At 55.4% G+C, this 265,000-nt stretch overlaps 11 protein-coding genes across 34 annotated transcripts in view; 8 read left to right on the plus strand and 3 right to left on the minus strand.

The window, feature by feature from the left end:
- Positions 1 to 233: 233 nt before the first annotated feature.
- SP1 (Sp1 transcription factor) lies at positions 234 to 13,843 on the plus strand. 2 transcript variants are annotated; one of them, XM_084500001.1, is made up of 7 exons: positions 234 to 373; positions 2,011 to 2,105; positions 2,550 to 2,801; positions 2,895 to 4,083; positions 11,696 to 11,864; positions 12,623 to 12,822; positions 12,937 to 13,843. In XM_084500001.1, the coding sequence occupies exons 1-7, from the start codon at positions 367 to 369 to the stop codon at positions 13,272 to 13,274; spliced, it is 2,250 nt and encodes a 749-aa protein (XP_084356127.1). In that variant the 5' UTR covers positions 234 to 366; the 3' UTR covers positions 13,275 to 13,843. The 2 variants fall into 2 exon arrangements, with proteins under 2 accessions (XP_084356127.1, XP_084356126.1); XM_084500000.1 differs by having other exon boundaries at positions 235 to 373; positions 2,550 to 4,083.
- Positions 13,844 to 19,022: 5,179 nt separating this feature from the next.
- On the plus strand, positions 19,023 to 27,640 carry AMHR2 (anti-Mullerian hormone receptor type 2). Of its 2 annotated transcripts, XM_084500008.1 has the most exons (12): positions 19,023 to 19,099; positions 19,204 to 19,365; positions 20,805 to 20,981; positions 21,583 to 21,672; positions 21,902 to 22,011; positions 22,800 to 23,024; positions 23,910 to 24,024; positions 24,114 to 24,274; positions 24,965 to 25,112; positions 25,206 to 25,333; positions 26,350 to 26,512; positions 27,620 to 27,640. In XM_084500008.1, the coding sequence occupies exons 1-11, from the start codon at positions 19,075 to 19,077 to the stop codon at positions 26,503 to 26,505; spliced, it is 1,497 nt and encodes a 498-aa protein (XP_084356134.1). In that variant the 5' UTR covers positions 19,023 to 19,074; the 3' UTR covers positions 26,506 to 26,512; positions 27,620 to 27,640. The 2 variants fall into 2 exon arrangements, with proteins under 2 accessions (XP_084356134.1, XP_084356135.1); XM_084500009.1 differs by lacking the exon at positions 20,805 to 20,981.
- Positions 27,641 to 31,790: 4,150 nt separating this feature from the next.
- PCBP2 (poly(rC) binding protein 2) lies at positions 31,791 to 48,717 on the plus strand. 18 transcript variants are annotated; one of them, XM_084500010.1, is made up of 16 exons: positions 31,791 to 31,907; positions 33,794 to 33,889; positions 34,257 to 34,280; positions 34,397 to 34,429; positions 34,724 to 34,840; positions 36,216 to 36,347; positions 36,878 to 37,006; positions 37,807 to 37,881; positions 39,720 to 39,806; positions 40,136 to 40,201; positions 41,261 to 41,302; positions 42,324 to 42,396; positions 42,851 to 42,889; positions 43,729 to 43,784; positions 45,209 to 45,378; positions 48,087 to 48,717. In XM_084500010.1, exons 2-16 carry the CDS (start codon positions 33,821 to 33,823, stop codon positions 48,121 to 48,123), a joined length of 1,149 nt encoding a protein of 382 aa, XP_084356136.1. In that variant the 5' UTR covers positions 31,791 to 31,907; positions 33,794 to 33,820; the 3' UTR covers positions 48,124 to 48,717. The 18 variants fall into 18 exon arrangements, 16 of the variants coding, with proteins under 16 accessions (XP_084356136.1, XP_084356145.1, XP_084356146.1 ...); XM_084500019.1 differs by having other exon boundaries at positions 43,732 to 43,784; XM_084500018.1 differs by having other exon boundaries at positions 31,860 to 31,907; positions 33,815 to 33,889.
- A 518-nt stretch (positions 48,718 to 49,235) lies between these two features.
- MAP3K12 (mitogen-activated protein kinase kinase kinase 12) lies at positions 49,236 to 64,212 on the minus strand. The gene is made up of 14 exons (XM_084499999.1): positions 64,103 to 64,212; positions 61,366 to 61,690; positions 60,685 to 60,868; positions 59,656 to 59,847; positions 58,416 to 58,574; positions 57,945 to 58,103; positions 57,103 to 57,211; positions 55,859 to 55,968; positions 55,100 to 55,216; positions 53,742 to 53,879; positions 52,490 to 52,940; positions 51,520 to 51,590; positions 50,339 to 50,600; positions 49,236 to 49,451 (listed from the first exon to the last, which is right to left on the minus strand). Exons 2-14 carry the CDS (start codon positions 61,685 to 61,687, stop codon positions 49,359 to 49,361), a joined length of 2,367 nt encoding a protein of 788 aa, XP_084356125.1. The 5' UTR covers positions 61,688 to 61,690; positions 64,103 to 64,212; the 3' UTR covers positions 49,236 to 49,358.
- A 2,284-nt stretch (positions 64,213 to 66,496) lies between these two features.
- Positions 66,497 to 73,667, plus strand: TARBP2 (TARBP2 subunit of RISC loading complex). Of its 2 annotated transcripts, none has more exons than XM_084500028.1 (9): positions 66,497 to 66,613; positions 67,492 to 67,673; positions 68,609 to 68,714; positions 69,646 to 69,729; positions 69,881 to 69,953; positions 71,019 to 71,136; positions 71,225 to 71,352; positions 72,197 to 72,386; positions 73,004 to 73,667. In XM_084500028.1, the coding sequence occupies exons 1-9, from the start codon at positions 66,558 to 66,560 to the stop codon at positions 73,159 to 73,161; spliced, it is 1,095 nt and encodes a 364-aa protein (XP_084356154.1). In that variant the 5' UTR covers positions 66,497 to 66,557; the 3' UTR covers positions 73,162 to 73,667. The 2 variants fall into 2 exon arrangements, with proteins under 2 accessions (XP_084356154.1, XP_084356155.1); XM_084500029.1 differs by having other exon boundaries at positions 66,515 to 66,613; positions 67,504 to 67,673.
- A 2,280-nt stretch (positions 73,668 to 75,947) lies between these two features.
- LOC311424681 (cyclic AMP-dependent transcription factor ATF-7) lies at positions 75,948 to 142,204 on the minus strand. 4 transcript variants are annotated; one of them, XM_084500007.1, is made up of 12 exons: positions 142,132 to 142,204; positions 121,614 to 121,682; positions 97,765 to 97,861; positions 95,260 to 95,378; positions 92,573 to 92,707; positions 91,635 to 91,792; positions 89,125 to 89,224; positions 87,773 to 87,886; positions 86,573 to 86,719; positions 85,151 to 85,348; positions 83,491 to 83,599; positions 75,948 to 80,886 (listed from the first exon to the last, which is right to left on the minus strand). In XM_084500007.1, the coding sequence occupies exons 2-12, from the start codon at positions 121,659 to 121,661 to the stop codon at positions 80,669 to 80,671; spliced, it is 1,443 nt and encodes a 480-aa protein (XP_084356133.1). In that variant the 5' UTR covers positions 121,662 to 121,682; positions 142,132 to 142,204; the 3' UTR covers positions 75,948 to 80,668. The 4 variants fall into 4 exon arrangements, with proteins under 4 accessions (XP_084356133.1, XP_084356130.1, XP_084356131.1 ...); XM_084500004.1 differs by having other exon boundaries at positions 85,147 to 85,348; XM_084500005.1 differs by lacking the exon at positions 142,132 to 142,204 and adding an exon at positions 138,043 to 138,151 and having other exon boundaries at positions 85,147 to 85,348.
- Positions 142,205 to 143,161: 957 nt separating this feature from the next.
- On the minus strand, positions 143,162 to 145,337 carry ATP5MC2 (ATP synthase membrane subunit c locus 2). Its single transcript, XM_084500036.1, has 5 exons — positions 145,286 to 145,337; positions 144,219 to 144,297; positions 143,886 to 143,948; positions 143,494 to 143,654; positions 143,162 to 143,403 (listed from the first exon to the last, which is right to left on the minus strand). The coding sequence occupies exons 2-5, from the start codon at positions 144,252 to 144,254 to the stop codon at positions 143,289 to 143,291; spliced, it is 375 nt and encodes a 124-aa protein (XP_084356162.1). The 5' UTR covers positions 144,255 to 144,297; positions 145,286 to 145,337; the 3' UTR covers positions 143,162 to 143,288.
- Positions 145,338 to 215,560: 70,223 nt separating this feature from the next.
- On the plus strand, positions 215,561 to 218,644 carry HOXC13 (homeobox C13; the record flags this gene model as incomplete). Its single annotated transcript, XM_084500033.1, has 2 exons — positions 215,561 to 216,203; positions 218,361 to 218,644. The coding sequence occupies 2 exons, from the start codon at positions 215,561 to 215,563 to the stop codon at positions 218,615 to 218,617; spliced, it is 900 nt and encodes a 299-aa protein (XP_084356159.1). The 3' UTR covers positions 218,618 to 218,644.
- A 9,860-nt stretch (positions 218,645 to 228,504) lies between these two features.
- On the plus strand, positions 228,505 to 230,107 carry HOXC12 (homeobox C12; the record flags this gene model as incomplete). Its single annotated transcript, XM_084500035.1, has 2 exons — positions 228,505 to 229,069; positions 229,869 to 230,107. The coding sequence occupies 2 exons, from the start codon at positions 228,505 to 228,507 to the stop codon at positions 230,105 to 230,107; spliced, it is 804 nt and encodes a 267-aa protein (XP_084356161.1).
- An 18,297-nt stretch (positions 230,108 to 248,404) lies between these two features.
- On the plus strand, positions 248,405 to 250,651 carry HOXC11 (homeobox C11; the record flags this gene model as incomplete). The annotated part of the gene is made up of 2 exons (XM_084500034.1): positions 248,405 to 249,080; positions 250,419 to 250,651. The coding sequence occupies 2 exons, from the start codon at positions 248,405 to 248,407 to the stop codon at positions 250,649 to 250,651; spliced, it is 909 nt and encodes a 302-aa protein (XP_084356160.1).
- A 10,676-nt stretch (positions 250,652 to 261,327) lies between these two features.
- Positions 261,328 to 265,000, plus strand: part of HOXC10 (homeobox C10) — a 4,684-nt gene continuing 1,011 nt past the window's right edge. Inside the window, exon 1 of the mRNA XM_084500032.1 lies at positions 261,328 to 262,168. Coding sequence (XP_084356158.1) covers positions 261,385 to 262,168 — 784 coding nt within the window. The 5' untranslated portion in view covers positions 261,328 to 261,384. The remainder of the gene's footprint in view (positions 262,169 to 265,000) is intronic.

Consider the following 265,000-nt stretch of genomic DNA (forward strand, 5'->3'; position numbering starts at 1 on the left):
GGGGCCTCCCCCCCTCCCTTCTCCCCATTGGCCCCCTCCCACCTCCCCCCCCCCCGGGGCGTGGCGGCGGGGGCGGCGCGCGCGCGGCCCCCCTCCCCCCTTCCCCCTCCTTCCCCCTCCTTCCCCCCCTCTCCCCCCTCCCCCTTTCCCCCGCCCTCCTCCCCGATTGGGCGGCGCCGCCGTCGCTCAACCACCCGCGGCGCCTCCCCATTGGCCGGGAGGGGCGGCGGGGGCGGGCGGCGGGGCCGGGGCCGCGGCGCGCGGCTCCCTCCCTCGGCAGCCCCTCGGCGGTCACCGGCGGGGTTAGGCCGCGGCCTGAGCGCGCCGGGCGCGCACCGCCCCCCCCCGCTCCCCCCCCCGGCCACCATGAGCGGTAAGGACGGGCCCCGGGAGGAAGAGGAGGGGGCGTGGGGGTGGCCGGGGGGGTGCCGCGAGGGGGGCTCGAGCTTCGCCTCCCTCCGCCCAGCCCCGCTCGGAGGGGCCAAGAGGCGGCCCCGCCCCGCGGCCGGGCCCTCCGTTGAGGCCGGGCCCCCGTTGAGGCCGGGCCTCGGCTCGCTCGGAGGCCTCGGGGAGGGCGGGGGGGGGGGGGGGACACGCACGGGGACACCCCCTTTTTCTGGGGAGGGACCCGGGGGAGGGCGGAGGGGCCTGGCTGGGGATGGGGAGGGGAGGGGAGGAGGAAGGGAGGGGGAAAAAGGGGGGGGAGAATGGGGGGGGGGGGAAAAAGGGGGTTTGGGGGGGCAGAGGGGGGATGGGGAGGGGGGAAAAGGGGGGTTGGGGGGGTAAAAGGGGGGTTGGGGGGGTAATGGGGGTTATAGGGGGGTAAAAGGGGGTTGGGGGGGTAATAGGGGGTTAAGGGGGGTAATAGGGCCGGGGGGGGTAATGGGGGTTTGGGGGGGTAAAAGGGGGTCGGGGGGGGCAATGGGGGTATTGGGGGGGGCAGGAATGGGGGTCCCGGGTTTTCGGGGGGACAACGGGGAGGGGGTAACAAGGGTTAGGGGGCTCAGAGGGGGTCGGGGGGGGCAGAAGGGGTCCGGGGGGGGTAATGGAGGCAGCGGGGGGGGTGCAGCGATAGGAGAGCCGGGGTTGGGGGGAGGCAGTGGGGAGGGGGCAATAGGGGCTGGGAGAAGGGGGGGGCAACGGGGAGGAGGCAGCGGGGTCCGGGGGGGGCAGAAGGGGTCGGGGGGGGGCAGTGGGGGCAGCGAAGGGGGGGGTAGAAAGGAGGATCCCGGGGTCCGGGGGGGTAACAGGGAGGGGGCGCTGGGAAATAGGGGGGGCACCGGGGTTTGGGGGGGTGGGCAGGGGGGTTCCGGGGGGGCAGGGGGGTTTCTGGGGGGGGGAGTAGTGGTGCAATGGGGTTTTGATGCGGGGGGGGGGGGGGGTCGAGGAAGGGGGCGCTGGGGTTTGGGGGCCACAGACAGCGGGGGGGGGGTGATTGCGTGGGGGGGGTCGAGATCGTGCGTGGGGAGGGGGATTTTTAACGGGGGGGGGGCGAAATCTGGTCGGGAAGGGGCGAGGCACGGGGGGGGCGTTGTGTAGGAGGGCGCAGGCAGCGAGGGTTTTGTTGCGGGGGGGGGATCACGAAGCCTTACGGCGTGGGGGGGGGGTGCGGGGGGGGGATCCTGGCCGGGGGAGGCTCCCGGAGGATCCCCGGGGGTTGGAGCTGCCCGGGGGAATCCCGGGGGTGGATCCCGGGGGTGGATCCCGGGGGGGGGGCTGGAGGGGGGCGGGCTCCCGGTCAACGGGGAAGGGAAAGGGGAGGCCCGGGGTGGCCGGGGGGGGGGCAGGGAGTGCCCCGAGCCGGGGGGGGGGAGGAGCCGGAGCCTGGAGCTGGGCTGGGGCCACCGCCTCTTCCTCCTCCTCCTCCTCCTCCTCCTCCTGTTGGCAGCACCCACGTCCCCTCCCCTTCCCCTACACCCCCCCAATTTTTTTTTTTTCCCGTGCCCCCCCCCCAAATCCCCGCTGCCCAGCCATGTTTCTGACTCCCCTTTTCGCCCCCCCCCCGCGCAGACCAGGAGAGCCCCGATGAGATGGCAGCGGTGAAGCCCGAGAAGGGCGAAGGCGACGGCAGCAGCGACGGCAGCACGGCCGGCGCCGAGGGCCAGGTGAGCTCCAGACCCCCAAAACCCCCCCCAAATCCCCCAAAACACCCCCCAAATCCCTCCCCCAGTGCTCCCAGTGCACTCCACAGCCCCGCCAGCGGGGAGGTTCCCCGGGGGGGGGGCGGAGGAGCCGTCTCCTGGCTCCCCCCCTCCCGTCCCGCGGGGTTTTGCTGTGTGGGTTCAGGCTGTCCCTGCCTGACAGCCCGCTGCTGCCTGGCAGTTGTATTTTTCCGCCTGTGGGTGGGTTTTCTCAGGAAGGAGTGTTTATCTTTTCCAAGCACGCTCCTCCCTCCCTTCTCTTTTTTTTTTTTTTCCCTTTTATTTATTTATTTTTTTTATTTTTTTAAAATTTTCGATCTGCCCACGGCACCGCCTCCTTCCCCCTTAACTCCTCCTCCTCTCTCCTCCTCTCTCCTCCTCTCTCCTCTCTCCTCCTCTCCCTCCCAGGAGTCGCAGCCCTCCCCGCTGGCCCTGCTGGCCGCCACCTGCAGCAGGATCGAGTCCCCCAACGAGAACTCCAACAGCTCCCAGGGCCAGCAGGGGGGGAGCAGCGAGCTGGACCTGACGGCCGCCGCCGCCCAGATCGCCCAGTCGGCCAACGGCTGGCAAATCATCTCAGCCGGCTCCAGCACCCCCACCTCCAAGGAACAAGGCAGCAACGGCAGCAACGGCGGCGGGGACGCCTCCAAAAGCCGGCCGGTGAGCGCGGGGCCCTACGTGGTGACGGCCGCCTCCAACCTGCAGAACCAGCAGGTGCTGACGGGGCTGCCGGGGGTCATCCCCAACATCCAGTACCAGGTCATCCCCCAGTTCCAGACCATCGACGGGCAGCAGCTGCAGTTCGCCACCACCCCGGCGCAGGTGAACGTGCAGCAAGATGCCTCCGGGCAGCTCCAAATCATCCCCGGCGCCAACCAGCAGATCATCACGAGCCGAGCGGGCGCGGGCAACCTGATCGCCATGCCCAACCTGCTGCAGCAAGCCGTCCCCATCCAGGGCGTGGGGTTGGCCAACAACACCCTCTCGGGGCAAACCCAATACGTGGCCAACGTCCCCGTGGCCCTCAACGGCAACATCACCCTGCTGCCCGTCAACAGCGTGGCCGCCAGCCTGGCTCCCACCTCGCAGACCGTCACCCTGAGCGGTTCGGGCTCTCCGGACAGCAGCTCGCAGCCGGCCACCTCGGGCGCCGCCAGCAGCTCGGCCAACGGCGCCACGTCCCACGCCAGCTCCGGCTCTTTTTTCACCACGGCCAACAGTTATTCGGCCACCACCACCACCAGCAACGTGGGCATCATGAATTTTTCCACCGGTTCCAACGTCCAGGCGCAGCAGCAGCAGCAGCAGCAGCAGCAACAACAGCAGCAGCCTCAGCGGGCCGGCAGCGTGCCCAGCTCGGACTCCCTGCAGAGCCCGGTTTCGGGGGTGGCGTTGCAGCCGGGGCAGCAGAAGGAAGGCGAGCAGAGCCAGCAGCAGCAACAGCAGCAGCAACAACAACAACAACAACAGATCCTGATCCAACCCCAGCTGGTCCAAGGGGGGCAAACGATCCAAACCCTGCAGACCGCCCCGCTCTCCGGCCAGCCCTTCGCCACCCAGGCCATCTCGCAGGACGCCCTGCAGAACCTGCAGCTCCAAGCCGTCCCCAACTCGGGGCCCATCATCATCCGCACCCCGACGGTGGGGCCCAACGGGCAGGTGAGCTGGCAAACCATCCAGCTCCAAAACCTGCAGGTGCAGAACCCCCAGGCGCAGACAATCACCTTGGCCCCCATGCAGGGAGTTTCTCTGGGCCAGACGGGCAGCACCAGCACCACCCTCACCCCCATCGCCTCCCTCCCCAGCGGCACCGTCACGGTCAACGCCGCCCAGCTCTCCTCCGTGCCCGGCCTCCAGACTATTAACCTCAGTGCCTTGGGAGCCTCCGGGATCCAGGTTCACCAGCTGCCAGGGTTGCCCCTGGCCATCGCCAACGCCGCCGGTAAGTGCCGCCGGGGGGGGGGGGGGAAAAACGGGAGGAGAAACCACGCGGGGTCACCGGGGCTGGAGCTGGGCAAGTGGCTCAGGGCTCGTGGTGGCCCCTAGGAGGGGAGCGGCGAGGCTGTGCTGGTGGTTTGGTGCTGGAAGTGATGGTTTGGGGTGGAATTAGGGTTTTTTTTGGGGGTTGAGCAGGTGCAAAGAGAGCCCGGGAGGTGGCTGCGAGTGGGGAAGGAGAGGAAAGGGGAGGAACTTTTTGAGGGGAGGAGCGGCGGGGGCTGGTGCAAAGCCCCAACACCCCCCTGGGGGTGTGGAAAACACCCCGGGGAGGGCAGGGGCCGTGGGGCTGGGCTGCAGGGAGACCCCAGCCCTGTAGGACACGGGGAGAGGCAGCGAGTTCAGCCCCTGCCGCCCTCCCCCAAGAAAAAAAAAACACAGCCAGACCCTGGGGAGTTCCCTCGAGCTGCAGCTTTATATTTAGCCCCCAGCTGGGTGCCGGGGCAGGACGGCGCCTTCCCCTGCTCCCCCCACTCCCCCCAGGGCTCTCCCCCCACCCCAGCCCCCGCAGCTGCCACCTGGGAGCACCAAAACGGGGCCGAAACCACTCCTGAAACGGCTCCGCTCGCTCCTCCGCCGGGCAGGTTTCATTTTTAAGCTCCTTTTCCTGCTTTTTGTTGTTTTTTTTTCCCCCCTCCCCACCCCGTTCTGGCTGCTCCCGGCCAAGAGCACCAGAGCCCGGCTCTCTGCGGCGTTATTCCATGAGCTGGGGGCGAGCCCCACGTCCCCGAGCCTCACCACAGCACCTCGAGCTCTGTCCCTTTTTGGGGGGGGGCTCGTTTTTTCGCCCCCCACCCACTTTTCCGGGGTCCCGAGGGCGCCGTGCGGGCTCCAGGCACCTCCTGCCTGCTGTGGTTGTGGCTGAGCCTGGCTCTGCCCTCGGGGGTGGAGCGGGGAGGATCTCTGCCGAGACCACCCACCCCAGCTCCCCGCCGCCTCCTCTTCCTCCTCCTCCTCCTCCTCTTCCTCTTTTTTTTTAATTTTTTTTCTCTCGTTTGGGGTTTTCCGTGCTCCCGGGGGGCTGCAGACCTTCTGGGTCCCTTTTGGTGCCCCCTTAAACTGATCCCTGGTGGCGTTTTAAGGGAGCAGCTTCCTTCAACCCCTCTCCTGGTGGTCAAATATCCCCAAATTTTCCGTGCTCGGCCTCGGATGGGGTTTTTAGGAGCAACCTTTGTCTTGTGGGGGCGAGGCAGCCCCCGGTGTTGTGCGTGGACCGCGGTGCTGGTAATTAACCTGGTGCCGGTAATTAGCCCGTGGCGTCCTGCTCGAGCCGCCGCCTCCTCCTCCTCGGCGCTCGCCGGGCTGTGAACTGGGAGGTGCTGGGAGTTAACTGGGAGCTTGGCGGCCCTACTGGGACGGCATCCGGCCCGACAGGCCCCGCAGCCGGCTCGGCACGCCGGGGAGGGCACGGCCCCGCTGGCCTCGTCCCAAAATCCCGCGTGGTGCCACCGTGGTGCCGCCGTTCCCCGAGCCCAGCGGGTACGAGGACGGCATTGGGATGAAAAAAAGGAGGTTTGGGGTGGAAAAAGGAGGTTTTGGGTGCTGGGGGAGCGCCGGGTGCTGCGATACTCAGGTGCCTGCCCTCTGTAGGGTCGCCGATTGTCACCCCGGTGCCGGGAAGGGGACGCTGTGTGTCCTGCGTGGCTCTGTGGGGTGGGGGAGCCTCGGAGAAGGTTTCTCTTCCCCTTTCGAGCTGGTTGTAGGGGAGGAGGAGCAGAGGGAGTTCTCGGTGTCCTCAAGCCAGGTGGCTCGACCCCAAATCCCGCTCCCTGCCCTTCTCCAGCCCCCGGCATTGCCCCTACAGCTCCGGGGCCCTCCCTGGCCCCGCCGTGCGCTGGGCAAGCAGCCCTCATCCGAGGCCCTGGCCTCGTGTCCAGCAGCCGAGCCCTCAGGGGGGGGCTTCTCCAGCCCGGGGAGGGTCCCTCGGCCACGTGGCTCCTTTGGGGTCATGGAGAGCAAGGTTTTGGGGTCACTCTGTGCTGGCAATGCTGCTGTGGCACCACACTCATCCCGCTGCCAACCCTGGTCTGGTGGGTGAAGACCCAAGCAGGCGGCTGTCCCCACACCTCACACGGATCCTGCGTGTCCCCGGGACACTGGGGGACAGCCCAGGACACTGAGGGACATCCTGGGACCCCAAGGGACCGGCCCCACTGCGGTGAGCTCCCCACCAAGCCCCAAATCTCGCCCGCCCCGGGGCCTTTTGGCAGGAGCAGCCCCGTTCCCAGGCTCTGGCCGGCGCTCGGGTGGGGGCTCGTGGCTGAATCCCGGCATCAAACCCCACGAGGACACCTCTGGGAAGAGGAAAAAACCCCACAAGGACACCTTTAGGAAAGGAAACAGCCCGGATGGAGGATGTAACCCCACAAAACCCAGCTGCCAAACGCAGCCCCGCTCCCAGGCCGTGCCTCCGTGCTCCCGGGGCCGTTGGCAGGCAGCGGGGCTGCCACAGAGACCCCATTGTCCCCCGATTGTCCCCCGATTGTCCCCGTTTGCAGCTTGGTGGCAGGGCCTGGATGAGCTGAGCCATCCCCAGGGCATGGGGGAGAATCAGAACCCGTCCTGAGCCAGCAAGCCCGGGCAGGATTTCTCCTCGGGGCGCTGGGATTGTTGGTTTTTTTTTCGCTCCCCCCCCCCCCCCGGTGACGTCAACGTCAGAAAATAATTGAGTTGGGAAATTTCCTCCTCCAAACCCGAGCCGGGCTGGACCCGAAGCTCCCTCCTGGCTTCCTGGGCTCTGTCCTCGCCCCCATAACGAGCGGTGCTGGGGGGGGGGCACACGGGACCTGTCGGGGGGGTCCTGAGCCCTGTCGCGATATCCCACGGGGCTGCGACCCTTCCGGGGGGCTCCTTCCCCCTGCAAAGCCGCTGTCGGCACAGCGAGGGGCTCGGGGGTGGCTCTGTGGGGCGGCCCTGCTCTTCCTCTTCCTCCTCCTCCTCTCTGCGGTGGGACTGGGAGCGTACTGGGGCGGTGCTGGTTGGACTGGTTGGGTGCTGCGCACCAGCGGCACCGGGCGCCCTGCCAGGGAGCTTCCCCGCCCAGCTTGGGGCTGGCTCACGGCACTGCCCTCGTCCTCCCCTTCCTCTTACCCTCATCCTCCCCTTCCTCTTATCCTCGTCCTCCTCTTCCTCTTACCCTCATCCTCCCCTTCCTTTTATCCCCGTCCTCCCCTTTTTCGCCCTCTCCTCCCCTTTTCCCCTCGCAGCCTCTCCGAGGAGCCCAAATTTCATCTCCCCGTGCCAGGAGGGTCTCGGGGAGCTGCTGTCACTTCGTCCCGGCTGCTTTACAGACCCCCAGCTCCCCGGTCTGGCGTTCGGGGCCTCTCCTTGTCCCCTGGCACGGGCACAAATCCCCCGTTGTGGCTCGGAGGCTGGGGCGAGAGGAGGAACCCGGAGGCTCAGGAGCGGGGATTTCCCCTCTCTGCAGCCTCTTTGGGTGTGCCCCGTTCCCCCTCACGCATCGTTGAGGACGTTTTTCCTTCCCTTTACCCAACCCGCTCCGTTTTGGTGCCGTTTGGTGCCGGATTTGCTGTGCCACGGGGCGAGGCGCTCCGGCAGGGCCACCCCTTGGGCACCGGGGTCCCGGCTTTGACAGGATCAGCAGCAAAACCCCAATTTTTTGGCAGCTCCAGGGGGAAATTCAGAGCTCAGAGGGGCTGCGTGGTTGGGTTTGCAGCGTGACAAAGGTGCTTGGTGGCTGCTGGGGGACAGGAGGTGACAGCGGGCTGAGCCAGCTCCGTGCCCGGGGTGTTCCTACAAGGAAGCGTCACCGTGACGCACAGAAACTGCCTCCAATTAAAGGCGGTGCAAAAATCACCTCCTGGCTTCACAGGTCGCTAAACCCAGAGCCAGGCACGGCCACTCGGGGTGCTGCAGCCCAACCCGGGACCTCCCGGTGTCCCCAAATTTGTCCCCAAATTATGCAGCCAGAGCTGGGCGAGTTTCCACCAGCGGCTCCCGCTGCAGCCCAGCTCCTTTCCCAAATCAGCCGGGAGATCAAAGGAGATAAAAACTCAAAGGAGATAAAAAACCGAGGGGCCTGCCTCTGAAAACACGCTCTGCTCCCTCTCGTCGTCTTCCCTCCGTCTGCAGGATGGTGCTGGGGTGTTTTGGGGAGGTCAGGCTCTGCCCGAAAAACCTCCGAAGGAGAGGAGGAGGAACCGGGGAGGGCTGCGAGCCCCGGCCTTCAGCCTAAAGCTGCCTCTGGAAACTTCACATTGCGCCTGGGAGATGGTTTCTGGGCTGTGGGGGGGATTTATCCCCCCAAAAAGCTGGTTTCTGGGGAGTGGGGGGGATTTTTTCCCACCCCATAAGTTGTATTTTGGTGCCTGGTGGTGATTTAGCCCCCCCTGGAAGCTGGTTTCTGGTGTGTCGTGGTGATTTACCCCCCTCAGAAGCTGTTTTTTGGTGTCTGGTGGCAATTTAGCCCTTTCTGGAAGCTGTTTTTTTGTGTGTTGCGGCGATTTATTCCCCCCAGAAGCTGGTTTCTGCTGCGTGGTGCCGATTTACCCCTCCTGGGACCTGGTTTCTGGTGCCTGGTGGTGATTTATTCCCCCCCAGAAGCTGGTTTCTGGTGCATGGTGGCGATTTTACCCCCCCAGAAGCTGGTTTCTGCTGTGTCGTGGTGATTTTCCCCTGCTGGGACCTGGTTCCTGGTGCCTGGTGGTGATTTATCCCTTTGTGGAAGCTGGCTTCTTGTATGTCATGGTGATTTACCCCCCCCAGGAGCTGGTTTCTGGTGTGTCGTGGTGATTTTTGACCCCCTGGGACCTGGTTCCTGGTGCCTGGGGGTGCTTTATCCCCCCAAAAAAGCTGATTCCTGGTACATGGGGGTGATTTCCCCCTCCCTTTCCTCTCGGCAGGGCTGCAGCTGCCAACTCTGCAGCATTTACACAAGAACCCATTTTCCCCCAGCTCCTCCCTGCGCCTGTCCCCCTCCCGGGGTCACTCGGGGTGGCTCCGAATCCTCCCTCCCCGTGCCCGCGGGGGCTTTTCTCCCCTCCTTCCCCTTTGCTGAATAAAACCCACTCAACCCCAGCGGATTTTTCCCTCCGACGAGCGGCCAGAAGACAAGAAGCACCTTGTCTCGGGGACGTGGCAAGCAAAAAAAAAAACCACAGCAGGACTGGACACAGGAGCAGAACGGGGGCAGCCCCCTCGCAGGCAAGTCCCTCCTGGCCCCGTGCTCCCCAGGATTTGGGGTTTTCACCCTCACCCCCCCCCCACCTCCTGCTCCTCAATTTTCTCAGAGCTTCATTGACCCGAGCGTGGACCGGGGCCTTGGCAGGCCCTGGAAAAGCTTAGAAATCATCTCTATTAGTGGAGATAATCAACGTAAATTATCCGGCTGGCCAAGTTTTCTCCTGAAGCTGCAATATTCCGGAGGCTTCGGCGCGTCCCGATCCGTGAAGGATGGAGCGCGTGCGTCCGGGATCCGTCTCCTCCTGCCTTAATTTATTTCTGCCTTAATTAGATGCCAGCCATAGATTACCAGAAGGAAGGCTCGGGCTTTTTTCCCCTCCGTGTGACGCGCCGGCAGACGATAAAACGCTGCGTGGGCTTCAGCCTGGTGGAAGCTGGAAGCGGATCCGAGGTTCCCGTGCTGGATTCTCCCCCCTCTGTGGGGTTTGTCTTTTTTTGGGGTGCCGTGTGTCTCCCCTTCCTTTCGGCAGCAGCTCTCCCAGGAGGGTTTGTGTGCGATGGGAAATCTCCGATCTGGTGGCTACAACAGGATCTGGAGGCTTGGAAAGGTTGAAAAGAAAACCAAACCCCAGCTCTGGGCAGAGCTCTTCTCCCACCCCGGACAAGCGCAGGTGCTGGCGGTGAGCATCGAAGCCGCTCGGCTGCTCTCAGCTCTGTTTTTTTGGGTGGTTTTTCTTCTTTTTGGAGCCTCCCCGGGGCACCACTGACACCTGCTGGTAAGGGAGCTCAACCCCGAACCTCGCCGGGCTGTGAAATTCCCTCGGGGTGCAGGAAGGGCCCCGGTGTGCCACCTCCTGCCTGGGCACGCTGCCTGGAAAAATAAAAAACAACAAAAAAACAGGATTTTGGAGCAGATTTCACAGCTGAAGGCACTGCAGAGAGGAGCTGGAGCCGGTCCTTGCCCCTGCCCCTTGTGGGGTGAATTGGGGCGCTGCCACGTCCCCGATGTCCCCAGCAGCCTCTCGGTGACAAACCCGTCCCCGCACGGCTCTGTGCAGCCCCAGCGGGGTTTTTTTGGGGGGAAATACCAGCCCTGATGGCATCGGGAGAGGATTTGGGGGCAGAGGAGCAGAGCACGGCGCCGTCTGCTCCGGGGAACGAGGCCGCACGTGTCCCCGCACGTGTCCTAGCTCGGCCCCGCCACCACCGATCTCCACCCCGGATGCTGCACGCAGGAAATTTGGGAGGAAAGAGGCGAATTTGGAACAAACCGAGGATGCTCCGGCTCGGCTGGCGGCGTCTTCTCGGCCCTAAATCTGCCGCCAGCCCGCTTGGCATACGTTAATTGCTGCTGAAAAGAGATTACTCAGCCCGCCGGCCCCGCGCCCGCGTGAAAACAATCAAGCAGCGGAGCTTGAAGGGAAATAAAAACCCTGGCGAAGCGCGCGTGGGGCTGGGGGGGGGAGCGATTAAGACGCCAGCAGAAGCCATAAAACGGCAATGAAAACTGATGGGCTTCAAAACTTCCCCCCCCCTTTCGCCCCCCATCCCCAGCACGGGTGGTTTATGGTTGTTGGCAGCACGGCCCCGCAGCTCCGAGGGGTTTTTTTCTAATTGGGAATTGCTCCCCGAGAGGATTTTTCAGCTTTTAGGATTTTTCAGCTTTTTCTGCCTCTGTCTCCTGGTTGTAATCCCAGCAATTAACGGGGCGCGTGCCGGCCCCGTCTGAGCTGCTGGGGGCTGCTGAGGGCCGATTTATTCATCGCTGCATTTTTGGGGGGGATTTCGGGGGGTCTCGCTTCTTCTCCGGGTGTTTGCTCCCCTCGCTTGTTGCTTTCCTCGGGTTTAACGCAAGGAGGTGTCGGGGAAGGGCGAGCCGGCTCGCCCAGCCCACAAATCGAGGGGAAAAGAGGCGATTTAGGGGAAAAACAAAAAGAGAAGGCACATCCCGGAGCTGTCTGTGGGGAGAGGAGCGGGTGAGCGGCCCCGGATGGGGAAGGTGAGAACGGGAGGTGGTGAAATTTGGGTGCAGGAGGCGGCGATGCCCTTGGTGTTGCTCAGCCCCTCGCTTTATCGCTGCCCAGCTGGTTGGCACTGCTGGGTTTACATTTTTTGTGTGTTTTTTTTTGTTTTTTTCTGAGCTCAGGGAAGCGAAATAGCTGAAATAGTTGGCAGGTGGCGGCCGTGGCCGTGCTGGGAACCCGGCTCCTGCCTCGGGCGGGCACGGGGAAGGGCGCAGGGGGGGCGCTGGGATTCCCAGAGCTCAAATCCCACGGGAATTTACAACCTCCCCCCTGCTCCTTCAAGCCGCCGAGGCGAAGGGGATGAAGCTCCGGGCTCCGTGGCTGCTGCGGGGAGGGTTTCAAGGTGTTGGGGACGTGCCCGGAGCCCTCCGTAAGCTCTCTGCTTCCCCGCAGGTGACCACAGCGCCCAGCTGGGCCTCCACGGAGCCAGCGGGGACGGGCTGGGCGACGACAGCGCGGCGGTGGAGGAAGGAGAAACCAGCCCCGACCCCCAGCCCCAGCAGGGCCGCAAGGTGCGGAGGGAAGCCTGCACCTGCCCCTACTGCAAGGACAGCGAGGGAAGGTAAGGGGACGGCCAGGAATGGGGGGGGGCACGCCTTTAGGGCTTTAGGGACGGGTCTCGGGGGTGCGGGATGAATCCTGGTCACCCAGGGGTACGTGGCACGGCTGCTCCCCTTCGTTGGGGATGGGTTTTTGCAGGATCACAGAGTTGTAGGGGTTGGAAGGGACCTCGAGAGCTCATCGGGACCAACCCCCCTGCCAAAGCAGCTCCCTACAGCAGGCTGCCCACGTAGGCCTCCAGACGGGCCTTGAATATCTCCAGAGAAGGAGACCCCACAGCCTCCCTGGGCAGCCTGTCCCAGCGCTCCGGCACCCTCTCTGTGAAGAATTTCTTTCGCCTGTTGGTGCGGAACTGCCTGGGCTCCATTTTGTGGCCGTTGCCTCTTGTCCTGTCCCCACAGGCCTCTGAGAAGAGGTTGGCCAAATCCCTGTCTCCCACGCTTCACATATTTAAGCACATTGATGAGATCCCCCCTCAGTCTTCTCTTCCCAAGGCTGAACAGCCCCAGGTCTCTCAGCCTCTCCTCCTAGGGAAGATGCTCCAGGCCCCGTATCACCTTCGTGGCCTCCTCAGGACCCTTCCCAGGCCATTCCAGTCCTTTTTTTTTCCAGTGGTGATGGGAACAGGGGAGCACAAAGCCTGATGACCCTTTCCAGGCCATCCCAGTCCTTTTTTTCCAGCGGTGCTGGGAACGGGAGGGCGCAAACCCCGATATTCGTTCTCCTTTGGTACCGTTCTAACCCCTCGGCCTCTTCCAGGAGCTCCGGAGACCCGGGGAAAAAAAAGCAGCACATCTGCCACATCCCGGGCTGCGGCAAGGTGTACGGCAAGACCTCGCACCTGAGGGCTCACCTGCGGTGGCACACGGGCGAGCGCCCCTTCATCTGCACCTGGATCCTCTGCGGGAAGCGCTTCACCCGCTCCGACGAGCTGCAGCGGCACAAGCGCACGCACACGGGTAGGGCTGGGGGCCAAAACGGGGGGGCTACACCCCCCCCGTCCCCTCTCCGGGTGGGTTTTTGGGGGGGACAGAACCCTCCGACACCCCCTTTATGAGCTTTTTTTCTCACAGGGGAGAAGAAATTCGCCTGCCCGGAGTGCCCCAAGCGCTTCATGCGCAGCGACCACCTCTCCAAGCACATCAAGACCCACCAGAACAAGAAGGGCGGCGCGGCCAACAGCGTGGCCATCAACGTGGCCAACGTCGCCGCCGCCGCCGCCGTCCCCCTGGACGCTGGGGGGGCCGCCGAGGGCAACGGGGGGGCCACCCCCTCGGCCCTCATCGCCACCAACATGGTAGCCATGGAAGCCATCTGCCCCGAGGGCATCGCCCGCCTGGCCAGCAGCGGCATCAACGTCATGCAAGTGGCCGACCTCCAATCCATCAACATCAGCGGCAACGGCTTCTGAAACACCACCACCGACCCCCCCCCTCCGTGTCCCCCCCCCTCCACTTCCCAAAAAAAAAAAAAACAAACAAAAAAAAAACAACAAAAAAAAGCCACCGGTGGCACCGCAGGGGGACACGGAGGAGCCGGCGACGACGACGCGCTCAGCCACGGGGTGGGGGGCACCCAAAATGTGCCCCCCCCCCTTCCCTTCCTCCCCGGCATCGCAGCCCTCCGTGAGCTGGCCGAACCTCCGGGGCCCGGTGACCACGCGCGAAGGCCAGAGCTATATATATATATTTTTTAATTTCGGCTTGATCCTCTTATTATTATTATTTTTCCTCCCCCCCCCCCTCCCCTCCCCGCCCTCTCCCTCCTTTCCCCTCTCCTTCCCCTCCCCGAGGTTGTCCGTCTGCCCCCCCCCTCCCCGTAGCTAGCCTTCGATGCCATCATGCCTTTGGTTAAAAAACAACAAAAAAAAAAAAAGCATCCGATCGTTGGAATACGTTTTTAGCAAAAGAAAAGACACAAAAAAAAAAAAAAACACAAAAAAAAGCCAAAAAAAAAAAAAAAAAAAAAAGAGGGAGAAAAGAGAAAAAAAAGGAAAGAAAAAAAAAAAGATTCTATATTATTATTATATATATAAAAATATAAAATGTCTTCGTTTTGAGAGAGAGGAGAGGTTTTGCTGCGACCATGGCTTGGTCCCTTTGATGCCTTATCTCGGAGCAGGTTGCCCCCCCCCCCCCCCCCAGGACGGGGCCCAGCCCCCCCCCCGGTTCCTTGCTGTAACCCAGAAAAAAAAAAAAGAAAAAAAACAACAAAAAAAAAATCACAACCAACCCCAGGTCTTTTTTTGTACGCTTTGCTTTTAGGTTCTTTGATTTCTTTGTAATTATTTGGGTGAGGTTTTGCTTTTTTTTTTTTTTCTTCCCCCCCCCTCTCCCCCCCCTCCTTCCCTGGAAGTTGTGATTTTTGGGTTGTGCCCGAGAAACCCTTTTTCCCCCTTTTTTTTTTTTTTTGTTTTTATCCCGAATTGTAAATTTTTGTGCAGGTTCACTCGAGCTGTCAGAGAGGGGCTGGGACCCAGGAAGGGGCTGGGGGGGGGGGGGACGGACACGGGCTGGGGGGGGCCCTCGGCGACCTGAGGAAATGCATTTTTTTGCCATCCTCAGTCCCAGGAACGCCGATAACCCCCCCAAATCCGTGCCGGGGGGGGGTTTCCTCCCCCCTTCCAGCCGCACTTCCTCGAGGCTTGCAGAAACGGGTGTTAGAAATGGGGATGATTGGGGAAAACCCTGGTTTTTCCCTTTTTTTTTCCCTTTTTTTGCTTTTTTTCCCTTTTTTTATTTTTTTCCCTTTTTTTTCTTTTTTTTTTCCCTTTTTTTTCCTTTTTTTTTTTTCCCTTTTTTTATTTTTTTCCCTTTTTTTTCTTTTTTTTTTCCCTTTTTTTTCCTTTTTTTTTTTTTCCTTTTTTTTTTTTTCCTTTTTTTTTTTTTCCTTTTTTTCCTTTTTTTTTTTCCTTGCCCCCCCCCCCCCCCCCGCCTGGCTTTTCCCGGCCCCGCTCGCTCCCCTTCCGTTCTTCCTCCCCCACCCTCCTCTTCCTGCTGCCCTTCCCCTCCCTCCGGCCAGGAAGGAGCCCCCGGAGGGGGGGGGGCCCTGGCTCCTTTTGCCCCCCCCCCCCCCAGAACCAGTTGGCGAGGGGGGGGGCACAGAGCTTGAGCACCCCTAATCCCAAGGCGGGAGCTTTTTGGGGTAAAATCTCCTTGTTTCTGAGCAGAGTGGGGACAGAAGGAAGGCGAGGAGCAGGTGGCGGGGGGGGGACACCCCTGGGAGCCCCCCCCCCGGAGGTGGGAGCAGTCCCAGTTTGGCAGTGGGAATGGTTTGGGGTTACTGGGGGGGGGGCGAGGAAGGGGCCGCGGGCAGCCCCCGCTCCCAGGGCTGAGCTCAGGCTTCCCCCTCCCTACCCATGCATGTGGGGGGGGCTTTTGGGGGGGCTTTTTTGGGGAATAATTTTGTTCCCCCCCCCCCCAGGACCACCAGGGGACTGCGCTCAGCATCACCCCGCGCCCCCCTGGCCCCATCCCCTCTTTTTGGGGTCTGCCCCATAGCGGGGGGGGGGGCCCTCCCAGAGCTGGGAACCCCCCAAAAATCCATTTTGGCCCCCCCCAAATCCATTTTGGGGCCCCCCCGGGGCTGGGAGGGGGGGAGACAGCCAAACTGTGAAGCTCTTTCCCTGGGATTTTCTCTTTTTTTTCCTTTTTTTTTTTAAATTAAAGCCCTGCAGGGAGGGAGGAGGCGAGCGAGGCCCCCCCCCTACACACACACAACCCCCCCCCCCTCGGCCGGCCCTTTTTTCTCCCCCCACCCCCCCCCCCCCTCTCTCGATATTATATTTTTGCATTTGTATATTTTTATATAGGAAACTTTACGCATTTGTATTTTAATAACCGGTGAAGCACTATGAGGCCCCCCCCGGCCCTCTCCCTTTTTTTCCCCCCCCCCCCCCACCCCCCCCCCTCGATACTGGAAGCTACAGAAAATCGATAGAAAGCAGAATTTGGTTAATTTAAGCCTTGATTTATCACCCCCCTGCCCTGAGGGGGGGGGGCACCGCAGCCCCTGGGACCCCCCCCAGCACCCCCAAAGTGCCAACCCCGTCCCGCGCCCCCCCCCCCCCCCCCCCCCCAGCTCCATCGGGGGTTTTGCCCTCGGGTTTTTTGGTGTCCCCCCCCCCCCCCCAGGCTGTGGCAGCACCCCGGTGATGTGTCCCCCCCCCCCCCCCCTTTTGTGTCCCCCCCCCTCGTCCCTTTTTGCTTTTTTGGGGCTGATGGAGCTTAATTTTCCTATGGAAACGCGGCCGGCAGCGAGGAGATGCTGGGGGCCCCCCCCCCCTCCCCATTATTTTGGGGTCTTGTGGGGGGGGGGGGGGGAAATTTTGGGGTGGGGGTGACACCCCCGGAGCCCTCGGTGCTTCCATCGCTGGGGAGGGGGCAGCTGGACCCGGTCGTCCCAGTTCGTCCCAGTTTGTCCCAGTTTGTCCCATTGAGGCTCCGTGGCACCCAGTGCCCCCCCCCAAAACAGCCCCCCCCCCACCCCCCAAAATGCCTCCGGTGCCCGCGGGGAGCAAAACGTGCCTTGATCCTGAGGGGGGGGTCCCAGGGAGGCTGGGGGGGGGGGGGGTCCAGCTCCCACCCCACCGCTGTCCACCCGAGGTTGGGATTTGGGGCAAAAAACGGGGGTTTTGGGGCCGCCCTGCCAGCTTTAACCACCCGGGACGGGGTGGGGGGGGCAGGATCTGGCCCCGTGCCCCCCCCCAGCTGGCAATAACCCCCCCCCCGTGCCCGGACTGTTCCCTCTGGCCGTGGCCGTGCTTTTTCTACTCCGGTGGCCGCCGTCCCGAGCCCCGTTTTCGAAAAGTGCTATTTTTTTGTACAAAGAGACTAGATGAAAATTGTAGTTTTTTGGCTCCTTTGTAAAAAAACAAAACAAACGGAAAAAAAAAGACGACGAAAATAATAATAATAATAATAATCCGGGGTGACCGACTTCTTTTGTAATAAACACGAGTCGCTGGCGTTGTCTGGACAGTCTGCGGGGGCGTCACTCGGGGCGCGGGGTTGGGGACGTTTTGGGGACCCTGGGGACACTTTGGGGACCGTGGGGACGATTTGAGGCCACCTTTGGGGACAGGGGGGCAACTTTGGGGACTGTGGGGCCACCCTGAGGCCACCTTTGGGGGCCCTGAGGCCACTTTGGGATCCCTGGGGCCATTTTGGGAGCTGTGGGGACAATCTGAGGCCACTTCGGGGACACTGGGGGCACTTTGGGGACCATGGGCCACTCTCAGGCCAACTTTGGGATCCCTGGGGCTGCCCTGAGGCCAACTTTGGGGACCCTGAGGCCACTTTGGGATCCTTGGGGCAACTTTGGGAGCTGTGGGGCCACCCTGAGGCCACCTTTGGGGTCCCTGGGGCTACCTTGGGGACTATGGGGCCACTCTGAGGCCACCTTGGGCTCTGTGGGGCCACCCTGAGGCCACCTTTGGGGACCCACAGGCTACCTTGGGGACCCTGGGGCCGCCCCAAGGCCGAATTTGGGACACCTGGGGCCACTTTGGGAGCTTTGGGGACAATTTAAGGCCACCTTTGGGGTCCCTGGGGCTACTTTGGGGACTATGGGGCCATTCTGAGGCCACTTCGGGATCCCTGGGCCTACCCTGAGGTCACCTTTGGGGACCCTGAGGCCACTTTGGGATCCCTGGGGCCACTTTGGGAGCTGTGGGGACAATCTGAGGACACCTTGGGGTCTCTGGGGCTACCTTGGGGACTATGGGGCCACTCTGAGGCCACCTTGGGCTCTATGGGGCCACCCTGAGGCCACCTTTGGGGACTCTGGGGCCACTTTGGGGACCATGGAGACAACCTGAGGCCACACTGGGTTCTGTGGGGCCACCCTAAGGCCACCTTTGGGGACCTTGGGGCCACTTTGGGAGCTGTGGGGACAGTGGGGGCACCTTGGGGACTATGGGGCCACTCTGAGGCCATTTTGGGGGACCCTGGGGCCACTTTGGCAGCTGTGAGGATAATCTGAGGTCACCTTGGGGACCCTTGGGCCACCCCGAGGCACCCTTGGGTTCTGTGGGGCCACCCTGAGGGGACCTTGGGGCCACTTTGGGAGCTGTGGGGACAATCTGAGGCCACTTTGGGGACCCTGGGGCTACCTTGGGGACTATGGGGCCACCCTGAGGCCACTTTGGGATCCCTGGGGCTACCCTGAGGCCATCTTGGGCTCTGTGGGGCCACCCTCAGGCCAATTTTGGGGACCCTGGGGCCACCCTGAGGCCAACTTTGGGATCCATGGGGCCACTTTGGGAGCTGTGGGGACAATCTGAGGCCACTATGGGGACCCTGGGGCTACCCTGGGGACTCTGGGGCTGCCCTGAGACCACCTTTGGGATCCCTGGGGCTGCCCTGAGGTCACATCTGGGGACCCTGGGGCCACTCTGGGAGCTGTGGGGCCACTCTGAGGCCACTTTGGGATCCCTGGGGCCACCCTGAGGCCACCTTTGGGGACTCTGGGGCCACTTTGGGGACCCTGGGACCACCCTGAGGCCACCTTGGGGTCCCAGGGGCCACTTTGGGCTCTGTGGGGCCACCCTAAGGCCATCGTTGGGGAACTTGGGGCCACTTTGGGAGCTGTGGGGACAATCCGAGGCCGCTTTGGGATCCCTGGGGCCACCCTGAGGCTGTCTTTGGGGACTCTGGGGCCACCTTGGGGACCCTGGGACCACCCTGAAGCCACCTTTGGGATCCCTGGGACCACCCTGAGGCCACCTTGGGGTCCCTGGGGCTACTTTAGGGACCCGGGGGCTACCTTGGGGACAATGGGGCCACCCTGAGACCACCTTTGGGATCCCTGGGGCGGCCTTGAGGTCACCTTTTGGGGTCCCTGTGGCCACGTTGAGAACCGTGGGGACAACCCGAGGCCACCCTGGGGTCCTTGAGGCCACCTTGGGGACCCTTTGGTGCCCATAGGGCCCCCCCCAACCCCAAAAGGGGAAACTGAGGCAGGGAGCGGCGTGGCGACCCCCCCCCCAATTTACCACCTCCATATAAACTTCGGGGGCCATCCAGGGGGTGAGTGTGGGGGGGTTGCCCAGCCCCCAGCCCCCAGCCCCCAGCCCCGCTCCTCCCCATAGCGGAGGCTCCCCCGTGCCCCCCCCCCTCGGCCCCGAGCCTTCATCCTCCTCCTCCTCCTCCTCCTCCTCCTCAGCCCCCGCACGCATCCTGCCAGCTCCCTGCCTGCGGCCGGAGGCACCCATGGGGCTGGCGCCAGGACCACCAGGTGGGTGCTGCCCCCCCCCCAAAGGGATTTTTTTTTGGGGGGGGGGTTGGGAAGAGCCATCCCCGTGTCCAACCCCAAAAAACCCCCCCGATGATGTCCCCTAGGTGCCATTGGGGCCAACCTGAGCTGCGTGTCCTACAAACACCCCAGCGTGCGGGGCAGCCTCGGGGGGGGGGGCACCCAAGGGGGGGTCCCCAGCACCGTTCGCTGCCCCCCCCGGCAGTGCTGCATCGGCATCTGGAACCGCAGCCAGGCCCTGGTGCAGGGTGAGGGGCTGGGGGGGGGGAGAAAAAAGGGGCTGGGATTTGGGATTGGGATTTGGGATTGGGATTGATCCTGCCCCGGGGGGGGTTATGGGGAGGGAAGGGGCTGGGATTTAGGATGGGATTTGGGATTGGGATTGATCCTGCTCCGGGGGGGGGGTACAAGGGGGGGAAGGGGCTGGGATTTGGGATTGGGACTGATCCTTCCCTGGGGGGGGGGTATAGGGAGAGAAAAGGGGCTGGGGGCCTGATCCTGACCGGGGGGGCTTTATGGGGAGGGAAGGGACTAGGATTTGGGACTGGGATTTGGGACTGGGATTTGGGATTGGGATTGATCCTTCCCCGGGGGGGTTATGGGGAGGGAAGGGGCTGGGATTTGGGATGGGATTTGGGATTTGGGATTGGGACTGATCCTGCCCCGGGGAGGGTACCTGGGGGGAAGGAGCTGGGATTTGGGGCTGGGATTTGGGATAGGGATTTGGGACTGATCTGATCCTTCCCCTGGGGGGGGTTGTGGGGAGAGAGGGAAGGGGCTGGGACGTGGGACTGGGACTGATCCTGCCCTGGGGGGGGTTATGGGGAGGGAAGGGGCTGGGATTTGGGACTGGGATTTGGGGCTGGGATTTGGGGCTGGGATTTGGGGTTGAGATTTGAGGTTGGGATTTGGGATTGGGATTTGGGACTGGGACTAATCCTTCCCCGGGGGAGGGGTTATGGGGAGGGAGGGAAGGGGCTGGGGGCTTGATCTTGCCCTGGGGGGGGTTATGGGGAGGGAAGGGGTTGGGATTTGGGACTGGGATTTGGGATTGGGACTGATCCTTCCCTGGGGGGGGGGTTATAGGGAGGGGGGGAAGGGGCTGAGGGCCTCATCCTGCCCCGGGGGGGCATCAGGGGGGAAAGGGGCTGGGATTTGGGATTGGGATTTGGGACTGGGCCTGATCCTGCCCTGGGGGGGTAGCGCTGGGGTTGGGAGGGGGCCAGGGCTGGGGGCCGGTGCCGGTGCTGCCCCCTCATCGCAGCTGGGGGGGGGGGGGCGGGGGGGGGCCGGGTCGGTTCCCAGCTGCCGCCTGACCTTGGCCTTGAGAAGTGGCTACAGAGGGAGGGAGCCCAGCGGGGGGGGCACGGGGGGGGGCACGGGACAGGAGGGGTCCTGGGGGGGGGCACAGGAGACAGGAGGGGTCCCGGGGGGGGCACAGGGGGGGTCCCGGGGGGGGCACAGGGGGGGGCACAGGGGACAGGAGGGGTCCCGGGGGGGGGTCCTGGGGACAGGAGGGGTCCCGGGGGGGGGGGGGGTCCCGGGGGGGGCACAGGGGACAGGAGGGGTCCCGGGGGGGGGGTCCTGGGGACAGGAGGGGTCCCGGAGGGGGGGTCCCAAGCCAGTGGAAAGGGGGGGGGGGAATCCCTGGGGGGGGGATCCCCGGTGACGTCACCACTGTCCCCAGGGTGCTGGGGGGGCGGGGGGGCCGCCTGCCCCTCTCCTTGGTGCGCCCCCAGCCCCGCCGGCCCCCCCGGGGCCGCCGTCCTCGTCTGCCTCTGCCACGGCCACCTCTGCAACGGCAACGCCAGCGGGAGGGGCACGGGGCTGGGGGGGCTGGGGGGGCCCCCCCCACACGGCCCCGGTACTGGGGGGGGGCTGGGACACAAAGGGGGGAGTCTGGGGGGCTGGGGGGGGACACACAAGGGATGGGGGATGTGGGGGGGGCTCAGAGGTGGGGTGGTGTGGGGGGGGCATATGGGGGGGGATTGGAATTGGGGGGGGTTGGGGGGGGCATAGGGGACCCAAGGGAGATGGGGGGCACAAGGGGGGGGCTCAGAGCTGGGGGGGCAGGGGGGGGGCCATAGGGGACACAAGGGAGATGGGGGACCCTGGGGGGGGGCTTGGACCTGGGGGGGGGCTGGGGGGGGCCCATGGGAGATGGGGGACCCATGGGGGGGGGTCAGAGCTGGGGGGGGGGGACACCCATAGGGGACCTCAAGAGCTTCAGGGGACACGTGGGAGGTTGGGGGGGGGGTGAAGACCCGGGGGGGGTGGGCTGGGGACCCAATTTTTTTTTGGGGGGGGGGACCCTGAGGGTGACCCGGGACCCATAGGATGAGGGGACCCAGGGGTGGCCCCAAAGCTCGGGCACTGGGGTGCCAGGCTGGGGTGGGGGGGGTCCTGGGGTGGGAGTGGGGGTCCTGGGGGGGGGGTCGCGGTGTCACCCCCGTTTCTGTCCCCAGCTCCCAGCCACGTGGCACCCGCGGGGACCCTGTGGCTGTGGGGCGCGGGCCCCCTCCTGCTCCTCTTCCTCGCCTGCCTGGCCATGCTGGGTAGGGCTGGGGACAGTTTTTGGGGGTGGGGGGACACCCGGGGGGGGGTCCTGGGGTTCTGCGTCCCCTTGGGTGCCCGTGTCCCCCCCCCTGTGTCCCTGGGGGTGGGTGTCCCCTGGTGTCACCTCCCGGTGTCCCCAGGGTGGGGGGGTCACTGAGTGGCCCCATCTCCTGCACCCTTGGGTGCTGTGTCCCCAGGGTCCCCACTGTCCCCCTGTCCCCATCCCAGGGCTGCGACGGGCGAGGGCGCAGACGAAGCGGCCCCCCCGGGGACGTCGGGGACTTGGGGCCCCCCCGGAGCCCCCCAGCCCGGAGCTGCCCGCGCTGCGCTTCCTGCAGGTGGGGGGCACCCACATAGGTGGGGGGGCACCCACAGGGTGGGGGGGGCACCCACAGGGTGGGGGGGGCACCCAGAGGGTGAGGGGGGGGCACCTACATGGGGAGGGAGCAGTTTGGGGGCGGGGGGGGGCGGCACAATGAAGCCCAGCACTGGGGAGATTGGGGCTGGGTGGCACTGGGGCTGGGGACACCCATGGGTGCCCGGGGATGGGGGTCCCTGAGCGTGGGGGTCCTCAGGGGTGGGGGAGTCCGTGGGTGCCCAGGGGGGAGGGGACACCCATGGGTGCTTGGGGATGGGGGATCCTTGGGCTCAGGATGTGCATAGGACTGGGTGACCTCTGGGATCAGGACACCCACGGGTGCTTGGGGATGGGTGGCCCTTGGGATCAGACACCCATGGGTGCATGGGAATGAGGAATCCCTGGGCTCAGGACATGCATGGGACTGGGTGACCATTGGGATCAGGACACCCATGGGTGCTTGGTGACGAGGGATCCCTGATGTGGGGGTGCCAGCACCCACGGGTGCTTGTGGCTGGGTGACCATTGGGCTCAGAACACCCACAGGTGCTTGGGACTGGGTGACCCCTGGGCTCAGGATGTGCATGGGACTGGGTGACCCCTGGGATCAGGACACCCATGGGTGCAGGGAGTTGGGCGACCCCCGTGCTCCGAACACCCACGGGCACCGTGCGACTTGGGCTGCCCACCCCTATCGGGAAACCGGGCACTGGGCGGCTCCTCGGCGACCCGAACCGGTGGCACCCATGGGTGCTGGGGGTGCCGCAGGTGCTGCAGGCGGGGCGCTTCTCGGCGGTGTGGCGGGGCACCCTGCAGCAGCGGCCGGTGGCCATCAAGGCGTTCGCGGCGGGGGCGGCCGGGCGCTTCGCGGCCGAGCGAGCGGTGCACGCGCTGCCGCTGATGGAGCACGACAACGTGGCCAGGCTGCTGGGGGCTCGGGGGGCCGGGCCCTGCGCCCGGGGGGGGCTCCTGGTCCTGCAGCTTTACCCTGCCGTGAGTGGGCACCCATGGGTGCTGGGCTTGGGGAGGGGGAGGGTGGGGACGGGGGTTGGGGGCGCAGTGGGAGAGGGGTGGTGGGGGAGGAAGGAGGTGGTGGGGGGGTGGGGTGAGGTGGTGGGGGGTGGTGGGGGGTGGTGAGAGGGGGTGTATGGGTGTGCAAGGTGCTGGGGGGGGCATGGGCTGCTGGGGGTCGTGCATGGGTGTGCAAGGTGCTGGGGGGTGCTTGGGAGATGGGGGTTGTATGGGTGTGCAACATGCTGGGGGGTGTGGGGTGATGGGGGGTGCAACGTGATGGGGGGTGCATGGGTGTGCAAGGTGCTGGGGAGGTGCACGGGTTGCTGGGGGGGTCGTGCATGGGTGTGCAACACAATGGGGGGGTGTGCAACATGCTGGGGGGGTGCATGGGTTGCTGGGGGTATGTGTGCATGGGTGTGCAATACAATGGGGGGTGCATGGGTGTGCGAAATGCTGGGGGGGGTACATGGGCTGCTAGGGTTTTGTACAACGTGCTGGAGTGTGCATGAGTGTGCAAGGTGCTGGGGTGTGCACGGGTTGCACGGGTGTGCATGAGTTGCTCAGGGTGCACGTGGGGATGCACCGGCTGCTGGGGGTGTGCACGGGCTGCTCGGGGTTCCCACGGGTGTGCACGGGCTGCTCGGGGCGCACCCCCACATGCACGGGCTGCTCAGGGTGCACACTCACGCGTGTGCACAGCCTGCTGGGCACCCCCACGTGCAAGCCCTGCCGCAGGCACACGCAGCCCGAGCCCTGCTCCTGCAGCTGCAGACTGGAGGGGGGGGACTCCAGGCCGGGCTGCGCACCCATGGGTGCCACCCACAGCCCCGTCCCTGTCCCCGACCCCCGTCCCCGTGTCCCCAGGGCTCCCTGCGCCACTTCCTGCGCCAGCACGTGGGGACCTGGGCCGGCAGCGTGCGCCTGGCGCTGTCGCTCGCCCGCGGCCTCGCCTTCCTGCACCAGGAGCTTTGGCGCGACGGTCAGCACCCCCTGCACCCCCCCTCGGTGTCACCTCGCCCCCACCCCCGTGACATTTCCGTGTGTCCCCCCCCACCCCGGGTCTCCCAGGCCTGTACAAGCCCAGCGTGGTGCACCGGGACCTGAGCAGCCAGAACGTGCTGGTGCGCGAGGACGGGACCTGCGCCATCGGGGACTTCGGGCTGGCGCTGGCGCTGCCGCCCCGCGCCCAGGCTGGCAGCAGCGGGCACCGCGCCGTGCCCATCCGCAAGGTGACGAGGACGGGGATGGGCTCCGGGACCCCCCCCCGTGCTGAAATTTGGGGTGGGGGGCGAGGGCAAGCACGGCCCTGGTGCGAACGGGGAGGTGGTGGGCGTGCATGCAGGGTGGCAGTGTAAGATGGAGCTGCCCGTGTGTGCAAGCACGGCCCTGGTGGGCGTGCAGCAGGTGCAAGAGGATGTGGTGCACGTGCAAATTGTGCACATGCAAATTGTGCGTGTGCAAATTGCACATGTGTATATTGTGCAAATTGCACGTGTGCAAATTGTGCACGTGTAAATTGCACGTGTACATTGTGCAAACTGAGTGTGCAAATTGCACATGTGCAAATTGTGCAAATTGTGCGTGTGCAAATCGTGAGTGTGCAAATTGCACATGTGCAAACATGGCCCCAGTGCAAGCTGCACCCACCTGCGAGCGTGGCGCTGGTGCAAGCTAGGGCCTGCTGCACGCATGGCCCTGGTGCATGTGTGACCCTGGTGCACACCCGCCTGTGGCACTCGTGCAAGCATGACCCTGGTGCAAGCATGACCCCGGTGCAAGCATGCACTTGGTGCATGCACGGCCTTGGTGCAAGCACAGCTGTAGTGCAAGCACGACCCTGGTGCATGCACGCCCCCGTTGCACGCCCGCCCGTGGTGCTGGTGCAAGCACGACCCTGGTGCGAGCCGCGTGTGCTGCAGGCGGGCACCCAGCGGTACCTGGCACCCGAAATCCTGGACGAGAGCCTGGACCTGCGCTCGTGGGGCCGGGCGCTGCGGCAGGCCGACGTCTACGCCCTGGCGCTGCTGCTCTGGGAGATCCTCTCTCGCTGCCAGGCCCTCAGCCCCGGTGAGCACCCTTGGGTGCCCCCCCCTGCTCTCCCTACGACCCTCTCCTTGCACCCCCAGCCCCCCGCTGACCCCCGGTGTCCCCCCCCTCCAGGTGCCCCCGTGCCCGAATTTCGGCTGGCGTACGAGGCCGAGCTGGGTGCCAGCCCCACGGCGGCGCAGCTCCGGCGTTTGGCCGTGGACGAGCGGCGGCGCCCCCTCATCCCCCCCGCCTGGCACCAGGTGAGACCCCCCCCCCCTCCTGCACCCATGGGTGGGGGGCACGGGGGGACCCCCATTCGGTGGTGCCCGTGCATGGGGAGGGCCCCGCAGGGTGCCCGGGGGGATCCTATAGGTAGGGGGGTTCCTAGGGGGACCCATGGGTGCTGTGTGCCCGCTGGGTGACAGCACCCAAGGGTGCCCCAGGGGGGTTCCTGTTTGGGGGTCCCTGCCTTGGGGTGTTCTGGGGGTGTCCGGGGTGCCCAAGGACGTGGGGGGGGGGTCCCCACCCAGGTACCCAGGGGTGCCTGGGGGTGCCCATTGGGTGACAGCGCCCAAAGGTGCCCCAGGGGGGGTCCCTATTTGGGGGTCCCTACCTGGGGGCACCCATGGGTGCTGTGTCCCCACTGGGTGACAGTGCCCAAGGGTGCCCCAAGGTGCCTCAGGGTGCCTGGGGGTGCCCCAGGGGGTCCCTATTTGGGCGTCCCTTCCCTGGGGTGTCCTGGGGGTGCCCGGGGTGCCCAAGGACTGGGGGTTCCCTACCCAGGGTTACCTGGGGGCACCCATGGGTGCTGTGTCCCCAGTGGGTGACAGAGCCCAAGGGTGCCCAGGGGTGTCCCAGGGGGGTCCCTATTTGGGTGTCCCTACCCAGAGGGTGCTCAGGGTGCCCAAGGACTGTGGGTGGGGGTCCCTATACAGGCACCCAAGGGTGCCTGGGGGCGCCCATGGGTGCTGTGTCCCCAATGGCTGCCCATGCCCAGGGGTGTCCCAGGGGGGGTCCGCACTTGATGACCCCATCCCATGGGTGCCCGGGGGGGGGGGGTGCCCACACACATAACCCCCACCCCCCCCCACCCCACATTCCCCCACCCATGGGTGCCCAAGGTGTGTGTGGGGGGGGTCCCTAGGGGATGCCATTCACCGGCTGCTTCCCTGCACCTACTGGGGGGGGAAGGGGGGGGATCCCAAACTTTTTGGAGGGGGGGTCGCCCACCCTAGTGGGTGCCCCCCCCCTGAGGTTGGGGGGGGGGTGGGGGCAGCCCCCGGGGGCCGTGCAGGAGCTGCTGGAGGATTGCTGGGACCCCGACCCCGAGGCGCGGCTGTCGGCCGAGCGCGCCCTGCAGCGCCTGCAGCGCCTGGCGGCGGCGCCCCCCCCCCCCGAAAACGCCCCCCCCCCGCGACCCCCGAGGAGCTGAGGAGGAGGTGGGGGCCCCCCCCGAAACCCCCCTCGACCCCCCCCCCCCGTTCCTTAAAACCCCCTCCCCCCCCCCCCCCCCCCTCCCCAAATAAACGGGGAAACTGAGGCACGGGGGGGGGTGGATGGGGAGGGGGGGGGTGGATGGGGAGGGGGGGGAGGGAGATGAGGCCACGCCCACGTGGGTGGAGCCCAATGGTGAGGCCACGCCCCTCCCGCTCTAGACCACGCCCCCCGCCCCCTCAGGCCCCGCCCCCGCCCTCTCAGGCCCCGCCCCCCCCCCGTTTCCTGCCGGGAGGGGCCGCGCCCGGAGCGGAGGCGGCGGAGGTGGGAGCGGAGCCACCGGGACCCCCCCCCAAACCCCCAAATCCCCCCCGTTTCACCCCAAACCCCCCCCACCCCCCGCTGTGCACCCCCCCACATCCCCCGCACCTTCCTGTGCCCCCCCAACTCCCCCCCCGCCCCCCTTCAAAATAACCCCCCCGCACCCCAAATCCCCCCCCCCCGCCCCCCCAAGACCCCCCCGGGCACCCCCAAATCCCCCCCCCCGAGCCTTGACCTCCCCATGACCCCTGCACCCCCAACCCCCCCCCAGCCCCCCTAAACCCCCCCCAGGACCCCCCAAAAGCCCCTGCACCCCCCCCGTGCCCCCCCCCATACACCCCTAAACCCCCCCGGGCCCCCCCCATAGCCCCAATTTCCCCTAATCCGTGCCCCTCCCATGCCCCCTGCACCCCCAAATCCACCCCAGCCCCCCTAAACCCCCCCCCAGGACCCCAAAATACCCCTGCACCCCCCCATACACCCCCCCGTGCCCCCCCAAGTGCCCCCCCAGCCCCCCTAAAAGCCCCCCCGGACCCCCAAATCCACCCCCAACCCCCCTAAACCCCCCCCAGGACCCCAAAATATCCCTGCACCCCCCCCTGCACCCCCAAATCCCCCCCCAACTCCCCTAAAAGCCCCCCCAGGACCCCAAAATATCCCTGCACCCCCCCATACACCCCCCGTGCACCCCCAAGTGCCCCCCCAGCCCCCCTATAAGCCCCCCCGGACCCCCAAATCCCCCTGGAGGCTGGGGGGGGCCCCACTCACCCCCTGTGTGTCCCCCCCCCCAGGTCCCGGAGCTGCCCCCCCCGCCATGTGGGATCCCCACGCAGGTAAGGGGAGAGGGGGGGGCACCAAAACGATTTTTTTTTTTGAGGGGGGCTTCACCCCCTCCTCCTGCCCCCCCCCCCATTAATAGAGGGGTGGGGACCCCCTTAACCTTCTCTTTTCTCCCCCCCCCCAGGGCAGCCGCCCCCCCCCAACCCCATGTACCCCCCCCATCCCCCCCCCTCCAACCCTGCCTACCCGCCCCCCCCCTCCTGTTACCCCCCCCCCACCGTGGGCCCCCCCTACCCCCCCCCAGGGCAGCCCCCCTACCCCCCCGGGACCCCCCCATATCCCCCCGGGACCCCCCTGTGCCCCCCGGGACCCCCCTCATCATACCCCCCCGGCACCCCCCCGTACCCCCCCGGCGCCCCTCTGCCCCCCCCGGGGTGCCCCCCCCTGCACCCCCCCCCTTTTGGGGTGCCCCCCCCGGGGCTGGACAAGAAGGCGGCGAAGAAGCTGAGGAAGAAGATGAAGAAGGCTCAGAAGAGGCACAAGGTGGGGGGGGACACACGGGGGGGGGGGGGCGGATTTGGGGACCCCCCCCCCATGCTCACGGTGGTGTCCTGGGGGGGGTGGGGGGGGGTTTTGGGGACCCCCCCCCCCCCGTGCTCACGGTGTCCTGTTGGCCCCGCAGCGCTCTTCGTCGTCCTCCTCCTCCTCCTCCAGCAGCGACTCCGACTGATGGGGCCACCAGTAGCCACCAGTAGCCACCAGTGGCCACCAGTGGCCACCCAACGTCCAGATGGGGCCACCCGGAGCCACCCGTGACCACCCGCGTCCTCCTGGGACCACCCGCCTCCAGACGTGCCCACCCGTGTCCTCCTGTCTCCCGTGGCCACCCGCGGCCATCCGTGGCCACCCATCTCCAGATGTGGCCACCTGGGGCCACCCGTGTCCTCCCGCCACCCCCCCAGGGCCACCCGTGACCACCCGTGACCACCTGGGACCTCCCGTGACCACCAAGAGCCCCCCGACCACCCGTGATGACCCGTGGCCACCCGTGACCACCCTTGGCTACCTGGGACCTCCCATGGCCACTGTGACCACCCATGGCCACCCATGACCACCCGTTGACCACCTGGGACCTCCTGTGACCACCACGATCCCCGTGACCACCCATGACCACCCAGGACCACCCGTGGCCACCCACGACTACCCGTGATGACCCGTGACCACCATGACTACCTGGGACCTCCTGTGGCCACCACAATCTCCATGACCACCCATGGCCACCCATGACCACCTGGGACCTCTCGTGACCACCCATGACCGCCTGTGACCACCCATGATGACCCATGACCACCTGGGACCTCCCGTGACCTCCCATGACCACCCGTGGCCACCCTGATCTCCATGACCACCCATGACCACCCATGATGACCCATGACCACCTGTGGCCACCCGTGACCACCCATGATGACCCATGGCCACCCGTGACCACCCGTGGCCACCCATGACCTCCATGACCTCCCATGACCCCCCCAATCCCCCCCCCCACCCCCCCATCCCCCCGCTCACCCATGGGTTCCCCCCACCATGCCCACGATGCCCCCATTCCCATGCCCCCCCCCCGTGTCCCCTCCCCTTTGTGGGCCTGGGGAGGGAACTCTGGGGGGGATTTGGGGGTGCTGGGGGGGGGTTGGGGTCGGGGGGTGCCGCGTGGTGTGATGGGTGCCCCCCCCAGCCCCCCAATAAAGCCTTGGGACCCCCCCAAATTGTGTCCGCGCCTCCTTTGTGCTGGGGTGGGGGGTCATGTGCACTGACCCCATGGGGGGGGGCTGGGGGTTGGGGGGGGGGAGCTGCCCCCACATTGCCCCCTCCCTGTTGCTCCCACCCTCCATGGCCTCCCCCCCCCTTATTGCCCCCCTTTATTGCCCCCCTTACTGCCCCCAACCCCTTTTTGCCCCCATCCTTATTGCCCCCCACCCCTTATTGCCCCCCCTTAACCCCCTTTATTTCCCCCCACCCCTTGTCCCCCCCAATTGCCCCCCTTCCTTTATTGCCCCCTGTTATTGCCCCCCACCTCTTATTGCCCCCCCCTTACTGCCCCTATTCCTTATTGCCCCCCAATTGCCCCACTTTGTTGCCCATTTTCCTGCACCCCCCCTTTTTGCCCCCCCCTTATTGCCCCCTTTCTTTATTGCCCCCTATTGTTGGGGGCAATATGGGCCCCTTCTTGCCCCCTGCCTCTTATTACCATCCTTATTGCCCCCCCTTACTGCCCCCCCATTATTAGCCCCCACCCCTTATTGCCCCCCTTCTTGTTCCCTGTCCTTATTGCCCCCCTTACTGCCCCCTTTCTTTACTGCCCCCCTTTCCTTATTGCCCCCCCTTACTGCCCCGCTATTATTGCCCCTCCTTATTGCCCCCCACCCCTTATTGCCCCCGCTTACTGCCCCCTTCCCATGTTGCCCCCCTATTATTGCCTCCCCTTTATTGCCCCCCTTCCTGACCCCCATTTTTACCCCCTACCCCTTCTTACCCCCCTTCTTGCCCCCTACCTCTTCTTGCCCCCTTCTTGCCCCCCTTTCCTTATTGCCCCCCATTACTGCCCCCCTTCTCTTATTGCCCCCTCTTATTACCCCTACCCTTTCTTGCCCCCCTTCTTGCCCCATTTTCCTTTTTGCCCCCCTTTTTGCCCCCCATTACTACCCCCTTCCTTATTACCCCCCCTTATTGCCCCCCCTTCCTTGTTACCCCCCTTCTTACCCCCCTTATTGCCCCCCATCTCTTATTGCCCCCTTCTTGCCCCATTTTCCTTATTGCCCCCCTTTTCACCCCCCCATTACTGCCCCTTCCTTATTACCCCCCTTCCTGCCCCCCCATTACTACCCCCACCCCTTATTGCCCCCCTTATTGCCCCCTACCTCTTATTGCCACCTTCTTGCCCCCCTTTTCTTTATTGCCCCCCTTCTTGCCCCATTTTCCTTTTTGCCCCCCATTACTGCCCCTTCCTTATTACCCCCCTTCCTGTCCCCCATTATTACCCCCACCCTTTCTTGCCCCCAATTACTGCCCCCTTTACTTATTGTCCCCCTCTTATTACCCCCACCCCTTATTGCCCCACTTTATTGCCCCTCCATTATTGCCCCCCTTCCTTATTACCCCCCTTCCTGCCCCCCCCATTACTACCCCCACCCCTTATTGCCCCCCACCTCTTCTTGCCCCCTTCTTGCCCCCCTTTTCTTTATTGCCCCTCTTTTTGCCCCCCTTTCCTTCTTGCCCCCATTATTGCCCCCATTTTCCTTATTGCCCCCATTACTGCCCCCCAGTATTGCCCCTCTTTTCTTTATTACCCCGCTTTTTGCCCCATTTTCCTTTTTGCCCCCCTTTTTGCCCCCCCATTACTACCCCCTTCCTTATTACCCCCCCTTATTGCTCTCCCATTATTGCCCCCCTTCCTTGTTACCCCCCTTGTTACCCCCCTTATTGCCCCCCACCTCTTATTGCCCCCTTATTGCCCCATTTTCCTTATTGCCCCCTTTTTTGCCCCCCCATTACCGCCCCCTTCCTTATTACCCCCCTTCCTGCCCCCCATTACTACCCCCTTCCCTTATTACCCCCCTCTTATTACCCCCACCCCTTATTGCCCCCCTTATTGCCCCCCCATTATTACCCCAATCCTTTCTTACCCCCCTTCTTGCCCCCCACCCTTATTGCCCCCTTTTCTTTATTGCCCCCCAGTATTGCCCCTCTTTCCTTTATTACCCCCCTTCTTGCCCCATTTTCCTTTTTACCCCCTTTTTGCCCCCCCATGACCACCCCCTTCCCTTATTACCCCCTTATTACCCCCCATTATCACCCCATTTTCCTTCTTACCCCCTTCTTACCCCCTTCCTACCCCCTTCTTGCCCCCTTATTGCCCCCTTCCCTTATTGCCCCCTCCCCCTCCCCCCTGTGGGCGGTGCCTCCCAGTGGGCGTGTCCCTCCCCCTCCCCCTCCCCCCTCCCTCCCCCCCCCCTTTTAGGCCCCGCCCCCTCCCCGCTCCCTTCCGCGCCGCCGTTTCCGGGTCGGGGCGGGCGTAAAGCGGCCGCTCCCGCCGCCCCCGCCCAGAGCCGCCGCGGCCGCCGCAGCAGGAGCAGCCGCCGCCCGCCGCCGCCCCCCCCCCCTCCCGCCGCCCGCCGCCGTCCCGCCCGCTCCCTCTCCCCCCCCACCTCCCTCCCCTCCTCCTCCTCCTCCTCCTCCTTCCTCCCTCCCCCCCCTCTCCTCCTCCTCCTCCTCCTCCTCCCGTTGCCGCCGCCGCCGCTCCAGGTAGGCCCCGCGCCCCCCCCCCCCACCTCCCTTTTTAACCCCCTTCCACTCGCTCCGCTCACGATCGTTCCTCGCCGTTCGGCCCCGGGGTTTCTCTTTTCTCCCTCCCCGCTTCTCTTCCAACCGAGCCGGGGCCTCGCGTGGCGCCCTCAGCCCGCTCGGGGCCTGCCCGGGCCCGGCCGCGCCCCGCCGCCAGCCCGGGGCCTGCCCGAGGCCTACTCGCGGCCTAGGCCGCGGCCTTGCGCGCGCGGCGCTGAGGTGGGGGGGGGGGGGGGGAGCTGCCCCTCCCCCCCTCTCCTCCTTTCCCCCCCCCCCCCTTTTTTTATTTTTTTATTTGGGGGGCGGACATTTTAAATCCGTATTTTTATTTATTTTTTTTCTTCTTCTAAACGATTTTTTTTAACTTGTTTTTTTTTCCGTTTTTAACCGTTTTTTGTTTTTTTTTTCAACGCTCTTTTTCCGCCAGTTTCCCCCTTTTTTTCTCTCCCCTTTTTTAACTACTTTCCCTTTTTTTCCTTAGTTTCTTTTTTTTATTATTTTTTTTTAATTTCGGAAGGATCCGGGCCGGAGGCGCCGCTCCGGGGGGGGGGGGGAGGAGCCGATCCCTTTGCCCCCCCCCGCCCCCCCCCCTTTGCTTTGGGCCCTGTTTCCCCCCCCGGGACCCCCCTTTTGGGTTCGAGCCTCACCCCCCACCCCCCCGTTTTCCCCCCCCCTTGTTGTTTTTTCCCCCCCCCCCTTTGCCATCTCCGCCCCCCCCATATAGGACCAGGCCCCCCCCCAGCCCCCATTTCCCTCCCCACCACCCCCCAGCCCCAATTCCCCTCCCAAAACCCCACGAAACGGCCCCAAACCGGGGGCAGGATCCGGCCCCCACGTGCCAAGGAGAAGTTTGGGGGGAAGTTTGCCCAGCAGGGCCCCCCCTCACCGGGCTCGGGGCCCCCCCCCTGGATTCAGGGCCCCCCCCCGGGGTCCCCCTGCAGCCTTTTGTCCCAGCCACGGGTCCCGTTGGACCGGCAGGACGGCTGCTGGGCCGGCTAATTAACGCTAACGAAGGCGGCCGAGCGACTGCCGGGAGGAGGAGGAGGAGCGGGGCAGCAGCTTGGCAAAAATCCCCATTTTTTAATTTTTTTTTTGGGGGGGGTTTCTCCCTCCTTTTTGGGACAATCTCCCCGTTTTTGGGGTTATTTCCCCCTTTTTAGGGTGGTTTCTCCCTTTTTTTGGGAGCCCCCAGCTGCTCCCCCCCCCGGCTTTGGGGCTCTCCAAACGAGGTTCGGGGCTGAGCCAAGTTTTCTGGGGCTGAAACAAGCCGCTTGGGTAAAAATCACCAAAACCAACGATTTTCCCCAAAAAGAGCCTTCCCCCGGAGCTTGGCACAGCCCCCGCAGGACGAATCCCCCTGCCCTGGGGTTTTTCCCTTTCCTAAACTTTTAACGGGGCGCTGAGGGAAGTGGAGAGCAGCCGAAAAGGGGTTCATTTGGTTGTTTTTTTTGTGTTTTTTCCTTTTTTTGGGACTTTTTCGGGCGATTTGAGCCCCCGCTGGGTGTTTTGCAACCGCTGGGCTCGCAGGTTGTTGGAAACCCGACCGGGTGGCCTTGTCCGCCCGGGGGAGGGAAACCAGCTAGGAAACGGCCCCAAAACCCCCTCCCGCAGCCCAGATATGGGATTTTTTGGGTTGTTTCCCCCTTTTTTTTATTGTTTTATTTGAACCTTTTGGGGGGGGGGGGGAGCCGCGCCACCCGGAGCAGCCTGCTGGGGGGCTCAGCCTCTTCGGGCCTTAAAAAGTGTGGGGAGGAGGGGAAAAAAAAAACACAAAACCCCCTAAAAGTCAGGTTTGGGTTTATGGGGGGGGGGGCTCAGCACCCACCTTGCTGTGTCCCCCCCCCCAGCTCCCTGTGCCCCCGCCGCAGCCCAAGATGGACACCGGCGTCATCGAAGGCGGCTTAAACGTCACGCTGACCATCCGGCTACTCATGCACGGAAAGGTACGGAGTGGGGGGAGCCCCAAAAACACCCCCCCGGGATAGATTGGGGGGAAAAAAACCCGAAATTTGGTGGTGGTGTGTCTTTTTTTTTTTTTTTCCACCCCCCCCCGCCCCGGCCTCGTTGGTGCCGCCATTAGGCGAGGAATGCGCTGCTGGCACCCGGCCGGGCTCGTGACAGCTCCGCCACGAAAATAACCCCGAGGGGGGGGGTTGTGGGGGGGGGATCTGGTGTATGGGGGGGGCTGGGGGGGCCCCAAAACGATCCCAGCGTGGGCTGACCCCAAAAGGGGGCTGGTGGTGGTCTCGGGGGGTGTTTTATCCCCCCTCTGAACCCTCCTAACGCTGCTTTTGTTCCCCCCCCCCCCAGGAGGTTGGGAGCATCATCGGGAAGGTAAGCGAGCAACGCAACCCCCCCGCAACCCCCTCCCCGCTCCTCTTTTTGCCCTTTTTCCCCCCAAAAAACCGCTCTAACCCCCCCCCCCTCTCTCCCTTCTCTCCCTCCCGCAGAAAGGGGAATCGGTGAAGAAAATGCGTGAGGAGGTGAGCGCCGGGGACGGGTCGCAAGGGGGGGGGTGGAGGATTTTGGGGAGGGGGTGTGGGGGGGGAATTTGGGGAGTTTGGGGGGGGGCTGAAAGGAATTTTCCGGCGCGGCCCCGGCAGCAGATGGAGCCGGCGCGGGGCATGCTGGGAGTTGTAGTCCCGGCGGGGCGGGGAGGCGGCGAGGCTAAGATGGCTGCCGCGGGGAGGGCCGGGACTGGGCGCCGATCGCCCCCGTTCCCGGGTTCTTTTTACAGATTTTTAACCTCTTTTTCTCTCTTTTTCTCCACCCCGAAGAGCGGCGCTCGCATCAACATCTCAGAAGGGAACTGCCCCGAGCGGATCATCACCCTGGCCGGCCCCACCAACGCCATCTTCAAAGCTTTTGCGATGATCATCGACAAACTGGAAGAGGTGCGCGGCTCCCTCCCGCCCTCCGCCCTATTCCCCGGGGGGGTTTCTCCCCCTGAAGACACCGAGCAGGGCTGGCTCTGTCCCCCCCCCTGCATCTCCTGTGGGGCCGGGAGCAATAGGGGAAGGTTTTTGTTGTTTTTTTTTTTGGGGGGTGGCCAGGCTGTGTTCCACGTGGCTGCCCGGGGAGGATCTTTGCCCCGTTCCCTGTGGGGTCAGGGTGCAGGGTGCAGGCAGCAGCGCTTCCCTCGTGCCTGCTGCTGGCCTTTTGTGCCTCCTGACCGAGCCTTGGGGCCCTGGGGGGGGGTTTTGGGGGCTCGAAAATGCCCCGTGGCCAGCGGAGAGGTGGCTTCGGATGGATGGGGGCTTCGGAGCCCTGCTGGGTTTGTGCTCCTGGCCCTCCCCGCCCGCTTTGGGGTGCGGTGGGGGCTCGGCTTCGCCTCCAGCCCTGCCGAGGAGGGGCTCTGGGGGTGCTGCGGTGCTGAAGGAGAGGAGCTGCGTCCCGTGGAACCGCAGGTGGAGTGGGGGGTCCCGATCCCACACAGCCCCAATCCCGGCTGGGGGCCTTACAGCTGCGCTGCGAGGAGCTTTTGGGGCTTCCCTGCGGCTTTTGGAAGGGGGGGGCTCCCCTCCCGTGCTGTGGGTACGACTCCACAGCCTTCCCCTCTTTTGGGGTGCGACTCCCAGCGCCCTCACCCCCTCTTAAATTCGGGCCCCCTCCTCCTCCTTGGAGGCAGCCTGGCGCTGGCAGATGTCCCCGACCCCCTCTGCTCAGCTGAAAATTGGAAAATACCGAAAATTTGGGGGCCCCGAGCTGCTGCCGTGTCCCAGCTCTGCCGCCACCACTCGGCTTCCCCTTTACTAGGTCAGCTCGGCCCCCCCGGCCTCCCCTCCCCCTGCACCCACGGCTGCTGCTCTGCGCTGCCTCCTTTTCCCCCCGGCTGCTCCTGCCCTCCCTCCCCCTCGTTAGTCCCCCCTCGTTAACGAGGGGAGGCTCTGAGATACCCCAGGAGCTGCTTGCAGGGGGGGGCTCTGAGCCCCCAGCCCCATTTCCCCATCAGCGCGGCCGCTTCACAGAGTCCACCACAGCTGAGTGGGGTGCCTAAAAACCTCCGTGGTGCTTTATAAAAAACCAAACAAAACCCATCATTTTCACCAACACCAAGTGGAGGAGTTATTTTGCCTGTTCCCACCCCAAAAAAAAAAAAACCATTTGTGGTGATTCCACCACCAAACAACACCCCTGCGAAACGGTCCCGGGGAGCCACCCGGGGGTGTTTCCCCCGGCTTTCCCCTTGCAGCTCCTTCCTCCCCGACCCTCCGGCGAGGGTGCTGAGCCCGGTGCCCCCCCCCCCTGAGCTCCTCCTCTTCCTCGCAGGACATCAGCAGCTCCATGACCAACAGCACGGCCGCCAGCCGGCCCCCGGTCACCCTCCGGCTCGTGGTCCCCGCCAGCCAGTGCGGCTCCCTCATTGGCAAAGGAGGCTGCAAGATCAAAGAGATCCGAGAGGTAGGTGCTGCTGGCCCCCCCCCCCCCCCCACCTCACGGGGAAGGTTTTAAGGGAGGTAAATCCTCGTTTCAGCCCCCCCCCGGCTGGCCCTAAAAGGGGGGGGGGAGGTGGCTTGGCCTTTGTGGAGAGCTCCTCGTATTTTTAGGACTCGGGAAACTGAGACTCTCAGGGCACGGCTTCCCGGCAGCGCCACGCTTGGGTTCCTGCCCCCCCCCAGCTCTAAATTCCCCCTCTCCAGGCTTTATTTTCCCTTGTCCCCCCCCTGAGGGAGGTGCCTGATGCTGCTTAGCTCCGGGTGCTGCTGCCCTGCCCCGGGATTAACCCTGCAGCACTCGGGGGGGGGGAAAAGCTCCTGCCCCGTTCCTCCTCCTCCTCCCGAATTATTTCCAGCTGGGATTAAAGGGCTTTACCGCCGGGGGGGGGGGGCTCTCGGGGCTATGAATAACTCCCCAGCGCCCTGCCCGGCTCTCGGCTCCTATTTTTACCGCCTCAATCCCCCCCCCCCCCCCCCCCCCCCCCAACCCCGCAGAGCACGGGGGCGCAGGTGCAGGTGGCGGGGGACATGCTGCCCAACTCCACCGAGCGAGCCATCACCATCGCCGGGATCCCACAGTCCATCATCGAGTGCGTCAAACAGATCTGCGTCGTCATGCTGGAGGTAGGAACCCCAAAAGGGTTGGGGAACCCCCAAAAGGGCTGACAGGAACCCCAAAAAGGCTGAGGAACCCCCCAAGGGCTGATAGAAACCCCCCAAGGGCTGATAGAAACCCCCCAAGGGCTGACAGGAACCCCAAAAGGGCTGAGGAACCCCCCCAAGGGCTAACAGGAACCCCAAAAGGATTGAGGAACCCCAAAAGGGCTGACAGAAACCCCAAAAGGGCTGAGGACCCCCCCCAAGGACTAACAGGAACCCCCCGAGGGCTGAGGAACCCCAAAAGGGCTAACAGAAACCCCAAAAGGACTGAGGAACCCCCCCCCAAGGGCTAACAGGAACCCCAAAAGGGCTGGGGAAACCCCCCCAAGGGCTGAGGAACCCCCCCCAAAAGGGCTGACAGAAACCCCCCCGAGGGCAACCCACTGAGGGTTGAGGAAGCCCCCAAAGGCTGAGGGAACCCCCCGAGGGTTGAGGAACCCCCCCAAAGGCTGGGAGGAGGCTGCTGGGGGGTTTTGGGGGGGGGTTTGGGGTTAAAATCTCCACCTTTGGGGGTGCTTAAAATGGGCTCGAGCCCCGTCCTCCCGAGCTGCTGCCCACGTGGGGACACCGAGCGGCATCGTGCGTGCCCCAAACCTCCCTCACGTGCTCCCTGCATGGAAAAGGGGGAAAAATAAGATTATTTTGTAGCTTTGAGGCTCTGCACGCTCCCGAGGGGGGCGGAAAGGGGGGAAAAAACCGGGATTTAGGGTCATTTTGCAGCCCCCCGTGGTGCCTAACCTTGCTTTTTCTCCCCTGTCCCCCAGTCTCCCCCGAAGGGCGTCACCATCCCGTACCGGCCCAAGCCCTCCAGCTCTCCCGTCATCTTTGCAGGCGGTCAGGTGAGGCCTCTCCTCTGCTCCTGGGGTGCTGGGGGGGGGTTTTTTTTTTGGGGGGGGGGCCGCTGGCGACGTGCACACCTCGACCTCTCCGTGCGCCTCGGGGCCGCCCGCGTCGCTGCCTTGGGGTCGCTTTGGGGCCACCCCGTTTCCCCCCCCCCCCTCCCTGCTGAGCTGTGGGGTGCAGGAGGGCAGAGGTTTTTGGGGGGGGGGGGAGAGGAGGCTGTGGGGGGGCGATTTGGGGCGGGGGGGGTGCTGGTAAATTATCCTGGAGCCACCAGGCTGAGTCCCAGCGTGGTGGTGGTCGGGGATGGGATCAAACTGGGACAGCTCTGGGCTGTGCCCCCCCCCTCTTGGGGGGGCTCTGAGGGGCTCTGTGCCCTGTGGGGGGGGGCGTGATGGACCCGGAGTCTGTGGGGGGGGGGGTCTTTGTGCTTTTGGGGCTGGCTTTTAGGGCTGCCCGTGGCTTGGGCAGGGCTGGGGGGGCTGCAAGGCCTCACCCCGATGAGGGGAGGGCGCCGGGGGGGGGAGCCAGCAGGGGAGGGGGGCTCCAGCCCCTCCTGCGCCGCTCCTTGAGGGGGGGGCCACCCCGTGCCACCCCCTGGCTATAAACCCCGAGCCCCCCCCCAGCCCTTTGGGGCTGCGTTGGTCCCCTCTGGGCGAGATAAGGAGGTGGTGTTTTTTTTTTTTGGGGGGGGGGTTGAGGGGGGAATTTGGGGTCACGGCCCCCCCCCCGCAGCTCCTGGGACTGCTTGGAGCACCAGGGCCACTCGCAGACTCCTCCGCTGCCTCCGTGCTGCCCCCCCCCCCCTTAGGGTGGGGGCACGCTGAGATTTGGGGAGCTTTTTTTTTTTTTTTTTTTTTGGGGGGGGGGGGTAAAAACAAAACAAAAAAAAAGCGCCCCCCCCCTCGCTGCCAGCCCCTGGGGGTTTTGCTAGGGCAGAGCCACGGCCACGCGGGCCGGATCCAGCGCTGTGGCCGGGGGGGTGGGTGGGCTGGGGGGGGGGCAGGGGGGGCTGCAGTGAGCTCTTTTGAGGGGGGGGGGCTGCCCACGAGCCCCCCCCCCATTCCCCTTAGAGCCAGGCCTTTTGCCTGCCACGCTCATTTGGGATCGGAGCTGCTGCTGTTTGCCCCCCCCCACCCCCTCCACACCCCACCTTCGCCTCGGCCCCCCCCCCCTTGCCCCCCCCCACCTTTTCCTTCCTCCCCTCCTCCTCCTCCTCCTCTTCCAGCCCCCCCCCTCTCTCCGACAGCTTCTCCTGCCGCTCTGCGCCCTGGGGAGGGGGAGTGCCAGGCATCACCCCCCCCACCCTAAAAAAAAAAAAAAAAAACACCCTTTTTGGTGCTTTTTTTTCTTTTTTTTAGGGTGGGGGGGCCCAGCCTCACGGCCCCCCTCCTCCCCCCAGCCCGGGAGCCGGCTGCCCCCCCCTTTTAGAGCAGTGAGGAGCAGGCTCCCACCGGCCACGCAGCTCTCCCCACCCTTTCCCCTTCATCTTTCCGCCCCCCCCTCCTCATTTTTCCACCCCTCCGCCCCCCCCCACACCCCTTAAACCCTTTCAACCCCCCCACCCCGGCCCGGGGGCCCGTCGCACCCCTATAAACCCCCCAACCCCCCCCCATAAAAAAAATTCCCTCAGCTCAGAGCCGTGCGTTAGAGCAGGGTCGGCCCCTTGGCAAGGGGAAGAGCCGATGGCGCCGGTGGATTTTTTATTATTATTTTTTTTCCTATCTTTTTATTATTATTATTATTATTTTTTTTTTTTTGCTTTTATTTCGTGGTGTTAGCGGAAGGGTTTCGGATTGCCAGCCCTGGAGACTGAAGTCCTCTAATTTATCCACAGGACAGGTACAGCAGCGGCAGTGCGAGCTACCCCCACACCGCCCCATCCATGTGCCTCAACTCTGACTTGGAGGGACCACCTCAGGAGGTGAGAGGGGAGCTCAGTCTCCACGGCCCGTTCAATCCTTGGCCTCTCTGAGACTGCCAACAAGGGTGTGGCATTTTATTTTCCCCGTCCCTGTCCCCTCAAAAAACCAAAAAAAAAAAAAAAAAAACCAACCGAAACCGACCAAAAATACGAAATATATCCGAAAAGTGACCCCCTCCCTCCCCCTCCTCCTCCTCCCGGTGGCTTTTTTTCTTTTTTTTTTTTCCTTTTTTTTTTTTTTGTGTTTTTCTCTTTTTTTTTTTGTGCTGTGGACTCCTGTCCACGTGGGAACTGGACTCTGAGCCCACCAAAAACCTCTCCTCACGCAGGCCACCCGGCAGCCACTGCATGGCAACGAACTTGGGCCAATTCCAGCCTGGGCTGCAGTTCTTCCGGTGACCTGGAAGTGAGGCTGTGTACCCCCCCTCTCCCCCTGCCTCTCCCACCTCCCCCCCCACCCCATTTTCCCCCCCCCCGACCCACCACCACCCCCAAAAAAAAAATAAAAGAACCCCTTTAGCCAGCCAGGCTCCCCCCTGCCCCCCTTTACCCACCCCCCGATCCCCCCAGCCTCTGGGGAGCTGCGGGTCCGTGGCTGCCCCCAGACCCTCGAGGCGTGGAGTTGGCAGGTCAGGCACTCAGCGCCCCCCCCCTTTCCGAAACCCCCCCGAGAGCCTCTTTTTGCCCCCAAAACCCCCCCCTCTTTGCCTTTAGCAGCGGTAGCCAGCTCCAGCAGCTCACCTTTTTCCCTAGGAGTGACGAGAGGACTCGCAGCGGGACATTTTTCCTTCATTTTTCTTTTTTTTTGTTTTTTTTTCTGTTTTTTTTTCCTTTGGAGGGTTGGGGGAGGAAAACAAAGCTCTGGGGGGGGGTCGGGGAAGGCTGGGGCCGGGAGCTAGCAGGGCTGGCGGGCGCTGGAGACCCTCCCCTGTCGGCGAGGCGGGGAGGGGGGGGGACGGGACGCAGGGCTGTAGGAGCAGCGTCGGACTCCACCACACCATACATCTTCATCAAGATCCCAGCCGTTCCGGCCGTCTGCCACCCCCTTTTTCTTTTTTAATTATTATTCTTCTTATTTCCTTTTTTTAACGATTTTTTATTTTTTTTTTTTTCTTTTTTTGGGGGGGGGGCACGGCGCCCTCCCGGCCACTCCCTCCCTCCCTGCGACCGCCACCTCAGGCCACGATTTTCGAGAGATTTTTTTTTAATTTTATTTTTTTTTCCCCCACTCCGCACCCCACCAAACCCCCCTCGAACCCCCCCCGAGCCCTCTCCCAAATCTTTTAGGGACTGCTTTGGTCCAGCACTGTCCGTCCCCTGCCTCTCCTGCCCCCCCCCCCCTCCTCGCCCCGGAGAACTCTCCGCCCGGCTCTCCGCCTTCCTGGCTAGTTGAGATCTGCCCCGGGGTGGCTGTCCGATGGGCGTTAATCGGACTCTTTTCCTCCTTTTTTTAGGCCTATACCATTCAAGGACAGTATGCCATTCCACAGCCAGATGTAAGTTTTGGTTTACGACTCTCTTGTCTTCCCATCCACCCTCTTTTTCCCCCCTTTCCCCCTTTCCTTCCCCTTTTCTTCCGAAATTTTTCTCCCCCCCCCCCCCCGCCGCCGCTTTGTTCCTCGGGCTGGAAAAAAAACTCGACCCGGAGCCAAACTCCCCCCCCCCCCCCAAAAAAAACTCTCAGCGCTCCTGCAGCCAGCTTCACCTGCTCTCAGAGCTCTCCTCCTCCTCCCTTCTCTCCTCCTTTTTTTTTTTATTTATTTTTATTTTTTTCCGCTCTCCCCCCCGCCTTGGCATTTCACACGAGCTCCGGCTTTCCCTCCTCCCCTCCCGAATTTGGCACCGAGCCCCCCCCCACTTGGGGGGGAATAATTAAAAAAAACAAACAAACCAAATGACAGCGCACGGCCTCGCTGCCACCGTGGCTCTCCCGGGGCAGGGTGGGGGGCTGCTGGGGATGGGGGTGACATTTTGGGTGCCCCCCACCCCCCCTCCATGACACCTTTGGGTGCCGCCCCAGCTCTTTTGGGACCTCTGGCACCTGTTGTGCTGCTCCCTCGGGCTCCTTGCAGGCTTTTTGGGGGGGGTCCTGGCAGCTTTAGAGCAGCGAGGGGGGGCTCTAATAGAGGGGTGGGCTCTGATGGGGGGGTGTTTTGATGAGGGGGGGGCTCTGCCAGGCCAGGAGGGGAGCCAGGAGGAAGCCAGGCTCCATCCCGCCCCCCCTCCATCGCATCCCTCTCCCCCCTCATGGTGTGGTGCGAGCACCTCGGCCCTCCTGCTCCTCTCTGCTCAGCTCCTCGCTTCTCCGGGGGGGGTTTCAGGGGTGGGCACAGCCCCCCCCAGCCCAAAATTTGGGGAGGGGGGGGGGATAACACCACTTCTGCTCGCCGTATCGGTGCCCGCTGCGAGTCCTGGCCCTTTTGGGCTGGTGCAGCGGCTAACAGCAGCTTTTTTTTTTGTTTTTCTCTCCTTTTTTTTGTTTTTTCTCTTTTTTTTTTTGTTTTTTTTTCTCTCCAGCTGACCAAGCTGCACCAGTTGGCGATGCAACAGTCCCACTTCCCCATGTCTCATGGCAACACTGGATTCAGTGGTATGGGAACTCCTCCTCTCCTCCCCACGCTCGCTCACGCGCGTGCGCGTGCCGAAAACCAACCCGGGAGCTCGGCTCCCCTCTAGCGGGGCCTCCGGGGCTCTCAAACAGACAAAAAAAACACCAAAAAACACACAAAAAAACCCCTCTCAGTGCGAAGCCTGGCCAGGTAATGTTTTTTTTTTGTCGTGGGGGGCCGCACAGGGCAGGCAGGGAGCAGGCAGGGTCTCCGTGCTGCGCCCCGGGAGCTTTTCCCCCCCCCCTCCAAGCCTGCAGCACCCCCTTTTCTCCCCTCCGGCTACTCCAGTCCTGAGCAGGCAGCTGCTGGGTTGTGCCAAATTCGCTGCAAACTCGCTAAAATGGCTTAAAAAAAAAAATAAAAATAAAAATCCCCCCCCCCCTTGGGGCTGTAAAGCTGAGGCGGCCGAACTCATTGTCCCTTGTATCTTAACAGGCATTGAATCCAGCTCTCCAGAGGTGAAAGGCTATTGGGGTAATGATTAAAACACCAAACCTGTAGTTCTTCTCTTGGGTTTATTCATCCCGCCCCGGGGCTCTCGTTCTCCCCTGGGAAGCGCTGCACGGGTTGGGGGGGTCGGGGGGGGGCCAGGGGGAGCCGCAAAAGGGCTGGAGGTGCCGCCTGCCTCGGCCCCACAGCCCCCAGAAGGAGTCAGCTCGGGCTCTGGAGAGCGGAATTGAGGTGGAGGGCTCAGCCTGTGGGCACCCGATGCTTTTTTTTTCTTTTTTTTGGGGGGGGGGGAACTTTTTGGGGCTTCCCCCCCCCCCCCTCCTGGAGCAGCCAGCGGCTGAGCCCTCGTGCTGGGGGCAGCGTCGCCCTCACCGGCATGGCCACGCCGCTGCGCCCTCCCCCAAAAAAAAAAACACCCCCCCCCGCCATCCCCGGTGAGGTCTCGAGGCTCCTGCTGCCCCCCCGTAGCAGGGGAAGGGGGAAAAATGATTCATAATTACTGCTAATAACGATCATGATTAATTAAACGCCCGAGCAGCCCCGTGCTGCCTGCCCCGGCTGGTGTCACGCTGCCCCGGGATTGTCCCCGCGGGAAGGAAGAGCCCGTGGTGCCAACATAAATTTGGGTTTTTATAGGGGGGGGGGGGGTTAAATCGTGGTTGGGGGGGGTGCCGGGGGGTGGGTGGGGGGCTCGAGGAACCTCACTGCTTGCTCTGCCCCCTCCCCTCCTGCCCGAGCAGCCCTGGAGGGGACTCCAGCAGCAAATGCTGGCCGGCCTGCGGCGGTGGCGGTGCCCGTGACCCCCCCCCCCCTCAACGACCCCCCCCCGCGACCTCATCGTGTCTCTGTCTGTGTCTCCCAAGCAGGTTTGGATGCGTCTGCTCAGACCACCTCCCACGAACTCACCATTCCAAATGATGTGAGTGACCCCTGGGGACAACGGGGTGGCGGGGGGGGGATCCCAAATCCGCCCCTCTTTGGGCGTCCCATGAAGGCGGGGTGGGATGACCCCCCCCAGACACTCCAAAAGAGGCTCGTGGCCCCCCCACGGGTGATGGCTGCGCCCCCAAACCGGCTCCTTGCACCCCTCTGCCGTCTCCTCCTCCTCCCAGCTGGATTTAGGGTGGATTTTGCTCATTTCTCTGCCATTTTAAACATTCCTGGGGGGGTTTTAAAACCTTCCAGCCCTGTCCCTGCAGGTGACCCCCCCCCCCCCCGATAGTGGGCAGGGAAGGGGGTCAGGGGTGCCCCGATGAAGAGTGGGGTCCCCTAATGAAGAGTGGGGTGCCCTGATGAGGAGCAGGGTGCCCCAATGAGGATTGGGGTGCCCTAATGATGAGGATTAGGGTGTCCTGATGAGGATTGGGGTGCCCTAATGAAGAGCAGGGTGTCCTAATGAGTGTTGGGGTGCCCTGGTGGGGGTCAAGGTGTCCCGATGAGGATTGGGGTGCCCTAATGAAGAGCAGGGTGCCCTGGTGGGGGTTGAGGTGCTCTGTTGAGGATTGGGGTGCCCTAATAAAGGTTGGGGGTGTCCCAGTGAGGTTTGGGGTGCCCTAATGAAGAGCAGGGTGTCCTGATGAGCAGGGTGCCCTGGTGGGCGTTGGGGTACCCTAATGAAGAGGAGGGTGTCCTGATGAAGAGCAGGGTGTCTCGATGAGGATTGGGGTGCCCTGATGAGGGTCTGGGTGCCCTAATGAGGAGCAGGGTGCCCTGGTGGGGGTGGGGGCGCCCTGACGAGGGTTGGGGGTGTCCTAATGAAGAGCAGGGTGTCCCGATGGGGGTTGGCGTGCCCTGATGTCTATCAGGGTGCCCCGATGAGGATTGGGGTGCCTGAATGTAGAGCGGGGTGCCCTAATGATGAGGATTAGGGTGTCCCGATGAGGATCTGGGTGCCCTAAGGAGGATTGGGATGCCCTAATGAGGGTCAGGGTGCCCTAATGAAGAGCAGGGTGTCCCGATGGGGGTTGGGGTGCCCTGATGAGGATTGGGGTGCCTGAATATAGAGCGGGGTGCCCTAATGATGAGGATTAGGGTGTCCCGATGAGGATCCGGGTGCCCTAATGAAGAGCAGGGTGCCCTAAGGAGGATTGGGATGCCCTAATGAGGGTCAGGGTGCCCTAATGAAGAGCAGGGTGTCTCGATGAAGGTTGGGGGTGCCCTGGTGAGGATTGGGGTCCCTTAATGAGGAGCAGGGTGACCTAATTAGGGTCGGGGAGCCCTAATGAAGGTTGGGGGTGCCCTGATAAGGATCAGGGTGCCCTGGTGGGGGTCGGGGGTGCCCTAATGAGGGTCAGGGTGCCCTAACGAACCCGGCCGCTAACGAAGCCGCGTTTGTCCCCGCAGTTGATTGGCTGCATCATCGGGCGCCAGGGCGCCAAGATCAACGAGATCCGCCAGATGTCCGGGGCGCAGATCAAAATTGCCAACCCGGTGGAGGGCTCCACCGACAGGCAGGTCACCATCACCGGCTCCGCAGCCAGCATTAGCTTGGCCCAGTATCTAATTAATGTCAGGTGAGGCTCCCGTAACGAGGCGGCGCGGGGGGGGAGGGCTGGGACCACCCTCGTGCCCCACAGCATGAGGGGAAGGGGCTTCCCTCCCTGTTCTTTATTTATTTTAATTATTTTTCAACCTTCCCCTTCCCTTTTTCCGTGCCCCTTCCTTCCCCCTTTCCCCGCTGTCCCCGTGCCATCGCCTCCTGGGCTCTGGGAGGCTGCAGGAAAGAGCTGAGGCCACGGGGGCCGAGCGGGTTTGTGGGCTTTGGACCCGTCGCTGGTGCTGTGAGGGATTTTATTTTATTTTTTTTTATGGGGTGAGGGCTCGGGGAGCACCCCCAGGCTCGGGGCTGCGTCCCCAGCGGGATGTGGGGGATCCTGTGGATCCCGCGGCGCCCGGTGCTGCTCTCCTGCCTCGGAGCAGCAGCCCCCGAGCATCTGTGGGGCACCCCAAACCTGCGTGGGGACCTCTGGCTCCCCTGTGGGGTCTGGCAGGGTTTTGGGGGCAGGGGCTGAGCCCCCCAGGACCGCTTTAAACCCACCCTAATATGTGTGGGGCGCGGACCCCGCTGTCCCCACAGCCAGCTGGGCTGGGAGCGGTGGCGTTTAGGGCTGGCGAGGTGCCCCCACTGCTCCCCCCATATCCTCAGCCCCTTGGGGGGGCGCTTAGGGTGGAGGAGCCGAGCCCCCAAACCTATGGGGTTGCCCCCAAACCTGTGGGGTTGCCCCCATTTGCTGGGGGCCAGGAGCAGCGGCCGCCCCCCCCCTTCTCGGCTCTGTGTCGAGGCCCAGGGCTCGACACGGGGCTGGGGGTGCGTGCGAGGGGGGGTCCCACATTTTTGGGGCCCAGCACAGCCCCTTGGGGTCTTGTTGTCCCCCTTAGGGTGCCGTTGTCCCCCTGGGGGTGTCGTTGTCCCCCTGGGGGTGCCGTTATCCCCGTGTCCCCCCCCCGACCCCGTGCGGTTTGACGCTGTTTGTCCTGTGCTTCTCGCGCGCTGTTGCCAGCCACCCACCCACCCTTTTTTTTTTGTTTTTTTCATTTTTTCTTTCTTTTTTATTTTATTTTTTTATTTTATTTTTTATTTTTTATTTTTTTTTGTTCCTTTTCTCCTCTGTTACAGTTTAGAAAGCGCTAAACCCTCCTCCCAGGCAGCCTCCGTCACGATCCCTGACCACCTCAGCATCAACCTCTCTCAACCCTCCACCCCTTCTTCTTCTTCCTCCTCCACCACCACCCCCTCGCTCGCCACGGGGGGGGGCTCCGAAGCACCCGCCAGCCTCCCCAACCCTCTTCCGACCGCCCCTTGTGTCTCCAGTCTGCTTGGCATGAAACCTGTCCCTCTCCTGGCTCTAAATGTTGTGTCTGCTGCTAAGGGCGCCTCCGCCCCGGCCGTGCCGTGTGTCTCTAACAAACTCAAGGCGGAGAAGCAGAGGTTCTCTCCCTACTGAGCCCCCCCCCCTTAAAAAAAAAACAAAAAAAAACAAAAAAAAAAAGGGCTGGGGGAAAGAGGGGGGGGGTGGTAACACAGCGCGGAGCCCCCCTAGAGGAGACTCGAGCAAAAAAAAAAAATTGAATTTTGGGTTTCCGAAACTTAACTTTGGGTTTCCTAAATCTTAATTTTGGGTTTCCTTGCGGGTTTTCCTTCCTCCTCCTTTTTTATTTTATTTTTTATTTTTTATTTTTATTTTCATTTTTTATTTTTTGGGGTGTTTCGTAGCCGTTTTTCTGCTTTCTTTTTAAATTTTTCCTTTATTTTTTCCCAGCCCGCTGCCCCGTCCGTCCCTCCTTGACTCCTCTAGCTTACAACCCTTGCTTTTTTTTTTTCCCACCCCTTTCCCCTCTTTATTTTTAGGAGTTCGGTTGCAATCGCGGCGGTGGGGGGGGTTGTGGGATGTTGGGATGGGGAGGGGGGGTGGGGAGGGGGGGGGTTCGTTACCGAATAAACGAGTCTGGATTTAATTGCATTCCGGGTCCGGTGCCCGCGGGGCTCGCGGCCTCGCCTGTCTCTTTTTCTGTCTGTACCTGTAATAAAGTTGCCACGGTGAGAATCTGCTCTGCTAGATCTGTGCTGCGGGTGGGGAGGGGGGGGCCCAGCGGGGGTCCCCCCCCATTTTTAAAATTATTTTTTTTTATTTTTATTTTTTTTTTGGGCTCGTTGCCACCCTCCTCGGGGGCCACGCGCGCTGCCCCCTCCCCTGGTTCCTTTGGGCGCTGCTGCTGTCGCCCCCCCCCCCTCGCTTGGAGCTGCTGCTCTGTGCCCCCCCCACCTCCCTGTGCCCCCCCCACACCCTCCCTAATTTCCCCGTGCCCCCCCCCTTTGGGTTCTGCCCCCCCAGCTCGCTGCCTCCCCTCCCCGCTGCCCCCCTCTGCCTGCACTCGGGGGTCTTTGGGGTCCCCCCACAGAGCTCCCAGTGGGGGGGGGGGGCACAACCCTGAGCCCCCCCTCCCTGCGCTGCTTTCGCATAACCCCAGCTTTGACCACGGGGGGGTCCCCACCACCCTCCTGGGGGGGGGGAAAACCCCTTCCTCCCCTCCTCATCCCCCCAACCCCTTTTTTTTCCCCCTACCACCACCCTTTTTCCCCAAAAACCCTTCTTTTTTTCCCCCAAAACCCTTCTTTTTCCCCCCTACACCCCCTTTTTTTCCCCAAAACCCTTCTTTTTTCCCCCAAAACTCTTTCTCTTCCCCCCCCCAGCCCCCTCTGACGCCCTCTTCTTCGTTGCAGGCTCTCCTCCGAGACCGGGGGCATGGGAAGCAGCTAGGGCCCCGGCGCCGCCCGCGGACCCTCGGCCTCACCTCACCATCCATCTGTGTAGCCCCCTAGCAGCCAGCCCCAGGTTTTAAAAAAGGAGAAAAAAACAAAAAAAACAAAAAAAACACAAAAAAAAAAACTAGTTTGTAAATTTTTCGGTTCCTCCATCGCTCTCCGCGGCCACTCACCAGGTTGTTTTGGTTGGTTTTTTGGTTTTTTGTTTTGTTTTTTTTTTTTTCGTTTTTTTTTTTGTTTTTTTTTTTTTAATTACAGCATTTTAATTCCTTTTTCTCCGCTCGGCCCCCCTACCCGCCGGGCCCCAGATCTTAGTTTTATAAAAGCTTTTCTCTCTCTTTTTTCTCCCCCCCCCCCCCCCCCCCCACCCGTTTTCCCCTCTCACCCCACACACCTTCACCTTCCCCCCCCCCCCCCCCCACTTTTCCCCTTTTTTCCCTCTTTTTCGGCTCATGAAGTTTCTGTTTTTGTCATGAAATGTTGAACGAGTGGAAGAGAAGACGACGAAAACATTTCAGTTTAGTTCTGTAACGTCAGGAGCAATTTTTCAAAAAAAAAAATAATAATAATAATAAAAAGATGGACTGGAGCTTTTCCTTGTGAATAGAAACTGGAGCATATTTTGGTTAATGGACCTGCCTGTCTCCGTCTTTCTTTGAACCCTCTCCCGGTAGGGCCCCCCCCCTCTGATAAATGGGCTTTTTGGGGGGGTTTCAGGGGTGTTTTGGGTTTAAAAATGGGGATTTCTCTCCAATTTGGGGCATTTCTCTCCAATTTGGGGTGTTTTTCCACCTTTTCTGCTCTTGGGTACTGGTTTCCAGTAAGGACCAGCACCACCTCCTCCCCCAGGGCGGATTTTGAGGAGAGTGGGTGCCCCCCCCACCTTATTATTCCCCAAGGGGGGGTCCCAGCCCTCCCCAGTGCTCCCAGTTCCCCCAGTAACAGGGGTGGTGACACCCCCAGAAGGGGCTCAGCCCCTTGCCTCCCCCGCCCCCTTTCAGCAGATTTTCTCCCCCCCCCCTATTCCAGTAGGACCTACACCAACACAAGGAGCTGACAGACCCCCCCCCCCCCAAAAAAATACCCCCCCCAGAGACAGCACGGAGCTTTCTGTAGAGATCGATAAATATTTATATAAATATTTGGGGGCTGTACAAGTGTGTGTGTGGTGGGGGGGGGTGCAAGGTGGGGGGGGTGGCGGTGTTTTTTTTTGGGTGGGGGGGGTGTAGGTCACAGGCCGGGGGGGGCTGCGGGCCGGGGGGGGCCCTCGCCGCTGCCCGAGTGGTCGAGCTCCGCGCTGTCGCAGTCCGAATCCTCAGAGACCTGGGGAGAGTTTGGGGTGGGGGGGGGGTCAGACACCCTCGACCCCCCCCCCAACAGGGCTGGGGGGGGGCATTGGGACCCCCCCCCAGGGTTTTAATTGTTTCTGGGGGGTCCCTAACCCGTGGGATGTGGCCTCTGGGGCCCCCACCCCCTGCTATTGGGGGGTTCCTGGGGCCCCCCCCCAGTGATGCTGAGCCCCCCCCCCGTGGTGTGCAGTCCTGGGGGGGGTCTCCCCTGTTATTTCCTCCTGCCTGGGGGGGTCCACAACTGGGGAGACCCCCAACTGGGGGGGGGCAGCTGGGCCTGGGGTAACCCTGAGCCCCCCCTTTCCTACGGGACCCTGTTTGTGGGGGGGGGGAGCTCTGGGGGACCCCCTCCCTGGGGGACCCCTCCCTGTCTGCACCCAGCCCTGGGGTCCCCACTGCCCCCCCCCATCCACTGTGACCCCCCCAGGGGTCCTGGAGCCCCTCAGCACCCGTATTTAGGGCACCCCACTGCCCCCCCCATCCACGGTGCCACCCACCCATGGGTCCAGCACCCCCTGAGCCCCCACCCAGGGGTCACCCCCTTCCCACGAGGGGTCCCAGAGCCCCTCAGCACCCATCCTGCACCCATATTTGGGGCACCCCACTGCCCCCCCATCCCCTGCCACCCACCTGGGGGCCCAGGACCCCCCACCCAGGGGTCCAGCACCCCCTGAGCCCCCACCCAGGGGTCCCGGAGCCCCTCAGCACCCACATTTGGGGCACCCTACTGCCCCCCCCCCCCCCCCCCAGGTGTCCGGGACCCCCCACCCATGGGTGCAGCACCCCCTGAGCCCCCACCCAGAGGTCACCCCCACCCCACCCAAGGGTGCTGGGGACGGGATGGGGGCGGTGCACGCTTACCTTGGGGCTGACCCCCCCGTGGCGGCGGCCGGGTCCTTCTGGGGGGGGGGCGTCCAGGGGGATCTCGGAGCCCTGCGAGAGGAGGTCCTCGGAGCGCTCGTCGGGGCGCTCGTCCGTGTTGGTGCTGCCCACGTCGGGGGTGGCGCTGTGCGAGGGCTCGCTCGTGTGCCCCTCGTCCCCGTCCCCGTCCCCGTCCCCGTCCGAGAAGTTCTCCGAGCTGAAGGTCGACAGTGACTGCCGCTTGCTCATGCCCGGGGGCCACCTAAGTGGGGGGTGGGGGGGAAAAGTTATTGGGGGGGGGGTCTCAGCACCCATGGGTGCCCCTCAGGACCCATAGGTGGCGTGCTGGTACCCAAAAACTCCCCAGCACCTATCCTGGGGGGGGTTCTCAGCACCCATGGGTGCCCCCCGGCATCCATCGGTGGCGTGCTGGTACCCAAAAACCCCCAGCACCCATCCTGGGGTCTCAGCACCCATGGGTGCCCCCTGGTATCCATAGGTGGCGTGCTGGTACCCAAAAACTCCCCAGCACCTATCCTGGGGGGGAGTCTGGGTGCCCCCCAGCACCCATCCACAGCATCCCGGCACCCAGAAACCCCCAGCAGCCATCCTGGGGTTCTCAGCACCCATGGGTGCCCCCCAGCACCCATAGTTGGCATGCTGGTACCCAGAAACCCCCAGCACTGATCCTGGGGGGAGGGGTCTGGGCACCCACCAACATCCATGAACAGCATCCCGGCACCCAGAAACCCCCCAGCACTGACCCTGGGGGGGTTCTCAGCACCAATGGGTGCCCCCTGGCACCCATAGGTGGCATGCTGGTACCCAAAAACCCCCAGCACCCATCCTGGGGGGGAGTCTGAGCACCCACCAGCACCCATCTACAGCACCCTGGCACCCAGAAACCCCCCAGCACTGACCCTGGGAGGGTTCCCAGCACCCAAGGGTGCCCCCCGGCACCCATCTGTAGCATTCCCATACCCAAAACCCCCCAGCACTGACCCGGGGTTCTCAGCACCCATGGGTGCCCCCCGGCACCCATCTGTAGCATTCCGGTATCCAAAAACCTCCATCACTGATTCTGGGGGCTCAGCACCCATGGGTGCCCCCCGGCACCCATCGGTGGCATGCTGGTACCCAAAAACCAGGGTGTTTTTTTTTGGGGGGGGGGCAGCACCCACCTCTGCCGCAGCGGCAGCTCCACCTCGCTGTCCACTTCGCCCTCCTCCTCCTCCGACGACACCCCCCGCTTCTGGGGGCAAGGGGGGGGACATGGGGGTCTCTGGCTGCCCCCAGACCCCCCCCCAGACCCCCCCAGACCCCCGGGATGGACCCAGGGGTCCCGAAATGCCCCCCCTCCAAGAAGGGACCCCGGTCTGTTTGACCCCCCCCCCAATGCTGGGCTGGATCCTGGGGGGGGTCTTCCCCCCTCCCCAATTTCCAACCTCCCCAAAAAATAAGGGACCCCCCCAAAAAAAAATAAGGCACTCCCCCAAAATAAGGGACCCCCCAAAAAAATAAGGGAACAGCCCCCCCCAAAAAAAGGACACCCCCAAAAAAATAAGGGACCCCTCCCAAAATAAGGAACCCCCCCAAATAAGGGATACCCCCCCAAAAATAAGGGACACCCCTCCAAAATAAAGGACAACCCCAAATTAAGGGACCCCCCAAAAGAAAAATAAGGGACCCCCCCAAAAAAAATAAGGGACTCCCCCCCAAAAATAAGGGACCCCCTCCCCAAAATAAGGGAACCCCACCCCAACATAAGAGACCCCCCCCCCAAAAAAAATAACGGACACCTCCCCAAAATAAGGGAACCACCCCCTGAAATAAGAGACCCCCCCCAAAAAAAATTAGGGACCCCCCCCAAAAAATAAGGGACCCCCCCAAAAAATAAAGGACCCCCCCCAAAAAAAATAAGGGACCCCCCAAAAAAATAAGGGACCCCCCCCCCAAAAAATAAGGGACCCCCCCAAAAAAAATAAGGGACCCCCCCCAAAAATATAAGGGACCCCCCCAAAAAAAAATAAGGGACCCCCCCAAAAAATAAAGGACCCCCCCAAAAAAAACCGAGACCCCCCCAAAAAATAAGGGAACCCCCCCCAAAAAATAAGGGACCCCCCCCCCAAAAAAAAGCCCCCCCCCACTCACCTGGCCCCTCGTGACGGCCGCCCGGTACAGCAGCGCCGCGGGGGTGAGATGCTGCCCGGCCCCCCCTCGCCCCCCCCGGGCGGCCCCGCTGTCCCGCTCAGGCTCCCCGGGGGTGGGGGGCTGCGGGGGGGGCACCCCTTGGGTCCCCTCCGCCCCCCCCGGCCCCACATCGGGCACGGAGGCGGGGGGGGGTCCCGCAGCCTCCAGGGTGCCCCCGAGGAGATCGGGGCCGGCGGTGGCCGCGGGGGGGCCGGGAAGACCTCGGGGGGGGCCGGTTTCGGGGCCGGCTTCCCCGCAGCCCCCCCGGGGCCCCCCCGTTTTCCGGTGGCGCCCCTTGGCTCGGCGGCTGCGCCCCGGCGAGGGGGGGCCCTTGGGGCAGCCGGGGAGGGTCACCTGCGCCATGGCCGCGTCCAGCTTGGGCAGCAGCACCTCCGGCTTCAGGATGTCAGGGCTGGGGGGGGGGGACACACACACACACATATGGGGGGGGGGACACAGCAGCGCCCCCCCCCAACACCGGCATTCCTTTCGCAAGTGGGTGATGCGCACCCAAAATGCGCCCCCCCCCCCCTTTGTCCCATGGGGGTGTGCGCCCGTGGGAGGTCTCCAAGGGGACCCGAAGGGATCAGGGCGCATGGGGTTGTGCCCCCCCCCCCCCAAAAAAAAAAAAAAAAAGGACTCTGGGCATCTGCACCCCCACCCCAAAAGGGACACAGGAACCTGCACCCCCCCCCCAGAGACCTACAACCCCAGAGCCCCCCCCCAAAAGGGACCTAGGAACCTGTACCCCCCCCAGAGCCCCCCCCGGGAACTGCAACCCCAAAGCCCCCCCTCAAAAAGGAACCCAGGGACTTGCACTCCCAGAGCCCCCCCAAAAGGGACCCAGGGACCTGCACCCCCAGAGCCCCCCCCCCAAAAAAAAAAGGACCTAGGAACCTGTACTCCCCCCAGAGCCCCCCCCTCAGGGACCTGCACCCCCAGACCCCCCCCCCAAAAGACCAAGTCACCCAAGACCCCCCCCCACCCCAATGAGACCCCAGTGTCCCACCTCGCCCCCCCACCCCCCCAAACCCCCCCCCATCCCCCAAACACCCCCCCACCCCCCCCACCCCACCCCACCAAACCCCATTCCCATTCCCCACCTCAAAGCCCCCCGCACCTTGACCTCACCCCCTCCAGCACCCCCCCCAGCCCCAATACTCAGGGAATTCCCCCCCCCCCACCCCATAACCCCCCCCGGGGGGGGGCGCACCGCTTGCCGTGGGGGGAGAGTTTTTGGGGGACGTTGCGCTTTTTGATGAGGGTCTCGACGGCGTTCCCGTGCAGGAGCCCCCGCGGCGCCCGCGGCTTGAACAGCCCCGGGTAGCGCTTCTCCAGCGCCTGCTCCCTCCTGGGGGGGGGCACGCGTCGGTACCGACCCCCCCCCCCAATTGGGGAAGGGCTCGGGGTAAGGGTGGGGAAGGGCTGGGGTGGGTATAGGGGTGGGCGTGGGTGTGGGGTGGTCGCGGAGTGGGTGTAGGGGTGGCAAGGGGCATGGGATGGCCATAGGGTGTATATAGGGGTGGCCGTAATTGTGGGGTGCATATGGGGTTGGTCAAGGCTATGGGGTGGATATAGGGGTGGCAAGGGGCATGGGGGAGGCCATGGGATGGATATAGGGGGTGGTCATAGCCATAGGGTGCATATAGGGTCGGTCAAGGCCATGGGGTGGATATAGGGTTGGCTATGACCATAGGGTGGCCATGGGATGGATATAGGGTTGGCTATGACTGTAGGGTGGCCATGGGATGGATATAGGGTTGGTTGTAGCCATGGGGTGCATATAGGGTTAGTCAAGGCCATGGGGTGGATATAGGGGTGGCAAGGGGCATGGGGGAGGCCATGGGATGGATATAGGGTTGGCTATGACCATAGGGTGGCCATAGGGTGCATATAGGGGTGGCCATAGTCATATAGGGTTGATCAAGACCATGGAGTGGATATAGGAGTGGCCAGAGTCATGGGGTGCATATAGGGTTGGTCAAGGCCATGGGGTGGCAAGGGGCATGGTGGGGGCCATGGGATGGATATAGGTTTGGTCAAGGCCATGGGGTGCATATAGGGGTGGCCATAATCATGGGGTGCATATGGGGTGGGTCAAGGCCATGGGGTGGATGTAGGGTTGGCCATGACCATAGGGTGGCCATGGGGTGGCTATAGGGGTGGTCATAGCCATGGGGTGCATATAGGGTTAGTCAGGGCCATGGGGTGGATATAGGTGTGGCAAGTGGCATGGGGGTGGCCATGGGATGGATATAGGGTTCCCCATGGGGTGGCCACGGGGGGGGGGAACTGGGAATGGCAACGGCCACGGGGCACCCATGGGACAGAGCTGGATGTGGCCACAGGGGACAGGTAAGGGCTGCCCACGGGGTGGGTGTAGGGACCCTATAACCACGGGCTGACCCTAAGGGGTGCCTGCGGTGCGGATAAAGGGGTGCCCGTGGGCTCGGGGGTGGCGTGGGTGCGGCTGTGACCCGGGGACCCCCCCTGCCCTACGGCACCCGGCTACGGGGGACGCTTGGGGTGCTGGGGGGGTGCTCAGGGGGGCTTTGGGGGGGTCCCGCTCACCTGAGCAGCTCCTTCTCCTTCAGCTCCAGCTGCAGCATCAGGGCGCTCAGCTCCATGTACAGGTTGTTGGCGCGCTCCAGCTTCCGCTCGTAGTGCTCCCGGATGTCCAGCGCGTGCCTGGCACCGGGGCACCGGGTGTCAGCACGGGAACCCCACGGGAACCCCAAGGAACCCCATAGGAACCTCACAGGAACCCCATAGGAACCCCATGGGAAACCCATGGGAACCCCATAGGAACCCCACAAGAACCGCACGGGAACCCCATGGGAACCCCATAGGAACCCCACAGGAACCCCACGGGAACCTCATGGGAACCCCATGGGAACCCCACGGGAACCCCACAGCACCCCACAGCCCCTCCACCCCATGCAAGGCACCCAAAAGCTCTCCCCCTCCCGGCACCCCCTCCCCAGATACTCCTACCCCTGGTATCCCTCTGCTACTGGCACCACCGTCCCTCTGTCCCCATGTCCCTGTGCCCCAAGTCCCCATGTCCCCATGTCCCTGAGTCCCTATATCCCCATATTCCCATGTCCTCATGTCCTCATGTCCCCACGTCCCCATGTCCCTGAGTCCCCATGTCCCTGTATCTCCATCCCACATCCCCATATCCCCATGTCCCCATGTCCCCACATCCCCATGTCCCTGCGTCCCCATATCCCCACGTCCCCATATCCCTGTGTCACCACCTCCCCATGCTCTCATATCCTCATGTCCCCATGTCCCGTGTCCCCATGTCCCCGTGCCCCCCGTGCCCACCGCAGCTCCTCGCGCCGGCGGTTGATGAGCTCCTCCTCGAGGCGGTGCAGACACGTCCCCTCCGACTTGATCTTCTCGAAGTGCAGCTTCACCTCCTCCCGCCACTCCGCCTGTGGCACGCGGCACCGCTCACTGGGGGCACTGGGACGTACTGGGCATGGGCGCCTGAGCACTGGGATGTACTGGGCACGGTGACCTGAGCACTGGGATGTACTGGGCATGGGCACCTGAGCACTGGGATGTACTGGGCACGGTGACCTGAGCACTGGGATGTACTGGGCATGGGCACCTGAGCACTGGGATGTACTGGGCACGGTGACCTGAGCACTGGGATGTACTGGGCATAGATCCCCTGAGCACTGGGATATACTGGCTATGACCACCTAAACACTGGGATATACTGGTCATGGCCACCCTGGCCACTGGGCCGTACTGGACACAGCTACCTGAGCACTGGAATACACCGGGTATGGCAATTCCAGGCACTGGGATGTACTGGGCATGGCCACCTGAGAACCGGGATATGGGCAAGGATCCCTTGGGATCCCCCCCCCAGCAGCTGCAGGCACCGACTGCCCCAGTATGGCCATGGGACGTGGAGGGGGTGTCCTGCAGGGCTCAGGGTCCCTGGGGTGCTGAGGGTCCCTGGGTACCCCCATGGCGCTGGGTGACCCTGGGGTGCTGGGTGTCCCCGTGGCACTGGGTGTCCCCAACGTGCTGGGTGACCCTAGGGTGCTGGGTGTCCCCATGGCACTGGGTGACCCCATGGCACTGGGTGACCCTGTGGCGCTGGGTGACCCTAGGGTGCTGGGTGTCCCAATGGCACTGGGTAACCCCATGGCACTGGGTGACCCTGGGGTGCTGGGTGTCCCCGTGGCACTGGGTGACACCATGGCACTGGGTGACCCTAGGGTGCTGGGTGTCCCGATGGCACTGGGTATCCCCATGGCACTGGGTGTCCTCCATGGCACTGGGTGACCCTGGGGTGCTATTACCCTATGGTGCTGGGTGACCCCATTGTATTGGGTGTCCCCGTGGCACTGGGTGACCCCGCGGCACTGGGTGACCCCATGGCACTTGGCATCCCCATGGCACTGGGTGACCCTAGGGTGCTGGGTGTCCCCATGGCACTGGGTGTCCCCATTGTGCTGGGTGTCCCCGTGGCACTGGGTGCCCCCATGGCACTGGGTGACCCCAGGGTGCTGGGGGTGCTGCTGGGGTGTCCCCAGGGTGCCGCCGGGTACCTGGGATTTGAAGTAGGTCTCCTGGGGGGTGGAGAGGACGTCGGCGGAGGCGATGTCGAGGTGCAGCAGGATCTGCCGGAAGGACGGCCGGTTCCGGGGCTTGCTGTTCCTGGGGGGGGGTCGGCACGGCGCTGGGTGCTGGGGGAGCCTTTTGGGGCCGCGGGCGGGGAGGGGTGCACGGGACACAGCACCCAGCGACGTGCTGGGTGCACCCCCAGCCTGGCACCCCACGGGCACGGCCCCCAGGTATGGGGACAGCCAGGGGAGGGGCGATAGGATGGGGTCCCCGGTGTTGGGGTGCCACTGGAAGGTCCCCAAGGTGCCCAGGGGAAGGTCCCCATGGTGATCCCTAAGGTGTCTGGGGGGGGTTGCCCCATGGTGTCACCCCCTGAAGGTAGGGGTGTCCCTGGGCATTGTCCCCAAGGGGTGTCCCCACGCAGGGTCCCCATGGGGTGTCCCCATAAAGTACCCCTGTGCCCACAGTGTCCCCATGGGGTGTCCCTGTGGGATGTCCCCATGGGGTGTCACCATGCAGGGTCCCCATAGGGTGTCCCCATAAAGTACCCCTGTGCCCAAAGTGTGTCCCCACAGGGTGTCCCCATGGGGTGTCCCCATTCAGGGTCCCCATGGGATGTCCCCATGGCGTGCCCCTGTGCCCACGGGGTGTCCCCACGGGGTGTCCCCATTCAGGGTCCCCATGGGTTGTCCCCATGGTGTGCCCCTGACCCCCAGTGTGTCCCCACGGGGTGTCCCCATTCAGGGTCCTCATGGGATGTCCCCATGTCGTGCCCCTGTCCCCACGGGGTGTCCCCACGGGGTGTCCCCCCCTTGTGCGCACTCACCAGCACTGGCGCAGCAGCACCTTGAAGCCGTCGGGGCAGCCGGAGGGGACGGGCAGGTGGAGGCTGTTGCTGCCCACGCCCCAAATGATGGCCGAGGAGTCCACGTCCTTGTAGGGGATCTCGCCCGTCAGCAGCTCCCACAGCACCACCCCGAAGGACCTGGGCGCAGCGTCACCCACGGTCCCGGGCACCCCTGGTGGCCTCACCCTGTCCCCTCAGTCCCCCTCCACTCGCCCCCAGTGTCCCCTCCCTGCTGGTGTCCCCGATGTCCCTACAAAATCCCCCTCAACCTCCCCGTTGTCCCCATCCCCGTTCCCCTGCGCTGTCCCTGCTGTCCACCCCCTGTGTCCCCAGTGCCCCCGGTGTCCCCAGGGTTGCCACCAGCTCCCGGTAGCCCCCGTGTTGCTGCGTCCCCGGTGCCACCACGGCTCCCTGCTGTCCCCGAGGTCCCCGGTGTCCCCGTGCCCTCACCAGATGTCGACCTTCTCGGAGACGGGCTCGTTGCGGATCACCTCGGGCGCCATCCAGGCCACGGTGCCAGCGAAGGACATCTTGGTGCTCTTGTCGATGAGCTCCTTGGAGGTGCCGAAGTCGGAGATCTTCACCACGTCGTCGTAGGTGATCAGCATGCTGCGGGGGCAGCCACTCAGCGCCGCGCCAGTGCCACGGGCACGCGGCTGCTGTGAGCGGTGTCCCGTCGTGGACGTGCCACCACCCACGGGCACGGCACCGCCGCGGGCACGCAACTGCCATGAGCGTGGTGCTGTCATGGGCAGGTCACCACCACAGCCACCATGGGTCTGCCACCACCACCACCAGTACCATGGGCATGGCACCATCACCACCACGAGCACGGCACCACCAGCACCATGGGCATGCCAACACCACAACCACGAGCATGGTAGCACCACCAAGAGCACGGCACCACCACCATGAGCACAGCACCACCACCACAAGCGTGGCACTACCAGCACCATGAGCATGGCACCACCAGCACCATGGGCATGGCACCACTGCCACCACGGGCATGGCACCACCACCATCACCATGAGCATGGCACCACCATCACAAACCTGGAACCACCAGTACCATGGGCATGGCACCGCCACCACCACCACAAGCATGGCATCACCACTACCAGCACCATGGGTATGGCACCACCACCACCACCACCACCACCATGAGCATGGCATCACCAGCAGCATGGGCACAGCAACACCACCACCACCACATGAGCACGGCACCACCACAGTCATGCAACTGCCATGGACACGTCACCACCATGGGCACGTCACCGCCATGGACGTGCCACCACCATGGTCATGGCACCACCGTGGGCATGGCACCACCATGGACAAGTCAATGCCATGGATGCATCAATGTCATGGGCACGGCACCACCATGGGCACGGCACCACCATGGGCACAGCATCACCGTGGACATGTCAGTGCCATGGGCATGTCACCACCATGGACACGTCAATGTCACGGGCACAGCACTGCCACGGGCATGGCACCACCACGGATACATCACCGCTACGGCCACGGCACCACCGGGGACACGCAGCCACCACGGACAAAGCCCCACCGAGGGCACAACCACCCCACAACCACGCACCCAGCACAGCCACGGCCCCACCACCACCACCACAGGCACCGCCGCCGCCCCCCCGGCACCCGCGGGTGCTCCCCGAGCCCCCGTCCCCGCTCACTTGGGCGACTTGAGGTCGCGGTGGATGATCTTGTGGAGGTGCAGGTAATTCATGCCGCCGGCGATGCCCATGGACCAGTCGACGAGGAGGGAGGGGGTGACCTTGCGGCCGGCGCGCAGCACCTCGTAGAGCTGGCCCTGGGCGCAGAACTCCATGATGATGCAGTAGCAAGGAGCCTGGGTGCACACCCCCCTGCCGGCACAGTGGCACCGTCAGCGGTGCCACCGGGTGCTGGGGGGGCACCCGGCTGGACCGGGGCACCCAGCTGCACCCCGGCACCCACTGATGTCCCCCTCTCGCCGTCCCCAGTGTGCTCTGTGGCACACGAGGGACCTGTCCATGTCCCCATGTCCCCGTGTCCGTGCCGTGGTGGTGTTCCCCGCGCACGCTGCGTCCGTGGGGGCACCCCAAAACCATGCCTGTGGCTTGCCTGTGCCGTGTCCATGCACCATGCCGTGTCCATGCCGTGTCCATGCCATGCTCATGCCGTGTCCATGCCCACACCACGTCCGTGCCCCATGCTCCTGGTGTTCCCCACGCTCCGTGTCTGTGTCCGTGCCCCATCTGTGTCCATGCCCATGCTCACGGTGTCCCCGTGCTCCGTGACCACCCCATGGCCACGTCTGTGCCCCATCCATGCACATGCTCCATGCTCATGGTGTCCCCATGCTCCGTGACCACCCCATGGCCATGTCCTTGCCTCATCCATGGCCATGTCCGTGGTGTTCCCCATGCCCCTTTCATGCCCATAGTGTCCCCATGCTCCATGACCACACCACATCCGTGTCCCTAACCCATCCATGACCATGCTCTTGGTGTCCCCGTGCTCCGTGACCACCCCATGGCCATGTTCGTGCCCCATCCATGCATATGCTCCATGCTCATCGTGTCCCCACGCTCCATGCCCACACCGTGCCCATGTCCCTGCCCCATCCACGTCCATGCCCATGCCCTTGGTGTCCCCATACCCCACCCCCCACACCACATCCCTGTCCCCGGTGCCCCCCCCGTGCCCCTGCCCGCGCTCACTTGAAGGTGATGATGTTGGGGTGCTTGAGCTTGCGCAGGTGCTTGATGTCGGTCTCCTTCAGGTCCCGAACCTTCTTCACCGCCACCTCCTCGCCGTGGAAGCGGCCCAGGAAGACGGCGCCCTGCGCCCCGCTGCCCACCCACTGCAGGTCCAGGATCTCCTCGAACGGCACCTCCCAGGGGTCTGCGGGCAACCCCCCCAGCCCCGGCACCCCCGATTTGGCCCCCGCGTGCTGGCACGGCCGGGCTGCAGCCCCCCCCCCCCAACCTTGGGCACCCCAACACCCCCATCCCGGCCCCGCCGCCCCCTCCTCTGCCCCGCTGCCCCCTCCTTGCACCTCTCCCTGCCCTGCAGCCCCCTCCCCACTTTTTACCCCTGCACCCCCAACCCTGCCCCACTATACCCATTATCACCCCACTGCCCCTTTCTTTCCCCATGGCACCCCCTCATCCCCTTTGCACGCTCCCTGCCTCGTCGCACCCCGCTTTGCCCCACTGCCCCCCCTTTGCACCCCTTTTCCTGCCCCCCATCCCCCTTTTCCCCCCATTCCTGCCCCCTTGCACCCTTCATTGCTCCACTGCCCCCTTGCAGCCTCTCAGCCCCATTGCACCCCCAGCTCCCCCTGCACCCCCAGCCCCATTGCACCCCCCCAGCCCCACTGCGCCCCCCCAGCCCCTCACCCTCGGGCGGGTGCTTGTGTTCTGCAGCGTAGGCTTTCCCGATCATGCTCCAGACGGGCTTGAGGCACCCGAAGAGCCCCTCCAGGAACCCCCCCGCCGCCTGGCACCGCAGGTGGGCACCCTCGGGTGCCAGCGGCCCCGCAGCACCAGGCTCGGGGGCGCGGGGGGGGCCACGGCGGGGCCAGGCCTCGGGGGCGGCGGGGATGGGGGGGGGCCCCTCGCGCAGGGCGCACTGGGTGGGCGTCAGCTCCTGCTCCGGGGTCCCCTCCGAGGCCACCGCCAGCGAGGGCGACGGCGTCCGCGTCTCGTGCAGGCAGGCCATGGCCTGGAGGGGGTGGGGGGGGCAGCTGCATGTGTCGGCACCCCCATGGGTGCAGCTGCACCCCCTGCACCCGCGTGCAACCCCCCCTGCATGCACCCGTGTCCCCCTGTGTGCACGCTCAGCCCCTTTTTTGCACCCGCACTCCTTGCACGCCTGCACCCCCTGCATGCACCTGCGTCTGTGTGCGCCCCCCCTGCACCCGCGTGCACCCCCCTGTGTGTGCGTGCACCCTGCTGCATGCACCCACCTGCACGAGTGTGCACCTGCACCCCTTGCACCTGTGTGTGCATGCACGATAACCCTGCACGCGTGTGCACCTGCACGGGTGGTGCACTTCCTTGCATGCACCTGCACCCACGTGCACCCCGATGCGTGCACCTGCACCCCCTGCATGCGTGCGGCACCCCCCGGCGTGCACCTGCAGCGCTTGCACGCGTTTGCACCCCTTGCACATGTGCATCTATGGCCCTGTGCCTCCTGTACCCGTGTGTGCACCTTGCATGCACTTGCGCACCACTGCACTTGTGTGTGCAGCCCATGTGCATGCACCTGCATCCGTGTGCACACTTTGCACGCGCTCACACCCCTTTGCATTTGCGTGCAACCCCGTGTGTGCACCCTGTGCATGCACCTGCACCCCCTGCCCGTGTGCATGCCCTGCATGCACCAGCCCCCCTTTGCACCCTCGTGTGCAACCCCATGCACACACCCCATGTGCACCCTGTGCATGCACCCACACCCCCTGCACCCGTGTGCACACCTTGCACGTGCTCACACCCCTTTGCATGTGTGTGTGCAACCCCGTGTGTGCACCCTGTGCATGCACCTGCACCTGTGTGCATGCACCAGCACACTTTTGCACCCACATGTGCAACCCCCTGCACGCACCCTTGTGCATGCAGTGCATGCACCTGCACCGCCTTGCACCCACGTGTGCACCCCTTGCACCAGCACCCTCACAGATGCCCGGCTAACCTCGTGCAACCCCTGCACCCACTCGTGCACCCCCTTGCACGCGCATTTGCACACCCGCACGTGCTGTTTGCACGCGTGGGGGGGGTCAAAAGGGGGGTGCAGGAGAGGGGACGCATGAGTGTGCAAGGCCGTGCACGAGTGTGCAACGCACGAGCGTGTGCTGGGGGCTGGGGGGAGACTGAGGCAGGGCTGGGGGGGGCCAAGGGGGGGCCCCCGGCTTCTGCTGGGTCGGGGGGGGGCCGGGAAGGCTCCGCCCCCCCCCCCCCCCCGAAAATTTGGGGGGGGGGGGGGGGTTGGGGGTTGCCGTGGCAACCGGGGGCGGGCTGATGAGGTCATCACTAAAATTAGGGGGGGGTGAGTCACCGGGGGGGGGCGGGGCTTCACCCCGGGGACCCCTAGACGGGGCGGGGGACCGGGGGGGGCCCCGCCCCTTCAGGTGCCGTCCCCCCCCCCCCCCGTGGGGCCATCACGTCACGCGGTGACGTCATCGCGGCACGGGTGGAGCTCCCCCCCCCCCCCCCCGGAACCCCCCCTCTGGGAAACTGAGGCAGAGAGGGGGAGGGGAGGGGGGGCGGGGGGTCTGTCGCGACATGCGACATGCGACAGGAGCCGTGTCGCGACAGCGCGGAGCTGCGGGGGGGGGGAGGAAGGGAGAAAGAGCGCCCCCACGCCGCCGCCGGCGCCGCGGCATGTCGCGACAGAGCACCCTGTCGCGACATGTGTGTGCGCTGGGTCACGGGGGGGGGCACACGCGTGTGCACAGCCCCGTGGGGGGGGGGTCGTGCGGGGGTCCCCACGCGTGTGCAAGGCCCTGCACGTGCATTTTGGGGGGGGGGGGTGCACGCGCGTGTGCAAGGGGTGCACGCGCACCCCCCCGCGTGCAAATCGCCCCCCCCGCCCCCCCCACGGGACAGGGTTGCCCACGCTTGTGCAAGGAGGGGGTGCACCCCTTTTATTGGGGGGGGGGGGGGGGGAGCGCATCCCCGTGCCCACGCGTGCAAGGAAAGGAGGAGGGGGGGGATGTTGGGGGGGGGTGGGGGCGGTTTGCACGCCCCCACCCCGCGTGCCCACGCGTGTGCAAGGTGGGGGGGGGGGTCACGGACTGGGGGGGTGGTGGGGGGGGGGGGGGGATGCACGGTGCGGGGGTGGGGGGGGGATGGGAGGGGGGTGCACGGTGCGGGGGCGCCCCACGCGTGTGCAAAACGCGGGGGGGGCACACTCAGGGTGGGGGTGGGGGGGGGCACACGCGTGGGCGAGAAGCCCCGGGCCTGGCCGTGCCCCCCCCCCCCCCCCTCCCCCCCCTTCCTCCCGGTACCGGGCCCCATCCACGGCGCCGCCGCAGCCCCGGTGCTGCTCCCCCCCCCATCCCCATCCCCAAAAAATGATGCTCCCCCCCCCCCTCCCAACCCCCCCCACCCCCCCTCCCGGTGCCGCCGGTACCTGGGGGGGGTCCCCGGGGCCCCGCTCCGCCTCCGGGGCCGGTGCCGGTGCCGCCGCCGCCGCTGATCCCGGGTTAATCCCGGGGGGAGCGGGGACCGGGAGGGAGCTGGGGGGGGTTGTGGGGGGGGGGGGATTACCGGGTGCTAAAGCGGAGGGGGGGGGGGCGGGGATGTGGGGGTGGGATTGGGGGGGGGGGGGGGGGTCGGTACCGGGGCCGGTGCCGCGGTCAGGGCGAGCGGCTCGGAACGGCCCCGCCCGGAGCTCGGCCCCGCCCCGGCCCCGCCCCGGCACCGGGGACCGGGAGCCACCGGAACCGGGCCCCGGGACCCCCCCCCCCTTCATCACCCCCCCCCAGCCGGGACAGGTGGCACCGGGACCCCCCCCCACCACACACACCCGGTATCCAGCATCACCCCCCCCCCCCCCCAACCCCGCGGCATCCCCCCTCCAACCGGTAGCGGTGGCACCGGGACCCCCCCCCCAAAGCACCGGGACCCCCCCCCAAAACACCGGGACCCCCCCCCAAAATCACCGGGACCCCCCCAAAAAAATACCGGGACCCCCCCCCCATTTATCCATCATTACCACCGGGACCCCCCAAAGCATCAGGACCCCCCCCCCACCCGGTAGCGGTGGCACCGGGACCCCCCCCAAAACACTGGGAGCCCCCCCAAAAAAAACCGAGACCACCCCCTAAAGCACCGCGACCCCCCCCCCATTTATCCACCCCCTCCCCCTCATTACCGGGACCCCCCCAAAGCATCAGGACCCCCCCACACCTGGTATCGGTGGCACCGGGACCCCCCCAAAAAGCGCCGGGACCCCCCAAACCACCGGGACCCCCCCCAATAATACCGGGACCCCCCCCCCAGTAGCGGGCAGCCCCTAAAATCCTCCCCCCCCCCGGTCCCAGTGCTCCCAGTCCTGTTTGTCCCCAAGGGGGGGGCTCCATCTGTCCCCAGCAGCCCCCATCCCCCCCCCGTCCGTCTGTCCCCGTCCGTCTGTCCCCGTGTCCCCCCCCCACGTGTCCCCATCGCCCCCGTGTCCCCCCCCATGTCCCCATCACTCCCGTCCCCTGTCCCCATGTCCCCAATGTCCCCCCACGTGTCCCCATCACCCCCATGTCCCCCTGTCCCCATGTCCCCCTGTCCCCCACCCCGTCCCCCAATGTCCCCCTGCCCCCCGTCTGTCTCCATCTCCCCCCGTGTCCCCCCCGACCCCTGTCCCCTGTCCGTCTGTCTGTCCCCAATGTCCCCCCACGTGTCCCCATCACCCCCACACCCCCCCGTGTCCCCCCATCCCTGCCATGTCCCCCTGCCCCCCCCATGTCCCCCTGCCCCTGTGTCCCCCTGTCCATCCCCATGTCCCCAGTGTCCCCCTCTGCCCCCCCATGACCCCATGTCCCCCTGCTCCCATCTGTCCCCATGTCCGCATCACCCCCCTGTCCCCCCCCGCCTCCCCCATGTCCCCATGTCCCTGTGTCCCCCCATCTGTCCTCATGTCCCCCCCCGTCCCCGCTGTCCCCCTGCCTGTCCCCAATATCCCCCCATGTGTCCCCATCACCCCCTTGCCCCCCATGTCCCCCTGCCCCCATGTCCCCAATGTCCCCCCATGTCCCCCCAACCCCCCCATGACCCTGTGTCCCCCTGTCTGTCCCCCTGCCCCCCTGTGACCCCATTTCCCCCTGCCTGTCCCCATGTCCCCAATGTCCCCCCATGTGTCCCCATCACCCCCTTGCCCCCCATCACTGCCATGTCCCCCCCTGCCCCCATATGACCCCATGGCCCCCTGGCTGTCCCCATGTCCCCATCTGTCCCCCCGCCCCCCCATGTCCCCATATCCCCGTGTCCCCCCATCTGTCCCCATCACCCCCCTGTCCCCTGCCCCCCCATGTCCCCATGTCCCCAATGTCCCCCCACGTGTCCCCATCACCCCCATGTCTCCCTGTGCCCCCCCATGTCCCCATGTCCCCCTGCCTGTCCCCATGTCCCCCCATGTCCCCCCCGCCCCCTGTCTGTCCCCCTGCCCCCAATGCCCCCCCCCATCACCCCCATGTCCCTCCCTGCCCCCCCATGTCCCCAACGTCCCCCCCTGCCCCCCCAATGTCCCCCCCTGCCCCCCCCATGACCCCAATGCCCCCCCCATCACCCCCCCTTCCCCCCCACCCCCCTTCCCATCATGCCCCATGGCTCAGGAGGGGGGGGTGGGGGTGTTGCTGGCTCCGTACCACCGCGCGCGGAGCCCCCTGGGTAGCGTAGTCCCGCGGCAACCCCTGGGGGCGTGGCCCCGCTCCGCTCCTCCCCGGCGGACTACACTTCCCATCACCCCCCGCGCGCGCGCGTAGCGCCCCACCCCTCCCTTTTTTTTAAACCCCGCCCCTTCCCAGCATGCCCCGCGGCCGGGCCCGGCGCCCCCTGGCGGCGGCGGCGGCGGCGGCGGCCGGAGCGCGGCGGGGATGAGCGAGGAGGGGGCGGGCGGCGGGGCCAGGCGCAGCGGCGGCGGCTTCCCCAGGTAACGGGAACCCCCCCGCACCGGGAGCCCTCCCCCGGGACCCGCCCCGCGCCCCCCTCCCTCCCCTCCCTCAGCACCGGGCCCCGGGGAGGCCTCGGGCCTGGCCCCCCCCCCCCCCGCCCTCCCTCCCTTCCTTCAGGGCCTGGTGCCCCCCCCCCCTTTGGTGTCCCCCCCGCCCCCGTGGCCCCGCCTTTGCGTTCCGCCTCCCTCGGGTTCCGCCCCCCCTCACCCCGCCCCCCCCCCCGCTGTCCCTGTCCCGGTGTCCCCAGGAGCGGCCACCCCGTGTCCCCAAGCGCTGCCACCCCCTCCCCGCGTCCCCAAACCCCCTCCCCATGCCCCCAACCCCCCCCTCCCATCTCACCAGCCTTGTCCCCATGTCCCCAAACCCCCTCCCCACGCCCCCAAACCCCCTCCCCGTGTCCCCCCATCCCCTCCCCATGCCCCCAAACCCCTTCCCCGTGTCCCCAAACCCCCTCTCCACGCCCCCAAACCCCCTCCCTGTGTCCCCAAACCCCCTCCCCACGCCCCCAATCCCCCCAAACCCCCTCCCCGTGTCCCCAAACCCCCTCCTCTGTCCCCCCATCCCCTCCCCATGCCCCCCCAAACCCCCTCCCTGTGTCCCCAAACCCCCTCCCCTGTCCCCCCCATCCCCTCCCCGTGTCCCCAAACCCCCTCCCACATCACACCAGCCTTGTCCCCATGCCCCCAAACCCCCTCTCCGTGTCCCCAAACCCCCTCCCTGTGTCCCCAAACCCCCTCCCCATGCCCCCAAACCCCCCTCCCCACGCCCCCAACCCCCCTCCCCATGCCCCCATCCCCCTCCCCGTGTCCCCACGCCCCTCTCCCCTCCCGGTGTCCCCTGACGGGCCTGGTGGCAGCCCTGTCCCCAGCCTGGAGCAGATGCTGGCCTCCAGCCCCGGGAAGACGCCCATCAGCCTGCTGCAGGAGTATGGCACGCGCATAGGGCGCACCCCGGGCTACGACCTGCTGAAGGCCGAGGGCCAGGCCCACCAGCCCAACTTCACCTTCCGCGTCACCGTCGGGGACGTCAGCTGCACCGGTGGGTGGCCATGGAACCCTACGGAACCCCACAGAGCCCCCTAGAGTCCCACAGAACCTCATGGCACCCCATAGAACCCCACAGAGCCCCACAAAGCCCTGTGGCGCCCCACTGAGCCCCACAGAACCTCATGACACCCCACAGAACCCCACAGAACGTCATGGCACCCCACAGAGCCCCATAGAGCCCCACAGAACCTCATGGCACCCTGTAGAACCCCACAGAGCTCCACAGAACTCCACAAAGCCCCACAGAACCCCGCAGCGCCCCACAGCACCCCATGGAGCCCTACAGCACCCCACGTTACCTCATAACTCCCTGCGGTGCCCCACAGCACCCCATAGAACCCCACAGAGCCCCACAAAACCTCATGGCACCCCGTAGAACCCCACAGCACCCCACAGAGCCCCATAGAACTCCACAAATCCCCATGGCACCCCACAGAGCCCCACAGAACCCCACGGCACCCCGCAGCACTCTATGGTGTTCCATGGTGCTCCATAGCACCCCATGGAGCCCCACAGTGCCCCCTGGCATCTCACAGCACCCCACAGCACCCCACAACTCCCCACAGCACCCCACAAATTCCCCATGTTACCCCACAGTGCCCCACAGCACCCCATGGAGTCCCCCAGGACCCCCCAGCACCCCATGGCACCCCACAGTGCCCCACAGCACCCCACAGAGCCCCATGGTGCTCTACAGCACCCCATGGAGCCCTACAGCACCCCACAACTCCCCACATAACCCCACAATTCCCCAAGTCACCCCACAGCACCCTTCCCCTCCCCCATACTCAATTTAGGGCCCCCCCCTCCTCATTTCCCCTGGGTTTCCGGGGCTCCCCCGCTGCCCCACCCCATAACTGGGGTGCGAGAGGGTTTGGGGGGGGCCCAAAAAACGAGCCCACCCCCCTTGTGTCCCCCTCCCTATAGGGCAGGGACCCAGCAAGAAGGCGGCGAAGCACAAAGCAGCCGAGGTGGCCCTAAAGCTGCTCAAGGGGGGGGACATGCTGGAGCCCGGCGCCCCCGAGGAGCCCAGGTTGGGGGGGGGGCACCCCAAAAGGCTGGAGGGGGGTCGGGGTGCGGGGTTTGGGGGTGTTGAGCAAATGGGGAGGGGATTTGGGGGTGTCCAGGAAGGGGTTGTGGGGTTTTGGGGGGGGCTTTGGGGGTTTGGGGGTGTCCAGGAAGAGGCTGGGGGGGGGTTGGGGAGCCTTTGGGGGTGCTGGGCTAATGGGGAGGGGATTTGGGGTGTCCATGAAGGAGTTGGGGGGAGGTTTGGGGGGGTTTGGGGGTGCCCAAGGGGTGCTGAGCAAATGGGGAGGGGATTTGGGGTGTCCAAAAAGGGGCTGGGGGGGGTTGGGGGGCTTTGGGGGGGGGTTGGGGTGCCCAAGAGGGGTTTTGGGGGGTGCTGGAGGGGGTTTGGGGGCGCTGGGAGGGTTTGGGGGTTTCTAGGGGGGGGTTTGGGGGCACCTGAAGGGAGTTTGGGGTTGCCTGGAGGACGTTTGGGGGTGCTTGGGGGGGGTTGTAAGTGCCCTGGGGGGGTTTTGGGTGTCCCTGGGGTTGCCGGGGGGGGGGCTGTGAGGGTCCCTGGATGGGTTTTGGGGTCCCTGGGAGGGTTTAGGGGTGTCAGGGGGGGGTTGTGAGGGTCCCTGAGTGGGTTTTGGGGTCCCTGGGTGGGTTTTGGGGTCCCTGGATGGGTTTTAGGGTCCTTGGGTGGGTTTTGGGGTGTCTGGGGGGGGTTGGGGATGCTTAGGGGGGGTTGTAAGTGCCCCAGGGGGCGCTTGGGGGTCCATGGGATTGCCAGGGGGGGTTGTGAGGGTCCCTGGATGGGTTTTGGGGTCCCTGGGAGGGTTTTGGGGTCCCTGGGTAAGTTTTGGGGTGCCTGGGGGGGATTTGGGGTACACGGGGGGGGGGGTGGGGTTTTTGGGGGGGCCGGCTCGGCCGTTAACGTGTCGCCTTCTGTTCCCAAGCTCTCCTTTCCCCCCAGACCCCCCCGTGGAGCCCGGCCCTGCCGCCGCCCCCCCGCCCCCCGCTGTGCCCCCCCCTTCACCCAGGTGAGGGATTGGGGGGCACCCAGAGCCCCCCCCCCACATCCCCCTGCACCCCCAGACCCTTCCCCAACCCCCCCAAACTGGGGGTGAGTGGTTTGGGGGGGGGGTTTAGGGCTGCCCCCCCCCTGACCCCGTACCCCTCTGCCCCTTGTAGGGGCACCCCCCTGGAGGCGAAGGCGCCCGTGCCCCCCCCCCAATCGGAGTGTAACCCCGTGGGGGCTCTGCAGGTGGGTGCTGCGGGGTGTGGGGGGGGAATTTTGGGGTCGGGGGGGGCTTTTTGGGGGCTGCCAGCCCTGCTGGGGACTGTTTCAGGGTGTGGGGGGGGCTCCTTTCGGGGCTGGGTGTCCCCGTTTTGGGGGGGCGGTCCTAGTTTGGATGTGACCGTGGATATTTGTGGGGGGGCTTGTTTGGGGCTGGGATTTGGCCCGTTGGGGGGTTTCTGCCCCTATTTGGGGATCAGTTATCCCCATTTTGGGACCAGTTACCCCATTTGGGACTGGTTTTCCCCATTTTGGAACTGGTTTTCCCCATTTCGGACCGGTTACCCCCACTTTGGGACTGGTTATCCCCATTTGGTGACCAGCAATCCCCATTTGGGACCGGTTACCCCCACTTTGGGACAGGTTTTCCCAGTTTTGGGACCGGTTATCCCCATTTGGGACTAGTTTTCCCCATTTGGGACTGGTTATCCCCACGTTGGGACCGGTTATCCCTATTTTGGGACCAGTTATCCCCATTTTGGGACCGGTTACCCCCACTTTGAGACCAGTTATCCCCATTTGGGATTGTTTATCCCCATTTTGGGACCATTTATCCCTGTTTTGGAGCCGGTTATCCCCATCTGGGACCGGTTACCCCCACTTTGAGACCGGTTATCCCCATTTTGAGACCGGTTATCCCCATTTTGGGACAGGTTATTCCCATTTTGGGACCAGTTACCCCCACTTTGGAACCAGTTATCCCCATTTTGGTGAGCGACCGCATCCATCTGGGTGTGAGGAGCAGATTTGGGGCTAACCATCCTTGTTTGGGACCACTTTGGGGTTGGGGGGGACCCTTTTGGTGCTGCCCATTCCCATTTGGGTGCGCGTGTGACCCCCTGAGCCTCGCTGCCCTCCCCTGGTGCCCCCGTGCCCATTTTCACCCCATCTGCCCCCATTTCAGCCGCACCCTCTCCCATTTTCAAGACCGCAACCCCTTTTTTGGGTCAATTTCTCCCCGTTTTGAGGTTCGCCCGTGCCCGTACCCAACCCTAACCCTTTCCCCGTGCCCCCCCCGTGCCCCCCCCCCAGGAGCTGGTGGTGCAGAAGGGCTGGCGCCTGCCCGAGTACACGGTGACGCAGGAGTCGGGGCCGGCGCACCGCAAGGAGTTCACCATGACCTGCCGGGTTGAGCGCTTCGTGGAGATCGGTACGGGGCCGGGGGGGGACCCCAAAAGGCCTGGGGGGGGTCCATGGGACGCAGGCTCACGGTGTGACCCCCCCCCGCCCCCCCGCAGGCAGCGGCACCTCCAAGAAGCTGGCGAAGCGCAACGCGGCCGCCAAGATGCTGGTGAGGATCCACAACGTGCCCATGGAGCCGCGGGAGGGCAGCGAGGCCGAGGTGGAGGAGGATCAGTTCTGCATGGTACGGGGTGTGGGACCCCCCCCCGGGACACCCCGAGGGGTTAATGGGGTCACGGGGGGGGAGCATGGACACCCCAAGGGGATAATGGGGTCATGGGAGGGGGGAAAAGGACACCCCAAGGGGTTAATGGGGTCATGGGGAGGGGGAAAAGGACACCCCAAGGGGTTAATGGGGACATGGGGGGGCAACATGGATACCCCAAGGGGTTAATGGGGCCATGGGGGGGGGAACGTGGACACCCCAAGGGGATAATGGGGTCATGGGGGGGGGGAAAGGACACGCTGAGGGGATAATGGGGACATGATGGGGGAATATGGACACCCCAAGGGGATAATGGGGTCGTGGGGGGGGAATATGGACACCCCAAGGGGATAATGGGGTCGTGGGGGGGGAATATGGACACTCCCAACAGGGACACGGAACCCCCCCAAGACACCCCGAGGGGTTAATGGGGTCATGGGGGGGGAGCATGGACACCCCAAGGGGATAATGGGGACATGGGGGGGTGTAGACACCCTGAGGGGTTAATGGGGACATGAGGGGGAACATGGACACCCCAAGGGGTTAATGGGGATATTGGGGGGGTGTGGACACCCCAAGGGGGGCACGGAACCCCCCCAGGACACCCTGAGGGGGGGCACGGAACCCAAACCCCAATATCCCCAGGAGGGGGGGGCCCTGCCTGGGTGTCCCGGCAGCCCCCATATCCCTGGCAAGCCCCCATACGGGGACCCTGAGGTGCCCCAAAAGCATCCCCACATTTAGGGACCCCTCCCCACGCCACGTCCGTCCCCGCGGGGGGGGTCCCTGCGGCCCCTGAGCCCCCCCAAATTTGTCCCCCCAGGCTGGCCCCCGGCTGGAGGGGCTGCGGGGCCGCGCCGCCGGCTGCACCTGGGACTCGCTGCGCAACTCGGCGGGCGAGAAGATCCTGCAGCTGCGCAGCCACCCCCTGGCACCCATGGGTGCTGGCGCCTGCGCCCTCCTCCAGGAGCTCTCCGAGGAGCAGAGCTTCGCCATCAGCTACCTCGACATCGGTGAGCGCCCCCCCCACATCCCCTCCTGCCACCCATGGGTGCCCCAGCCAAGGCTTTGGGGTGCTTTGGGTGCTGCGGGAGGGGCTGACGGTGTCCCCCTGTGTCCCCCTTGTCCCCCTATGTCCCCTGTGACCCCCCGTGTCCCCTTTGTGTCCCCCTGTGTCCCCTTTATCCCCCTGTGTCCCCCTGTGCCCCCCTTTGTCCCCCCGTGCCCCCCTTTGTCCCCCCTGTGTCCCCTTTGTCCCCCCGTGCCCCCCTGTGCCCCCCCATGTCCCCTTGTGTCCCCTGTGACCCCTGTGCCCCCCTTTGCCCCCCCATGTCCCCCCATGTCCCTCTGTGTCCCCCTATGTCCCCTGTGTCCCCCTATGTCCCCCCATGTCCCCCTTTGTCCCCCCATGTCCCCCTTTGTCCCCCCATGTCCCCCTTTGTCCCTCTTTGTCCCCCCTTTGTCCCCCTGTGCCCCCCATGTCCCCCTGTGTCTCCTTTGTCCCCCTGTGTCCCCCTGTGTCCCCCCATGTCCCCCGTGCCCCCCTTTGTCCCCCCATGTCCCCCCTGTGCCCCCCCGTGTCCCCTGTGTCCCCTTTATCCCCCTGTGTCCCCCTGTGTCCCCCCCCCAGATGCGCTGAGCCTCAGCGGGCTGCACCAGTGCCTGGTGGAGCTGTCGACGCAGCCGGCCACCGTGTGCCACGGCGCCGCCCCCTCCCGCGACGGCGCCCGCTCGCAGGCGGCCCGCAACGCCCTGCAGTACCTGCGCATCATGGCGGGGGGCAAGTGAGACCCCCCCCCCCGGCCTCACACCCTTCCCTCGGCGCCCCCCCCCCCCCGCCACCCTCGGCCGGACGGACCCACGGACGCCCGGACGGACCCACGGACGCCCGGAGCCAACGGGGAGACGCAGGCGGAGCCGGGGAGCTCCAGGGGGAGCCCCGCAGCCACCCCTACCCCCACCTCCACCCCCCCTCAAGGAGAAAACCTGGACCCCCCCCCCCCGCCGCCGCCGATGGACACCCCGGTGGGCGCCCGGCCCCACCCACGGACACCCAGACGGACGCCCGGACCCACGGACGCCCCCCCCCGTGGGCACCCGGACGGACTCTGGGACGCACGGACAGACGCACGGACAGACACACTCAGGCCCCAGACGGACCTCAGGGCCGGGGGGGGAGGAACACCCCCCCCCCCCCAAAAAAAAAAACACAAACTTGCCCCCCCCCTCCCTACGGGTGAGGCGGGTCCCTGGGCAGCAGCCAGCCCCCAGGAATAAAGCTGGGGGGTTTGTAACCGCCCCGCCTCGGCGTCTTTTTGGGGAGGGGGGGGCGCGGGATGGATTGGGGAGGGGGACGCAATTAATGGGGGGGGGGGTTGGGGTTACACCAGGGCGAGCGGTGGGGGCTGAGCGGCGCCGGTTTATTGAGGGGGGGGGCTGCGGAGCGACGGGCACGGGGCGGCGGCGCTGGCACAGCCCCACGGACGGACGGATGGATGGATGGATGGACGGATGGATGGACAGACGGACAGACAGACGGACGGACGGACGGGCGGACGCTCAGCGGCGGCGGCCGAAGCGCTGCGGGGTCGCCATGGTCCAGAACGGGGCTGTCGGAGGGTCCCAGCTGCGGGGGCTGAGCCGGGCCAGGGCCCCCGGCCCCCGGGGAAACCTGGACGGGTGGGGAGGGAGCAGCCGCTGGTACCCGCCGGGGGGACGGACGGACGGACAGGGGGATGGACAGGGGGACAGGGGGACAGACGGACAGGGACATGGACAGATGGGGGGGCACAGGTACAGAGGGTGACAGGGGAGAGGGGCTGGGGACGGAGGGACAAAAATAGAGGGATGGGGACGGAGAGGGACAGACGGACAGAAGGGGATGGGGATGGATGGACGGAAGGGGACAGACAGAAGGGGACAGGGACAGACGGACGAAAGGGGACAGGGACAGACGGATGAAAGGGGACGGGGACGGATGGACGGAAGGGGATGGGGTTGGATAGATGGAAGGGGACAGACAGAAGGGAACAGGGACGATGTAGGGGACGGATGGACGGGAGGGGACAGGGACAGACAGACAGAAGGGGACAGATGGAAGGGGATGGGGACAGACAGATGAAGGGGACAGACAGACAGACGGGAGGGGACAGGGACAGACAATGTAGGGGACGGACGGACGGACGGGAGGAGACAAACTCCGTGCCAGGGACGGAGCCAGGAGGGCAGGCAGGGACAGACGGACATCGGGCTGGACAGACAGACAGACAGGGAACAACCTGGGGGACCGATGGGGACACACACACGGGGGGGGGGGGGGGACACCGACGGGGACAGACACAGCACACAGACGGACAGACGGACACCACCGGGACCCCTCGTCCCGCTCCTACCCCCACCCCCCGGTCCCCCCCGTTCCCCCCCGGTTCCCCCCGGTTCCCCCCGGTGCCCCCCGGTGTCCCCCAACCCAGGACCCCCCCCCGGGACCCCCCCATCTCACCTCGGGGGCTGCAGGAGCGGGGCCGGGCTGCGGCCGGGGCGCTGCAGGGAGCGGAGCAGCGCCCCCAGCGCGGCGGGGCCGGGGGTCCCCGGGAGGGGCTCGGGGACGGCACCGGGGGCACCGGGACAGGAGCGGGTGGGGGGCAGGACCCCCCCCAGCAACAGCAGCAGCAGCAGAGCCGCCGCCGAGCGCGCTGCCATCGCCGCTGCGCCCCCCCCTCACCCCGCTTCGCCGCTTCTTATAACGGGACCGGGGCTCGAGGACGGCCCGGGGGGGTCCCGGGGGACCTGGGGGAGGGGGGCGGCGAGGGGGGGGGAGAGGATGGCGGGGATCAATCCCGGCCCCGCCGCTAATTAAAGTCATTTAGCAGCCGCGACAGCCGCCGCCGCCGGGGACGGGCTGAGACGGGACGGGCTTTGAGGTGGGGGGGGGACACAGGGGAAGCGGCGGCCCCCAGCCCTCGGTCCCCGGCCCCAGACGCCTCCCCCCCCGGTCCCGGAGCTGCCCCGGGTCCCTCCCGGACCCCCCCTCGACCCCGACCCCGACCCTGGCCCCCCCCGGCCCCCCCCCCCCCGGCCGCTCTCTGCCGCCATCCCGTGGCCCCGCCGCGCTCCTGCAGCCCCGACGGGGCGGCCCCCGCTGCGCCGCTCCCCCTCCGGCCCCGATCCGGCTGAATTCGCCCCAAAAATTCCCTTTCTGGGGGGTAGGGGAGGGGGCTCATCCCCCCTCCCCCACACACACGCACCCCAGGCTGGGGAGGTGGCGCCCACCCGAGGGCTGTCCCCGAGGTCACCCAAAAAATGCCACTGGGGTAGGACGGTGACACCGCTGGACCCCAACCCATCGAGGGGGGGGTCCCCACCTAGGGGGGGGGCCCGATGGTGGCACCCAGCTGCCACCCAAGCAGTGTCCCCCCCCCTCAGGCAGCTGTGACAGCCAAGTGCCATCCCCAAGCGTCCCCCTCCCCTTGCAGGTGATGCCCAAGGGGGTGTCCCTCCCCCCCCCACCACCCCGTGTGTCCCCCCCCCAGGGTGACACCGCGGTTGTCCCCAAGCAGGGGGCGGCAGCCACCATCTCCTCGGTAATATTTTAATGTTATATCTGCAGCATAAATAAAAGGCACATTACATGTTTGGTACGAGGGGGCAGGCGGGGACGTGTCCCCCCCCCACCGTGTCCCCCCCCACCTCCCGGCCACCCCCCCCTCCCACCCCCCCACCCCGGTCCCTGGGTCCCTGCGGGGGGCTGTGAGGACCCGCTCACAGGAGCCCCTGCGGGGGCGTCCCTGGGGGGGGGGCCCTGGGGGGGCTATGGGGGGGGGGGGGGGAAAACCATTTCGTTGCATAAGGAGCTGCGTATCCGTTCAGGACGTTGCTATATGTCTATATAGGTCTGTATATACTCGTAGATATGCATTTCTTTATAGATACTACACCCTCGGGGTACGCTTTTTTTTTTTTCTTTTTTTTGGGGTGGGGGGGCAAGGGGGTGTTTTCCTTTTTCTTGGCTTTTTCCCTTCGTGATCGTCAGCGCTCGCCCTGCGAAGCAGCTCAGGGTGGGGACGGGTCCCGCGGGCACCTCCTGGCACGGGGCTGGGGGCTGCGGTGTCGCCACCGCCCCCGCGTGCACGAAATTTGGGGGGGGAAGCGAACAAACGGGGCCAAAACCAACCCAATTCCCATCTGAGCCCTCGGCTCCGGCCCTGAGCAGGAAGACACGGGGGGGGGATTTGGGAGGAAAAAGGCCCCGAGCCCCGCCGGCTGCCCCCACCCCATCACCAGCTGAACCCCATTCGGCCCCAGGTGGGGGCTGGAGATCCCGGGGGGGGCCCAAAAACGCTGCTGCAAAGCTGGGGTTGGGGGCAATGCGTGAGACTGAAGGGGCACAAAGCTGTTTATTTTTAAGGCACCACGGCCGGGGGCTGGCAGGGGAAGGTGCACGCGCTCGGGGGGCTGCTGGCCCCCGGGTGGAAGCCAGAGCTCCGGCCCTGGGGCAGAATTTGGGTTCTCACCCCCACCTGAAGCTGTCTCTGTGCAAGAGCTGAACCAGAAGGGCGAGCAGGCACCAGCTCTTCCCTTGCCTGTCCACATGGGGGGATCCCGTGTCACCAAAGGCCACTGACTTGCCACAAAGTCCGTCCTCCCAGCCGAAAAATCCCCCAAATCCCCCCCAAACCCCTGCACATCCCCTCCAGCTACTGTCACGCTACCCCAGGGAACAAAGCGCCTCCAAGCGATGCGGTTACAAAGGGGCTGAGCCCAGCAGCGGTTCGACTCGGCAGGCTGCTTGGCTCCGGGTTACAAAACCACGCTGCCCCCCTGCTTTTTGGCAGCCAGGTTTTAATTAATTAATTAGGCAGCCCGACGCGTCCTCACGCAGCCGCTCCATCAGCACGGAGGTACTGGAAAAGCACAGGGGGGAAAAACTTGCTCTCCGTGTACCCGTTTCTCCAAAGACCCTGGAAATGGTCATCTCTTAAAAAAAAAACAACACCCACAACTCTTAAAAAAAAACCCCTACAACCAACCCTAACCCTCGTGCTGGAAATGTGACCGGCAGCCCGGGTTCGTGACATCGAGCTCTGCTGGGCACCTTTGCAGCCCTAAGAAGTGATGAACCTCTCCGGTGTGCCCCAAATTTATGGCTTGGGATGCCCGCCCATCGCAGCAGGATGGGAACGGAGCCTTGCCCCACTGCTTGGGGAGATGTTTTAGCTAAAGATCACGCCGGATTTTTTTGGCTACCTTCCTCCTGAGGAGCTCAGCTTGCCTTCAGTGGGAGGATTCAGCTTTGTCCCTCCCTGCAGCCGGGGACACTGTCACAAACCAGGACCTGGAACCTGCTCCAGGACCTGCCCTGGGCACGGCTGAGCTCTGCAGGAGCCTTACAAGTACCAGGGTACCGCACCTGAAGGGGCACAGGACGGCTGCAACCCTGGTAATTAAAAGAAAAAACAATACAAACATTAAGGTCTCATCACAAACTTGTTCCCTGATGATTGCTGCCCAGGTCTGGAGCTTTACAACCTTTTCTTTTTTTTTCATGGCTTTCTGTGTCTGTTCAAGGCACTGCGCGTGGAGGGGAGCTGGGGTGGGGAGAGGCTGGAGCTGGGCAGCAAAGCGGGGAGGCACAGGGAGAAAATCTGCAGGGCCCCCGCCTCACCTGCCAGGTCCGAGCGACCTGGGGGTGTCCGGTGATGCCACGAGGCCGGGATTTCAGGGGTTGGGGTGGTCACTGGTGGGGGGGAAAGCCCTCCTGTGGGATGTGAGCAAGTTCCAAGCGAGCTGCGAGCTCCCAGCTCTGCCCTCACCACGTGCTTTTTGTCTGAGCCGGGTCACTTCGAGTCCCTAAAGGGAAAATTCGGGGTTCGGGGATGCTGCTGCACCCGACGCCAGCACTGCCCTGGGCTCGCAGCCCCCCAGCACCACGCTCTGTGCTCCCTCCTGCCAACCCCACCAGCCCGTAGCGAAGCCCCCGGCTGCTCCTTGCCTCAATTCCTCCTTTCCCTGCTCTTCAAGGCTTGGACTGATGCCGTTCCTGGACGGCGCCGCAGCGCTGAGCCCTCTCTGCAGCCTAGGAGGAGCTGGCGAGCCGCAGTCAGCAGCTCCAAGGCGCTGCGCACCGAGGGGCAGGGACCCAGCTGGGCGACGAAGCCAATGTTTTACAAGACATTTTTGTCATTACAAGACGTTTTTGTCATTACAAGACGTTTTTGTCATGCCTGCTACCCCTGGGTGAAGGGAGACGCTTTCGCTCAACGCTGCCCAAAATCCAGCGCGGGTTTTGGCAGGATGGGGCACGGGGAAGGGGCTGCTTCACCTGACCCCAATCCTTCCCGTGGGGATGTGGGGATCTGCTGAAAACCCCATGGACCCTGCTGAAAACCCCATGGGCCCCGCTCACAGCTCGATCTCACCGCAAAAACATGGCCTGTTGGGGCAGTGAGAGCCACGACACCCATCTACGGGCAGAATCCCTGCAGAAAGAGCATTAGGGAAACAAGGGGGGGGCTGGGGGCTGCTGCGGGGTCTGAAGCAGAAGGGCAGTGGTTGAGGCCAGCGAAGCACGAGACGAGCAGGACAAAGCAGGGAGTGAGAGCAGTGGTGGAAAAAAACAAAACCGAGCCCAGGAGCTGGAGCTGGCACCGCTGAGAGAGGGCGAGGAGAAGCCGAAAAAGAGAGGGGAGAAGACAGAGCCCATCCGTGGGCAAACCAAACCACCCGCCCTGCCCGGCCGTAACGGGGCCGGGCGCTTTGCTTTGGGTTTTGCTGTCCCTGGGGACCTTCCAAGTGCAGGAAAGCCAAAGGGACGAATCGCTTTGACAAACCAACTTGGCTCAAAAAGTGGCGAGTGCGACCTGAGGCGGGCGGGAGCTCGGGTGAGGAGAGGGGCGAAGGGGTCCGGCAGGGAGAGACCCCCCCCCAAGGGGGAGGCCAGGAAGACCGAGGGCTGACGAGCTTTGAGGAGGGTTCTTGGAAGAGCCCCAGCACCCCCAGTGCCCCTTCCAGCTTCCACGAGACGAACTCCAGCCCACGAGCATCACCTGCCAAGGGCCAGCGAGGGCCCTGGGAAGCGCACACAGACCCAACATCGAGGCCGGCTGTTAGGCTGCCCTGGAAGCAGTACGAATCCTTCATTTGCTCTGGCTCGGAAGCATTTCGTGCGCCATCATCAAGAGCAGAAGACAATCGTGACGAAGAGGTAAAGGCCAGGCAAACAGAAACACCGCCGGGCGCTCCCTCCCCTCGGAACAGGCAACGATCCACGATTTAAGGCCACCATTCTTAAGGTTACGTGTCACGGAGACGATCCTTGGAACCGGAGGGATTTGTTCTCTAAGGCGTGCAGCGGGGCTGGGAGCAGTGACGAATTCTGGGGCTCACATTATCACCGGAGCTGGGGCAGCTCCTCCGTTCGCGTACCTCCTGGCTGTGTGGGTCCCCGCAGGTCCCCGCAGGTCCCCGAAGGCGCAGTCGGCGCCACGTTACCGTAAGGAAGAGCAAGAGCAGCCCTGCTGCTGCTAGAGCAGCCGGTGCCTGTCCATGCTGCTGGAGAGGCCCGGGGACACCTCCCGGGGCAGCACGAGCGACCGGTGGTTTGCAGGGGTTCGGCTCCGGTAACGTCAGCGTGCTCCAAAAGTGTCGCCGGCATCTTGCGAGTTCCCGCGAGGAGAGCGACCTCGATCCCTTTAACCTCGGAGCTCAAGGAGGCTTCCTCGTCCGAAGGTGCAATGTTTCAGGTAGCTAGAGTGGTGGTGGTGGTGGGGGGGGAGAGCAGATGCCTGGAAGCAGCATGCTGTTAAAAATAAAATACACTGACAGCACGACTAAATGTCACAGCCTCCCAGGAGCTGCGTTTTCCTTTGCTGAGAGCGGAGGGCGAGGGAACGGGGAGGGGGGGGCACTGGGACGAGTGAGAGCGCCACGGGGATCCGCCGAGCACGGAGGTTTAGTGTTAATGGAACTGAGAGCTGAAAGCAAACCATCCAAGGTGCTTTCAAAGTGAGGCTCCACGTGTCCGGGTGGCTCCGCACGGTGCCGGAGGCTCGAGAACGCGCTCGGTGCGAAGCCGCCCGGCGGGGACGGGTCGGGCGCGCACGGCAGCGGTTCGGGGCCGGGATCTGTCCAGGCTACGCAGTGTCAGAAGCGCCATATAGCTGCCCTTAACTCACTTTTTAAAAAAAAAAAAAATAAAAGAAAAAAAAAAAATCCATCTCCGTCCCCACCGCTCGGGGACTCGGGGACGGCCAGAGTCCGCGCTTTGCTTCGCTCCGTGTCCCGCGCGGGGGCTGCGCCATCATCTGCCGGCAGACTGCGACTGTGGGGCCATGATGACGTGGGGCTGCAGCGGCACGGCCAGTTCTGTCCTTTGGCTCGCCATCTGCGTGAGCACCGAGGTGGCCACGGCCTCGGCCGCCGAGCGGACGCTGAGCCCGTTGGGGGAGGCGGTGACGGAGCTGTGCTGGATGACGGGAGCCGGGGAGCCAGTGGGCTCCGAGCTCTCCTTCGGGCTTTCTGCTCGAGGAAAAGGGGGGGAAAGGAGAAAAAAAAAAGTGGTTAGGGAGAGGCTCTGCATGCTGATCCTGGTGGTAAGGGAGAGGTGATGGGATGGGAGGCTGCTGCTGCTGCTGCGGGGGCAGAAATCAGTCGTGTTTTACTTAACGCTCCCCTTTTTTAGCCAAAGCAGCCCGGAATAGAGGGGCCGATCCCTCCAGGAACCACGGCTCCCCCCACCAAATCGGGCGCCCCTTAAGGCTGAGCCAGAGCAGCTGTTTGGCAAAAGTGGGTGAGGCCTGGAAATAAAACTGATTAGTCGGGCCGTAACGACCCGGCGGGCCCCGGCCCTCGGAGAACCCCCCCCAAACCTCACAATATTCACGCCAGGAAGGCGTAAAGTGCCGGCTTCGCCCCGAGGATGGCAGAGCCAGCGTAACCTTCCTGGTAATAAATCCCTTCCCTCATTATAACAAATGAACTCTCCTACATCTTGTTTCCTGGCATGGTACTTGGTTCAAGGCCATTTAGCCCAGAGACGGAACGGTTCCTTCGGCGTCCTCACCATCTGTTGGGTGAGCGCTCAGGACCGCGCGCAACGGAAACCCTTCTGCAAAGGCACTCCAGCAGTTTGTTTGCCCGTTTTTTTTTTTACACAAATCACCTGGCCTGCTCGTTATTGTGCTCTAGAACATTAAAATCAATTAGAGCCCGTCACAAACTGTTGGCTTGCTCCATTTCTTCCGGGGCCTTGCAGGGGTACGATCGGAGGGACGGGAGGCAAACAAAGGCAGAGACCTTCCCCCGCGCCCCTTTCGGAGCTTTCCGAAACTTTGGATCCTCTCCCACCACCAGCCCCCTGCGCCCAGGCAGGGCTCCTACGGCGGAGGATAATTTGTGACCTATCAAATGCCAAGGCGAGAGCAATCAGACCTCTCCTCTTTGGGGGTATACACTCATTATCCGCAGATGTCAGGAGGAAATTCCCTCCTGTGCACTTGGCGAGATGAATTACGGGTAAGATGCGGTCACCTTCCTTTAACAGAGCAGAATAATGGCAGGAGCCGGGATACTTCTTCCACGTCGAGAGGGTAAAACCCCAGGACGCCAGAAAATCAGAGGAGAGGTTTGCAGCCTTACTGGGCACGGGCAAACGTAGCCGAGGGCTCAGCTTTCCGCCAGGTGCGTGGATATCGCGCCCCTTTCCCCTTTTACCTTCCCTCCTGAAACCTTGGCGTGGCCTCTGCTGGCACGCCGAAGGATGCGGCTCAGCACAGCAGATCTGAAAACTGGCTTGGCGGTGAGAGAGAAGGTCGAGCGGAGCTATATAATAGTTTGGCATCCCCAAAAGGAGATTTACAAGGTATTATGAATAAAACAACCCGACTGTACATGAGGCAGCTGTAATTCCATCGAGGGAATCTGGCATTTTGGTTTAAGGGGCTGCTTAGTCACAAATCTCAATAATAAAAAAAGGCAGCCGGCGGGTGGGGGGGGCGTGGGGAGGGCGGCGTGAATTTTGTGTTTATTATTCAGCTGCGTGGCGAATTCCTATTACTGGAGCAGCCGGGCTGCGAGGAATAATAATAGGAACTGTAAACTTTGGAGGTTAACAGGAAAAAAATCCCGTCGCCTCTCCGCGTTATACGCAGAGCCAACACCTGTCTGCGAGGGCTGGGGACAGCGAGGGCTTTCACGACCACATCACTCAAGCTCTGAGCTGCTGTAATGAGTGAAAATAAAGCAGCAGTGCCAGGCCCCGTGCAGCACGTATCTGTGCCTCGCTGCGCAGGAGAAGAGCCCTGCAGAGACCCAGAAGATGGGAAGCAGGAGGCAAGAAGGAAGGACGCTGCCTGAGATCTTTGGTTTTGGGTTTTTTCCCCTTCTCTCCCTGCCTCTTGTCCCCTTTATCCAGGCAACGCCCGGGGACTCCAGCATCTTCCAGAGGCTCTGCACGAACGCCACAGTGCGGAGCTGTTATTGCAGAGATGACAGGAGAGGCACGAAGGAGCCAGACGTAATGTTTAGCTCCGGGGTTGATTATAATGAAATAGGCAGCATAAAAAAAAAAAAAAAAATGAAAGAAAGAAAGAAGAAAAAAAAAAAAAAGATAAAAAGAGGCCTTCTAACTTCCAAAGGCAATTTGATGTGAATTGCAGAGCACGAGATACAGAGCCCCATGATGTCATTTATAGAGTCTGGCCTTTCCTGACTCTGGCTTTGCTTGCAGAGCAGCAGGACTTGGTAACTTCAAAGAGAATTCAAGCTCCTGGCACGCCGCCTGCCAGAGACGCTGGCCTGCGCGCCGGGGAGGAGCGGAGACGTGGATCTCTGTCAAATGCTCCACGCTACGGAGGCGCTGAGGGAGATGCACTGCCTCCTCCCCCAGTGCTTTCACCCCTCGGCTGCAAGATCCCGGGTTAAAATGATGATTTGCAGTTCCCTCCCCAGCAGGACCCTTCCCGGTACGGATGCTCTGAGGCTGTACCGAGCAGGAGACAGAGGAGCAGGGAGGTGATGGAGCAGAGGCTGAGATAAAGGCTCCCTTCCTGAGTGCCTTATGCAGGTTTCTGCTGGTTCGACCTACTTCAGGGGCAGCAGGGACTGGCAGAAACCACTACTCACCGAGATAGCCCTGTGTTTTCTTCTGTAGTGCAGTGACGGGGCAGTCCTTGTGAGCCAGCAGGAGTTGCTTCAGTTGAGCAACTTCGTTCCTCAGCAGCGTGACTTCGTTCTGAGAAGGAAACAAAAGCACGGGGGGCTGCATCGCTCACAGCCCTGCCAGCAGCCTCTAGCAACAGCAGGATGATAATTCACGTGCCCTGCAAGCTTACGGCTTGTTAGCTGCTTTGAGATGCCCGAGGGCAGCTAGCACAAATCATGCTGACCAGCAGGAGAGCCCCTCAAGGTGTCCACCACCAAACCCTGGGCACATTTTTGCCCAAGCCCTCTTGGTAATGCCAACAGCTCGAGTCCAGCACGCTGCTGGGGATGGGGGAGAGCTGAACATAGCTCAGAGATGAGCAGACACTGATCAGCTTGGGGCCATCCCTGTCCCTCTGGGGCAGCAGCCAGGCTACGACCACATCAGGCCATGCCAGGCTCTGGGGAACAGCAGAGCTCCTCCAAGCCCTCAGCACCTCCCTGAGCTGTTTTGTCCGACAGGTGAAGGTGTTGGACCTTTAACACGACGTGTTTTATAGGTGAGGAATGGTGGCACAGAGGGAATAACTCACACGGAGCCCCAGCGATCTGCGGCTGTGCTTGGTGCTCTGGCTTTGCTAACCACAGAGCCATCCTCCCTCCCCAGAGCCCTCCTGCTGCCAAGGAGAGCAGTTAACTGTTACCCAGCCCGCTCTGTAGTCCTCTCTGCCTTCTCTCTGCAACTCCAAGATAACCTTTCCTGAGGCCCCAAGCCTTTCAGATTGACTTTGTGCCGTGAAAACAGGTCCGCTTCCCTAGGAGCCTTGTGTAGCACATTATTCCCCTATTGAAATGTTTGGACAAACAGCTGAAAGTCAGGCAATTGTGTTTCAAAGTTGCCCAAGGAAACAGCTTCTATAATTATCTTGGGAAGAGAATAAAAATACCATGATCGCTGCTATTGAAAAAAATCCCGCTGCGTGAGTCACCAGCAACCAGGGGAAGAAAAAGCCCCGAATGGACACGAGTTCCATTTTTTGCAGACCAATCCTTGGCCAATGCTGAGTGCATTAACAAGGGGGCTAATTGCAAGTGAAATTACGTTCAGCTGCCCGTGTTTGTAGATTTGCTGCATTTCTGCTCAGCAAGCAGGGGGTGCAGCCCAGAAAACCCCAAGTTCTCCCTAAAAATCAGCCCGGCTGCAGCTGCTAAGCCCCCTCCTCGCCCCTCTGCCAGGTCTGACGTGCAGGGAAGGGAACTGGGGCTGCTTCTGGCGCCCCTGTGCCAGCAGAGAGCTCTTCCTCGCGCAGGAGAGGCCTCAGCTCTGTAAATACAGCTGCTTCCTGAGGCCTCCAGCTCCCCTCCCGAGGCTGGCACCGCTCCTCGTGCCGCAGCGCCGCCTTGACGGGGCGAAGAGGCAGAGCCCTTGCAAGGGGAACAGGGGGAGAAAAAAGAGCACTGAAGGGCTCCTCCCTGGCTGCTGGGAGTGAAATGGCCCAGAGGCAGCAATCCTGCTCCAGAGAGCAGCATCCAAACACCTCTTGTCTCCGCGGCACGGGGAAGACGTTCCCTCCGGAGCGACCGTCCCAGCGCCGCCGGGCTGGCGAGCGGCTGCGCTCGGCCTCCCCGGTTACATACTCACGCTCAGCTGGATGTTCTGGGTCGTGAGCTCCTCGGCTTTCTTCTCCAAGGAAGACACCCAGAGCTTGCGTTTCTGCCGGCAGCGGGACGCGGCGGCACGGTTGCGCTCCAGGAACCGCTGCCGGCGCTCGTCGGGGTCTTCGTCCACCGTGCGCCTCCGCCGCCCGCCGGTGCTGGGCGTGGGCTGGGCAGGGGAAACCTGGAGATGGGGGCGAGGGGAGAGAGATGTTGAGAGGAAGCTCTGAGGCAGGCTGGTGGCTAACACAGCCCGGTGTAACCCAGTTGTTTCCACTAGGTTTGGTAAAGAGGTCGGATCCTGCAGCTGGAGCAAAAAGGGGGTTGCTTTCGCACGCTGCGGGGGGACCACGGGCAGCCCCTGCTGCAAGGGGGGAGCTGAACTGCTCTGTAAGCTTAAGGTGTGAATCCACCTGAACTCCCTGAGATCCCAAAGATGTGTGGACATCAGGGGAATGAGTTAAATGCCAAGCTCCTTCGTGGAGACGCTGAGGGCCCGGCCAGCTGACGGCACGTAGCCGAGAGCAGAAGCTTCCTCCCTGCAACGCCGAGGAGCTGATGCAGTCAATGACCACGGGCAGAGCAAAAGGCACAGCCTTCCTCCTCATTTCACTTCGGAGACTCGAAAAGGAACTTGGTGTGACTGGGGAGGTGCCTGCACAGCCAGCTCCTGCTCGTCAGCCGGCGGAGGGCGACTTCCAGCTGCAGGGCTGGGAGCGCGCGGCCCCGCTCTGACGCACGGCCCCGCTCGCGGTCTCCGTTCGGGCTCAGTTCCGAGCGGGCAATTTGCTTTAAAAATTCATTTGGGTTGAATTTTCCCTGCACGTCTTCAGCTCCACAAGCTCTCGGAGGCAAGTGGCTGAAAAGATTTCGTCGCGCCGCACAATTTCCCCGTTTTATTTCGGGAGAACAAAGGAAAAGCCGGCGAGGGCAGAGGGTCCTGCAGGCACAGCCTCGGCGGCGCTTCTGCAAGGGCTCTGTAATTACACTGCCACCATCGGGGAGTGCAGTTACACTTCGGTACTCGCTGTCAGGCAGCATATGGATATTAAACTTTTGGAAGCCTATCTAACTGACAGAGCAGGTGGCGATCCTGATGGAAGGCTGGCATTTGGTGAGCTGGCAGGAGCCGGTGCAGTTGATTGCCTAAGAGGGGAGCATTTAACCCTAGTAATTGAGCAGGGAGAAGAGAGCAAAATATTCTTTCGAAACTCCAGACCTTGCCACGCAAATTAACACGTTGCTGAAGTTTTCTGCCTGGTGCTGTTTGAGAGCATTAGTGTTGAAGCAGCAGTGAAAAAAAAAACAAGGTTTTTAACCCATTCTGCAAGCCAGGAAGCCGCAAGGTTTTCCTCCTGTTTCCCTGAAGCCCAGAACCCCCCAGCACGTAGGCTGAGCAGCAGCAGACCTGTGGCTGAGCTGGGGAGGGGGCGTCGGGGTGCTGGACAAGGATCTGACTCTGCTCCGGGCGCGCGGTCACCATCGTGCTGGCCGAGCCCACCACCAGGTTGCTGCCGTTGAGCGAGGAAGACGCCGTCAAGCTGGCCTTCAGCCTCTGGAGAAGGAGAAAAACGGGACATCAGCGGGGGTGATCTGTGTGCCGTGAAGGTTTTATCCCGCTCCAAATCCCAAATGAGAGCCAGCCCCAAAGGCAGGCTGCAGGGCCCGGCTCAGGCCTGAGCAGGCAGGTGCCTGAATCCCAAAATTGCTCCTGCAGCTGGCACCAGCCCACCCGCAGCCTGCAGGCTCTGCAGGACCACGAGCTCCAGAGCCCCAGGTGCCTCCGAGCACCAGGAGTGAAGAAGGAAGGGGATGGAGAAGGACACAGGCACGACCATGGCCATGTCTTGCAAGTTCCTTCTCTGGGCAGCCACACGCAGGGGAGCAGGACTGCTCCGTTTCGGGCCTCAGACATCGTTTAAGATTTTAAACTCCCAGCTCTGCCCATGAACCCTGCAGACACCCAAAGCAGGGCGGGGAGGGAGCAGCGACAACGTGGGGCGCACCGGGAACGGCGAGCAAGCACTGCCCTAGGAGGCAGCTCTGCAAATGCCCCCACCCCGTCTCAGACCCAAAACCGTGGGGTTTCGTTGCTCTTTGCTCTGAAATTTACGTTTGCTTCCTCCCGAGTTTGAGCTGTGGAAGAGCCAGCAGTGGAAATTTAAATTTTTTTTTTTTTTTTTTAATTTTAAGGAGTCGACACAAACCCCATTACCGGGATCCTTGGATTGCAGCACAGCATCTCTCCTCTTGGCTCTGCCTCCTCCGAGCCCACCTCCAGCCCATCTGTTACCTTGGAACTGGAAGCGCCAGCTTTACAAAACAGCCGTGTTTAGGACGGGGCTGAGGTTTGTCTCGACAATAGCGTGTGCCTGCTCTGCCTGCCAGAGCCCCAGCGCTGATTAGTCTAATATTCCTGCTGGCATTTCCAACACCTGCTCTCGGTGCGAGGCAGCGCTCCGGCGGCTGCGCGGGGCTTCAGGCAAGCAGCAGCTCTTCAGGAAAGCCAGGGGGGGAAAAAGCCTCCAGACACCTTTTTCTGGAGGAGCCGGGGACGATGGAGGGACGTCGACGTGCTGCCCTCCCCGGCGTGTGTTTGGACACTTACCATTTTGGCTTCCGAGTGCACGGGGAGGCCCGACGGCGAGATGGAGCCGCTGCTGTTGATGGGAGGCCCGGGAATACCAGGAATGTTGGGCACCATGGACATGGGCCGAGCCAGCTGTCGGGGAGGGAGCAACACGCAGGGGCGTGAGAAGCTGCGGCGCCGCTTTCGGTGGCGAGCTCCGTGAGGTGGCTGCGTAATAACTCCCCAGCCGGGCGCATTTATAAAGCTCGACGCACGTTCAGCACTTAACTGCTGCCATCCGTTACGTCTGCTGTCACCGAAGGCCAGCAGCCACCCCTTTGGTGGCCACGCCGGCTGCTGAAGAATTGCCCAAGCCACACCAGCCCGGCGCTCGGGACAGGGAGAAGGGTGGGTGGCCCGAAGCCTCCCTCCTTTCTCTCCTTGGAAGGTTTTTCCTCACCAGAAAACGAGTGCAGACGGAGAGGGAGGGAACGAGAACCCCGCTGGTTCTCTGCCCAGCTCCGCTGCAGAGCTGCAGCAACACCAGGGGTAAAAGCATCCCCTCTTTTTGAGCAGGGTCAGCCTCCTGCAGGGGCTAAAAAAACCCCACCAGGGTTTGCACTTGCGCTCACAAGCCGCTCAGGTACGCTGCTGCAAAGCTCTACAAACGCAAGCCTTGTTCCCAGCGAGCAGGGAGGTGTGAAGATGTTTCCGTGCCCGCGAGCTACGCCGAGCTGCCCGTGCATCTGCCTCTTTTGACGTCAACGTTCCCGTTACCTGAGGCTGAGGGTTTGGGCCATTACTCCCTCCGAAGCCAAAAGCCGTGCCCAGCAGGACGGGCAGGATTCACGCAAGCTGCCCGGCAGGGAGCTGAAACGCTCCGAAGCCCGACCAGCCACCCACCAGGCAAATCTGCTCATGAATTTTGGACCACAGAAAATTCTCTGCGTGCAAAAAAAGCACAACCCGCAAGGCTCATATTCCAGCAGCGCTTTAGCACGGTGGCGGGGCCAGGGTGGCTTTCCTGGCCTGCAAAGACCAACATGTTCCCTGCAAGCTCGAATGGTTTCAATTGAGGCACGCTGTTCCAAATGGAGGCAGCTAATCAGGGATCCTACAGTTCCCAGCCCTGGATCAATGGCATGAGCCATCTGTCTGGGCATGGCTTTGTTTTTTTCCAGACTTATTGCCCTCTAGTGTGATCGACACGTTATTACTACCTTGCCAGAGCTGGCCCCCCCCTCCTACTCCTCCTCTTCAAGTCTTATCTTGCACAGAGGGGGAGAAACATTTTCATTTTTGCAAAATGGGTCTGCCTGCACGTATTTGGCAGGGGGAAAAACTCCGTCCCCTCCTCTGCCTCGCAGAGCTGTGCTGGAAGCGTCCCTTACCGATATCACAGAAGGCATCTGCACAGGAGGGCCTGGGAGGACAGGCATGGTCTGCCCGTTCGGAAGCTGCACGACAAGCGGGAGGGAACCCGTGGGCGACCTGGGGAGACAATTCAAGCTCTCGTGGATTATTTCACGCTTATATTTCATCGTTACATCACCCCGGCAGCCCCACGAGCTCGGGGAGAGAAGCACAAATTCTGGTCAGCGAATCTGGGCCCATTCTCCCGTTCCTGCTCAGCCCCTGGCCAACCAAAACCCCACGGCTGCCAAAGCCTGGAGGTGTGCTGCCCACCTGAACGCAGAGAAAAGCACATCCAGACGCTGCTGCCTGGGGCTGGGGCTCTCCAGAGCTGCTGCAGCCACTCCCTGGGGAGCCCGAAGTGCTCCAGCAGGCAGAGGGGTGGGCTGGGCAGCAGCCCCTGCCTCCTGCTCGCTTCTCAGCCCCTGAGCCACATCTGCTGGGCTCCCACGGCAGGGCTGAGCTCCCCATTAACGCTTCTGACCCTTACAGCTCAGGAGAAAACCTCCTCGATACGGAGCTGGCGTGGGGCTGGTTCGTGTCTGCCTGAGGAATGGCTCTGGGGAAAAAACGGGGCCGGAGCCCATCGCAGCAGGCTGGGGAGGGGGCGACCCCGCCAGGGCTGGTGGTTACGGATGACAAATGCCCAGAATTTTTTCCCTTGCAGATGGCTCTGCAGCGAGAGGTGATGGTTGTGCGTGCGCTGACAAAGAGGCGCCCGGCTCCCTGCCTCCGTCTCAGAGTGCTGCCAACCCCACCGCAGAGCCTGCGACCCTCCAGACCCAGCCTGCCCTAGGAAAAGGGAGGAAAAACCAGAGCTGCTCTGGCTCTGGCTGCAGGGGAGAGGAAGGAAAGGGTCCCTGCCAGAAAGGGCTGCTCCTCCTGCTCCTCCTCGCTTCACGCCGGCGCCGCGGGGAGCCGAGCGGAGGCAGAGCCGAGCCAGGAGGAGAGCAGAGCTGCTGGCAGCTTGGCTGGGGGGGGGGAGAAGAGGAATAAAAAAAAAAAAAAGCCCTGCTGCTGCCTTGCTGCCTCCTCCTCCTCCTCCTCTGAGCCCGGGGAAGGGGGCAGAGGAGGCTGGGCTGCCTGCGACCTCGGAGGAAGCTGGCACGGAGTCGTAGCGGGGTGGGGAGAGGCAGGGAGCGCGGCTCGGAGCGGGGAGCTCGCCACGCCAATAACTCAGGCAGGAATTTTTAAGGCTGCCCTGGGACCGCCAACGCTCGGCTCTCATTCATTTCTATTGGGCATCCCAAATCCTCCAGGCTGCTCTGAAAAGCCCGGCCTAACAAGGCGAGTTACGGGGAGGTCACAGCCTCCCCTCCATCTCTGTCACGCCGACGACCCCACCACGTCTGCCGCGGCCCTAATGCAGGGACCCTCGTTAAAGCTGCAGCCTGACCCCCCCCCTGTGGAGCCTGCTTCAGCTCCGGGAGGGATCTGGCCCTGCAAGCTGCAAAGGGCACACGAAATCCCATTAAAAGTCCAGCTCCCCCCAGTTCTGATCTCCTCGTGTCTCCAAGCGAGGGGGGGGACCTGGTGCCAAATGGCCCCGCGAGCCTCTACCCGTGCTGGGTTCCTGGAGGGGGGGTTTAAGGCCTTTTTGGAACCCCAGGACAATCACTTAACCCCTTAATGCCTCAGGACAGGATTTAAAACTTTCCGTCAGGAAGCCTGGATTGATGGTGCCACGGGGTCAGAGCGAAAACACACACAAAAATATGAAGTGACAGCCAAAAAAAAATAAATGGCCCGGTTAATGCAAGGAGCCAGCCTCCACCCAGGGCAATTAGAAAGAGGCCAGGAGCACGGCAAGAAAGCAGCATCCTGACACCACAGAATGGAAGCAGGGCTAAAGAGGTGTCTCCTGAGGGCTCATTGTCATGGGCTTCCTGCATCCTTCGGGCTCCTTCCCTTCATGTGCGGGGCCGGGGCTGCCTCACCGAGGGCTCTGGAGCCTCCGATCCCGATGGCGAGGAGGAGCAGGTCATTACATCTGCCGAAACAAACAGCTCCCGAGGCAGAAGCTGACCACGAAGGAGGCCAGCAGGTTGGAGCCGGGGTTACGCTTCAGCGGCCACGGCTGTCTGAGGAAATCCCAAAGCCATTAAAGGAGCAGACGATTTCCTAACCGAGCTCTCTGCTCCGCACCAGGCTGGAGAAGCGACCCGGGAGTCCCCCGGCTGGCCACGTTCCCGTCACAGACACCAAACGTGGTGTCACCGTGGTTGGGGACCGGGCTTCATTTCTCCCCGCGGTGCTTTCTGCCTCGTTTCGTTCCGCTACGACAATTAGTTCCTGCTTTCTGCACTTCCACCCCATCCTGCTCGTGCAGGCGGCGCTGCCACGAGGCCCTAATGCCCGAGCAGGGGGAATCGTGGCACATCAGCAGGGCTGGCAATCAAGGAGCTTATTTAGGGACCTAATTACTGCCCAGGAAGCTTGACGGTGCGGGAGGAAAACCTCGGCGCAGGTCTCTGTCCTCCGTACTTACCCGAGCTGCCTGTTGGAAGGGGGAGCCTGGGTGATGACGGAGGTGGGGGACGGCAGCGTTGGGTGCAGGGGGTCGTAGCCCAAGTGCAGAGGCAGCGAGCCCGGGCGCACGATGGTTGGGGTGGGCGTCGAGACAATGACGGGCTTGGAGGTGATCTCCTAAAGAGAGGACCGAGGGACAAAAGGAGGAGTCGTGCTGTTAGCTGTCAGGCTGATAATCGCCCGGCTGTCCCTTCTAGACACCCTCTGATGGCTTTAAGGACATTTAGGGGCAATTAGGGGAATTTTGTGTCACGGGAGCGGAGGCACGGAGGGGAGCCACGTACCCAAAGGCACACTGAGCTGAAGTCAGTGCAGGGAACGGGGCAGGGAAATTCAAACTCCTACTGCCTGCAGCAGCCACTGGGAAATAATCCCCCTCTCCGAAATAATCCCGAATCCTCTCCGAATTACCGCCCTGGCCCCAGCCGGGAAATAATCCCCCTCTCTGAAATAATCCCCCTCTCCGAATCACCGCCCCGGCCCAGCTAACGTCCCTACAGTGGGAAGTTATTCGGATGGAGACCGTGTCACCCGGGCTCATCTCCTGCTCCCAGTCACCAGGCAAAGCCCCTCCGGGCACCAGGAGCCAGGCTCGGGGAGGATGCCGAGCTCCTGCAGCACTTTCTCCCCACCAGAAGAGCGTTCCCAGTGTTACCCCGGGGCGCACAGCAAGGTTTTCTTCATTAGCCAAATCCAGGCGGAGATTTAAGTGCAGGAAACGTGTATTTGAGGAGCGGGGGGGGGGGGAGGGAAGGGGGGAGCTTTTCTCTTTGTTTCTCAAACGAGACGAGAACCTCACGAGCCCAAATCGCAGCCAAACGGAGCGGAGAAATGGCTCGCCTTCCTCCGGGGATGGAGGGAACGACACCTCCACAGGGCACACTGCCGGAAACTTACCTTCTCCTTGCTCTGCGGCGACGGCGGGTTAGAGGCAGGACTGTCTGGGGGGGAAGAGTCCACCTCCACCGGCTCTTCCTCCTTTATTTTGATGTCTGGGGTTGAGGGCAGAGACATGTCCAGGGCTCCAGCGCTCTGCAGGAAAAGCAGCCCCGGATCGAAAGGACAATTAGCTCACATTGTTTGTGAAACGTTCGGCCGGTCCCAGAGGAAGAACCCCGGCTCTGAGCCCCGGCCAAATTATTATTATTTATTTGTGCTGAAGGAGCATTTGGGAGCCCGGAGCGGAGAGCGGTGCCGCGCCGCGCTGGCCCCGTCCAAACAGAGAGACGGAGGCCTAGGCAAGACGGTCTCTGCCCCAGATGGCACCATTTTGTGGTTTCTCAGTAACACAGACACGATTCTTTCCACTGGGCTCTTTTTTCTTTTTTTTTTCCCTAAAAGGGCTCCGCTAAGGAGAACAGGTAACAAAGCCAAACGCCTGCGAGTTACAGAAGGCACTTTCATTCACAGAAGAGCTGTAAAGCATTGTATAAATCAGCCTGAATTATTTTATTACCTGATTATCAAAAGCAAACAAAGAGCCATGCAAGTTATTAAATATCTATGAGCGCCCCATTAAAATAAAACCCAACCATATGCCTGGAGCTGGCAGCCTGCCACCCCCCCCTGGGTTCCAGCAGTGCCACGTGCCCCGTTTTAACCGGCCAGCAGCTTGCTGGGGACGGGACGAGGGCAGGGTGACAACAAGGTGACACCGAGCTCTTCCCTCCCCAGACCTAAAGGAAGAGAAGAGCTGGGAGGAGACAACGTGCTGGAGGAAGAAGCACTGGAGTGGGGACGACGGCCGCAGGATGGGCTCACAAATCACCCCCCTGGCTGGGGCAGGAGAAACTCCACCTCCATCGGCGCTGACGGCCGTTTGTCCGAGCTGCAATCCCTCCCGGTGCTTTGCTTCGCTTGCCCGAGTGCTGACAGCTCGTCCTAGCGTCTAACCTAAACCTCCCCTGCATTTTAAGGCTCGGGGAAGGAGAGAAAATTGCAGCGAGGGGGAGAATCCGGGCGGCTGCTCTCTGCTCGCAGTGATTTACGCAGGAGCTCTGCTCGGGGTCCCCGCGGTACCCGGTTACCTGCCCTCCTAAGCAGAGATGCTGCACTGGGAAGCACAAAGGAGAAGGGATTAACATGCAGGGAAGTTTCAAGCCGCTTAAAGTGCCTCCAGGGGAAGCCCCTGCTGTGCCTATGTTTTTAATTAACGTGCTGGTGTCGAGACCACCCTTGGAACCGGAGGACAAAACACAACAGCAGCGACTGGGCTGGACGCAGCCAAATGTTCAAAGCATCCCAGAAATGCAGCAGGCAGCTCTGGCCAGGCTCAGGGAGTGACAAGCCATCTGGGCCCGGGGCTCTCGCGTGTGCAGAGATTTTCAGGGAGGGATAAAAATGCTTTCCTTGCGCCCGAAACCACCCCCGAGCTTCAAGCCGCCGCGTTCGCCGGGCTGCTGGCGGAAATATTTTGACTGCAGTCATCCTAAAGCAAAAAAAAAAAAAAAAAAAGAAAAAAGCAAAACATCCAAGAGCCTAAAGGGTCTTAGCTGCAGCTATTAGGTAGCGGAGCACAGGATATGGGTGGTCTTCCCTATAAAACGACTGGCTAGACTGTGGGCTGCTCAGCCATTTCTACGTGAAACCACAAACGAAAAGCTACCTTCTCCCAGCGCGCCCGGTCTGGGCTGCCGAGAACAAAAGGCAGGGAATTCAGAGCATAAAAATGCCCCGGCAAGGCCCTGCAGCATACCAATGAGAGAGATCAATTTCTGCTTTAAAGAGCCCTGTTATTAGGAGAGCTCGGGGGGGTGTGTGTGTGTGTGGGGGGGGAGACAGTTTTCGGTTTTAATTCTGAATTCCTCCGTTCCCCATCTCGGCGAAGATTTACGCGGCTCTGCTCCCGCAGTTTATTTCCGAGCAGCGCCGCTGACTGCGAGCGTATGTACATCCATACATCAATTTAGTAAATGTATGTGCCAGCCCCAGAGCCCGGTCCGCATCTGCTGCTCCTCCGATCCTGGAGATGGGGAGGGGAGTCGGGGGGGGGGAAATGTCCTTAATTAGCTGCTATCTGACGAGATCCCGTTGTCCTTCAGACCCGGGGTTGGCAGGGGCAGCCTGAATCGATACTGCTTGCATATGAGGGAGCTCTTTGTTAGGAAAAGCCTCTCTCCTGCGCGGAGCCCCTCTCTCTGTTTGCAGCTCAGGCGCCGCGAGAGCTCCGTGCCCTTGCAGGGAGCACAGGAGGAGCCGTCGGGGGGGGCCGCGGCTGCACCTTAAAGGCAGCAGCACCCAGGATCCCAATCCCTGAGGGCATTTTGCTCAGCCCCCGAGCATTTCATGGTCCCCATTTTCCTGCATCTCCTTCCCGCGATGCAAGGCGTTTGGGGCACTGCCCTTTTTTTCATTTTTGGAAGCGAAAAGCCGAAGGAATAATAAACCGTTAAAACCCGCTCGAACCGGGCCTCGGGTTGCAGGCCTGCCAGCCAAAGTCACCCGAGTTAAAAAAATAAAGTCCCACGTTAAATCCGAGACCGTGCCGTGCCATATGCCTTCCATCAGACCAGCTCCATCCCCCCCAGCCCCGAAATATCGCACGGCTCGCTTTTAGGGCAGCGCTGGTGGCCTTCGCCTCTTGCCTTTTTCTCGTCATCCTCCGCCGCTTTCTTGAACTCGTGCTCGAAGGAGCTGGCCAGCTCGTTGAAGAGTCCCACCTCCTCGCAGTTCTTCAGGAACCGAGTCGGGGTCGGGGTCTGATCTGTTCGGGAGGCAAACACGGAGCAGCGGTCAGAGAGAGGCCAGAAAATCCCCTTGAACCCCCTTCACCCTCACCGGGGACGCCCAAAATGCGTGGCCTCTGCTTTGCAGAAGCCTGGCTGCTTTCCTGCGAAGGTGTGTGTCGTGTCTGCGAAGCAAGTGACAACTCGGGAAGAGGGAAAGAATTTCTCCTTGATTTTGTCTCGCTGCTAAATGGTGCTGGGAAATAAATCACTGCGGCGAGCGGCGTGCAGTGATTTCGGTGAGATTCCTGCCCGGGTGCTGTCCCATCCCTCCCGCCCCGGGGTTTTGCCCGTTCTCGGCTGAAATGTTACCACAAGGAAGGGAAAATAGCAGGGTTTGGTCTCCCTGAACGGGCAGACCTTTAAAACACGGAGGGATCGGAGGGGAAGCGGCCAAACGGAGCGGCCCCGTGGCCGACGCGATCGCGGAGCATGAAGGCGCATCCTGGGACGGGCGTGGGAGCGCTGCTCATCATCACTGCCCGAAGCAATTCCCACGGGGCCCGTTTTCCACCCTATTAACACGTCGAGTCGTGATCCCTCTGGCCATCGCCCAGGCCGTAAAGCAGGCAGGAGGCTCCCGGCGCTGCTGCGAGACGTGAGGTCGGGAGCCCCGCTATGGCAGGAGCCGGCTGGCCGAAAACTTGGCACGTTTGGGAGCGCAAAAGGGGATCCCCAGGTAATAAAGCCCAGACCCCCTCTGAGCACACTCCGCTTCCCCCCAGACCTCTCTTCATTACGCTACAAAACTTCATCAACTGGAGTTCTCAGTGGGAGGCTGCTTTTGCAGGGTTTTTAGGGCTCTCGTGGCTCTTTTCGGACCGTTCCCCGTTTGGCAATGTCCTTCCGAGGAGTCTCCACGGTGCCACCGAGCGAAGGAGCATCACCTCCCTCGTCCTACCCATGTCCCACTCCTACCACCAGGAAATACAGCAGCTCAGAACCCCAAAAGTGCACGTCCCCACCTAAATCTGCCTCTGCTCTAATGGGCGGAGGGGGACGGATCCCTCACGGCTGCCTTCAGCTCAAGGGATGCTGAAATCCTGCTGAAATCCCGCTCGTTAACGCGGGGGCTGCTGCCCTGGGCTCAGCACGAAGCAGGAGGGAGGGAGAGAAGGAGAAAACCCAGGGACAAAATGGTGGCTTTACAACAGGAGGGATGCTTGCGTTAAATGGGCTTGTGCTGACCACAGCTAAATAGGTTGTTGGTTTGTGGTTTTTTTTTTTTTTTTTCCTTATTTTTTTTTTCTTTGTGATTTGCCCTGGAGCAACCCATTGAGCAGCAGCCAAGAAAAGCTCTGCTGGGGGGGGGGGGGCTCCATCAGCCCTCGCCGCTGTTCCTTGTGCTAAATCCCCCCCAGTTTCATCCCCACGCAGGGTTTTATCCTGAAGGGTTCGCACCCAGGAGAAGCAAAGCTGAGGGCTTTTAACGGTGGGCTTCAGGGGGAGACGGGGCTGTGATCCCCCTCTGCTCCCACTGCACCCCCCAGCCAGCTCCCCCCTGGGTTTAGCAAGCAGAAGGGAACCCACCCCCCCAGCATCCTACAGACACAGGGGGCAAACTGAAGGAAAACTCATCTTTAGGAACCCAAGGACCCTTCGAGTTTGCACCCCAAAATTTTCATCATCAAATCCCGTTAGCCTGATCCCATTCGGAACGGCTTCTCCTTTCACCAGGGGGAACACAAACCCTGCTCCATTTATTGAGCCCGAAAGAGGAGCCCGACAAGGCAGGAGAGGGTCTGTAAGTGGCAGTGATCTGCTGCCAGACAATACACTTTTTTTTTTTTCTCCCCCCCCCCCCCAATCTTATAAAGGCTGCATTGACTGCGTGCTGCCAGAGCGCCTCGGTCGGGCTCTGCAAACGCGCTCTCGGCAGTAGCCGGAGCACTCGGCGGCGTTTTAATTTATTAACTGCTGGCCCAAAAGCTCAAGGAAATTGACACCTGGGCTGAGGGGAGGAAGCTGGGTTTGTCAGATTTGGTTCATCGTCCTCAAAGCCCAGGCAGGAACGTGAAAGACCTTTTTGTCCATAAATCTTCCAGGCTTAATAAAAAGGGTGAGAGCTTTTTTAAAAAAAAAAAAAAAAAAAAAAAAGGAAAAAAAAAAAAAAAAAGGCAAACAAAAAACCCCCCACAAAACCTGATACCACCATAAAATAGAGAAAAAAAAAAAAGAAAAAAAAAAAAAAGAAACTTGGAAGCCTCTGGCTTTCCTTTCCTCCTGATTAAATGCAGATCACAAGAGCTTTTTATGGGAGGTAGGGACGTTTTTCAGTGCATCTGGTCCCCGGTATTAATCTTGCAGTCATGCTATATTAATGTGCACCATTTTCCGAGTTGGCCTGGATTGAGCGCCGCATACCTGCTATGATGACTGAGTCGGTTCGAGCGGGGCCGAATTTCAATGTCATCTCATGCTTGTGTTTATGAACCGCCAGGTGGTCCTCGTTTGTAAACCTCTGAAATGAAACAATTTAGAAAATGGTGAATAAATGCATTTTGGGTTTTACGGTACATCCTGCAGCAGGCTGGGGGGGTTGGAGGGGGGAGAGAGAGAGAGAGAGAGCCGCCCGGAGAGCGGCTGTAACACAATCGCTGCCGAGCGTTAAGCAAAACCAGAGCGGGACAGATTGTTGGAGAAGCGGGGTGTGAACACAGAGCTCGAAACCAAAAAGCCATTAGGCGGCCTTCTGGCGGACGGGGGACAAATATTTGGAATAATCCTTATTTTTTTTGTTGTTGTTGTTTAAGTGGCGGGGCTGCAGCCGAGTTCGGCGACGCAAACGGTCGCCGCCGCGCCGCTCGGCGAAACGTGCCGCTCGATTGCTGGCTGATGGAGGGACAAATTAGGGGAATTAGGGGTCAATCAGCTTTATTTTTTTTCGCAGCAGAGCTGGCACCAGGGTGGCCGTTCAGCCCCGGGGCTTTACGATGTGGGATGGACGCGGCTCTCGGTGGCGGTGCCGTGCCGGGGGGTGGGGGGGGGGGGCCGCCCTTGGCGTGCCATAAAAACGCCTCCTGAAATTCCACCTGCGGCAGGATCGTGGGCTGAAAAAAAACAAAAAAAAAACATTTTTGGGCCGTGCTTTTGGGAACCCCGCAGGGCCGAGAGGCGGACAAAAGGGCTCGCTGCCATCAGAAGCAGGGGAGCGGGGACCATCGCTGCTCTGCGCCGCGCGAGGCGGAGGGCGCAGGGGAGGGAGGCAAGGACAGAGTTAAAGCAAATAATCATCAGGAGCCGAGGATGGATTGCGCCTCTCCGAACAGACTGCGACAAAGCACGAGGCGGAGGGCACCGCACGGGCCGTGCTGCAGGATTTTTACGCAGCCAGCAGCCGTGCAGCAGCGGGCTGGCCGTATTTTTTTTTTTTTTTCCTCTCGTTTCTAGAAAGAGCTGGTGCCGCGGCGGCGAATTTCCGCCCTTTCCCCCGTCCTTTTTTTTTTTTTCCTCGCACCACCCCAAAGCCACCTGTTTGGGTGGATTAGCTCGAGCGCGACACCCCGCTTCGCCCTCTCCTCCCGATGCTTATTTAGGGCTCGATTTTTTGCTCGGGCAAAGCCACTTTTCTAACCCGGGAGCTGCCACCTCGGTGCCAGCAGACATCGGGCGCCTCCGTGCACATCCCATCCGCCTTCCCCTTGGGTACAGCACCAGGCTCGTTCTGCAAAGCAGCCTTAAAATATATCACAACAGACAGGTCCATAAGGTTTTTGAGGGTGACTCGTAACCGGGTCTCGAATTAAAAGGGGTCAGAGCTTTTACACCCTTTCAGGCAGCTCCACAAAGAGGTTTTCGCCTGCTTAACCCCGGGTGCGCACGCAGCGGCTTTCCCGGTCACCTCTCCCCCGTCTGCTCTGCAGCTAAACCTTAAATCCCACTTCCCAACACTTTTGCTAAAGACCCCCACACACTTCTGCCGTGTTTTTTTTTTTATTTATTTTTTTCTCCACGTTCCCAGCAGCTTCAGCAAAACCTCGGCCCCCAGCTCCAGCCCCGATGTGACTCGCTTCCAAACGGGCGTCGCAAATCTCCGCGAACAAAGGAGAGGAGCGAGCGAAGCGCAGCCCCGGGGTGGGATTTTGAAGCCGCCGCCGCCGCCGTTTCGCCGAGGGAGCCCAAATTTTGCAGCCTCGTTTTGCGCCGCGCCATAAAGCGCTGGCGGAAAGGGGGGGGGGGGGGTACGTGGGGAGGCAGGGTTGGCACCGGCGCTTTGTCACACTTTTGGCCCAAAATACCGGCTGCCAGCCCCCGCTCGACGCGCTGACGAGCCGTTATCGGAGGAAAAAGGGTGGGTTACGGTAAGCGGAGGAGAATAAATCAGGATTTTTTTTTTCGCGAGGACGGAGGAGCAGCCGGTTCCCGATGAATATTGAGCAGGCAGGCGGCCGCTACGCCGACACAGGAGGGGAAAAAAAAAAAAAAGGAAAATGAAGAAAATGCCCAGTTCTCCCATTTGGGCTTGTGCTAGGTAAAGAAATGAGATTTTCAGGGCGAGAAGGGGGTGAATAGGGCCACATTTTCCCCCTCCACATCCTCCCCAGCAGCCCTGGCTCCAGCAAGGGGCACGTTTCAGCCCGGACTTGGCAGCGTTGGTACTGCTGAATTTATTTTAATCTTTCATTTTGCTCCGTGCAGGATTTTTTTTTTTTTTTCTAGGGCACTTTTGCTGCTTTCGGCGCGCGTTACAGCTCTATTTAACATCTTTATGTGGTCTTACTAGCTGCGGAGCTCTCTCTTTCTCTGCACAGAAATGCTCACAGACACAATATATCTTTCTACATACATTTCCAAACGCCGAAACCTAGAGGCTGAGTCTGGCACTTCAGTTCTAAATCATGTCATTTTACACAGAGAAGAAAGCAGGGGGGAGAGCGGGGGAAAGAAGGAGGGGGGATAGGGGAAAAAAAAAAAAAAAAAAAAAAAAAAAAAGGGCGAATGAGTTAAAGCCACAGCACCAGCTTTAATATTTAATCTCCTTCCATCAGCAGCTGACATATAGCAGTGTTATTTCAGCCTGCTAGTTTGCGGGTGTCTGAATTAAAAAGAAGATGTGGGCTGTAAACTCTTTGGGGCGAGGGACAGCCGCGCGGAGCTGAGGATGCCGCGGCCGCCCCCGCGGCGTGCATCGGCCCCGAAAGCAGCGACCCTGCGAGCGGCAGCAGCCCAAAATCAGGTCTAAATGCCACCAACAGCCCCCATTTCAGCTCTTTTCTCCCCCTGTGATGGCTCCGGGAGCTCCGGCCGCTGCCTTCGGTGCGAGGGCTGGAGCACGCCGATGGCATTTGGGGTTTGGGTAAAAACGGGGCTGAGTTTATTTACCCAAGAGGCAGTCTCAGCTTTTTGGAGAAAACAGATTTGAGGCAGATTAAGGCTGGACAGTCTGCATTCTTTACTCAACAGGCTGTGACAGCTCGATGAATAAGCGTGCTCATTTAAAAATCTTTATTTAACAGGGCACAATACTTCCAGCTGGAGCGACGTGCCATCTCTGCCAGAACAAGAGCCAGAGAATAAACGCAGCGGGCTGAAGCCTGGATCTTCAGGCAGAAACATTTTCCATCGATTTAAGACGCAGGACATGAAAAACAAGGGGTTGCTTAGGGTTTCTCCTCGCTTCTGCATTCGTAAAGCCTTCGACCGCACTCAAACCGCGGGCGAATGGAGCACGATGTGTCCCCTGACACAGTCTGGAGGCACAGCACGGGCTCCAGCCTGGCACAGAAAGCCCCCTGAGAGCTGAGATCCCCTGGGCTCTGCCTTTCCAGGCAAAATCAGAGCTGGATGTGTCCCATGCAGGATAAATCCCATGCAAAGGGAGGGTTAGGGAGCGCTGAACCCACCGCACCGAGCCCAGCGGCCCCGTGCTCGCTGGTGGTAGCCACGGTGTGCAAACTGTGTGCCTGTTTTTTAACCTTGACACTCGTTTTTGGAGAACACAACCAGTGGCTGCGGTGCTGAGCCAGCCACCTGGCCGAAATTCAGTTTTAACACAGACGGGGTGCGGGCTGCGGGCGGCACAAAGCGCTCCCTGGGCACACGCTTGGGAAAAGGAGGCTTTGCCTTGCAGAGAGCGCAAACCTTGGGATCTAGGAGGGGTGGGGAGCCAAACCTGGCCACATCAGGCTCCTCACGGGGCTGAGTTAACAGCTACTGTTAAGACGGGGAAGCCCAAAGGCTGCTCCGACCCCTGGCACAGCAGTGTGGCTGAGACACCTGGATAGGATGGGAGACAAAAGGAGACAGCACGTGCCCGGCAGGCGCCGCGCTGGAGGGAAACAGCACGGGCTGAGCTGAGCAAAAAGGCACCGACTTCCAAAGGAGCCACCCCGGAGCCCACCCTCGGTTATCGTGGTGTGAGCATCCCACGACAAGGGGGCTGGGGGGTGTCTCGGGGTCTGCGCCACCCTCCAAGCACCACCTCGGGGGGCAGGCTGGATGGATTCCCCCCCGTGCGCCCGGCACAGCCGTGGAGGTAACTAATGCAGGGTCACGGGTGCCCAAAGGTGAGCGGTGCCGGCTCTGAGTGATGCGACCCCCCCTGGTTCCCATGTGAGATCCGGGCTCCATCCCCCCCATTTCCCAGCTGAGCAATGCCCACGCTAATTCCCCCCCCCTTCCCTCGCGCAGAGGCTGGAAGGATTAATTCGCTAATGCGCGTAAAGTGCCCGGCTACCGGAGTGATTCATGGGTTTTAGAGGCCGGGGGGGACCATTACAATTATCTGCCCCGTGAATCCCCAGCTGGGCCCGTTTCCAGAGGAGAGGAGGTGGCACGAGGCAGCGGCGGTAACGCGGCGAAGACTTGTTGGTTCGAAAGAATGCAGCAAGAGCGCGGCCACGCTGCCTCTTTTTACGCTTTGGAGGGACGGCACGCTGAGATTTCGGCCCCATTTTCCCTTTGTTTGTACCCCCAGGGGTGGGTTTTCCCCCAAAAAGGGCTCGGAGCCTGCCTGCTCCCATGGGAAAAGCTGGTGCCACGAAAAAGGAGCCGAGGGTGCTCTGTCGGCACCTTTGGCTGCCTGGAGAGCTGGCTTCAGTGGCGGCATCCTTCCGCTAGAGGAGGGAAGAGACAGCACCTCCGCCAGCCGAGGCCGAATGAAAAGAAGAGCGAAGGTTTACGAGCCCTGCAGAACAAAACCCGAGGTCGCACCCGGCACGTCCCCGTAGCCAGAGGGAGCCCTGCCCAGCACAAAGCCCTTCGGCAGGAGGGGAGCGGATCCTTTGCGGTGCCCTGATGCTTGTTCACGGCCCGGGCTCTGTGCTTGGAGCCCCCCAGCCAAGGTCACGGCACCCTGGTCCGTGCAGGAGAGGAAGGGAAGACTAAAAGGGGGGCAAGGGCTCATCTCCACGGCCCCACAGGCCAGGGGATGTCAGCTCAGCCCCTTGTCTCTCCCCTGGCACGGCTGGCTCTGGCATCGCAGCGGGATGCACCCCTTTTGGTGCCCTTCCCAAAAGGCAGGGGCAGCAGGAAAAGGTTATTTCTGTTTTCCTGCGAAAATCAAGAAGGGCACAGCCAGCTCGATCACCTCAGAAAGGAGCAGGCTTGGACGCATCTGGGGCAAGGTCCCCCTGCTGTTCCCCCCGCCCCCCGCTAAAACTGCATCGAGATTAAACCTTGCAGTGTTATTTTTGGCTCCGGCAACTCCAGGGACCCATGTGGCTATATGCCTTTTGCTTTAAAAATCTGCTTACATCCTGCCCCGTGATTAATTCACGTTCCTTTCCTTGTTTAAAAAAAAAAAAAAAAAAAAGAAAAAAGAAAAAAAAAGAATAATAATCAGAAACTCCAGCCTGCTCACAGGGTGCTTGGTGTTAGGAACCCCGTCCAAACCACCAGCACAGCCTTTAACAGACGCTTTGTTGGGATTAGCATTGTGCAAACCACAACAAAGCTGCCTTCTTTTTTCCTTCTGGAGGGCACCGTGTGATTTCCCAGCTATTTTTCGGGGGGCTCGCTTTGTTTTCCAGCCAGTCATCGCGGAGGGGAGCTGCGCGGCAGCACCTCCTCCGCGTCGGCTCGCCCGCCCCGCAAATCCTGGCGTGGGGAGGAGAAGCTGGGAGCACCCGGCGGTGCCCAGCTTCTCCTCGTGCATTTCTCCCACCTGCAGCGAGCCGAGAGCCCCCAGCACGGCAAGGTCACGGCGACAACACACGACGCATCCCCAGGACGAGCTGCTGGTTTTGTCGTGCAGCAGGGAGCAGGCTGGAGGAAGGGAGGGGATTTTACGGGTTCGGCACGCTGCTCCTACCAACTCCCCGGCAATTAGCTGCCCAGGTGGCTCCCCAAAGTTCCCTGCGATTTAAACAAAGAGTTAAGCAGGTCCTGGAGCCCGTCCCGTCCCGGTTCCTCCTTGGCCAGAAGGGCAGAGCATTTAACTGGGAGTAGGTAAATAATTTAATTTACATTTCTATAGCTTCGCTCATCCCAGAGGGCTTCTCATACACATGCCCCTCCGCTGAAATGCAGGTGTTGCAGCAGGGGGGAAGGCAGCAACCATCTGGCCTACAGCACACCACGTCGCGGCGAGGAGGGAAGCATTCGGCCAAGGACATACGGGGCAAATTCTTTAATAAACTCCGCATTCAACTCTCTTTCTTTTTTTTTTTTTTTTTATAAATTTTAATCAAGGCTCCCGTGGCGGACGCAGCGTCTCCTTCACCTCCCGCCCGCTGGAGCTCAGCATCAAGGCTGGGTGCAGACAAAACCGACCTCAGCCCTCCTGAACGGCCGGGAGCTACCTGCTGGGATGGCATCGAATCCACTGGGATAACTGGGATTCCACTGGGATAACTGGGATAAACGACCCGGCTCGGACACCGGGAGCTTTTGCTGTCGAACCCAAGCCAAAGAAAACCCAAGGGGTTTCTTTATAGGGCCCTGAAGGACCTAGAACCGACCTCTTCCCCTTTTTCAAAAGGGGTTCTATGAGGAAAAAGGCAGAGGAGCAGCCGGGTTGCTTCTGACACCGCCACCCTTCTGCGGGCAGGGGCTGGAGCCATCGGCACAAAGCCCGCGGCGATGCACTGGTCGTTTCCTTCCACACGGTGGAGCGTTTTTAGGCTCGTTTCGCCGCCAGTGAAGGTTATTAAAACCCACGTATTAATTACCGCTGCCACATAACTTAAGAGGAGAGGCCCAGCGGTAATTAAGGGAGGTGAGCGAGGGGGTGGAGTTGCAGAGCGTCAGCGGCTCGGCAGCCTGTGCCTACGGATGTGCGCCTGCCCCATGGGATCCCCCAGATAGCTCCAGCGTGGACGTGAATCATTCTTACGTCCCCGGCTCGAATCCCAGCAGCACCACAGGTTTTCAGTGTGACCTTGGGCAAGCCATCAATTCTCCCCCTACCTACCAGACAGAGCAAATAAAAAGGGAAAAAAGGCACCATACTTCACGAGGGCGTTAGGAGAGGAAGCCGAGCGCGCACACAAGCACCGGGAGCCGTGCGAGAAGCACTGCAGGAAAAAAAAAAGATATTAACAAAGGCAATTACGGCGGCGCTCCCCCGGCTGTATTTCAGGCGGGGATTCATTAGGAGCTCGGCGTTTCTTGCTATCGCAAGAGCCGGGGGCCACAGACCAAGGAAAAGGGGCAAGGAGTGTGGGCATTCGGCCACGCAGAATTCCTGCCCTGCCCGACCGCGGGGCTGTGCTTTTTGGGGAGCTGGGGGGCATCAAGGGGGGAACGTGGTGCCCTGTAATTCCTGGGGCTCTGCCCTGCCGTGATTCGGAGGAAGAATCACGAACCCCCGGTGCCGGTGGTAGAGAAGAAAGGGGAAGAAAGGGTGAAAAAGGGAAAAAAAAAAAAATCCCCCCCTAGTCCCCTCCCAAGCCTTCAGATCTACCACAGAAACCCAATCTGGGCTCCTGCCTTCCCCCTGCAAGCCTCTGCTGTTTACCAAGTGAGTCACCCTTCCTGCCTCGAACGCTCCCCAGCTCCTGAATGAATAATTTGGGAGCAAAGCCTCGTTCTCAGCAAACAAACAGCATCAGCAGCGAGCCCCGCACGACGCACGCAGGCCGGAGATAATTTATAGAGTGAAAAGAAAAGAATAACAGGAAACTCCTTCTCTGCATACCCCGAGAAACAAGAATGTACGCGCAAAAATAATTAAATCCGAACTGGAGTCGATTAATTTGTCTACAGGGCTGAGGATTTGTGCTCTGGGAGGCTGCACGGGGCTCTTAAACAGGCTCTGGACGGGGGCCAAGGCTGTCAGTGAGGCAGGGGCTCGGAGAGGTTTTGGCAGCAGGTGCCGCAGCACATGCAGCTCCGCGGGACGAGTTGCTCCGGCTTCCCCGCTCGCTGCCAAGCCGTAGATTTCAGCTGAGAGCTCGGCCTCGTTGCAAACCGAGCCCCCGAGCCCCGGGTGACAACGGGGAGCCCCGCGCAGAACGCCTGTCGCTGCACCTGGCGGGGACCCCGCGCCACTCGCGCTGTCGGTGCCGGGAGGGGAGCTCAAAAATGCGGTGAGAGGGAACCCGAAAATGTGCTCGGAGGGAAACGAGGCAGCAGGATCGAGCTGAAAGCGGGACGAGCGTCTCGCTGAGACACCCAAGGCATGAGGGTGGGAGCGAGAAGCAGCCCAGGCACCGCTGCAGGGAGCTGCGAGCCCCGGCACCGTCGCCCTCCGTGGACTTACCCTTGGAGGAGCACAAGGGCAAGCCGTGCCGGGGGAGCAGGCCTCGAGCAGCGGGCTCCCATGGGTGGAAAACCCCATTTACCGCTCCGGACAGCCGGTGCCACAACTCCAATCCAATCCCCTGACGTTAATTTGGGAAGCAAATTCGGAATTGTTGGGAGGGAGCCCGCTGGGCTGAGGCTGATCGGAGAGGTTTGGCCGTGGTCCCCTCGCTAGCGCCGATCCCCTCCGCCGCGCTATTGTCCCGGTGCTGCAAGAAAGCCGGTCCTAAAAACAAAGAGTTAGCTCCAGTGGAAAAAAAGCGCTCATTGTGCCCGTGCGCCGCTGCTTGGAGGAGTCGCCGTGACTCAGCCTTGACCTTTGAGCACCACCACAATTAGAAGAAGGATGCCGTGCTCCCCATTCAGGGTTTTAACGCGCTGGAAGGTTGGTTTCCTTCAATTCATTCGCAGCACTGGGTGGGCGCCCACCCATTCATGCTGTGCGAGCCTCTCCTTTGGCTTTTTGGGCACAAAAGCAGGGTGGTGGTGGTGTGTTTTTTTTTTTTTTGTGGAGCTGAGCTAGAACTGCTCACGGGGAACCTCTAACAGCACCAGTTTGGAAAGGGCATCACGCTAAATGGATACAGAGGCTCGTTGCCTTTTTTCCCCTTTAGTATTAGCACATTGGCCTATTTCCTCGTTAATATTAGCATTTCCTAGCTAGGAGGAAGAAGCTACGAGGAGGAGCGGATCCACACTACCAGAGGAGCGTGAGCACGGCTTAGCCAAGCCTCAAGCGGAGAGGGACAAAAAGCAGGAGCCAAATTCAATTCTGTGGATCCTCGGCCACCCTGAGAAGCAACTGGGATGTTTTAGAAACGAGGCGCAGAAATATGCAGGACCTGGCCCCTTTGTGCCTCCCGAGAGGTGCACGAGCTCTGTGGAAGCTCAGCAGACCCCATCAGCCAGCCGTGACATCCCCAAGCGCCCCAGTGCGAGACGTGGGACGGGACCGAGGGGTTCCCCGAAGCCCTGCAGTGACTCCCTCCTGGCCACAGATGCCCCGCATCCCTTCGGAGCACCCCACGCTACCCCAGCTCCCAGATCCCACCCTTGGGTGTGATTTCCCCCACAGCCAACCCATCCCATAGCACAAAAAGCTCCCTGGCACCAATCTCAGCACCACGGCGCACGAGAGCGCATCCTTTCTCAGTGCATCCCTCCTTCCTAGAAACGGCCAAAACCCCAAATCCCTCCTTTTCTAAGGGCCACGATAAGTGCCGAGGTGCGGCAGTAATTAAAGGAGGAGGAAGGCCAACGGCAGAAAAAAAAAATTCCATGCGTTTGCCTCTTTTTGCCTCTCGGAAGAGCCACCTGTTTTCTCGTAACAGGTAGATTTATGGGCGTATTAACGCGGCGCTGCTGCTCCCACCCTGATGAGGTTCTCAGTGACCCTCTTCTCTCCCGAGATTTATGGTTTCTCGGAGCAGCCTAGTGCAGAGGGGTCGAACTCCAGCTCTTTGCGCCACTCCATCCCACGCCCAGAGATCACCTGCGCCAGGGACCCGGATCCTTTCCCCAAATCGGCTGCAATCATTATGCAATCATGATGCCTGCAGAAGGTGCCAACCCTTCCCCAGCAAGTCTGTGCAGGCTCACGGGGAGCCAAATCTCGCTCTGCTCACGTTCTTCTCCAACTCCTGCCACCACCAGAGCTCACGACAGGGAGATTTCAGCCGCCTACACACCAGGATTATGTTTGAGGAGCGCATTAGCACGCTCCCAGCTCTCTGTGCTTGCCGGTGGACTCGGTGACCTGAGCAAATCCCCCAGCAAAAGCCCCTCTGTGCCTGCAGCAGGCTTCCCAGCTGCAATTCGTGCTGGCCCATGGCTCTCGCTCGCTCCTAATTGCCTCCTTGGCTGCTCCTGGCTAATGGCAAACCCTTTTAACATTGCTTTCCACCTGCAGCCCTTAATAAAAATTAAGTGGAGAAACTCTTTAAGTGCACGAAAAATCAGGAGGGATGGAGGCGAGCATAATGCAAGCCGCGTTTCCCCCGCGCCGTTTGATCTACGGCCTCCTCCCAGCCCCGGCAGCAGAGCTCAGCCCTGCCGGGTGCCACCTGGGCGATGATTCAGCGGCGCAGAAACGCACAGCTGAGGTCACCAAAACCGCTTCGCTCGTATCCTCGGGGTCCCAGCCGTTCTTCCGCCCACCTTAGGGGCTGCCGTTCATAAAATTTCACACGCCGGCAGGGCGAAAGGCTTTGAATTTTTCCTCTAAAGCTCGCCGATGTTTGAGGTTTACGGCAAATGTCGCATAAAAGGGAGACCTGCTAGCACAGCGATCCCAAACGGCTTTTAATACCTGAAGCGTGGGCAGGAAATCTCTCCCCCAAGCACAGAAACAAAGGCTCGGGTTCATCCGAAGCGAGCAGGTGAATTAGGAGATTGCACGAGAGCCAGAGTTGAGATGCCGACAGGGATGCTGTGCAATGAAGAGCTCACACCTGCACCCTCAGCACTGCGAGGACCCGGCGACACGTCGCACGGTGACTGCAGGTGGCTGGGGTGGCAGCAGAAGGGAAAAAGCAGGAGCCTTGCACCAAAAAAGCAAAGAGAAGAGCCAGAAAAATACCCACGAGCGAGACGCTGGTGGGACAGGCTGCTCCTTGCTTTTAGCTCTGGCTTGGATTGCTTCAAATCCGGTCCTTTGAGTATTTATTCTTGTAAAGGAGCTTTTTTTTTTTTGAGACTGAGCTGCTCGTCTCCCTGCCTGAAGTCCACATGAGGAGGGTTCAAGCAGACAAAAGGGACAGGCGATGCTTTCAGTCCCTGACAATCACTCTTGTGACCCTGAGCCCCTCGCCCGTTCCCAAACCCCGCTTCTCAGCCTAGAAGGAGGCACTGCCACATTTACCATTTGTAAATAACTTGAAGAAGTTTAAGAAGCCAAAAACGCTTTAACTGCCCCAAAGACAGACTGCTCCAACGTTTTGCAAGAACTTCATTTTATGAAATGGTTCCATTTAGCAGCCTTTACTGCTGAGATGAATTTATAGCTTGTTTTGCACTGCTGCAGAACTCTCCCACCCCATCCCCTACACACACAATTCTTTATTGTCTAGATGTTTACTCTCAGGGGGAATTTTAGGACTTTAATGTTTTTATTGTTTTAATCCGGCATATAAAAAAATTATTTGAGCTAAACAGCTGGTACAAGTGCTCGGGAAGTGGCGGTGCAGTTTCTCAGCTTGCATCATTAAGCAGGTGTTAAATAAACACGACGCCACGCTCCTCCCGAGATTTACCATCGCTGGAGATTTGCAGGGGACCTTGTGAGAACGGCGGGGATGTTACCAAACATCAGCCCAGCCTCTCCTGCTCCACGGCCCTCTTTATTTCTGCCAAAACTCCCAGGACCTGCCTTACCCAGGCTTATTCACCCTCAATCCCTCCAGCCAGCACCGCTAACTGGAGGAAGGGGCGAATCTCTCGAAGGAAAAATCCCCGTTTGCCACCTTCTGTGCACAAAGGGGACTTCTGCGGATTGGCCACGTGTTCAGGCACTCTAAAAAAAACCCAAAAGGTGCTTTTTCTTCCTGCCTGTAATGCGCTGAGATGCGTGCGCCAGTCCTTTGTGCGGCTGCAGCACCGCAGCCCCCAGTGGCAGAGCACCGCGGCGGCTGCCTGAACCCAGCAGTCCCTTACAAATGCTTCCTCCAGCATTAAGAGTGGCTAGAAATAAATGTAGTTGTGTTTATTGTGAGTTTTTACACCTCAGTGAAGAGCTGAGCCTCCAAGATAAAGGTCCTCGAGCAAAGCAGCAGCCACTGAGGGGAGGAGAGGGGCCAAAAATTAACATTAAAATTAAAAAAAAATACAAAAAGCCCACCTAGAAATCCCTCCTGCCATCAGCTCCGCTGCCGTTCTCTCATCTCACGTGAAGCAGCTCTGGAAAGAACCCGACTTTTACCATTGCTTAGAGCTTTTCCTACCCCACCCTGGCTCTCCAGCGAGGCTCGGGGGGGGGCTCGCAAAGCGCACGAGGACGCGGCGTCCCCTGCTCGGCATCGCGGCGAGCCGCAGCCACGGCGGAAAGCCGCAGTCAGCCGCAGAGGGGCGGAGCGGCCGCCGCACAATGCCCGGCTCCATCCCGGCGAGCATCCTCGGAGGCTGAAATCTTTCCTCTTCTCCCCTCTTGCCAAGAGCCGGCTCCGGCAGCTGCTTCTGCGGGGCTCGGTCGGGTCTTGCTGGGCTCGGATGCAGGGTCCTGCAAAAAAATCGTGTCCCCCAGCTCCTGGCTGCTGTTTAGGGATGGAGATTGAAGGAGGTCACGAGCTGGTTGGGTGCTACTGGCTCCGTGTGGGGTGTAAGGAGGGAAAAGATGCCTCTCTTTTTTTTCCCTCGTGACCCAAAGCAGGCTCCTCAGCACCGTTTTTTGCTGGGGAAGGAGATGGGAGGCCCTCACCGAGTCCCCCCCAGTTGTTTTTTCTCCTTAAGTGACAGTTTCCCTGGATTTTATGCAAGAGGTGTGCAGAAAATCCTGCAAATTCATGCACCTTTTTGGAGATGAAAGGCATGAAAGCAAGGCCTTCGTCCGAGCTGCGTGCCACTTCTGCCTGCATTAACCAGGGAAGCGTTAGCTGACCGCACAACACCACAACCTGCTCCTAAGCTTCAGAAATCAGCAGGCAGGTAGGAAGCGAGCCTCTGAACACCACCACCAAAACCCCAAACCAACCTGTCTGGTCTTCAAGAGTCTGTTTCTAAAATAAGGAAGTATTTGACCACGGAAGAGGCAGGAAGAATTCAATCCTGGGCGCAGGCTTGGACCCCGAGACCTCTCTCACTTCCCATGCACCTCACCCGTCCCAAACCTCCGAGCCCAGAGCCCTGCTTCACATTTGCTTTCCGAGGGAGCAGGGATGAAAAGCAGGTCTGGAGATAAGATGGCACGAGGTTAAACTCGCCAGCCAACGTGGCCCCGGGCAGCTTTCTGCCCCTCCCGAGCTCCAGAGCACCAGCAAGTTTTCAGATCAGTCTAATTTCAAGTTAATAAAAGAGCCCAGCTCGATTTATGGCCTCGTGCTAGCAGCACACGCCGTTTGCATTTTTGATATAGGGCGAGAGCTCTAGGTGAGGACTGGGCTGAGATTATTTTGTTCGGAGCAGAAACTCCGCGGCTGTGAAAGCCCCTTAAATCAAAACGAGAAGAAAGCATTCCCTGCAAGCCCGCAGCCAACGCTCCTTTGTGGGTATTTTTGCAGCCCCGATCATGTTCCCAAGAAAGGGGAAACCCTCCCTCCTCGTTCCCCCCCCCCCCCCAACCTTCAAGAAAGTGGAAACCGCCTCGTAATCTGGGAGCAAACAGCAAGGACGGGGCTCAGAAAAAAAATAAAAGAAATAAAATAAATTGTTAGAAACCTGGCAGCACCTGAGAAACTCCAGATCCAGCTCGAGGGGCTGCGAGAGCCCACACGCAGCTCTCCAAGGGGGACCTTTGTGGAAGGGTGAGAACCCTAAAGCCGGCTCCGAAATACCCAAAATACTCTGAAATACCCAAATGCTCGCCGTCAGTGGGCACCCTGCTGAATCTGCACCCTTGGGTGCTGCGCAGGGGCCGCTTTCCAAGCGGGGGGATGTTCTCCCACGTTGTCACCCACAGACATTTCTGCCGGGGACTTCCCCTCCTGCTCTGCTCACGTACGTGGCATCGAATGGCCCCAGTAAAAGGGGGCTCCGAGCCAGGATGTGTTCATATTCATACGTCTATAATGTAGATGGACGTGTAGCAGACATGAATAAATATGTATGAGAAGAGAGAGGGAGATCCTGGTTCCTCTCTCTCTATATTTTTACCCCTGAATTTGCCAGTCGCCTGTTGAAAAGCAAAGGGCTCGGCAGCCCAGCCTGCCCTGGAGATCAGGCTGGGTGCTGCTGAGCGCCCTTCCTCTCAAACACCAAAGGTGAAATCAAGTTTTGGGCAGCTCCAAAGAAGGTTTTGGCGCTGCCCCTGAGCCCTCGCCCCCTTCGTGGCGGGCAGGAGGGGCTCCCTTTGGAAGCGACCCACCCCAGCGCCGCAGCTGAGCGGTGGGTGCGCTTCGGCTGTGATTTGCGAGCGGTTTGAAGGATCCTCTGGGACGAGAGGTGCTCCAAAAGGGCAATTAGCTCCATCACTGGCTATTCCGCTGCAACACGCCACGGGTTTACTGGTTGCGTGCCGCCTCATATACCCCGGCTGATGCCAAAATGAACAAGGATGCTAATGAAGCGAGCGGCGAGCGTGCCCGGCGCGGCGGCGGATGGCTCTGCAGCACGGCTCGTCCTCCGCCAGCCTCTTTTCTTTGACAGGACCCGCACGAAAGCCGGCTGCTGCATATTTTAAGGCGTTATTAGGCAGCCTGCAGCCTCAGCACAGCATCTCCGAGGCGGCAGAGGGGAAGAGCACGCAGCTATTTCTTCAAATCCAGAGGTGCTATTTCTTCATTTTAATTGCTACAGCAGCCAATATGGCCAAGAAATCCTATTACGAGTTTTTTTTTTTTTTTTTTTTTTTTTAGAATAGGCGTTCACCAGAAGAGATAACTCTAAGAAATGTGAAAGCTGTTGCCAAATCTCATTGCGTCTCCAGCCTGAGAAGCCAGGGTCAGCAGAGATTATTATTTTTTTTTTTAGAAAATCAGAAGTAGAAAGGAACTAAAGCAAGTTTCAGTTACTCATCTCCTCTATGTATGTTAAAACAATTCATTTAAAAAAAAAAACAACTTATATTTAATTGGATTTGAGAGGTTTTTAGAGAAATATGCTCTAAAGCCTCATCAAGCACGCCCAGGGCACCTTCCAGAGACCTCTTGCCAGTCCCCCCCTAGTGCTGCACACGCAGGAGGACGCTGCGGTAGATGAAAACATCCAAAAACAGCTTCCAGATAAATTTTGCTGCAGTGCATGCCCTTTCTAGCAGCCGCCTCCCCCAGTGGCCTTAGGCACCGGTGTCCCAAGCCCTGTGCAGGAGGGAAAAGCTGCTCTCACCCACCCAGCCCTTCACACGTGGCTGCAGCCGCAGAGCAAACCCTGGGGCTCTGGCGAGGAGGGCGAGCAGCACGAGCACGCCTGCAGCATCTCAGAGCCTCCCCTGCAAATGTTCCCAATCCCCAGGTGCCTCCTGCCAGTCGTCCTCTTCCCTAAACAAAGAAGAAAAGCCCCACACGGAACACATCACCCCAAAAAATTCGTGTGGAGATCTCACAGGCTCTCAGCACCACCACTACATCGCAAGGGCTGCACCAGAAGGGGTTTGGCAGCAGGGTTGAAGCCAGGAGCTTACTGGCAGGCAAAAAGGATGCAGAGGAGAAGAAATCCAGGGGGAGAACGCAGAGGACACCCTGCAATAACCATTACTCTTCCCTGCCTAGTGTCACTTTGAAGCCTGCCATGTGCCATGACGGGAAGCGGGTGTTGCAACGCTCCCTGCACCCCTGGCACTGCAGCAACCAGCCCGGGGTTATTTTTAAACCGTGGGGAGGGTGCAGAGGGGAAGAAAGGCAGCAAAATAGAGGAATTAGCCAGTCCAAGAGAAGGCGGGAGTGGGGGGGGAGCAGGGATGAAAACCAAGCCCGGGCTGGGTGGGGTGACAGCTGCCCCGTGGCACCGGGCCAGCACCGGCACCAAAAGGGCATCGAGGAGGACGGCAGCGCAGAGCCACGGCAGTGCCCGCGCTGCAGGAGGGGAGAAGAAGCCTGCAGAAAGCCCTTGCAAAAGAAAAGCCTTCCCTCCTCGTCCCTGCAAGGCTGTCTCTCCGTGCTGCAGTGCTCGTGGACGTGGAGGGCTTCCAGATTCGTTACCCGAGCTCTCCGCAGCGCGGCCGCTGCCCAGAGAGGATTTGGGCACGGGCTAGGGGGCACCAAAAGCGGCCACAGCACTAAAAGACAGCTCGTGCTCAACACCAAATCAACCAGAGGGGATGCAAAGACGTTTTCCTGCGAAGAACAGAATGCCAGCACGTCACGTTATTGAGAGCTGGCTCTTTGGCACGGGCTTACGTGGCGCTTTCTGCGCGGCCGCGGGGTTTGCGCAAAAGGTCCGGCGAGTCCTTTGGCATCCAGGCTCTTATTTAGAAACGGGGGATTTGGAAAGCTGTCCGGAGCCGTTTCCATCTGACAGACAAGTGTCTGTGTCGGTTCAGCACCGCGCACGTGCTTCAAATGCAAAGCAGAAGTGGCACTGGCAGAACTGGCAGCGAACCCCAGCCGGAGGAATGATAAAGATTTTAACTTACAGGAAATGCTGCTATTAAATAATATTTAAGTCTTAATTATATTTTAAAACAGCCATTTTATAAAAAAAGAAGTTCTATTATAGTGCTTTTGTAGTTAAAGGTCTGTCAACATTTCCATTTTAAACCTTCATTTCTAGGGGGTTTATAATTTGGTCATAAAAATTCATTCTAGGCTGGAACTTGGCATACAGGGGCTCAGCCTAGGAGCAATATTTTTTATTATCCAATTTGGTTTAAATTGGTTTGGCCGTTTTTAAGTTATAGGAGTGTAAAAAATAAACGTTTACTGGTTTCAGATGCCTTCTCAAGCTTATTATTATTCAAAATTAGCTTTCCCCTCCCCACCTCCAAAAATACCTTCAGCAAGAGGTGGGAGATATCACTTCGCGCTGCCGACAACACATGAGTTACAATTCAAATTAATTCCCTTCTTTTGATGCTAACAACCTCAAGAGTTACTATAACCAAGCACTACTTTGCCACAGACCCATTACGCACTGTAAATGCTCAGAGATTTGTGCAGCATCTGCCATTTTGTGCCTGCTGTACAGGTACTGCAGCTGTAAAGGCCTTAATTTGAAATAAATAATTAACTCGGGAAACCTGCACTCCTGGAGAATAATGGAAGACCTTTAACCAAGATGTTTCTCTGCAGAATTTTATTTCAGCTGTGGCAGCTTCAAATAAAAAGCTGCAGATGTGAAGCAGGCAGGCACATACAGCTAGGAATTCCTCGCCACGGAGCCTCAGACATTTCCTTGGATTTAAAAACCAGAGGAGAAACTCTAGTTTATGGCTCAGCTCTTCAAATCACTCGGGTGCAGTAGGGACACAACATAGACGTGACTTCGCATGCTAAGTGCAGACGAGGGGTATCTGTGCCCAAGCATAACAAAAAGCTTGGAGAATTATTATTTTTCTTTATCCTGGCTCCATCGTTAACATCCCCGCTTTTTCATTTTAATATTTGGCTGGCACACAGGGACGTCAGCCTCAGCTCAACCCCACCAGGCTGTGACCCTTTAGGGCACGCAGGGGAGGTCTCTGCAATGCCTCCAAGGGCTCAGAGACGGATGGGAACTGCTTCCCTGAGGATCCAGCCCCTCGTTTTGGTCCCTGGGTGCCCTGTGGCATTGTGAGGTGCTTGGGTCACCTCGGGCAGAGACCCGGCGTCGGTCCCAGCACGGAGCCCCAGATGGGGAGCTTGTGAGTCCTGCTCTTGGCTTCCAGCTCTCTCCAGTCCTGTCCAGCTTCGGTGACTGCTACCATCCGCCCTGCTCCACAGAAGCTGCTCTCCTGCTTATTAAGGCTCCGATTTCCAAAGCCGTAATGTCTCCTACCTCATTAAATCGGGGGGCGTTAGGAGCCGGGATTCTTTACGAAAAACACCCTGTGCCTGTGGCCAAGGCTAGCCCCGCTCAGTTCCCGTGCCAGGACAGTAACAATCTCGATGGGAGGACGGGGTGTCATAACTCTGCTTAATCACCGTTTAAATTCCTGCTTGCTCTACCAGCAGGTAGCCAATTGGGCTGAAGTTTCTCCAGGACTCGATTTTAACCCTCCGAGTGTCTCACGCAGCTCGTCTGCCTTCCCTTCCCGAGCGCCAGGAGCAGAGTCTCAAGAGGCAGGCCCCGAGGAGGCTGTTAAATCAATGCACAAATATTTCTTTCTGTACGTGCTCATACTCAGAGCAAACACCTCCGTGCCCTGCGCACGCGTGGCCCCGGCAGCAAGCTCCAGCAGGGCTCACACACCCCTCTGGATCTCCTCCTCCGAGCACCAGTGGCTCCTGGCCCCTCCGAGGCAGGGAATATTTTCTTACCTTGCTTCACCCCATAACGGGAAGGACAAAAGAAGGACGGAGACAAAGCCAGCCTTTGGGACTGCCGTGAAAGAAAGATGCTTTGCTGTAAAGCAACGGGCACGGGCACTGCCTTCCTCTCACCTCTGGGCTGCTCTGTGCACCTACCTACTGGCTCCACTACATTATTCTGCCTCTTCCTATCACACCAGCTTGTCCTGACTGATCTGCTTCCACCGAGGACCTTCAGCCACCGCGACACCTGCAGGAACAGGGACAAGACTCATTTCTCCTAGCAGCAGAGCTGGGATAAGGAGGCACTGGCACAAACCCCAGCTTGTGCTGCCACCAGCATCCATCAGTGGGAGGCTGCGAGTCCAGGAACCAGGCAGGTCCCAGGCCACCCGAAAGTTTGGACCATGACAAGGAGCACTCACCGCTGGAAAGCTGCTCGGAGGGTCGTGCTTTACCCCCTCTCTGTACCAGGCCTGGTATAAAAGGGATCATCTATATTCGTTTGGATTATACAAGCTCCAAAACACACCTTAGCTTCAGTTCCGCATTTAACCAATCGCCGGAGCCATTTGTTGCCTCGTATATTACAAAGCAATAGAGATTTAAGGGATAATGGTCATGGCGGCAGAGTATACAAAGCAATAAACTGCTTTTGAGGTTGGTTAAATGCCAAGTGATGCTGAGGCCTCAATGCCATAAACATTATTTCTATTATATGACAAGATAAGAGGATACAATAAACCACAAAGAAGAAAAATCATTTTCTGGCCTCGTGAAAGTTCTGGGCTCTGCGTTTCTCGGACACTGCACGAGCATCACCTCAGCGGCGTGGGTTTAAAGGGAATAAATTGTTAAATTAAGGGGGGGTTTAAAAAGCAAACGATTGTTTGAGGAAATGGCCTGTATAACTGTAGTGCTGGAATTAGGACCCGAGCGATGATTTGTGTCACTTATAAAGAGGGGAATGGCACCGAGCGGGGAGGCAAGGGCCAGGCAAAGTCTTGCTCCCAGTAGAATATATTCAGGGTTATGGGCCCTTCATTAGTTTGGGCACCAGGAGCGGGCAAAATATCTTTATTAATAAAGATGGCCCTCTGTTACGACGCTTCATAAAACCTCCCGCATCCAGCGCTGCCCAAGCCTTCAGGAGAGGTTCTGCTCCTCTCCTGGAGTTGTCGGAGAGGCACGGCCATCCTGCAACATGCACAGCACCAGCTTTCTCTGCCCGGATCAGGCTCTAGGCACAGTCAGAAGTCTTCAACACAGCTTTCCAAGGGAGAAAACAAACCCAGGCGGTGAGCGACTTCCCCCTGCAGCCACCAGATCACAGCAACGAAGCAGCACGAGCCCAGCTGAAGCCCCTGCCTTCCTCCCAGACCTTTGCTCTAGATGCCTTCAGCATGCTGGCCGAAGCTTTAATTACCCCGTGTTAATGAGTCAGAGCTGTATCATTACCCAGACTTCGTTAACACCTTTCAACTTTAACGGCAACGCTTTGCTTTACAGCTCACCCTCGGGTTGCGCCAAGGCTGTCTTTCATCACTCAGAGTGTTTTAAATGGGATTAGGAGATTTTGCGAACGATTAGCAGCGCGCACCACCTCCAGATTAGTTTCACCCAAGGTGTTCAATGAAAGCCTGACTCGGGGCACAGCTCCACGCTTCCCTTGGGTATTTCGAGGCAGCAGCGCGGGGCTCACGGCCCCGTCGAGGTGCAGAGGGGGCTAGGGGAAGGGGGCCAGGGAAAAACGTGCCAGCTGTCCTCTCGGAGCAGATACCGGCTAAATGACCTTGAGAAGAATCCTCTTTAAAAGCAGTATATGCGGCGCATTTAGGAGTCAGCTGTGTCGCAGCAGCCTCGCCGTTGGGAAGCGATCGCATGCAGAATCCAAAAATAACACCATTAAAGACCTAGCAACCAAAACATGTTTACGTGCCCACTGAAAGCCCACTGCTTGTGATGATACGGGAGGGCACAGCAAGACCTGCCCGTCTATTTTTGGTGGCTGCTCCCCCTTCCCCCTCCGCACTTCCCTGAAAAATTCGCTTTATGGCCTTCTTCTCCACATAGAAGGGACAAAGGGAAAGCAGAAAAGAGGCAAAAAGCACTGCAGACAGGGCTGGTACTAGCTATAAAGGGGAAGAACCAGCTAATGATACAAAGGAATTACACTGGGAAGCAACAGATTTATTTTTTTTTCCTTTAAACCAAAGTGGGAAAATCTCCACCGGCTTCCCAGTAATTGCCTGCAGTCTCCTGTTCAAATTAGCCTGGCTCTGCTCTCCCTTCTCCCGTGACCTCCCACGTACTGTGTGTCTCAAAGCAGCGTTTGCAGGAGGCAGATCACTGATTTTAGGGAGAGGAAAAGGATTGGTGATTTCCCTGTGCCTGCTCCCGCAGCTGATCATAAAGCCCGAAGCCCATCGCAGCCTGCTCAGGACCGTGGTGGAACAGGGACTCCCTGTGCAATGGGAGCAGCCCACCAAAAACAGATCACACCCCTCAAACAGGGAAATACCCAACAGAGCAGAATCTGCAGGGACCAAAACATGCCAGCGGGTCAGGCACGGGGCCAAAGGTTTAAAGACAGAGAACAGAACAGAGGCATTGGAGCCCGAAAACGATGACTGTGATGACCGAAGAGGCAGAGAGGCTCAACAGCCAACAGCATCCTCCCTTTCCAAAGGCTTTCTTCCTACACAAGATGCACACAGAGGTCTTCAAGGATCAGAAAAAAACCTGCAAGGAAGTCTCCTCCAGTGCCAGCCACAGCCTGGCTTGTTTTTGGGCTGGGAAACGTCCTCCTGTGCTTTCAGTGATAACACACTGTGCGCTGGGGTGAAAATCAAGTTACCTTCCAAAAAGCTCAAAACTCTGCATCCTGCCGACTCTCACGGGTGCCAGAGGCATTCAGCACCAGTAGGAAGGTTGGGATCCTGCGGATTTCACTGCCCCTGACACCTGTGTTTGAAGACAAGCATTTCAATCTTTAGGAAACAAGGGAACGAACTGAGAGAGGTGCAGCCACCTCTGACCCTTATTAAGGCTTCACTTTAACATCAGCCCACACGAATAAGCCATTTTTGATGGGATGATCCACGGCGGCTTGCCGAGGGTCAGGTTTTAGTGCCAAAAGGCACCACAAGCTGCTGGGGAAACAATGCAGCACGTGCTCGAGAGCTCAAGCCCTGCAGACAGCTGCTGGCAGCCATCATCCCCCCAACATCGAATATTAAAAATAAATCCAGATCTGAAGCAGCCAACTGCACTTCCCTGTCTGGCTCTTCTCGAGGATCCAATTTTACTCCACTTGTCCACCGAACACTGATTTAGGCTGATCCTTCCACCATCCTTCCAGCTGGTACTGCTGCGTTTTACTGGCGAGCAGAATTTGTAAAGGCTCTAAAAAGCTTCAACATGAAGCTGATGCAGAGAATAAAGGACAAAAAAAAAACACGCACGCAAGATACTAGGACTTGCAGGGAGAGGTTTGGGGCTCTACGTATTTAGTTAGCCCAAAGGACCGTTAAGGGGTGACTTGACCTGTCAGTAAACACTTACAGACATCAGACATTTGATAGAAAGGATTTTCTGTCTAAGAAACAAAAATTAATAAGATCCACAGCCTGGAAGCTGCAGCTGAACAGGTTCAGACTGGAAATAAGGCATAATTTTTCCTTACCAGAGAGAGCAATTAACTATTAGAACAACTTAACCGAGGGCTGTGGTGAATTTTCCATCACTGGAAATATTTTAAATCAAGCTTGGATCATCATTATTTAATACATGCTCTGGTTTGAACAGGTATTGAAGGACGTTCTAGGAAACTGTGCACGAGGTCAGGTTAGATCACAATGAATCATACCGGTATGAATTACCCGGATTCTAACATTTCAATATTAACATGAAGAATTGTCAGAATTACCCATAAGCAGCAGTCTGGAACAGCGAAAGGAGGAAGCAACCACCTTTATATGTCATTTGTGGGAGATTGTGGGAGATTAAATTTAAATACATTGTTGTTTGCCTTAATTGCTTGTTTGAATCCGATTTTAAGGTTGTATGATTGAAGTGCTCACATCATTAAGTGCTCAAATACAGCTAATACATTTTATAAATGACTTGCACAATTTCACAGGCAAAGAAGTTCAAGATAAAAAGCAGCTTATGAAAAAAAAAAAAAAAAAGGAAGATCACCTGCAATGGATAGAAAATGCTTCAGATGAGACTAGTGCCAGAATGACCAAAATGCTAAGGAGTCGTAACTGTGTATTTTTTTTTTAATATCCCCAGTCCCCAAGAGTTTGCAGATGAGGTTTTTGACCCATTTCTGCGCTATAAAAATAAATGCATCACAGTATTCACATACAGTCTCCAAAGACATGCCCTGGGGATGCAGAATTATCTTTAATTCCAATTAAGAGACCCACAAGAGGCACTAAAGGATTAAATACCCCAAAGAATCGCGTGGGGGACAGGAGTACCACCCTGGGATCGGTCAGACCTCCCAAATGCGTCACAGCCACAACAATTTGGCAACCTGGCATCCAGTGGTTGCAGACAGGAAAACGAAGTGCTTGTAGACCACTTACTATCTAATTAAAACCCACAGTTCCCCTCTCCCTCCACCCTAAGAGGTTCAAATGCTTTGGAACAGACAAACCCGATTTTCCTTGGACTCCGTACAGTTCTGTATTTCCACAGAAGCCCCGGTTCCTAATAAATCCTATTAAAACGGCCCCAACAGCGGTTGCACAATCCCCCTGTCCCTCCCGTTACTATGGTGGGAAAGGTACCAAGATGCTACGCCAGCGAGAGACCCCAAACTGGGCTTTGGGAAAGCACTAATTTCATCAAAATTCAACACAAAGGTGCCTTCCCCAGCAGGCATGCCAACAAGAAGGGTCCTTTTGCTGCAAAGGGGATGTGACTCATTCAAGGATAATCGTTTGCCCTAAGAAAGCCAGCAAAAGTTTTGCAAGGCCGTAGCCAACCCCAGCAAGTTGGCCGTGGAAGAAAAAAATTCACAATGGGTCTTTTTTCTTTTTTGGCAAGCCCAAAATAGTCCATGGCAGTTTGGGGTTCGCATAACACGAACCATCAACTGTCACATTCTCAGCTGCTTTACAGAATATGCCACAGCAGCTAACTCATCCTGACAGAGAGCGAATGCCTGTCCTTTGGTTAAACAGCCTTGAAAGAAGATGAGCAACGTTATCAGAAAACATTAACGGGAGATCAGCATGTTTCCTCTGGGCTGTGTGGGTCTCAGGGAAAACACCGACAGAATAACAACACGCTGCAGAGCCAGGCAGCTTTCATTACTTTGGAGTGCCTGCACTTGCTCATAACCTGGATTTACACACTGCAAATCCTCTGATCTGATTACCTCCAGTGATCACGTAAAACACCGGCTTTAAACTCTTTGCCTCAGTGATAAAACAGCCACTTTGATTCACAACGACACATTCACAATAAAGTATACTGTAAACGTACCTGTCCGCAGCCGGGGGCATTGCACACAAACGGCCTGTCGTCTCCCATATTTCATGCAGCTCAGCTAAGCTGGGGAGAAAGGAGAGAAGAGGAAATTGTTAAATAAGCTAAAAAAAAAAATATATATATATATAATATTAAAAATCTCAAGAGCAGAAGCAGCCCTCTGCAGGACCGTCATTAATCACAGGGAAGGAGGATCTCCTTGTGCCCTAGATCGCCATCAGGGAAGAGAAATTAATCCAACCCGAGTTTAAGTAAGGCTTCGGAGGGCCTGGCTGATTTTTCACGTACAAAGTGGAAGAGGCAGCGTGGCTGGAAGGGCTCATTGGGAACCGTGACAGTGCGACAGCGCGGGCCACCGGCCAGGACACGAGCACTTGTCCATGCCTGGGCTCCCTCCAAGGCCCCACCAGCAGCTCTCCGGAGGGCCCGGCCACTTTCTGCTCTCCATGTCTCAGTTTTGTAGAATCACAGAAAGGCCTGGGTTGAAAAGGACCTTAAAGATCATCTAGTTTCAACCCCCCTGCTCCAGGCAGGGTTGCCAACCACTAGAGCAGGTTGCCCAGAGCCGCATCCAGCCTGGCCTTGAATGCCTCTAGGGATGGGGCATCCACAACCTCCCTGGGCAACCCATTCCAGTGCCTCACCACCCTCTGACGGAAAAACTTCCCCCTAATACCTAAACTAAATCTCCTGTCTTAGTTTAAAACCATTCCCCCTTGTCCTATCGCTATTAACTCATATAAACAGGTGTTCCCCCTCCTGTGTGTACGCTCCCTTCAAGTAGGCCGCAATGATGCTCCCTTCAGGTACTGCAAGGCCACAATGAGGTCTCTCCAGAACCTTCTCCAAGCTAAACGAGCCCAATTCCCCCAAGATTTCCTCATAGGAGAAGTACTCCAGCCCTCTGATCATCTTTGTGGCTCTCCTCTGGACCCGCTCCAAGAGCTCCACATCCTTCTCGTGCTGGGGGCCCCAGGCCTGCACGCAGTGCTCCAGGTGGGGTCTCACAAGAGCAGAGCAGAAGGGACGATCACCTCCCTCTCTCTGCTGGCCACCCATTTTTTAATGCCTTCCAGGCCAACCTGCTGGCTCACGTCCAGTTTTTTGTCCAGCAGGACCCCCAAGTCCTTCTCCACAGAGCTGCTCTTGAGTTCTTCACCCAGTCCATGTATTTATACATATTTGAAACCCTGCAGGACAGGGACAACACTCGTCTCTCACAAATTGGTGCCCAAGCCCAGCAAAAATGCACAAAACATCCCGATAGCCACAGGTGGAAGGTGTCAAGGCTGCTGCTTCACCCTCCCCTTGGATTGAGGGTAGGAAGCATGGACACACAAGCAGAGACGGTGACAATCTCCAGAAGGAAAAAAAAAAAAAAAAGAAAAACGCACAAGCAAGAAGCGAGCAAATAAATCCAAGTCCTCTCTACGTACAAGTTATATTTTCAATGGGAGAGAGCTAAAATTTGTCATTTAATTAATTAAGGGATTATAGGAGTGGTGCTCCGTTTTACAAGGCAATAATCTGGCTCCCTAGTGGGTAAACTACAAGGCTGGTGGCAGGGGTAGTTTATCACAGATTATAGCCAAGGATAACAAAACACTCAGTCCTATTATGCTACAAGTGAAGCTATTCTTATTAATAATAATAAAAAAAAAAACCCTAAGAGTAAATAAAGTAACCCCCACCACCTCAAATTCAAGAAATAATGGTTCCCTCCACCCACTGATATTTTTACAGCAGGATTTTAAAAAGCCATAATAAACCAAATGCTATCTCTTCGGGGGGTTTACTGCACGAGCACGTTCTGGCTGCTCGCGTCGCTTCCAGCATCTCCTCCTCCGAGTTCAGCGCTTGGCTCCAGCCACGCATGTCAGCCTGCTACAGCCAAGAGCAGAAACGAAACCAGACCGCGGCCAGAAGGCATTCACGGAGACACAGGCTCTTTTAGCCAGCCTTTTGCATTTCTAACCATGAATGCATGCACGCACGCACGCGCCGAGCGGCGGCGGGAGGGTGGGGAGACTTGTTATTTTTAGGAGCTATATGAGAAAGTGTCCGAAGAACGCGACTTCACGGCACAGGGCGAGCGCACGGGCTGCAGAGAACAGCCCCCTTTTGCTTTTTGTAAAAAAAGACACACATATACATCTTGCTTCATAATAAAAAGGCTATTTTTCGATGCTTACAGCTGAAGTGGGTGGCGACACGAGGTGGAATTCCCCACCCCGAGCCCTGGTTCGGCCACGGCACAACCCAGCAACAACCAAAAGCTAGCAGCAAGGAGCTGCCAGCCCTTCTCCCCCAAAAGGGAGAGACGTCCACGACACCAGGCCGTGTTTGGATTTATTAAGCAAAACGCTAGGGCCTGTGCAAACACGGGCTCACAAAGGATAAATAGCCCTCTCACAAATGTAACGGGCGAGCGGCCAAAACCTCCCTAGCACAGGGCAAACTTCACAATACAGGCAATGAACACGGCCAGGAACAGCCCAGCAGCCCCCCAGAAAAGCCCCCAGGACTGGGATGGGGCTGGCAGAACTTGAGGGTGCCACCAGCCCTGTGCTAGAAGATTAAATCCTGATGAAGGCCAGCCTTGAGGTGACCCAGTGATATGGGTCTCAATGAGAACTCGTGAAAAAAGAGGAGTTGGCACCATCCTGAACTTCCCCCAAGCTTCTCACTGGGAACTTGAGTAGTGGGCGTGCTGAACCGTTGCTTCTGCTGCTAAACAAGCAGGGACCTCACCTGCATCCTTCCACAACCCACTGCATCTCTTCCAAGTGGAATTGCTTTGGTGCACCTGCTGCATCCTACCGGAGGTAACCCAGCAGCTGCCACCGCCTGCTCCGAAGGCACAGAGAAGCTCAGGGAGTTGAGGATGTTCTACATGCAAAAGCAGCCTCTACCAAGGAGAGACGAGGAGGTTAAGTGTTCCTGTACCACCGAACCACTGCTCAGATCAACTCCCTGATGCTGCAAAGAATGAAAGCAGAAAACTCTCGAAACAGATTTTATCACCAGCACTTGAGGTCCAGAAGGATCGTGTCTAGACCTTCAGTTAGTGGTGCAGAAAGCTGCAAGCTGGAGTCAAGAGACAGGGCTCGAGCCTTTACTACGGAGTCCTAGCAGAAGGTAACCCAATTAACACTTTTTCTGTAAGAAAATAACAGAAATCAGATCAGACATGAAGGACACATCAGCTAGAAAACTACTAGTTATTTTACTGTCTGTGTAGCACGGCAGGTGGTAAGACTCCTGTATAGGGATACAGACCGACTGAAGGTCCAACAGCTGCTCTTTTGGGCAGTTTTGGGGCTTGTTTTTCCCTTCCCAACAGCCAATCTTCCTTTGTGCCTGTCTTCCTCGCCCATAAGGGACAAGGATGTGTCCCACAGCACTCGGCACAGCCAAGGCTCCCAGGAGCTGCAGGCAGCGTTGTCCATCACGCTGGAGGGAGAAGAGGCATCGCTTCCAGCCTTCTTAGTCTGCATTTAGTCAATGACACGTGCAGGCTTCAACGAGTTGCTTCCTGCCTCCAAAGCGAGGGGCACAAGTTTGCACTCGTGGGGGCTCCCAGGTCAGTGTTTGAGCAGCACTCTGGGGGTGTAAATAGCAGGGAGCATCCTGAGAGCTGGCAACACGAGAGCCTGGGAGCTCCTCCTGGAGTCCTTGCGGCCAGGTACGCCAGTGATGAGGTCTGCAAGATGAGGCTGTGCCGTCATGCTTGGAGCCTGCTCCCCCCAAAAAAACCCCAAACCTCAATTCCTCTGCCAGTCCACACCGCAGTCAGCAACCGTCAGTGATGATGATGCTCCAAGGCAAGAGCTGTGGCACAGAGGAAGCAGCGAAGTCACCGAGCTTTGAAGGAGAGTTGCAATGCCCCTTGCTGTCAGAGGCAGCCTGGTGCTGGAAGATTTTAAATTGCCCTTGAATGTTTAAGCTCCGGCATGTGGGATGAGGTTGGGGATGGATTTGTTTCATCAACAAACAAAGCTTATTGTTCAACACGTAGCATAATTATCACAGAGGGAGACTGCTGTATTTTGCAGGGCAGGCGATGCTGTGCTGCTTTAATTAACACAGGTCAGGGATCCGTCCTTACCACTGTCATTTAAGCAGCTTGCTGCCTTCCCCAGTAAGAAAAACACAAGGTAGGCAGACCCCAAAGTTCGTGCTTCTGATGCAGATAAAAGCTGTTTGAGAAGTTAAAGAAATGGATCAGCTGTCACTTCTCGGGGTTTTGATAACCCGAAGCGAAACAGAGGCAGGAAAACAAAACAAAAACCCAGCGGCGTTTCAGGCTGCCTGCCAGCTCCTTCTGATAGCATAACAAGCAGCTCTATTAAAAAAAATTGGGGACTAACATGCTGCAAAACCCTCAGTTTACTTGATCTTGCAAAGTGTCAAGAGGATTCACTCATTCTTTACAGAAAGATTTAGCTGCTCGTTCACTACGGAATATGACTGGTATGTACATACATGTGCTCAGATTTATATCACATTTAGTCAGGATAAATTGCTTCAATAAATTCTTTTCTTAAGAACAGGCAGAATAAGCAGATGATTGGATACTGGGAACACATTCTCATCCCTCTTCCTGCAGCCGCGGGACAGTATTTCACTGTTTTGATGATTTTTAGCATGTTGGAAACAGCAAGGGGAAGCAAAGAAATGCAGACAGATTACTGAAGCGTGCTTCAAAGTTCTGTCAGCACAGACCTGACAAGCAGCTGCCGTCTCATGGAAGACTAAAAAGACACTTTCTAGCAAAGGCGACCGCGCTCCACGAGCCCGTATGTGTTTTTCTCTCCCTGGCATCACTAACTCACGCTATATTTGCATGCAAATAACCTCCAGGCTGTCTGCAAGGAAGAAGTAAACCCAAAGCCACACTTCACAGCAGTCTCAAGTGTGTGTCGTGCTGGTAATCGAGCACCCCTTGGATTTTGCACAGGGTGTTTAAGAGCACAAATTTTCTGAAGAGTAGCTGGTACAGAGCAGCGCTCTCAAGGGGAGCAACTCCTCTGCAGCACGCACAGCAGGCAGAAAAACAGAACAAACACGAGCTTTGCTTCCAGGGCTGCACCTGCCCTACAGCAGACCTCACTCCCACCTGCAGTTACAACTTGTAATCCCTCACCAACTTGTAATTCCTCGCCAGAGCAACTGTAGAGGATGTTTGCAAAGGGGCCAAGCGCAGCCAGAACAGCCACAACTCCACCACTTCTCCAGCGCTGCTTATCCACGGGTGTCAGCACTGACAGAGCAATGACGACTTTTTCCTGAAGTTAATCTTGTTCTCTGTTCATCAGGGACATCGCCTCTTCCTCCTTCTGGCAGGGAGATAAATGAGGAGTATTATGTGAAGTGGCTCAGGGCACGCCAGGGCTGACATCAAGGTGACACAGGAGGCGCGTGCTGCGATAGCGCCCGAGAGACGAGGGGCTCTTCTGCATGAAGTGAGGCACAGCCCTTGTCCTATTCCCAGCTCTGCCACGGCTTTGTGTGATGATCTTGGGCACCCCACTTTCAAGTGCTCCACGGCCTGAGAAAACGAAGCCTCGGGAGGTTAAACACTTGGCCACGCAGGCTCCGTTTACTCAATTGCTGCACGAACCGTGTTTGCAGGGCATGGAGATGTTTAAAGCCGTGGTTCCACAAGGAAATCGCCCACAGAGCCTTTTGTTACTTCGGATCCTTCGCTGGGAGGGATTGCATGCGTTTGTAAAAGCAAAAGCAATCAAGTCACAGATGATGCATAATAAAGCTAAGGATTTTGTACGCGCTGTGCTGCAGTGTGCTTTAAATGTCCACTAACACGAGAACATTTTGGACAGCCTGAGGCCTCACTGATAGCAGAGGGCTTCCATTAAGTTCTGAAGAACTAGGAGACATTGTTTTGGAGATGATTATTGGTCTGATGACGAAAGAATAGGAGACAATCTACTTGATTTTGAGGTTTTGGAAAATCTGAGTCAAGAGTGTGAACGCGGCGATGCAGCCACCACATCACTTCTGTGTGCAGCACGCCAAGCCTGCTGCAGATTGCCTAATAAATAATTCCGTCAGCAGACCCACCTGAAACTTGCTGGGAGAATTCCCTCGCGAAGAGTCGAGAGAATTAAAAAAGAAAACCCTCAAACAAATCAAAATATCAAATTAGCACCTACAGAACTCAAAACCGTACAAAATCCCCTCAGAACCGTTGAGGCTCCCTCAGTGACAAATCTATCACGGGCTCAACCCGGGCACGAGAAGGCTCAAAGCTAAGACAAAGACAGCAACTCACCCCTATAATGGCCTTTAGGAACCCTACAGGCTTTGATTTAGCTGCACTGAAGGGGAAGCTACTTACCACTTTTGAAGCATTTTGTCCTCTTAAAGCTTAAACCCAGCAGCAAAAGGTCTCAGTGTTTCAGAACACGTACTGCAGATGAAAAGTATTTAAAGCTGTGTTTTAATTAACCTGGTTCCAATGCCTGCTGTGGGCAGGCTCAGCTGTAACCCAGGCTGGCCGTGAGGATCCCTACTCCAGGCAAACCCCTGCGAAGGGAAGGCAGACGGGTGGGAGTGAAGAGCTTTGCCCTCAGCACCAGGAGCTGCGGATGGAGAAACCTTTGCCAATTCTGTGCTGCCAAAGCACGTTGAAATTCGGAGACACACGACCACGATCCCCATCATTCTGGGGATGGAAAGCTCCACGGCCTTTCCAAACGGCTGCTTTGGAGGTTGCTTTGCTCTTCCCCTTCCCTGTGGCTCTGCTGAATAACAAGAGGAGGCGCTGGGATGGGAAGCCCTCCTGCTCTTGCATGTAAATTTTTCCTGAAAACAGGAAAATTCGGCCTTTTCCCAACGAATTTCTCCATCACCCCTGCTGCCCACCAACATCCACATGCCATCGTCCCAGCCCCATACCACTTCCCTTGCTAAGAGCATCAGTAAATGAAGATTACTACATTTACTATGTATATATTTACTCTACATTTACTATATATTTACTCGTAAATCCCTGTAAGCACTAACAAAAAGTGGAATTTTTGAATTCAGCAACGAGCCACGATCGAGGTGGGAAGTTCCAAAGAGGTTAAAAACGATGCCTGTGTTCATACACAGAAAGGACGAGGCTGAGTATTTTAAAATACGCATTTTACACACCTAAACGAGCTCTTGGTACTTGCTGGAACCTCTCCTTCCTGCCCAACTCAACGCCTGAACTGCCCACCGGGTCCCCTGTTCACGAGGAACTCGACTGGGACACTGGTCTGGGGAGAAGCTAGTTTTGCTTACCTCAGTAATGAAAATTTCCACTTTTTTTTTAAAGTTTAAATCTTCCTACATGTATTAAAGTCAACCCATATGCTGCTTTCCCCCTGGTATATCAGTCCATAAACCCAAGTAGTCCCAAAGCACGTTAACTAGCCCATTAAGAAAAAAACTAAGCCCGTTATCCTAGTCTAGACAGACACCTAGGGGTAATATTTTAAGTCCCTTACAAGGGATTAGATGTACTACATGCATCAACAACAGCAATGAAAGACCAGCCTTCCTGAAAAGGATTTCCCCCAGGACGCGTGTTGGCACCTCGCGGAAGCCATTTTAAAAAAAAAAAAAAAAAACCTTCCATTTGGAAGCAGTTTAGGGAAGGAGGCAAAAAGCAGGATGCAGGTTTTTGAGCTCACGTTGGGCATTCGCCTGGCCCTGCATCCTTCCATGGGCACTAACCTAGCTCCAGAGAGGCTCAGGGTTTCTGAGCTGCGCCTGCAGCCACGGGACAAGTCCTGGTTTTGGTCGGCAGCACAAGCCTGATGCCACAAACGGCTCGAGCCGGGCTCTTCGCCTCCTTTGATGTTGTTTCCTGCAGCCGGGCTTCCACAAGCACAGGTCCCTACAAACATCCCGCGTTCCTCGGGGCGAGCGCAACGGCCCCAGCCCGTGTCAGGACGCAGGTAGGAGCGGCGCGGCGTCTTGTAAAGCTTCCACGGACCTGTTCCAGCTGAATCACCCACAAGCACTTGAGGTCTGAAAGCAGTCGCGAGCCAAGATCTGGAGCTCTGAGTCATGCCTCCTCTGGTCTGCAACAGTCACGAGCAACCTCAACCACGAAGCGAGATGACAGCCCCCCAAAATCCTGCTGGTCCTATTTCCCCTCCCACACCCAGCTTCTCCTACAGACAGCACCTCCTGCACCCAACACTGGCACCCCCCCAGCTCCCACCACCCAGAAAACATTTATTTCTGGATCACCTCAACCCCCACATCAAAAAAAAACAAAAAAACAAACACAAAACTCGTCCTTAAATCTGAAGATGGAAGAAACGCCCCGGCCACTTACTGCTGAACGTTGGGGGATAGAGATAGAACGAAAAATGCTCTAAAAATAAGGCCCTATTGTTGTACTTGCATGTGACTATTGTTATTGCAGGAATGCTTGCGCCCAACACTCTTACATCTGTGTCTTGCAAGACGAGCTGAAATACTTCAAATCCCAGAGAACGCTCGGGTGGCTGCAAAAATTGTTCTGCTTTGGGTTTGCCAACACAGCCCCGCAGCACAGCTCCCTGCTCCAGCAGGAACGAGCTTCCTTGTACACCAACACGAGCGCATTTATGGTTTATTCCCATAAATCATACGGATAAACTTTACATTAATATGACCACAAAATTAAAGCTAGAGGTTGCACCAGCTATGCAACAAAACCAGAAGAGCTGCAGAGCTACCTCCTAAAAATAGGCTGAAAGTGGAACAGAAAACAAAAGCAAACGGCGTGCTCTGCTGCCACAAGCCTCCCTCTGCCACCACGTACTTGCCTAGGAGGTGAAGAACGAGCAGGAAAATGCTTTAGGAGGAAAACTGCTGCAGGCAGGGACATCAAGAGGCACCAAGAGAACTGCCCGTAAGTCACGAAAAGGCAGTCAGGGAAAGGTGCAGTGCAGAAACAAAAGGGCTCTTAGCTTCCAGCAGATGAACGTGCGCCCAGGTACCGTGGAGCATCCCTTGCTCCACGTTGCAGCCGTGCAGGAGTTTACGCACAGTTATTTTGCAGCCTCCAGTAAAAGGTTTTGGTCCCCCCCACTGCGCTCTTGTGCCCCTCAGGCTTGCAGCCTCTGAAAGAATGAACGGTTGCTCAAGTGCTGCAGTGAGAAAAGGGGCAGATTAGGGAATTTCAGCACAGTTCAGGGAATTTTGTTTGAAAAGTCTGCCCAGAGTTATAGATACGGTGGGAGGGGGGCGAGGAAAAAGTCAGACAAACCAGGCAGGGGAACTGTGCTGGTGCCTTGGCTTTGGGAGCTGGCACCACGGTGGCACTCAGCACCCCAAGAAGGCTCTCACCAGGGCTCCAGGGCTCCGAAATTTGTCTGTTTGCAAGGAAAAAGAGGGTGCCCAAACAGTGCAGTGCAGCCTGGCACAGGTTCTAACTGTTTGGCTCTCCCAGATCAAAAAGCACCCTTCGCAGTCAGACCTAAAACTCATCACGGACGTGCAGCAACAAGCCTGAGCAGAGGTGCAGCTAAAGGTAAGGTGTCTTTCCACCGACAGGCAGCACAGAAAACCTGTTTGCCATCGTCCCAGGCTGTTAAATAGGGCAAAGAGTTTTCAAGAAGGGTGGAGGACCCGGAGCAGGCTGCAGCTTCTGTAAGAAAATGACAGCGCTTAGCCGACAGCAGCAGCAACAGCAGCGCTGAATCCGAAACGGTGCTCTTATAATAATCCCTACATTTACCAAAAAAAAGAGGAAAAAGGCTTCTCACAGAAGGCTTTGTCAGCTGGGATCACCACGAGGAACAACCCGGGTACCAGTGCTCGGAGGGCCAGCAAAGGCTGCCTTCTGCCTTCTCCTCCATCACGGCACCGTGCTCCTCGCCGTCCTGCTTCTGGCACGCCGGCTTAACGTGAGAGGTAAAACAGAGCTAGGAGTTAACTTTTTTTTACGAGACTGAGCTACATGGGATTAATTCTCACAGACTAATGAGTCACAAGGCCATCCCAGATCAATTTGGGTAACTTTGTTGAGACCTGGGAGCTATGCCAAGAGCATTAACAACCAGAGCCACGATACAAACAAGCCTATTCAAACACAAATGGGGCTCAAGACACTAGCCCAAGCCCCAAGGACAGGCAGTACACTGCTACTGGGAAGAAGAGATAAAACCACAATAAACTAGATTATTATAGATGGCTGCACAGAATCTGTGCTGCAGCATACATCTTCCTACAGAGGAATACACAAGATCGCAGGCGGGCTCGGCGCAGAATCCGTAATTGCCGCTGGGAGCTGGAACGGGAAGGGGGGAAGGTTCACAGCAATCAAAACCCAAACTGCTTTTGGATAAGGACGAGGGAAAGAAAGTCGGAGCAAGATGGCCATTTCTGCTCCGCTATCCAAACGAGAAGGAAGTGCAAGGCACTGCCCCAGGCTTTCAAAAATAGTAAGAGATTTCCCACTAAAATGCAAGGAAGGAAACATGTTGCTTTGAGACTGTTCCAGGAAAGGCTCTTTATTATTTGTCTAAGTGCAGTCATTAACAGCTCTCTGCCGCGAGTTTCCTGACCATCAGAATGAATATTCGGGACACTGGGCTCTGCTTGGGTTGGGATCAGCAGGGTCACAGAGGCAGCAGCCCCCCAAAAACACACGGAGTGGGTCCGATCCTTCCCACTGCACTCAGCTGGAGTTCGGTGTTGGCATTCCCCATGCGACCCTGGGTTAACACCCAACGCTGCTGGGATGAAGCACAGCACCACGATCCACCGTAAGGTGCAATAAAGTGAAGAGGTCAAGCTCTTCCTTTATATAAAAAAAAGGGAAAAAAGCAGCTTTTCACTCTTAGATTTCCACGTTCAGTGTCAGCCCTACGAGGGAGGCAGGTTAGGTGCCCAACCTGCCCTCAGGCCCTTTCCAAACTCAGCTTGGCCCCTAATCCCTCCTGGGGAGCGGCTGCTGACTCTCCAACTAAATGAGGTGCCTGCAGGGATTTAGGAAAGCAGCTCCTTCCACACCCTTGGGTGCCCAGATCTCCGTTTGTCTCTCTGTCACCGCCTGCTCTCCACCCGGAGGCATTTCGAGAGCTTTTTGGTTTCGCAGGGAGGCCCCCAGCAAGCTGAGAGCTTGCAGGCTGCTGCGAGCCCTCGGCTTTGACTTCGGAGTTATTTTGGGGTGCGAGGGAAGGAGCGAGAACGCCTGCTCTGTAACCCACCAGCTAAAAACTGGCAGCTGGGAAAGAGCGCCAAGAGCCGATGCTGGAAGATCTGCTTCGGAGGCGTAACTCCCCGATTCTTCCTGAGCCTGATAAAGCAAACCCAACTGCATAAACGTTGCAGGAACATGGGCAAGGAACTGGCTGGAGGTAGGTCTCCAGCAGACACACGGTATTTAACAAGGCATTAGGAGTGAACCTACACGCAGGGTGAAAGCAAAGTCCAACCATGACCCTTCTGATTGTGCCTTTTTGGGTGCTCAGCAGTGCTTGCAGAGGATCCCCTGACCATGAGAGTGTCCCCCCGGTACCAGGGAGGCTGTCGAGGTGATAAAATCCAAGATGCACGGCTTAAATCCTCGCTTCTTGCCTGCAGGAGCCTTGCAACAGCCCCGGAGCCGCACCGCTCCTGCGAGCATCCTTATCAGAAGCACGACCTTTCCTACCAGCCGTGAAGTTTGGCCCCAAAAGGACTTAAAGAGCAGCTATCAGCACGACGAGGAACAAATTAACAGCCCGGCTGCAAACAAGGGGTATTTCCACGTGCTTTCGGGAAGGGGTCAAACCTCACATGAAGCAAGAGCCACGAACCAGAGGCGTCCTCCTCCTGACACGCAGGCGATGGGACAGGGAGGCACTGGCGGCGTCCTGTCAGACCCAAAACAAACTCCAGCAAAAGGATTAACGCGGGCCCCAACCCAGTGCATCAGCCACAGCGACCTAGCTGAGCCTAGAAAAGCTTTTCCCCGTGGTTAGATCAACAAACCCCCTCGCTGGGAGCTCCAGCCGGCCACGACGCCTTTTTTCCCAGCCCAGCTTCCACCAGTCCTCCCAGCTCGCCCTGCTTAAAACTCTCACAAACAGCAACGGGTTCCCAGTTACCATAACAAGAAGCTTCCTTCGGTAATATTGCCTCCAGGTTGGGGTCTGGCAGGATAAAATAAAAGGAGCCTCAATGTCCAAGAGCCTCCTGGTGCTGGCTGACCTCTAGATCAGATCTGACCCGGCCTCTGCCTCGGGTGTGAGGTGTTGGAGGAGCCTGCACATCCCCGGCACCACTCGGGGAAGGACCCTGGGGTTTTATTCTAGAGCTGCTGAAAGGCAAAACCAAGAACCAGAAGCTCGAATCCTCTCTGTGAGGACCTCCTGCTAGCACCAAGCTGGGGCACCCCGGGGTGCAGAGAGCTCCCGAGCGCTCCTCGGGGTGGCTGTTGGAGGTGTGAGGGGGGTGAGACTTCCCCTGGCTGCCAGCACGCACCCTCCTGCTCCTCTTTTTGGAGGTAGATTCCTGCAGGATGAGCAGCTGCTGCTCCTCAGGTACCCACCGCAGCTCATCCCGGCCAGGCGCTGCCAAAGCAGCCGCAGCTTGGCACATCTTTGCTGTCCCAGCAGCAAGGTTTCTCTAGTTAGGTGCCAAGTACCAGATTTCAGACACAAAGAAGCATCTGGCCAGCGGGTCTCGGAGCCTTTGATGAGCACAAGGCAAAACCCAACGTAAACCAGCAAGTCAGCAGCTTCCCCAGGCAAGACGATGGAGAAAGATCATCTCTACCCCACGATTACTCATCCGCCAGAACTGCGCTTCCCCTTCCAGTTTCTGGAGAAAAGGAGGAAAGGAGGGCTCTGCAGAACATCCCTAAGGTGTTTGAGTTCAGACAAGAGGCAGACCGAGCTACAAGAGCCCGGCAGCACCCAGGTGCTGCCAGTTCCTCATCCACTGGCTGCTCCATGACCTCCTCCAGCACAGGAGGAGCTCCTCCAAGCCCCTACCAGAGGTACATTTGTCCCAGAAAGCAAGGTGACAACAACCTGAGCATGAACCCAGAGTGATAACAGGCCAGGGCACGCTCGTATCCGGAGCTGAGCCAACGTGGCACGGCGCAAACCCTCCCCACAGTCTCCAACATCCGAATTTTCCCCCCTTCACGCAACCAAGGGAACCCTCGCAGCCTGCAGAGAGATGCTCGGAACTGACCACCAGGCAGGGAAAGGTTTTGGCATCGCCTCCAGCAGGCTCAGGTTCGTGGCACCGTCACACAGGGGGAGCAGGAGCTCTAAAAAAGCACACGGGCAGCCTCGGGATCTCGGGTCGCCTCGTGCTCCTTCATTAGCGGCGATACATCTCCAGCTACACACGTCTTCACAGCAGGGACAACATATTGCAAGAGATCTACTGCAGGAGAGAGAAATAATTCAAGTTTAAGAACGGGAGAAAAACCTAAGAGAGCCACTGTTTCTTACTGAGCAGGGATAATTACAAGAAAGCCATGACAAGCCTTGGAGAGCACGTTGTTTTATCGAGGAAATGCCTAAGTGACCTAGAAACTGAAGTCCCATTTCCTGAAATTATTTATCCGCTTAAGAGCCCGCGTTTCAACGAAAGTGAGAAAGAAAAGCTGTCGAAAATGGGACTTGGGAGCCCGAGTCAAACCTGAACAAATTCTCCCTACGACTGCGTGCGGATGGTTTTAAAGAGATCAAAGTCAAGGCTGCACGGAGCCGAGAACAGGGGAGCCTCTTTTGTAAGCGACCACCTATGGACAAAACGCTTGCCCATGAATTAAAATAACTGGAACAGCATCCGAGGGATAGGGGAGAGAAAGGCACGAAGCGCTCGTGTGCGCCCGGGGTCATAAAATAAAAATATTTTGTCCCACCTGTTATTATTTATACCGCACGCGGGCATTTCTATTTATTTTTTTTTAGCATTCAAAGGCACACACGTTTTACGGCGTCATTATTTGATACGCGAGCCCGAAAATCAGAGGGGAGCAAGAAATATTCCAAACGTGAGCCAGGTCTCGGAGTTTGGGCCGTGGCTGTGAGCTGTTTCGCTGGAGCTGCCTCCTGCCCGAGGAGCGAGGGCGTTTTGGTGGCGAAGAAAGCAGTGATTTCCCACAATTTTGCACGACTCAAGAGGCGAAACCTCACAGGGATGAGGGATGCAGAGCCCGAACTGCTGATCCCACAAACTGCTGTGCCGTGCGTCACAGGGAGCTTCCCAAAGGCAAAGGGAAGGCAGCGGAGGGTGAAAAGATGAAAAACACCCACGTGAAGAGGAGCGAGCACTGGTGAAGGATCCCCTCACCTCCACGTGCTCGGAAAATGCCACCAGCATGCTCGGGATCACCCAAAATCACGCTGCATCACCTTGCATTGGCCTTGCAATGGCTGTGTTGGAGCCTGGAGGATGAGCCACGCTCATTCTACAAACCCTGGTGTGCCATACACAGGCTCCCCAACCCCTTCCGTGCGCACAGGAGCTTCCTCAGCCCCATTTTCACAGAATAAATCCACACCAGGCTGCGGGATGCTCAGTAAAGTCCCTGCTTTCTCACTTTATGGCCCCACGAGCCAAATCCTGCAGACCTGGTGCCCGGCTGCCATCACCTCTGGGTCTCGTCCCCCTCTGCTCCTCGTCCGCTTCTGTTTTACCCCCACCAAAAACCCAAAGGAGCAGGGAAAGAACGGCCGAGCCGACCTTCAGATCCCGCTGCAACAACAGCAGGAGGTGGGAGAAAAACTTTACCTTTCATTAACAAGCGGATTAATTGGCAACGCGATCGCCATCCCCTTCCACTCAGCAGCAGCCCAACCTCGCTTTCAAAGCCTGCAAAGGATTTCCAGCGCCTTTGGCTGGGGCCACGCTCAGTGGCACGGCTGGAAACGAAGTCTGTTTTAAAAGCTGCCTGGTTGAAATAATTGCAAGCATCATCTGCTCGGCGACCGGAGCGTTTGTTCCCCGCGTTTCAGCAGACTCAGCACCAGCAGAAGTATTTGGCAGAAAAACCGAGAGCCGTGCTCTGCTCTGTGTCAGGTTTACTCACTTTGGAAACGGTTGAAGGGTGTAAGAGAGCCCCGGCTGGTTCCCCAGGTATAAATACACTCCGCTGGGTATTGCTTATTCCCCAGCACTGCCAAGTCCACCTCCAGCCAAGTCCTTAATGCACTGAAGTTTATGAAAGGCTATTTTTTTTTTGTTGTTTTTAAATATTATTTTTAATAGTAACAACGGTATTCGGAGCAAGGTCTCTGCCAGCCAGGGCTGAAAACATCTCCAAGAAACGAAAGAAAAAAGGGGGGGAAAAAATAAAAAGCGAGCTGTGTAAGAGCTCTGCCAGCAGCAGCACTGCAAGCGTGGCCCTGTGTCCCCAAAACGCAGGGAAGCGGTGAACCCTGCAGCTTTACTTGAACTAAAACGAGAGCATTTTGTACCAAAGGAGCTGGAGAGTCCCTTTTTTGGGAGAAAGGGGGAAAAACGCCTTCACACAGCTTCTCCTTTAGGGTTTGCTCGGTCGCATCACAAAGAGAGCTCAGATGCCAGCCCCGCAGAATGTGCACAGGGAAATCCCTGCGGTGGGTGCAGAGAAATCCCCATGCTCATCCCCTGCTCGCGTTTGGGGACAGAAGAGGAAAGAGGGGGCAGGAAAATCACCACCACCACCCCGGCCAAGCGTGCAGAGGGCTCAGAGGGAAGAGGAGCCACCCCAAAAGCTCGTCCCACTACGTGTTTAGCCTGCGTCAAAACCCAGCACAGCCCTGGTGAAACCACGCCGCCTTGGAGCTGTTCGAGGCACTGAATTCATCACGTTTTGATAAAATGTTGAACTTCAGCATGCCTTAAAAAGCAGCACGTGCTACAAAAGGGCTGTGGCCTGGTGGGTTTCTGTGTTAGAAGAAACCTGCCAGGGTTTCTTTTGTGCCAAGGAGGTGCAAAGCGAGCAAGGAACCTCTCGGAGGATGAGGCTGAACTTCAGAGACCCAGTTACACCAGAGTCCTAAACCAACCGCAGCAAAACGCACGGCAAGAATCAGCCCCAAAGAGGGAGAACAGGGACCAGAGGAACGGCAGAGCTTGGGGACACCGCTCTGTGGGGACACAGCACCTGGAGACACAGTCAGGACACCACGACCCCGTCCTGCAGCATGCTCAGACCCATGCAGCATCATCACCTCCAGCCCCCGCGGCTCCTGGGGCCGTGCAGGGGTAAACCCGAGCCTTTTAGGGCTGGGCAAAGCCACGAAGAGAAGCAGAGGAGCGGGATGAAGGGACGGTGACTCGCTGCAGGCTTCCGACGGGACACGACGGGGGGATTTGTCAAAGAGATGTGAGAAATCTCCCGGTGCGAGGCGTGAGCATTGTGACGAGCGTTGCGCTCGAGAGGAAGAGAGGCTACAAACGTGTTTTTTGTTTCCTTCCCTGCGTGCAGCTTCCTACACACCTCCAACAAAGAGCTGCCGCTTGCTGGCTCCCCAGGGGAACCCCGTCCCCGTTCACGTCTCTCTGCTCAGCCTCCGCTCCTCAGCGTTCGCCCATTGTGTTACGAGTTCCTTGAAGCCAAAAAAACAAGAAACGGGATTATTTTAACACAGGGTGGGGAAAAAAAAAAGAAAAAGAAAAGTTACAGGAAGCAACAGGTCCCTAATCCTGAAGGTTTGTTACAAAAAGCATTTTCTACCCATGCTGGAAAGCCCTCGCGAAGCGCGAGCGGTGTTCGGGTGCCGAACATTTGGAGGAGGAGCAGAAAATCTGGCCTCATTTCTAGGTGCTAGAACGTCAACCAAAAAAATAAATGAGAAGAGGCCCAAGACAGTCAGGAGGATAAATAAAACCAAGCAGAACGCAATAAAGCATCCCACGTGACGCAGCAGCAAACGAATCCAAACCCAAAATCCAACCCAGAGATCCTCTGGGCTAACACCCGCTGCAGAAACCCCCACGGGGGCTGCCAGGAGCCCAGCACGTTTCACTTCAGCCCTTTCAAAAGCGTTTTCACCACGAAGAGGCAGCAAAAGGCGCTGGGCTAGGATGGTCCCAGCTGGCCCGACCGCTGCTGCACGCCCTGGAAGAGCTCCTGCTGCTCCCAGGCACCTCGTGGCGTGGTGCTGGTGGATGTTGCCGGCTCAAGGAGGCTGGAAGAGGGACTCGCTTCCATCCCCACAGCGTCCAGCTGCTCTCGGGGCTCCCCATCTTCCAAAAACAGGCCAAGGAAACCTCCTGCCTGCCCCACGCCACATCCACAACCCCTTTTCCAGCTGTCCTGAGACTGCTCTCCTCCGCCAGCCGGGTCCCAGGGGTTTTGGAAGCGGTGCGAACGAAGATGTTACCGAGAAGTTAAGATTCCTGAAGTCCTTTTATTTTTGCCAGCTCCTACACCACACGTCTGTGGGATCACCGCCGCTGCAGGATTTGTGCCACGCGCTTCCCAGCTCGCCTGGACCACGAACTGCCCCTGCTTAAGGATGGCAACGGCGCCTGCGACGCACCACGACGGGCTGAGCGACCAAAAGTGAGACCCGGCGGGGCTCAGCACGAAGTTTGCTTTCACCTGACAGCTCCATAAATCACGCAGGGATAAAAAAATCACAGCACTACACGCGTACGGCGTGAAAGACTGGAGAAGACCGGACAAGAAGGGACCTCGAGGAGGTAAAAACGCGAGCGAGAAGCAGCGAAGATGTCAGAAATACCCTTCGGCAGGGGAAAGCGAAGTCAGAGGGAAGGCCAAAAAGCAAGCGGAAGGTTTAACTTGATCCCAAAGTTGGCGGAAAACTTCTCCTTCTGCATCCTCCGAGGAGAGGCAGCGCCCCGAGCCCCCGGTACGAAGCGCCGAGCTCTTCGGTAGCAGGATATTGGCAAATTGGAAGGCATTCAGGAAAACAAGAGTTCAGCAGCTGGAGGGATTGATTTACGCGGAAAGATTAAAATAACTGGGCGTGGAGTCGGGCCGAGCGCTAAGTAAGGTGGACGGGATCATTTTTTTTTTTTTGCGGGTAGTTGACAGGCAAGCGCCAAGAGGCAGAGGAAGCGTTTAGCGTGCCGCAATTAGGCATAACCCAAGGACTGGCACCCAATTAAGGAAATTCACGGCGGCGTTATAAAAGTTCTCAAGGAGGCGAGGTCCGTCGGGTCCCAAAACAGCCTCTTTCTCCCCAATTTCCAGCTCGGGGCTAGGAGCAGGAGTCAAAAGTCGCCGCCAACCTCGCGCCTCCGCCGCTTTTCGGTTGGTTTGTTTGCAGCTCCGAAGGCAAACGAGCCCGCAAAGCAATTAAGGTTGGCACCGCTAATTGCCCCGCTCGGGTGACGGAAGATAAACACCTTCAAGGAACGAGGAGCGGGGCTGTTTTGAACCCTCCTCGCCTCCCCAAAACCCGCCTGCTCCAACCCACCTCCCACGCGGGGTTATTCCTTCCCCCCCCCAAAAAAAAAAAAAAAAAACCAATCCAAAAAAACCTCGGGCAAAGCCCGCGCTTCGGAGCCGCCGCCGGATTCCCCTCCGGGACCGACCGCATCCCGGAGCCAAACTATTTTGCAAGCGGATCGCCAAAAAACCAGACGATCCCCTCGGCTCCTCGCCGCCGCACGACCTCCCTACCGTGGCGGGGGGGGCAAAAGAAACCGGGCACCGCTGCCCCGCCAGGGCTCCCGCGCCGAAAACGTCCCTCGAAGGGGCCTGAGCAGGGAAAGGAGCGAGAAGTTCCCCGGGAAAAGATAACGGCGAGGGCCGGGCCGGGCGGGAGGAGCTGCGCAGAGCGAGGTTTCGGTGCCCCAAAATGTTTCACCCCGCATCCGGACGAGCTGAGATCTTTTTTTTTATTATTATTATTTTTTTAATTATTATTATTTTCCCTGTTGAAGCTTGGGGAGAAGCCACACGGACGGTTTTGGGCTCATGAAACAGGTCGGAGCCGCGCTCGCAAAGCCAGGAGGGAGCCGCTGGGTGAAGTCTCGCCCCGTCCACACCCTCCCCAAACTCGGAGCTCCCCAAAAAGCACCCCCCCCGGGGAGCCCCCCCCCCCAGCACCGCGCCAGGCCTGGGCTTTCTCCTTTCTGCTGCTCGTGCATCTTCCTCCGCGCCCTGGGGCTCCCTGAGCCCCCCCGCAGGAGGGTGTAGGGTGGGCTGAGGGTCCCCAGCACCCCGCAGCCGTACCCCAACGCCCCCCAGGTCACCCCCACGGCTTTTGGACACCCCCAGACCCAGCCCAGCGCCCCCCAGGGAGCCCCAAGTTGAGCTCAGGCCCCCCCCACTCGGGATGGGGGTGCAGGGCAGGGGTCCCCCAGCACCAGGGGGGGTCCCCACAGGACCCCTCCCATGACTCCGCTGACCCTTGGGGTCCCCACGTCCCAGAACCTGAGGGTCCCCACACCCAAAGGCCCCCCCCAAACTCTCCAAGGAGCCTCCCAACCCCACATTTTCCCTTAAACCCCCCCCAAAACGTCTCCAGGGCCCTACCTGCCAGACCCCCTCCCCTCAAAGCCCCCCCAGATCCACACACAGAGACCCCCCCCCTCCTTAACACCCCAACCCCTCACCTCCCACCCTTTAGCAACCTCTGAGGACCCCCCCCAAAACCTGAAGCCCCCCCAAACCCTGAAGCCCCCCCCCTATTCCCAGGACACCCCACAAGGCCCTACCCCCCCCCCAAAGCCCCCCAGCACCCCCAACCTCCCCCACCCCCTAAACACCCCCTTTAGCTCCCTGTTTCCCCAGCCCAGCCCCAAAAAGCCCCCTGAATTTTCCCAGGACTCCCCCCAAAGCCTCCTCCTCCTCCTCACAGCCCCCCCCAAATCCCCCCCGTACCTCATAACCCCCCCCAAAACCCCCTAAATACCCCCCTAGGGCTCAGTTTCCCCATATCAGACCCCCCCCAAGGCCCCAAATTCTTGGGACGCCCCCTGGGGCCTCCTCCTGACAGCCCCCCCACTGCCTCCCCATACCCCTAAATCCCCCCCCCAGGCCCCTAAATCCCCCCCCCCAGGCCCCTAAAGCCCCCATACTCCCCCTAAAGCCCCCCCACACCCCTAAACCCCCCCCTTTACCCCTCATTTTCCCCCATCCCACCCCCTCGTCCCCCAAATTCCCAGGACGCCCCCCCAAGGCCCCCTCCGTACCCCAAATCCCCCCCCCCCATGGGGCCTCCCCCCCTCAGGCACCGCCCGGGCCCCTCGCAGCCCCTCCCCTCCCCACGGCCCCGCCCCCTAAGAGGGGCGGCACCACCCCCCATTCCCCGCCCTCTCCCCCCCTTCCCCAGCTTCCTATTGGCCGAGCCGCCCGCCGCTCCGAGCCGAGCGGCGAACCGATTGGCCGGCGGGCCCCGCCACTCAGCGGAGAGGCGGGACGAAGGCGAACGACGGAGGGGGGAGGGGGAGGAGGGGGAGCGGCTGCCTGAGGAGAACTCGGGGAGAGTTGGGGGGGGGGCGGGGGTCCCCCCTCCCCCCCTCCGTTCTCCGCCTTTCCCGGTTCCCCCCCCCTCGCCCCTCCCGCCGCTCCCGGGGCCGCCCCCGCCGGGCTCGGTGCCCCTCCGGTTACCTCCGGGAGGGCCGCGCCGCCGCTCGCCGCCTCCGGGGCCTTGCGCTGGCTGCGGACGCGCTTGGGCCCCCCCCCCGGCCCCTCCCCTCCTCCTCCGCCCCCTCCCCTCCCTCCTCCTCCTCCTCCTCCCCCCCGCCCCGCAGCGAAGTCTCGCGAGATCTCGCCGCGAGGAGCCGCCGCCGCCGCCGATAAGGGGGCGGGGCTATGGGGGAGTGGGCGGGGCGTGAGGCCACGCCCCTTTTTTCTCCTCAGGGGAGGCGGCAATGGGGATGTCGCGACAGGGAGAGCGGTGTGATATAGGGGATGTCGCGACGTGGAGGCTGTTGTGACATGGGGCATCGCAGCACGGAGGCTGTCACGACATGGAGACCATCGCGACGTGGAGGCTATCATGACAGAGAGGCCATCTGGAGGCTGTTGTGACATGAGGGATGTTGTGACATGGAGGGCGTTGGGATATAAGGGACATCGTGACATGGAGGCCATCGTGACACAGAGGCCATTGCAAAACAGGGGTTATCGTGACACAGGGGACATGGTGACATGGAGACCATCACAGCACGGAGGCTGTCGTGACATGAGGGACATCATGACACGAGGGATGTCATGACATGGAGACCATCGTGACACGGAGACCATCATGACACGGAGGCCATCACAACACAGAGGCCGTCACAACACTGAGGGGACGTCATGACATTGAGAAGATCATGCCACGGAGACCCTTGCGACATGGGATATCGCGACATGGGGGCTATCGCGACATGAGGGACATCCCCACAGAGCCCCCAGCCCCACACAATGGGTGCCAGCACCCGTGGGGCACCCCCAGGGTCACGACCCCATCCCCATCCCCATGCGGGTGTCCCCCCCCCTTGTCCCCCCCCCCCCCCCCGAGGTGTCCCCAGGGAGGTGGCAGCGGGGCCGCGACGTCCCCGGGGGGGGGGGGTGGGCGACGTCCCCCCCCCCCGGTGCCACCCCGGGGAGGTGACAACGCGCGGGGCCGCCGAGGAGGCACGCGGACACCGGCCCCGTTATCCAAACCGTCTTTATTCCCGGGGGGTGTGTGTGTATAGGGGGGGGGCAGGGCGCCCCCTGACCCCCCCCAAATCCTCCCCCGGCAGCCATCGTCCCCGGTGTCCCCTCCGGTGTCCCCGTCACATGGCGAAGAGGATGAGGAAGGCCACCATGAGGCAGAAGAGCCCCATGGCCTCAGAGAGGGCGAAGCCCAGGATGGCGTAGGAGAAGAGCTGCTGCTTCAGCGACGGGTTCCTGTGGGGACAAGGGGGGGGGGGGCCACGCTCAGCACCCCCCGACCCCATAAAAACCCCAAAACGTCCCCAAAAATGTCCCCTTCCTGACCTGGCGTAACCGATGATGAGGCTGCCGAAGACGGTGCCGATGCCGGCCCCGGAACCGGCCACCCCCACGGTGGCGGCGCCGGCCCCGATGAATTTGGCGGCGGTGTCGATGTCGCGACGGGCGGCGCTGGTGGCGACAGCCCTACAAGCGCCCGGCTGCGCCTGGCGGGGGGGGGGGGACACGGGGACATAGGGACACAGGGGGGGGGACACGGGGTCATGGGGACACAGCCGGTGGGCGGCATCACCCCCTCGTGCCTCAGTTTCCCCCCCCCCAGCTCCTCGCACCCATTTTTGGGGCCGTTTTTGGGGCCAAATCCCTCCACGTGCCCGTTTTTGGGGTCACCACGGAGCCCCCCCCACCCCATTGTGTCCCCCCCCCCACCCCGTTACCTGCTCGGGGGTGCTCAGGGGGACGGAGAGGGGCTGGCACAGCACCCGCGGGACCCTCCTCACCTGCAAGGCACGGCCACATTTTGGGGGGGGGGGACACACACAGAGCCCCCCCCAGGGGTGTGTGTCCCCCCCCCCGTGTCCCCCACCCCAAAACCTGCTTGGGGTCGGGGGCACACCACCACCTTTAGCCCCCCCCCCCCAAGCTGAGCGCCTCCTGTTGACTTCGGGGTGGCCCTAAAAAGGCAAAAAGTGTCCCTAAATGGCCCCCTGCCCCCAAAAAAAGCCCCCCCCCCCCAATGTGTCCCCCCCCCCCCCAACGACCCCACTCACCAGCGCGGGCGCGACGACCACCTTGGTGCAGAGCATGGCGGGGGCGGGGGGGGAGCGGCCTCCGGAGCACGGGGGGGTCCTGGGGGGGGGACAAAGGGGACAAGGGGGGGGCACAGAGGGGGGGTGGGACACGTGGCTGGCACTGGGGGGGTTGGGGGGGGACAAAGGGGGCACGGGGGGGGCACAGGGAGGGCGGGGGGGGCACGATCTGGGCCTGGAAAGGGATTTGGGGGGGGCAGAATGGGGTAGGAGGGGTGAAACCCCAAAGGGGGGGGGGCAAAATGCAGAGGGAATGGGGGGGCACCCCAAACTGTAGTGAGTATGGGGGTCACCCTAAATGCAGCGTGAAGGGGGGGCACCCCAAAATGTTGTGTGAAGGGGGGGGTCAACCCAAAATGTAGTGTGGGGGGGGCACCCCAAAATGCAGCTTCAAGGGGGGGCCAACCCAAAATGTAGTGATAATGGGGGCCCCAAAATGCTGTGTAAAAGGGGGGTCACCCCAAAATGTAGTGGGGGGGTCACCCCAAAATTGTGTGTGAAGGGGGGGCACCCCAAAACTCAGAGGCTCACCCCAAATGCAGTTTGAGGCCACCCCAAAACGCAAAGCAAGGGGGGGGTCACCCCAAAATACATTTGGTGGAGGTCGCCTCAAAATGCAGGGGGAGGGGGAGGAAACCCCAAAACGCATGAATTCGCCCCAAAACGTAGCGGGAGGGGAACAATACCCTAAAATGCAGAGATTCACCCCAAAATGCGGTGTGAGCTGGAGGTCACCCTATAGCGAAGGGGGGGCACCCCAAAACGCAGTTTGAAGGCGAGCTGACCCTAAATGGCCGGTTTTCAACCCAAAACGCAGTGTGAGGGGGAGCTGACCCTAAATTGCCGGTTTTCACCCCAAAACGCAGCGTGAGGGAGAGGTGACCCCAAACCGCAGGGGCTCGCCCCCAAACTCCCCCCAAACCTCTCCGGGAGCCCCCCCAGCCCCGTGCGGGCCCCCCCCCGCCCCTCTCCCCCCCCCCCTCCCCCTCCCGGTGCCCCCCCCCGTTCCTCCCCCCCGGGCCCCTCACCTGGCGCACCGGCGGCGGGCAGGTCGCGGGGGCGCCGACTGCGCAGGCGCGACCGGAAGCGCGGCCCGGAAGCACCATAGAGAGGGAGGCGGTGCCGCCACCTAGAGCGCCTCCCATTCCAGGCACGGCGCCACAGCGCCCCCTGCGGGCCGGGAGGAGGAGGTGACTGCGTGCACCCGGGGGGGCGTGGCCAAGAGGGGGCGAGGCCAATATGGGGTGGGGTCAAGGCGGGGGGCGTGGCCATGGGAAAGGGGCGGGGCGTTCTTGGCGCCCCCTGGCGGCCAAGGGAAGGAAGTGCACCAGGGGGGAGTGCATGGGGGCGGGGGCGTGCACGGGGGTGTGCACGTTTGCACGCGTGTTTGCACACGTGTGTGAGTATTTGCACGTATCTGCGTGCGTGTGCACACGTGGGGGAGGTGTCTGCGCATGCGTGTGCAAGTGCACGCGTGTGTGCATGGGTTTGCATGTGTGTGCAAGCTTTTGCGTGCATGGATTTGCATGTGTGCAAATGTTTGCACGCGTGTTTGCGTGTGTGTGCTCACATTTGCATGTAAATGCACCTGTGTACGTATTTGTACATACATATGTGTGCATATGTTTGCGTGTGTGTGTTTGCACACGTGTGCATGTTTGCATGTGTGTACCTGTATGCGTGCATGTTTGCATGTATGCACAGCTGTGTGCATATTTACACGTGTGTGCATGTATGTGCACATGTGTGCATGTGTTTGCACATGCGACTTGTATTCTCACATGTTTGCATGTGCATGTACATGTGTACATATTTGCATGCATGTGCATGTGTGTGCTCATGGTTTTGCATGTGTGCATGTGTGTGCATGTGTTTGCAAGTGTGCACTTGTGCGTACACGTTTGCACGTGCATGCACATGTGTGCGTGCATGCACATATTTGAATGTACATGCATGTGTGCATGTTTGCATGTGTGCACACTTGTGGACATTTTCATGCGTGTGCTTGCACATGTGCCCACGTGTGCACACAAGGCAGAGGGTTGCATTGCTGCGTGTCCTTCAGAGCGTGTGTTTGCACACGCGTGTGCACGGGGCTGTGGGGGGGGTGGCTGGGGCTGTGTCCCCCCAGGGGCCTGGGGGCAGTGTCCCCACAGGCTGGGCCCCCTCCCGGGGGTGCTGGGGGGGGGGGAGGGCCCAGCCTGGGGCTGTCGGGGGGATTTATGGGCAGCCCTAATGCGGGAAGCCGTAAAGCCCGAGCGCGCCGCTATTAATTAAATCATTGTTATAATTAACTTTCATTAAAGGAAAATCAATAGCGAGGAGCCGGGCTGGAAGGAGCCCATCCATCCATCCATCCATCCCCCTGGCACCGGGGGGGGAGCACCAGCCCCCCCGACGAACCCAATTCCCCCAGCTTTTCCCCCAAAACCCCCATTTTTCCTCCCACCTTTTTCCTCCCCGTTTTTTGGTTATTTTTTTTCCCCTTTATTCCCTGATTTAAACCCCGGCTCCATTTTGCTGCTGACCTTAACGGCTTAAATTAAAGCGCAATGTTCTCTGCTCCCCCCCCCCCTTCCCCGGGGGGGGGCCAGGTCCCCGTCCCCCCCCCCAGCCACCTCTTTAATGTCCCCGAAATGGCTTTGACCTTGCGATTAACGGCGGGCTCGGCGCAGCCACCGCAGTGTGACAGCCCCCGCCGCTGTGCGCCCCCCCCCCAAACCCCATTTTGGGTTGATTTCTGGGGAAAAGAGGAGCAACGGGGGAGGTGGGGGCGGGTGGGGAAACTGAGGCAGCTTTGTAAAATCCTGGGGAGGGTTTGGGGGGGTTCAGGTGTTGTTGTGTCCCCCCCCCCCAACACCAAGGTCCCTGGCCCTGTCCCAGCTCTGGCGCAGTCGCGGCCGCTGCTGCATCCTAATGAGGCACCGGGGTGGGGACGGGGACACGGGGCCGCTGTGTGTGTCCCCCCCCCACCTCCCCAAGGGACCTGCACCCCGACGGGTGGATGGACAGACAGACGGACACGTGCTGGGGGGGGGGTTGTCAGGGCTGGGGATGGACAGACGGACGGACGGATGGATGGATGGACGGGAGGGTGGGTGGGCAGGGGGGTGCAGGACATGGGGACAGGGGGACACGGGGACAGAGGGACACAGGGACGGACAGACAGACAGCTGGAGGGGGTGGGGGTGTGATGAGGTTCTGCTTGGGGGGGGGGACAGGGCCACATCTGGGCACAGCTGGATCCCGGGGGTCGATGGCACCGATGCGCACAGCTGGATCCTGGGGGCTGGGGTCACATCTGGACACAGCTGGATCCCCAAAATCACTGCCACGGCCGGGCACAGCTGGATCCCAGGGACTGGCACCACATCTGGGCACAGCTGGATCCCAAAGATCGGTGCCACATCTGGGCACAGCTGGATCTGGGGGTTGATGGCACATCCGTGCACAGCTGGATTTGGGGATCGGTGCCACATCTGGGCACAGCTGGGTCCCAGGGATCGGTGGCACCGCTGTGCACAGCTGGATCCCGTGGGTTTGTTGCCCCCCATCCGTGCACAGCTGGATTTGGGGGTCGCTGCCACATCTGGGCACAGCTGGATCCCGGTGCCAGGGTGCTTGGGGGGGGTCCCCGGGGTGGGCTGTGGTTTTGCCACGGGAGGGTAGAGGGCAGTGGCGGTCCAGCGATGCCGACACCGGACCCAATTCTGGACAGGGGGTGACATTTGGACAAGGGGTGACACCAGGCAGGGGGTGACACCGGGCAGGGGGTGACACCAGGCAGCGGGTGACCCCCCCAGGACCCCACATCTCCAAGCACAGCAGCACCTTTGGGTGCTCCCCACTCCCTCTCCCCCCAATCCCCTCCCCACCTCCACACCACCCAAATCTGCCCCCATCAACCCCACCCAAGGGTGGCACCGAGCCCCCCGGGGGGGGACACACACTCACAGCCACCCGGTGCCACTGCGTCCCCCCCCGGGCCTGAAATACGGCCCCATAAATCCGTGCCCTGCGGCGGCTCCGTGCTTAATTAGTCCCTGGAAGGACGTGATTCAGGAGAGCCCAAATGGGATGGCGTCATGCGAGGCATTAAAAAGGACGGGGATCGGTGGCTGGCGAGCCAGGAGATAAAAAAAAAATAAAATAAAACACAAAGGGGGAGGGTTTCGGGGGGGCATTTGGTTTTTTTTTCCTGCTCCCCAGTGATGCGGGTGAAAGGATGGGGGCGAATCCCGATGCACCCCCAAGGATTTGGGGTGTCTGGTGTAAAATCCTGCCCTGCCACCTGCCCTGTCCCCAAATTGTGGGTGTGGGCTCATGGGGGGGGGGGGTTGGGGTGCGATAGGGCCCCAGTGGGACCCCCAAAACCCTCCTGACACCTTCCCGAGCTGCTCCAGCTCCCGGCCGGCCACAGCGGGTTTCTTTTATTATTTATTTATATTTTTTTTTACGGGCTTTTTTTTTATGACAAACTTTACTTTACGTTTGACATTTAAAAGCTGATCAGATCTTCCCTCCAGGACAGCAGGAAATGGAGATATTTATTGGGGTCTCGGCGACGCCGGGAGAGCCGCGAGATTTACTCCGACAGCGCGGCCGGATCATGGATCTCGTCTGGGACGCGCCGGGGGTGGGGGACAGCGATTTATCGGGGGCTCGGGGCTTGTTTTACCCCCCAAAAAAAAGGGTTGGCAGGAAGGGGATGAGAGCCTGGGCTGGTTCACCCCATGCCCTGGTCCCTTGTGGGGATTCTCTGGTGGCAGGTTTGGGGTTGTGCCGGTGCTGGTGCTGCTGTCTAGGAGGGAATTAATTTTTGGGAATTAGGGTTTTGGTCTCTCCACGTGGCTCTGAAGCTCCTCTTTGCCCCCCTGGTGATGCTTTTCTTCCTCCCTGCCTGCCCCTCGGCTCGCTGGTGTCCCCGACCTGGGGACAAGCCTGGCGTTGTGGCAGCATTTGGGACCTGGGGACATGGCCAGGGTCAGGGGTGCTGTGCTGGAGCTGGGGACAGGATTTAAGGAGTGTGTTTGGGACCTGGGGACGTCACCTTGGGTTGGGGACAATGCCTCACACCAGGAGTGGTGGCTTCAGGGGGTTTCTTGGGCCAAGGGACAGCGCCTGGGACCTGGGGACAGCATCTTGGGGTGGTCTCTGGGCACATCTCACGGCCTGGACCAGAGCCTGGTGTCCAGGCTGGGGACAGCGCCCCCAAAACAGGGACAGGAACGGGGCTGGGGGACAGCACCTGGAGCTGGGACCAACCTCAGACCTGGGGATTTTGGCTCAACGGGGGGACAACACCCGGAGGCTGGGGACACACCGGAGGCTGGTGCCCATTTTGGGGACACACCGGAGGACACCGGTGGCATTTATGGGGACGGCTCCTTTGGGGTGGGGGGGGGACAGGGGACGCGGATGGGCCACGTGCTTCTCCTCTGGCACCAGACGATTTATCACGCTCGCCTCCTTGTGCCAGGGCGGCGTTGAAGAGCCCGCCTCGTAAAAAGGCGCAGATAAAATATTATCGCCGCCTTCCCCTCCGCACGCCGGGGAGTTTTCTGCCTCTAACGAAGGAGTTTGCCCCCCCCCCCTCCCCGGGACATCCACATCTTTATTTGCTGCTTCTTGGCACAAATATTCCCGGGGGGGGTGGAAATTTTAACGTTGCTGCAAAGCCACAGGGGGGGAAGCTGCTGCAGGGACGGAGCTGGAGGGGTGCTGAGAGCATCGGGGGCTGCGGGGTTGGGGTGGGCTTGGGGCTATGGGGGGGTGACGGGGGATCAGGAGGGGGCTGGGAGGGTTTGGGGGGGTTGGAGGGGGTCCCCCCCAGCCCTCAGCGGGGTTTTTTGCCCTTTGCTGTGCGAGCGAGCTTGCAGTTTCGGGGAGAACCTGGGCACGGCCGCCCCCCGCCCATTGATGGGGCAAGCAGCGGGTCCAGGGCTGCAGCCACGGGGTGGAAGTGGTGACGTCATCGCTTGTCCCGGTGATGTCATCAGGCGTCTGAAGAAGCCCGTGACGTCAGCAGCCCCCCCCGACCAATCGGAGGAAGGCCGTTGGGTCTCTGGACCAATCCAGCCTCGCCACTTCAGCCTGCCCCAACCAATCCCGGCTGGATCTGACCTCCCCCCCCCCCCCCCCCCGCCACAAAGCCCTGGGGTCCGAGGTGAAATCTGGGGAGAAATCCTCCCAAATTGGGTCCGCTCCAAACCCAAATCCTCTCCCGGTGCCCGGCAGCACTGCGAAAGCTGGGTTGAATTTTGGGTTAAAAACTGCTAATATTGGGACAACGACCCCAGGTTGTGAGCAGAAAACCTCGCTTTTCCCAACCGCACCAGGAAAGCGGGGCTAAATTTAGTGCTAAACACCCCAAAAAAGGAGCAGAGCCCCCAGCCCCCCCCCCCAAGCACCCCAGCAGGCTCATCGCAGCACCCCCTGCTCCCCCTTGGGGGGAAAAAGGGCGATTTTGGTGCTTTGCTTTTCTGAAAATGCAGCAGAACACAGCAGAATGTGCTGCCCCCTTTCCATTGCCCTTCTTTTCCTTTTTTTTTTTCCTTTTTCTTTCCCCTCTTTCCTGTTTCTTTCCCTTTCCTTGCCCTCTTTCTTCCCTTTTTCTTCCTTTTTTCTTTCCATTTTCCTTCCCTTTTCTTTCAATTTCCTTTCATTTTTCCTTTTCCTTCCCTTTTCTTTCCCCTTTTTTTCCCTTGTCTTTCTCTTTCCTTTCCATTTCCTTTCCCTTTCCTCCCATTTTCTTTCCCCTTTCTTTCCCTTTTCTTCCATTTTCTTCCCTTTTCTCCCTTTTTTTTTCCCTTTTCTCCCTTTTTCTTCCCTTTCCTTCCTTTTTTCTTCCCTTTTCCTTCCCCTTTCCCCTCCTTCCCCCCCCTTACCCCATTCATTCCCCCCCACTCCCCCCCCCACAAACCCAAGCCCCCCTATACCCATGCAACCCCCCCGGTGACCGTGCAACCCCCTCACCCCGAAGCACCCCCCTTATACAAGCGGGGGCCGTGGTCCAGCGGTGGGGGGGGGGGGGGGGATGCTGCGGGGATGCTGCGGGCTCCATGGCGACCGTTGCCGGGGCGACCGCCCCCCCCCGTGCGCCCCTCGCAGCCGGTGCGGGGCCAGCGAGCGGCGGGCGCGGAGCGGGGGGTCCCGGGGGGAGATTGATGGGGATCGATGCGGCGGGGAGCGGGTGAGTCACCGGCGGCGCCGGGCTGGGGCTGCGCCAGGCCCCACGGGCACGCGTGTGCGTGTGCGTGCACGCCCGGGCACGTGTGTGCACGCGTGAGCACGCTGGGCTCGCGTGCAGGCGTGTGCTTGTTGTTGTGCCGGGTGTGCAGCTGGGGGTGTGCACATGTGTGCGTGTGAGTGTGCAAGGGTGTGCATGCATGCACATGGTCTGTGTGCTTGTGTGTGCATGCACGCACATGCAGCTGTGTGCAAGTGTGTGCATGCATGCGTCTGCATCTGCAAGTGTGCAAGTGTGTACATGCATCTGCATGTATGTGCACGTGGCGTGCATGTGTCTCCAAGTGTCTGCACAAAAGTGCGTGCATTTGTTTGTATGCAGCTGGGTGGGTGCACGTTTGTGGGTGTGCACGTGCGTGGGTGTGTGTGCAAGCATCTGCATGCATGTTTGTGCACCTGCATGTGTGCAAGTGTGAATGTCTGCATGTATGAGCCTCTGTGTGTCTGCATGAGAGTGCATGCACTTGTCTGCATGAGTGTGCGTGCATGTTCATGTCTGCGTGTGTGCAGGTGTGTGCGTGTGCCTGCATGTCTGTGCATGTGTCTGCATGTGTCCGCATGCACGTTCATGTGTCTGCATGTGTGCAAGCGTGTGCCTGTGTCTGCATGTATGTGCACGTGTCTGCAAGTGCCTCCTTGAGTGTGCATGCATTTATCTGCATGTGTCTCCATGCACGTGTGTGGATGCGTGTGCATATGTGTGCGTGTGTCTATGTGCAAATACACATGCTTGCATGCATGAGAATGTGCATGTGGGTGTGCACGTGCAGGTGTGCACCAGAGTGCACGTGTACAGGCATGTGTGTGTGCATGCATGTGTGTCCATGCTCAGGCCCACGAGTGCATGCATGGGAGCGTGTGTGTGCACCATGGAAGCGGGAACATGTGTGCATGTGTGTGCACGTGCTGGGATGCGTGTGTGTGTGAGCAGGCAGGTGAGTGTGCAGGAATGGGCGTGCCCACGTTGGCTGTGTGCATGCACGTGCCTGTGCGTGTTTGCACACCCACACAGGAGCGTGCACGCATGCAGCTGTGCAGCCACGTTTCCCTTGCAATTTACGACCCCTTCTTCTCCCCCCAGGACCCCCCTGGTGCGTGCACAGAGGGGCACACGTGAAGCTCACCCCAACTCCGCTCCCAGACAAGCCCCAAATATGTTTCCTGCCCCCCGTGTGCACCCCTTCAGGGCCATGCTCATCCAATGCACTGATTTTGAGGGAAAAATCGGGGGATTTGGGGCTCTGCTTGTCGCTGCTGCTCTTCGAAGAGCGGGGGGCAGCGGAGGGTGGTGGGGAGGGGGGGCGAGGGCTCGGCTCTTTCTTCCTCGCCTGCTCTCTGCACTGCACCACGATGCTACGGAAAATAATATCCCCGCAGCGGCGACCGGGAGAACATAAAAAAATGGGAAAAAAAAAAAAAAAAAAAGCACGGGGGGGGGAGAGGGGAGGGGGAGGCAGAGCTGGAAAGGTCGTCCGCGGCGCGCCGAGCCGAGCGGGGGGGGGCTCCCTTAGCCTTGCCGTGACCCCCTCTTCCCAAGGACCCCCATCCTGCCCTACAAAGACCCCTCCCAAAAAAAAATACCCCTTAGAAACCCCCCCCCCAAAAAAAAATCGTGCTGTGGGGTTTGGGTGCCCACAGCTGGGTGTTGGGGGGGGGGGGACAGCATCGTTTGGGGCTGAGTGAGGAGCGGTGATTTATAGGCACGGAGCTTCCCCCCCCCCCCCCCCCAACGCGCTATGAACCTGCAACAAAAGGGGGGCGGCGGGGGGGGGGCTGGAATCAATCCGGCGTCTTTTCACCCAATATTTGCTGCCGTTCCTTTGTTCTCGCAGCGGAGGTCTCAGGAGCCGACGAGGCTTTAACATTTTCCCCAGGTTTTCATTTTTTTTTTTCCCTTCTCTTTAAGAGATTCTGCTTAAAACGGGATATTTTTTTTTTTGGGGGGGGGGAGGCAAAAATAAGCCCCAAAAATGGAGAATTTGGTGCTGAGGAGCAGATGGGGAGCATCAGCCGCTTGGTTGCACCAGAGCAGGAGCAAAAACCTCCAGCAAGGGGGGTGTGGGGCTGTGGGGACCCCCCCCCCCATGTTTTTTTTTGGGGTCACGCTGCCCACTTGGGTGCTCAGAGGGGGGCGACAGCCTCACCCCACTGCTGCCCCCCCCCCCCCAGTCCCCATCCCCTGCATTGGGTTGGGGATGGAGGGGAGATGAGCATGGGGTGGGAATATAGGATGGGGGGGGGGCACGGGATGGGGTGGGTGGGGGGTTGTGGGGTGGGTGGGGAGCTATGGGATGGGGTGGGGGGTTGTGGGGTGGGAAAATGGGCCATGGGGTGGGATGGGATGGGATGGGATGGGATGGGATGGGATGGGATGGGATGGGGTGGGATGAAGCTGAGCGTTATGGGGTTGGACGCAGGCACCCAAGGGTGCCCCCCAGGGAAGTGATGCAGGATGAGACCCCGAACACCCAGGGAAGCAAGGCAGGACAGGCAGCCCCTAGAGCACCCAAGGGTGCTGGGGACAAGTGGCACGGGACAGGTGACACCGCCAGGGCCCTGCCCCTGCAGCCTAGGGCCTGAAATGGGGGGGGGGCGGGGGGCAAAACCCCACCGAGTCCCATTTTTGGGACAATTGCTCCACCCTCCGGGCTCGCACAGGAACGCGGCGAGGTGGCCGCCCCTCCTGGGAACCCCGGACCCCCCCCCAAAAAAAATCCCAGTGTCCCCAGTTACGGCACGACCCCCCCAGTGCCCGGCTGCTGTGGATTCTCTGATGGCTACTAAAGGGTTGTGCTCGCCCCACCGTTCCCCATGGGGCACGCTGGCTTTTTGCCTGATTCCCCCCCCCCCCCTACGTTCAGCCTAACCAGTAAATTCTGCGTTTTTCTCTCCACCTCCCCAAATTTAGCTAAGAAAAAGCCCAAAATACATATATATAAATAAATAAAGGGGAGAAAGCTGAGGTTTGCAGGAAGGGGGTGCAGCGGGGCTGGGGGAGCCACACGCTGACCCCGCTTCTGCCCTCACCCCCAGCTCCACTTTTGGGTACCCCAAAGGCAGGGCTGAGGTTTTGTCCCCCCCCACACACACCCCAGGGCAGCATTTTGGGGGAGCAGCGAGTGCCCGGCCCCGCAGCCACCCCGGCCCTGCCTCTGAAGCCGAACGTGCTGAAAGCGAGCTGGGAAATGGGATTCGTTCCACCAGCCCCGGTGACAAAAGGAAGGGAAAAGAGCCGCCAAATCCGCTGCAAAATGAATATTTAAAAGAGAAGGAAACCCATTAAAATGGCTTCATTTTTATTCCCATTAGAGCCCATTAAATCAGCGCCAGGGCAGGGCGGCTGCAGGAGGGAAGAGGGGGGGGACACAGCCCTACGTGGTGGGGGATGAATGTGGCCACCAGCTCCGTCCTGGGGGCATCTGCAGCAAACTCAGCCCCCCCCCCAGGCACCTCCTTTCCCTCCCCTGCCTCAGTTTCCCCACTTGCAGGACCACGGAGGACACCCAGCTGCCTCCCTCTGCCCCCGTTTTCCCACCCAAGGGTGAAATTTGAGCGTGGGTTTGGGGACATCAAGGTGCCTCGGGGTCGGGAGCTGCATTTTGGGGCTGGGAAGGGCCCCCCAAACCCCCTATAACATCGGGGCTGCAGGTTATCAAGGTTTTGGGGCCACAGTGCCGAAGCCAATAACCCCAAAGCTCCCCCGTAACGGTGCCAAACACCAGGACTTTGGGCACTGTGGGCAGGTCGTAAAGCCGACATCAGCACAGCAGCAAAATGGCCGGGGAGACCCATTTTGGGTGGAAAATGGGCAAAATGGGCGGCGGGGGGGGTGTTGTCCATGCTGCAGTCTCATCGTTCCCTGCAGGAGAGATGCTCGGAGGCGTCCGCGCTCTGGGGACCCGCCGCGACGCGGATCCCACCTGGGTGGGTTGGGGACCCCAAATGTCCCCCCCGAGTCCTTCAGGGCGCCTTGGGGACCACTCTCCAGCTCAACGGCCGCCACCTCGGCCGTGTCTACCTTGAAAGTCGAGGAGCAGCCGAGGGAAGGTTTCCACGGCAACCGCAAAAAAAAAAAAAAAAAAAAAAAAAAAAATCTGCATTTCTCCATTTCGGGGTAAAGGCTGCAATTTGTATGCAGGCGGGCGCGCGGCGCCTTTGAAATTCAAGCAGAAAATCAAAAAGGCGAAGGCAGGAGCGTAGCTGCCGGGTGATTATGCGGGAGGTGGGAGAGCGGCGCGGCCCCGCTGTTATTTAGTGCCGTCCCCAGCGAGGCTGAGCAGGGACGGGGATGGGGACGGGGACAAGGTGGCGGGGACGGGGATGGGGACAAGGTGGTGGGGATGGGGACAGGGTGATGGAGATAGGGACAGGGTGTCGGGGAGCTTCAAGGGGATGAGGTGAGGGGATGGGGAGAGAAGGAGAGGGGTGCAGGGGAGGGGGAGATGCACAAGAGGTGCCCAAGGAGAGAGGAATCCTTCCCGTCTGTCTGTCCTTTCCGTCTGTCCGTCCTTCCTGTCCGTCCGTCCTTCCCATCCGTCTCTCCTTATCCCCGTGCCCTTCCCGTCTCCCCACGCCGTCTCCCCATCCATCCATCCATCCTTTCTCTCTGTCCTTTCTCTCCATCTGTCCCTACCCACGCAGCCTCACGTTCCACGTCTCCTCCCCATCTGTCCTTCCTGCCCGTCTGCCTCTCCTTTCTGTCTGTCCTCCCTATCCATCCATCCATCCATCCATCCATCCATCCATCCATCCATCCACCCCCTACCCATCCTTTCTCTCCATCTCGTTACCTCTCCTGTCCATTCCGTCTGTCCACCTGACCTTTCTGTCCGTCCGTCCTTTCCACCTCCCCTTGCCATCCATCTAGCCCTCCCGTCTGTCCTTCCTACCCGTTTATCCATCTTTTCTACCCTTCCTATCCATCCTCCTATCCTTCTCATCCATCCATCTGTCCTTCGCATCCATCTGTCCTTCCCATCCGTCTGTCCTTCCTATCCATCTCCCTATCCTTCCCGTCCTTCCTTATCCATCTGTCCTTGCTCTGTCTGTCCTATCCATTCCCCTCTCTCCACCTACCCTGGATGCCCAGGACCAGCGGGGCAGACCCTATTTATCCCCTTGCCCTTTTCCCAGTTCCTTTGTCCCCATCCCAGTATCGCACTGGTGCCCCGCAGAGTCGGTGAGCTGAACCAGCTGGGCACCAACTGGGGAGGGCAGCGCCAGCCTGGATGGGGACACAACGACCAGGACTCACCTCAACCTCCCCCAATAATGCCAGGGAGGGGACAAACCCCACAGAGGGGTAGGGGGGTGACTCTGCAGCCCCCCGGGGTGACGCCATCGGGGGGTGACGCCGAGCCGGGGCGTCCCCGGTGCTGGCAGCGCGCGGCCCCGGGAGCGCGAGCGGCCCCGGCACGGCGGTGATTTACGGACGGCGGCTCCTCGGGAGACATCTGCCTCTTGTCAGGGCTTTGTTTTAGCGCGGGCGCTGCGGTCCTTTGTCCTCGCCGCGCTCCCCGACGGCTTTGTTTTTCACCGTTTTTTCCTCTTCCCGCTGCGATTTTCCTCCTTCGGTCGTGGGGTGGCCGGGTTGGGGACGTGGGGACGGAGCAGCGGGAGTGGGGGCTCGCCTTGCTTTGAAGGTTTGGGATGGCAGTGGGAGGCAGCCCAGACCCCAAGGAGAAGGGCACACGCTGCCTCCAACCCCGTTCCCTTCATCCCCATGGTGCAGCTGTCTGAGGGGGTCAATTTGGGTTAGAAACACCCCAAAATGGAGAGCCTCTGACAGCTGCTTGGACAAAATGCCCACGAAGCAACATCCACATCCCAGACAAGCACCCTGACATGGGTGATGGAGGCACCATGTGCACACATGGCATTTCCCTCCAAGGCTTCAAATTTAGTGTTTTTTCACCCAAATCAGGGGATGGGCACTGCTCACCCCGCAGGTGCCCCCCAGCTGCTGCAGCCTTTTGGAGCTCGGATGGAAACCAGACGTAGGAACAAAACGTGGATCCCCATTCCCTCGCAGACTGCCCCATCCGCTGGGGAGGGATGCTCCATTTTTTCCCCCAAAATAACATCATTTTCTTGCACCAACCCCTCGCCAGCATCTCCTGCAGTGGCCAAGAGGCCAGACCCCGCAGCGTGTCCCAGGCAGGTGCTGAGATAAAAAACCTGGAGGATGCCGGTGGATGCAAACATCCCCAACCACTCGTTAGCCATCGCCTTGCAATTATCCCGACTAATTAAGTGGCTCTGGGAAATCTCACTTCCTCCTGACTGGTGTTTACTGGTGGTCAGCAGTTTTTAACACACACACACTCACACACACCATTTCCCCCATTTTATATTGGGGTAGCCCTGATTGAATGAAAAATAACCTTTTTTCTCCCAATATTCCCCAGAAAAAAAAAATATATATATATATATATATTTCTCCATCTCTTTTTTTTGGGCCTGGGTATTTTAGCTGGAAGTACCAAAAGACTGAATTTTGGCCAAAAAACATCAAACTTGACCATTTTCAGCGTCAAGGCAGGGAAACATTTGGGAACATCACTGGGAGTTTGGGTCCGGTTCCAGCACCTGGGGTATTTCCAGCCAAAAAACCACAAAATTTGCTATGGGTGGAAGGAGCAAGAAGGGCCACTCTTTGCTCCCGGTGCCTTTGGAAGCCTCTCAGCTTTTAGGTTGCTGCTTAAAACTCCCCACTCCACCAGCTCTGCCTTGCCCAGGCTGCCAAAGCCCCCAGAATCCCAAATATTCACCCAAACGCCCGTTTCCTCCACCTTTTTCAGCGTCTGCCTGCGCTCCCCGCGCCGAGAGGAGGGGAAAGGGCTGCGGTGGGAGGCTGGCTCTGTCCCTCCAATCCATCATCTTTATTTCCTGTTGTAACTGACAAATTGTTCTGTATTTTATATCGGATCCCTCCAGGCAAAGTGGCTGTGGGATGTGCTTTTTTTTTTTTTTGCCTTTTTTTTTTTTTTTTTTTGGTATTACCTGGGAAAAGAAAAAAAGAAAAAAAAAAAGCAGGGTCATAAAATGAAATAATAATAAAAAAAAAAAAGTTAAAATAGTCCGAAAGAACAGATACGGTGGTAATGAGCACCGCAGAGATGCTCGATAAACCCAAGCAGGGCTGCAGGGAGAGGGGAATAAAAGCGATGGGAAGGCGAGGGGAAAGGGCAGAATCCCCACCCCCCTCAGCCCCTTATTGCTTCCAAAAAGCTCTGCAGAAATTTTCGGCACCTCCGATTATCATCATCAGGTGCAAACACACCCCAAAGCCACTTATTTCACCCTAAACCAGCCCCACTTGCTCCCTAATTTCAGCTGGGAAAAGAAAGAAAAACCTCCTTGGGAAAAGAAAAATCCTGATTTTTTAGTTTTTTTATTTTTTTTTTAGTGCGAAGCTTTGATTATTCTCCTTAAAACGCCGTTTCCGTCAGGATTTTAATTGTCTTTGAAAAGGTCAGGCGCCGCTCCTTCCCGCAGGTTTCATTTCAGTTTATTTATTTGCCCCTGGAGGAAAACCGCGCTGGTGGCATTCCGCTTGAAAAATCCTCTGCTTTTGAAAAAAAATAATGTTAATAAAATTAAAAAAGAAAAAAAAAGAGATTCTTTTTTATTATTATTATCATTCTGAACTCCTTGTATCGCTGGTTCTGAGTTTTGCAGGGGAAAAGAGGAAATCTGCTTGGCTCTGGGCTACCTGCAGTGCTCCCTCTATGGCATATTTTTCCCCCAAATCCCTGCTTTTGCCCCATTTTATGGAAAGGTCATTAAGCTAACCTCGAATCCACCCCCATTCACTGCAAAACCCGGGCTGGGGCCAAACCTGGACACGCACTGGGGTGGCTGGGCTCAGCACTCCTTTCCCACCACCCCAGCCACGAGTGAACCAAAATAGCTGATAATTGCCCCCATTTTGCATTTAGGGCTCTTTTTCATGCTATTCAAACCCAGAGATGGGCTGGGGTGCTATTTGGGGTGAAACGAGCCCTTTTTAGGGCCGGGGATGGGGGATTTTGGTGGCTTTCAGCACCCAGACACCACTGATGACACCCATATCCAAGGGCAGGTGAGAACCTGGGGGACACTCAGAATAAGGTGGCTGTGCTGGAAAAGGCCCCCCCAGGAGAGATGTCCCCCCTGGGACACCCGTGGTGGCACTGGGGGAGGGGACAGTGGTGACTCGTGGTGGCAGTGGCAGAGATGTCCCCATTTTCCCATGACTTGTAGGGTTGGCAGCTGCAGGGTGGCTTGTTTGGGTCTAAAAAGCAGCAAAATGGTTGTTCCAGGGGAAAACGAGTAATCCTGCAGAAAGCTGTTAAATGTAACCTACGTGAACGTGGGGACCCCAAAGAAAGAGCCCCCAAAATGTGGGGACCTCGAATTGGTGGATAAAGAGCCCCACATCCTCCAAAAAGGGGGGACCTCAAATCGGTGGTGAAGCAGTCCCGTATCTCCCAAACTGGGGGCACCAAATGGGTGGAGGAACAGCCCCACACCCCCCAAGAATGGGACCCCAAACTGGGAGAGAAGCAGCTCTGCTCCCAAAAAGACCCTCCCAAAAGGGTGCTCGGCTGAATTAACAACCCCCCTCCAGCCCCCGCATGGCTTTTCCCAGCCTGAAGCCCCCCCACCATTGTCCTGCCTCTCCCCAAAAGGTTTTTTTTTTGGGGGGAGGAGGGGACAGAGGGCAGAGGAGAGGAATTAAAAAAAATCCACGAGATGAGGCAGAGGCAGAGCCAAGGGGATTTGGGGAGGGGGCTTGCTTGCAGCCGCGGGGGTGGCAGCGGTGCTGCAGCGCAGCCGCCTCCAGTCGCGGTTTTCCAGCCCGGTTATCGACAGGGGGAGCGATGTCTCTGCAGATCCGCAGCCTGCACGGCCCGGCTCACCCAGGGATGCTGCTGAATTCCTCCCCCTCTCCTTCCTCCAGCACCCCTGGGTGCTGCGGGCTCTGCTCTGCCCCCTCCCAGGCCATGCAGAATTGTTTTCTTGGGGAGGGGGTTACATTTCCCTGTGCTTTGCACAATCACCCCGAGGGCTGCTCTGGGTCATCCTCACCAAAATCAAACGGGTTTGAGCCAATTTTTGGCTGTGTTTAACAGCAGGAAAAAAGAAAAAAAAAATACCCTCTAAATCTTCCCAAAAGAGACAGCTGGGAGCAGAGGAAAGAGCACTGATGCCACCCGCAGAGGGCTGGAGCACAACCTCATATTAGACACTAGAGAAGCCAAGCAGAAGGCAGCGAGCCCCAGGGGGGCAATTCCAGCAAATGAAGCTTTGCACCCCGGCCAAATCCTGCCGCAGGTGCTCTCCGAAGGGCCAAATCCTGCAAAAGCTTCCTTCGTCTGCAGAGGAGCATCACCAGCTGAAGCAGGAACGGATTGTTTTGGGTGAAGAAAAAAAAAAAAAAAATTAGAGTAGAAATAAAAACCACAAAAGGCTGAAATCCCCCTGTGATGAAAAAAAAAAAAAAAAAAAAAAAGACAGAAAAACCTGGCTAATTATATTTTATTTGCTGCTCAAAAGGAAAACGGCTTGCTGCAGGCAGGGAGGGAGCGGGGTTTTTAGGGTGCCTGGAGGAGAATGCAGCTCCTGAGGTTTGCAGGAGGGTTTCGCCTCTGCAGGGCTCATTTTCTGGGCAGCAAAATCCTGCCTGGGCTCCGCCAGTCGCAGCTTGCTGCCGTGCCGGCGCTGCGGGTGCTGCAGGCCGGGCTCCTTTGTGCGCCCTGAGGGAAAACCTTGGTGCCCTGCTTGGGTTTTTTGCAAGGGTGGCGAGGCCACCGGGCTGATGCTGAGCTTTGCTGGGTTTGGTTTTGCACTGGGGGAGCCTCCACGTCCTCATTTATTTTTGCACCACGGGAGCACCCCCGTTTTAGTCTTACTTTTACACATCCCCAGCTCCTTTTCTGTTTCCACCTTGGGATCCTCTGAGTGTGAGCTCAGCTTTTGCACCAGGGAAGCGTTCCCGTCTCCAGCTTTGCTTCTCCATGCGTGGAGCATCCCCCTCTCGGTTTCACTCTTGCACCACGGCAGCATCCGCAGTTCAGCTCTGCTTTTGCACCACGGGAAAACGCTGACCTTGCTTTTGCTGTTGCGTGAGGGAAGCATCCCCATCAGGTCTGCTTTTGCAGGAGGGAAACACCCCTGGCTTGGTTTGGGTTTTGCACCACTGGAGCCTCTCCATCTTGGCTTTGCTCTTGCACCACTGGAGCATCCAGCCAAGAGCTCGCCCCACGCCACCCTCTCCAAGACCTCATTTGCAAGAACTTCACGTGGATGCCAAGGGGAAAAAACTCGAGGAATGATGCAGGGAGAGGACATTTCTCCTTTTACTCCATCCTGAACTGTGCCGGCCCCTTTCCCCGTCAGCTGGGGCGCGTCGGGGCGCAGTGGTGCCTGCAGCCCCGGCCTGTTTCGGCTTGCTCCCTGCATATTTTGCGGATGTGTCGGCAAAGCTCTGCCTCCCTTTGGGGCTCTGCGAGGCACTGGAGAGAGCAATCTCCCCCTCCTCGCATTCCTGACAAAAGGCAGCCCCCACCATGGCCCCTGCACCCAGAGCAAATTTCCCTGCCTGCCCCGAGTGGGGTCAGATCCTGCCTCCGGTCCCATGGTTTGCAGCCAGTCCTATGGAAATGCATGGGACAGGCAGAAGTCTGCCTGCTTTATATATATGTATATATATTATTTCTTTTTTTTTTTTTGCAGGAAATTTGAAAAAAATAAATAAAACCAATGAAAATAAATCTGCGAGAGGCCACTGTGCAGCCACGCAATTGCCCCATTTGCCTCCGCATTAACCTGTAATTAACGATGTGATGAAATTCAAACAGGTTTCATTCCGTGGAAAGTCCGTCTCGCCTTCCAGTAAACTCTGTATTGGTTTAATTGGCTCTAATTTACATGAAAACAATTATCAACCGCGTTCTGCCTTTGGAAAGGGGTTAGGAAAGTGATGGAAGTGTCTGGAAAAAGAAAAGGCTCGTGAATCACCGGCCCCGGCAGCGCTTCCCCAGCGCGGGATGCGGCTTTGTGCCTCTTCCACCGGCCGCTCCCGGTGCATAAAGCCCAAGATGTCTCATTAGGACAGAAAAGGAAAGGGGAGGCTGAAATAATGATTTATGTTTTGTCTGGAGTGAGTCAAGGCTTGGTTTTAAGGGGTGTCCTGATGGGCTGGGAGATGGGGAAGCCAGGCCCAAGCATCACGGATCACCGAAGAGGATTTGGCTGAATGAAGCCAGAGTGAAAAAAAGCAGCCTCAATCCCCACGTCACCCTAAAAGGAAGAAAATGAAGTGGAAAAAACTAAAATCAGGGTTTGCCCACAGTGCCAACACCGCTGGTGCATCCCCAACCCACCCCCACCACCTCCAGCCTGGCCTCACCCTCTGCAGAGAAACACAACCCTGGAAACCACAGCGAAGAGGCGCTTTTTTCTTCCATTTTTCTTTGCAAAGACCAATAATAATAATAATAATAATAATAAACTGCAGAAGACAAAAATAAAACCCTAATCCCATCGGCCTCCGCCGGGATTTCGGGGCGCGGGGCGGGCAGCCCACGGGAGCGCAGCCACGTGGCGGCGTTTCGGCGCGAGCCGTAAATCACGGCCAGCTGCTGAGTGGGGAAAGCAGAGGAAAATCCCTGCGGCAGCTGCGGTCGGAGCCGCCTCGTGCTCGGGGCCACCGGGAACGGGGATGCCTCGGGGTGCTCCAGGCTTGGGGACGCTCAAGGACGTGGCCCCTCTTCGCACGGCTTCGGCGAGCGGGTGGCATCGCGTGGCTGGCGCATCCAAGAGCTCACCCCCAGGGGGGTTGTTTTGGGGGGTATTTTCCAGCAGCTCTCGCTCTGTCCAGTGTTTCTTCAGCTCCTAAATAATTTGGGAGCATCCCAAATAATTTGCAGCATCGCGCGCCTTGCTATGCGTGCTGTGGTCACTAGATGGGGAGATAACAGCTTATCATGAGCGCAGAGCTGCTGCCTGCTCCTGCCCGGCTGCTGCAGCTCCTCCGGCCCCGCAGAGCTGGGATTTGCAGCCCCGTGCAGAGGGATGGGTGCTGGAGATGCACCCAGCACCCCTGCAGCGAGGCAATGGGCACCCAATGGGCACAGGTCCCCAGTGCATCGAGTGGGATGGGGGTTGTGGCCCCAGGTTCATCCCAGCCCCAAAATTCTGCTGTTCTCAGGGATGGGGGACAATGAAGAGACCCTCTATTACCTGAAGTCTTGCCCAACACCAAAACCGAATAGGAGAAGCTGCAGGAGATGCAATGAGGGCTCTGTCAGCAGTGCAGCACCCATCCTTCCTCCTGGGGCGGCAAGGAGGACATTGAAGGCACTGAGCACACAGAAGAGGACGCTGGAACACAGACCCCAACCCACCACCCCTGTTAAGCCCCCCTTCTTCTTCTTCCCATCTCCCACAGACCATGAGGGTCCCCAAATCAGGGCTCTGACCTCTCCTGGCTCCCCTCCACCCGCTTACAGCAGCCAGAAGTGGCAGGTCCTCAGCGAGGAGCTTTGAACAAGCGGCTGCAGCCGTATCTTCCCGGTGCCGTGAGACTCCTATCTCGCCTCCCCAGGCATGAGTTATAATGTGCAATAAAAAGAAAATCAGTGCATTGATGCCAGTTAGTGTGACTAATCCAAGACCCAGCCTATTAACTGGTGAGTGGAGCATCCGTCTTGGCTCTCATTAGAAACTCAGCCAACTACCCAGGGATAAATCTTTCAGCGCATGTGGGAGCGCAGCTGAGTGGTCAGAGCATCCAGGATTCCGAGGTTTTGCTCCTGGAGCTGGATCCAGCACTTTGAAGGAGCCAAAGGGTATTCGAGATCTGGTTGTTGACTGAGGGATGCACGGTGATGGAGCTGGGTGCCTGGATCCTGTCCTCAGCTTTGGGATGGGAATGATCGGGCTGGTGCAGTAGGGGAAAGGATGCGGTCTTGGAGAACTCCAGGAACATCCAATACAGATGGAGGCTGGGAAGGGAAACTGAGGCACGGAGAAGTCAGTTATCACCCATTTCCATCCCATCACTAACAACATCCCATCACCAACAGCATCCCATCACTAACAACATCCCATCACCAACAGCATTGCATCACCAACGGCATCCCAACACCAAAGGAATCCCATTGCCAACAACATCCCATCACCAATGACATCCCATCACCAGCACCACCCCATTTCCAGCACCATCCCATCACCAGCACCATCCCATCACCATCAGCCTCCTGCACCCTTCTCTGAAGGACACGGCGGCTCTGCCACGGCACAGCTGCTCCTGCACGTGCCCTTATTTGCTTTATCTTCAGCTCTCTCCATTAATCTCGGCGTGATTTATGGAGGTGTGTTATTTATCTTTTTCTCCCTCCTTCGCCAGGCTGGACTGGAAGGTCCACACCTTTTTATAGTGCAATAAAGCCTGCACAATGAAGACGATTTCGTGAGGTTTTTCCAGCCACGGGGACATTGCAGGAGGGGAGTCGGTGACCTGGGCCACCACAGCATCCTATGCATTCTCATGGATGGTGGTGTAACCCATCTGAATCTCCTCACGGAGACTTTTGGTGTCATCTTGCAAAAGATTGCAGCTGGCTGTGATGCAGGTGGATGCGGGCTCTCATGCCTCAGTTTCCCTCCTGGCCCTGTGGATTTGGGTGTTGCAGTTTTACCAGTGGGGACATCCCTCCAAATTCAGGCTGATGTGATGGGGAGAGCTCTCTGCCCAGGAATGACCATGGTGGTGTGGCTGCATCCAACCCATCCCAAAACAACGGAGCTTCAACTTGACCCAAGCTGCACTCCCTTAAATTCAAAAGGCCACCAGAACCCCTTCCTCCCTGCAAAACTCTGCCTCCGAACCCCACTTTTGCCTCAAATTAAAAACCAAAACAAACACCACCAACAAAAAAAACACTATTACATTTGCTTCCAGCCCCAGCGATGGTGTAGACGCTGGCTTCCAGACGACCAGCACTTTACGGGAATACCTCCCTATTAAGCTGCCAGTGCCAGAGCTGCATTGTCCAGATGGGTTGATTTAAAAGCACCTTATGGCTGCCTAACATAAAGTGATCGTCTACCAACTTAAGCTAAATCAATAGAAAGCAGGTTTGAATCAATTTGAAAATACCCAGATCCAGGGCCTGGGTGTTGTAAATCAATAGCAAAATCACACGGTGAATTAAATGGGTGCAATCTGGAGGAGAGATGGTGAGTTCAGATTTTTCAGTGCATTTCCGAGTACTGAGAAGAGACCATGGTTGGTCTCGCCTCACTGTGGTTGGGTTTGAGAGCCAACACAGCATAGCAGGAGGTGTAAAGGGACCTCTGGTGCCTCCATGCCACCTTGGGGACCCACGTGGGCTCCTGTGGAGCCTCTTTGGGGTATCAAAATGGGATCAGACAGCTGAGATTCCATGCACCAGCAGTGTTTGAAGGGAGCCTGGAGGAATCTCAGCCAACCTTGGACTGTTGGAGATGGCCAAGACTTGAAGATCTTGGGGATGGAGATGCCAAAGATGGAGCTTGTCCATCCATCCCAGGGCTTCCACCCTCCCCGTGCAAGTATCAGGGGTTGGGCTGGGGCCAACTGAGAGCACGAGGACCTTCGTGGTGATTCCTCTGGCCTGACTTCAACGTCATCACAGTGGGATGGGCTAGAGGATGCTCTTGGCCTAGACAACAGAGTTGAGAATCAATGAGGTGAGACACGGCCAATCCATCTTGGCCTTGGACAATGTCCTCGTGTCTCCAGACATCACCATTGACTTTGAATTGGCCAAGACTCCCAACATTTTGGGAGACTTTTCAAGTCACCTGCACCTTGTGGTGCCCTGCTGCCCGTCACCAGACGTCCTCCTGGAGGACCTCAATCTTTCTGGAAGAAAATCATAAAATCCTGGGCTCAGAGGTGTTTTCACAGCCCCCCCTTTCCCACCCATGGCTGTGGCTGGGGCCGGCATGGAGCGGTGTCCCTGCGGGGAGCTGGCCCTCGCCTCTTGGCCAGGGCTCATCTGGCACGGCGGTGTGTGAGTAGTCGCCTTGTCGAGGAGCTGGAGCCTCTCCAACCTGATGTTTTTCATTTCATTTGCAGCTCCTTGCCAGCATCCGGCCTCGCTGGCTCTCCAGCAGCAGCCGACCGCAGGGGGAGCGGGTGCAAGTCAGCTGCTTCATCCTGACCGCTGCTGAGCGCCTCCCATCCTGGGCTACCCTGACGATGGGTTTCCCCGTTGCCTTTTTTTTTTTTTTAATATATTTTTTTTCCCATAAGTGTGGCCCGGGCAGGCTCTGGAGGTTGAGCTGTGGTTTCTGGATGGCTCTGGTGCACCCCTACAGCCACCAAAAACGTGCGTAACTCTTGGCATGGTGCATGCACGGTGGGTCCAAGACATGCCAGGGCTCAGGGTCACTCTGCACCTCTGTTGGCCTTGGGGCTACCACAACTGCTCCTCCTGGCACCTACACAACTGTGGCATCAACTCATCTTGGTGGCCACAAGCCACAACTGGGAGTTCAGCAGCCAGGCTGGCTCCTGGTGGCCTGGAGACCCCACAGGGTCGTGTCCATCCAGGGTAGGACCACAGACCCCGTCCCCACACCCTCGGCCCCTCGTTAACATCAGGGGGATTGATGGGGCTCTGGTCTCACCCCAAATGCCCCGACCTTGGAGGACCGGCCGTCTCACATGGCCCAGATGATAAAACGATGCTTGAGCACTGGCCAGGCACAGGCTGCCTTATCTCTGCTGCAGGCTGGGTTGTTTGGGGCTATTACAGTAGCATACTGTACCGTGATCGCTTTATAAGGATGGATGGTTAGATAGAGATAATAAAGCCCAGGAGCATTAAATCTTTGCAAGACACCGGCCACACTGCCTCATCCACCAGGCTGAAAAGGCTATATATGTTTTTCATAATTTGTAATTACTTTTTACAGTTCTCTCCCATAACTCTGTCCATCATCTGGGTCAAAATATACAATGTGTGTGGGAGGAAGAGTCATAAAAACGTGAAAACAAACAGTTTGTCTTCGGGGAGATTAACGCACAGTTAAAAGACCCATTTTAACACCCTCTCCATGCCGTCAGCCAATTAGCCGATATAATGGGCTCCACTTGATATTTTAGTTTTATTTTATTTCGCAACAATACCAACATGCTTAATTGCAAACACATGATCCCTAATTGGCGGTGGTGTCATCCTCGAGGTATGCGGTTTATGCAAGAGAGCCGCGATTTGGGGCTAATCTGGAGGAGATTGGGCAAGGGGATTCTCTCTGAAACTCAGCCATGAGAAAATTCCTCCCTGGGTAGAACGAGGTCCCCGAAGGGCAGATGCGGTTTGTTGGGTTCATGGTGAGTGACCGTGGAGAATGGATGGCTTTGCAGGTTCTCTGATGTCTACAAAGGGTTGAAGGTCCTCCTTTCAGGCTCTTTCTTCTCTCCTCTGGTGGTTGCCATGAAATTTGGCAGATCCGGGCATCACTGCCTAATCCAGTTGGTATTGGCCTCCAGGTTCAAAGCTATTAGGTGACACAGACACACTCAGAGAACAATTGCATAAATAGCCATTTTCTCCCCTTCACCTTTTCTCTTATTCTGCTTTTAAAAGCAATTATGTCGGAGGTGTCTCTTAAAAAAAAAAAAAAAAAGAAAAAGAAAGAAAGAAAGAAAAAAGAAAAGAAATAAAAATGTAGCCTCCTGCCTCCCTTCTGTTCTTTGAGAATCCCTTAAAAAAAAAATTGGAACTGGTTTCCAAACATCCCATTCATGGGAGCTGGAAAGGGGCCACGCTTGGCTGTTTCTTGGCTGCAGACGGGAAGATTTGGGGCAGAACATCACGGGTTGCGTTTGGGCTGGCGGGGAGGGATGCTGCTACAGAGCGATGGGGGTAGGGAAAAATTTTGCCCCCAAGAGAGGAAGCTGAAAACCATAACTCCTCCTGAAAGTGATATTTTTGGAAAGTTGGCCTGGTCTGGTGACGCTGGAATGCGGCTCCTCGCAGCGAGTGACAAGGAGGAATTATACCGGGACAGAAGCTGCCCTTTCTTCGCCTTCTTGCCCTGCTCACAGTGGGCTGACACCCGTTTATTTTTTCAGAAAGGGGTGGCCCTAGACCCTTCCCACCCCTACAAGTGGTCGTTTTGCTTGGGGGCAGCTTCATCTGGTCCCATGCAAAGCAGTGACTCTCTTGTCCCCATCTCCAGCCCCACATCCCTCCACTGGCCATGGGGAACCACTGGCTCCAAGTGAAGGGGCCACTGACAGCGTGTTTCCGCCCTCAATCCCCTTCTCGGGGGCTTTTTGCTATAGATTTCTGTCTTTGTTTTGGATTAAAACATCCGAGAAGCCCCCGAGCAGGACAGATCCTGGCTTTTTCTCTTAAAAATTCAAAGCTGATCACTAGCTCCCAAATGCCTCTCCCAGTCTGTCCAGTCTGGGGCTCCGACCCATACTGGAAGGACTGGGGTGGAGAAAAATGGCCACAAGGGACCGTGGGGAGCAGTCGTGGTCCTGAGGCACCGATGAGAGATGGGAGTTTGGGATCCTCGCTCCTTCCCATCCTGCAGACCCGTTTTGCCAAATGGAGGGGGGGTTTCCCCAGTGAGGGCTGGGGTTGTCCCTGCGAGGAGGATGAGAGCGCGTCAAGGTTGCAGCTTAGAAAGAAAAGGGGGTGGGGAAATAAATGTTTCGAGCATATGGGAGAAAAAATTATATACATATATATATAAGCACATTAGGAAAATGAAAGCGACTGGTGACTAAACTGCTTTGGTTAAACATCTGCACAGTGTTACGGACACGGCACTGTCTTCAAACCAGACACGCTGCTCCGCTTCGCCTCTCCCAGCTTGTGCGAGCCCTCCTCGCTCTCCCGCTCGGCTCGAATGAAAGCAGCAGCTTTTATAAATAGCAGCTGAGAGGTCCTGGATGGGAATTTGCCTGACTTAACAGTCCTGTATTTAGCCCAAGCTTTGGCAGCTCCTGCGGAGGGGAGTGGAGCGTGACCTGCCCTCCCACCCCCCCCGGGTGACGTGGTCCCAGCCCGCCCAGGTGGTGGGAGGCGAGGGGCCGGGCTGGGGAATGGGCACATTTCCATCTCAGCACCCTAGTGGCACCTCCTGGCCACCCCTGGCCATGACCCATCTGCTGGGCATCATCATCATCATCATCACTGGGAGCTCACCATGGAGCCAGGAGGAAAGGTGAATTTTGGCCGGGTCACCTCTCCCTTCCCCACCACCAGATAATTTAGGGGGCTGTAGATGAAATGAACACCTCGATGCCTCTTGAGATTGATCACAGGCTGAAAGTGGGGCTGACAGCAGGTGAGACCCCATGGCTGGTGCAAGATTTGTCCCATCTGGAGGGAGCTTGGGCTCCCCAGTCCCCATCAACATGGACATCACTGGCACAGCCAACCACTCCAGCATCCTGCTAGGATTTTGGGGAAGGACCACGGCCTCGGAGCAGCCCCGACCTCCCGTCGAGGCAGGGATGCTCTTGGTGGCCAAGCAGCCATAGAGTGAGCCAAGGAGCTGCTCGGATCCAGCGACTCCAGATCTGGCAGCGGCTCCGTCTGCACAAAACTTCTCACTTGGCTACCAGGCTGTTTTCCATCCCGGGGTTATTTCTCCAGCTCAGTTCATGTTTATAGTGGATTAACCTGCTGTGAGGAGCCTAGGTATTATTTATGGCTAATTATTGGCATTTGGCTGGCTGGGAGGATGGAAGGAATACGATACTGCGGTGCTTACACGGCTTGTTCCAAACTGCGTTCGGCTCCTTCGGCTGAGTGTGCGTGTTTACGATGCCAGCTCACGTTATTTTCATTACCCCCTCTCCACTAATAAACTTTCGGATGAACCAGACTTGAGAAGAGCAAATCCTTTGCAGAAGATGTTCTGGTGTCTTTCCAAAGACCCGTTGTTGAGAAATCAAGGGCGCAGCCGCACTCCGGGACGTAAGGAGTTCAGCTGCGGTGGATCCGCCGCATTTGCATTGTATTAACTCCGGCTGCCGGCTGCCAAACGGCGCACTCTTTGCATCTGAAAATAATAAGGCTGCGGGAATAATAGTCCTAAAGTGAATTTTCAAAGCATCTTTTAAAAATACCAAGGCCAGGCTTGTGCTTACGCTCAGGGCTGCCTGCGTGGTCAGAGAGGGGGCAGATGGGTGGCACCAAGGGCTTCAAAGGCAGGAGGAGAAAATGTCCCCACGTCAGAGTTCATGGAAAGGAGAGGAGCAAGAGATAACATTCTGCAGACCCATCCCTGGGGCAAGCAGAGGGGATAAATTCAAAAATGCCAGCATCTCGAGGAATTCAGTGGACAAAGGAAAGTGATGGTTTTCTCTACTGGTGGCTACTGCTAGGTGGAAAACTTGTTTCTTTTTGTCCGGGAGATGGACAAAAAGGTAATTCAGCCCTAGGGATGGCAGCAAGTTGATGCCAGGCATCTCCAGCACAGCTGCCTCCACCCCAAGTCCCCAAATCCTGCCCCAGACCATGGACTGATGCTCTGGAAGAGGCGTCCTGCAATGAAATATTGACTGACCCAAGGGCAAAAAGTAGGAGCAGTGAAACTGGGAAGCTGGATGGGATCGGGACTGGTTTTGAGCTGTTTTTTGAGCTCAGTGGATGGGGAGATGTTGCTCATGTGGCCACACAACATCAGGGAGGGACAGTGGCAAGAGGCTTGCTGGCTGTCATCCTTGCCACCCAGCTCTGCTGCACCCACAGTGCTGCTGGGTGCTTTTTTGCCATTTATTTGGGGTGAGAAAATGCCCCATCTCCATGGACACAAACTCTCCTACCACCAGAAAATCCACAGCTGAAGCAAAACCCTACAAGCACTATGATATGGGTAACTGAACACGGGAGGATTTGGGGATGGGTCAGCAGGTGACCAAGCCACTCTGACAATTTCTCCATCTCCTGTTCAATTTAGTGCGGGGTCATGAAGTCCAACAAAGGCAAGTGACATTCTTGTCCCCACTGAAGCCAGATGGCAGCGCATCCCCTCTGTGCCTGGACACCCTGGGACTATTTTTAAGCTCTGGGTTTAAATGCTACCTGAAGACCCTGGTGGAGTGGATGAGCCCTTCGCGTGACGCTCAACTCCCAGCCCCGAAGCACCTCCAGCCCCAAGCTTCCCTGCTCCGAGGGGGGATGCGAAGGGTGTGATTTAATGACAAAAAAGCTGGTTTTTAACTGATGTCATCATCCTGCTGACAGTCCTGCCTGCGGCTGGTGGCTCCTCCAGCTCCATTCCTTGTGGATCCATCTTCCAAAGCGACAAATCAAGGCCTTGAATGGGTTTTTAGGGAACGTCCAATTTGGTGGCCACCAAACCAGCATCATATGGAGGTCCCGCACCTGCACATGGTGGGTCCTGGGGAGTCCTCCATCCATACAAAGATGAAGCTGCCGTGCCCATTCCAGCACTCCCCACACATTTCCCATTTGCATCATCTCCCTGGAGAAGATTTTTAGGATGGAAGAAGATTTTCAGAGGTTTGGGCAAAGAGGAACCCTATGACCTCCAAGGCCACGCTTGCCTCAGGCAGAAACCGCTTTTTTGTTCCCCATGCATCAGCACAACAAAATTCTTTATTGCTGCACCTCGCTGAGCAATTTTTATTTATTTCTTCAAAATCTTAAATAAACCTGTTTTTTAAAAGTACCTCTGGAACAAGGGAAATGTATTATTATGGTAATTGTCTTGTGCTAATTATACTTATTACTATAATAACCGTTTTGTTGTCACACAAATAAAGTGGATTACATCATTTGTAAGTGCCAGAGGCAAGTGATGGCTCTGGAGCAGCGAGCAGGCGAGTTATGCGGGTTTTCATGCTTGGCTTGGGTGAGATGGCTTGGGGATCCAAAGGGAGCTGATTTGGGTTTCAAGGGAAGATGATTTGTGTTCCAAAGGGAGCTGATTTGGGATCCAAAGGGAACTGATTTGGGAACCAAACAGAGCCAGTTTGGGATTTGGGATCCAGAGGGAGCTGATTTAGGATCCAAATGGAGTCAACTGGGGATCCAAATGGGGCCGGTGGATCTGTTGGATGGGGAGGAAGAAGCCTTGAAGCCTGCAAACCCCTCTGAGGTGCCGTCAAAAGGTGGGTGACAAAGGCAAGGAGAAGGGAAGGAGGGGTGCTGCTGCTCCTCTGACGGTGCCCTCCTGCTGGCCCTGGTCACCTCCCTCATCCTCGGATGGATTTTGGGTGCTATCAAGGATGCGGCAGCAAAACCACCCCTACCCAATCCACCTTGCAGCCTCTCTTGGAGGCAGTGAGCCCGACACCACCTCTCCCTCCGTGAGCCCCCTGTATGCTCCGGGGCTGGAACCCCGCGGCTGGGGAAAGTCCCGCGCGGGCGCTGCGGGTCCTCGGCCCCGCTCGGCTCCGCTCCTCGCCCCGGGGCCGGCGGCGCCGACGCCTCGGCATGCTGCAGCAGGTCGGGCGCGCCCGCCCAACCGGCGTGAGCGGCTGGGGAGGCGCCGGCCGCCGTCGGGGTTTTGGGGTGAGTTTTGCACAATTTGGGTCCTGCAAAGTGCTTCGAGTCCGCCCTCCCACTCTTCCTTCACGAATTGTCCCCAATTTTCCCCTTTGCAGCCCAGCTTTCCTCTTCCAGCCTCAAAAAAAAAAAAAAAAAGCAAAGAAAGAAACAAAAAAAAGCACCAAGCCCCGAACAAGCAGCTCTTCGTTTTCCAGGCCGTTCGATAAAAGGAGGTGTTTTACCTTTTTTTGTGCGTGTGCGCATGTCTGTGTGTGTGTGTGTGTGTCTCCTTCCTCCTCTCTCTCTGATGGGCCCCTGGAGCTTATTTTACACGAAAGCAACACAGGTTGATGTATTTTTAAATGGCTTGATTTTATCACCCTGCTTAATGATTTGTCGCGTTATTTATTAGACAGTGTGATATCCAGAGGGATTCATCGCATTAACGTATAAATAATGTGGCAAATAGTTCAATAGAGCCATAAAAAAGGGGATTTAGAAATAAATTGACCTATGTTTGCTACATGTAAACGAAGGTGGTGAATGATAATGTGTGTCATGCCCTTAAGCGTGAAAAATGGGGGCCAAGAATAAATCAGAAAGTTTCTTTAGCATGTAAAACTGCCAGGCAAAACCAAAAACCCCGAAGTTTGGGGATTTTTACCCCTTTTTTTGTCCCTTTGCTCCAGCCCTGATGACGTTTGGATGTGGCCGCGCATCTCCTGCAGGCTCGGAGGTGCTCAGAGGGATGCGGGTCCCTCCCTGCTGGGAGGTTTGCAGGATCCGGCACGGCACCTCCGCAATAAATAAGACCCCGCGTCCTTATCGACGCCCCACAATGCTGATTAAAGCAATAACCCAAACCGCTCCGCGTTCCCACGCTGAGTTACGAGTTCACAATACCGCCTGATGTTGGGCAATAATTATTTTCGAATCGGGTTTTTCCTTGCCTGGCCAGCCCACCGCCTCCGAGGCAGACCTGGGGAGCTTTTCCTTCTGATGGGGGAGGCAAAATCACAAAATCCAGTACCGGGGTCAGCCGAAATCCCGCCAGCCCCAACCCGTGCACAGCTTTGGCTCAGAAACGCAGGCACCATTGCCTGCCAGAAAGATATCTGATCTCGGCATCGGTGCCAAATGATTTTATTCCGCAGCTGTAAGACAGATCGCTATTTTTTCTCTTTTACAACGTGCTACGGTTTAATTATTTAACACCATGGGGGTATGCAAGATGACACAGACAGTTGCGAGGGAGAGCGCGCCAAGCTAATTGATGGATGGCCCCGATGAAGGATTGACGGCGGTGCCAAGCAGAAGAGGAAAAGGGAATTTTCTGCTGGTGTCACGAGGCATCACCAGAAGAGTGGGGAGAAGAGGTGGGCACCCCCAGCTGGGCTCTGTACCCCAAAACCGTTAGCCTGTTTGCACCCACCCACCCTGGACCATGTGCCATCGCGTGGCTAATTGCAAACTTTGGAGCTCCCTGCTTTGCAGAACTGTTGTTTGCAAACTCCAGGCTCCATTTGCAAAGTTTTGCAAAAAAAAAAAAGAAAAAAGAAAAAAGAAAAAAAAAAGAATCTTCCATGCTCTTGGTAGGGTTCTGCACTTCCTGCCTCAGTTTCCCCTGATCCACTTCGTAAAGCTGCTGTTGGCGGACAAGGGGAAGCTTGTGGATAAGAAGAGATTAATATTGTTAGCACTTTAGAGGAGCTTAAGGGCGTTGGGTAACTGATCTGTCTGCAAATTTGCTCCTTTTTTTGTGCCAACAGCAGCTCCGCAGGGCAGTCATTATCTCCCGACCGGCTTTGCTCTCTGCCTTGCTTCTATTAACCCCACCAGCAAACCCCAGCCTCCATCTGATTTGGCACTTTGGGCTCCCTCGCGAAGTATTTATTAACCTTGTGCAGGGGATGGGTTTTCCAGCAGGGAAATGCATCCGTTAGCAAACATTTCTTTCCTTTTCCCCCTCCTGGCTGCCTCCGGCTCAGTCCGGCTCTCGGAGAAAAACAACCCTCAGTGGCCAAACCTTCCCAAAACCCGGAGTCAGCTCATGGAGCCCTTCCCGGAGGAGGAGGGCAGGATCCCCGGGCTTCCTTCACGAGGAATAAACGCTCATTTTAGTAGCCAATTTGATTCACTTTTCAAGGAACAGGTTTTCATGCTTTGTGCATTTATTTCCTAATTTTATTATGCCATTTAATTAGATCATGCACATTGGTTTTATTGTTAAAACATGTCCTTGTTTTCTTTATAACTGGATTTCATGGCACTACAGGGACATTTAGGAAAATATCACATTCCAGCATCGACCGTCGAAATCAGACCTAGATCTGAACGGAGCTGCCGGCTCGTAAATCTCGCCCCAGATGGAAAAAGCGGGATATTATTCACAGCGTGCGGAGCGCCGGCGGTTCCGGGAAGGGCCGCGCACCCCCTCGGAGCACTGAAATTACAGCCCGAGGAGGGACAGCGAGGAAGGGCACCGAGGGGTTGTTTGCAGGATTCCTCTTTACGGGCTGATAACAGCCGGGGGCTGCCCCCCCGAGATGCTGAGCTCTGCCGATGGGAAAGCTCTCCGCTTTCTCCTCTTGCCTTTGAGGTCTTCTCCTGCCGAGGAGCCGTTTCCCACGTCCCTTGCAAAAGCCATGTGCGACCCAAGCGGGACGGATTAGCGCGGTCTTGAAGGGGAGCTGGGGAGGAAGGGCGACTTTTCTTGCCGTGGGTCGGAGCAGATGGCTGGAAGCGATGAGGAACGGGGTCTGGGAACTTCCCCCGGGATGCCTGAGAAAGGGGAAGGGAAAAGAAAAAAAACACGAGGAATCCGCAGATTTTTAGACACTTGATCAGATGGTTGGAGGTTGACTACAGGAAACTGAGAGCCTGGGGCTTTGTCTGCGGGTTCCCGAGGGCTGGGGGCTGGCGGGGGGCTGGAAGGGAGCCGGCGGGAAGCAGAAATCAATTAGTGCTGGGGAGAACTTGAGCCGGTTCAGACGGATCCATTTGGAGGAGGCACGCAGCGAGCGGGGCCGGGCCGCGCTGCAAATCATCGGCGAGAGGCACCGCACGTCCTCGGCTGTAATTCATGGCAGAGCGGGTCCCATCCTGCCCCCTGCATCCAGCCCTGGCTGCGAACCATGCGGTGGACAAGCGGCTTTTGCAGGCTCAGCTTGCTCTGGAGTTGGTCACCGAAAGGTCTGGCTGACGGGTGCCACTTGGGGTGCTCTGCCTTGGAGGGGATGCTCTGCACGGGGACGTCTTCACGCGTGGTGCAACCTGCCCTGGCCTTGAGGCCAAATGGGGTGAAAAGGGCTTTGTGGTGATTGCTGGATGCTGGGACATCTCAGCTTCTTCTCTTCTTTCTTCCAGCTGCCAGCACCCAAGGAGACGCAAGGAAAAGATGAGGGCAACCAGGTCTGGTGGGTCAATGGGAACAAAGCAGAAGACCTTTGGTGCTGGAGGGATCTGGAAGGGAAAGGAGACGCTGGGCAGGTGGCTGCTCCTTGGGAAGATGCCCCCAGGAAATCACATCCCATTGGAAATTAGATGTGAAGCACATGAAGACAGTGAGCACGGTGACCCAGCGATCGCACTGATTTTCCTGCAGCTCTTCCTCCAAATGGTTCCCATGAGACCTGGGGCCATAGGAAGGTCTCTTTTCCAGCCTTCACCCCATCCACGGCTCCTTTGCCTCCAGGAGCCTGGAAAACCAGAGCCCAGAGCCAACACAACGTGCCATTAGCACCTTCAGTTCCTCTGATGCTTCATCCCCTGCAATAAACAGAGAGGTTCATCACCTGCCCCCGGCACAGGACCCTTTTTACAGCCTGCTGCAAACCCCACAGCTCGGGACACATCAGCCCTGATTTACACCTGCAGAAACAGCCAGTGCCAACGGGGTGCAGGTCCTGAGCCCCGCAGCAGGCTGAAGGCACCCGCAGCATCACCGCTTCAGCTCCAGCCGGGATGGATTTGGCCCAACTCGTTTAAAATTCCTTTCTCTGCACACGAAACCATTTTCTGCGAAGTTTAGCCTTGGGGAGATTTATTTCCTTGTTAGCTCAAGATTTTCCTATTAGCCCATCTCAAAGAAACATGGCTGCATTTTCTCCAGTGCACCAGCTGTTGTGCGAGATGCAGGTACATATTACAGCCGTCATTAAACGGGCTGTCATTCCTAGCTTCCTAATTACCGTATGAATAGAGAGTAGCATGAACAGAGCGGCCGATTGTTCCACTGTGACTTACACGGGGAATCAAAAATGGAAGATGCACGCACTGCACTCGGGTCTTTTCCCTTCGAAACCTAATTGGAAAGGAAACTCGAGTCGGATCTGGCCGCCCGCGTAGCGCCATGCCTCGTTTTTCAAGAGGGTTTTGCAAAAAGGAAAAGCCCCCGGTGTGCTTCCAGCCTCTCCCCCTCCTCGTTCCTCCTTTAGTTGGTTTGAAACGTGTAATTTAACAAAGCAGCACAACTGAAAATGAGGGAGGACAAACATATGGTAAAGTGGATGCAGGGAATATTCCAATAAGCAGTAATATACTGCGAAGATGTATCCTGGCTGCAGTCAGCAGGTTTTTGGTGGTTTTATGTGTATGGGTTTTTTTTTGTTGTTGTCGTCTTTGGGTGTTTTTTGTTTGTTTGTTTGCTTTTTTAATTATTATTATGTGTTTTTTTTTTTTTTTTTTTCATTAATAGCTCCATCCTTTGTTGCAGGAAGTCATGGTGTAGTTTTCCACAGAAATTTCTTTTTTCAAGCTCTTTCCCGTGAAAAAATAAATAAATAAATAAATAAATAAAAATCAGCATTGCTGCACCGGGGTCACAAAGAGCCCATCGGCGAGCGGCAGCATGCTCAGCATCCAGACGCCCTTGATTTGCAGCACCTATTACTGCCATTTTATAGACTGGTGAAGGAATAAAAATAAAAACACAACAAAGGACGGCACAGAGGTACCAAGGGCTGGTCCTGGCAAAGGAAAAGCCGAAGCTTTGTTCAAAATGTGATCCGAAAATGAGCTGAGACACAGCCAGCGCACAGGCTTGTGGTGCAGGAGTGACACCTGCAATCACCCGGGGTTCTCTGCTGTCTTCGGCACCCACTTGGGCAAGGTCTAGAGGGAGAGTTTGCTCGTGTGTGGTTTGGATTTCACCACTGCCAACCCACCCGGTGTCTGGAGATGTCTTAAAGCGTCCTGCCTTGTGGGGCCGCCAGCTGTCCGTGAATGTTGCACCCCTGCTAGGGAGCGAGTAGCTCTCGGGGTCTCCTCTGCTCTCCCCAAGTGCATGAAATTTGGGAAAAATGAGGTTTGGGGTCTCTACCTGGTGCAACCCATCCTGCCCTTTACAGGGCAATTTTTATGCCGAAAAGGGAGACAGGAACTTCATGTCATCCCCTTGAAATCATCAGCACATCAAGGTTTTGGGACCCCAGAGGGGCATCTCTGTGAGGTGCCAAGGGAGGCCAACCAAGCACACCTCGCCAAGACACCTCTCATCTCGTCCTCTCCCACATCAGAAGGACAAATTGACCTGGTGACACCACACCAAGGGTCCCACGAGGACAGCGGATACCCGGTGATGCTGCAACCACCGGGCTGGCCAGGGAGGACACAGGAGAGCCAGGCCTCCACCGAGGAGGCCACATCGAGGTGCAGTGCTCCAGCTGCTCGGGTTCTATCGACCGACCCCGTCCCCTTCCCACCTCGCCAGAAACCCCAGCCACGTTCTCAGGATTAACCATTTCCAGACATCCCCACCTGCAGTCAGGGAGGGGAAGCACAGCACTAGCTGGTGGCCTCAGCGAGAAATGGGGCAAATCTGGAGGAAAATGGGGTTTTACAGAGCTGGGGGGACGATCCAAGCAAGCTGCCTACGGAGAAGTGGTGTTACACCTCCTGGAGCCCTCAGATGGAGATATGAAGGGTTTTTCCTGAAGATGCATGAACCTGTCTGGGTGAAATGGGATGCGGGTGGAAAACCATCATGTGCATCATTCCCTGTAGAGTTTGTTCTGGGTGCAAACGCATTATGGCACAGGAGGTGTTATAGGCTAACAGGATGTACAAGGTCCAAGCCTGCAGCTCGTGGAGGGTAACACCAAGGCAGAAAAGCCAAGGAGCTCATTAGGGCACAGACAGTAGGACATGAGACCTGGGAATGATGCCGTTCCTATACAAAAATCCCCCAAATGGGTTGCTCGCCATCAACCCCAGCCCTTTTTTTAAGGGGAGATGAGCCCCTTTGGACACCTTCAGCCCCACAACTCACCCTGATGTTGTTTCCTGCTCCCTTCTCCTCCACCCTGGACCAACACGACCCCACAAAAAGGGGGCTGTGGAGGGGGTCTTCCCCCCCTCGCCCCGTCTTTGTTCCTCGCCAGCTCCATCTGCCCGGCTCCCCACCTGAAGGCAGCGCGGTCCCTCTGTGGCATCTCAACGCGTTGCCGTGGAAACCGCAATATCCCGACCCGAGGATGATGGCTGGGAGTGGGAAGGGAACAGCAGGAAACAGTTTCCATGCAAATATCCGTTGCAATAAAAGGCCAATAAATAAACAAGCAAAGGAACTGGGGAGGAGAAGAAAAGGGAGGGGAGGGGGATTATAAAATGGAATAAAAAATGGGGCGCCGGCTCGCGCCTGAGGAGCTCGTTACCTGGAGCTCGGCATGTAAACGAGCTTTGTGTTAATTGTGGCTTCGTGGGACACGTTGGCAAAGGGGGGGCGTTGGACAGGGGTTAATGAGAGACCCCGGGGCTCACATGGTTCTGAAGGGTAATTAGCGCCAGGCCCTAACGAGCTTGGCGGTGTTGGGGTCATGGCAGGCAGGGATGGAGGGGAGAGGTCCTGTGGGGCGCAGGCAGCCCCATGGCTCATGTAGGGGGTGGTTTTGATGCACTCCCATTGACCCAAAACCACCATTTTTCCCCCCAAAATGGACCGCCTGGGTTTATATACCCTGGGATGGGGCAGCACGGGATTGGCTGGGAAGACGGGGTGGTTGCAGGGGATTGGCTGGAAGGAAAGCTAGGTGGCAGCAGAGGATTGGCTGGGAGCAGAGCGAGGTGGCAGCAAGGGATTGGCCAAGAACACAGCTGGCAGAGCGCGATTGGCCGAGGGCTCAGCCCCATGGGGGACCCAGGCAGGATGCGCCCCCTGGGGTGCCGCAGTGGGGCAGGGGGCTCCCAGCGGGAAGGGGGCACCAGAGGTGGGCTGCGACCCCAGAGCACCAGAGGTGGGCTGCGACCCCAGAGCAGGACGCGGCCCCTTTAGGATCTCCTCTTTGGGGTACCCCAAAAAAAAAACAAAAAAAAAAAACATAAAATTAAAAAAAAAAAAAAAAAAAAAAAAAAAACCAACTAATTTTGGACCCAACTGCAGCAGCCGTAGCGGCGGGGATTACCCCACTGCAGCGTGTGCCAGCTTGCAGCATCCCTCGGCTCCGGAGCCCGCACGTAGGATATCGTGCGAGGGGAGGGAGGAAGCAGGAACGTGGCTGGCCTTGAGCAAGCCGCGGCCCCCGCGCCTCAATTTCCTTGCCCGAAATGCCAGGACGGCACCCAAGGTGGCTGTGGTCCGCTGGGGGCACGTTATTTGCAGGCCTGACTTCGGCACCGTAACCGTGTCCCCCATGGGGGTTTTGTTGGGGTAATTATAGTTTGTGTAAGCGGCCACACCTATAACCGAAATAGCTGTGACCGAGCCCAGTTTGCGTGCAGATCCACCAAAACCGGGAGCCCCAAGAGGGAAAGAAACGCGGAGAGTGTTTTTGGCGAGATGGAGCGTTTTTGGTAATTTCGATTTCCATGCAGAAATACCGACTTGGGTCTGAGTGGAGGAAAAGCAAAGCGAGGTCCCACCTCAGGGTCCTTCTCAATGCTCCGTGATTTCTACCAGGAACCCAGAGACCACAGTGATGGGTGCCCATGGCCGAGCCCAGCAAGGAGCAGGAGTGACGGGGCCGTATCCTGCCATAGCTGCCCGATGTGGCCTGAGCTGTTCATGCAGCATGGCCAGGGCTGTTTGAAGCACCGGGGCTGGTCCTCATCGGTATTTCAGCTGCAGCCTGCTCAACGTTCCTGGCTCCCATCATGGGTGATGGATGGAGCGTGGTGTGGGACCCAAAATTTGGGGATTTCTCACCTCAGCGATGATGTCTGCACCCCTGGGTGCAAGCCCTGAATGGCTGCTCACTTTTGCATGTCCCCGATGGATTTGGGGCCTGGAGCAGCATCCCTGCCAGCCCCAGGGCTTGCGTTTTGGAGAGCGGTGGCACCCAGCTGCCCTGCCACCAGGGGCTCCTGCGGGCAGGATCCGGCCCTGGCCTCCGTGCACAGAGGGGACCCCTCTGCCCTCCCTCCCCCCAGACCACGTGTGTTCCCAAACCTCCGATTCCCTAATTTTTCCTTTTAAAAAAACCATTAAGGTTATACAACCACATTAGATGTCTCCTGACGGACAAGAAAGGACACGAATCCAACCTTTCATCATTCCCACCCCCAAATAAATCCAGACAAGGTTCCTTTGTAGCAGCTAAGCTGAGACACCTTAACATTTCCCTGCTAGCAAGCTCCAAGTTTCTTTACTCACCATATATTTCCCCTGACAGTTTGTACAGATACTTAAGACACCATATAATTATCATCACAGCTAAAAGGCAAGGGGTGATTTATTTGTGACAAGCACCACCTTTCCGCGATGACGCCATTGACACTTACACCGAGGGTTTTTTTGGCGTGGGGAGGTGCGGAGATGCAAAGCTGGGCTGCTTTCTCCTCCGTCGGCAGTTTTTTTCCCCAATGCTCGTCCTCTCCCCGCGGGCCCTTTGCTGCCAGACGCCCGGATCCGGCCCCGGGACCGTCCCCACCAGCCCCAAGGCTCTGGAGGGTTTTGGATTTCGGGGCTTGCCCCATCGCTCGGGCCGGCGCGAGGCTCGCCGTCTGCACGTCTTTTTACTCTTGGCGTGTGAACAATGCGTGCACTTATCTCAGTACTTATTTAGTGCCCGGCTCCACACCCTAAAATTGCCTGATTATAGCTTTCGGAGCCTGTGTGATGCATTGGGTTAGGCAAACAGATGTGCCAAGCAGTCTTGTTGAAAACCCACATCCAGGCAGCAGCTTTCAGCTCTCCAGGTTGTTCCCTTTTTTTTTTTTTTCCTTTTTTTTTCTTTTTTTTTTTTTTTTTCCCTCCTCTCCCTCCCCCTTTTCCTTTCAGAAGTAGCTCTAATAATTGCCTTCATATTGCTCTCAGCGAGGGAAGGGCTGGGGAGAAGCACTCAATGGTTCAGCCACTTGCCAGTAATTTTCTCTGCAAGGAATGGGCCCCTCCATAGCCAAGAACTCATGACTCTTTTGCCTGGTTGTCTCCTTGCCTAGAACAAACCCACCCCCTCGCCTCCTCCCAGCCTCCTCCGCCAACCGAGCCGCCAAGGCGTCTCCTCTCCACTTGTGACCTCTTTGGGTGCACGTCTCCGCACGGCATGATCCGCATGGGGAAGGCGAGCAGGGATGGGCACGGTTGGGGCCTTCACCATCCCATCCTCTACCTCTCTAGGGCACCTCCTAATCCCACAGCCACCCCAAAAGGGCTTGAAGGGAGAGCATAATGTGTCGGACCTGGTGTGGAGAAGCATGGACCAAGAGGTCTTTTGCTGAACCCCTGCCACACGTCGTGAACTTGTCCAGTTCTCCTTTTGGAGCCGATGGAGACAACTGGGCACCTTGTAAGGAGCATCTGGGCCACTGAGATGGCCAAATCAGCACGGGAGGAGGTTTTTAGGAGAGATCTACTGATGATAAATCCTTTTGTGACTGCTGATAGACAAGATGAAGCTTTACCCGAGAAGACAGGCAGAGATTTGACAGGAGTCTCTTGGTTCCTCCAGATCCTCCTCCTGACCTCTAACCCTTCATGATGGGAAACTTCCACGTGGGGAATGAGAGACCTGAGCTGCCCAAACTTAACTGCTGGGCCCCCGGTGTTGCTGCTCACATCGGTGCAGCCCATAGCCCCACTTGGCTCTTAGGAGCTGCTCTCAGGTGCCCGTAGCTGAGGTCTTCCCACCTTTATGGCCCACTGGTTGCATTCTTCCTCTGAGGAGCATCTGGTCCCCTCCATGGCCCATACAAGAAGCCTGGGAAGAGCATGTCACTTGGGGACACCTTCCTTATGGATCTCTAGGGTTATACCAGGTAAGTCCCCAAGCACCCGACTGCAGTGCCCATGTGTAGGTGCCTTGGGGTCCCCGAGACATCTCACAGAGCAGGATTTGTGCAGATCTCCCACAGCTTGGCCCACTGGGGATGGGCTGTTTTGGCCTATGGGCAACAGCGTGGAGGGACCCCAATCCAACGAGCCAGATGCCTGCTCACCCGTACACAGGCTAGCCCTGTTCCCACCCCAGCCCTGTCCCCTGCCCCAGTAACACTGGGCATGGAGAATGAGGATGGTGGTGGGTGATGGATTCTCTCCTCCTCCCCTCCAGTCGTGCCACCAGCGCTGCTGTTTCCTAAGCTGATTTCTCCCCCCTTGCTCTGGGAAGCCACAGCTTTCTCCCTGCCTCTGCCACGCTGATCCTAACCCTGCCTGCCCTCCCTTGCCCACTCTCACGTGCAGCGACGGGCTCAGACTAGCTCCTCTCCCAGCAGCAGCTACTGCGGCTTTCTGAGTCACCCCCACGTTCCCGCGTGCCCCGGAGAAGTCGGGATTGCAACCGCTCAGCTCAGCGCCTTCGCCGCCTGTTTGCATCACCAGAGTGGCGAATTAATTCCCTCGGAGTGCTGAATTAAGCCTGTATATCCCAGCTTAGCTCCAGAACAGATCTCTTCCCTGCCCCACCTCCTGCTGATTCTGAAAGTTATTTAAAAAATGTCCTGGAATCAAACCAATGTTTTGTGGTTTTAAAAAAAAAAAAAAAAAAAAGAGATTAAGAAACAAAAAGATTAAAAAGGGAAACTACTGTGCTCCCTGCCATTGCATCAGGGCGATGCCAGACTGTTGCACATGTTCGTGTGTGCAGCCAGCTTCCTACAGAGATGCATAAAGGGGCAGAGTGAACCCTGCTTTGCTCAGGGTGGCTGGAGCCACCCCATGGCCCATCGAAACCCTGCGACATCTGAATTTCAACTGGTTCCACCTGACACAGTCAATGGGGAAGCACACACACGCAGAGGACAATTTATCTGCGCTATCTTGGGTACCGATCTCCAGTGATTCACCCTCTGCAGGTGTCTCTTCACCTTTGACTATAACGGGAGCCTTTAATATCTCAGCCTTTATCAGAGACAGGTCCTACCTGTGCATCCACTTTTGAGCACTTCTTTCAAGAATGATCTGGGGGACAAATAAAGAAAAATGCTGAGAATGATCCAAAGCCTAATGAAACACAGCCCTGCTTGTGCAATCCTTGCAAGAACTCCAGAGAAGAGGAAGCAGAAGGAGCAGACCTAGCTGCCTCATGCAAAAGTTTTCTGCAAAGGGAGGAGTAAATTATTCCCTCTGTCTGCTGGGAACAAGCGAAGCCATAAGCTCGAGCAGCATGTAGCAGGATGAATACCGATGCCAGCTATTACACCATGGAATTTTTGGTGGGTTTTCCTATGATTACACTATTTTACAGGACTGTGTCTACATTAACACTAATCAAAGACCAACATTAAGCTCTCTATGAGGAGCAGGTGATCTAAGATGGCTTAGAACTGGGCTACCAAAGGAGAGCCTTGGAGGTCTGATAAACAAAACCTCTCATTTTGCCCTTTCCTCAAAAATAAAATAAAATAAAATAAAATAAAATAAAATAAAATAAAATAAAATAAAATAAAATAAAATAAAATAAAATAAAATAAAATAAAATAAAATAAAATAATAAAAATGGGGCACTTCTGTCACTTTTAGTTCAACGCCTCTCAGGAATGACCTGGTCTCAGCTGCATTGGGTGCTACCCAACATGCACCACAAAATGCATTCATCATGCCCCACTGGAATAAATTTGGGAGTACAGACAAGGCCCACCTGAAAAATACCCACATTTTCCCCAAAGGGCTCAGAAACAGATGAATTATGGACAGAGGTGGCGGAGAGGAGCCAAGGTGTCCTGCACCCCACGCCTGTGGCTTCATGGAGAAGCCTCCCAGCTCCTGTGTTGTTCTTGGCCCCAACATGATGTAGCTGCAGGCCCACGCAGTGCAGGGAACTGCAGGCTGCACGCATTAAATTCGCCCTCTCCCACAAGCTCTTCAAAAAAAAGAAAACACCCAACCCCAGAACAGCAAAGGCAAAAACCAAGGAGAAAGACCTTGGGTGGCAAAACCACATGTTTATAGCCCTTAGGCTTTGACAGATCGTTGGCTTGAGAGCACTTCTAGTTCCAGGGAAGTAAGAGGCAGCCAGCTCCCAAAAATATGTCATTGCCAGCATTTCGAGAGACACATTTTTGGCAGGCCAGTCACGAAGACAGGCCCCTTGTCACCGCAAAGTGCTCATCGGCTTGCCCACATGTCGACAACGACTTCTATGCTCCCCTGTCTTCTCAGAGGGTTTTCCCAGTGGGAAGGGTGCTGGTCCGTGGGCGTGCTGCAGTTTGTGGTGGAAATGCTCCCTGTGTGCAGGGAGGGATGCCAGAACCTGAGCCCACGACCATGTTGAGTCATTGGATGTGGCAAACAACCCGAGCATTCGGCCTCTGTGCAGGCATGATGGTTTTCTGCCGTGTTTTGGTCACCCTCAATGGAAATCCTCGTCTTGTCCGCCTGGTGTCAGAAGGAGGCTGCAGAGAAGGTCAGGGAGGAAGAGGAGGCGTGAGGTCTCCTGAGTCCATGCACTCTGGGTGACCCAAAGGAAGAGAGAGGCATGGCTGGGGATGATCAGAGGGCTGCCTCCTATGTGGGACTTTTCTTCTGCATCCCTTCTAGCCTGTGAAGGTGAGAAGTGCAACTCAAACTCAAGACATTGCAATATGCTGGTTCGGGTCTGCCCAGAGCCCTTCTGCTCCCCGTTTCTGAAATGATGCTTAACAACTCTGGTTCTCCTCTTGTTGCACAAGCAAAAAAGCAATCTTCAGCTGCAGGAGCTGTGGTGTCTGCAGGTTTCACATCTGCAGAGCAGGGATGTGTCAAGGAGAAAATAATGCAGACTGACATGTAGGCAGCGGGAGAGGATTGGGGACATTAGAAAACATTACAGGTGGGTGATGTTCCAAGCTGGAATAAAATAATGTGGGAAACTGGTGGAGAAAGATGAAGAAAAGGGATGGGAAGAGAGGTGGGTGGGCGGGCGGGCGGGCGGGCGGGCGGATGGATGGATGGATGGATGGTGAAGTCTGTCCTACAGAGCTGCTGGGTTATTTGCACCAGATTTGGGGTCTTTCACCCCACTTCTCCCAGATCCCTTTGTCATGGGATAGACTCTATGGTGGAAACCACTGCTCACAAGTAAGATTTCCCAAGGGACTTTCCCAAAATTTCCCATCCAGGGAATGAAGCAGAAATCAAGCAGGGCATGCAGAGATGGGAAACATGGCCAACTGGCCCTGAACCCTTCTGGTCCAGCCCCCTCTGCAGAGGCAGGGAAAAAGGACCAAGGATGAGAAGGGGTAAAAGAGACAGAGGTGGCCAAATCCTGGGTTTGTGGTGCACATGGGGCTAGCTGTGACTCCAACAGACTCCTGTTGCATCATCCCATCCCATCCCATCCCATCCCATCCCATCTCATCCCATCCATCTCCTTCCAATACTGCCTGTTTCATTTTAGTCTCCATCCAGTCTCCTCTCAAGACTGGCTTGGGCCAAGCCATGAGCAGCCTGATCCGAACCCATAGCTGACCATGCTTTGAGCAGGAACTTGTCCTAGAGACCTCCTGAGATCCCAACCAACCCAAACCACTCTGATCTGGCCCAAAAACACCATTATCCAACCCTAATTCCCTAGAATCCCTGCACACCCTACTACACAATCCTACATCGCAGTGTGAATCCAAGTACACTCCTCGCTCTCTGCAGGGGCTGTTGCACAAGCAATGGGGTTAGCAGCACGCGAGGCACTAAATGAAAGGCGCAAAGTCAAGTCCTCATCTGGCCCCCCCCGGGCAGTTCGGAGCCATCCCAGCCCCAGAGGCTCGATCGCATCCTGAGGAGAGCCTGGCACGGGGCCCTGCCTTGTGGTCGTGATGGGCTGAATCAGCTCAAGGCAGTGCTTCTCCCGACATGCCTAATTGATACCTTGGGTCCAAGGTGTCATTAAAACGCTTGGATAATCGCTACGGCTACAGAAGCCGGACTGTCAGTTTAGGGAGGGTGATTAATGTTCCTGAAATCCAGCACGGGGTGGGGGCACGGGGCAGGGGGGTGCAGGGGCTGGGGGCTGGGGCAGCCCAACGGGGCCCTCCTGGGAGGGATCCTGGGGTGGGGGCGTCCCCAGCGGCTCGATCCTGGCCCCTCCAGCCCGGCCGGGCTGCGCACGCCACTTCGGCGCATGATGACGACCTCTTGTTTAATCTTTTTTTTATTAGCATCAAACACACGGAGTCTTGTAAGTACATGTGTTCTCCTATTGACGCGAGGGAGCCTTTGATGCTGATTTACAGCAGCGAGGTGCAGCTGATCCATAATTGTACCCTAAAAAAGGGATATTAAGGCATTAAAGGCATTTCTGCGGAGCCAAGCGATCTGCTCCCCCATTTCTGCCACTGTCCCACGACACTTTACACTGCCTCTCCTGAGGAAGAGGATGGAGCCACCAGAGATGTGCCATGGGTCAAACCACCCTTGGCTTATGGAGACAAGTTGCTCCCCCAAATGCCGTGTCGTTGAAGGTGAAAACTCCACCTGTGAAACCAAGAAAATCTGGGTAACCTTTGTTTGGCTATCCCCAACAAGGGAAAAATAAAGCAATTAAGTCACGTAGTGAGGAACAGGGAAGGAGGAGGCTGGAAGAGACCCTTTATGCATCATCTTGGGGTGTACGGGCTCCTCTGGTTCCTCGTGCCTTCTTGATGGGCTGGAGGCATTGGCAGCACCAGAAACAGGTCACTGCCGCGGTGCTTCTTGGCAAAGGAGCCTCTGCCGCTGCTAAAGAGGCAGTTTGGTATATAGGCCACAGAAAGCAGAGCAGATTTAGTTAAAGGCATTTATTTTCTACTTAGCACCAAGTGAAACTCAGTGGCAAGTAGGTCACCCCATAGTTTTCACGTTGGCAATTGCTCCGGGACCTGCTGGGCTCTCCATTTTAGGAGAGGTTTTTGGCAGCACCTGTCTGCACCCTGGCCCTTCCCCAGGAGCTGCAGACCCCAGATCTGGCCCCTCACCAGCCACCAGTGATGCAGAGGGACATGGTGGCTGGTGGGACACGTCCACATGTCCATCCTCCATCACTCAACACAACCTTGCCTGTGCCCACATTCCAGCCTTAGTCCACCAGGGCTGTGCCCCAAGCAGTTAAAGCCCAGACATGGGCCTGGTCCACTTGTCCTCAGCATCCTTTGGTGTCCCCAAGGAGAAAAAAATGCCCCAGAGGATGACATTTCTGGGTACATGGGTACCATGAGAACCCCTTTGGGGAATCCTTGGTGTCTGTACCCTGTTCAGCCAAGAATAACCCATACCAACACACCTTCATCCACTATATCTCACTTCAAGGCCCTCTGACACCTCTCTGAGCAAGCAACGAGCTGGTGTACAGATGGGGAAACTGAGGCACGAAGTGGCAATAAAACTAATGCACAACAGGGCTGTGGGACAGCATCCAGCACGGTGCAGGGTGCATCAGGGGCCGAGGACGGGTGAAATTATGTCAATTGAGCCAGCCAGCTTCCCAGCTCCTTTAGCTATTTCTTCTTATTATTTTTTTTTTTGTTCCTTTCCACCAGTATTTTTCCCCCTCATTTCTTCCAACGGGTCATTTACTGAGTCAGAGATCCCCCGAGCGATGAGCTCATGGAGCGGCTGGCGCGCGGCGGACCTGGGGACACGGGGACGTGCCACCTCCTGCCGCGCACCGGCCGCCCGCTCCGGCATCGGGGGCGACCCCCAGCCAAACCCCGCGGGGCCGAGCCTCACCTGGAGGCGCCGAACCCCGCGGCCGCGCCGCTGCAGACGGCTTCAAGCCGCCTGCATCTGAAGGCGGCAGATTTACAACCGCCCTGCCGTCATTCACTGTCAAATTAACAGCTGAGACACAACAGCAGAAAGAGCCTGCATGCTTCCCTAGTCCTCCTTCCTAAATTTTCCCTTTTTCCCCCATAATAAACACACCCCCCTGGGTTGCCCCTCGTCTCCCCAAGCTCAAAGCAAAGCTCCTGGGGCAGGAGCATCCCATTCGGGACAGCCCGTCCGTGCAAAGCCCCCCTGCCTGAGCCACGCCAGATTTATACCGGCTTCGAAACATAAATGTCAAGTGATGGGGCTGCGTAAATTATTTTTAATAAGAATAATGCCGCATCTCGCTGGCATGTTAATACATATATTACCCATGCTGAGCACAGAGGGCTCAGCAGGATGCTGAGCATTTAATACACTTGTTCGACGTGCTCATCCGAGGGAAATCGGTGTCTCCCATCAGCAAAGCCCCACACACGCAACTCGTGTGGGTGATGCCTCATCCCTGGGGCTGGCAGCTGAGGGATTGGGCGCATCAAGGTGTCTCCATCCTGATTTTTCAGTAAGATGGCATGAAGCCATGCTAAGACTTCATTTTCCCCAAATCCAAGCAGTTTTCCAGTGCTAATGCCCTTCCCAGTCCCACTCAAACCCACCTTATCTAAATACCTGCAGGTACCAGGGCCCCTTTTACCACCCTCTTGCGTCTGCCCACTCTGAATGAAGGGCTTTTACACTGTCAAGACTTCTTTATGCTCTAAGCGGTTTGGAGAGTGTTTTTCTTGCCACAGCCGCATGCAGCCGGTGAAGCATGAGCTCCGCCGTCGCCTCATTGCATTCACGGGCTGGAGGGCTCGGGAAGAGATGGATTTATGATTCCCTAAAAGTGATTTATGCTCCTAGCTGAGCAGCCCGGCAGAGTCTCCCCACGCACGCACACCCCTGCTCTGTTGAAAGTTTTAAGACGAATTCACAGGCAGCCTCTGAAGGAAAAAAAAAAAACAAAAGGGGCTCCCCCCTCAGCCCTCCAACTGCCAGCGCTGCGGCTATAATTACCCAACCTGTAATCAAAGTAATTTGCATCCAGCACGACCCAGAGTTGCACATGCCCAGCCGAATTTTCCAGCCCGCTGCAATCCTGCAGAGCAGGGCAAATTTTTTATAGGGAAAATCCTGCCACGTCATTGTATTGCTCGGGGGCTTGCGCAAGCGCCCAGCGCTGGGGACGGCAGCGGCTGCGATCTTTGCCCGATCGAAGCCAAGTTTTGCAACTTGCTTCAGAGGGCCACGATTTCTTCCAGGGAATATAAACCTGCAGACTTCACAGCATGGTTATTTTCCCTCTCGTTGCAGAGCACTGCAGGAGCATGGAAGTTTTTTTGGGCATGTCCCTAATGCCCAAATGTCTGCTCCAGCTGGATTTAAGTGTTATTTCTAGTCTAGGTGGTGCTGAGCTGTCATTCCTAGATGTTGGGTTTCTCCTCCATTTGGCACAGATCTCCCACAAGATCTGTACCAAACCCACCTATGGGTTTCAGCCGCTTTCCTACAGAAATTAGCACTCATGCTCTGTGTGTGTCCATGTGAGCAGGAGTATAAATTCCCACCTCTATGTCTTTTAGACCTGTTGGCCATATTAATATCAGCACTGAGCTAAAGGTCTCCAAGGTAATTAAATTCCTGCAGTGTTGATGTAACCGGGTGAAGGCGAGGGGCGGTATTTCTGTCCCGGGGAGGTCTGGGTGAGCTCCACGCCAGTGCAACCTTTGGAGCCTTCCTGCCAGAGTGAGACATTACTGCTGCCCAAAGACCAGAAGAAACCACACACGGAGCCCAGACCATGCTGGTGAATGGAAAATTCATTTTTCTGGTCCTGCTTTGGCATTAAGAAAACCCTGCTCAAAAGGATGAGCTGTGAACCCACTGGAAAAAAAAAAAAAAAACCACTTCCTCCATCTCAGGACTCATGAAACCCCAAAACCACATGCACTGTGTCCTGGGGAACATTCACCCAACATCAATTGGTCTTTGGTGCAACCACCCCTGCAAAGAGTCAGAGGATGGTGCAAGAAGCCATCGGTGCCATGACCTCGTTAGCCATCCTATGGGGGTGAACACAAGCAAGACATGCCCTGCATCCTCCCTTCCCAGTAACCCTCTCCCAGTGGGACCAGTACCAGCGTGAAGAGCCCAGGCTGTGAGGAGCGAGCCACCAGCTCCACCCCGACTCATAAATCAGCGCTCGTCCCACGGCCCGGCGTTATCATTCATCTCCGAGTCCACACAAATCAATGCAGCTGATGGCTGCCGTCTGCGAAACACTGCTTTTTGCCGGATAACGTGGCATTAGGAGCTGGAGGGAGAGGCCGTTTTTAAAAGCTGCCAGTAAAGTGTTTTACAGGATGGCTGGTAATTTATTTTAAAATAAATAAGTTCAGTGGAGGAATGACAGGGGGGAAAGTGAACGTGCCGGTTCCCGGCTTTCCCCGAATTGAGTTGTTTTGCTGAACAATAATTGCCAGTTTCTGCTTCGAACTTTCTTTTCATGGTGTTGTGAGAATTTCTGTGTGATTGCAAGAGCTGTTGTGCAGGGACAAGGTGAACATCCGAGGCTTTCTGTGGATTTAAATACTGGGTGGCAAACCCGCAGTGTCTGCAGCTTCCCTGGACAGGAGATGAGGATTTAGGTGGTGACGGGGCATAGGGCAGGGACTCTTGGCAAGAGCTTGCTGGAGTAGAAGAGCCAAAGCATCTTCCAATATAGAAAGAAGGCATGGCCCCAGCACTGGGCTGGCCTGAGTCCCACCTGGTGGGACCAAAAGCATCCTTATTTTTGTGGGATGAGTTTGGGGCTTGCTGGAGTCAATGGGGGAACTTACAGCCTGCTCCTGATGGATCTCACGTGGCATCAGGCTTGGCCACCACTGGAGGATGCTTACAGCTGAACCATCTCCTGCTCCCAATGCTTGGCCTCTGCAGAAAGGACCAGAGCTGTTTTATTTTGCCCCGTACTGTTGATGAGAAGCATTATGGGATACATGGGGGTGGATACAGGCTAAGCAGCCAGAGCCTTATCATGTTCACTGAGATCTGTGTGACGGCACGTTGCACCTTGAGGTCTCTCCCTTGCTCCAGGTGTTGCCCAAAGGCCATGCCTGAAGCGTTTGTGTGCACTAAGAGCCCTCCAAAATATAAATAAGTTGATCAAGGCCGAGGGTTTCGGACAGAAATACCAGTGCCCCAAACTTTGCATCAATGCTCTGCAAGGTGACCGCATGGGCTCACAAATCACCATCCATCCCCTGGCCCACTGATGCGCATCGAGGCTCATTGGCCATGCGTCGCATGGCTCCATGCCAAGCTGGCCCTGGTCTAACCAGCCTGAGGAAGCTGCAAAGCCACATTCATGCCATGAGTCTCCTGCCCTGGAAATCCCTCCTGGAAGGATGAGGGTTTGGGTGGAGGCCACCAGGCACCTATTTTTGCAGTTCACCCCCTATGTAACCTGCCCACAACCAGCGCCACTCACCCCAGGGTATGCGGCTGGGGGTCAGATCCCCCTCTCCTCCTCCTCCTCCCCGATGAAAAGAGTTATTAATGCAGAGGAAAGTTATTTCCATTCAGATGCAATTTCTGCAGGATGTCTATTGCTACCCGGTCATATCCACCCTGGTCTTCCAGTGTGCCCAGCTTGACAGGGACTGCCAAAATCTACTGGGTGAGCTGGTGTCTTTTATTTGATAAATGGATGTAAGCAGAGAAAATAGGTATATTTTCAAGCCTTTATCAGACCACCAAAGCATTTCCCAGAAGAGGCACCCCTGGCCTCCATTAGCTCATCTCTGAGTACGGTCCTCCAAGCTTATAAATTTTTCTAATGCAGAATCTCTGGGGATGGCTGATGAAATACAGCCCTGGCTGTTACAGAAAGGGAGGCATTAAAATCTGGTGCTCACAGGGAACATCGAATCCCTGGTGCTGGAAGACCAGCTCAGACAAATCTCCAGCGGGAAGGCTCACTACAAGCCAAGGTAGGCAAGCAGGTGACTTGGTCCCATCCCTCCTCATCACCTGTAGCTTCAGGATAGCATTCCCTTGGCTCCGGTGGAAGTGGGCCTTGGGGTGAGGAGTGCTCTCCGTGTTCATGGGCTTGGTTTGCTTTTACGAGGTTAAAAACAGCTCAGTAAATGCGTGAGAGCCACACTATTCCCAGCAACCCCACATCTACCTGCCAGAGTGACAAAAGCACCCTGTGCATGCACCAGCTGCTGGAAAGCTTTTCAGACTGAGTTGTTTGAGTACTTTGACAGGGAAATCACTGCCATTATCCCAATATTAAATAATGGGAAATTGGGGCACCAAGAGAGGAAATGACGTGGCTGAGGTCACCAGCAAGTTAAAGGTAGAGCCAGGAACAAGCAGGCAGCAGATAAGATGTGATGCGATGGTTAAGGGCTCCCAACCCTTTCCAGAGATGGATAGAGCAAGTAGAGCTGGAAACTCAAAGCTCTTCAGAACCTGTGGCTGCTGTCTGGTCTTCTCCTTGGCTTTCTGGATTTCAGCCTGGAAAACGAATATCTTGCTAGGTATAACAGCATCAAATCCTGTCCCTTGAGGAAGGAGGTTGTGGGGTGAGAATGCACTAACATAAGGGTGCTGATGTGGGAATCAGCCTGGATTTGGGTGAAGAAGTGAGGGAACACTCCCAGCATCTGACTATCTCCTGTTGACATGCACCAATCCACTCCTAGGATCTGCAATTTGTGGGGCAAAGTGAGGAGACCAAAACTTCTCATGGATACACCCTTCTGTCACCTTCTCCCCCGCAAACAGAGCTCAGCCTGTCCCAGATGTGGGAAGAGATGAAACCAGAGGCTGGGGCAGGAGATTTTGCAGATGTGCTCAGCAGAAAAAGTCTTTAAAGAGGGCGCTGAGCAAACAGAGGTTGGCGGGTCATTCCTGATGTCTGAGTTTATGAAACACAAGGGATATCATAGCACGCTTTGGAAGGATCCCCATCTCCCTGGTGTCTGCAGCACGGTGCACCTTTTTTGGCAAGAAGGAACAAGGTGCGAGCTGGCATGGCTCATCCCCAGAGCTTAGTCATGGAGTTAAAGGGTGGTGTCATCAGCACGCAAACGGAAAACTCCCTGGTCCGAGTTTCATCCCAGCGTGATGACGAGGGGAGACTGAGCTGGCTTTGCCTCCCCAAAGGTGTTGAGTCCCCAGAAATCCCATTTAATGCCCTTCTCCAACCCCAAAGAGGGAAGGAGACAGCAAGCGTGCACACAGCGTTGCAGCAGCAACCTCACAGGAGAGGACTGAGACCCCTCATTCATTGGGATTCATTCAACTCAATGTACAACCCACTGCAATTCCTTGCCCTGAGCCAAATGTGCAGCAGCCCAAATCCCTTCTGCATCCTCAGAAATCACAAAGACGAGGGTTTACATGTCCCAGATCCTGGCCGCCCTCTGCTCCACTGGGTTGGTGCGGTGCCATCGGATGTTTGCAGCGCTGCAGAACTGGTTCATGTGTGACCGGCCTGGGCAGCTGAAGGGGTGAGTTTCCTTTGCCATCCCCTTAGCTGACACTAGTCGTCCTAATCCATCGTGGTGACGCCAGCAATGCGTGTTTTGCTGAGAGGAAGCCATGCAACGCTTTGCTTCCCAAAGCTCCAAAATCCCAAGGGTGAGACCCTGATTCCTTGGACATGACTGTGTTATGAGCACAAAGGCAGCTTCTGCTCAGCTCCCGACACCTCCTGGGGCGATGAAGCTGTCCTGGCTGGTGGCCCTTTGGGTGCACACCCCTACACACGGCACACCTGACCCTTTTAGATGCCGAAGCCGCGTGTGGGAATGCCTTTGTGCCCACACATCTGAAGCACTAAGCCAACGCTGCCCAGTGGCACATCTTCCCTTGCCCATTTGCTGTCTTATTTTTAGCTCCCCAGATGGAGACTTCAAAAGAAAACTCTTTGTAAACAGAAAGGGGAGCCTGGCTCATCCTGGCAGGGGTTGTTTCTGGGAGGATTTGGTATGGGCAGCCACCAGCTGCCGTGAATCACAGGGCAATGAAGGCTGGGCAAGGTCTGCTCCTGGAGCCCAGCTCTGATGCAGAGAGCAGGAGCACACCCAAGGCCATGTCTTGCAGGCAACAGCTGCTCCAGTGATTTGGGGGGTTCCTTCCCATTTGGGTTTGGGTAAGATCTTAGAGTCCTGTTGGCATTAATCCCACCAGATCCCAACCGAGACAGGACTGAAGGTGGACATTGACGTTTGTTGTGGTCCTGCTGCTGAGATCTCCCAGGACTGGGTGCCTAATTCCCACCGAGGAGGGCTGCAGCCAGAGAAAACCCGTTTTCGAATTTGGTGCTGATATTTTGGGGGAGTCTTGAGGAACCTGGGGGTCATTTAATGGGCATGAGTATGGGTAAGAAGGAAGGGAAAGGATTGGAAAGGATAAGAATGAAGAGAGAAGAGAGAAAGAAGAGAGAAGAGGGAAAAGAGTAGAGAGAAGAGAGAAGAGAGAAAAGAGGGAAGAGAGAAGAGGAGAAGGCAATGGAAAGGAAAGGAAAGGAAAGGAAAGGAAAGGAAAGGAAAGGAAAGGAAAGGAAAGGAAAGGAAAGGAAAGGAAAGGAAAGGAAAGGAAAGGAAAGGAAAGGAAAGGAAAGGAAAGGAAAGGAAAGGAAAGGAAAGGAAAGGAAAGGAAAGGAAAGGAAAGGAAAGGAAAGGAAAGGAAAGGAAAATACTTCCTTTAATGCCAGAAAATTGAATGACCTGGGGGGAAAACGCCCATGTGTTCCCTCCCCAGTGTTTGTTTTTGAAAGAAATGTTGCTAAACATGAACCATGGGCCACAACCAACTGGGTGTAGATTGGCCCAGCCCCAAACTCCTCAAAGGAGCCGGGCTGCCCGACGCCAGCAAAGTTTTTGACCAAAGGAAGATTCCTTGGTGGTTGGGGCTTCCAGCCCCCAGGGCTGCGGTGCTCTGGTGAAAGCTCCCCGTGCCCAGCCCTGTCGTGAGCATCGGCCGAGCCAGCATTTTCGTGTGTCTATGTGCACAAGGGTTTGGCTCTGGGCTTAGTAAAGCCAGTAGAAATCCTTCTTTTGGCTCTTGCATGAACCAGAAGGCTCCACATATGCATTGAAGAACAAACTGTTTAAATTGCTGGATTATGGAGGGAATTTACCTTTTATTTCTGCAGTCTTTCTCCTCACTGCTCATTGCAGCTCACGTAAATCAGAGCCCCTAAGACGAGTTGGGACTTATCGGGACGGGCCTTTAACTGCTGCCGAGACTCAACAGGAAAAGTGGATGGGATGGGAAAGATGACATCACGGGCTGACCCCAATCCCCACTGCTGCTGGGATGGGGTTGGATCTTTCCTGGATCCCATTGGACTGAGCCACTTTGTACATAGACCTCATGAAGGGAAACAAGACCTTTCCATGGGACTGGAGAGGATGTATCACACAAATCCCTCAAAATTTGGAAAAAGTGAGAGAAAATAATAAAGTGGTGATTAAAATCAAGGCATAAAGAGTCCTTTGAAGAAATCTCTTTATCTCTCTCTTCTTTGGGTCCCAAAGGCAGGGCAAGGCAGGAGGGGAGGTTTGCCCCCAGACCCACCACTCCCACTTCCCACCTGTCCCCAGTCTCCACAAGGACCAATTTTCAGAAGACGCTGCCCAGTTTCATGTCCTGATCTACAGCAGGATTAGAGTCAGAGAGATGGCGTTTATGTCCAAAGAGTTAATCCCTTCTTGGCTTGGGCACTGTTGAGGCTCCTGGGATGAACGGACTCAGATTGTCCCCCTGGTGATTTTTCAAGCCTTTGGGAATGGCATCCCTGGGCTGGTAGTCATGGTATCAGGCATTTTCTACCATTTTTCTCTCTACAGACTCGGAAAGTTTTGCTCTAGCAATGGAAATAAATGATACAAAAATGTCCAAGAGAAGGGGAAAAACTCAGATTTGGGGGAGGGGAGAAAGTTCTGGGAGAGGAATATTTCCAGAGGCAGCGAGTCATGGGAAAAATCTGTTGTTTGACTGGAAAACAAATTTTTAACCATGCGAGACATGACGGAGAGGGAAGGTTTACTCCACTTTGCCAACCAAAGGCATATTTAGTCGTGGGTGTGTGTAAGTGGGGGATTTATTTAGTTTTTGTTAATCAGTTCACATAACCACAGCCGATCCTGTTACTCTCCGCATCCGCATCCGGCCAAACCTCTCCAAGGGCTCCCAGGGTGTTTACATCCATCCCTCCACCCCTCTTCCTTCTCTCTGCCTTCTCCAGCCCCAACATCCCATGTTTTCAGCTCTTCCCCCATGCATTTTTTTATTTTTTTTTTTTATTTTTTTTTGCCAAAACCAGCCCTCTTGGCTGCAATATTTTGTTAATAACACACTGTCATCTTTAGCCATCAATTCTCAAGCAAAACCCCAGCCTGGGTCAAGAGGGAACTTTGTTTAAACCCAGTAAAAGTACCGTTTTCCTACCAAGAGGACTATTTCATAGGAGCGTGAGTAATTTCTCTTCCTGTTGACATGTTTTATTTTGTTGAATTTACGCCTGACAAATTTAGGAGGCGAAGAATGAGCCTGAGCATCTCGTAAGGGTGGCGATTTTTCATAAAAGGCTGTTCTTAGAGGGAGGCATTTAAGACAGAATAAATCTCTCCTTGCACAGGAAAGCACACAAGGGGAAGAAAACCAACAACCCTATAAGGTGGTAAATAGTAAAGCTGTTGTTTTTCTTAAAAAAAAAAAAAAAAAAAAAAAAAAAAAAAAAAAAGGAAGTCCCTGAGCTCTAGCCGTTGTTTAGGAAATCGTGTTTTTTTGGCAGCTAGGCAAGAAGAAAGGGAAAAAGAACAACAACAAAAAGTCAAGTGAAATCTTCCCACCAAGAAATAATTTATCCAAGATTTCATCTGCAGGCACATCCAAAAACAATTAAATGAGCCTCATTACCATTATTTATTGAACCACCCCCTCTAGCTAGAGGAAAAGCAAAATACATAACTGAAATGAGAGGAAAAGGCCTGTTATAAAAATACTTTAAAATCCTTAAGGGCTGCCGGACGATGTAAAGGAAAACCAACAAAGAAATCATGCTGGAAAGCAAATTAAACCCTTGCGCAGTGGGAGGGAGCAGTTTTCTGGTGCCTTGGAGGCTGGAGGACCAGGAGGGTGGAGGATGGCAGCATGTCCAGAAGGGTCCTGAATGGGTTCAGGTGTCTCCAGACCTCCTCCTCCTCACCAGAAGCAAGAGTAAGGCTCGTCTCTGCTTGTGCAGCACCTGGCTGGGATGCAGAAATGAGGAGTATTGCAAAGTTCATGCTCCAGGTTGGGAAACTTCCCCCAAATGCCCTCACTCTCCTCTTCCCATTTCTGGGGGAAGAAAGGCTCTTCTCCCCAGTGCAAGACTTCTCCTTGGGTAAAGCTTTGCTTGCAGCCCATTAACCTCTACAGCAGTTAGGAGAGGTGTGAAATTCCTTATTTCATGGACAACTAAGATAAAATACCCTGAAAATATATAATCTATAACCTGGAAAACATTCTGGGAAAATATTCCAGAGAATAAATACTGGGTGTTGATGTAGAGCCAGAACACTGCCTTCTCGTCTCCTTGGCCATGCACATGTTGGAGGTAGTGGAGAATGTCAAGGGTGTCCAAGGTCCACATTCTCATGGGGGACAGATGGATGGATGGACAGACAGATGGACAGCCCTAAATGGGTTTTCCCTTTCTTTTCATTTTCATTTTTAATTTTCGTTGGAGATCTCCGGGTCTGTAAAGAGCACCAATGATGTAAAAGAACAACTTTGCACTGAAGAGGAGTTCAGTACTTTCAATAAAAATGAAAACTTGTACCAAAAATATCACTTGGGGATGAAACCCTGAGGTGCGATGACCCAGCTCACGGGGAATAGATGTGTGCATTCACTTCCATGTCTGAATATTTCCTCAGCACTGGTCTCTGGGACCTGATTTCCTTGGAGGGCACTTTCACATGGGCTTCAGCACCATGTACGCTGCACAATCAGCCCTCTGGTCCTGCCTCCCTCTTCTCTCTGTCAGTGACCTATTTTCTGGTGTTCCTGGGAACACCAGACCAGGGAAGCTGCAGAGAGGACCCGGTCTTCCAGAGGAAGCAGTATTTCTTGCCCCAAGTGTCCTGCTGTTGGAAAGGGAGCCCTTTCCCCCTTGTCATTCCTCCCCATGTCTCCTTCCCACCTCCTGCTTCCAGCACACCTGCACGTAGAGAAGGAACATGAGGGTTTCCTGCAGAGAACAAAACTCCCCAGCACCTCAGAAGTCTCTCTTATAACAGGGATAGTGGCACAACAGAGCTCGTGGGCTTGAACGTATCAGGTTCCTGTACAATGCCCTCCTCTGGGTCCTGCCTTATAACTATAAACAGAAATCAAGCAATCTGTACTCAAAATGGGTCATGCCCCAGCATTGGAGGCAGACCAGAGGGAGGTGGAGATGGCAACCATGGCAGGAAACTCACATACTGGCAGGGGAAAGGAAATTACATCTCTTTTTCCACTGGGAAATCTTCAGTTGTTGCAGGTGATGCATTTGAACGGCACGATGGGGGCACCAGGGGAAGAGGACAAAGGCCAGAAATAAAGGGAGCAAGAAGGAATGGATGGGACACATCTGTATGCAAACATCACTGCCTCGATCTGAAGGGGGAATGCACCAAGACATCATCTTTTCACACTAAAAAATTCCCCTGATGTGTGACAGAGATGCTGCATGTTGCAGAGGGGAAAAACTCAGCGTCCAGGGCTGGATCACAAGTCACCAAGCTCATTGGGGCAGAATTGTGCCTGGGTTAAAAAGTTTTTAACCAAATGCTGGGTTTGCAGAGAGAGAGGGGAGCACCAGCAGCACGGAGAGAGAAATATATATATGTATGCATGGGGAAAAGGATTGCTCTTTTGTTTTATGTTATGATATATTTTTGTTCTTTTTTTTTTTTTTTTTTTTTTTGTATTTTGTTATTTAAAAAAAGCATTGGCAGGGGAGATACAGGGAAGAGTGTGGTGCACATTGCTTGGGGCAAAAAAAAAAAAAAAAAAAAAAAAAAGGGAGTTGGTGGCTGGGGGCTGTGCAATTTCCACGGGCAGGGAGAGGGAGCTGTGCGGCTTTTGCGCCGGGCGCTGCCCATCCCTAAAAGCGGAATTTTCCTCCCCTTTCCGCGAAAAAAAAAAAAAAAAAAAAAAAAAAAAAAAAATCAGGAGGGGATGCTCGGCGCTGCAGGTGCCGGGGGGGCAGCGCTCATCGCATTACTCATAGGGCACCGGGAGGCTCCGAGTTAAGACATGCACGAAATCGCTCCCCATTCCCACGGGAGCGAGCTGGCACCGAAGCACCCGTTTAGGGCTGCTTTCCCGGCTTCTTTTTTTAATTATTATAATTCTTTCTTTATTTATTTTTCTTCCTAGGAAAGCCCCAATTTCCTCGCCGTGGAAAATCACCCATCGATGGGTGCTGAAAGCACCCAAGCGGCTGGGGAGGGGAAACGAAACCTGAGCACTTCAAGGGAAAAAAATTAACCCGAAAAAAAAACGGTTTTCTGCCTTAAATAAATTGTTATAGGTTGAAAGATCGGCGCTGCGGTTTTGCGACTGACAAAGATCAGTTTTTTTATTTTATTTTTTTTATCAGTAATTTGCTTTCCTAGATTAATAGGTATTTAAAAATGAGGAGGTTTTGTGCGATTTGTGTTCACTCGGGAGTAGATATTTCTAATGTTGGCTCTTGAACTGAAATTCCCGAAGGAAGTACACACATAAATATGACCTGAAAAAAAAAATATATATATATCGATTTTTAGTCCTAGATTAAGCGTTGGGGCATTTTGTGTCCTTACAGAAAACCATAACTTTAAGCCCCGGGGATCTATTCAAGAACCTATTTTAGCTCTTTTTAAAAGAGCAGATTTTATTTTCAATGCTTTTTCCCTTCACTACCTGCAACTTCTGTTCATAAGGTCTTCTAAGTTAAGAGAAGTAAGTTAAAAACTCAGCTTTGGGGAAGAAAACCAACAATAATGGGATATTTTAGGGCTTGTTCACTTTTTTAATATTATCTGCAAGAAAGTTATTCAACAGGTTTGTGAATTTCTATAACATAAAAGCTGCAGAAATGGCCTGGCACAGAGTACCTGGGTATCTGAGAATGATGGTTTCCCATTTTTTGCCATATTTTCACCGATTTTTGTGAAACCCCTGCAATTCCCGAGCCGACACATTTCAGAGCAGCGTTAAAAGCAGTTGTTTTTGGTTGTTTTTCAGAGCTCCGATTCCCCATGGTTTTCTACATTTCTGTCCCTATAGTTTAGGAGAAAGGGAAAAAAATAAAAATGACTTTGAAAAAAAAAATAAAAACCGACTAAATTGACAAACTGGCTTGAAAATTTGGAAGGAAAATCCGTGGCAGAACTTTGGGGCTGGGGAGGGAGCGAAGATGCAGACATATTGGGGGACTGATTTGGGAAAGCCCAAAAGCTCATGAAACATGGAGAAAAAAAATAGGCCTTTGACGGGAAAAATAACAATAAAAAAAAAAAATAAAGCTCTCAAAATAAACCATGCAATCAAAGAAAAAAAAAAAAAAAGAAAAGAAATGAAGCGGGGAGGGTGCATGGCAGTGCCTCCCTGCAACTCCTCAGAGCTTGTGGCTGGGCGCTGGATTTTGCCAGGTTTATGCCCAGACTCGGAATTATTGTTATTTTTCTTTTTGTTTGTTTGTTTTGGTTGGTTGGTTGTCGTTGTTGTTCTGGTTTGGGGTTCGGTTTGTCAGATTTTATTTTTTTTTCCGTGTGTGTGTGTGTGAAGAGCCAGGAGGGGGGAACCAGCCTGAATTGTTGCTCAAGTCATCCGGGAATGCCCTGCCCAGTGTAATTATTCTCTGACCGTCACTGGTTTTATTTCTTTGGGCATTTGAAGGTGTCTGGGCTTCAGAGTCGGTTTAAAAGGATCGCCCAAAGCATCTTTTCCATTAATTAAAGTGCAAAATCTATGCCAGACATCCCAGAGCAGAGTGCAGCTCCCCCCATACCCCCAGTACATCAGCACATGTTAATGCTCAATTAACAAGTTTATCACACTTAATTAGAGCCGGGAGGATCCGCTTTGCCCCCCAGCCTCCTGCTGACTCCCCCAAAACCCTGGGGTCCCCCATGTCCCCTTTCATGTCCCCTCAAACCCTAAGGCATGGAGAGAACATGAGCAGGCTGGGACCCCCCAGGTGAAATGGGCTAGGCGGTGCTGAGTCCCAGCAAGGGCAGGATCTGGCCCAGGGGTGCACCAAGGTTTTGCAATCCTCCCCCTGAAGAAACGCTGCTTTTCATTGCCTTGGTTATATCCCCAGTTGGACACTTCCATTGCAGACACATCAATATGTGCAAATCAATATGCAAAATTTGCATATGTGTTTGCTTATTTACACATGGGGGGGATGTTTACACGTGGACGTAACACAAGTGTATGAACATGAGTGGGGCTTTAGATGGATGAAAGGATGGATGGGAAGATGCATGGGTGGATGGACAGACATGGATGGGTGGATGGGTGGGTGGATGGACAGACGGACAGAGGGATGGATGGACAGCCACACAGATATGTGCTGCTGTGGGGTGACTGCTGAAAAATGAAGACTTCACTTCAGACTGTGCCTAGAATGAGAGTGGTTGTTGGAAGTACAATAGATGAACCTGGGTGGGCTGTAGTTGCTTTTAGGGGCTGTTTTGTGACTCCAGTATCCCAGGGAAAAGGGACCAACCAAGATAACAAGGGCAGAAGACACCCTGAAGGCTGGCATGTGGAGGTGACTAAGGGGACAACACAAATAGGGGGGTTGCAGAGGTTTTTGGGTCCCACCAGGCCTGGATCAGCAATGATGGACTTGTACCCCAAATACTGCAAGGCTTGTGGAGCGGAGGGGATGCATGCCCCTGGGATGTTGGAGGCAAGATGTGGCCAGACCCTGGCTACCAGCTGCTCCTATTGTTTTGGGGAGGGTGGAGATATCCCCATTGTTCTCTTGGGGGGGCAGGAGGGGACCTCAGTTGTTCAGTGGTTGCTGGCACTTCTCTGGGGACAAGAAGCAACAAATTGTTGTCCTCATGGGGTGCAGTGGGGGAAGCTTCATTGTCTCAGTGGGACTGGGTGGGATGGAGAGTCTTGAACAAATTTGGGCCTGGAATGGACAAAGAGGTTTGGCTGCCCCAGATTTGGGGTTGGAGCAGGAAGGGAAGAGGGAGAGAAGAGCACTCTGGGGAGAAATAACTCTGAAACCTACAGCCCACCCTTGAGAAGACTAAGCTGGAGAAACCCAGATGGAGGGGAGAGGCAGGGGTATTGCAGCAGTGACAACCCTCAGGGTTTGTAGTTCACATTCGCCCCATCCAGGTGGAGAAGACCAAAAATGTGAAGCTGGAAGAGGTTCCCAGGAGCACTGAGAGTCCGCTGTGTGAAGGCTCTGGGGCTCACTGCTTGGGATGCACCAAGCACCCCACAGGCACCCTGGGGTGCAACCTTCCCCTCCACAGCCCCAGATTTGCTCTGCTCTGCAGAATCCAGGCCCAAATTTGGCTGAATATGGGCAGATGGCAAAATCTGTCTCCAGCAAGCAAAGAACAAGGAATGCCAAGAGCTGCTGCCACTGGAAAGAGATCATTTGCAATTATCTGAAATTGGAGTTTTGCCAGTAAAATTTTCCTCTTGTTAATCTTGGCTTTGCTTGATCTCAATTGTCTTAATTGTCTTAAATAAAAGGGGGGGGGGGGGGGAGGGATCACAGACCTCTTCTCTTCTCTTCTCTTCTCTTCTCTTCTCTTCTCTTCTCTTCTCTTCTCTTCTCTTCTCTTCTCTTCTCTTCTCTTCTCTTCTCTTCTCTTCTCTTCTCTTCTCTTCTCTTCTCTTCTCTTCTCATCACACTTTTTCTCTCCCTCTCCTTTACTCCCATTTCTCTCTTTCTTTCTCTTCCTTCTTTTCCTCCTTTTCTTCACAAAAGTGGCTGCAATGGGTTACAGAATCTGCAAGGAATTGTTTTTTTTTTTCAGCTCCAGTGGCCTCTGCATGTCCCAGAAGCTGCATTTCCCAGGTCCCAAGTTTCCCGGTCCTGTTCCTTCCCTCCTCACAGCTTCTTGACATTTCCAAATTTTGAAAATTTTCACTGTTCATCTTTCCCTAAAAACTGCCAGGATTCTTCTCTTGCAAAGCCAAACTCCCCTAAAAAGACAACATGAGTATCCTCCAAAGTCACAACATTCTTAATGCTAATCCAGCACAGCCAATTAAACGGGCTTCATCACTCTTAATTAAATTCCTCAATTCATTTATCCATATCTGCATGCAAGTATGCATGCGTATATACATAACCACAGGCGCAACCCTAAATACACGTATATGCATCTGTGTAGTCATGGAGCCTTTTATCCTTAAATTTCTGGCTGTGTATGTAGGAGCAGGAGAAGAGGAACAAATTGCCCTTAAATTGCTTAACTTCCCCCTCACGAAAATTATTTCTGCCACGGAATGAGAGCACCCGGCGTGACTTGGTGGCTTGCTCTCCATGCCAGGTGTAGGATTTGGGTCTTTTGAGGGTTTTTCGAGTGTCAGGCTCAAGTTTTGGGGGTAACTCCCCTCTCATGAGCCAGTGTCTGGGGGTCTCTGCCCATCCCAGGGGGTCGTAGCATCATCCTGGGCTGGAGCTGAGAGCATCCTCCACCTTTCACGGGTAAATCCTGAGCCTCCAGCCCGGGGCTTGGTCCGTGCTCTTTATTTCGGTTGATTTTGCCGGGCAGAGATGGCAGATTTGCAAATTTTCGTTCAGAAAAGCACCTTTTTATGTCACTGTCTGATAAGGGACAGCTCCAGCCCGTGGGAGGCGCTTGCCGGCGCAAAATGCGGTTTTTGTTGAAATAAAGAACTTTTACCCCGCAGTTTTCTTCCCTTAGCCCTGTCCGGCTGTAAAAGTGAATTCAGGCAAAAAGAATGAATTCGTGTGTAACACTTCCTAAATTTGCACTATGGCATGCAATGGGGATTTTAAACTGCTCTTATTTATATCATTATTATGATTATGATTACCAATGCATTTTGCATTCAAATCTTCCAGTCTTTTTTTTTTTTTTTTTTTTTTTTTTAATTATTATTACTATTGTTATTAAAGACCACGAGAAATCCTCACGAAATCCCGACGTTTTTCCCGGGTGCTTGGCAGATCCCTGCAGCGTTGCATGAGCAAAACATCTTTGCAAAGAGGAGCAAACGCAGGAGTTTGCAGTAACCTCGGGGCAGCAGCAAAAGCATGGCTTGAAAAAGAATGTAGAAATGGGATTTAGAGCAAAATAAAAGCAGTTTTACCGGCAAATATTTGGAGCCGAGGAGACTGATGCAGGCCGGTAACTGGCATTTATTCAATTGGCTGTCTGCAATGCCAATAGGGCTGCTGCAGGAGAATAAGAGAATAGCTGATGGTGCCCACGAGTGGCTCGAAAAATCTCCCATTTTGTGAAAAAAGACCTTCTGCAGAAGGGACCGGCTGTGATTTTGTGCTCTCCCTCCTCGCACCGGGCTCTTTAGGCAAATTGGGAACTTATCTGGCTTTGCGAGCTTTGCAAAATGCCAGGCGAAATGCCTCTTGCTCGCTGCTGGAAAAAAAAATATATATATATATTCTTAAAAAATATATAAATCCTTCCTCCCTATTTTTCGCGACATTTGCTCAAGGAAGGAAATGAAAGGAAATAGGCAGAAAAATTAACTTACTAATGATGCCCAAGCTCTAGTGTGGGTTACACCGAGGGAACATCGGTTTCTTCCACAAAAGCTATGCGCATTTTTTATTTGAACACACAAAGAACAGGTTCTCTAGGGCTTTTTTAGATAGCGAGTCAATAGATCTGTACAGATAAAACATGTTTGATAGCCGGGATTTTTCCAAAGGTCGATCCTTCTCCCCTTGGACGTCCAGGTGCTGTTCCTCGAAGTTGTGTACAGAAGAAATCGGTGGCAACTCGTCCCCGGCAGAAATTTCCCGCTGTTATTTCTCCGTCAATAGCCCTAGGAGGGCTGCAGCTCACGGGGTGCATTTACATACCATAATAAGACCTTGCGTAAGATTTAGGCAGCATGGGGCAATCACTGCACAAGCCACCAAACCACTTTCTTTCCCATCGCCAACACGCTCCCGAGAGCTGCCTGAAGTTTCCACCTCCGTTCCCGGAAAAGCCAATTAAATCCTTTATTTCTCTTCCCCCTTTGTTTCTTAATCTCTTCCCTGAATTTCTCACATGCTGAATATTTTGGAGAGATTTAGCTCCAGAATTAAATCTTTCACATCAGTTCGTTCAAGCAAACCCGGCCAGGGGACAAAAACAATCCTGCAGAGGTGGGAAGCCCAAAAGTCCCCGTGCGAGTCGCCAGGCATTATTTGAAAGGACGGATTTGTATGTCCATGATTGGAAAGACACCCTTTTTAATTAAAAAAATCTGATTATTTCATATTTATTGGAAAGGGATAGTGGTGCAACATTAAATTTATTGGAAAGCAAATAAAAAGTGAAGCATCTCCAAAGGCTTCAACACCCCGTCCAGGTAGCCCCGGAAACCTTGTCGGGTTTCTCTTATTTTCGGGATAGACACGAGCCAAAGTGTCCACGGAGTATGCACAGGAGAAAAGGACTGGAAGAGAGGGTCATAGATGTGCCTACGCATCTGTGCGGTATATAATCAATGCCAAATACACAATAATTGCGTAGGTAGATGGATGGATGGATGGGAACACAGACAGATGGACGGATGGATGGATGTGTTGCACGGATTTTGCTTGTTTTTACCCAATTCCACAAAGCAACCAAGGAACCTGAATCAAGAGGTGGGGATTTCACACGGATTTTTAGCCCGTTTTTAGGGAAGCAAAGCCTGCGTGTGGCTGCGGTTCTCCTGCCTCCAAAGAGGGGGGGTGCAGAGAAAGGGACCCCCAGCACACCCGGGGGGGCGGGTGGGGGGGGCTCGTCTGTGAGGTCCCTGTCCCCGCGTGGGTCCCTGCTGCCTCACTCGTGTCTGGCAACCCCGAAAGGTTATAGGGGAAGGAGATGACCATACAGGGGTTGGAGACTCTGGCCGGTCACTCCAACACCCCCTTTGCCGAAATTGGACCGAATCAGGCAAAAGAGGCTTCGATCTCAATAGCCCAGACCCGAAAAGGAAGCTAAAAGTGAGAAGACAAACATATTTTTTCTCTGTTTACCCCTCTCCCTCTTGCCCATCGCACACGTAGAGCAGGATGAATCCTCACCCCAACGCACGCTATAAAGAAAATGTATTTATTTATTTTTATTATAATTATTAATAATTTTTAAAACAAACCTCCAGGTTCTGCAGCACTCAGAGGTCCCCAGGAGCAAAGCTTTTGCCAGTCCCCGATTTAACTTTTTTTACTTTTTTTTTCCATTCTGCTGAGCTCAGCAGACACAAGCTCGCTCCCAGACAGCTCCCCCTGCTTATTTGTTGCTGTCCCCAAGGAAGCCTCTGTTTTACGCACTTGCCGTTTAATGCCGAAAAGCCCCAGCGTGACAATACAAAAAGCATGGTGTTTTTTCTTTTTCTCTCTCTCTTTTTTTTTTTTTTTTTTGGATTGAAAAAAAACACATCCTCGGGGAGGAAAAAGCACGAGGAAGCTTTTTTTCCACGTGTTTGGGGAATGGAAAAGCACATAGGAGCTGCGCGGGTCACTCGTGCATGCCAGAGCCTGAGAAAGCCCTGGAGGACAGGGGCTTTTTTTTTTTCCTTGCTAGTAATGGAGCAAAATCCTCTTTCCAGCCCTTCTTAACCCGATGCAGAGGGAACACAGAAAGCCAAAACTTTGCTGATGCTCAGAGCATCTGAATTGCAGAGGGGGGAGAAGGCACCAGCTCTGCCCGAGCTTGCCAGGACTTTTTTAGCCTATTTTTAACCTCAAAAATCCGTATTTGGGTTTCATGCTAGTAAAAGAAGAATTTCATCAGGCGGTTATTGGCATTTAAGATAGACTCTGAGTGTTACAATGAAATTAGTATTATTAATTGCCAACAGTGCTGGCGCTTCTCATGGAATATAAATAGCCATACCTGAGGTGGAGGCACAGTCCTGCTCCTGGGTGCAAAACCCGGTTAATCACATCCAGCCGCGTAAAGAGCACGCAAAAAAGCAAACCCGCCCATTCCACCCACAACCCGCACACGTTTTGAGGGAAAACACAGCGATGTAAACCTCTCCTTGCCAAGCTGGAGGAATGCTTCGCTTTATTTCCCTCCACATTTCTTCTCCTGCAAAATCCAGCACAGAAAACAATTTCTGGAGCAGGCGAGGATCTCTGCATTTACCAAAACCGAAAATGGTTTTCAAAGAGAAGCGTTGTTTTTTTGGTTGTTGTTGTTTTTCCGTTTTCTTGCTTCTTTGCTTATTGCATACATATTTTCCCTAACTAATGCTTAATAAATTCCAGGTTTTCCATAGAAAGTTATACTTAGCTCACGATGTTGCTTGCAAACGAAGTACGCTGTTTTTGCACTCAGTGTGAATGTGTGAGCATCAATCTTGCCTATCCATCATTTATATTTCTCTAGTTAATATACACTAAACCCCAGCTTGGCAAACGCAATTCATTTAAGTCCAGCTTCTGCCTTTGGAGATGAAACTTTTCAGTGTTTTGCTTTTGAAAATGTGAATAAACTTGGCAAAGAGCTCGCCCTCGTCCCTCTCAAGCCCTCCAAGCAGCTCCAAGGGATGAAATATTTCAGGGCTTATTTGGACATCAAGTGGACCGAGAAGTAAATACTTTGGGTGGGACAAGGGGAGAAACAGCCTTGAGCACACAGCTCCCATAGAACTGGTACTGAATAACATTTGGCAAAAGAACGGTTTCTTACATTGGCCTGGTGTTAGTCTCCATCCTTCGAAATGCATCTTGAGCTAATTCGGTACCAGGAGAGGGGAGCAAATAACCCCGGATCGCTGCAGTCCCGCCGCCAAAAAAATGCCTCTGTGTTTTAGAGCACTTAGAAAAAAAGAAAAAAAAAAAAAAAAAAAGACATTTGGACAAAAAATAAATAAAGTCTCATCAGAGCGCAAGGAGCTATAAACCACCTGATTGTCCCCGGCTCGTCTCCCACTTTCTCTCTCCAAGGATATGAAGGCAAAAATGAGGAGAAACGATAATTACGCTCTCCAGATACCAGTTTGTTGACACCAGCCGGACCAAATGGCCCCTTTCTTTTGTCAGTGCTTCAGGCGACCTCCTGTTTTAACTTGGAATTGAACTTGGACTTCCGACCAGACAGGGGCCCTAAATTCAGGCAGATATTTTATTTGTCTGTCTCTGAATCGCTGAGTCAAGCAGCACCTACTACACCGGGCCAGCGTGGAAATAATAACAATAATTAACGGTGGGGTATTGCCAAGAGCTGGGACATTCCGCAGAGGCTGTAAAAAAAAAAAAAAAAAAAAAAAAAAAAAAAAAAAAAAAAAAACACTCCTTTGCCTCAAAACGTGGTGGGATGGGGTGGAGAAAAAGGGGAGAGCCCCAAAGCGGGAGTTCAGGGGGGGCTGCGGGATTGGGGGAACCCCCCGACAGCTGCCCGGGTCAGTGATGGGTCAGAGGAGGGGGACCTAAAGGTGTTTCTCCTTTCTGCCTCTCAGCTTTGGCATATTTTTTTGGGGGGGAAAGAGGGAAGATAAAGATAAAACGCGGCCATAAAGCCACAGGGTGGGAGACACCGAGGTTTGCCTTTGCAGACCCACCTCTGGCCCTGCCTTGGGCAAAGGGGAGTGTGTGGATTGTTTTTTTCTTCTTTTGGGGGGGATATTTTTTTCCCCTTTTCTGGATAGTAAAATGCAGGAAAGCCAAATATCCGCAAAACACGCAGGGAAGGTTTAGTACACCACACTCCGCCAAATAAAATAAAAAACAACAACAACAACAACAAAGACTGGGGGTCTGCTGGGGGCAGACTCAGAGACACCAAAAAAAAAAAAAAAAAAAAAAAAAAAAGAGGAAGCAGGTTGCAGGAATCTGACAGGTTAGAAAGGAGAAAAGCCGGATCGTCCCGGGTCAGGCTCAGTTCCTCGCCGGACACCCCCCGAGACGGTTTTTGATCCTGTACGGGAAGGCGGGGGGCAGTAACCTGATAGGGGGCTTCCGTTCGCCGTGCATTGGTCCTCCCCTCTCCCCCTTTAAAAGCATTTAAATTAAATATTAGGCATGGTTTGGGCTATTTTTTTTTCTTTCTTTAGTTTTTTTTTCCATACTAATATCTCCAATGCAGCAGAGTGGGGTGAAGAAATGGTGATAAACCCAGCGTTTGGGACAAATATAAGTCTGATGCAAAACTTGCTCTTTGAATTTTTTATTTTTTTTTTGGGTGCAATGCGTCAAGGCAGGGAAGAATGTATTTAATCTTATTTTCTTGCGCTATTTCGGGCATTGCTTTTGCAAGAATGCGTATCGGTTGCTAACGCTGGCCACAACCCCAGCCTTGCCTGGTTGGACTAATTCAGAATGAGCTGAAACAGGGATGTTACGAGTTTGTTGTTTTTTGTATTTTTTTAATTTTTTTTTTCGAGAGAGAGAGCGCCGTGGAGCAGAGCGCACGCAAAGTTTGGGAAGGCGAGTCGGCTTTGGCTTTTATTTATCCAAGGCACAATTTGAACAAAGCCTGGGAAAGCTTTCCTTGGACTCCTCTACAAGAATATGAGAATCAGAGTAATAGTTTCTTCACTAAATTGGTACTCCAGTGGGAAAATTATGTGCTGATCTCAGACTTTCTCATACCACGGGCTCTAATTTCCCTGAGGGCTCAAAAGCTAAAATTCCGCTCCTTTATTTTCCCCCAAATACATAATGGAAAAGCAGCTTGCCTTTCCAAATCTAGGTAAGGATTTCTGTGCGGGTGCACCGTGTTTTAGAGGCACTAAGCTGCTTTTTATTCCATACAATTCCTACCTTGGCCATTTTCCTTTGTATGGGACTTGCGAGTTGCCTGGAGGTGGAAGGAACCATAAATACGGTTTTCCTCCAGAAAATCGCTAGGGTATTGAGGGGAATTTCTAAATATTTCAGAAAACAATGGGTGGGGAAAGAAAGGAACAAAGAGAAAGGAAATTTAAATAAATAAATAAATGAAATGAAAAATACCCATGTGCCACAGATATGCGCTGAATTATTTTCTCCTATCCCCACACTGAAATAAAAGATTTGTCTTTTTTCTTTATTCTCATCCAGGCCTTTTTACTTTATTTTTTTCCTCCTCCAGGGTATGAGCATAATAAAAAGGAATTTTATAATAAAATTCCTCAGTTGGTGAATTTTTTTTTAGGTGAGAATTCCTTGGCCTGGAGATGCAATGCCTGACTTGGAGCCGTGTTACATGAGCACGTTTGTGCTCTCTAGGTGTTTGGGCACAAGCAGACACATCAGGATTTCCAGGAGAATAGTTACCTTCACGCGTTTGGGGCAGAAATCCATCTTTTTATGAGTTTTCCTTGAAAATCTACAAATCAAATTAGGTTTTAACAACCACAATATGTTGAAAAATTCAAGCTCTCCGGCTGCAAACATGCATTCACCTGCAAGATTGCGCTCAGAGCTAAATGCCCGTGGTTTGTTTTGTTTTGCAGGGGAGAGTGACAATAAAGAAAAGGGCTAACTTAAAGGCTAGAGGATAAAAAAGTGCCCTAAAACCCACCAGCTAACGCACTGGAGATAAGGTAAAAAAGTCAACTTGCAGTTTTGCAAAGCAGAACCCAGCCGGACACCGCAAGGATGTCATTTCTTTTCCCATGGACTCGGAGGTGAATCTGTTTCCCTCTTCCATTCCAGAGCTGGAATAAAAATAAAGAAATTAATACCGAGTTTCTTCCAGGATCTGCCAAACCCATGCGTGTCTTCATCAGAGGGAAATTCAGCCTCTTTCTTCTCGGAACCCGCTTGTAGACGGAGAGGGAACCGCTCCCTTCAGAAAAATCCATGTAAAACGTTCTCCGGCACAATCTGCGAGCCTAGAGCCAGGATGAGGATGAGAAGAAGGAATTTACAAGTCAATATTTTTTGATATTGCTATATCTTTCCCTCTTACTTCCCAAATTAAAAAAAAAAATAAATCCTGAAAACGTGATGCTGCCGTGCTGGTGGGTGAGCAACGCACGCTCTCCCATTCCTCTGGCATTTTCTAAAAAAGCACAAGCAGAGGAATATTATATTTTGATGAAAAGCTTGAAAAAAAAAAAAAAAAAAAAAAAAAGCATAAAACAAACCAGCCCAAAGAACGGGTCTCACATCTGCTCTTATTTCTAATTGCTTCTTCCCCTCTTCCAATTTTTTATTTATGGGTACCACTCTCCTAAGCGGTTCCACATTTTCCTAAGTGTAAACATCCCTGGGCTGCTTGGGGTTCATTAACCAGCTCCACCGCTCGGCCCCACCGGGACAGCAGCCCTCTTAAACCGGGGGAGATAAGAAATTAAAAGAAAGGGTGAAAAATATACATATATTTATTTTTCTCAATAAAACCCTGCGTTTCGGCGCTGAGAGGCAGAGGATTGCTTTCAACGGGGTTCCCGACCTTCCTCCTCCTCCCTCCCCAGCCACAGACCCTTCACCAAGAAACCATCGCTTTAAAAGTGATTTTTCTCCTCTCTTGCCACTAGGAAAGAGCTTTTCCTTTTGTTACCCCCCCCCCCCCCCCCCCCAATTTTCGGCGTGCAACCCACGAAGCGGCCCAATTGAACAATTCAGCCTTAATTAAACCTATATTTCACCGGCATGCGAATGGGAAATACCCTTACACAGAACTGGAAAAGGAGCTGGCCGCTACTTTTTCCATTTCCTCCCGTGCCTGCCTTCCCGAAGACTCCCACCGTGGCTGCTGCACGGCTCCGAACCGCCCCGGCTGCTCCGCACCGCGCTGCGCTGCGCCTCTAATTACGCTTATCATAAATCTTTACATTTTTAGCATTTAATCCCCTTCCCACGCTGCGCGGATAGGACATATGCTATGAAATGTTAACTACTTCATAAAATTACCCGCTTCGGAAAGGAGCAGCCGCGATGCTCGGGAGGGGAAGGTTTTTTTGGGGGGGAGCGGGCCCCGACGGGGCGGACGAGCCGCCACCCGGCTTTAATTTAAGCAGAATTTTTCTCTCTGCTCTCTCCGTCACCCCTCCGAGCCATGTGTTCCTTGGCTGGGGAGGGTTGGGGGAGATTTTTCTTTGGTGATTTCTGGATGAAATCAAATTATTTTGTGGAATTCAAAAGATGCGGGCACTCCGACGGCTGGATTTTTTATTATATATATGTATTTTTTTTTAAATTTCCCATGGCCAGCACAGCCTTTTTGAATTACGGTTTTAAACCCGGGTGAGAGCCCATGGAAGGTGTCCCCCGGTCTGCAGCTCCTGGTGTCCTACGGCCGCTTCCCCGGCTCTCCTGGGGCCCCGCTCTGGCTCCTTTCGCCTTGAACTTGGACTTTGACGGCTCCTGGGGACTTTGGGATGCCGAAAATCTCTCTTCGACGGCTCCGAGCGGGGCAGGTTAATTGAGAACACGTCTTGGTCCTTTTAGAGGCCGGGACCTTCCTGCCTCTAGGATTTGGGGGAGCTGTTTTTTGGGGGGTATTTTCCGGCTTTTATTTTTTAGTGGGGGGGTGAACCTGGAAGCGAGGCGCCCTGGGAGAGAGGTATTACCCCAAAAAACAGCATCACGGAGGAAGTTTTAGGATTTAGGGGGACATGCAGAGTGGGGATGTCCTGCGTGGGAGGAAGGGGAGCTCACCCCAAGGGGGGTGACAAGAACAGGCGGGGGCCATCTGGGGGTCCCTACGGGGCACTCTGCTCTCAGCGTCACCCCCTTGGTGACATAATTTTGGGGGGAAAACACAGCGCAGGCAAAGATCACCTCACCCGTATAGGCTGGGACACTAAATTTCAAAATCTCTTTTTTCTGTCTATTTTTTTGGGGTGCTGATGATCTTCCAGCATCCTTAATAAATCCTCCCCTAAGGGTTCCCCGACAGCTGCGAGCCCCCGCCGCCCCCTTCTCCTTTTCCCCATCTTTCCCCGGCAGCAACCTGCGATATTTCTATTTTTTTTCCCCAATTCTATCGCATCCAGCCCGGAGCCTGGCCCTGTTTTATGAACTGAGTCGTTTTTTTACAAACGCTCACAAATCAGCCTGCACCAACAACAGTGTCGTGTCCCGTCCCCCCCCCCCCTCGACACCCCCTCTCTTTGTCCCTACCCACTGAAATATTTATCACCGGACTATGAAACATTAATAACGCCGTTTTCCACCATCGCCCCCCCCCCCGCGATTGCTGAACGGGAAAAAATAAAACATATTTCGGATTCTGGAAGGAAAATGGGGGGGAAGGAGGTTTTTTGCTTTTTTCTTCGGGGGACGGGAGGCACGAAGCACCTTGCGATGAACAATCAGCAACAGGTTCAACCCCAAAAAGGGTTGGGGGAGCATTTTTGTCCGCCCCCTCGAAGCGTGGTGGTGGTGGGGGTGTAGTATTCTGCCCTTCCCAAGGTATGGCTGGGGGCATCCTTCCCCCACCCCGAAATACGGAGGGGGAGATCTTTTCTGCCCTCCCCCTCGGAATACCGCGGGGGGTAATATCCTCCCCCCACCCGAAATAAGGCCGGGGGGAGTCCAGTGCCCCCCCCAAAAAAAAAACTTAGCAGGGAAAAACATCCCCATCGCGGGGGGGTGGTATGTTTGGGTCTGCTTTGAGGCACCCCGTTGCGCACAACCTGCGACCCCCGGCTGGGGGGGGACAGGGTCGAACGACCCCCCCCCCCCCCGAGGGCGGACACGCGGGGATGGGGGTGTAGCGGGGGGGCGGTCCCCCCACGAGCGGCCACGCGTGGCGCTTTGTGCCGGCCGCCGGCCCCGACGGGGCGGGCACCTCCTTTAAGTGGTTTGGCGGGGGGGGGAAGGAAAAAAAAGGGGGGGAGGAAAAAGGGGGGGGAAGAGGGAGAAAAGGGGGGGTGAAAAGGTGGGGGGAAAAGGAGGGGGGACACGGTCCGGCGTCCAATCAGCGGCCTCCCCCCCCCCCCCCCCCCGTCGGTGCGGCGGAGTGACGTGGGCGGCGCGGCGGGGGCACGGCGGGGCGGGCTTGGGGGGGGGGGGGACGAAAAAAAGGGGGGGGGAGGAGGAGGGGGAGGCGTGGCCGCGGCGGATTTCTTAATGGAGCGGCGGCGGCGCGGCGGCGGCGCATGCGCGCGCGGCTCCGATATGTTGGGGGGGTCGCGGGGCGGCGGGGCGCGGCGCGGAGCTTCCCCCGACGGCGGCGGCGGCCACGGCGGCGGCGGCGGCGGCGGCGGCCACGGGAGCGGTGGCGGCGGAGGCGGGAGGAGCAGCTCGGCATGACATGACGGCGCCGCTCGGCCTCCCCCCGCGCTGGCCCGACGGCCTGGCCTGCCGCTGCGAGGAAGCCCCGCGGGAGAAAAACCGCATGGAGGGCTTGGGGCACTGCCGGGAGGTGTTGCCCCCCCCGCCGCCGCCGCCGCCGGGGCTCGCCGTGCCCCCCGCGCCGCCGCCGCCGCCGCAGGGAGCGGCGTACGCCGAGCTGGCGGCCGCCGAGCCCCCCCGGCAGTGCCCGTCGGGGGCGGCATCCAGCGCGGCGCTGGGCTACGGGTACCCCTTCGGGGGCGGCTACTACGGCTGCCGCTTGTCCCACTCGCACGGCGTCAACCTGCAGCAGAAAACCTGCGCCTACCACCCCGGGGAAAAGTACCCCGAGGCCGGCGGGCCGCTGCCCGGCGAGGAGCTGCCGTCGAGGGCCAAGGAATTCGCTTTTTATCCCGGCTTCGCCAGCTCCTACCAGCCGGTCCCCGGTTATTTGGACGTGTCGGTGGTCCCGGGGCTGGGCGGCCACCCGGAGCCGCGGCACGACGCTTTGCTTCCCATGGAAGGTTACCAGCACTGGGCTCTTTCTAATGGCTGGGACGGCCAAATGTACTGCTCCAAAGAGCAATCGCAGTCTGCACACCTCTGGAAATCACCTTTCCCAGGTAGGCTGCGCTGGGAGCCGGCGTGTCGGAGGTGTGCGTGTGCGCGGCTGAGTGTGCACCCGGAGACACGGACGTGTATGCCTGTATATATAATTAAAGGGAAAGAAATGGCTCTGGAATGCCTCCCGTGCAAGGCAATGTGTATGAACATGCATGGGAAAGAAGGTGAAGCAATCATTTCTGAATCAAAATACACGCCGTGAGCTTGCTTGGAAAGTAACTTTGCCGCTTAATTCTTCCCTTTCTTCTCTCCTCCCTCTTGTTGCCTCACCTAAGCGCGTCTCTAGGTGCTTTTCTCTTCATTTTCTTCTTTAATTGCAGAAAGCTGAAAAAGGATTAAAAAAAAAAATCCCCCCAAATCCTTCGGTAGTGGCTCAGCTGAATGAGAAGTGTCGAGAGCTGGGACAGTAAATCATATCACAATTACGCACAATTATAGGAATAGGTGTCAAGTGACAAATGAATCTGTTCCGAGGGGAAGGAGCGAGGCGGGGGGGGGAGATAGGGGGGGCGCTTCTCCGGCAGGTCAGGGATGCTCCTGACAGCCCCAACCCTTCCCGGAGCATCTTTTAGCCAAGCAAATCCCCCGCTGCCATCCCTACCGGCTTCGTGCCCCGACGGGGAGGAAGATGATGATGCGTGCTTCCTCCCAGAGCCTCTCCCCAGCCCCCCCTAGCCCCCCAGTCCCACGGCTGGGAAGAAGAAAGATGCAGGAGCCAGGAGGGAAAATAACCGCAGTAAGGTGTGGGGAAAACCCTACAGCTCCATGTGTCTTGGATGGAGGGCAGGGACGGGTCTTGTGAGTCCCCCCGGGAGAGAAAACGGGGGGGCACCGCTTTAATTGTTTTGTTTCTTTGGGACAAAGGAGGATGGAGAAATGGGTTTTCCCAGCAGATTTTCGCGGAGAAGGGGAGATGTGGCGATGCATTTGGCATTGGAGAAATAAGGTGTTTTGGGCTGGATTATAAGTACTTTTTTTTTTTTTTTTTTTTGAGGGGGGGCTCCCATTCACGCTGTGTTTGGGCTCTGCCGTCCCCCCTGCTTTCCCTCCCCATCGCCTGTATCCTTACAGACCCCCCAGCGAAGGAGATTTCTGCCCCCTTCACGGGCCTCGGCGGCATCTCCAGCACCCCACATCTCCAACCCCGTAGCCCATGGCCCCCTAGGTGCTGGGGGGGCTCCGGCATTAACTCGTGCCAGCTATAACCGGGGCTCTGATGCCTGCGAGGAGAGCTCGGCTCCATGCTCCTGCTCCATCCAGCCGGGTGACACTTTCCCTGCAGGGACCCTCGTCACCCAGGTTAACCCCGCACCCTGTCAGTGTGCTGGGAAGGGGCTGGGACTCCCCGAAAATGGGAGAAAAGCTTGGGGGGAGCTTCCCCCCCCAAGTAACCACAAGGCAAGAGTGAAGGTGCTGCCCGCGTCTTTGGCGAATCCATTCCCAATAGCCCCTCTGCAAAACACGGAGCATCTCACCCCGGGCAAAAGCTACTGGAGAGGGTATCTGAGTGGGGGGATTTTTGCTGAATTTGCCCCCTCCCTCCCCTCCGAGGAGCTTCCCTGTCCGCACCAAACCGGCGGGAGGGGCTGGGGTGCGGGGATGCACTTGTCTCTGCACCGGGCTTGGGGTTTGAGGGTGCACATCTGCGAGGCTCCCCGATAAACCTGCTGCAGGCTGCGGGGGCAGAAATGGGAAGCAAAGAAAAGAAAAGGAAGGAAGGAAATAGAGGGGAAGCTCCGGACGTTGTCTGAAATATAAACGCTTGGAAGGGCCCTTTGATTGTGTGCGTTGGTCTGTGGGTTGACTTGCTGCTCTGTGTTTATCAGTGTGGACAGTGTCGCCAAGAAAAACAGCCTTTCCCCAAGTGCATTATTAATATTATGTTGTTATTATTGCTGTTATTATTATTGTAGTGCTACCATTCCCCTCGCTGGATGCATTCTCCGCCTGTCTTGTCTCTTTTTCCCTCTCTTCCCCTTCTCTTCCCATTCCTCCACGCTCTCTGTCCTCCTTTATCCTCCTTTCCCCCCCTTCTTTCTTTCCCCGACGTGCAGAAATCCCCATCCCACACACCGTGACGAAGTAACCTCGCCGATTCCCTTCTCGCCTTTTTTTTTCCTTCCCCCTTTTTTTTTTTAATTATTTTTTTTTTACAGACGTGGTCCCCCTGCAACCCGAAGTCAGCAGTTATCGGAGGGGGCGAAAGAAGAGGGTCCCTTACACCAAAATCCAGCTGAAGGAGTTGGAGAAGGAGTACGCGGCCAGCAAATTCATCACCAAAGAGAAGCGGAGGAGGATTTCGGCCACCACCAACCTGTCCGAGCGCCAAGTGACTATCTGGTTCCAGAACCGGAGGGTCAAGGAGAAGAAGGTGGTGAGCAAATCCAAGACAGCACACCTCCACACGACCTGACAGAGGAAGCTTTGCAGGGAGGGCGAGGAAAGGAAGCAAGAAGCGTAAATATTTATCTGGTAGCTTGTATGATAACATCATCAGGACTCTGCTGATTCGAATTCATTATTTAAAAATCGACATTAAAAAATGCACACATACACGCCCCAAAACACTGACCGCATCTTTGATTTAACCTCTGTCCCGCTCTGACTGTGAATACCCAATTTTGCTCTGAGAAATCCATCGATAAGGTTAAACTGTGTATATTTTTAAAAAATATAAGCTAAGAGTGTAGCTATGTTAAAGGAGAGATGAACTCTGAATGTCGCCCTGTACCGCTGTATAGTCTGATCCCCTCGCCAGTGACCGGTCTTTCATATCTCGGGCCATTTCACCCACCGATGTAAAATGTATGGAGAACCTATGGCAAAGTTGCATCAGCTTCGTTTTTTCTCAGCACTAGGGACCGAAAATAAGAGATAAGGCTGCTATTGTGGGAAGAGAACCATTGCTCGGTATCACATAACAATCCCAAACGCTGATTTAGGTCCTACATGGAAGTGAGTTTCTGTACAATACTATTTTTGGTATGTTCTCTTGAGGGTTTCTATATCTCTGCCATAAAACTGGAATGCCTGTTCTCCGCTGACAAGATGGAAAATGCACAATATTGTCTTTGGGGTTTGTTTCTTTCCCTCTCTAAACCGACTAACTATCGACAGTGTTCTTTGGATATGTAAAAGCATCACTTTTTTTTTATGTCTTGTATATGTATATAATATTGTGGTGTCCAGATGATATGTACCGACTGCAGATGACATTTCTTAAAAATAAATATCTTTTTTTTGTTGTTGTTTTGCCTTGAGGAGAGGCTCTCCGCCACCTCGTTGTGCACCTCTTTGTAGCCCCTCGCCTCTCCCACCCCTCCTTCCAGCCGCCGCAAGCGCAGCCCGGACACGAACCTCCTCGGAGAAGCGATGAGAAAAAGGGGGAAAGCCAGCAAATTTGGGCAGAAAGCGCTTCATCAGGGGCTCCCCGAAAGCGGGAGGAGGATGCGAGGGGCAGATGCGCGTCCTCAAAGCGGACTGTCCCCAGGGGGAGTAAAAAAATGGAGCAAATAAACCCGCGGAGACTGAGCCAATTGAGTGTCTTGTTTATTTATTTATTTTTCCTTTTTTCTTTCTTTTTCTTTTGTCCTTATTTTCCTCCGCTCCGCAATTATCCCGGGTGAAAACGCGATGACTTTCCGGAGACGCTGCTAATCTCTTTAAATCTCCGCGTGTGAGAGGGCTCTGGCTCAAAGGATGCGTTTCGCTAAACCTGTTTGACTCAGCTCCGGCCCCAGATAAAAATCTCGCAACCTGCCCTCGCCCCGCGGAGCCGGCTCCGCACCCGCGGAGTTTGCGCGGCCCCGAGCCGGCCGGGCGGCTCCGACAGAAATACGAGAGAGGAAATTGTTTCCATAGGCGGATTACAATCTACCTTAATATCTGCTAGATTTAATCACCTCGTTAAATGATCAAAAGGGGAGGGGGGAGAAAAAGGCTTTTAAAGGGATGTAACCTAAAACAATGTTATTGCGGGTGAAATTTGCATTGGATGTGTGCTTATATTTATATGAAGGGGAAGATGGAGCGGGCACAAGCTATGTAAAGCTACATGGAAAAAAATAGCATTGGTGCCTACACAAATGGGTGCGTAGATGCACTAGGTGTTCAAGCTGATATGCATGAGTACATATATATATACATTTATACAAGGGTATGTAATGGTGTGTGCATTTAAGCTTATATATCCCTTTCTTTAAATGATCTGGAAGTCGGTGTGCATATATACTATATATATGTTACATGTATGTATGCAGGGCATGATGGTGTGTGTATAATTTATATTAGTCTGGGTATTAAAGCAATCTATGTATCTCTGTATATAGATATATGACGTGATATGGCCCATGTAACAATTTGTTTATACTGTATATATGAATTTATATATATATGTGCAAGTGCACCCTTCTATATTATTATATGAAGTGGTGGGTAGATCCTATGTATGTTATATATATAAATTTATATATACTTATGCAAGCGCATCCCTTTATTACTACACAAAGCGGTGTGGGGATCTCAATCCGTGCCTGTACCGGTGTGTTTAAGATGGTACGTGTGCATGTGTGGGTGTACATACAGCTTTATAAATGCATATAAAAGACAGATACCCGAGGGGGGTGTATGCAAAATAATAATGGTGCAGTGCAGCGACAAAGCTCCCTATGGAGCCCACATCGCCAACACCACTACCGGGAAAGCCCCGTCTGTGTTGGGATGTTTCCCGGAGTGATCCCAAAACTCGGGAAAGGTGGAACACTGCTTTGCCTTGCGCTGGGAATGGGGCGAAACGGGGGCTGGCAAAAAAAATGGGGATTTTCCCCAGGATGTATGTCCCCGAACTCCCTAATTTCTCCGAGTGAGCGGTTGATGAGCCGGGAAACTCGGGGGGTTCTTGCATTTATTTTTGGAAAACGAGAGCTTCGCTGGTCTGGAAGCATGGACAGAAATTTTCATTCTTATTTTATTATTCTTATTACTTTTAAAGACTCTCGGCTAAGAAACGTTGCAATACCTTGAGAAACCCACCGCCGCTGCTCTAGTGGGCTTGGGTCATGTTGTGAATCCTGCTCTGTGCCGCATGGGCGTTAGAGCCAAGAAAATACGCGTTTTGGGTGTTAAAAAAAAAAAAAAAAAAAAAAAAAAGCTCACCCTCTTGCTGTGTGTGCAGACACTTAAACGCCGAAATGCAACTCCAGACAAGTCCAAATCCGACATCCCGACAGCGAGAGTGCTGCTCGCTGCCTCTCTTCTTCCTTATTCTACCTGAATATTGCCAGCGCTGGGAAAAGTGGATGAAACCGAAGTTATTGAGCGGGGGTTGTTGGAGGGAATCAATGCGTACTGGTAAATATATTTTTCAGCCCGAACTGAGCCCAATTTATTCACGGCTATTTGGGACCAAGTTTCCAATTCTGGAAGTTTTGGTCCGCTACGGTTTCATTTCAGGGGGAGCGCTCTCGGTGTGTCGGTCGGTGTGTCGGTCGCTCTTTCAAATCGCGTGGGAGGATTTAAAAAAAAAAAAAAAAAAAAAAAAAAAAAAAAAAAGTAAACGCAAGCAAAAAAACAAAGAAGACAGAAGAAATACATTCATTACACTTTAGGGCACGTAGGGCTTTCGACGGTCTTGGCTGGCAAATACTGGCGAGACCATGAAACCAGGCGCTCCCAGTCATTTCCCACACTTCCCCCGATATTTTAAAATATCCGCTATTTTGGGGTAGCTCAACCCCTCTATCCTCCATCCCGGCTGTGCCAGGAGCAGGGAAGGCTCACGGATGGATTCGGGCGCTGGAGAGGAGCCGGCTGTGATTTGGGGGGGACGCAGACCGTGCGCAGTTACCCCCAGGGAAGGGAGACCCCGTCTCCGACGTGCTCGGGCCTATGGGATTCGACTCCCCGTGTGGGGCTGGGTCTCCCCCGGCCGTCGGGGTTGGGGTCTGGTGGGGATGGCAGCGAGGAGAGGTCAGGATTGGACCCGCGGGTCTCGGCACGGGCATCCCCCCACCCTCTTTTACCTCTACACGCTGCAGTGGACCCCGCTGCGTGCTTCGTCCCTTTAATCCCTGTGTTTTGGGTGAGAAATTGGTTTTTCCGGGCTGGTCGGACAATATAACACTGCCGCTAGATTTTTGAGATTAGACCTCCCTAATCCTGTACACGGGTGAGTTGGGTTTGGGGTTTTTTGGAGGGGTTGTTTTTTGTTTATTTGTTTGCTTAAAGAAGGGCAAAATATGATCCACGAAGTGAGTGATTTGGCCATCCTCTTGCAGGAGCTTTGGAAGAGGCACTTGTCTAGGGAAGAAATTTAAAACCAAACCTGCGCAAAAACGCACGCAAATCCCCAACCCCGAGAGCCAGCTCCTCACTCCCCCGCTCAACTTCCGCGGGCGCGGACGGCGAGCTCCGCTGGTTGTGTGTCCCAAGAAGACCAACCCAATGGATTTCTACCTTTCCTCGCTTATTTTTTTCACATTCCCGTTAGGAAATCGCATCTGGAATCGCTTGCACCCCTTTCTCGTGCCCATTTATCTACTATATGCGCATTTCGCTTTGCCCATCGCTCGCCGGGTATTAGGTCAGCAAGCCGTGACGTCACTCCTGTATTACCCTTGACCGTGACTAGGCGTTGTTTGACCTTGACATCATGAGCCGTGGGCATAATAAGCGAGGGGACCCTCACCCTTGATCTTCTCGTCCCCAGCCACCCCAAGCAGCTCCCGCTCCTGTTTACAGATAAACAAGGTGTTATTTGCAGTCTAGACAGACGGGCTAATGGCCAACAATAAAGCCCTGAAAAGGAAGTTTCCCAAGTTTAGCCTTTTCTTCCCTTTGTACCGTGGACTTTGAATAACTTCCCAACCGCAGCTTTTATGGTAAAATCCCGGACAAGGGATATTCCTCTCCCTTCATTTTTTTTTTCTTTTTCCTTTTTTTTTTTTTTTTCTTACTTTTTCAAATTTTCCATTTTTTTTTAACTCTCTCACATTTACATGTATATATATATATTTCCAAATGTTTCTTTAAAGAATAACTTCCTAATCCAGAAGGGGAATTCTGCTCCCGCAGCCCCGTGCTCAGTGCAGAGGTGAGTATAATCCTTGCTAGCTTGCTGGTTAACTTACTATTTGTTTGGGAAGCGCTTGGTCTTGAAAAAGACTTTTTTTTTGCAGCAAAAGAGAAGAGACTTCTGAAGGCTTTGCCAAGAAATTATTTTCTGAGTCAATGACAGCCAACACGGTGTGTGTGTGCGCACACATCCCACAAACTCCTACAGCACTGTTGGTTCCTGGCTTATAAAAATGCCTCTGCCTACGTGGTTCAGCATACTACCGACGGCTTTGGAAGCCCTCGTGTTTATGGGTATTTAAGAATTATATGCAGCAAAATGTCGTGTCTCCTGTCGCCTCCACTTCGGGAGCAAGCTGCTGCTTCGCAGGGAGCTCAGCTGGTTTAGACCACAGTTGGACCAGCCGTGGGTTTAATAAACTGCTTTTCCTCCCTACCACTTTCTCTTCCTTTACAAGGAACATTAAATAAGTGAGATCACGCTTTTCAGGCTCTCCAATGGAGATTTGTTCAAGAGTCGTGAATTCTAGACCATTAACTGGTTTGTTGTTACAGTTCTTGGGGGGGTTCAGCTCTCCAAGGGGTTACAGTACGAAACGCCAGCTCTCACCCAAAGCAGAGCTGCGGACAAAGCAAACTTCCCTGAAGTTGGGGCTAAACCTTTGCCTTACAAAGGATGCAGGCATCAGTTTACATTAGTCTAATAGGAGGAGAAGATCCTCTGCTGGCAAAGCTAGGGAAAATATAATGATATTCAGGCATTTAACTATTCCGTGCACCGAGGAGAGATTGAAGCGGGAGGTTTCGCAAGCTTGGGACCTGCCTCCCTTAAAACTGAAAGCTGCCCCAGATGATTTGTATATTGAATGAGCTGAAGTGTCGCAGACATTTTTATTCGCATACATTTACCGGTTTTCCACGTTGCAATTTTTTGCCCAGCTCCTACATATTCAGTTTTACTACCCTCTCTCTCCATGTACGTCTATGCAGAAAATATATAAGCGATCTTGTACGCTTATATGTCTATAAGTTGTCTATGGACATACATTTTCCGCATCAAGAAAAGTAGCTGGGGCAGGTTTCAATGATATATAGCTTGCCCAAAATAACAGTTCTGCGGGCTTTCCAAAGCCTGTCTCTATTTTATTCCCCGTGTCATGTATCTATATATTTATTCTAAATACTTCCTTTTTGACCCTGGCAGCTAACTTCTTGTTCGAGTCACCGCAACTCCTTACAACTCCCAGCCTATTTGGGGCGAAATTCAGTTAAGCAGAAAAGCTGAGCCAGGACGGGATCTGTTTTTCCAACCTGCACACGCGCAAGCAGAAGTTTCAATTTGCTTTTTTTTAAAAAATATATATATATTTTTATTTCATTTTCCAGGGAGGAAGATGCAGTATATGTTACAGATTTTTGCCCTATATGAAGGTTAAATTTCATGGTCTTTTCTGAGAGAAAACTGGAAGTGGGGTTAGGTCTTTCCCATTTGAAACGTGAAGATTTTGCTGTGGGCATTAGGCAGGAGCCATTTCTATTGATTTTTAATTTGCATTTTAATTTTATTTTTTGTTTCTTTAAGAAACAAGGCTGGAGAGGTGGGAGAGAAAGAGTCTGCTCAAGTGGTAGCCTTGAGTCGAGCTCAGCCTTGCGGGCTGCACGGGAGGAAGATGCAATGCGGGAGGCGGGGAAGGGAAGATTTTATTTCTCACGCTCGGTAGAGAGGGGATGAAATGGTGCAAAAAGGGCAGGCGAGGAAGGAGCGCAGGGACAGACCCCCAAGCCGGGCACAGGGCAAAACACAGCAAAGTCAGCCCCAAACTTGGGGTTGTTTCCCCCGGGCTCTTCTCGGTGCAATGACTGATGCTCATCCGAGACAGTCATTAGCATAAGATGTCGATCCTATTTACTACACTAGACAGTGACCTTGAACTGAGACGTTGCAATCTTGCTTTTGCAGCCTCTTTTTCCTCTCCTCTTTTTCGGGGGCTGTTCTCCCGGCTCCCACAGGCACGGAGCGTTCCCCGGCTTCTTCCCACGAGCATTTCCCAAAAGCTGCGTGTTGGACATGGGGAGGCGGAGAAAATAAACCCTTCGTCAGGATTATTAAATATCTGCCTCTACAAGGACTCTACCTGAAAATGGGCTTTCCTGCAAACGGGGAAAGGTTCCGAGATTTCTAGTTGGGCTGGGCAACTTTTTGGGGGGAGGAACACCGCGGAAAAAAAAAAAAAAAAAGGAAAAAAAAAAGGAGGGGGGTTGCTCAAAGCAACATGAGGTAGAAATCGGGATATATTTTTGGAGCCGGAGCTCGGAGTGGGTTGTGCACGAATCAGGCTGCCTAAGCAGCAGTGCCAGTGCCCCAAGCAGGAGGACTCGGCTCAGGCTTTCGTTTTTAAGCACTGCTCAGTTTGCGCTGAGCATTTGAAAAGCCCAAGCGCTCAACCTGAACTGGGAAATGCATTTTTAATGGAGAAGAAATTCCCAGGGAAACGCTGCAGCTTTACTCATGAGTCCTTAGGATTCTTTTTTCCCCTTCTTGGACCTGCTGTCTGGTTGCAGCAGGAGCAGCGCTGAGCCCTGTTCCCGCTGGAGACGAAGGCCACCAAGAGCAGGGACCTCCGCTCCACGCCGTGCATCGCTTAATCCATTTCTAGGCACGGCTGTAGCCTTTCTCGGCTCTCCAAAAAATAAAAATAAAAGGGAATCGGGGGTGCTTTTCTCCCTCTGCCTTGCTGTGATGCCCACGCTAACAATGTCCCTTCCCGCAGGACTCAGCACGCAGTTTGTGGTTCACTTGCTCCGCAGCTCAGCCCTGCAACCGCCTCCTGAAATGTTTATTCGGAGGTAACCGTCAGATTTTTTATTTTACTTTTTTTTTTTTTTCCACCCTGCAAAAATCAGATTGAATATAGAGGAAAAGCCCCAAATACGCCGAGACTCCTGTGAAGCGAAAATGGACTTTTCCATGGTCCGGTGGAGAACAAAGCCGTACAGCACCCGGGCACGTCTTATAGGGGGAATTTTGCAAAGCAAGAGCATGGTAGAGGAAGGGTTTTCTTTAAAACACAGCAAACAAAGCCAATTCATATGGCAACCTACGGGGATCACGTGCTCATTTTTATATAAACTATTCCCCTCCACGGTTGCCCAGCGTTGCGAGCGCTTCTTCTGCACTGAGACGACACTCTTGGAGAAATTGCAAGCAGCTTTTGCACTTATACCTGCAGGGAGAAAAATTCCTTGGCAAGGTTTAAAAAAAAAAAAAAAGTGCTAAACTTTCATTCTAGCAAAATATTTCTAGTAGTCGTATTTCTTCCTTCACAGGCAAAGCGTGTAGGAAGGTATGCACGTATCTCTGCAAGGTATGTATGTAGAATATGTAGCGTATCCATAGATGTGCCAGGGAGAAAGAGAGATGGGGAACGTAGAAAATAGGTTTTTCACCTTCAGGAGCTGTCCATGGAATACGAAAAAAAAAAGCTAAAGGAGTAATTTTATTGGCACCTGATTTTTCTACAGGGCTGGGAAGGGGCTGAGCAAAAGCCCCAGTATTCTGCCAGAGGAGGAGGGTGAAGCGGGGAAAATGATGTTATGCTGGAGGAATATCTCAAATACTGGAGGGGGGAGGTTGTTTGCTGTCTGGAAAGGCACCAGCTGGGGAGGTGCGGCTGAACCAGCTCGGCTCAGCCTCCGCGGAGCGCCTCCGCTCCCGCGCAGCGGTTTTACCTATACAGGAATATTTACGGTACTTCGCAGAGGCAACCTGGCAAGGGAACGCTTGGGAGTTGCTTAAGGCAGGGAGGAATGCAAAGCCATGCAAAAATAAAGCGAACGGGGTGGGCATTTTGTTTTTTTTTTAAAAAAGGGGGAGTGGGGGGGAGGGAGAAAATGGGCATAAGACCAAAAAATAAAAGGAGGGAAATAACACCCCCAAAAAGCATAAAGCACCATCAAATGTCTTTGCGTTTTCCCGGTTCCATGTTTCCATACAATACACCTTTTTCAGTATTTTTTTTTCTTCCCTCCAACGTGTTTATTTTGCAGTGAAAGAAGCCAATATTGATTTTTTTTTCCCCACTCCCTTGTGTTCCTGTGCAGAAGCTCTTTTCAGTATGACCAGGAGAAGACGATGGGTGGGAGGGAAGAAGAGCTCTGTAGTGTTACGAGGACAGAATATATTGCTATAAGGTGGCAAGGAACCAGATACGAGTGTGTGCGTGTGTGTGTGTACCTATATTTCCAGGGGTGGGGACCCGAGCGGCGTGGGGGTTGGGGAGAATTCTCATTTTTGTTCTTTCTCCTGAAAGAAGGCAAAAGAAATGAGAAAAATGCATATATGCTGCATGTGTGTGCGTCTTCCTGCATATGGAATATATACCGGGTAAATTAAGGCTATATACAGTCCTGTTCTTCTGTCTTGCTTTATTCGACACAGATCATTAATAAAAGCGATTGAGGATTGTTAAAAATCTTCCAGCCCTTCTTGAGAGGCTGCAGCCTGGGAAGAGGCTACATTTCCCTAGTCCACGACAAAGCCACCCGGTCCTAGAGGAGGGAAAAAAATTATAATTAAAAAAAAAAAAAAAAAAAAAGGCAGAAGAGTCGAAAAGGTCTCAAATAGCCTCCAAGGCTCCCATCCCACCGCGCGTAAATATGAGCCTGTTGCGGGCACGATCATTCGTCTCCTTAAAAAGCCTGTAAACTTTATATGACACAATATCTAATAGTAATTTATTGGGGAGATATTGTAAATTCGAACTGTTTTAGTTAATAAAGGAGCTAATTAATGAGAACCCGTCTCGCTTTTGCAGCTGGTGGAGGGCCCCGAAGTGCCGCCGGGGGAGGGGTGAGTTTTTGGGGCAAAACCATCGCCTATCGATTATTTTATGCTAAATATGACATTTTAGGGTACCTCGCGTTTCTCAAGCCAGCGCTGGGAGCCGTTGCCTTTTTTTTTTTTTTAATAAAATGCTTTATGGGATTTTTTATGATTTTTTATGATTGGGGGGTGAAGAGGGGCCTGGGGGGGGAGAGAAAAGGCGTAAAAAGGCGGAACTTGCTGTTGTGTTTTGTCTCTGCTGCCAGGGGAGGGGAGGCCCCCCCCTCCCTCCCAGCGCAATTTGGGGCTCACGTGACCCCCCCGGACCAATGGGGCCGAGCCGTCGGTTTAACTATGTTTAATGTCAGATAGCAATAAAGTAGAAGCTTTCGGTCAGGCCCGCGGAAATGGGCGAGCACAACCTCCTTAATCCCGGCTTTGTGGGACCTCTGGTGAACATCCACACGGGAGACACCTTCTACTTCCCCAATTTCCGAGCCTCCGGAGGGCAGCTGCCCGGGCTGCCATCCCTCTCCTACCCCCGCCGGGACAACGTCTGCTCCCTGCCCTGGGCATCCTCGGAGCCCTGCAACGGGTACCCGCAGCCCTACCTGAGCAGCCCCGTCTCCATTAACCCTTCCTTCGGCAGAGCCTGCGACCTCGCCCGGGTGGAGGAAAGCAAATGCTACTACCGGGAAACCTGCTCCGACACGGCCGGGCTCAAGCGGGAGGAGAGGGGCAGGGACAGTGCCTTGCTGCCCCTCGAAGCCGGCCTCCCCAATGGCATGGGGGGCAATTTCAGCAAATATGACTATCCGGCCGCCGAGGCAGTGCCCCACGACCCTCCGTCGTGCCAGTCCTTGGAGTCAGACTCCAGCTCGTCCTTGCTCAATGAAGGGAATAAAGGCACGGCCGGCGAAGCGGGGAGCTTGGTGTCCCCCCTGAACCAAGGCAGCACTTTAGGCACCGGTGGTAAGACCCGGGAGAGCGTCGGGGGGGCGGTTTGCTTGGAAACTTGCCGGCTTGGGGCTGCTTCGTGGTGTAATTCATGGGCTCAGCGATGGGAAGCGGCGTGCCTATGTGTGCTGAGACCACTAGGGGTAGCACCGAAATCCCTAATGTTTTATTAGGTGGTGCTTCTTTTAAAAGAAAAGGCTATAAACATGTAAATATCCCATAAAAAAAAAGAGAGAGAGAGAGAGAGGCAGAGGGAGATAGTGATTGCGCATCCCTCCTCGACCGACGGCGCGGACGGTTGGCAGAGCGTCGAGGCGCTTTTTGGGGACTTCGCAGAGGTGTGTCTGCACGAGGCAAGGGGGGAAGGAGGAGGAAAAGGGGGGGGGAAGCTTAAAAAAAAAAAAAAAAAAAAAAAAAAGCAGCCTTCAACGCTGTCATTTGGGTGCAGGTCTCTCGGCTCTTCCCCCTGCCACAGGGACTGGAGCTGCGGTGGACAGCCCCAGATTCCAGGGGGGTGTCCCCAGCCTTGTCGCCCGCTCGGTGCCCGTCTTTCGCTCCGTGCCCCGGTTATAACGCTCCCCGCCTTTCCCTTCCCCTGCCTCCCACGCATCGCCCGTGGCGCTGGGAGGGAGCTGCAAGCATCCCTGAGCACCTCTGGTCACCGCCAGGACGGGGACAGCGGGGACACTGGGACAGCAGGGAGGTGCGGAGAGGAATACTGAGGGTGTCCCTTCTTTTTTATTTATTTTTTTTTTAGAGGATTTTTTTTTCTTGCGAAATGCTCAACTCTCTCTCTCGCTCCCCCCTTTGCCAGGTGCTCCTTGGTACCCGATGCACACACGGTCCCGGAAAAAGCGAAAACCCTATTCCAAGCTGCAGCTGGCAGAGCTGGAGGGGGAGTTTATGGTCAATGAATTCATTACTCGCCAAAGAAGGAGGGAGCTCTCAGACCGATTAAACCTGAGCGACCAGCAGGTGAAGATTTGGTTCCAGAACCGGCGCATGAAAAAGAAAAGACTCCTCCTGAGAGAGCAAGCCCTTTCTTTCTTTTAAAGTTTTAAAAGCGTCCGTGTTGGGTTAAAAAAAAAAAAAAAAAAAAATTGCATAGACTTTCTAGCGTTCACCCGAGCTCCCGGGACTTTACCTGACCACTCTTCACCCCCACACACACCCTTCCCCGCCCAGAAATAAATGAATAAAGAGATAATATTAATAAATAACCAGTTTCCCTTAAAATACGAAGCCCGGCAGCCAGCACGTAGAGTACGAGAACATGCGCCTCCTCCGCTGCGACTGCGGGGGGAGAGACCGAGCGACTGCGGCTGGCGAGAGGCAGCCCCAGCGGCCGGGCTGCTGCTTCCAGAGATGCTCGGCGTGCTGAAGGGGAGGTTTTCAGTGCGACTTCAGCCGCCGGTCATTTGCCAGCAGCGCAGGTAGGGTTTCCGTGCAGCGCCGGGAGCCGTCGGGGGCCGTCGGGGCCTCTGCTCCCCGCTCCCCGCTCGGCTTCGGAGGCGGCGAGAGCGGGGCGAGGGCGAGGAGAGCGAAATCCGCACCTCTTGGGGCTGCTTCGGGGCTCTGTGGGAAGCGGGGGAGGGGAAAATAGCAAAAAAAAAAAAAAAAAGGGGTGGGGGGGAGGGGGAATAGGGATGTGGATGGGGTACGTCGTCTTAAAGCACCGGACCCCCATCCGCACGGAAGATGTGTGTTTTTTTTTTTCAGTGCACGGTGTTACCCAGATGTGTGTGGGGTCAAAATAAAAGGAAGGTTTGCGGCTAGGCTCAATCAGTATCTTTAGGAGAAGGCAAGAGACAAAGACTGTGTATATATCCGATGTATATGGTATATAGCTATGTAATATATGAGGTACGTGTATCACACTGTGTCCCTATAGATTTGAGGGGGGTGGCTGTGCCCAGGCTTTGGTGCAGGCGGTGGTGGTGTCCCCAGCGCCAGACTGTCACAAGAGAGAAAATACGCACACGCACCTCTAGCAAACCCTTCCAGGAAAATCTGAATTCCCCTCCACGTTAAACTGAGCCTTTCGGAGATTTTTGCTCTCTGAAATCACAGCCGAGTTCTCTGCACTAGCCCCAAATTATATTCGTGTGTCCCACTCCAAAAAATGACATTTCTTTGGAACAACTCTGCTGACGGAGTATTTATGCTGTTTTGCTGTGTTTATTGATGACAATGTAGGAAAAGAGGTAGAAAATAATCCTCCTTTTTTTGTACCCTCCGGTGATAACAGCCCGTTGGAGTCTGGCTGAGCGAGCTGCATCTCTGTCCTTGGGATGGCTTAAAAGACCAGCTTTGCCATTTGGGTGCTATTTTCCCAATAAAGGGGAAAAAAAAAAAAAAAAAAAAAAAAAAAAAAAAAAAAAGGAAAAAAAAAAAAGAGAGAGAAAGAGAGGAAAAAAAAAAAAAAAAAAAAAAAAAAAAAAAGCAGACTGCGGTTTCTTTTAAGGAAGTATGTCGTATTCAGCTATAGGGAAAAGATAACCCTGCCTTCCTTCCCCAGCTGCCCATCAGGTTAAAAACCTGCACGATTCTAGAAAGGGCAATGCTTGCTTTACCTCCCTAAAAAGTCACTCTAGCTGCAAATAAAACCAGCCCCAACGTTAAGAAGAGGTCTTAGAGTTTGGGGTCCGGGGGTGTTTGTCGGCTCCCTAAAGCCCTGTCAGTTTTTTTTCCCTCCAAGGGCAGTAGAGTGGGGCCTGGTAGGATGCGACGTGTTTTGTTTGTACGTGTGCTCGGGTTTCCTGGAGAAAAAAACATCAATTTTCGCTGTTCCCCATCATGTGTGTTGTGAAGGCACTTTTAGGTGGTCGGCGGAGGCGAAGCAGTGAGGGCAGGACGGGGGGAGCAGCAGATTTAGGGCCGTGAGGAGCTTTACTTGCATGGGAAATTTTAATTCAGTATAAAAAGGAAAAATGGGAATTTGAAATTCAGGTTAAAAGGGGAGAGGGGGGCCGCGGTGCTGCAGCCCGCTGCTTTGCCACGCCGTGCTTTGCTCCATTCGTTTTATATCGGAGGGGGGATTAATTTTATGGCAAAGCAGCGTTTTCTGGGAAGTCTGGATGCTCACCACGTGCTCTCGCTTCCCCGCGTTCATGGTCATGACCAGCAGCGGCGAGGAATGCTTTTATTTACGAGCTGCAAAGGATGGAGCCGGCTCCTTCACATCCCTCCCTGAGCTGCAAGGAGCCTTTCTTTCAGCTGCATTTCCCTTCCTAGGGCAGGATCATCCCGCAGCCCCTGCCGCTTACCTCCTTCCTCCCTCACCCCTTCCCCGGCTGCTTCCCCTTCTACCCACCTCCCCCTTATTAATTTTTATTTTTATCATTTCTGCAGCCTGGTAAATGTCCCTGCTCTATTTCCTTCCAGTTGCCTTTTTTTTTTTTTTTCAAGGACAGATCCCCTCAACTCCTTCTTCAAAGCCACGAGCCTCCCTTGCCCCCCTCTCTCCTTTGCCCTTTGCCTCTCTGTCTCCTTTGCCGCCCCGTCTCCTTTGCCCCTCGTCTCCCTGCACACCTTCCACACAAAAGAGGGCATCGCCTCTCGCAACGTTGTGCAATAAGCCTAGGATGTGTTTTATATGGATATATCTATGTATTCTCCAGCTCAACCATGTGCAATTAAAGGAGGAAGGCAAGGGGAAAGAATTCAATGTTTGGGGGGGGTGACGTGGTTTTGGGGTGGAAAGGGGGTGTTTTGGGGCCGGCTGGCTCTGCAGAGGGTGATTGCGGGCTGTGCGGTGTCGTGGGGACACAAGAAGCCTCGGGTTCTTGTAATTCCACAGAAAGGGAGTGAATCCACACAGGTTTTACTTCACCAACCTCCCAATCGCTCTGCAATGAGACACCGGTTGGGATAGGGCTTGTATTTGGAGGAAGGTAGAAATTAGGGTGAGTTACGGTGAAATGTCAGAAATGCTGTGTTGGATTTCAATACCGACGACTTAAAAAACAAATCAATCCGTTTCGTTATTCTTCACCCACCGAGGGTCACTTCTATCTCGCCCATACCCGCCGCCCTCCCCAGCACAAAGGACAAGACACCAGCAGCACCCCCGAGACCCCCAGGGTCGTCCCTCGCCAACCGTGCGCCGAGAAAATTCCGAGGAATATGAAAATATATGCAATATTCTCTTCCAGACTGCTTTAAGAATGTGACTCGGTGGGATTTCTGTTTGGTCTGTGTTTGTTCTCCGTGTCCGTGGTACCGTTTTTCTGCTTGTATCCCCTAGTCTAGTTTATTGAGGTTGTTAATATGCATCCTTCGCAGTATCGTTCATATGTAATGTTTCTTACCTCAAGCTATTATATGTAGGGTCTATGCAAATGTCTGTTATAGCACGTTCTGGCTTTATATAGTCATGTAAAAAGTTGCTTCTCAATAATAATAATTAAAAAATAATGTATTATTATGTGATTTCTTGATAATAAATAAAATTGCCCAAACATCTACTTGGTGATTTACTGCTTACTATTTAAAATTAGTATTAACTAGCAAGGTTAATAAAAGAGTAACAAAAAATATATTGGCCAGCCTTGCCTTCTGTGGCTTGTAGATCATCTTTTCGTAAAAAAATAATTAAATGAATGTGTAAAATGCGTTGTAAAAGGAGAGAAATATCACTTGCTGCGTCGCTCTAAATATAATTAGAAAAATCCTGGGGAAACAAGAAGCATAAGTTAATCTCAAAATTGTTGGTTTAATGAGAGTATACTCGTGCGCATAACATTAATTGGAAACAAAACTCAACAAAGATGCGCTTCTTTTTTTTTTTTTTTTTTTTTTTTTTTAAAGATGATCGGAGGTGCTTGAATGTTGGCTAATTGCGAATCTTTTGTTTCCTGTGGAGGGTACAGGGGTCTCTACCTCTGTAGGGAGCAACCCCCTGCCCAAGGGGCTCATACAATCGCTATGTACATATGGGAAATGCTGTATGGATGAGTATAGAAACAGGAACCAGAGGAATGTCAAAGATATCCTGGGTATGACTTTAAGATGGGAATGAGATGTGAAGGCGCAGCTCTTAAATTGGAAATATATTGGAATGGGTTTAGGTTCGGGCGTGTTGATGCTTATTGTTATGGTTATGGTTATTAGGACGAGCGTTATTGCAATTCTTCGGAGTAAATTCGCAACAAATTCATCTAACAAGAGAAAAAATAACCCCGGCAGACCAATTTAAATAAATTAGATTACGATTTCCTCGATCTCTCTCCAAGCGGATATATATGTAATGGTTTCCCTGTTATTTTCCTTTCGAGGAGACACCATACACTTCTTAAAGGCAGAAGCCATACATTAGGTAAAAAGCTTTTAGAGGATCGATAAAGGGTTTTTATTAAAGAAATGCCAAAGGATTCTATGCCATTTTAACTGACGCCTTCCCCACTCCCGGCCGCATCCAGCCCCAAGCCCATTAAGGGGCAGCTCGGCCCACACTGCAGACTGGGCACACTGGGAGCCACTGGTGTGAGCCTCAGCATGGGGAAGCTGAAATTATATATATATATATTTTTTTTTTTTTCCTGCGGAAAACACTCTATCAGCACCAATCCGTGCATTTTTCCCCAATTCCTCATGGAGAGCATTAGGATTTCCCAAAACAGGGTACACCTGGGGTCTTGTACGATGATGAGAAGATTCACCCAGACCTGAGAAATTTATTTTTTATTATAATTATTTTTTTTTATCCCTTCCCTCTCCCCCCTCGGTTTGAAAGGAGGAAAGGAGGAAGGTGAATATTCCTATAGGAATGGGCCACACTTTTGCCATCTTCAAACTTGCCCCAAACGCATTTTAGGAGCGATAGAATACTTGGGACAACCAGAAACACTGCTTGGGGAAATCGGTATGGCTTGTGATTTCTGCAGAGTTCTCTGTTAATTTTTTTTTTTCCGCAGTCGTTGATTTATTTATATATATTATTATTATTATTATTATTTCTTAAACACGAGTAAATACACTTTCCCTCTGTTTCTCCTGCCCCAGTCATGTGTGAACACGTATATCGTACAAACAAACTCCAGCCAGACCTTTCCACACTTTATTTTCTTATTTCTATAGAGTAATAAGTGTGTCCCTACGCCAGTGTGCCAGGAAAATGGGCACCAGGAGGAATTATGCCTAACAGGTCTGAAAGGCATAGGGTGACATAAATTGTATGTATTGTAAGTCGGTTCACCTTGAACAGGAATAGTTGGATTTCAAAGACATTCAAACACTCACCAAAATAGATAAAACTTATTTATTACCAGCGAGCGGATAGAACAAATTGTTGCTTCGCCATAAAATCTGTATTATTTCTGGGCTGGTTTCTTTTATTCAGCAGCGTATTTCATTGCTCCAGCTTTAAAATGAATTCGTTAGCGAGGGGAGAAAACCCTCGTCTCTTTAATTGCGAGGAATATTTCTACCGTTAATGACAAAGACCGAGGTGCTATTTCACAACCACTGCAAAATCGTAGAAAATATTAATGCAGGCAGGTCAATTTTAGGGAATTATTCATGCTTCGGTACCTTCAGCCCATACTCAATATGGGAAAGATAATGTGCAAAATAGGAATACAAAAGGGCATTTTTTTTTCGCTCAGCCGGGAGGTATGTTCTTGACACCTTTGTGCCGAAGAAATGTGCAATTTCTTTGAACCTACGCGAAACCTCTGCAAAACACCCAGGAAAAACCCGACGCGAATTAACGCTGAGCTCATTTCAAAGACCATTAAAGACCAGAGCCTCTTTAAGCAAAGTTTAATCACAAGCAACGCAGAAAATTCAAGGCGGCCGGTCAAAAATCCTTTTCCTCCTGCTCTCAATTTTCTCGCAATCCCCTTTTTGAGGATGAAACCGGGGCATTTGGCATCTAGGGGTGCAAAATACGCAGAATTAGAAGTGAGGGAGAAAACAACCACAACCCCAGCTCCGCTGCTGGCACCCAAGTTAGCTGTTTGGCTTGGAGGGGAGGGACCTGCCAATTTTATTTTTTTTAATTTTTTGTCCTGCAATACGAAAAAAAAAAAAATCAAAGGCGTAGTCTACAGAGCAGCGAGCGCTATAGACTGTGGGTGCTTATAGGTGTCCCAGGGTGTGCGAGGGCTTTATGCGCTTTCATCCCCTCGGACCTGGCCAAAAAGGAGTTGCACAAAGAGGTGGAAGAAGTGTGAGTGCCGCTGGGGGGTGGCGGGGCTGGGGGGCATCTTTCCTTGCCGGGGGGACCCTTTCCTCGCTGGGCATTGCCATGGGGGGGGCAGCGGCAGGGGCTGGGGGCGGGTGGCGATGCACCCAGGCCATAGGGAAGGGGCACTCGGGGCCACCACGTTGGCGAAAATTCGGATTTGGGCTCCAGGCCAGCATCTGAGGGATGCCTGTGTCCATGCGTGGAAATATTTCGCATTCCCGCCTCACCCCCCCGGCCCAAACTCCCAAATAACAGACAAAAGCAAAGCACCTCCTCGCAGCTGCATTTTACAGGGCTGCAGCTTAAAGTATTAAAGCAATTAACAATAAATATAATAATTCCCATTAAACGGAGAAGAATGACTGGACTTCCTTCTCTCAGTCTGTGTGTGGCTGAGGCTCCGTCCTTTGGCTAATTCCGTGATATATTAACTGTTTGGTTTCCTCCCCCGTGCTATTATAGGGGCTGTTTTCAGTCCCATGCCCCCCTTATCATTAATGTGCCAGTGCGTTATTGCCGAAGAATGCCTTGGTTTGATTCTGAGTGCGGGTTCATAAATATAAAATAAACACAGAGTGGGAATAATTAGCAGCATTTATCAGCATATGGCCACCCACCCCACTTTGAAACCTTCCAGACCCTGCGAGAGGAAAATGAAGTACATTGCAAGTAATTAGTTTTAAGCAAATCATTTCAAATGGAAACTTATAGGTAAAGCCTAATGAAGTGCAGAGGGAAAAAAAAAAAAAAAAAAAAAAGCAAAAAAAAAAAAAGCCTCTTTTTTATTGCTTGGTAGGTAGCAAGTAGACACAGCAATATTTTACTGTTGAGAGAATAAATTAATTAATATATCTGTAGCTAGCAACTACAATGGCTCCATGGATGACTGCATTTAAAGGAGATATATGTATCCAGTCTCATTGGTGTTGTTAACAAGAGTGATAATAAAGATGAAAAGGATAAGAAAGATAAAAAGATCAGTAGGCTTGTACTCCTTACTGCGGCTAAATTGCGTGGATTTTCTAATGGCTGCGTCTTGTTGACTCTCTGCAAACTCCTCTTTTTTTTTCTTTCTTTTTACAGTCAGACTTCATTAAGTGACTTTATTTTCATTTTGCTCAAATAGGAAATAAACATGTGCGCCCCTCGCCCCCCAATAAATCTCGTACTAAGTATCCTTCTCTTCGGCTTGAGGGGAGGGGGTCTCTCTCTTATCCACACTTGGGGTGCAAAAATGACTGATTTTGAAAATGAAGTACTTTACCCGCTTTTGTCAGACTGGGAATCTAAATGCTTTTTTTTTTTTTTTTTTAAACGTGCCTTTGTGGTACCAGGAAAATACAGAAATCTTACATCCCCCTCAGTCTGAATAAATCACATTTAGTCGGTGTTTTAGTCTAGCTGGAATGTGAGAGCATGTGCCTCAAATCCGCGTTAAAATCTACCTGTAATTTTTTAAGAGAGTTTGTGCTTTAATTTTAGACATGGGTTAGCAAAACACTGCCACAGAGAACATATAAACCATCGGGATATCTCATTATAAAAACGTTTGCCAAAATTAATTTTTTCACCGGGAAAGCATATTAATATTCATATTTGCAGCCAGTACACTCCTGTGCCTCTCAAACCTACATATTGGGTGGAGAAGTGTCGATAATTACATAGAGTGTGGAAATTCATTTTACTTTTATGATTAACCAGTAAACTCTTATGAGGTGATACGAGACGCTGCTAAAGGAGAAAGCATTTAAAAAATTAGGTATGGAAAAGTACAGTTGGAGACCCAAGGTAGCAATGAGGAATGTCGGGCAGACTTCGGGTCCAGTAAAATGAATGAAGAAAGAAAGAAAGAAAGAAAAGACCATACAGATTACCTCAAATCAAAATATCTTAAACTAGAAATAATAGAAAATATGATATTTTAATGGGAGTTGTGGGCCAGGGCTTCTTTCTTGGGTGGAAAATAAATCCCGTAGGGTTTTGCAGGGATCTGCGAGACTAAGTATGAGGGGGTAGTGGGGAATGGGGGTTGTATATGACCCCCCCGGGCCTGTATGTGGGAATATATTGCAAGGCGAGCCGAGGACTGAACAACTCATTGCACCTACTGGGATCCGCTGCCCATCCAGGGGGCCCCACCAAACTCTTATTTATTTATTTTAGCAAGTTTTGCGCCTTCTGGGGGGCTGCCTGCCAGGGCAGAGGGACCACAGGGTTTTTCCATCGGGCTCCCCCCACCCCCAAGTGGCTTTTTCCATCTCATTCACCCCAATCCCCCCCCGTTTCCAATTGCACCTTCCAGTCGGAGCCCAAACACTGACTTTATGGGTATTTAAAACAACCATCTTCATCTGTAATTGTGGATGAAGAGTATTTATTGCTTCGGTGAATAACTAGATATATAATTATCTCTTTATAGAGAGACTGTGAAATAAAGCATCTGTCTCCCCCCGCACGCCCAGGCACACACAAAGGCAGGCGAACAGGGACAAAGTTACACATCTGCACAACCTTCATTTTTTCCCCAAAAGTGCATTTATCAAAAACTGAGGACCTTCTCCTCCAACTTTAAGAAATCGTCGGAACACATGTATTTTATTTTTTTTTTTTTCCCGGATGGAGATAAAGAAAATACTTATTTGCGAAGAGGAACCGCGCTGGTTGCCGCACTTCTGCACTAACCTTTTAATTAAATTTAATTAAATTTAATTTAATTTTCTCTTGGGGAAAAAAAATGCAGGGATTTTGGGGTGGCTTTTGTCTATCTGGGGAAAAAAAGTGTGGGAGGGAGTTGGGGAAAAATGCGCTGCGGGGTTGAGGGGTTGTAGGGCCGTCAGGGTGAGGGATAGGTGATGGGTTAGGGAGGCGGTGGGGTGTAAGGGGATTTCTGGGGGAAAAAAGAGGTAGACGAAAGGGTCCGAGCGACCACAATGGAGATTTGCTTTTAGGCAGCGGACAAAACTTGGCTTCACCCCTCTCCCTCTGACGGATTGATTCCCATGGCCTGGGAGGGCAGCAGTATCCCTGCTCCCAGCCTCCCCACCTATTATTTTATTTTATTTTATTTTATTTTATTTTATTTTATTTTATTTTATTTTATTTTATTTTATTTTATTTTATTTTATTTTATTTTATTTTATTTTATTTTATTTTATTTTATTTTATTTTATTTTATTTTATTTAAAAATTTTTCCCACTTCCGCGGCCGCGGAGCGCTGCCGGGCGGCGGCGGCGGCGCTGCCGGCGGGAGGAGCCGCCGGGGCTGCCCGTCTGGGTGGGCGGGGGCCGGCCTCGCAAAGTGAAGGTCAAGTTAAGGCTCCAGCCTCCCTTCCGCGGCCGTCCGCGCCGCTCCGCCGCAATGCCATTGCCGCCCACCTGCCCGCTTATTTTTATTTATTTGATTTCTTACCCCCCCACCCCCACCCCGGGTTTTTCCCCCCTCCTCCGTGGGGGGAGAGAGGCGAGCCAAGTGCATCGGGGGGGCTGAAATAGCCAAAAGGATGGGGTGGGGGCGGTTTTACCGAGACTTTTTCGTCCCCGATTCCTGATTTTTTTCTTCCTTTTTCCCCCCAGTTGGACTTCAAACAAGGTTCCCCCCCCTCTTTTTTTTTTTTTTTTTTTTTTTTTTTTCTCCCTCTCTTCCCAGCAAGATGCAAACACGTCTGCCGTGGAGGAAATTAAACGTCATAAAGAAAAGCCCAATTAAGGTTTAATGTCTGAACATTACCATTTCCTCCAGAAAACAATGAAGTTCACTCGGTAAGGAGAGAGAGGCAGAAAGAAAAGGGGGGCTGGGGGAGAAAGGGGCAGAAATTTTCGTTTCAAAGGGGAAAAAATGGACAGAGAAGCGAAACTGTGGAATAAAAGGAGTGGGGAGCGGGAGTGAAGCGGGTGGGGGAGAAATTTGGGGGTTGGCTCAGAGCGGGGTCGGACTGAATGAAATAGCGGGGTTTGCTATGGGTTTTGAAGCTGTTTTCTGCCTGTATTTGAAACCTGGAAGGGCCTGGGCAGGGGTAAATGAGAAATAAGAGATGTGAGCAGCCAAGGGGGTGAAACTGGTTGGGGGGGGGGGTCAGGATGCGGGGCGGGGGGGATAAAATCCCTGCGTGGCTCTTTACCTCTTGCCTCTCAGTAAGGCGTGCTGCTCTTCCTCTGTCTCCCTTCCTCCTCCGGCTTCATCCGGAGCTGGTTTCACGGCGAGCCTCCAAAAAAGCCAAACTGGGGAGGGGACACCTATTAAAAAAATTAAAATAATGGTAAAGAGAGGGAGAAGGCGACCAAACGCAACGGAACGGCAAAAGCTCCCAAATTCAACGCTCTTGGGCCTTGGGAAAACGGCAAAAAGAGGAAAAACCTTGGTCAGGAGGGTACTTTAGCCAGGTCTGGGGTTGTGTTTTTGCACCCCCCCGACCCCCCCGATTACCCCCGGCCCTTCTCCCATCGCTGCGGGCAACGGGGCGAGCTGCAGCCTGGCTCAGGGGAGACCAGCGACACTTGGGTCTTGCCCCCATAGCTGGGGGGTTCTGCTCTTTTTTCTCCTCCACCAGGCCAGGCTCGAGTGGGGGGCAGAGGGGGTGAAGCCCTTCCCCTCCCCCCCCCCCCTCCCCCCAACCGGGGGTCCTGAGAAACCCTCTGGTCTTGGGAGACCAAACCCCAAAATCAGGACAGGAGAAAGGGTCCCTGTTCTTTGTTTTCTCCTCGCGGCGAGAAAATAGCAAAAATGCTCCCCCTCTTTTTCAGCCTCTGCTTTAGACTCAACTCAAAGGGCAAAAGAAAAATCGTGCTGGACAGCCAGCGCTGGGAAGAATGGAAGGCGAAAATCTGCGGTTAGTGTAATGGAGAAGACTATTTTCCATACACACGCCGTCATTTAATCTGAATAAATAAATATGTAATTATTTAGATAAATCTATGCTATACGGAATAGAAATCCAGGGAAATATTCAACCGGAATGTATACATGTGTGTAAAATAGCAATGAATGAAGATCTATGTGAACGTATGTGTGCGTTGTTACAAAACTTAGTATTTCTGCACAGAGTTGCCCATGCAGCCGTAGACTAATAATTTTCTAATTAATAGGTGAGAAAGAAAGAAAGAAAGAAAGAAAGAAAGAAAGAAAGAAAGAAAGAAAGAAAGAAAGAAAGAAAGAAAGAAAGAAAGAAAGAAAGAAAGAAAGAAAGAAAGAATGAATTTTAGGAAGCAATCAGACGAAGAGAATAGATAGGATTTCGAGACTATGAGTTCATCATTTATCTGCTCTCAATGCACAGGGTACATCAAAGCCCAGTACCTTATTAAATGAGAACTCCGGCCACATTCATTTCTGTATATGCTTATTTCAGACGAATGTGGCAATAACAAAACACTCAAACCCTCATCCTGGTGAGGAAAAAGATGAGGATATCATTTCTGATAAGCAGGGAACTTTGGGGAGCCGCGATGCTGGAGCAGGGCATAGAGTAAAGCAACTTTTTTTAGAGATTTTGTGCCCTGACCCCTTTGCTTCTCTGACTTCAAATAAGATATAGATGTGTTTTTGCACGCGTGGATGTATTTTATAGGGAAAAGGACGCGTGAGCACCGGGAAAGGCAGGTACATGCGGTGGCTCCATAGGTAGGTGGAGAGGGATGGGCATCTCCCACCGCTTTACCTTGCTTTCTTCTGCCGGCAGCACTTATCTTCTGCAACCGAGATCTGCCTTTGGAAAACGTCGCCCCGCGGAGCAGCTGAAGGATTTTGCTTCATTTTATTCTGATTAATGCGGGTATGGAAGAGAGAGCCCAGCGCCGCCGAGCCCGCAATTGCGAACTATTGAAGTTGATCCCCGGGAACTGTTGAGATTCCCCTTTGATCAATGGTTGTCTGAGGGAAATACATCTAGGTGCTAGTAGCTGTGGAAAATATTAAAAAATAATAATAATAAAAAGTGGATGCGGGAGCCAAGGCATTAAAGTGCACTACTTGGAACTGATTTCCTGGGTATTTAAGGATTAAATAGCACGCATGCAAACGTGTGTGCGGTTTTAATAAGGCTGGGGGGATTAGCCGCCCACCTTCTATTCCAAACTTTGCATTTCGGGGCTATTTTGCTAATAAACGGGCTACCCAACAGAAAACACATTTTCCCCGCCACAATTTCCGACTTTTTACACAGTTTTGCACGTTTTAGTGTCACTGCTAAAGTTATCAAGAGGGAATGTCTGGAGAATAAAGGATTTTTATTTTTTTTTGCAAGGTTCGGGTGTGTTTTATATGTCTTCCTTTGTGTTTAAATGAGTATTTTTAGAGTTTTGGAAGGGGAAAAAAAAGAGAGGACTAGGAATAGGTGTTGCTTAACGAGCTCCTCTGGCTTTCCTGTCTCCTCTGGGCTGAATTTCGCAGCGGCTCCAAGAGCGCAGCACGCTGTGAAGTTTTCCTTGAATTAATTCCCGAACCCTCGCCGTTTCCCGTGCTTCAGCAGCCCCCCGCAACCGGGCCGTGGGGAGGCCAAGAAGCAAATAAATAGGGGGGGACGTCCCCGTCCCGCTCCGCCCGGCCGGAGCTCGCCCCGTGGGGATGGAGCCGCGGCTTCGCGTGGGCTGATGAGAAACTAAAAAAAAAAAAAAAAGGGGAAGCCTGATTGGAAGCCTGATTGGCTTCCGAGCCAAGCAGAGTGTTAGTTATATTGGTTATTAGTGAGCCCAACTCTTCTTAACGCCTCCTCGGCATCACTTCCACCCGAGCCGGCACCCGCCGCACATTTTTAGCCCAGACAGTCGCAGCGCTGCCTGCGGTTGGGAAGCATAGTTTATCTGCTTTTATCTTGATTAAGTCCACATGATTTTGAACTTGCAGCTCAGGTCTAGAGAGATCTAAGTCATTTTTTTCCCTTTGAATTGTTCACAGCTTATATAGTTTTCTTTAGCAGTCTGGCTTACATCCAATTAAATCTCTCTTTGCCATTTGGGGACAATAATCTTTTCCAAGCGCTTCCCACTTGTAGCTATTGTCTCCCTTCAGATTTCCTGTACACATACGCGGTGTCTAGTAATCTGTTTACTGGCCTGGGTTTCCTCTCTTTCCGTCTCCCTCTCTCTTTTTTTGAAGTCCATCTGAGGCTTAGGAAGTAATTGTAGTACCGTCGTGGAAGGGAGGGAAAAATCAGTTTGAGAACATCTGATAGGCCAAAGTCATTAGACATCAGAACTTTGAGCCTATTTAGCAAAAGCAAGGCACATCTCTGTGCAGCTGCAGGAGCTGCAGCTGCTAAAGAAGTGTTTTTTGCACTCACTTCCAACGCATTTGCAGCCCCGAGTGAGCACAGGTTAGCAATGCGGGTAGGTTTGGAAAAGCTCCTGATTTTTCCCGAAACCGGGAGCCAAAGCAAACTCTGATCATCTGTCTGAAACAGGGAAAGATTCAGGGTACAAATAATGCATCAGATAGCTTGAGGCCACAGTAAGTAGCAATGTGTAACGTGGTAAGTCACTTCGGTACAAAATCTATTCTCTTCTTATTTTTTTTTCTTCTTCCAGACAAGTTTCCATACTGTACGGGCTCGGACAAAGGATTCTTTATGGTAATACAAACAAGAAAGTTTTTGACAGAAGTTGGGAGGCTGCTAACGAATTTACATTGCGTTCAGATAATTGTAGCTTTGGGGAAAAAATAGATCTTCTCTCCCCAATGGGAGCAAAAAAAATGAGCAATGATTTATTGAGAAGAGCTCAAGTACAGGATTAGCCTAAATCAAAATATAACTTTAGATGTTTACACAGATCAGCTAAAGCCAACTTTCACAACTCCAAGGTTTTGATTTTGGTATAACTGCTGCAATGTTTTTGGTCACGAAATGCCTCTAACATACACTTAAAATTCATTTTAGTAACGCAAAACACATCTTACAAGCTTCGAGCTTTGCCTATTTGCCTGCTGAAAACGCTGTTAAATGTGTTAAGTGTTTGCATTATATCAGGCAAATGAGTGCTCACTCCGGAGCAGGGCGAGGGGGGGCTTGGGGAGTTGTATTTGATTATTTTATTTTTTTCCTTGCAATGTGCTCTTTCTGTACAAAAGCGACAAGTCCAGGACTGGAAAGGAGTCCGACTGAGATGCTAGCACAGAAGGACCCAGCCAGTTGGGGTTCCTGCCCGAAAGGCACAGGGAGGGAAAGGCTCGGGGCTGCCGCCTTCCCCTTCCCTCTGCGGCTGGGAAAGAATGGGGAAAAAAAGGGGGGAGAAAATCTTCCAGACAGGGCAGCTTCACCTCGTACATACAGTCATATCAGAGCAACCTCTCGAAGCAAAATCAGACCTTTCTTCCCCCCTTCTCAAGTTCCCTTGGATTTTTTTTTTCTCCTTGCAAGAGCGCAAATACAGGTTTTATTTAATTCTCTCCTCCACGCTCTAACCTTTCACATGCGCTAGGAAATGAAGCAGGTTTAAAAATGAAGGAATTGAAATGTTCTGGATGGCTATGCCTTAAAGTAATTTGCCTTTTTTTTTTTTTTTTTTTTTTTTTTTTTTTTTAAGGGCAACCAAAAGGAATGCGAGACGCCAGCCCTCATTCCGTTTTATGGTAGTCACTTTGGTGGTCAAATTCAAGTGCTGTGACTCCACAGCTGTCTCTTCTGTGCTTCCTTGCAGGAAGCAGGCAAATCCTATACTTTAAACTGGGTTTAAAAAACAAAACGACACCAGGGCTTGGTTTAGATGTATTTACCTACGAAGAGCAATAAATTATTCCCGCACCTAGAGGAGGGAGGGCGAGTGTTATGCCACACGTATTTTTTGTTTGTTTGCTGTTGTGTTCTCTCTCTCTCTCTTTTTTTTTTTCTTTTTTTCTTTTTTTTTTTTTTTTTTTGGTGGGGGGGGGAGCCTTTGTTTTGGGTTGAAGGAGCAGCTCAGATTTTTTTTTTTTTTTTTTTTTTCAGCAACAAGCTCTAATTCCTTCCCTGGATGCAGAGCTTCATGCCTACAGCCTTCCTATGGAATCTGGACTGGAATACATAGGACAAAAAATGTACATTAAAGAGCATTTCCCCCTTTGAATCAAGTGAGAGTATTCTCCACGCAGGTTGCAAACAGGAGGGAATTGGGGAAAAAATAATTACACTCATAAACAATAGCTTAACATTATTAGTTTGTAGTTAGTATTAATATTGGTCAATAAAAATCCAAGTTAAAAGATCGCTGACACTTTAATTAAAAGTTTTGCCCAAAACGACGTCCAAGCCATAAAATAGGGCAGATTACAAACCTGAAGAAATCCATCTCGGCAGCCAGAGTTCTTGCCCCTATATTCATCAGCCAAACGGTGCATTGGAGAGGAAAACACAGCTCATTTTGGAATTACAGACATATTTATATGTGTGTATATCTCTATCTCCACACACACACATTCAGGGAGACCCACACGCCCCGATCCCTTATAAAAAGAGTTTTATGAGAACGGCTCTCCTTAAATAGAAAATACAAAGCTGGAAGGGGGAGGAAATCCAGAAATGAATGAAAATAAATGAAAATGAGTGCGATGCTGCGCTGGGGGGATGAACAAGGCTCAACCTGAGGAAGAACACACAATCTTAGTAAGTGACGCCGCCATGTTTCCCTTCAAGATTTCGTAATAAATACATAGAAATTCGGGCACACTGCCTGATAAGCACTGTAGTTTTGCAAGCCCGGCTGAAATACCCACTATATTTATGCTCAGGAGCCTTGAAAACCCCTGCTCGCTGCTCCGCTGCAAGATACTGACTTGCGAGGCTGTTTTCTTCAATGAAAATGAACTTTTCTTTTCTCTTTTCCTGTTTTTTCCCCTTTTCTTTTTCATTTTTTTTAATTAATTAATTTATTTGTTTGTTTTTCCTCTTTTGCTATGTATTGCTGCAGAATTGCAGAATATCTGTATTGCTAGCAGAGTCTGAAACTCTCCTCTGTTTGCGCGAGGTGCGTTTTATCTCCCCGTATCTTTACATCTCGCCCAGGAATTAAGCTACCTCCTGGTTAAAATGGGGCGGTAAACATCAGGTTGGGGGACAGCAATTGAAATAAAATGAAAACTAGACGAGAGAAATGCAAAAGGACGTGCCCAGGGATGCTCAGGTGCAGGAGGGACAGCTCAAGCAGGGCTAGGAGCCCCTGATGCTCCTTTGGGGTGAATTGGTTAATACTCGGGTGAGTTTATAATTTTTTATTATTATTATTATTTTTTTTTCGGGGAGCAAAACGAAAACATCACAGCCGTCCAGGTTTTTTTCTGGTCCCAACTCTAAGGCTCAGCGCTCTAGCAAGGGGCTGAGATTTGCCTTTTTTTCCTTCTCGCTGTTTGAATTTACTGCAACTCGATTTGACAAGATACTCTCAATAAAAACGTGCCACTCTCTCACGGTGTGTTAGTTTTGTTAGAAGTATTCAGCCTGCCACCGAACAGATCCCATGATGGATTTTGGTTCGGGTTTATGTGCGGGCGATTCAATATTTTTATTTATTCTTCCTTTTACTGGCCGTTTTAAAAGGGGATAATTCAAGAAAAAATCCCTAAGTGGCATCCTGTAAAGAAAAGAAGAAAACAGGGGTGGATGCGCTGCAATATTTTCATCTGGAGGTGAATGCAGCCGCCTGTGCTCGACAGAAAAATGCTGGCAACAATAATCCCCACCTCCGGCAGATGATTTCTAAGCCAGGTGAAAACCCACTTCGAACCCAATTGTTGCAGCGTCTCGCAGACGATTCTGTTCCTGGAAGACTTTTGGAAGGCGAAGGCTGAGCCTTGCACCCCTGGCAGCGCGGAGGCTGCGCGTCCTTCAGGTGCACCTTCTAGAGGGGTTGCAGAAGAGATTGGGGGTTTGACGTTTGGGGTTGGGGATTTTTAATTTTATATATATATTTTTTTCCGCCTAAGAATTGTTGGCAAAACTCGCAAAATAGCCGGCAGCACTTCGGTATCCCTGTTTGTTTCGTGTCAAAATGCAGGAGGACGGAGAAAGAGGAGGCTCTCGGGGCGTGGGAGAGAAGACAAATGACTTTAATAAGAATATCTTTTTTAATTCAGCTGGAAGAATAAATGATGAGAGTATTGCTGAAAGTACATTCATTGATTGACAATAAACAATTGCATTAAATATTCAATATGCCACTCTTACTTAATAAATATTTAACAAAACATTAAAGGAGGTTTTCGAATATTTATTAGACATTGACTTAATTCATTTGTTCTATTCCTTGATATACGACTAATTCGATATCAAAAGTCATTAAGGCAGGCCTGCTTTAACTTTAAAGTTTGAAACTTTACACGATCCCCCGCACCCTGTCATTCTTAAATGGTATATTCTCTATAAACCGTGCCAACCTGCTTGATGTATAGTTGATGTGCACATAGAGATCAACATAATTAGCGTATGTTAGAAGCTTGTTAATTAGCACCAACCCCCTCACTCCCAGATAGATAGATAGAGAGATTTACTTATAATTTAGCAGCCCAGCTGTACGAAGAGCTGCGCGTTTACGCCTGCAGCAAGATTTTGAGAAATGTTTGAAAACTTACTTAGGCGTCTCCAGCGTTTTCCCTGAGATTATATTGAGCTACCTAAAGCCTATTCAGGAACACTTCTAAGAGGAGGCTAGGACAGAAATAATCATCATAATAAATTATAGTAATCACCGTAATTAAAATATTAAAAAGGGTGGAAAAACACAGTCCGAGCTCCCTAAGACCCTCCCTCTCTCCCCCCCTTCCCCCCCCGCAGTCCAAATCGCCCCCACCCCATCTCCAAACCCCGCTGAAAAGAAGCAGAAAGCAGAATCCGAATAGGAAGGAGAGGAGGAAGGAGGAAAAAAAAAAAAAAGCAACTTCACAAGCCACCCCTTGTACTTGTTCTGCTTTGAATGCTTACAAGGGGTGTGCCTTCAAGAAAATGAATACAAATCTGCAATTGATTTTCATAATGTTTCTGCGGTGTTTGAAAACCAATCGTTTGAACCTCTGAGATCTTACCTAAGTGAACCACTCCTACGCATCTAAGTGCTCCAAACTGATATATGACAATATCTACTTTGGATCACGTGTCCTCCGGAGCGACTAAGACGGATAGCGCGTCATCTTGCCTTCCCAAATTTTTTCCCCTCTGCACATCGGATCCAAAACATCTATCTATAGGAGCAAGAAAAGGAGAAAGATGTTTAACTCAGTGAATCTAGGCAACTTCTGCTCCCAGTCGCGTAAAGAGAGGAGTGCTGAGTTTGGAGAAAGGGCAGGTTGCGCTTCTAATCTCTACCTCCCCAGCTGTACCTATTACGTCCCTGAATTTTCAACTGTGTCATCTTTCCTGCCACAGGCCCCCTCTCGCCAAATCTCCTACCCTTACTCCACCAACCTCTCGCAAGTGCAGCCCGTGCGAGAGGTCTCCTATGGTCTAGACCCCTCAAGTAAATGGCACCATAGAAGCAATTACGCGTCGTGTTATTCCGCAGAAGATCTGATGCATAGAGAGTGCATCCCGCCTTCCACCATGACCGAAATGCTAATGAAAAACGAGAGCGTGTACAGCCACCACCACCCCAGCTCCAACCACCCGGCATCGACGGGATTCTACACCAGCATGAACAAAAACACTGTCCTGCCCCAAGGTTTCGACCGCTTCTTCGAAAATGCCTACTGCGGGGCGGAAAACCCGGCTGAGACCTGCCTGCAGAAGGGCGAGGGCAAACTGGAGGCTGACTCCCAACCCAATGCACTGTCATCCCGCGGAGACCAAGGTATAGACCCGGAAGACGAAGAGGAAAACACAAATCCAGGGTCTTCAGCCTCGTCCTCTTCTGTCAACAAGGAAGGAAGCAAAAGCAGCAATTCGAGTAGGTAGAGCAGTAAATGGAAAGGTTAAGGGACTAGCCCGTGTGTTTTGTCGGTCAAATTTTATGTGGAGTTTTATAAGCATTCAAAGGATTTTATTATAACCTACAAAGCTCTTTCTTCCAACGAGAAGAATTTTTACGATGGGAAAAGCTCTTTGAAAAAAATGGAGATGTTAGGCGCAGACACAGTATCTTAGAGTCTGTGAAATTTTAAAAGCACACCATCGTGACAAATATTAACTTTGATCATGAACTTACATGAGCATTTTAAAAGGATTTGGTCCCGGGTTGCTGAGGGTAAAAGGCAATTGGGCAGAACACTACTTTAGCTGCCTGTGCTTTCTTTTAGGCACTAAGATGCATGCAGAGTGTTGTTTTCTTCTTCTTCTTCTTCTTCTTCTTCTTCCTTTTTTTTTTTTTTTTTAATTAAAACTGTATGGTGAGTCTTTTCTCTTGGTGGGAGTGTGGTGCTAAGGGGGGAGAGCTGCAGAATTTGCAGGCAGAGCGGAGCATTTTCTTAGACTTTCTGTTTAAAGTGGCATTTATTCTCCTCCAAGCCTAGTGGAGCGTCTAGCTTTTGTCAGGAAGGGCTTTTACTTACGTGCTTCTTTGCTTTGGTCTTCTTTTTTGCATGCACTCAGATTTCTAGGCAGTCTTAGAGGAGCGTTTTAAATGCTGAATCCAGGCAACTTTGCAAGTTAGTGTTCAGCGTGGGGCTCTTTTTGGAAGAGGGGAGGGTTGTTTTGTTTTCCTATTTGCTTTCGTGATCAGCAGAAAGTCCCCTTTTGCAGCTCAGATGCTGAGTTCTCTTCTACTTTGATTCTTTTTTTGCGTGTGTGGCGAGGACTGGAGTTAATCAAAAACTTATGCGGAACATAATATCTAGTTCCTATAATTCCGACCTTGCTCATGCTGTTTCTATACAGATAACAGATTTGCAGCTGAGCGGGAGCTTTTTTTTTTTCTTTCTTTCTTTCTTTTTTTTTTTTTTTCATTTTCTTTCCAGCAATCAGCCTCTCTAAAGCCTGCTCCAACAGTCTGCTGCCTCCAGTCCCGGGCTGTTCTTTTTAAAATAATCTATCTGCACAGAAAAATGCCTGCATGTGTATGCGTTTTTGGGATTAAACCCCGTGCAGTGGGAAAGCAATTGCAACGCAGTCCTTAAGACCCTGTGTAACCTCACCTCTGCTACCACTAACAATAGGCAAACTGCTCACTGCTGGAAGATATCTCCCCGTGCATTAATAACTTAACTCTGCCCCTATCTATGTGGTCAGCTGTGAAGATGAGTCTGTGTGTTGCATTAGGATATTTACCCTGCCTTCTGGTTCTTTTAAGGTGCTCCCAGAACGAGGAAGAAGAGGTGTCCCTATTCGAAATTCCAGATCAGAGAGCTAGAGAGAGAATTTTTCTTCAATGTCTATATAAACAAAGAAAAAAGGCTCCAGTTGTCTAGGATGTTAAATCTCACTGACCGACAGGTTAAAATTTGGTTTCAGAACAGAAGAATGAAAGAAAAAAAATTAAGCAGAGACCGCCTGCAGTATTTCTCTGGAAATCCCTTATTGTGAACATCTTTTCAAATCCCCTCTGCTGGTGAAGTGTATGTGTATTGGGAAGGAACAGTTGCAAGCATGGGTTTGCCCTTTCAGTCGACAAAGCAACCTCAAAGTTTAAGCCTTTTCGTTACTTACATTTGTATGTCTGGGACAGTTCTGAGTAACAAAAGGAGTGAATTTTTCTTTCAGTTACCTAACCGCTTAAAGGACTTGAATTCCGTGAACATTTTATTTAACTTTTTTTTTTTTTTTTTTTTTTTTTTTTTTGCCTGAACAGGTTGGGATTCTCTTTTTTATTATTATTATTTTTATTGTTATTATTATTTAGGCACCCTGTCCATTTGAATAAATCGCAGTGCTGTGTGTTACTACCACGGTGATTTCAGTATGCAGCTGTGTTATCACAAGAGCGGCCAAAGTCTCCCTGTAGGATCAAATCACTTCGTCTGGGGTGAGTGTGCGTGCGTGTGTGTGTGTGTGTGTGTGTGTGGGTGAGAATGCACACACAGACATGTGTGTCCTTGTGTGTGCGTGTGCACATTCACACCCACCCCGGTCATCTGTGTTCTGCTCTCCATGCCAAGAGTTGTTGTCGAAACCTCATTTAAATATCTGTCCCTAGCAGAAGGAAGATCATTATTTCCACCTCCCCCATGCACCCTTTATATATAAAAATATATATATGCATATATATATAGAAGTGAGTGTGTGTATATATATACATATATATTCAATGCAGTTTCATTTCTACGTTTTCAGTGGGGAGGGGGTAAAATCCAGACGAAAATGCATTTGCAATAACAGTATCTGAAATGGTTTGTAAATAAATTTCGTAGCGCATTTTTTTTTCCTGGAAATGGGAGACGAAGAACATCGAGAGAAAAAAAAAATCCTGAAAAAAAAAAAATCCTGAAAAAAAAAGTATCTTTGTGTATGTAAAGCGAGTCCCCGGGATACTCTGTGAAATTCTGTGGCAAATAAAGACATTGCAAGCTGTTCTACATTATGATTTTATTTGACCATTTTATTAGAATTTCCCCTCTTAAAAGCCTCTTTGCGGTCATTGTGGTGTGGGTTTCTTCTATAGGAGTTTAAATACCTGAATGCATATCAGAAATATCATCATCCATATTCATGTGACTCGCTGCAATCTGCTCTAATAGGACTGGTATTAATATGAAACCTCCACCTTGGAGCACACGTTTGTTGTGGAGTTCATTGTGTTCATCACGGAACTGAAATTTATAGGATTTTTCTTGGCCCAGTAATCCTACCCTGAATTTGGCTCCAGATGTCTTTGTCTGTTTTCCGGTTGTAGTTAATCTTTTTGCATTTTCATGAGAACAATATATTAGTCTTCTTTTTTTTTTTTTTTTTTAAAAAAAAAAAAAAAAGGATAAAAAAAAAGAAAAAGGAAAAAAAAAAAAAAAGGAGGAAAGAAACTCTAATTACACCAAGAAACGAGCTGCATTTCCAAAAGTCAAGGATAACGTACCTTATACCTACAAAGCACAAATGCAAAGTCAAGTACTTAAATTCCTGCTTAAGGAAAACAAGTTCAACTCCCAGGCACAGGGCATAAAAGTGATTTTTTTCTGTTTGCAAAATGACTTTTTTCTCGCAGTGTCTGAAAGCAACACAACGTTTTCGAGGACAAAGAAATCCAGAAGATGCCGTTGGTGATGTGGTGCATGTATTTTGTGTAAATACAACAATTCGGAGGGTTGTTTTAGGGGTTTGGGGGGGGTATGTTTGAGGTTTCCAGTCTCCTGCTTTCTGATGTGGAGCGATGGGATTGTGCATATGGAAGAAGGGGTAGGAAAAAAAAAGCGAATGAAAAAGGAAAAAAAAAAAAAAAAAAAAACAGCAGCAAAAGGAACAACACATTATATTCCCATCCATTGAGCGTGTTCTTGTAAAATTCTCATACTTGCTTTTAAATACAACCCTGTTGAATGAAAACACTTTGATGGTGTCTTCTGATTTTATTTGACAACGGTAGGGAAAAAAATTATAACCCACAAAAATGCTCTTAGTTTGCACACACACAAACACCCCTCCGCGCAAATAAATGAAAACCAACTTCGGCTTTCGTGATAGACCCGTCCTCCTTACGCCACGATATGATCTTGAAAGGATGTTCGCAGGCATGTTTCTCATTAAAAGAGTGGGAAAGGGAGGGAAAGAAAAAAAAAAGGGGGGGGGGGGCTGGAGGATGGCAAAGCGCTTCTTTATTTGCTTCTATTTATTTTTGCAAAGCCTGCGGGCTGAAAGGACGCTTGTCCCCGGCCTGAAATCTCGCCTAAGCTTTACGTTTAAGAAACCGGGGGTGGGGAGGGGGCTGCTCGCCCACCCCCAAAGCACCTTTCTTTAATGAGTGTTTGCCAAACCTTCCCAAGGTTAGGAAAACCAAAGAGAGGTGCAATAAGGTGAATATCGCGAGGTCAGAAGCGGCAGTTAATGCTCCGTAACAGCAGCGGCTGTCCGGACAAAAGCGGCTAGTCTAGACGTTGTAATAAAGACTGCAGCACTAAACAGCTTAATTTTTCTTAATTACCCCGTCTGGCTAAAGGAAAAGACTTCCGCAGTAAATAGTAAACAAATAAGGGAGTCTTGCCCAGGGAATTTTTTTTCCTCCCTCCTTTCCTCCCCCCCCTCCCTCCTCCAAGGCTCCAGTTCAACTGCAGCACAATGAAACTGTAGGCCTAGTTCAAAGTTTTCGCGAGCTAAAATGGAATGCTAGTTGTAAAATCCAAGTTTATAGACCATGTGGGAGTTTACAGCAGCATTAAGCATCAGTGCCATGTAGGAAAAGGGCTGTTAATGTTCTGGGGAGGGGGGCGGAGGGGCTGGCGGAGGACAGGGGGGGTCACTGAGGATGCTTTGGGTACCACGCTGGGGGAGCGGACAAGCAGAAACAGGGCTTAGACATATGTATCTCGCGGCCGGGGTGCGTGCACCTATATGGAGGGGCCATATAGGGTCTGGCGCCGGGTTTTGGGGCCGGCTCCCTGTTAACCGCAGAAGGCCTCGGCGAGGGGTTTTCCGAGCCCGGCCGGGGAATCAGAGGTGGGAATGAGACCCACAGGAAGAAAAAATGTGAATATTTGATGTCTTTGAACTTCAATAAAGTCAAGTCCATCACCTTTAACCCTTTCGTAATAAAGAGGAATCAGAGAGGGTCGTGGCTCCCCAGCCGCCCCGCCTCCAGAGAACCGGGGGGGTCGCCTGCGGGACCCACAGTTTCCCCCCGAAAAAAAAGAAAAGAAAAGAAAAAAAAAAAAATAGCAAACCCAAACCCAAATATTGAACCCTGTGTGGCGTTTATGATGCTTAATATTTAACTCAGCCGCGCAGCATTTAATGCATCTCGAAGCAGGTTTAACACACCCGGCACACTCTCTTTATTATTGTTATAAACCTTTTGATATCTTAACGCATGAAAAGTTTTTATAACTTTGTTTGGCGTAAAAGTTTTACAAGATTTTTTTTTTTTTTTTTTTTTTTTTTTTTTTAATTCCCAGCACGCATTTAGGCATCTCCATCAGACAACTTTATTCCTACCTCGGATGTCCATCACAATAAAGCCTCCCTCATAGGCTGGGGAGCTCGCTCTGTGCCTACGTTAATGACACCCAGACTAATTACGAAGGCCCTTTCCATGTGACGTACAAACACACCAACCCAACCTGTTTCCTATTGCTCCCTGGATTTCATACACAACATATTGGAAGCAGCTCTGGCTTACTTTGTTGTGAAATATTGCAGAGAGGGAAGAAGGCGAGGGGGCAGGCTTCTAATTGGCTTCTTGCAGGATAATAATGTTCACTTATGTTGGCTTCCATACAAAGCAAATCATTTCCATTTTTGAAAAAAAAAAAAAAAAAAAGGAAGAAAGAAAGAAAAAAAAAAAAAAAAAAGAAAAGAAAGAAAAGCAGGGTTGGGGCTGGAGTGGGGGGGGATCTGCTGCAGGAGCTGCAAATGCTGGATGAAAGTGTCCAGGGATTCTCCTGGTGTTGGACGGGGCCGCTTACACCCACTCGTGCTTGCACACGCACCCACTTGCACACCCGGCACCCCACGACCCCACGCAGCCTCTCCTGAAGGTGCCAGGGCCCCGGGCAGGAGCACGTAACCTTGACGGTGCGCTAAGAGCCGTCCTAAAGGCGAAGCCTCTTTGGTGGCATGTAAATAACCAACTTCAGCTGAACAACTCAGCAAGAGCGGCAAACAATAGCCATGAGGGGAAATCCATCCTTTTGACCATTTGCACTTTCCTCATGGGTTTGACGTTGGTTTGCAACTTGGCCAGAGCTGGAATTAGAAAAGGCGAAGAAGAAAGCCAGTGGTTTTGGCAAGTGGACTCGAATCGACCATCAATTGAGCTAATCCTCGCCTGTGGATCCTAGGGTGAATTCATTTATTTGTGTACGAGGAACTTTTATAGGAGCAATAGCTGGTCCCGACGGAGAGGCAGGGCTGGTAGAGGCAAGCAGGCAGCTCGCCCCAAGTCCCGGAGCCCTCTGCCTGGGACCCTGGTGGCCCATAACCTCGGCGAGAGGCGATTAAATCGGTTCTCCTGAAGCACCGCTCTGCCGGGGGGGGACAGGCGGCGAGTTTGCTGCTGAAATATGGGAGAGCCACCGGCAAGCAAGGGAGGGAGGGTGCGGCGGGGGGGGGGGTAAGTGGGGGAGGCTGGGGGGGGCGAGGAATGAAACTTTGGGGAGGGAATTGCGGATTTGAGGCAAAGCGTTTGCAAAGTTATGCTTCAGTTCTCCCCCACCCTCCCGACCCCCAAAGAAAAAAATCAGTAACCCCCCAGAAAATAGGGCACTGGGAGGAAGGGGGGGGGGGGCTGCAGGGCTGCACTGCCCCTCTGCTGTCCGGGAAAAATATGAAATGATGACATATTATTTTGCCCCAAAATGGCGGCTCATTAAGGCCTTGCCTCTACGCCTTTCATAAAGTTGGGGAATATGCGGATGCACAGCATATGTTAGATTGAAGCACGTTCCTCTGCTTTTGATAACTTCTAAATTACAACATGAAACCACGAGAATGTGGTTTGCAACCTCATAAGCCTTTTTTTATCTGGAGTTGAGGAATTAGGCTGAAGCATATTGCTGATGGAGCCCATAAAAAACTTTATTCATTTTCGAAAAAAAAGGGGGAAGACTTAATGTAAACATTACAATTGTTTATGTGCTACAAGTAGCAAAGTAAATTCGTTCGTTTTAATTGTTAAAAAGCGGCCTAATCCCTTTCTTTGAATTAAGTGATACACGCTTAAGCAAATCTGCAGTCCTCTGCTTTAAAGATGTGTTTGATATAAACCGTATGTGACTGTACAAATGACGGCTAAAATAGCCGAAACTCTGTGTCACACGCTGGGCTTTGCAGCCAGCGTGTGATTAAGAAAGCAGAAGATACTCGAGGTTTTCTTCCAGGCTGAGGACTTCAGGTACGAGAAAATAAAAATTAGAAAATAAAATTAATGAGGATTCCGGTGATTTTGAAATAAAATTCTCTCTCTGCACATATGTTTCTCAGCAGTCTCGACCTCTACGGCGGTATCTGCGTTTGGAAGGTGGAGAGCCTCAAATTTTAGGCAAATCGTGCAAAACAAAGTGTTCGGGCTGTGGCCCCATTATCCGCAGGTTATTCCAATGCTATAGGTGTGAAATTTGTCTTTATTCAGATTTTTCTTCCAATTGCTTCTTTTTATTTTTCGACGAGAAACAGGAGTGTTAACAGTCCGTCCTCGTGGTGCTCTCCATATTCTGTTAAAATTGTAATTGAAACAATAATGTTTATTTTGAAGCGCTCAGCAGACCGGAGTTGCCGCTTCAAACACGCCTTAAGAAGCCTGTTAAATTATCAGCGTTTTAACAAAGTTTGAAAGAAATTATTTTCCTATCGTCATATGGGTAAAATAGGAGTTCTTTGAGGTTTGCTGTTAACTTTCAGAGCAGCAGAGCCACATTTTAGCACGTCCTTCATTGTTTTCAATTTTTACCTTTCATCGTTACTCTTCGTCTCTTTCAACTTCGCTTTTTAACTTTATAAAAGGGGCTCTCCGAAATCCCGAGCTGCGCCACATTTCCATCAAACGCTTCGTTTTTTTTCAGCTTATAAACCGCAGCGCGGCCGCGAGCCTTGCCCAGACAAAAACACCTTTAATTTTCGAAACGTGCAATAATCCACATTTTTAGAGCTCCCACACGGACCTCCCCACCTCTGCGAGAAACAATTACCCCTTTTTGGGGGGCAATATTTAAGTTTGTTAACGCGGTTGGAAAATTAAAGGAAACACTTGAGCACTGAATAAACTTTTCCAAAATCCCCGTGTCACATTATTGCGCTCTGTCACCCTTGCCGCTCTTTCTTATAGATGAATTACACTTTCCAAATTTTGTCCTCATGATCAAAGGCAGGGGAAGGGGTCCGGACCCAGACCAGTATTTGGGTGCCTGCAGCCTGCTATGCCGGGGGTAGAAAATCTCGAACGCGGTTTTCAATACCACCTCAAGGAACATAATATCATTCCATAATTCTTTGACTTAAGTTACTCAGAAAGAAGGAAGCAGGGTAAGAGGGATTGTAAAGTTTGATAGATTTCTTGTGGTGATAGTTTACAGTTTCTAAGCCAACATATAAAGGCGTGGGTTTTATTTTTGCATCGCTGTTATTGTACTCCAGTGTACTTTGTCATAAATCAGAATTATTTCCGCTACAACATGGGGCATAATACCGGGCAGAAATACAAATTTAAGGTAATCATTAAAGTGTTGCTACCAAATACTTCCTCGAAGCGAAAATGAATGTTCGTAATAAAAACGTAAGAAAACTTGGTAAAAAATACAATGGGCATAAGAAGTACTTTCTCCACATAACTCACGGTTAAATAATTAGATTGAGAAGGGGACAGGTAAAATATTGGGTGGAAGTCTGAGAGATTCTTTGTCTTGGCGATTGTACACGTTTATGTACTCCCGGGCACAAGAGGGGCTTTGCTGTCATTTTTGCTCCCCCCTGCTCCCCTCGTCCTTGCCTGGCTTCCCCGGGCTGCCGGGCGCTGCTCTGGGGACGTTTTAGGGCAATTGCTCCGTCTGCGGCACTAGGGACAATGGAAGGACCCGGGGGCCGCCCGCTCCGCGCATCCTCCCCTCGGAGCCGGGAACAAGGGGGGCAAACCGCACTTTGGGGTGCCCAGTGTGATGGGGAAGGAGGGAAAGGACGGGGCTGCTCCGGGACCCGCTCGCAGCCCCGAGCTTTCGAGGAAAAGCACCGGGCTGGCAGCCCGGGTGCGCGGCCGTCGAGCGTGGATATTGTTCCCCGAAAAGTGTGTAAAATTCAAAGTAGGTTATTAAAGTCCTTACCATGGGTAGACTCTCTCCTTTTAAGTTTTAATAGCATTTGTTCGTATTTATTTTCTGTAATTAGAGTAAAGCATTTTTCCCAACGGGGGTTCCACTTAGGCTGATGAATTTTATTTCTCTTTCCATTAATGACCCATGTTTATCATACTTCTAATTATTTTTAACTTTAAACAATATTCGGTCTCCTGGAGACGCCTCTGTGCTGCTTGCTAACGTCAACTTTCTTTTTTCCATGGCCAAAAAGCCATCATGGTCAAGTTGTGAAATATGCTCGTGTAATATTTTTATGAACAATCTGATTGTATATTTACACGGCCCCCTTTGCTCCCCAAGATGCTGATGAGCAAGTTGTGGAAGAGGCTTCCAACCTTTCCCCAGCATTTTCACTAGTAGCGTGTGCTGGCAAAAACTGGTAAACAAAACGCCTGTGAACAGTGTAAATCTTTGTTTTATACTCCCAACATTTACACATTCATAAAAGATGAGATTTCCACCACCGTTTTCTCTCTCCAGCAACCTGGATAGGGAGGTTTGCTCGAGATGCTATTGTGAAGCGCTTGGCTTTGCGGAGAAGCAAATTCGAATTATTTAATGTCACGTTTCCCTCTGATGTGCTCCGTGCAACTCGTTAATATCTCCTTCGACAAAAGCACACCAGAATACACGGCGAAAAAATCAGGAAAACATATTTAATCCTTAGGCAGACAATACAGGAAACTATGAGGTCAAATTTTGGTGTCCCAAAAAATGCACATGTGTAACTGTTTGACTGAGCAGCATAAATTATTGGCTAGCCACATCAGCTGCAAAAATAAAGTAGAAGAGGGAAAAAAAAAATCAAACCGGGGGAAAAAAGCAATATAATGCAAAATTGCATTGGTCTTTAATTTCATCACCTATAAATGAGAAAATATTGGCTCCCATACTAAAGTTTTATTCTTTGCTTATAAATATTATGTGGAATTTTCGTTGGATATCATAAAATTGAACGATTTCTATCAAACTGTTTTAAAAAGACCTATGCAGATAACACAAATAGAGGCAATAAAGTCGCAAATAGCTTTCCAGGGGAACCAAATGGCGTCTGAAGCCTACGAAAGCTTTTACTATGCTGGAGAAGAGGGCACACGAAATAGTATTATGCACTTTTAGGCTTTCTCGGCCTAAGATATTTAAACTTGTCCCACTTGATGCGGAGAGTAGACCCGCAAGTCTCTTGAAAGTTAAGTCGAGGGGAATTTTACAGCCCTGCTTTTGAAAATCTTTGGGAAAACAGGTTTGAAGACGTGAGAATATTCAAGCAGGACTTCATTCTAAACCGTTACAAATCACCCCAAACGGTCAAGTTCCACTTTCTGTGATACAATGTACTTTTTTTTTTTTTTTTCACTATTTTGCTCCCTTTCTTTTTTCTTTTTTCTTCCCCTTTCCCTTTCTTTCTCTATCTTCTTCTTCTTCTTCTTCTTTTTTTTTTTTTTTTTCCTTTTCTTATGAAAGGTGGCGTTTTCTTTTTGTTTCCCTTGAAAGTGACTCTGAACCCGTGTCTTTCTAATCGTAATGATCTTGAAATTCCGGGCTATCTCACTTTTTATTTATTTATTCTCAATTGCCCTAACCCGCCGCTTCACCTAGAATCAGAGCTCACCCGCCAACACAGGAACACGCCGGGAAAATTATGAAAAAACTATAGAGTTTAATGGCTACACGATCTAGAAAACACCCAATAAAGAGAAGACGGTTGGGAGAGGGGGCACAATAACCACGAAGGTTTCAATTCCGTCGCATTTAAGGCATCAAATCTTACTCGGAGATGGTGCAATTTAAATGAAAACAACAACTTGAGTTCCCATCGCAGCGAATTTCGCCACAAAAGAGGAGAGAGGAAATACTGGAGAGAAAAGTAACTTTCCTCGTGTAATCTCCCCAGAAAGAAAAAAAAAAAAAAAAAAAAAAAAAAAAAGTAATAAAATCCTAGCAAACCGGGAAAGTTTCGGTTTGCCAATTCTTCTGAACGATGTTTAGTGAGTCCCAGGTTGGGTTTTTTTCTCCCCCCCTTCTTATTTCCTGAAGAGACACAGAGAGAAAGAAGGAGCAGACAGAGAGACAGACAGAGAGACAGGAGGGGAGAAACCCACCACAGCACCGCACTCGTGCAGTTCACCATCTGAAAAGTCGCTCCCTTTGAGCAAATTCGACCCCCTTTTCCCCTCCACGAGGCATTTTTGTGCACGACACCACACATGCCATTTTCGCCCAGAAACTTAAGACAGTTCGGAATGAAAGTGGATAATTAAAAAAAGCTGTCTTTGCAGGCTCAGGGAAGGCGAAGCTGCTTTGCTGAGGGAAAATGGGGAAATAAGAAAGGCAACCTAGGCTTTTATTGTCTTTTTCTTCATAAAAAAAAAAAAAAAAATGCTGCTTGGGAAAAATCCAACCTGCTTAAGGAGTCTGGGCTTCGGGATTTCGGGGAAATGCCTGGCTGAAGGGCAGCAAGCAGCTCTCTGAATTATTCCCCCAATTTTCCCCCTCTTTTCCCACATCTCCGTCGAAGCAACCAAAGAAAAGCGGCTCTGAGCGCATCACCCCACCGCACCCCCAAAGCGTTTCCAGCCCTCCACTCCCGAGCCCCAAATAATTTTAATTAGAATTAAAAGAGCAAGAAATAGAAGCTGCTCAGCAGCCGACTGAGCCCAGGGGAGCTTGCCCGTGCCCGGGGCGGGGGGGGACGGTGCAGCCGAGTGCAGGGGGGGGGTCCTCTGTTTGGGAGGCAACAATTAAAAATCGCCATCGGTTTTGGGGCGCAAAAAGCCAATTCCGAGAAGGCACGAAGACAGGGAGAAAGGAAAGTGGGGGAGCTGAGATTTTAAAAAATGGAAATAGATTTTTTTCACCCTCTGTCCCCCTTTCTCCGCAATTTTTTTAATCATTCTTTTTTTTTTTTTTTTTTCCAAAAATCTTCCTCCGCGATTTTTTTTTTTTTTTTTTGAAAAAGGGGGGTCTCCCTCGCTTTTTTTTTCCTCCTTCGCCCCCTTCCACGCGTGGCTCCGTTGGTAAACAAACTGGCGGGAGGGGAGCGGGGGCGGCGGGGTTCTGCCTTTGTTCAACGTGAAGGTCCCGGCCCGGTGCTGGCAGATGTCGCTGTTGCTCCACGGTGCCGCTCCCGGTCCCGACAACTTGACCCCCGTGACGTCGGCCCCGTCTGAATCATCAAGGCCATTTTCAATCCTCATTGGCCTGGGCATCACGTGGGGGGGGTGGGGGGGGGGACCGATGCGTGGATAATTATGGTGCTTGATATTTTTTCCCCCTAAAAAAAAGATGTCAGCCCCTGGCTGGAGTATTCCTCCTTAAAAACCCTCTCTGAAAATGTCATGTCCCAACAATGTGACTTCTAACTCGTTTTTGATGGACTCGTTGGCCGGTACCTGTAGAGGGGAGAATTATTCCTCCAGCCAAGGGATGTACATGCAGCCTGGGAGCGATTTCAGCTGCGGAGTCATGAGGAACTGTGGAATTATCCCGTCTCTTTCCAAAAGGGACGAGGTGAATAGCGCTACCTTGTCTCTCAGCACCTATCCATCTTACCTTTCTCAGCTAGACACTTGGTGTGACCCCAAAAATACGTACAGGATCGAGCAACCTGTTGCAAGACAGCTCCCATCCTGCTCCTTCCCAACCAATGTCAAGGAAGAGAATGTTTGCTGTATGTATAACGCTGATAAAAGAGCTAAAAATGCCACAGAGACAGCCCTCTATCCCAACCAAATGCCTGAGTCTTGCCTAAATGACCATGAAGTCCCCGTTCCTAGCTACTACCGAGCAAGCCAAGGTTACCCCTCCATGGAGAAGACGTCAAACTGCAGCAATCCAAATGAGTTTGAGGCAAGTTTTGAATCCAGGGCGAGCCTGAACCCAAGGAATGAGCATCTGGAACCAGCACCACCACCTCCTCCACCTCCTCCGCCGCCCCCGGTGGCTAAAGTGAGTTTCCCCGAAAACACAAAAACAGATAATACTCAGAACACATCCACGAACGAAATTAAAACAGAAAAAAGCGCCCCAGCACCCAAAATAAGTCCTTCGGAAGCAGAGAAAGACCTGAATAAAAACACTGACACCAGCACTGACAATTCTGACAATGAAGCAAAAGGTAAGGGAATCATTCATTATCAGTAGCTAATTTCGGCAATTAGTAATCATCCATAGCTAATAAGAACCGTAATAAGAATATGCAGTAATGTGCTCTCTATCCTGCCAACTTCTTTTCCAGAGATTGGCATAATAATGTTGTTTATTGTTGCTGACTTTTGAAATATATATATTCTTACTAGAAACGTTAACTTAAAAATATGTGTATTGGAGCTGAGGGAAAGGAAGAAAAAAAAAAAAAAGAGAGCAGTCAGCTATTTGAAAAGTCGTCCTCTCGCTGTTTATATGGAGAAAAATTGCTGTGCATGTACTTATGGAAAAAAAATGTCCTTGCAACCAACGCTGCAGAATGTGTTGAGATTAGGTGGCTTTGCAAAGACTCTGATATCGCAGTGACTTGGGTTTTGTTTGGGGGAGGGGTTCTTTGGGGGGTTTTGTGTTTTTTAAGGCAGATGAACCCTGTTTTTTCCCCTTCCCTTCATATCGCTTTCTATGCAAATGCTTTATTTCCGTATGCTAAGCGAATTTGTCTTCTTTGGCTTTGCTCAGTGTTAAATCTCGGTAAAGGGGTGAAAAAGAAAAGGAAAGAAAATGCATGGAGTCTAATTTGCAGTTACAAACATCTCAGGCTGGGGTTGTGCACTGTGGCTCATTTCATTGCTTAGAAGCTCGTTGAGACTCAGAGAGGAAAAAGATTTTTTTTTTTTTTTTTTTCCTGGCGAATTGAGGTCTTGTTTGCGAAGGGAAAAATGTTTCTGTGTGTTGAGCAGATGTTTTAACTTTGGGATTGTCTGAAAAGAAGCTTTCATTGACCACATTTTATTTTCACTGTAGAGATTGCATATGCGTGGAAATCTGTGTGTATTTGAATATGCGGGTCTGTTCCTGTCCTGATTCGAAGCTAGGTGGATTCAGGGGCTTCTTTCAGGTCAATAAGTGGCGATCATGTGAATGGAAGGATTGAATTTCCTTAAAAAGTTGGAGCAAAATTCTTGGTAGAAAATACTGCTCAGATCTAAGCAACGGCTTGCATGGTTTGCCTGTGGTATGTGGATGAAAATATCCGCCGTGTGTCAGGATCTGTGCTATAATTAGGGCTCAGGCAGCAGGAGGATGTCTGGGGTGTGCAGCGCTGCATGTGCATGCAGGGCTGCATGCATGTGGGTCGTGTGTGCCCCATGTACACATGCCTGGGCTCTGTGGCACCAGCAGAACCCATCTTCTGGCGTTTCCCCTTCCAAAATTGGCCTTTTTAAAAGCAGAACCCAGACCACCGTTTTTCACCCCCCTTTTTAAGCATTCGGCATCCAAAGGGAAATGATATTATCTGACAGCTGAGTTACAATTACACAAAAACGCAAAGTCAAGGTTATCAAAACCCCTGCAAACTTATCTGCACAAAGCGCCTGCAACGTCCATGCCAAGACAGGATTTGGTGGGAGTTAACCTGAAACCAAGATTATATTGGTTTTGATTTGTAATTGGGGCGGAAATAAAGAAATAAAGAAATTAAGATGAAGGTTTTCTTTCGGTTCAGATGTTAAACTTAAAATGGGTGCGTGGAGCAAGACGTGATTTCCCAGATATTTGCGTTTTAAAAGCTATTCCGTGTCGGTTACAGCTTTTTTAAATGGTTGGATCCAATTTGGGGCGGATTTTGTTTGCTTCTGCTGCTGCTGTTTCATTTTAAAATCTGCTATAGCTTAAGTTTTCGTTAATGTTGAACCAGGTTTTTTATTCGTGCAGAAGGTAAGAGATCTTTCTAATGTAATTTAAGCATTTGGGGGAAGATAGTGTTTCAAAGGGGATTTCCAGGGCTTGGTAACATAAAAGGATTTCTGCAAATGCGAAAGTGGTTCCATGTCACACAAGCAGATTTTGAAGGTGCATTTGGCCAAATAAAGTTTTTATTTCTAGTAAGCGAATTTCTCGAAGCTGGCATTCTTGCAGTGCGGAGGACGTTGCTGCAATCGCAGGATACGCTTTGCTCTTTCTTACAGTTTAGACATAAATATTGGCCGACTGCTGGTGCCAGGATTTTCTCATGACCAAATTCAAAGCCCAAGTATTTGCTGTGTTTATTTATGTACGTGTGAAATACGTTTGCCTTTGCAAAGTGTATGTGTGTATATGTATACGAGTGTGTAGAGTGAGGAGAGTGTATATGGGATTACAATTACCTCCGAATTTACCTATATGTACCCACACAGCTCATAAAGGCAAATATATTTCATACAACCCCAGCTCACGAAAAGAAAAAAAAAAAAAAAAAAAAAAAAAAAAAAAAACACTTGGCAGAAAGGCTACTTGGGGGATCTTCAGGACGAGTGAAAATAGATTTCTTCCCCCAAGAAGAACACGCCTTGGCGAGGCAAACGGTTCAGCCTTTGCGGTTCTCTCTGAAGCCCACACGAATTTTTTTTTTTGGGGGAAAGCAAATAAGAGCTGCGGACAACTCCGAAAGTCACGGTGTTGCCTTTTTCTTTCATCTGGGGTGCGACTGCTGGCATTTGCAGCCCGGCCGAAGCTTGCACAAGCTTTGCAGTCTCCGCCGAAGCTTGCGCGGCTCCGTGCGCTTTTTCCGCGCTGCCCCGCTCCCCCTGCGCGGCTCGGAGGTGGAGGTGCTCTCTGCTCCCCCCGATTCACTCACAGACACCGAATTGCTGAGCCCCCCCAATATCTCTCCAAACCTGCTCTTTCTTCCCTAAAACCCCCAGGCGAGCAAATCACCCGGCTCCCTTTTTGCCCAGAGGCGAGCTGCCTTCTTCTTATTTTTTTTTAAATACTAAATAAATAAATAATTAAATTTTAGTATATTTTTTTTGCCAAAGAA

This window comes from Aythya ferina (assembly GCF_964211825.1).
Source record: "Aythya ferina genome assembly, chromosome: 28".
Classification (NCBI taxonomy): domain Eukaryota; kingdom Metazoa; phylum Chordata; class Aves; order Anseriformes; family Anatidae; genus Aythya; species Aythya ferina.

What these genes read in the sequence shown, in the direction of transcription:
- TARBP2 (XM_084500028.1), top strand. Translation starts at nt 66,558, where the DNA reads ATGAGCGAGGAGGGGGCGGGCGGCGGGGCCAGGCGCAGCGGCGGCGGC. An exon ending in GGCGCCCCCGAGGAGCCCAG is followed by an intron (nt 68,715 to 69,645) that starts GTTGGGGGGGGG and finishes TCTGTTCCCAAG; the next exon opens with CTCTCCTTTCCCCCCAGACC. An exon ending in TGAGCGCTTCGTGGAGATCG is followed by an intron (nt 71,137 to 71,224) that starts GTACGGGGCCGG and finishes GCCCCCCCGCAG; the next exon opens with GCAGCGGCACCTCCAAGAAG.
- AMHR2 (XM_084500008.1), top strand. Translation starts at nt 19,075, where the DNA reads ATGGGGCTGGCGCCAGGACCACCAG. An exon ending in GCTGGCGCCAGGACCACCAG is followed by an intron (nt 19,100 to 19,203) that starts GTGGGTGCTGCC and finishes GATGTCCCCTAG; the next exon opens with GTGCCATTGGGGCCAACCTG. An exon ending in CAGCCAGGCCCTGGTGCAGG is followed by an intron (nt 19,366 to 20,804) that starts GTGAGGGGCTGG and finishes CACTGTCCCCAG; the next exon opens with GGTGCTGGGGGGGCGGGGGG.
- ATP5MC2 (XM_084500036.1), bottom strand. Translation starts at nt 144,254, where the DNA reads ATGCTCTGCACCAAGGTGGTCGTCGCGCCCGCGCTG. An exon ending in CCCTGAGCACCCCCGAGCAG is followed by an intron (nt 143,655 to 143,885) that starts GTAACGGGGTGG and finishes CCCCCCCGCCAG; the next exon opens with GCGCAGCCGGGCGCTTGTAG. An exon ending in CTCATCATCGGTTACGCCAG is followed by an intron (nt 143,404 to 143,493) that starts GTCAGGAAGGGG and finishes TTGTCCCCACAG; the next exon opens with GAACCCGTCGCTGAAGCAGC.
- PCBP2 (XM_084500010.1), top strand. Translation starts at nt 33,821, where the DNA reads ATGGACACCGGCGTCATCGAAGGCGGCTTAAACGTCACGCTGACCATC. An exon ending in GGCTACTCATGCACGGAAAG is followed by an intron (nt 33,890 to 34,256) that starts GTACGGAGTGGG and finishes CCCCCCCCCCAG; the next exon opens with GAGGTTGGGAGCATCATCGG. An exon ending in TGAAGAAAATGCGTGAGGAG is followed by an intron (nt 34,430 to 34,723) that starts GTGAGCGCCGGG and finishes TCCACCCCGAAG; the next exon opens with AGCGGCGCTCGCATCAACAT.
- MAP3K12 (XM_084499999.1), bottom strand. Translation starts at nt 61,687, where the DNA reads ATGGCCTGCCTGCACGAGACGCGGACGCCGTCGCCCTCGCTGGCGGTG. An exon ending in GTGCTGCTGCGCCAGTGCTG is followed by an intron (nt 57,212 to 57,944) that starts GTGAGTGCGCAC and finishes ACCCCCCCCCAG; the next exon opens with GAACAGCAAGCCCCGGAACC. An exon ending in CGGCCGTCACGAGGGGCCAG is followed by an intron (nt 51,591 to 52,489) that starts GTGAGTGGGGGG and finishes CCTTGCCCCCAG; the next exon opens with AAGCGGGGGGTGTCGTCGGA.
- SP1 (XM_084500000.1), top strand. An exon ending in GGCCATCGCCAACGCCGCCG is followed by an intron (nt 4,084 to 11,695) that starts GTAAGTGCCGCC and finishes GCTTCCCCGCAG; the next exon opens with GTGACCACAGCGCCCAGCTG. An exon ending in TGCAAGGACAGCGAGGGAAG is followed by an intron (nt 11,865 to 12,622) that starts GTAAGGGGACGG and finishes GGCCTCTTCCAG; the next exon opens with GAGCTCCGGAGACCCGGGGA.
- LOC311424681 (XM_084500004.1), bottom strand. Translation starts at nt 121,661, where the DNA reads ATGGGAGACGACAGGCCGTTTGTGTGCAATGCCCCCGGCTGCGGACAG. An exon ending in CGACTCAGTCATCATAGCAG is followed by an intron (nt 95,379 to 97,764) that starts GTATGCGGCGCT and finishes CCTCCCGAACAG; the next exon opens with ATCAGACCCCGACCCCGACT. An exon ending in GAAAACACAGGGCTATCTCG is followed by an intron (nt 80,887 to 83,490) that starts GTGAGTAGTGGT and finishes TTCCTCGAGCAG; the next exon opens with AAAGCCCGAAGGAGAGCTCG.